Source organism: Tamandua tetradactyla, chromosome 5, assembly GCF_023851605.1.
Source record: "Tamandua tetradactyla isolate mTamTet1 chromosome 5, mTamTet1.pri, whole genome shotgun sequence".
Lineage (NCBI taxonomy): Eukaryota > Metazoa > Chordata > Mammalia > Pilosa > Myrmecophagidae > Tamandua > Tamandua tetradactyla.
Genome location: NC_135331.1, coordinates 162,931,184 through 163,191,029, shown reverse-complemented (window position 1 = coordinate 163,191,029; position 259,846 = coordinate 162,931,184). Strand labels below are relative to the sequence as shown.

The 259,846-nt window shown below is 37.1% G+C and overlaps 3 protein-coding genes across 8 annotated transcripts; 2 read left to right on the top strand and 1 right to left on the bottom strand.

Moving 5' to 3' along the window:
- The first annotated feature begins 11,344 nt into the window (after positions 1 to 11,344).
- Positions 11,345 to 24,662, top strand: POPDC3 (popeye domain cAMP effector 3). 3 transcript variants are annotated; one of them, XM_077162519.1, is made up of 4 exons: positions 11,345 to 11,469; positions 20,904 to 21,636; positions 22,965 to 23,073; positions 24,189 to 24,662. In XM_077162519.1, exons 2-4 carry the CDS (start codon positions 21,152 to 21,154, stop codon positions 24,468 to 24,470), a joined length of 876 nt encoding a protein of 291 aa, XP_077018634.1. In that variant the 5' UTR covers positions 11,345 to 11,469; positions 20,904 to 21,151; the 3' UTR covers positions 24,471 to 24,662. The 3 variants fall into 3 exon arrangements, with proteins under 3 accessions (XP_077018634.1, XP_077018635.1, XP_077018636.1); XM_077162520.1 differs by lacking the exon at positions 11,345 to 11,469 and adding an exon at positions 19,799 to 19,950; XM_077162521.1 differs by lacking the exon at positions 11,345 to 11,469 and adding an exon at positions 20,663 to 20,693.
- Positions 24,663 to 44,807: 20,145 nt separating this feature from the next.
- Positions 44,808 to 83,895, top strand: POPDC1 (popeye domain cAMP effector 1). 2 transcript variants are annotated; one of them, XM_077162517.1, is made up of 8 exons: positions 44,808 to 44,977; positions 48,017 to 48,253; positions 53,081 to 53,205; positions 56,239 to 56,426; positions 57,142 to 57,250; positions 64,604 to 64,771; positions 65,696 to 65,837; positions 83,334 to 83,895. In XM_077162517.1, exons 2-8 carry the CDS (start codon positions 48,028 to 48,030, stop codon positions 83,456 to 83,458), a joined length of 1,083 nt encoding a protein of 360 aa, XP_077018632.1. In that variant the 5' UTR covers positions 44,808 to 44,977; positions 48,017 to 48,027; the 3' UTR covers positions 83,459 to 83,895. The 2 variants fall into 2 exon arrangements, with proteins under 2 accessions (XP_077018632.1, XP_077018633.1); XM_077162518.1 differs by having other exon boundaries at positions 44,808 to 44,981; positions 48,021 to 48,253.
- Positions 83,896 to 121,097: 37,202 nt separating this feature from the next.
- Positions 121,098 to 249,988, bottom strand: LIN28B (lin-28 RNA binding posttranscriptional regulator B). Of its 3 annotated transcripts, none has more exons than XM_077162515.1 (5): positions 249,859 to 249,988; positions 241,538 to 241,586; positions 233,746 to 233,933; positions 178,595 to 178,779; positions 121,098 to 126,029 (listed from the first exon to the last, which is right to left on the bottom strand). In XM_077162515.1, exons 2-5 carry the CDS (start codon positions 241,569 to 241,571, stop codon positions 125,660 to 125,662), a joined length of 777 nt encoding a protein of 258 aa, XP_077018630.1. In that variant the 5' UTR covers positions 241,572 to 241,586; positions 249,859 to 249,988; the 3' UTR covers positions 121,098 to 125,659. The 3 variants fall into 3 exon arrangements, with proteins under 3 accessions (XP_077018630.1, XP_077018629.1, XP_077018631.1); XM_077162514.1 differs by lacking the exon at positions 249,859 to 249,988 and adding an exon at positions 248,924 to 249,293; XM_077162516.1 differs by lacking the exons at positions 241,538 to 241,586; positions 249,859 to 249,988 and adding an exon at positions 238,040 to 238,146.
- Positions 249,989 to 259,846: the final 9,858 nt, after the last annotated feature.

Genomic DNA, 259,846 nt, shown 5'->3' with positions numbered 1-259,846 from the left:
ACCAGCCTATATTACTGTTGCCAGTGGGTTCTCTGGTCACTCCCAGAACACAGATAAACTAATTTAGTCAATCGTAATCCACAGGAGCCGATAATGCATTGTTCAATCTCAGAAATGTTGTTATAATTGCCAGAGAAGACTTTCCTTAATCCTAAAGATCAATTTATCTTTTAAACTAATAATCCAAATTCTCATCAGGAGATTCAGGCATCATATATACTTATGATGTACCTAGCTAATGAAGATATTTTACAGGCAATGTGTCATTGGGCTACATACATGTTGAAAAGTTCTATTTTCTTTTGCTCAATGGGGAATTGATGTTTCTTGAAAATTTTGGGGTGGGAGCAATCTTTCTTACCACGCTTTTCTACCAGGTTTTGCTCTCGAGGTCTCATTTGTCAGCTCAGTGTCAGCAGAGAGTTGCAAATGACCATCCGCACATGTGGTAGCCAACTCTGTGTGTGTCCCTGAGATGGAGGGGAAGTGGGAACTGCACAAGGTAAGATCAGTTGTTTTGGTACCCTTTTGGCTCCCTTTGTAGGTTGGTTCATTTGTATTTTCTTATCCAGTCACGCATTTTGGTTAGTGAACAAAAGGTCACCCAGCAAAAAGATACATATGCCCTGAAGTGGTGTGTAATTATGTGAGTGTGCTTGTGTGTGTGTGTGTGTGTGTGTTTGGTTTAGGTAATTTGGAAAAGCATACTTGAAAGATAAACCAGCAAGAACCTGGAACCCATGTCTGGGAACCAAGTTTCCTGTTGGATTGTGCATGTATCACAATCATGTACTCGGTGGTGGCCAACTGAACTCAAAGGCAAAACATATATAGCACAGACTAACACAATTCTTTCTCAGATACCAGAGAACAGCTTGTGGTGGCTCTGTTTCATCGAAGGAAAGCTGGCTCTGTGGAAAGAATGGCTTGCTCATTCTTCTGATGAATTAGTTGCATTCACATGCCAGAAACAAAATAACAATCTGGGGATGATTTCCGTAAAGCTTGATGGTTCATCCAAATGTGATTAACACAGCCAAGAATTTTTACCCTTGCTACTGCAAAATAACTCAAGAGTCACAGGTTATGTTAATCAGGGCTAATTTTTTGTCCACATTTGAAGAGCTGTGCTAGTTGATTTTCCTTCCTTTCTGCATAGGATTTCCTGGGAGAGCCATAAATAAACCTCTTGGTTTTTCAGTTGGAAGATATTTTAGTAAGGATCAGAGTATGAAATCTGCCAGACTAGAGATTAATTTGGGGATGGAGAGAGTCCTGTGGGATAAACAAAGATGCAGAGTTTGTAACAAAGTAGCTATTACATAGATGCTGACTTTTAAAACTGTAGTGTAGAAGATCAGAAACCATAAACATAGCCTTGTCTTTATCTATACTTTGGGAAGCAGTAGAGGATTGTAGTTAGGTTCACAGGCTGTAGGCATCTGAATTATTTGGAGTTTAACACTGGCTCCAGCATTTTAGGTAATAATGGGAACTAAAGCTACATACTGGACACTGTTGTATGCCTCAATTTCCCATCAACCAAGAGGGGTCAAGATACCTAGCAACTGCATTGAGAAACTAAATGACATAAGTTGAGTATGATTCCTAGCAAAAGTAAGTGCTCAACAAATGTTTACTATTCATACTGTTTAACTATTAAATGGTCCCAATAATTATACTTTCGGTGATAATAAAGATCAGAGGAAATAGTAATATAAATTATTATTAACACACATAGTGTTAATATACCAATTTCTCCATAATTCACACTGTCTTATTCACGGATACTTAGGAGATTTAAAAAAACCCTGCTTAGTGCATCTGAGACAGCTGATGCACAGGAAGTTTTCTGAACACATTATGATTTGGCTATGGCAAGCTGACTCAGAAGGTGGCAAAACAGCTCACTGTTTGGGTACAGAACATAATTTCTATTTTGAATATTGTATTCCTTTTAAAGGGATCTTGATCCTCAATTTCTTTACCAGTTAGGAATTGAGATGGGGCAGTGAAGGAAATTTAAATTAAGTGGTGGAAAAAAATAAATAAAAATAAAATTAAGTGGTGGAAACTGGATTCAGTGATGAATCATTCACATGCCAACATCTGTGCATTTAACACTGGGCTGTGCTAATTCCTAAATCAGTGGTAAAGACAGGGCAGTGTTAGAAGTTTCCATCCTACTACACAATAGAGAAGGAATGTGGTAGAGTGGCAAAAGTTTTCATCTACTTGAATTTGAATCCAGCTTGGCTATATGAGCTATAAAACCTTGGGAAATTTTCCTAATCTCTTTTTGTCTGAGTACCCTTTTCTAGAAAGTGAAGATGACATCAGTGCCTGCCTATAAATTTGCAGAAGGATTAAATGCCTTAGCATATAGAAATTGCTTGGAACAGCCCCTGACCTATTATAAGCAGTTATTACTTGTTTACCTCCATACACATATAGGAAATATCTCAAGATTTTATTTTTTTTGCCTCTGTTTGTTATTAGATCTGAGGGACTTGACTCTTTTCTTTTTTAAACTTTGTCCTAAAAATCTGGGGATGTAACTTTAATCTCTTACTGACTACTTCAAACACTGCTCATAGATAAGTACCCCTACCCCATTTCATTGGGATTTGCAGAGATTGATAGAGATATTTCTAAATCAAGTTATCCCTCCTTGAGAACTATAAATGCTGTTTATCTTCAGGGCAATGGTTTCAAAAGCACTAAACTAAAAAAAAAGGGGGGGGGTTATAGTAACTGCTTTGTAAACTCCTGAGAACTGAAAATGTAAAGTAAACTCCCACTCAAAGATGTTGGATCTCATCACCGAGCTAGTTCTAGAGTCAGCATTTTAAAGTTAAGGATGGTCAAAATTACCCTTTAAAATCTTTCAGATAGCCCCGAGAGCATAAGACAGTCCTGTTTTTCAATAAGTCCACCACAGCCACTTTTTTCTCTAGCTTTGGAACAGATCTCATTTCTTCTGTTGAACACCAGATGAAGTAGTTGGCTTGTATTTAAGAACTTTTTGTATGAAAAATATGTACAGCATAAACCAAGCACTTATGTGCGTTTCTTTTTCATTTATTCCTCATAAAAACTTATTGTAGTATTGTTACTCCTGTTTACACAGGAGCACTGCTGCTCGTATTTTACACAGGAAGGACTGGGGCAAAACAGAAGGTAGGGACCTGGTCGTGGCCAACAGCAGGCAGACTGCGAGGAGGATGATTCTCTCAGCTCTCTCGGGCATGGAAGCCCACGTTTTTCCCTCTACACTCTGTTCCCTCTGCCTGGAATTTCTGTTATGTGGCACTGAGGGTTACAAATTGCCCTTTGGTCTGGTCAAGGCTGTTTAGTATCTTACTAGAGGGAGCTGTTGAGTTTGGAGCTCTTCAAGTTCAATTGCAGAAAAAGAAATTGGAGAGAGTCCAGACAAGAGTAAGGAACTGGTTTGAAAGTAGTCCCAGGAGGGGTTTCGGTTATGAGTGGAAAGATTTAGAAAGGAATAGAAAGGGCATTACTGACTCTGCTGGGGTTTAGAGCCATAAATAAATTATGCAGGGAAGCTGAGGAGGCATTGGCCTGTCTGCCTCGCCTGATGGCTGCCTCCTTGAAGAAGGAACTAGACGGGCTGCCTCCTGAGACTCCTCGCATCTCAGAGCGTGAGGAATCCACCCCTGGGCGCCAGTGATGCAGGGGGAAAGCCAGAGAGGGTTTTGCCGGGGGTTGTTTTACAGATTCCCACTCCACCGATTCCTGGAACGCCTCTCTAAAGGTTGACCAGACTCTTGTCTTTTCTCTCACTTAATGGCGGGGAACCAAGACCCAAAGAGCCAATTCACAGAAAAAGGGACAGTTGGAAAGAGCACTTCTGGCCAAACAGCCAGGAAGGCGCCTGCTTGGCACATCAGTTTTGCAGGCAAGGCTCAAAGGACATCACTGAAAAAGTCAGCCTTGGGAAGGGCAGGAAGGTGGGGGCACTGCCATCCATGCACCCCATCCTTGCAGCCAAGAGGGAGTGCATGGGGGACCTCAGTGCCTCTGGAGGTTTGGTGGTCAGTGGACACAGCGGAAAGGCCCCCGAAGGCCGGTGCCACCCACCTGTGGCCGCCTGAGCGGCCCATCCCCTCCGGGTGAATAGACCTGTGACGAGACCAGCTGCTCAAATTGCCTGGTCAGCAGTAAAAGCAGGATGCTGGCCTTGCCCTTTTAAAGAGTTTTTTAGATTACTTTTTTCTAATTATTTATGTAATATCATTTAAACAAGAGGAAAAAGAAACAGAAAAGTGTAAAAAATAAGATAAATATCACATTTCTAAAATGAAAGATCATATATTGTACATGTATTTTCCTTGCAAAACTAAGCTGGCTAAATATCCATCACACGGACAATAGTGACAACAATGAAGAGGAAATGTCGTACGTGCCAGACGCTCTGCCAAGGGCCTAGTTTGCATCATTTTACTTAATAAAAGGAATTCGGGAAAGAAAACGAGGCTTCTTCTGGGACCAATCCAGTATGGTTCCTTTAAGGAATGACATACTTTTCTCCCTCCACACACACCAAACTTAATAATGTCTAATCTCAAAATTGTCTTAATCATCTTAGTGATAGCCTCAGGTATGTGGCTAATGTTAAGATCTAAGGAGAATACTCTGGAGCAGCTAGAAGGAAAAATCTGAGAGGATGATATGGTAGCCCATGACACTCTGGGATCTGTCCTGCAACTGCTTGTTGAAGAGTGCTTTGAAAACGATTGCTTTTCTCTTTCTTTGCTTTGTATATATGTCATATTATACAATAAAAAAGTAAAAAAAAAAAAAAAATCTAAGGAGAATAAGAAAAAAATAACATGAATGATAAGCCTCTAAATCAGTAAGGCCCCTCGGGGCTCTGCTAATGTAAAGATTCAACAGGGGCCCCCACACTCAACCGTCAAAACCAACGGGAAAACGAGCAGTCTAATCTCGGAACTGTTTGGAGTCTGGACTTCAGCAGCACTTGATTTTGATGACATTCTGTAGAGGGCCACTGTTCTTTTTTGTTCTGCCATTTTTAGTCCTGCAACTGTTCAAGATGATGCTGATACAAATATTCTACCTAGTGTCATGACAGGTATAATAAAAACGACCGACCCATCTTAAGAAAAAAGCTTTCAATTCTGTGTGACCATAGCGACAATTTCTTAATAGCCTGGTGTTTGGAATGTAATGGAATACTGAAAATGTTTTAAAAATCTTAAAATCCTCACAGAGGAATCTGTTTCTATTTTCGTGTTTCCTCTTCACTTTAGTTGGTTTATATCCATACTTATCAGCAACTTTCAAGGTCTCGTTTAACTCTGAACATTAATTCTCTCTAGAGCTCAGAGACAATTTGTGATTTAAAAATCCTTTAAGGCTCCTGAATTCTAACATGTACTTTTAAAATTAAAATCTTACCAATAAGTCCTAATAGAGAACCTATTATTTGCATCATGTTTTTATTTATTTTTATTTTTAAATATTATTATTGAGAAATCTTCACACACATACATTCCATACACAGTGTACAATCAGTGCCTCACAATATCATCACATAGTTGTGTATTCGTCACCATGATCATTTTTTCGAACATTTGCATCACTCCAGTAAAAGAAATAAAAAGAATAAATAAAACACTCATACATATCATACCCCTTATCCTTCCCTCTCATTGACCACTAATATTTCCATCTACTCAATTTATTTTACCCTTTGTCCCTCTATTAATTATTTACTTTTTATCCATATTTTTTTTTACTCATCTGTCCATACCCTGGATAAAAAGAGCATCAGACACAAGGTTTTCACAATCACATGGTCACATTGTAAAAGCTATATAGTTATACAATCGTCTTCAAGAATCAAGGCTACTGGATCACAGCTCTACAGTTTCAGGTACTTCCCTTTAGCCAACCCAATATACCATAAACTAAAAAGGGACATCTATATAATGCAAAAAGTAACCTCCAGGATAACCTCTTGACATTGTTTGAAATTTTCCAGCCACTGAAACTTTATTTTGCCTCATTTCTCTCTTTCCCCTTTTGTCAAGAATGCTTTCTCAATCCCTTGATGCCAGATCCCTGCTCATTCCGGGATTTCTGTTCCATGTTGCCAAGGAGATTTACACCCCTGGGAGTCATGTCCCACATAGTAGGGAGGGCAGTGAGTTCACCTGCAAGGTGGCTTAGAGAGAGAGAGACCATATCTGAGCAACAAAAGGGGCTCTCTGGGGGTGACACTTAGGCCTAATTTTAAGTAAGCTTAGCCTGTCCTTTGCAGGAATAAATTTCACAGGGGGAACCCCAAGATCGAGGGCTCAGCCTATTGATTTGGTTGTCCCCACTGCTTGAGAGAATATCAGAAATTCTCCCAATGAGGACAAGTTGAATATTTCCTCCTTTCTTCCAGTTCCCCAAGGAGACTTTACAAATACTTCTTTATTCACTGCCCAAATTACTCTGGGATATATTGGGGCATCACACTAACCTGGACCAATGGCTAAGCATAGAATTATCATATGACCTGGCAATTCCACTTCTATGTATATATCCCAAAGCACTGAAAACAGTTATTCAAACAAAATCTTGTACCTAAATGTTTATAGCAGCACTATTTGCAACAGACCAAATGTGGAAACAACCAAAAAGTCCATCAACTGATATATGGATAAATAAAATGTAGTATATCCATATAATGGAATATTATTTAACCAAAAAGAAAAAAGAAGAAATGAAGTTCCTATACATGCTCCAATATGGGTGTACCTTGAAAACATTAAGTTAAGTTAAAAATAAGCCAGACACAGAAGGCCACATATTCTATGATCCCATTTATATGAAATGTCCAGAATAGGTATATCCAGAGAGACAGGTGGCCGATAAGTGTTCCCCAGAACGGGGAAATGGGGAGTGATTGCTTAATAGATCCAGGGTTTCCTTTTGGGCGATGAAAATGTTTTGGAACTAGTTAGTGGTGATGATTGCACAATGTTATGAATGTAATTAAAGCCAATGAAATGTACAGTATAAGAGAGTTAATTTTATGTTATGTGAATTTTATCTCTAAAAAAATGTGTGATGGGACAGCCACGTGGAACACACTGCAGTCACAGGCACTGATTTTGTAAATGTGTATTTGCTGACACAGATATTTTCATGACCTTTAATAAGTAATAAATCAGGTTATAAATTTAAAAAAAAGAGGATGATGAAACAAAGGAGCAAAAGACCTAGAAGGAGAGAGAATACAAGAGTCAGGGAAATGAGAGAGGGAGAGAGTAGAATAAGGAGGAATCAAAAAAGGAGAAAAGAGAGAGGAGGAAAGAGATATGAGAGAGAGCAATCGTTTTCAAAGCACTCTTCAACAAGTAGTTGCAGGACAGATCCCAGAGTGTCATGGGCTACCATATCATCCTCTCAGATTTTTCCTTCTAGCTGCTCCAGAGTATTCTCCTTAGAGAGAGCTTCTGCTGGTGATGAATGCTAACTGCCAACCATGAGATTGAGCTTTCTTGGATATTCAGCACACTTCAGCTCCAGTCAACATCTGATCGCTGTCACATGAGACGCCCCAAGCAAGAACTGCCCAGCTAGCTACACTCAGAACCATGAGTTAGAATAAATTTGGGCTAGATTATTACTCTGCATTAAAAAAAGATGGAAGCAGGGAAGGAAGGAGGGAGGGAAGGAAGGCAGGAAAGAAGGAAGAAGGAGGGTGAGCAAGCCAGGTTGGATTTATATCTGGAAGTAGGGGCAATTAACAAGAAGTACACAACCTCCAAGGGCTGAAGCTTGAGGAGAAGTGAGCTGATGTCAAGGGGGAGGACAAAAGAAGACCCTAGAAGCCTCAGATGAAAGCATTACTGAGCTAAGTAGATGACCTAAGGCCTGCTCCCAGTTCTTTACCATTCATACGCCTATGTTACAGTGCAACTTGAGTTGTATGAATTGAGTTGACAGTCATTCTGCCCAGCTTCCCAGAGGCTGCCCACAGTTCCTTGCCACAAGGATTTCCCCATCATGGCTATTTACTTCATCAAGCCAGCAAGGAGAGTCTAGAAGGAGTATGCTCACTCCAGTGGACCTGGGAGGAAACCAGAGGATCCCAGACACATACTCTTTGAAGCAGAAATGTGTGGGAAGTTCCACGGAGCCCTAGACCTGTGGCTGATCTGCAAGGACCTTTTCCTTAGACTTTTTGTCTCCTGGAGCCTCTGCAATGAAGATCAAGGTGGGGAAATGCATGAGAAGGAGCAGGAAAGAAAAATCAGAATGCAATAGGACAGCAATATTCAATGCAAAATCTATCAAAGAATGGACTGTACTCTGTGTACTAATATGTTGACTATCTGAACAACACATGCAAGATGTGTTAGTTACTACAAACTTAGTAGCTTAAAACAGCACACATTTATTATCTTACAATTGTGCTGGGTCTAGAGTCCAGGCACAGCTTAACCGCGTCCTCTAGCTAGGCTTTCACACAGCTGCAATCAAGGTGTCGTCTGCTCTACAGGCTTGACTAGGAAAGAATCTACTTCCAGGGTCACTCAGATGGTTGAAAAACTTAATTGCCTTGTGGTTGTAGGCCTAAGGCCCCTGGTTTCTCCCTGGCCTTTGGCTGGAGACCTCTTCAGCTCCTGGTGATCACCTGCAGCTACTAGAGGCCACCCACAGTTCCTGGCCACATGGATTTTCCCACCATAGCTACTTACTTCATCAAGCCAGCAAAGAGATGTCTCTAGGAGGAGTCTGCTCACAGTCTTTTATAATGTATATTCTATGGCTTAGAAGTAAGACACACATTCCCCCCCCCCCCCCACTGGAGCAGAAGGGTTTCCACAAAAGTGTGAATGCCAAGAGGTGGGGATCATGGGTCCACCTTAGAGCCTGTCTCGATACAAGCATATCTTCATTGCCTTTGAGTTTTTTTTTTCTTTTTTAAATAACCCTGAATGTAATCCTTAAACTTTAACAATTTAGAACACTAACTAAGAAGTAAAAAAAATAGATTAATTGAACAACATAAGTACATGGAACCTTGAGTAGGAAATGAGATTTTGTTGGTTTGTCCAGCTAGATGCCCCAATAAATCCCAGAATGATTTGATCAGTGAACAAAAAAGTATTTGCAAAGTCCCCTTCGGGGAATGGTGAAAACGGGGGAAAATTCAACCTCCCTGTGTTGAATTCTTGATATTCTCACAAGCAATGTGGACAACCAAAGCTATAGGCTGAGCCCCCAGTCTTGGGGTTTGTTCATATGAAACTTAACCCCACAAAGGATAGGTCAAGCTTACTTAAAATTAGGCCTAAGAGTCACCCCCAAGAGAACCTCTTTTGTTACTCAGATGTGGCCTCTCTTTCCAGCCAACACAACAAGCAAACTCACCACCTTCCCTCTGTCTACGTGGGACATGACTCCCAGGGGTGTGGACCTTCCTGGCAACGTGGGACAGAAATCCTAGTATGAGCTGAGACTCAGCATCAAGGGATTGGGAAAACCTTCTTGACCAAAAGGGGGAAGAATGAAATGAGACAAAGTGGCAATGGCTGAGAGATTCCAAACAGAGTCGAGAGGTTATCCTGGAGGTTATTCTTATGCATTAAATAGATATCACCATTTTAGTCAAGGCATAACAGAGAGGCTGGAGGGAACTGCCTAAAAATGTAGAACTGTGTTCCAGTAGCCACGTTTCTTGAAAATGATTGTATAATGATACAGCATTCACAATGTGACTGTGTGATTGTGAAAACCTTGTGTCTGTTGCTTCTTTTATCTACCTTGTCAACAGATGAGTAGAACATATGGAATAAAAATAAAAAATAGGGGGAACAAATGTTAAAACAAATTTAGCTTGAAATGCTAGTGATCAATGAAAGGGAGGGGTAACGGGTATGGTATACCCGTTTATATGGTATACAAAACTTTGCCAAGTTCGTAGGAAGAAAAGACGCACTTGCTTATTACCGACAAACGTCCTTTTTAACTTTTTTCCTGTTTTTGTTTTACTTCTTTTTCTGAATTGATGCAAATGTTCTAAGAAATGATCATGATGATGAATATGCAACTATGTGATGATATAGTGAATTACTGATTACATATGTAGAACAGAATGATCATATGTTAAGAATGTGTTTCTTTCTTGTTGTTTTTTAGAAAAATTTAAAAATTAATAAAAAAATTTAAAAATATATATACATCTGACAAAAATGACCTTTTCACTTCCCTAGCTACATTCGACGCCTCTCTATATATACCATAGACACACCCACTTCACAGTGCATCTCCAATATTTCAGTGACCCTGTAGAATGAAGAGTAAGAGCAAAGGCCTGAGATTTTGCTGGGAAACTACATGTGGTCTCCGGCCACTCATGGATTGTAGTAATTCAAGGGTCTTTGACCTTCCATCCAGCATCAGCTTGAAACGAGGTTAATTTTACCTTTATCTATATTCACTGCTTTCGTAGTTGCTCTGAGGATCAAAAGAAACATTGCTTACTCAATAAATGTTTGTTCCTGAAACTACTGCTACCAACACGGTTACATAAAATGAAAGTGAGGCTGCTGAGATAGGAGAGGAGATGGAAATCCATGAATAAGGGAGGCGATTCACTGACGCCTCACCAACCAACACCGAGTTTGGTCAACAAAACTTTGCCAAGTTCGTAGGAAGAAAAAACGCACTTGCTTATTACCGACAAACGTCCTTTTAAGTTTTTTCCGTTTATGATTGTCTATGGGTAATGGTACCCATTTGTTTTTGTGTGTGTCTTTTGAGTTACTCATCGGTTCGAATGAAGATACTAACCCTTTATATGCTCAAATGCTACCCTGGTCATTTCCCTTCCTTTTGTTTATGTTAAGGGCATTGGCGAGGGTAGACATACAGACGATTTTCATTCCAGTAGTCAGAGTCTATGGCTCTTTTCCTTACAGCTTATTTTCTCAAACAGTCTTGTGTTTTGATTACATGTAAGCATTGGCTGCAAGATATTTCTGCTCAGTATAATAGCGAGCACTAGGTCTATTTATTAACCGCGAGCAAAGTACACACCGGGAAACACCTCTTTGCAAACTTTGGTCCGCAGCCTCCGCCGCTAGGTTTACCGCCAGTCCTGCAAACCAGCAGCCGCGCCATCTGCTCCCTGGGGGTTAGGGGCACCCTGGCCGACACACCGCCACCGCCCCCGCTCGCCCCGCGGTGCCCCGGGGCGCGCTCCCGTGTCCGGCCCCCGCCCGCGCCGCCGCGCCGCTCCGGAGCCGCCTGCGCTCACGCTGAACCGCGGCGCGGGGAGCGCGCCCGCCGCGCGGGAGGGCGAGAGCGCGTGAGCCGGGGGCCCCGGGTTTCCGCGCCGGCCAGCCGGGCCCCGCGCTCTCGGCTGGGCAACTTCTTCCTGCACAGGGCTGGGGCGCTGCTCTGGGCCGGAGGGAAAAAAAGGTAAGGAAGGGAGCACAGGGGGCGCCGTGGCCGCAGCTTTCCGGGAGCTGTCCGCACCCTCGCACCCGCTTTGGGCAACTTTCCTGGCGCACCTTCTATCTCGGCTGGCCCGGCTTGGGCGCTGCCGGGACTCCTACCCCTAGGAGCGCCTTCTGCAAGGCCTGGGGTTCGAGCGGCGCCGCTCGCAGCTCAGCGGGGTTGGGGGTCGGCGGCTGCGGGCTATGCCCGCGCTGGCTTCTGAGGACGCGTCTTATCTGCTCTAGGGGCCTCCTCTTCCTCCCAGATCTTTCCCCCCAGGTTGGAGGGCCTAATGTGGTCGGTACCAAGTCCATCCCCATTCCAGTCCTGCCCAAGGCACCTTACAGCCCAGAGGGAAAGGCCGGATTGGCTAGGGGAAGAAGGTGGTCCAAGGGGCTCCAGCAGTTAACTTGATGCTTCACCCCGGCAAATGCCACGTCTGGGAATTCCCTGTCCTTGTTCGTTATCGAAGGGACTGACTGGGGCACTGTTTGAGGCACGATAAAGCTGCCTGGGTTTCCCAGTTCATCAAAGGTCGCTGGGGACTTCGTTTTGCCCCTTTGGAGCTCACCCTGCAAGAAGGAGAGAAAGAAGCAGAGGGGAAAGAAAAAGAGAAAAATATTTGAAAACGTCGACTCACCATATCCCCAAAGCCAATTACGGTGGTATAAGTTTTGAGAGTTGTATCTTGGAAAAGATTAAAGGCACTGATTGAAATTCAGTAAAAGGACCGTGGTAAAAATTGATTTTAGCCAGGAAACATTTGCAAAAAAGTGAAAAATATATGTAAATAGTAAGTGGAAAAGTAGAATTAGAAGCCCACTTTTTAAAATAATTTGACTTAATCAGCTTCTACAATGTGGCTTTTCACTCTAACCCTTGTGCTTAGGTATTTTAAATTTGCAAGCCTGCAAATTGCAGTTGTTTGATGACACTCTCAAGTTATTGCTACCTGCTCATACGAAAGTTTGGTGGCTATTTTTCTTTCTCTTATTTTAAATTCCAGGGTCATTTCTCTGTGGCATTGGAAAACCAATCAAGAATTACAGGGAACTGATAATATAAACCAAAATCAGATATCCTTTTACATATTTGCAAAATGAAGTGGTCAGGCTGATAGCAGATGATCTCTAAGGCCTTCTCTTGCTGAGAGTCGGTGTTGTCTCTTGAAGAATTTAGAATACAAATATTAATTGAAATATAGAGAAGACAGGTTTACCTGTCCTAAAAATGTCCACATTTAAACTGGGAGAGATTCGATGGTCAAGCTTTGTTAGTCATATCCGTCTCTCAAAATAGCTGAATCATTGTACATCCTGTGCTTCTAAATGGAGCCATTCTATGCTATTAAGTGAGAATGTGTCATGGGAAACCAAAATCCCATTATTTTTTTTTAACCACGAGGCTAACTACAAGATGTGACCAGAGCATTCATATCTGCTTATTTTGAAACAGTCTACAGGAAAGATGAAGTATAGTTAGGAAGCATTTGCTGTAGTTCATGGGTATACCACCACATGTAAGCAACACGGTAGAGAAGAAATTTCAAAACTGCTTCGGAAAATATCCATGATAGATATACAAGCCTGCAAATTGTCATTGAGATTGGTGTTTGTAATTATGGTTGTAAATCAGCTGGGATTATGTGAGTTTATCTCCAATTAATGGAAGAGTATATGGAATCATTATTTAGATTGTTTTAAAAAGGAAAATGGAAAATGTCTCTCCCTTTTATCTAAGTAGTTATAGGATAGTGTCTTAAAGTGGAAATTACGAGAGATATTTTCAAAATTAAATGCCAGGCCCTTCTCCAACCCAAGAGAATCCAGGGAGTAATCTAGCGTGATCTAAAACAAGATCTCAGATCATAGTAATCTCCCGTGACTCTCAAAGGCTCTGAAATTGGAGGGGGGAGGGGAGGGTGGGAGCATCAAAATGGGGGCATGGGAGATCCAGAAAAACAAACAACTTGCTGACCTTACAGCTCACCCCAAGCCTCACTTTCCACTCTGAACAATGCTGAGGATATTTAAATTGCAGAATTGTTGAGACATCTAAGTGGCTTAGTGTTTGTAGGACCTAGCATCTGGCATGTAGTAAGAGCACAGCTGCCCTTCCTTGGGAGGTATTTGCCTACTGATTGAAAAACTGTAGGCTGGACAGTAGGTCACAGTTTTTGCTTTAATTCAAAAATGCTGTGTGGCAAAATCTTGATAAATGTTGAATCCGGACAATGGGTATACACCATTTTCTCTACTTTTGTGTATGTTTAAAATTACCCATCAGTAAAAAATTCCAGTATGGATCTAAAAAAAAAATGAGACATTTCTATTCTGGCATTTCATTTTAAAGTGCTTGCATTTAAAAAAATAATGAATATATAAATATGGACTGGAAGGATACACACAACTTATATACAGGAGGTGGATGAGTGGGAAATGGTACTAGAGAACAATCCATGGTGATTTTCATTTTGTGTGTGTGTGTGCAATGCTTTATTTCTCTTTTTATAAAAAAGATCTAAAGAAAATATGGCAGTGTCAACATTTGTTAATTCTGGTTGCTGGGTTCATAGATTTTTATTCTGTTCTTTGAAAATTTTGTATTTAACAGTTTTCCAATTTAAATAAGGATCAGCTTATTGTCTTATAAAGTCATTTAAAAGAATGTAAAAAATGCTGAGATATACAAAGAAAAAAAATAAAAGCATTTAGGATCCCACCATCCAGAAATAACCACTCATTATGAAATGAAGATTATTCCATGCCTTTTATTCATTTAAACAACATGAATAGGGGTAAGATGCTAGATAAAGGACAGAAATGCTTTGAAAAATAGGATAAGGCTAGAGATACTTTTTAAAATAACAATGTCATGATAATTTAACAGAGGAAGAAGAAACTTTAGTGAAATTATGGAATTGCTGAATTTGACATCAGTACTTCATCCTGAGATGAAATCCTAAATAAGTCTTCCAGATAAGATAAAAGATTATGAATTCATCTCAAGATCAGATTCTTAAAGATATATTTCAGTTTAGATAGATAGTCAGTGACTGTTATGAAAGACAAGATATTGGCACTTTTATACTATACTCACTATAGTTTCACTCCCACTCATGATCCAAAATTTTTCATATATTTGTGTTTTTATGTTGTGAAGATCTATAAAATTTGCACTTTGCTTCATGAACCTCATTTTGGATATTATTTAGTCTCAGTTGTATAACTAAGGAGAATCACTGCTGACCACTGTTCTTTTACCTTGGCATCTCAAGTATTCACTTTTAAATTTTGATTTTTCTTTTTTTGGCTAGATTTTGTCATCAGGTGTTTGTTTTTTCCCAAGAGGACTCATTTCCTGAATCCTTTTACATTTGAGAATGCCCACCTCTTTTTTCTGCACCTGAATTACAGTTTTAATGGTTGTAACATTTTTGAGTGCAGTGTTCTTTTCTCAGAATTATATAACTCTTGACTACTAGTTTCTGGCATTTGACGTGTCTGTGGAGATGTCTAAGGCAAGCCCCCAGTTTTTCCCTATGCAATGGACTTGTTTTCTAATGAAAGTCCTAAAGTATTCTTTTTATTCTTTAAGTTTAGTAACTTGGCTCGGTTGTATCTTGGGTTAAATTCTGTTATCAGTTTTTCATGGAATGTGGTGCATTATTTCTATTGGCAGACTGAGCTGGCCTGAATTTCAGGATAATTTTCTTCCGTTATGAATGCTTTCCTCTTCCATTTTGTGATTCTCTACTTGAAGGACTTGCCACTCTTCCATAGGCTTTATTTGTCCCCCATATATATATTATTTTCTCTCTATTTTAACATTACCTGTGTTGTCTCCTGCATTCACTGTGATTGTCTGCGTGATTAAAAATGTAACTGATTGATGAGTGAAAATGTACATGGTATACACACCAGTAGGTCTAGAATGAGGAAATTTGGATTCTAATTTGGCCAAATCTTTCTTAGAGAGGAAAAAAATAACTATCCCTCCTTGTACTCCCAGTAATTACATAGCTATGAAATGACATAGAGTACTTCACCGAGACTCTGATAGAGTGACTGCTCAGCAAATGGACTATTACTTACTATCTTTTTCTCTGTCCACGATGGGGGAGGGGTGGTGTTAAAATTCAAGTTCCAAATGCATATTACCTTGTAGTTGTTCTGGAAGCCATAGGCCATGAATGATAGATAGCATCTTGTCTCCTGTTGTAAGAGGAAATTTAACCAACACAGAAAAAAAATGATAGACAAAAAACACTTTAAAATTTTGTTTGGACTTTGTTTGTTCTGGAGTCTAAGCTTTGTTTTCTATTTTTTGCATTTGTTTTCAAATCTAAATGAAATCTTGGTAACTTCCCCAGCTGTGGTGGACCCTCCTTAACTAATGCTTGGTCAAGTAGGAAAGGAAGTTTAAGATGAGGATTCTAATTGCACTATGGGGAAAAGTTATTCCCCTAAAGAAATTTTGTTTGGGAAAGGGAAGGCTAACATAAAAAGATGCACATGTGGTCATTTTAGTCTAGATTCCATTCTAACAAAGGTCCATTAATGTGGGCCTGTGCGGCTCTGAGTTCTCAAGGTTTCAGACGGGCAGCCTGCGGCCAGAGCTGACCCCTGAAGTTTGGCCTCCTCAGCATTGGAGGCTGATAAAAATATCAGTTTGCTGCAAACACTTTAGAACCAGGAGATTTTTTTATTAAAATGTGGATTTTGGGGTTTCTCTTGAAAAGGGCAGATGATTTGGCAGCACTGGGCTTGGTCCCATCAGCCAGTGTGCAAAAGAATTACCACCTCCTTTGCATGGGGTAGGCTCGCTCCAGGTTATTTGTTTTCCTTACTCCATGCTTCACTAGTGGACATTGATTATCTGGTTGCCACAGGTACCGTATTTATCACCTGATGATGTCTAACCTCTTTATTACCCAGGAGTAAACTGGCCCAGAGAGATAAAGCATAGGAGCCAGGCCCAGGGCCCAGGTCAGCTTTGGCCTCAATCTGAAAACACACTTTAAAAAAAAAAAAAGTTCTTGTATTTGTACTGTTAGCCGATAACAAGGAGTCTGTGTAACTAAAGAAATATAATAAGAAAAAAAATGCCTGCCTATAAAGTATTGATACTCATCAAAATTTTTGAGGAACTGAGGTCTCAAAGTAGTTGTTTTAAGCCACAGAGAGTTGGCAGACATAGTGAATATCTTTAATGTGAGCAGTGATGTCATCATGGCAAGAAACAAAAAGGTCAGTGCGCTAATCAAATCTTTTCTGAGGATAATTTCATTGAAAGCGTAAATCTTACTGATTATTGTTAAACCGCTTTCGTGACTTAGTAAACAGTGAATTTCTTTTAAGTTTGGTGTAACTTACATCTTTATAGTCAAATCCATAAAAACATGGTAGTTTTTGTGCTAAGTTCAGGAGTTTCAGCACATTCTTTAGTGCCATTTGTTTTGTTGCTACATTTTCTAAAATCTGGTAGGTGGGAGAGAAATGATGTAATATAAAACTGTGAGCTTTGGAGTCAGGCACAACTAGGTGAAATCTTAGTTCTGTCACTTATTGGCAGTGTGATCTTGAACAAATTAACTTACTTTTTCTGAGTTTGAATATTCTCACGTGCAAAATGGAGACAATAATACCTTCTTCATGAGATTGTTGTGAAGATTTAATGAGATCAATTTTAAACTGTGATTGGCATATGGAAGTTGTTGAATCAATGTAGCCCTTTGAGGATAAATTGAGAAGACTAGCTTAAAGAATTGAGATCTGGAACGCACACCAAAGTTGACATGTGCTTCCAATGAATGAGTAGTGTATTGGTGGAATTTTGAGCTTTGAGTTGCCTGGAAACCAAAATTAACTCAATGCAAGTTCCCAGAGTTGTTTTTGTTTTTAATCAGCTCTTAAGGACCTCAAGTTTATAATAAGACAAAACTATTCCCCAGTAAATTTTAAGTTGCCAAACATTTTTAAAAACAATGCCCCCCCACCCCCCCAAAAAGGCAGTGCACAACCCCTCAGTGTCTTTTGCTGAACCACCTTGGATGGTGGGATCCTGTCCTCTTCTGTGTCCCTAGGTGACAGGAGATGGTTAGACCATCCATTAAATTGGGTAGAGGGTGGGAATAGAGAAGGCAGAGTACTTGCACTTCTGTACCAGTATTTTCAATCAACATTTATTTAGTGCCCGGGGTCAGAAGTACAAAAACATTTGCCTTTGCACTTGCTGCCCTTAAGAGTTTCAGAGTCTAGGAGAGGAAGTTAGTCAAGGTTGACTAGTAATTCAATTAGTCAGAAATAATTCAGATTATTTCATGAGTGGCTTTCATTGTCCCAGGTGCTATTCTAAATATGGATTGAGTAATATAAGCAGATATAGCAGGGCCTACATATCTGCCGATAGGATTTTTATTTTCCTGCCAAACTGTTCCTGGTAGAATATCCCATGTTGGTCCACCAACTCATTAATATCTGATCTATTCCTCCAAAGAAGGCATGGTCTGCTGGAGAGGGCAGGGCACTGGGCATAGGAGGATTGAGTCCCCACCCCACTGCTATGACTTAACTGCCTTCTTGACCTGAGCAGGTGACTTAATCAACGTTGGATGGGGGTGGAGACCCTCGTTTTTCTCATCTTCAGCTGGAGGTGATGGTTTAGATTCTGCCTCAGTCACACCGTGTGATGCAACGAGGTGATAAGTGTAAAAAGTTGGAAAGTGCTAAATGCAGTTTCTGAGCTCAATTTTATCAGTTCTGCCACCAGGTTCACATCACATTTCAATGATATCCCTGTAACTCCTTTTACTTTTCTGACAGTTCAAGGGGAGAAAAGGGGTGGGGGTGGGGGAACTTGGAACAGTTGTATATATTTGTACTTAGTTTTAACTCCATCATTTGTATCTCCGTGTGCTAATAACTTCTCTTGCAGGGAAGATCAGTTTTATGGCTTAAGGCACAAATTCGTCATGCCGTTTTGGCATTTCAACATTTCTTTACCCCCAGAAATGACTTGGGGCTCCAGGCCTTTGAGGCAGGCAGCTGGCTGGTGAACCGTGTTCAGCATGCTCCGTGCTGCTGGCACGTCTCAGACGAGCACTCATCCTTGTCACCTGCCCCTGTCACTTCTCCCTCTTCTAATAAAATACATCTGTTTTGGTGACTGGATGAAAACACACCAAGCGGAGAAGAGCTTGATGTGGAGTTATTTAATCCGGGCAGGCCAGGGTGCTGTGTTGAGTAATACAGTACCAAAGATAGAAAGATGGTCTGGGAGCAGCGTGTAGAAGCGAAAACAGCCTGGAAAGGGCCAGAAGCACATTTCCTTTCATTATTTAGTGGGCCCTACTCCTGGAATGTAGGGCCCTCCAAATGCCCCCCAATCAAGAGTTTAAGGGAATAAGATTCTTGTAAACTCCCTTCTTGAGTCTCCACAATCATTTTTCATGGCCTTTGTCTATTAACATCATTTTAACATTTCGTTAAGAATTATACATTTTTTAGGAAGTTCAAACCAAAGTTCAGAGCTCCATCAGAAATGCTCTTTTAATATTGGCTTTAGTGGCTGTTTTTTTCTCATCCGGAGAAATTGATTGATTTAAAATACCCTCATTTGAAAAGTAAAACAGCAGGGAGACTGACATTTACAGTCTGGTATTTCAGAGTTCTCACTGTATTTTTAAAAATGCCTTTGTTGTTAATATCCAATTGTGTAGACTTTTGTGTTTTGTTTAAAAGTGAGGAAATTGAACATATTCAGAGTGCCAGTCTGCCTTGAATCTTATCGTCGCACAGTGATTTGGGGGCAGGGAGAGTGATTAGGGGTCCACTGAATGTTTGAAATGTATTTGAAAAATTAAATGGAAATAAAATTGTGGTTGTAAGTTGTAGGTCTAAGTTATTACTTTCTCTCTGTCTAGCTCTCTTTTTAATGAGTTCATCCGGCAGTGTTTCTTAAAGCCATTACTCCTCAGGAAAGGAGTCGCTCTCCATGATGAAAAACAAGGAATTTCACCAACAGCATCTCCTTTATTTCCATTTCTAGTTCCGTTGGTGATTACGCTGTTGTCTTTTTCACTCCGGTTAAGACATTTTCATCTCTGCGTGTGTATTTTTTTTTCTTGTGGGACAAGTTCTGTGACATCTGATATTTTATTAACAGGTGTCCTGGAAATCTAATTCAAAAATAAAAACACTAAATATAGCATGGAAGTTCAAGGCTTTTGAATGTTGTTATGCTTGGGAAAAAAAACATCCATCTAACAAATGAATTGAAACCATTTATTGTTGGGAAACCTGCTAGAAAATACTTCATATCCTTTCAGCTCTGTCATCGTGGTTCATTGCCTCCTGACTCAAATCACATTTTAGCATTTTTACCATATGGCTGGAAGGGTAGAGAATGTATATGTAGAGGAGCAGAGTGGAGAACGTTTTTGACCATCTGGCAAATTAATGTGTAAGTAGCAGGAATATTAATGTTATTCATTTCATTATATAGATGCAACCTTTCACCTGAAGTAAGCCCTAATACAGTAAAATAGTATAGAACGTACATTTCTCAGATAATTTCTATCTTACCCATTGAGCATTTTCACAGTCAATTATGTGCTCTGAAATATGGCTTCTAGATATGTATTTATCATGGTTATTGATTTATCATGGTTCCTTATAGGGCCTAATTTAACAAATCTTTCGTGAGAGGCTGGGTGATTGGATTGGGCACACAGGCACCCAGGCTGCAGCTCTCCTTACCACCCACGGCTCTGTGGCCTAGGGCTGATGACTGAGCCTCATGGGGCCACAAGCTCCTCATCTGTAAAATGGGAATAACTAACATATTGTCAGACAGTGTCCCTTAAAGGCAGGGCCATGGATTGAGGTACCAGAATCCCTTGGGATGTTTCTTCAAAATGCAGATACCTAGCCTCCCCATTTCAAAGACTCCGATTCAGTAGGTTTGGAAACATCTAAGAATCTATACTTTTTTGTCGCACTCCCACATATTTCCAAGGTACACTGATCCACTGTTAGAGAGACTGGCTGATTATAGCACTTAGCTTCCTTGAAATATCTGTAGCTAGGTAAAATTTCTGTAGATAAATTTATTACTATTAAGCATGAGTCTTAGATATACTTTTTTTTTTTTTTCTTTTTTGGGTACATGGTCCAGGAATCAAACCCGGGTTTCCCGCATGGAAGGTGGGCATTCTAATCACTGAACTATCCGTGCATCCCCAGATATACTTTTTATATCATAGAGATTGAATTAACATCTGCCAGCATTTGTACTTAAAATATTCTAACTTTATAGAAAATAGGATGTCAACTTGTGTTAGTAATTGCTGTTGATGCATTAAATATACCTTTCATTTCTCCTCGCTTAATTGGATGCTTTATTCTCTTGCACAGAAAACAGCAAAATATTTATGGACTAGATCTAAATCCAGAGCCCAAATGAACTTAAAGAAGCGAACATGGGATTCTTAGTATTTCAAGATCCAGACACACCCAACCAGTAATCACCGTGACTCCAGTACCCTAGGTTTCTCTGGTTTTGTGACGGAGTAAAACTCTGATGATGGAAAAGCAGAGGACTTGATTACTTGCATAAATGTCATCTAACATCGACTGACAATGAACTAGATGGTGGTACAGCCATGGAAAGAAATTCAAGTTTATGGAAGAGCCTAACTGATGAGCACCCTGTCTGCACAAGCTGGAAGCAAGAAGCCGAAGGGGCAATTTATCACCTTGCCAGTATTTTATTTGTAGTAGGTTTCATGGGTGGAAGTGGGTTCTTTGGGCTCCTCTATGTCTTCAGTTTGCTAGGATTAGGCTTTCTCTGCTCTGCTGTGTGGGCTTGGGTAGATGTCTGTGCAGCTGACATATTTTCCTGGAATTTTGTACTGTTTATCATCTGTTTCATGCAGTTTGTTCATATTGCATACCAAGTTCACAGCATAACCTTTGCAAGAGAATTCCAGGTGTTGTACAGTTCCCTTTTCCAGCCTCTGGGAATCACTTTGCCTGTCTTCAGAACAATTGCCTTGAGCTCTGAAGTGGTTACATTGGAAAAGGAGCACTGTTATGCCATGCAGGGGAAAACCTCCATTGATAAACTCTCCCTGCTTGTTTCTGGAAGGTTTGTACTCTGGGTGCTTGCATTTCTTTCCACTGTATGAATTTGTATTTCTTTCCACTGTGTTCTCCCATCTTGGTGTACCATAGTCTTGGGTGGAATTTAGTACACTGAGGCTTGAGAAAGTTTTTGATCCATGAATCATGGACAAAAAATACTTGTTTACTTGAAGCAGGAAGTAATTAGAGGCTTATTATTTCTTCTTAGAAATCAAATGAAGTGGATCTTAAAATGGGGCAGGCCATGGTGACTCAGCAGGCACAGTTCTCACCTGCCATACTGGAGACCCGGGTTCGATTCCTGGTGCCTGCCCATGTTAAAAAAAAAAAAATTAAAGTATCTGTTTCTTTATCTGGATGCTCTGTTTACTTCCATGCTTATCAGTAAAAGTCAACAAAAGAATGCCAGCTTAAATTAATAGACTACATAAATTGGCATGTGAAGTTTTTTTTTTTTTTCTGGCATGGGCAGGCACCAGGAGTCGAACCCAGGTCTCCGGCATGGCAGGCCGGAATCCTGCCACTGAGCCACCGTGGCCTGCCCCATGTGAAGTTTTTTAAATAGACTGTCAGATAATACATTCTTCTAAATAACAGAGAAAAATTAAATTTATAATTATTAATTTTTCCAGTCCATTCTAGCAAATACACACTAGCTAGGATTTGGCAAGTGGGCATGCACTTTAAGAATATAGAGAGAGAAACAAAAGTCTGCAAAAGCAGATTGCCCCCCGTTGTCTGGTCCTCTCACCTTTCATTCCTTTTCCTGAGAGTGCCTGCATATCTTCTCACAAGTGTACTCAGTAAGCTTTTACCTGCTAATGCAAAAAAAAAAGGAAAAGAAAAAAGAATATATACAGAAATCAAAACTTAGAAAACTGACGATTTGGGGAAGGAAACAACGTGATTACTCCTGTTTTTAAAAAGCATAAATATTTAGTCTACAGAGGCATTTATAGTAAAACTCCTTTGTGTTTTTAAATGTTATCCTGCTGATTTAAAACTTGATTGAGTGCTTTGGAACTCTTTATCGAACTATAATATATATATATATACACACACACACACACACACATGCAGATGTGTACATATCATAAATGTAAAGCTTGTGGGATATTCTGATTAATTTCCCTCAGTACTGTGGGAGGAACATCAGTACATGCATCTTAGAGGATGTTATGCCATTTTATTGCAAGGTATGAATTTAATTTTTGGCCGTTCAAAAATCTAAAAGGCAAAAAGGCCATCAGAGATGCGAAATAGCCGCTGTTCCTCCCAGTGGTGTGTTCTCTCCCGCCTCCCCTCACGATGATGTTCTTTGTGTTTTGGTAGGATCAGAGTGACAGTTGATGGAGAATTTCTGCATTACATTTTCCCCTTTCAGTTCCTGGACTCTCCCGAATGGGATTCGCTGAGACCCACAGAGGAAGGCGTTTTCCAGGTAAAGGGTTATGAGACCACACGGTTAACCATTTCTCTTCCACACAGATAAACAGTGTTTGTTTAAAAACAGTCAAAGCATAGATGAGGTGAGAATAATTTAGACTTAATGTTGGAAGGTACTTTGCAGCCCACGTGACTTTTCAGTTCTGTTTGATGCCTGCTAATTAATGTCACTCCATAGGCCCAGCAGTGAGGGGAAGGCTGGTATTGCAGATGAGAGGAAGGAGGCTGTGATAAATATTCTTAAAATCATCTTTGCATAACTGCATATTTGAAGATTAAAATAGAATTGATTGAGAGATGACTGCAAACTAAACAGTGTCAATGTGACAGTTTAGAAAAATACCAAGAGCAATAAATCTGCCTTTATTCAAAATAATTGGTTTTTAAATTTTAAAATGCTGATGGATTTCAATTTCAGCAACAAAATGCTAAATTTACTGTTGCTACTCTGCTGCTACCTCTCGTAGTGTTGAAAGATAATCATTTCAGTAGGCTCCACTTATTATGCATTCTTTTCCTGTGACTTAGTATGTATAACATATACTACTGTGGGTGTACATGTATGTAAATACAAATATATATATATATATATATATATATACATGTATAAAATGGATGTGTATACTTCTTTGTTACACTGAAGAAATTGGGTTGAGGTTAAATGTACATAGTTTTTTGGACTGAATTGGAAATACGTCTCTAACATTAGCCAGTTTTATTTTATTTTTTATCAGATAGCTCTTCCATCAACAAAATGAAATTTATAGACACCCAGACTTAGAAAATACATAAATTGAAGATGAGGACATTTTGATTATTCATTTTATAAAATATCTATCTAGTAATACATTTTGTGGCTTCCTTTTCTGTCTTTGCAATATGCTATGGGGTTTGTACCTAAAAAAATCAAGTGAAATTCATTTAAAATTTGCGGACCATGCGACCGTGGCTTAGTGGTAGAATTCTCATCTGCCATGCCGGAGACCCAGGTTCAATTCCTATTGCCTACCCATGTAAAAAAAAAAAAAGAAAAATTGGGGGGAGGGCAAAAAAGTGGCATATTTTTTCTTGCATCCTAATCTTTTTTTACATGTGGTCTTCTGTTTTTAGGTAACCCTCACAGCAGAAACTGATTGTCGATATGTGTCTTGGAGGAGAAAGAAATTATATTTGCTCTTTGCTCAGCATCGTTACATCTCTCGCCTGTTTTCGGTTTTAATTGGCAGTGACATTGCAGATAAACTCTATGCCTTGAATGATAGAGTATATATAGGAAAAAGATATCACTATGATATTCGGTTACCCAACTTTTATCAAATGTCAAGTCCAGAAATCTCCAGATCACCCCTAACGGAGCCTTACCGGAATTCCAGACGATATTGTGATAAGTGACATTAGAATCTGATGTTTTATAATGATAAAAGAGACTCACTTCATCGTTCCCCAAATGAAATAGCAAAATATAGAAAACTGAGCTCACTAATATTTTTATAGATCAAACTCAGAGGCAAGATGCCATCGCCAGCTGTTTTTACTCATCTCAGCTTCCATATTGTGAATAAATTTTACACATTTTTCTTGTAATTCTTATTCTTATAACTGGGGCGGGGGTGAATAACTGTGCATCAAAAGCAGGAGTATTATATTTTGTATTCTCAAATATTTTATCACATTTATTCAAATCTATTGAGTTAGGCTTTGCTCCTCAAGAAGCAGCCGGCAAGTGCTGAGCACATTGGCATTTCCAGAATTCACTTTTTGCTATAACCTCTGATGAAAGATAGAACACTATTGTCTTGGGCAGCAATTATTTATTTTTAAATGTGAAGTTATTTAAAATGGCTAAAAAGTAGAATAAATTCTAGAGATACTGATATGCCCACCTTGGAGACTATTTTATTGCTACAAATAATTCATCAGCTTAATCTTTACAATGAAATATTTGGAAAGAGGCATTTTATGAAAAAACAAAGCTGTATAATAATTACAGAGAAAAAGCCACAAACAATAAAAACATTGCACTGCGTTTCATTTGCATGTGGCTGAAAAGGCATGAGTCGGAGGTTTGACTGGACTTTGAGGGACATCTAGTGAATGCTCAGTCCACATCACACACACACAGGTTTGCTTTACAGCAGTTCTTGCAGCTTTTTAAAGAAGAGTTTAAGAAAGAAACAGGTCTTTGGTCACAAATCTGCTCTCTATCTTAGGAAAACTGGTTTTCTGAAGATCACGGCATGTTCTTTGGTAGGAGGATAAAATAATATCATACATTTAGCCAATGTTTATTGAGCACCTACTACGGTTCCAGGCACTGACCAGAGTACTGGGGAGATGTCAGATAACAAAAGAGATGGAGATGCCTGCTCTCAAAGAGCTTACATTCTGGGAGTGAAGTAGGGGTGGAGATCTGTAATAAATCAGTAAATCTACAGTTAGAAAAAATGGGAGGAAAATGAAACAGGGAAGGTGGGTAGGGAGGGACACTACAATTCTGATATGGCCAAGGAAGCCTTTAGTGAGAAAGTAACAAACAAAGTCCTGATAGAGGCAAAGGAACAATCCATACTGCTACCTGGGAGAATCTGGGTCGGGGAAATAGCAAATAAGAAGGTCTATAGGCATGAGCATGACTGGCCTATTAAACAACCAGAAAGCCAAAAGAATGAGCACTAGGGAAAGTTGTCAGGTAACTGCAGGCAGATGAGATGGGGCCTTGTAAGTCATTGTAAGGACTTTAACTTATTCTAAGAGTGACCAGAATCCATTGAGGGCTTTTTATCAGAAGAATGATATGATCAGCCCTGTGTTTTAAGGGGATCATTCTTGCTAGCATGCTTAGACTAGATTTTGGGAGGACAGTCAAGAGGAGATTTGGAAGGGAAGATCAGGGTTAAGTGTGAGATACCTACTAGACATTGAAGAAGAGTCTGGAGTTAGAGAGAAAAGTCTAGGCTGGTGTATTAGTTAGGGTTCTCTAGAGAAACAGAATCAACAGGAAATATTTGTAAATATAAAATTTATAAAAGTGTCTCATGTAACCATGGGAACGTAGAGTCCAAAATCTGTGGGGCAGGCTGTGAAGCTGACAATTCCAATGGAGGGTCTGGACATACTCCACTAGATAGGCTTGCCGGCTGAAGCAGGAAGAGAGGCTGCCTCTTCTGAATCCTCCTTAAAAGGTTTCCAGTGATTAGATTAAGCATCACTCATTGCAGAAGGCACTCCCCTTGGCTGATTACAAATGGAATCAGCTGTGGATGCAGCCAATGTGATCATGATTTAATTCTATGAAATGTCCTCATCGCAACAGACAGGCCGGCACTTGCCCAACCAGAGAAACAGGTACCACCACTTGGCCAAATTGACACATGAACCTGACCATGACAAGCTGGAGATAAAGATTTGGGAGTATTGAGTTTATAAATGGTATTTAAAACCAGGAGATTAAATGAGATTGTCAGGGAGTGAGTAAATATAGAAGAAAAAATGTCCAAGGATCTTGCCTTGGGGCACTCTATTGTTAAGAAGGCAAGGAAATGGGGTAGAGTCAGCAAAGGAGATGAGAAGGCACAGCCAATGATGCAAGAGGAAAATCAAAACAGTGTGGAGTCCCGGAAGCCATTCAATGAGACTGACTGTCAAATGTGGCTGAGAGATCCGGTGAGAAGAGGTGTAAGAATTAACCATTAGATTAAGGAACATGGATATCCCTGGTGAATTTAATAGGAGCACTTTTGGTGGAGTGATTGGGGATGAAAAATTGACTAAGTATGTTGAAGAGAAATGGAAGGCAAGAAGTGGGAACAGGGAGTATAGATAAATTTTCAAGGAATTTTTGATGTGAAGAGATGGTGGAATCAAGAGAGAAATGGTTGTTGTAAAATAGGGGAAATAATGGCATACTCGTATGTGGCTGGAAGTGATCCAGAGGAGAGGGTGGGTTGCCAAAGTGATGACCTTGAACAGGTGAGTGACAAGGGTATCCTGTAGCCTGAAACAGGAACATGGACAATTCATCCTTAGTAGATGCTTTAGTTTCCTAGGTGTCTCAAGCAAATACCATGAAACGGGTTGGCTTAAACAATGGGAATTTATTAGCTAAGGTTTCAGTGTTTTAGCTTAAGGCTAAAGGAAAGTCCAAATCAAGACATTATCGAGGCAATGCTTTCTCGCTGAAGACTATGGCCTGCTGGGTCTGGCTGCCTGCGATCCTCGGCTCCTCTGACACATGGCAGTGTCTCCTGAACTTTCCCTTCTCTTCTGGGTTCCATCAAATTTCAGCTTCTTGCTTCCATGGCTTTCTCTCCATCTGTCTGAATTTCACTTCAACTCTAGTGGTAGGATTAAGACCCATCCTTATTGAGCTGGGCCACATCTTAACTGAAGTAACCATATCAACAGGCTCTACTTCCAATGGGTTCACACCCACAGGATTGGATTAAGTTTAAGAACATGTTTTTCTGGGGTCATACAGCTTCAAGCCACCACAGGAGAGAAAGCACGGTGTATGGGGATGCATTTGCTGGCAAGTGGGAGATGTGGCAGGGGAACCTTGTGAAAGTTCTCCTGTGGTTATGTCTATTTTCTCAGTGACACAGGAAGCAAGGTCACCAAGGAGGATGGAGGAAGAAGTATTGGGGTTATGTAAAGTACATCGCTTTTTCTCTGTATTAGCTTCTGCCATCCAATGGGAGAATGTGACAAGGTCTGCATCATTAGTCTGAATGAATGTCTGTTCAAGTTCAGCATGAACTAAAGGAACAGTCAGAGTGGTTTCTCCTGTCTCCCAGCCACATGTGACTGTCACTAGCAGCTCTTACAGGTAGACAATGGCAGCGAGCTTCCCAGCACAATTGGAGGACTTCAAGCATCATCCACTGGTTTGTCAGTGAGCTTCACAATGGCTCTGGGAAAAATTCATTTATTTGAGACTTTAGGAATGTGTAAGGAATCAAAATTCAGAGCATTCCAGGTAGAAATCACACCTTAAATGATTGCCAGCTAATTTAACCAGGGTTACTTTTTCAGGATAGTTTTCTAACCGTGAAAGATGACTTGAGAACAAAGACACACAAGAAAAAGGATGCAGGTTTTTGGTGAAATGTTGTGGCAGGTGGAGAATGAGACCTTATATACAAGTTTTCCAGGGATCTATTTTTAGGGCAGGGGTACAAATGTAGTGAGATAAAGGGATATTGAAAGAGGAGGTAGGGTGGGCCACGGTGGCTCAGCAGGCAAGAATGCTCGCCTGCCATGCCAGAGGACCCAGGTTTGATTCCCGGTGCCTGCCCATGTTAAAAAAAATAAGAAAGAAAGAAAAAGGAGGTAAATGGATTTTATGAAACTTCATTGTTTTTACACTTTGCGTAAGGCTGGCACAATCTCTTGGTATTAACAGGTTATTGTCCAACCTTGGTTTGTACCCATGCTTTCTCACAGAAAAAAAGTCAAAACCCTTGCTGTTACCTCTGTGTACCTATACTCTATGATTGGTTGTGAGATGTCTAGCAAATCACGTTTTACTATCTCAAAATATTCTAATCAACCCGGATAGAAAGTACCTCTGCAGTGCAATACTCTGGTACATTTAAATGTTCATTTAATTTTTTCTTTATTAGAAAAGTTGTGGGTTTACAGAAGAATCATGCATAAAATGCAGGAGTCCCATATGCCACCCTATCATTAACACCCGTCGGTGGTGTGGGTCATTTGTTACAACTGATGAAAGCACATTTTTTAAATTGTGCTATTACCTATAGGTTTAACTTAGGCTTCACTGTGTAGTGTAGCTTCATGGATTTTTTTTTCTGCCAGCACACATACAATCTAATATTTCCCCTTTTAATTACATTTACATATATACATGTACATATCAGTTCTGTTCATTATATTTACAATGCTGTGTTACCACACCTTCATCTGTTACCAAACATTTCCATCATTCCAAATAGGAACCCTGAACGTTTTAAGCCTTCATTTCCCCTTCCCTAAACCCACCCTGTCCCCTGGTAACCTTTATTCTAGATTCTGACTCTATGAGTGTGCTTATCCTAATTATTTCAAATCAGTGAGATGACAGACTATTTGTCCTTTAGTGTCTCATTTATTTTAATTTAAAATCAGACTCATTATAGTCTGTCTTATAGTTTGCAGCCCTAAATTCCTTCACTTCTCTTAAGAGTGCAGTAAGGTGAAGAAGTCTTTGCTTTCTTGTGTATTCAATGTTCTATGAATTTGTATACAAGATCTATAAAGGCATAAATAAAAGAATTCTACTAGGAGCCCTGAGTTTCTTTGTCTTTTGCTCATTTTTTGAGCCATGAGCCAAGGACAGGATGGTCTACATAATTTGCGGGGTCGAATGCAAAAAGAAAATGCAGGGCTTCTTGTTTAAAAAACATGAAGAATTTCAAGACTGAGACATCAGAGCATTAAACCGAGCAGGGGCCCTTCTAAAAGCAGAGCCCTGTTTCAGTGCTTGGGCTGCTGCCCCTGAAGTCGGCCCTGGTCAAGAATTGTCCCTGTGACTTGAAGGAATTGGGGGGATTGCCCAGTGACTTTCAATCTTAAATTTTGTGGCTTGGGGGAGGTAGCCTGAGGCGGGGAAGAGAGTGACTTTGTGATGATCAAATGACTCCAAATATGAGAAGGGTCCTGTGGGATTTGCCCTGGACTTCTCAACCCTAGGAACTCGAGATTAATCTACCAGAAAGCATAATATGATGTCTCTGAGTAGTTACTGGTTGAAGAATTTTCTTTCCTCTTCAAAAGAGGAGCAGAGAAAGGGTGGGCCATGGTGGCTCAGCAGGTAAGAATGCTTGCCTGCCATGCCCGAGTGCCCGGGTTCGATTCCCTGTGCCTGCCCATTTTAAAAAAAAAAGAGGAGCAGAGAGAAATTCATTTGCTCTCTGCTCATCCAGATAAGCTCTGGATGTCAGATTGTCACATCGCATGGAACCAGAAGGACAGAATTGATTTGACAGAGCAGTTGCAATGTGAAATCCCCTAAGCTGGCAAGAGCCATAAGGAAAACATACTAGGCAGACAGTCCATATTATTTAAAAATGCAATACATTATACAACGTGACGTACATGAGACTCCTGGATTAATCAAGGGCATTAATATATATGGGGACGGTACTTTCTAATTGGGTTCCATGTTCCACAATATTGCACGTTATTAAGAAGCAATTAACCTTCCCCCCTCCAAATGATATTCCCCAAATTAAAATGATTTTTTAGTAAAAGACAGTTTTTACACAAATTAGAAAAATCAACTGATTGAATTCATTCCACTATTTTCCTTCATTCTACTAAAATATATCACCTCCACATCAATTAAAAAGTACAAATAAACATCAATATCATATAGACCTACTATAATAAAAAGCCATTCAATTTGAGAGAACTGAGAATTAGTTCAAGACCAAAAATCTTACTGTAAGAAAAGACTTAGAAAGAATGAACTATTAGTTATATTAGCTCTGAGTCATTTATGAGTGTTCCCATCATTTTAATACCGAATTGCACATTTGCATATAACATCAGCATGGTTTCAGTATAATTTGAAGTTTTATTATTATGCTAAATGTGACTAGTTTTAAAACCTGCCAGCTATTAAAAATTGACAGGGAACTTTAAACATTTTTTTCCCTGTAAGTATGGTAATTTGTGTGTCGAACTATAATTTTCCCTTTGCTCTTTTATTCCAATTCAAGTTTTGGTGAGCTGAATGAGGATAATTTTAAATGATTTATAAGATTCCAAAATATTTGTTTTTCCATAATTTTGTGATAGGAATCTAGCTCTACTTGTATAATATCAGTGTTATGTCTGGGTCATCAAATTTTATGTTTGAATTCATTTTAATGTAAAGTTACCTCCTAACCTATATAATTACAAAATAATGTCTTACATCTATTTAATACTGTAATACTAATTTACAAAGCACTTGTCTACACGTGACTTCGTCTGTTTGTTCTGAGCTTGTAACAGTCACTACACGTCTCTTCAGGTAACTTAAAGTGCTGTGTCCATGTAAAAAAAATATTAAGAAATTCCTAATGTGGTATGCAGTCAAAGCTGCGTAAGGACAGGCAGTAAACCATTAGTATATGGCATGTAAACCAAAATCATCTTCTGTCAAAAATGCTCCACCTAAAGTATTGCCGATCTTTCCGTACTCTGAAAAGAGACTCAATAACTGTAAAATACTTACCTTTTTTTAAAGCACAACCTTTTTTTTTTCTCCTATGAAAGTGTGTGAGGGTCTCTTTAGTTTCCAAACTAAATATCCCTATCATAATTTTATGGTTCTAAACTGAACCAAATATGTTTGCCCTTAGACCAAAGAACTGTTTAATATTTTGTACCATTTTTTTTCTGCCAAACGATAAAACTGCTGGTCTGTGGCTCATAAATATTTTATTAGGTTTTATAAATGTATTAAGCTATTGAGGTGTCTATTTTCATGAATTGATTACAACAATTTAAATAGTAGTAATAATAAAAAATTTGCATTTAAATAATTCTTTTCTCCTGGGAGCTTTGAGTGCTTTTGCACATCAATTAAAGCTGGATGGCAACGTCATTATTCATGACTTTATTTTATTATTCCATCTTTTTGCTGTATCGCTCTGGGGTTTTGTTTCTAGCCCTGCGTCATGAGCCTCACATTTGTCTTCTAAAGCAGCACTTTTTGAAGCTCATAAACAATGAGCTTGCTGATCAGAAACCACGATTGAAAGTTCTGCTTTCACCAGGTACAGATGAAGTCATTCAGTGGCGTTACTGTCCATCAAAATCTTACTACCTTGTCACGTTACATTTTACTAAGAATTGTGCAAAGTTATTTGTAGTCCAAGTTTGTCCACCAATAACAATTTTCCTTTCTGGCCACTAAAATATCTAAATAAGTTGCTGACATCCGCACTAAGAAAATAAATAAAAAGTCCCTTTAAAAGTGCTGTCCCCAAGGACTAACTGGATGTCACATTTAAAAGTGGAAGGTGCTTAACTTGGGATTCATAGATGGACTTCAGGTGTCTGGAAAGTCTAGACATTCCTACAAGGGAAAGAACAAAAGACAAAATCATCACTGGATCTTTGAACCTGCTTTTCTAGGGGTCTCGTCTGAGCTCTGGGTCCAGTTTTGCTTTGAGGATCCAACCTGACATCCCTGGCTTTCGGGCTTCCTCGGGAATTAAGCACGAATTCAGAGCCACTTCTCTGATCCTCTTTCCACACTTACCTTTGTAAAAACAAAACAAAACAAAACAAACCATGATTCTGTTATGCCTGGTTACTTATACTAAATTCATTGTCCTTGAAATAATTTCCTAAAGGAGTAGTAAATCCTATTAAATGCTTCATCTGTGGCCTTCACTTTTTATTATAAATATTTAAAACAAGTAACTCACAAAAGCAAATCTGTTTTTGGATAGAAAGCTCTGTGAGGAAGAAGAGACAAAAGGGCCATCAGGCCTCTAGTTTTTGACATTATAATAACTGTATGCACATTTCTGCCAATCCTAAAATGGTGAATTATTATAACTTAGCTCTGCCAAGTGCCCAGTATCTAGAATCTATACTATTGCATATTTCATGAGTTTGCTTTTGCAGGCAATACCTAATACCTAATTTCTGGCTACTCCAGGGAAACCCCAAACCACTGGAAATTTTAGCATGCATCAAAGTCTTACAATTTGCAAGCCAGTTTTGTTGACTGTCAGCGTCTTTTGTATGCTATATTTCATTTTTTTAAAACAGGCAAATATGTAGAAAACGAAACTACTTCGCTATTTCATGTGTCCATAGGATATTTCAACTATTTCTTCAGACTAGGGGTTTCAATGACTGGCATTCATTTCAATTAAGCAAATTGAAATTCAAATATATTTTATTAATTGTGTACCATGTGCACAACACTATAAAGAGGATTATACAAGAATTGTACAATCATAGCTAACAACAGCTGGACACCAGCTATTTTAAAGACATAGCCTCTATAAGTGAATGAAATTCTGTCATTATTTTCCCAGTTTTGTAGAAGAGGAAACTAAGGCTCAGAAAAGTTTAATGAATTATTTGAAGTCACACAGTTTATTAAATGGAAAACCATGGTTTAAACCTACCTACTAATTCCAAAGACCCCACTCCTTAAACAGGAGACAGAAATGAAGGTATTGGCAGCCTGTGCTGGTTTGAAACTGCTGTGTACCCCAGAAAAGCCATGTTCTTTAACCCTCATTCAATATAGCTGGGTAGGATCATTTTTTATTTTTTCCACGGAGATGTGACTTACCCAAATGTGGGTGGAACATTTTGATTAAGTGGTTTCCATGGAGATGAGTCTCCACCCATTCAAATTTGGGTTGCCTACTGGAGTCCTTTTAGGGAGAGAACCATTTTAGAAAAAGCATCAGTGCCAACAGAGCCCACACAGCCAGAGATCTCTGAAGATGCAGAAGGAAAATGCCCTCAAGGAAGCCTTAAGAAATGAGGAGAGAAAGCTAGTAGACATCACCATGTGCCCTCCCAGCTGACAGAGGTGTCCAGAACCCAGAAACACCAGCAGACGCCAGCCACGTGCCTTTCCAGCTGACAGAGATGTTCTGGATGGTGTCAGCCTTTCTCGAGTGAAAGTAACCTCTTATGGGTGCCTTATATTTCGACATTTTCATGGCCTTAGAATGGTAAACTTGCAACTTAATAAATTCCCTTTTTAAAAGCCGTTCCATTTCTGATATACTGCATTCTGGCAGCTTTAACAACCTGAAACACAGGCTTAGTTCTCTCTGGAGGTTCTGAGGGAGAATCCATTCCACACCTCAGCTTTTTGGAAGCCTTGATATTCCTTGACTTCTAAACACATCACTCCATCCTCTGCTTCTGTCTTCATATGTCCTTTCCCTCTGTTCAGGCATACCTCCAAGATATCAAAATTTTAGTTCCAGACTACCATGATAAAGAAAATATCACAATAAAGCCGGTCACACAATTTTTTTGGCTTCCTTGTGCATATAAGTTATTTTACACAATCTTAGAATCTATTATTTGTGCAATAACATTATACTAAAAAAACCAACAATGTACCTATCTTAAGTTAAGTTATACTTTATTGCTAAAAATCACTAACCATCATCTGAGCCTTCAGCCAGTCATAATCTTTTTGCTGGTAAATGGTCTTGCCTCAGTGTGGATGGCTGCTAACTGATCAAGATGGTGGGCGCTGAAGGTTGGGTTGGCTGGGGAAATTTCTTGAAATAAGACAACGACAAAGTCTGCCACATTAAGTGACTCTTCCTTTCATTAAAGATTTCTCTCTAGCATGTAATGCTGTTTGATAACATTTTACTTATGGTAGAACTTCTTTCCAAATTACAGTCAATCCTCTCAAACCCATCTTCTGCTTTATCAGCTAAGTTTATGTAAAATTAAAACCCTTCATTGTCACTGCAACAATGTTCCCAGCATCTTCACCAGGAGTAGAGTCCATCTCAAGAAACCACTTTCTTTTCTCATGCCCAAGAAGCAACTCCTCATCCATTCAGGTTTTATCATGAGATGGCAGGAATTCAGCCGAATCTTCAGGCTCCACTTTTAATTCTAATTCTCTTGCTATTTCTACCACAACCGCAGTTACTTCCTCCACTGAAGTCTTGAACCCCCTCAGTCACCCATGAGGATTGGAATCAACTGCTTCCAAACTCCTAATGCTAATATTTTGGCCTCCTCCCATGAATCATGCATGTTCTTAACGGCATCTGAAATGGTGACTCCTTTCCGGAGGGTTTTCAGTTGACTTTGCCCAGATCCACCAGAGGAACCACCATCCATGGCAGCTATAGCCTTACAAATTGCATCTCTTAAATAGTAAGACTTGAAAGTCAAAATAGCTGTTTTATCCCTGGGCTGCAGAATGGACATTGTATTAGCACAGTGTACATCTCCATCAGAGCTCCTGGGCTACCAGGAGCAATAATATTTTGAAAATAACCTTTTTTCTGATCAATAGGTCCTAAGAGTGAGTTTAAAATATTCAGTACTCCATGTTGTAAACAGATGAGCTGTCAACCAGGTTGTGTTGTTCCATTTATAGAGCACAGGTAGCATAGATTTAGCATAATTCTTAAGGGCCCTAGGAATTTTGGAATGGTAAATGAGTATTAACCTCAACTTAAAGTCATCAGTGCATTAGCTCCTAGCAATAGAGTCACCCTGTCCTTTGAAACTTTAAAGTCAAGCATTGACTTCTCCTCTCTAGCCATGCAAGTCCTAGACGGCTTCTTCCAATATAATGCTGTTTCATCTACATTAAATATCTGTTGTTCATGTACTCATTTTCATCAATTACTTTAGCTAGATCTAAATAACTTGTTTCTACATCAGCACTTGCTGCTGCACCTTGCATTTTTATGTTATGGTGATGGCTTCTTTCCGTAAATCTCATGAACCAACCTCTGCTAGCTTCAAACTTATTTTTTGCAGCTTCCTCACCTCTCTCAGCCTTCATAGCATTAAAGAGAGTTAGGGCCTTGTTCTGGATTAGGCTTTGGGAATGCTGTGGCTGGCTTGATCTTCTATTTAGACCACTAAAACTTTCTCCAAATCAGCAATAAGGCTGTTTAGCTTCCTTATCATTTGGGTGTCCATTGGAACAGCACTTTTAATTTTCTTCAAGAATTTGTTTGCATTCACAATGTGGTTAACTGTTTGGCACAAGAAGCCTAGCTTTTGGTCTATCTCAGCTTTCAACATGTCTTTCTCATTAAGCATAATTGTTTCTTAGTTTTTGTTTGAAAGTGAGAGATATGTGACCCTTCTTTTCACTTGAACACATAAGAGGACATTGTAGAGATATTAACTGACCTAATTTCAATATCGGTGTGTCTCAGGGAATAGGGAGGCCTGAGGAGAGGGAGAGAGATGGAGGAATGGCAGTCAGTGGCGCTGTCAGGACACACACAAATTTATAGATTGAGATCACCACCTTCTATGGGCACAGCTCATGGAGCCCTAAAACAATTGCAATCAATTGCAATAGTTACAGCAAAGACCACAGATCACCTTAAGAGACATAATAATAATGACAGTTTGAGATATTGTGATACTTAACAAAATGTGTCACCGAGACACAAAGTGAGCACCTGCTGTTGGAAAAATGTGCCAACACACTTGCTTGACACAGGGTTACCACAAGTCTACAATTTGTAAAAAAGTCAGTATTTGCAAAGTGCAATAAAGCAAAGCACATAAAATGACGTATCTTTGCGCTTTCTATCTCCTATAAGGGCACTGGTTATTGGATTTAGGGTCTACCAGAGTAATTCAGGATTATCTCATCTCATGATCCTTAACTTGATTACATCTGCTGAGACCCTTTTCCCAAATAAGGTCACATTCCCATTTTCCGGAGGTTAGGACGTGTGTCTCCTTCACAGGTTCACCCTTCAATGACTACATTACTTAATGTTAGCTACTTTCAAAACCCAAGACCCCCCACCTCCATCCCACCACTCCAGATCTTGTTTTATTTTCACAAAGCACATTCCATCTGGACTCTGAAGTCTTATCAAGGTTTTGTCCAACTGGTGAAAGTATACTTAGGTTGCCTGTAGGGAAATAAAAGTAGAAATAATCACGTTAATCTAAGCTGCACTAGCCAGAGTTTTTGTAGGGGAAACAGGCTTCCCTATATTTTGTTATTTATTTCTCTTACCCTTTTCATTCCGTACTTCTGCTCAACTTACCTCCTTGTTTTACATGAGTTTTTAAATGTGCTTAGAATCTTTCAGTCTAGCCTTACTCTGGCTAGCAGGAAGAGACGAGAGACTCTGAGACATGCCCAAGCCCAAGTTTTTGCATGCAGAGTTCTTACTTTGGATTTTATAGAGCTAGTATTCCTGTATCTGTGATAAGAAAATTAAAATATAATAATCTACTCATTATAAATTATGCTTGCAAACTATCCATGGTTATTGTGAGGGGATTAAGCCATTTAGGTCAACTTCTTCTTTCCATAAAACACAGACTTGGAGAAATGTAGCTATAAAGAGTAGAACTCAAGTCTTACGATATCTAATCTTTTTATAAAATTATGCAACCTCATATAATCTAAATGCCTTTCAAGAATTCTATCCTTATAGGTAAGGAGTTATGTGTCTGGTAATAGGTGACTCCATAACCACTCATGTAGAGCTTGTTTTTCTAGTTTGCAAAAGCCACAATGTGGGCTCTATTTTTTAAATATATATTTTAAATTATGAAAGTAGCACATAATCATTGTAGAAAATTTAGCAGAAAAAGAAAGAAGAGGGAGAGAGGAAGGAGGTGACATGGAAGAGAGAAAGAAAGTAGGAAAGTAGGAAGGTAGGAAGGAAGAGAGGGAGGGAGGAAAGAGGAAACACCACTGAGTAATGACTGTAAGCATTTTAGTGCTTATCCTGATGGATGATATGTAATATTCTACACATTCTTTTGTAATATGCTCTTTTCCATTTTCTATTTAATATCTTCCCATGGGAGGCAGTTAAGCTAAGGGTAGACAATGGGCGGAGCTGTGGAGTTATGGGATGGGAGTAGTGCTGGCTCTGGAAGCTGACTGCCTGGGGCACAGCCTGGCTCTGCTTCTCACTGGCTGTGTGACCCTGAATAGGTCATCTAATCTCTATACATCTTAGTTTCTCCATCTATCAATGAAGGTAATAATAGTACCTACTACTTCATTGGGTCTCTTGTGAGGATCAAAGGGCTCAGTATATTAGCTTGGCACAAAGTATACTTTATATCAGGGATGGGCAAATTTTTTCTATAAAAGGCCAGATAGCAAATATTTTAGACTCCTCGGGCCATGCAGTTTTTATTACAGCTACTCAACTCAGTTCTGCCTTTGTAGTGTTAAAGCAGCCATAGGCAATAGGTAGATGAATGACTGTGGCTGAGTTCCAATACAATTTTACTTATTTATCCTGAGTACATCTGGTCCGGGCTGGGCAGGAGGGTGACATGCACTGGGACCATGGTCCCAAGGTGCAGGGCCTTCCTGGCCTCGTGAGCTTCATGTCCCAGCTTGGCTTGTCCCAACACTACCACTGCCAACACCATGATGGGGTGCTGGTCTCAGGTGATGGGCCAACTGCCACGTGAAACTCTGCTTATGGATATATTTGTCCCCATCCCCATCCCCACCCCCAGGAAGCTGAAAGATTTCAGGATGTGATAAAAGGGGCCCTTCATGGTTCAACTCTGCAAAAACTGTCTTGGGTCTGGCAGTGGAGGGCCAAAAGGCAACTGGATGGAAAGCTTCAAAAATTTATTCTAGATATAGGAGGAGTAATGACACCAAGATGGCAGAGTGAGACAGTCCAGTGCTCCTTCCCTCCACAGAAGTTTTAAACAATAAGCAAAAACAGGTAGCACCATCCTTCTCAGAGGCCCAGAAAACAGTTGCAGTAATTTGGCAAGTGCTAAAAGAAGAAAAATGCTACTTGAAAATGGTAGAAAAAGTTCTTGGCACCACTGCTGGCCCTACTGTCATTCTCTCCTTGGCTCAGTGAGGAGGTGGGCTGTGCTCCATCCAGAGAAATTGAGTAGCCCTTATGCACGTGCTGGGGTATATATATGTCCGTATCAATCTGTCTAGCGGCAGCCTTGAATGTCTGAACCAAGTCATTCATCACAGGCCTGCCAGCCCAGAATGGCCCAGCACATAGGAGTTGCTGGAAGCTTAATTCTCTTTAAGAAGATACCCAAATTGTAGCTGTCAGGGGCAAAGAATTATTGGCTTTAAGACGCAAAATACAGCATCAAGGACCAGGAAGAGAGACTATTTCCTAGTGGAGAGGGGGACATTTAGATGACTGTAAATGGGAGAATTTCTAAGGCCACACACCACATGAAAAAACACAGTTCAGGAAAGGCTGAGAGGCCTGTATTCTTTCACCTTGGGTTCTTCTTTAGAGTCACTGTTAGGACTGCTAAGGTCTGAAGAACACCGTTGCACAGACCAAACTGCAAAGACTGGGACTTTTACTTTCCATCTTTTTTTTTATTAGCTCCTGACATTTAAGGAAATTTTAATCATAATACTAGCTGGATACAAGCTTAAGGGACACCTTTGTGACTCATTTCAGAGATAAAGTATTAAAATATTAAAAGGTCCAGTGTGCAACAAATATTACAAAACAAAGAAACAGGAAACAATGTCTCATACAAAGGTGCAAGATAAAACATTAGAAACCATCAATAAGGAAAACTAGAATTTGGACACACCAGAAAAAAAAATTTTTTTGTAAGTAGTCTTAAGTATGCTCAAAGACTTAAGGAAAACACGGAAAAAGAACAAAAGCTATTCTAGTTTAAAAGCTGCCAGAATGCAATATACCAGAAATAGAGCAGCTTTTAAAAGGGGGAATTTAATAAGTTGCAAATTTACAGTTCTAAGGTTGTGAAAATGTCCAAATTAAGGTAAGGCTATGAAAAAACGTCCAAATTAAAGCATTAGGGAAAGATACCTTGGTTCAAGAAGGCTGATGATATTCAGGGTTTCTCTCTCAGCTAGAAAGGCACATGGTGACATCTGCTAGCTTTCTCTCCTGGCTTCTTGTTTTATGAAGCTCCCTGGGGGTACATTTTCCTTCTTCATCTCCAAAGGTCTCTGGCTGCATGGGCTCTCTAGCTTTTTCCAAAAAAAAAAGGCTCTGTAATTTTTTTCCCTCTTAAAAGTCTCCAGTAAGCAATCCTATCTTGAATGAGTGGAGACACATCTCTATGAAAACCATCTAATCACAATTGGGTGGGTCACATCTCCATAGAAACAATCAGAAAGGTCCCACTCAACAATACTGATTGAGGATTAAAGGAGATGGCTTTTCTGGGGTACACAATAGATTCAAACCAGCACAGAAGGAAATTAGAAAAAAATGATAGGTGAACAACAACAAAAAAAACACAAAAAAAATTGCAATAAAGAGATAGAAATCATAAAAGGAAACAAACAGAAATACTGGAGATAAATTATTTAGTAATTGAAATAAAAAACAGGAGATTAGAGTTGGCAGGAGAAATAATCAGTGAACTGAAAATAAGATAGTTGAAATTAAGCAGTCTGAGAAGCAGAAAGAAGAAAGAATGGAGAACAATGAGACACCATCAAGAATACCAATATCTGCATTATGTGATTCTCAGAAGAAGGAGACAGAAAGAAAGCATCAGAAAGAATATTCAAAGAAACAATGGCAGAAAATTCCTGAAATTTAATAAAAGACATAAATATACACATCCAAGAAGCTCAACAAACTCCAATCAGGAAAAACTCAAATAGATACACACAGCAACACACTATAATTAGACTACTGAATGCCCAAAGACAAAGTGAGTGTCCTGTAAGTCAAAGACAGAAGCTCATTGTCATAATGGAGCTTCAATAAAACTAAGTGGCAATATCTCATTAGAAATCATGGAGGCAAGAAGACAGTGGATTGGTATATTTTAAATAAAAGAAAAAAAATGCCAACCAAGAATTCCATATCTGGCAAAACTGTCTATCGAAAATGCGTGAGAGATTAAGACATTCCCAGACAAACAAAAGCTGAGGAGTTTGTCACCAGTAGATTAGTCCTAAGAGACATGCTAAAGGGCAATCTTCAGATTGAAAGGAAGGGATACTATATATTAGAGAGTGAAGTTACATGATGAAATAATGATCCCTGGTAAAGGTAACCACATGGGTAACTATAAATGCCAGCATTATTGTATTTTGGGTTGGTAATACCACTTTATACTTACAGAATTTCAAATGCACATGCAAAACTGTATTGATAAATCAATGGATTTGGACTCATAATGTACAAAGATATAATTGTGACAAGAACAACATAAAGGTGGGGGGACAGAAAAGCATAATAACATAGTTTGTGTATTCTACTGAAGTCAAGGTAGTATCAAATCATACCACATACAAAAATTAACTAAAAATGGATAAGTGACCTAAAATTCCTAAAAAAAAAACATAGAAGAATATGTTAAGGCCTTTGTATAAGACAACAGATTCTTGGATTAAAAACAGAAGTAACAAAAACAAAACATAGATAAATTGGACTTTATTAAAATTAAAAACTTTTGTGCATCAAAGAACATTACCAAGAAAATGAAACAACCTACAGAACAGGAGAAAATGTTTGGAAACCATATACCTAATAAGTGTTTAATATCCAGAATATATAAAGAACTCCTACAACTCAACAACAAAGACAAACAACACTATTACAAAATGGGCAAAGCACTTGAATGGATATTTCTCCAAAGAAGATACACAATAGCAAGTAAGCACATGAAAAGATGCTCAATATCATTAGCTAACAGGGAATTGCCAATCAAAACCACAATGAGATGCCATTTCACACCCACTAGAATGGCTACTATTAAAAAAAATGAAAAATTACAAGTGTTGGAGAGGATAAGGTGAAGTAGGAACATTCACTCATTGCTGATCGGAATGTACAATGTTGCAACCACTGTGGAAGACAGTTTGGCAGTTCCTCAGAAAATTAAGTATAGAATTATCATATGACCTGGCAATCCCACTTCTTAGGTATATACCCAAAAGAATTGAAAGCGGAGACTCAATCAGATATTTGCATACTGATGTTCAGACTGGCATTACTCATAATTGCCAAAAGCTGGAAGTAACCCAGGTGTCCATCAGCTGATGAATGAATAAATAAAATATGGTATATATAGACAAAGGAATATTATTCAGCTGCTAAAAAGGAATGAACTTCTGATACATGCCACAACATGGATGAATCCTGAAGACATGATGTTGAGTGATATAAGCCAGACCAAAGGACAAATATTATATGATTTAATTGATGTGAAATAATTAGAATAAACTCATAGAGTCAGAATCTAGAATATAGGTTTCCAGGGAATAGGGAGTCAAGTCTTACAAGGTACAAAATTTCTAAATAGATAGATGATGGCAAGGTTTGGATAATGGATGATGGAGATGGTAGCGCAACATTGTGAATAAAACTAATAGCATTTAATTATATATTTGAATGTTAAAAAGGGGAAATTTTAGGTTATATTACTAGAATTAATTAAAAAAAAAATCCATGGAACTGCACAGCACAGTGAGCCCTAAGTTAAACCATGGGCCTCAGTTAATAGCACAATTTAAAAATTTGCTTTCATCAACTGTAACAAATGTATCATACCAATGCAATGTAAGAGGTTAATCATAGTGCAGTAAATGGGAATCCTGCATTTTATGCATGATTATTCTGTAAACCCACAACTTCTCTTATAAAAAAAGAGCACACATACATATACAATGAGACACCTCCTCACACCCAGTAGAGTGGCTATTAAAAAAAAAAAGGAAAACTAGCCAGTGCTTGTGGAAAAATAGGAACCCATATATATTCTTATTTGAAATGTAAAATGGTGCTGTGGAAAAGTTTGGTGGTTTCTCAAAATATTACACAATAAATGCCACATGACGTGGCAATCACTCTTCTAAGTATACAACCCAAAGGACTGAAAACAGAGATTTGTCCCCCATTATTCATTAACAATAGTCAAAAGGTGAAAGCAACCCAAGTGTAAATTCACAGATGAATGCATAAACAAAACATGTAAATATAACAATGCAATATACTCAGTCATAAAAAGCATTCTGATACATGCTACAAGATGGGGGATCCTTGAAGACATCATGTTGAGTGAAATAAACTAGCCAAGAAAGGACAGCTGTTATTTGATTCCACCTACATGTAGTAACTAGAACACACAAAATTTTAAAGACAGGAAAGGGGAGGCAGGGGGAGGGAGAGTTAATGTATAATGAGTGCTTTGTCCTGTGTTTCGGGTAATGGATGGTCATGATGGCAGCACAACATTATGACCATGATTAATGCCAGTGTGATTTGTATGTGTGGAGGTGGTTGAAGCAAAAATTTTTATGCTGAATATACGTTATCACAATTTTAAAAAGAGAAAAACTAAAGACTGAATGGCAATTAAATCCAATATGTGATCCTGCACTGGATCTTATAATAAGAGTAGAAAATTCCCCCAGAGAATATTATTGGGACATATGAAAGAAAATGGAATATAGATTATGTGCTTTATATCAATGCTAAATTTTTTGAAGTTGATAATTATACTTAATGTACGAACTTCTCCACCCACATGTTTTACCTGATAATCTCATAATGTAAACTGGATGCCCGTCTAACATTCTTCGGTCATCCAATCTCCAATTCTAACTCTTCATTAACTTTACCTGTATTTCTTACCGCAAACAGTTGCTCTCTGTAACAGCAACGATTGATTGGAGCATATATTCATGCCGTACTTTTCAATTTATGGTCCTAAATCAATCACATTCTCGATGCAAATTCAGGTGGGACTTCGCCTGCAATGAAATGGCAGTCACACACTAGGGATGCACATTCTGGGTAAGTACCCCTCATCTTTGAAAACAACAGGTAACATTTGTGAAAAGTCCCTCCCGGTTGCCCTCCGCAGCGACAGCGGCGGCAGAAGGGCTGGTTTGCTCCAGCCACTCTCCAGGGCCCAAGGCCGGGTTCCTGCGTCGCTGTGGCCTCCGCCGCCAGGCTCAGGTGCGGAACTGTCGGCTTTCCAGGTCACTCCCTGCCAGGGCTGAAAGATGCAGGGGAGTGTCCCAGAAAGGAGTTGTACGAGTGGGTCGTTCCACCAGGAGGGGAGATGAAGAGTCCAGTTTTTAATTTCCTATCCCGATGTCTCTCCCTGCTGGGGCCCATCTTCTCCAATGATCCCTCTTGGGATGAGCCACCAATGCCGCCGGTCCTACAACCCCCTCCTCCCACAAAAAAGAGAACAGAACCGAGAAGTGGAAAGTGAAAAAAAAAAAAAAAAAAAAAAAAAAGGCAAGAAATACGAGGGTGCTTCGAATTGATCACATGTTGCACAGACCGGACGCTGGAGTCGGCGGGGAAGGCGCTGGGTCCCGGGTCCAGGCCCGGGGTTTCGCTGCGCCCAGACCCGCGCCCCGCCCGCCGGGGTCGCCTGGGCGGCGGGCGCGTGCGCGGTGCGGCCCGAGCCCGGGCCACCGCCTCCCGAGGCTCCCGCGGCTCCCGCGATGCCTATTTTAGTCAAAGCGGCTGCGGGCACCGGGACTCTTCCCCGGCCGAAGAGCCTCGGGACCCGCCGACCAGCCGGGGCTCGCGCGTCGGGCGTCCGTCGAGCCGCTGCCTCGGGCTCGGGGTCCTTCGCCCCAAACTTTGGCCATCGTCGCCCAGGCTCGGTGCCGTAGGAAAGCAAGGTAACGAGCGGAGGCGCAGCTGCCCCCGCTTCCCCCCGCGCGGCGGGCCGTTTGCAGCCTTGTGCCCCGTAGCTCAGTCGGGAAGTGGAAGTTGGATCCCGACTCCGCTGGGAGCAACTTTGCCCGCCGGGGTGGCGGCTGCTGATCTGCGCGCCTCGGCCGCCGGGAGCGCAGCCCTCTGCCGGGTCTCGCTGGCCACACCCTCGCGGGGTTCCCTGCCCTTGGAGAGCCCTTCCCGCTGGGTCTGTGCGCTGCGGCCACAGACCCTAAGGTGTCAGCTGCGCTGCTCGGCTCCTGGCCATCCCTTTGGCGAGCGCGGCCCGTCCTCTCTGCGCTGCGCTGCCCGCTCCGGCCCTCCGAGCCCACCACGGCCCCAGTTCGCCCCTGGTGCAGCCTCCGAGCCCCGTGAGGGAACTGAGCGTCCCGGCGTCGCCCACCTTAGCCCCGCGCAGAGAGTGCCAGGCGGGGCGCGGCGCCTGCGGGACCCGCCGCCTTCGCCATCCAGCGCACACTGCACCTCCCGCGGTCCGAAAGCGCCTGGTCAAGAAGAGCAGTTGATACTGACCCGCCTTCATATTAGGAGGTAGGTGAGCAGGGCCCCTGGGGAGTGTAGATGGCTGGGGACCCGGCGCCTTCGCCACCCACCCACGCCCTCCATTCCTAGGCTTAGGGAAACGGGTTGTTGGCCGGACAAGTTCCAGGAACTGCCTGCTTTGAACAAAACATGAATAAGTGTGAACAGACTCTTAGCAACGCAATGCCATTTGCCATTCCCAAGATGTGAATTGCAGAATGAATAGAGTAAGTCTGCTAGCATGCCTTTTGCTCAGTGCCGTTTCTTTTCCATTTTTGTAGTTTAGTTTAGTTTCACCATTTAGCTCTTTAGCCCTGCAGAAACCTGTTTGAAATCAATAGGTAAACAGGACTTTACTAGAAAGAGAGAGAGAGAGGCCGTGAGGGTCTAAAGGGAAAAAGATAATTTCTCTTACCAATATACCAGTCTAATCTTCTTTGTTAGGCATATTCATTCTCTGTATAAAGACAGTCCGTGTAAGCCATTTATATCCAACAGCTAGTGATCAACTAAGCCGAAACCGGTAAGACCCAAGCGTTACTTAGTGACAATAGGTAACTGGCATTTCACAGCAGTCGGTTATCACGTGTATCCTTAATAGAAGTGTTACACCTTAAAATATGTTTTGGTATGAAACCACCATTAAAAAATATTCCCTGGGGGGCCACGGTGGCTCAGCAGGCAAGGACGCTTGCCTGCCATGCCAGAGGACCCGGGTTCGTTTCCCGGTGCCTGCCCATGTAAAAAAAAAAAAAAAAAAAAAAGATATTCCCTGGGGCTTGGGTTCCTGGATTGTAGTGACCCTGTAGTTTTTCTTGGACCAAGAATTGGTGCTTTTGGTGCCATAGGAACTTTTAAAAGCCTGGAATTAAAACTACAGTGGAGTAGTTGGTGATGCAGGTGTAACAGGGTGGCTGTGAGAGGGAGTAGGTACTGAATTGCTTAACCATATAAGTGTGTCTTCGAGTTATAGGCTATTAAAGCTTGAAGTGGAAGTGATTTTCCCTGGCTTATGTGGCTCCCTGGTGGCTGAGTAGATCCCGAGTCTCTCTGTAGTCTTTAATACTGGAGTTTGGGGACCCTGAAAACTGATTTCTAAGCCGTTTGCCATGTTTGGGTCCCTTTGGTTTTGTTTTCGTCTCTCCCTTGGTGGCATTCTCTACGGAACAGTGTCTAGCACACAGTGGCACTTGGGTTCAGCAGTTAACACGGCAGTTATGGAGTTTGGCTAATATGCCATCCCACCATCCCTCAAAACTGATCTCCGTGAATGAATGAAAATTATAAAAATGACACGATGCCTTACATTGTAAAGTTGCAAACTGCTTCTGACTAACTAAAAAGAGAAGACTGTTTACAAAACCTTAGGTGTGAATTCTAAACAAGTTATTCAACTTCTTTGATCCTTAGTTTCCTTCTCTGTAGCCGTAGGTCCTTCCAGGCCCTAGAAGAACAAAGGTGGAAAAGACATTATCCTTAGGATAGTAAGAGCCATAAATGGGATAGTGGGAGTGAAAGAACAGTTCTGAGGTGCCATGGGAATAAATGGTAGTTGTTCTTTCTTTATTTATGTGATGCTAGGGAGTTGACCTTAGCTTGTGCTTGACACAGGACATTTAAAATCATTCTCTCTCCTGCATAAATTATGGCCAAAATTCGCAAATTTAGTAAAATTAGAGTCATTAAAATAATAATACTCCCCCATCCCATTAGGGTTATATTTTTATTGATTTGGATATTTTGGAAAGTAGTTGAATTCTTATGATTTTTTCCCTTTTTGTAGCAAACCAATATCTAACTAACTGTTACTGTTATATATATGAGCTTTTTCAGAATGAGCTGGAGATCAGTAATTTACTTGATCATTTCATTCACAGTTTGTAAATTTTTTAAAAAGTAATTTTAAGAAATGTAGAATTCTTTCACATTTGTCTATCACCATCATTTTAAAATGTCTTACGTATTTTTCTACCACCTAAAACTTTAAACAGTAAATAGAAAAGTAAGGTTAATTGTGGGACTTTATTTGGAAGTAAGTACATATTTCTAATTTAAATTTAAGGGTATGTGGGTTCTTTTGGAATTCTTTTTCTGAAATAGAATAATTCACGTTTCTGTAAAACTGTGTAGTGTTTTTTTTTAGGACTACATTTGTATAATAAATGATAAATGGAGTTTTAAGGATCAGATATTAATAACAAGTAACATAGTCAAGAAATAGTGCCACTTTGTGTTAAGTTTTATGTAGGCATGTGTAAAATGTATATTCTTTTAAACATATTTGCTGTGGATTTTAATACTGAAGAAAATAGTCGAATGTTATAGCTTCGTGAGTCCTCCTATAATTTTGTGATATGCATCCAACAAGAATTACTGTGGGAAAGAAAGATTTAATTAGACTGTAAAGGAAGGCTTGAATGTTTTCTCTTTCTCGAGTGTATATAAATGACTATAATGAAATATGGTTATGTATATTATGCACATATGCAAGTATGTATGATGTATTATTATGATAGATGTAGAGGATAGATACAATAGTATAAAAATAGAGCCTTCCACGAATCCTAAACTTTCAAAGTACGTAAGAGGGTTTTGATTTTTTAGAAGGCGTTCAAAAAATCATTTCTTCCACTTGATTTTTTGTTTGTAATCATTGTCACCATTGGGAATATGATGGAAGCTTTTACTACATAGCTTTCCAGTTGCTGTGAGGTATGAGCATTGGTGATTTTTTTTGTGTTTGGATGAGTTAATTCCCTCACTTCTTCCTCCCTTGCCCCCTAACATATGCACTGTGCTAAGTATTTTATGTATTTCATCTCATTTCATCATAAGGCAAATGAGATGTTATTTTTACGTAAGGAAATGGATACATTAAATACGTGACAGCCAGAATTTATAGACCCTGGTCTGTCTAATTCATAAGCACCAAAGGAATCTGTTTACCAACAATTAGTTCACGGAAATAATTTTGGTATAACTGCTATGGGGATGATAAGATACAGCTGACATTTTTATTATTGTTCTTTTGTTTATTTGTTTTGACAGGCAGTTTCAAGATGAATTATACTGAGTCCAGCCCATTGGCAGAATCCACTGCAATAGGTTTTACGCCTGAGTTAGAGAGTACTATACCCGTGCCTTCCAATGAGACCACTTGTGAAAACTGGAGAGAGATACATCATCTGGTTTTTCATGTAGCAAATATTTGTTTTGCAGTTGGATTGGTTATTCCAACTTCTCTTCACCTCCACATGATACTTCTTAGGGGGATGTTAAGTATAGGTAAGTTATCTAACTCAGACTTTACATAGTTTTCTATTACTGACGTCAGATGTGCTTTGCATTCCTTAGGTCTGTAGCACATAAGAGAAATAAGAAGTCTCTATTAACTATTTGCAGTATATCAAGTAATTTAGAACAGAGGGTTTCATATAGCCATATCCCTTATTTATTTTGAATAGAAATATGTACATTTTTGTCTTTTGTGTGTTTTCCAGATAGAAAATCTGTTCATGTGTAAGAGCATGGACTTTAGAGCCAGATGATATGATTTGAATCGTAATTCTATCACTTACGAACTATGTAACGTGGACAAGTGATTTAACTATTCTATGTCTTGGTATCCTATGTGTCAAATGACAGCGAAAATAACACTAGGGTTGCTGTGAGAATTAAATGTGTGTGTGTGTGTGTTTGTGTGTGCGTGTGCGTGCCTTATGGGGCTTAGAAGAGTGCCTAACACATAGTAAGCACTGTATAGTCTTAACTAGTGTTCTCATTTGCTAGCTGCTGGAATGCAACACACCAGAGATGGATTGGCTTTCAATAAAAGGGGATTTATTTGGTTAACATATAGTTCTTCAGAGGAAAGGCAGCTAACTTTCAACTGAGATTCTTTCTTACATGGGAAGGCACATGGCAATCTCTGCTGGCCTTCTCTCCAGGCCTCTGGGTTCCAACAACTTTCCCCGGGGTGTTTCCTTTCTGCATCTCCAAAGGCCCTGGCTGAGCTGCGAGTGCTGAGATGAGGAATGCCTAGCTGCCTGGGCTGTGCTACGTTGTGCTCTCTCATTTAAGCACCAGCCAATTAAATCAAACATCATTCATTGCAGCAGGCACACCTCCTAGCTGACTGCAGATGTAATCAGCACCAGATGAGGTTCATGTACCATTGGCTCATGTCCACAGCAACAAAACTAGGTGCCTTCATTTAGCCAAGTTGACACCTGCAGCTAGTATTACTTTTTTTTTTAATGGGCAGGCACTGGGAATCGAACCTGGGTGTCAGGCGTGGCAGGCGTGGCAGGCAAGAACTCTGCCTGCTGAACCACCATGGCCCGCCCTAACTAGTATTACTTTTAAAGATTAACTTGTGACAAGTTAATCAAAATTGGAAACAAAAGCAGTTACACCGACATGGTTGTACAAATAGAACTTTTTATTTTTTGCCCCAGTAACCTTGATAAAGCTGGTTGAATTGATTGCCATCAAAATATTAAAACAATTGAATAATATTTTAGCTAGTGAGTCTTGATAAATTACTCTCCTTGTGTTTATTTCCTGATGGCTCATTTATTGGTGCATCTTTGAGTGCCTGAAATGTGTCAGGCAAAGACTGAAGAAGGTGGTCTGCATGTTTTGAGAGAGACACTCTTATGGGGGCTGGGGAAAGAAACAGATGGGCAGTCACAGCTGGTGTGTCAGCTGCTGTGATGAGGTATGCACCAAGACTCGGGGGTGCTGGAGAGGGTGAGAGGCTCAGTAGGAAGGGGGCGCACAGTCCCTCTGAGGAATGACCTTGGGGCTGGCTTTTTGGAAGATGAGTGGGATTTCTTTCATTGTAAATATGGGTGTCCTTCAAGCAGAGGGCATAGAGGAGAGGGAAAATTCAGCGTATTGGAGGAACATAGCTCATCCTGCCTAAAATGTATGACAAAAGGCAGGAATTGTAGAAGAAGAGGCTGGAAGAATAGCTGGAAGGCAGCATAGGGGACTTCTGTGGCATCCTAAGGAATTTGAACTTTTCTTCTTAGTAGTAGGTGGGTTTTTAAAGGAAATCAATGGCCCGGTTTGGTGACATAGGAAGGTAACTGCCTGCTGCTTTGAGGAGAATTTGATGAAGGAGCAAAGTTGGGGTGGGGTGGGAGGTGTTGGGATCTGCAGTGGCTGCAAGGTGAGGCTGCAGGCAGGGCGGCCAGTTAAGAGACTACTTCATTTGTCCATCAAAAGACAGCAAGGTGGAATGTGTCTGATGCTTCTTTTTCTACCTTATTGACAGACGAGTAGAAGATATGGATTAAAAATAAATAATTAATAGGGGGAACAAATGTTAAAATAAATTTAGTAGATTGAAATGCTAGTGAGCAATGAAAGGGAGGGGTAAGGGGTATGGTATGTATGAGTATTTTTCTGTTTTCTTTTTATTTCTTTTTCTGAATTGATGCAAGTGTTCTGAGAAATGATCGTGATGATTAATAGACAACTATGTGATGATTTTGTGAGTTATTGATTATATGACAAGAATAGGATGATCGTATGGTAAAAATGTTTGTGTTTGTATATGGTTATGTTTCATTAGAAAAAAATTATTGTGGTGACGAATACACAACTATGGCATGATACTGTGAGCCATTGATTGTATACCATGTATGGACTGTATGTTTGTGAAGATTTGTCAATAAAAATATTGAAAAAGAAAAAAGAAGCAAGATAGAGAACTTTTGCAATGGCAGTGGGGGGATGAGACAATGGATTTGAGGGAAGTTCAGGGGTAGAATAGAAGGGTTCAGAAGCTGACGGGGTGTGAGGTGTTGGCTTGGGGTGTGGGAGCCGATGCTGAGATTTCCAACTTGAGCAACATGTCACCTCTAAGTGAGGTAGGGATTGCATCAGGAGGAGCAAAGTGTTGAGTGGAAAAAAAAAAACCACCCTATAATAAAGTAACAGCTAATTACGAGTTTTAAGATAGCATTTTGGCAATTGAATGAGCCGAGATCATCTATTCCAACAGCTTCATTCTAGAAAAGAAGAAACTGAGGTATAAACAGTTTAAGTGGCCTGTCCATAATTAAAATGGGAATAAAACAGCAGAATCAGGACTACAGTTCAGGTCCTCGGCTTCCCACCCAGTCCTTCCATTACAGTGTCCTGTCTCCTTTAAGTAATATTTTAAATTCCTTCAATATTTGCTATGAAGTGGTATATTTAAATGACATTTAAATTTTTACATTTTAGGCTTTTATTTAAATGCCTCAGATCATTCTTATGAAATGAAAATTTGCAAATGAATAACTTTTTATCATTTAAATAAGTAGCTTTATATTTGCATGTGTATGTTAGATTTATTTGTATCGTAGTGACAATTTTATCTTAAATTAAAAATACTTATTAACTATCCCCTCCCCAAAAATGATTAAAAGAATCTTAGGATATTTTTATTTAAAGCAAGAAAATCAATAAGAAAAAACTAAAAGATTCCCATATATAAATGGATTATCACCAAATGAAGATTCAGATGAATAAAACATTTTAGTAAAATATTCAGCCTCGCCAATGATCATGGAAATGCAAAAATACAACATAATACATAATTTCTCACCATAGAAATAAGAATTTTCAAATTGTGTAATACTGACAACTCAGTGCTGGCATTTCCTACTAGTGGGATGCAAATCTTTAAATGTTTTGGGGAAACAATTCTTCCTTATTGTCAAAAGCTTTAAAGTTCATTCACTTTGTCTTAACTTCAAGTAATCCATCTTGAATGACCAATCAGAAATACAGACAAATTTTTATGTATAAAGATGTTATTGCTATTTATGTAAAAAATTATAACCAAAAAAATCTCGTCTTTCTGACTGACAATAGGGGTGGTTAAATAAATTATGATTTAATCAATTATAGTTATTAAGAATTATGTTTGCCAAGAGTTCTAATGGGAAAATCACAGCATTTTAAAAAGTAGGTTTTAACAACAAGCAGACTCACCACCCTCCCCCTGTCTACATGGGACATGACTCCCAGGGGTGTGGACCTTCCTGGCAACATGGGACAGAAATCCCAGAATGAGCTGAGATTCAGCATCAAGGGATTGAGAAAAACTCTAGAATGAGCTGAGACCCAGCATCAAGGGATTGAGAAAACCTTCTCGACCAAAAGGGGGAAGAGTGATATGAAACAAAATAAAGTGTCAATGTCTGAGAGATTCCATACAGAGTCGAGAGGTTATCCTGGAGGTTATTCTTACACATTAAATAGATATCACCTTGTTAGTCAAGCTGTAGTGGAGAGGCTGGAAGGAACTGCCTGAAAATGTGGAGCTGTGTTCCAGTAGCCATGTTTCTTGAAGATGATTGTATAATGATATAGCTTTCACAATGTGACTGTATGATTGTGAAAACCTTGTGTCTGATGCTCCTTTTATCTACCTTGTCAACAGACGAGTAAAACATATGGAATAAAGATGAATAATAGGGGGAGCAAATGTTAAAATAAATTTAGAGTGAAATGCTGGTCATCGGTGAGGGGGAGGAGTGGGGGGGTATGGTATGTATGAATTTTTTTCTGTTGTCTTTTTATTTCTTTTTCTGAATAGGTGCAAATGTTCCAAGAAATGATCATGATGATGAATATGCAACTATGTGATGATATTGTGAATTATGATTATATATATGGAACAGAATGATCAAAAGTTCCAAATGTTTGCATTTGGTGTTTTTTGATATTTTTTTAAAAATTAATAAAAAAGTCAGTTTTAAAATTGTATATACAGTAGATTTGGCATCAGATAAAAATATATGAAAACTGTAAAGAAGTATTAAATATTATATGGTGTTGTCTTTAAGTAGTAGAATTATGGATTTTCCCCCTTTAAAAATATTTTCTTTACTTTACAAACATTCTGCAACAAATCATTTTTTATCTTTAACAAATCATTTATCAGCAGACAAAAACCCCAAAGAAACATAATACAATGTTTGGTTTTCATCATGCTTACGTATTTTTAAAATGTGTTTGACTTATTTTATATAGAGAGGGTGACAAATTTATTAAGTTACACACTGAAGCTGTATTCTAGACATTTAACCTGTTAACTTGGTTATTCAACAGGCTGTACCCTGTATATCGTCTGGACCACTCTCTACCGATGTGCCTTGGATATAATGATCTGGAACTCTGTGTTTTTGGGTGTCAACCTTTTGCATCTTTCATATCTTTTGTACAAGAAAAGACCGGTAATTACCAAAACTTAATTAATAAGGAAGTCATTTTAAAGCTGAAATTATTTTAAAGTATTTTGTTAAGACTTAAGAACAAACATCTAACATCTTTAATCCCGTTCATATACTTCCTCTGAAGATTAGACTTTCCATTTATATATGCCTGAAAGTGAAGTATTTGAATACCATGACAATTATTTTACAAGCAAGTTTTTAGAATTTTTTTCAACTCATGTAAGCAATTTAGCATGGAAGAACACGAGCTATATTACTCTCATTTTTGTTATTTAACATGTTTATTTCTTTTGTCTCTTGATATTCAAATGTCACTTGGAAATGTCTTTGCCTATTTATAAAATTAATTACTAATAGGCAACTTCCATACATACTAATGATTTACAAACTGTTCATGTTCATTTTAATGTGATAACTATGTATTTTTTCTTATGTCCCAAAATCTTCATTTAAGGAAATCATCAGTTTTGGTGGGTTGTACCACAACACCAGTATTCAACTTTTGGTTTTCAATTTTTATTAATTTTGTGTTTTCTTGATGACCCCAAGAACAAAAAGATGTAAATAGAGTAGGAAAACAGCAGGGCTCCTGGAAATCACTCCCTGCATGTTTACTGCCTGCTAACATTCAATAAAGTGAAAGAAATAATGCTTGCCCTCATCTTATATTCGAAATCAGACCTGTATGTAGAAAACTGCATATAAAGAGCAAGACAATTCATAAGAAATTACTATTTGCATAATACAGGTGATATATGCGCTGGACATTTGGCTAGATTGTAATGTTCTCAAACATAGTATCCCAGTCTGTTTTGCCTACTGTGTTGGTTTTCTTTAGGTTATGTGTAACCTTTAGGTTTCTTTGCTATGTGTAATAAACAACCAAAAAATCTCAGTGTTTTAGTACGACAAAAGTTTTTGTGTTTTGTTTTTTGTTTTTTCCTCACTCACCTTTACATGCTGGCTCTGGCATGTACGACAGCTGTGTCATAGCTATGATGGTACTCCACTTTATCTTCTTCATTTCAAGATCATTGCTGAAGCAGCAGGTTCAGTTTACACTGTGCATTCGTGTGGCAGTGGGAAGAGTACAAGAGAACAAAAGAGAAACGCCTAGTGTCTCAACACTTCTGCTCAAAAGTGGCATATGTCATTTCTGCTCACATTTCATTGGCCAGAGCAAGTGGCATGGCCAAGCCTGGTGACGTTGAGGGCAGGGGGCAGGTGCGAAGGGAGGTATAATTCTCTTAGGGTAGATGGGGGCAGCAAATAATTGGGAACAATGATATAAGCTACTGCACTTGTATTGTATTCCCTCTTCCTATCATCCTTGACTGGCACATAGTAGGTGCTCAAAAAAAAAAACACTTAATGAATAGATTCTTTCAAAATGTAGGAAAATAAAGAGAACTTCATAAAGGAATTGGGACTTGAGCTGAGACTTGCAGGATGAACAAGCTATGCACGCATCAATAGATTTTTGATTCATGTGTCCATTTCTGGGCCACATTGGCTAATATGCATGCTGGAAGTGGGACACACGAATAGATTATTTCAAAGCTCATTAATAGAGTTCTGGAGTGAGGGAGGTAGACAGTAGTTATAATGAAGATTGTAGTCCCTGAATTTCAGAATTTACAGAAACCCCAAAACAAGGTTCAGAAGCTGCTGTGAGAAGGTAGCCCCAAGTAGGTAAATCATTTAGTATCTGTGCTTTTGATTCTTGTGAAACTATAAACCTATTTTAAAAAATATATGAACACTGGCTCCTCATTAAAATGAAACAGCAGGCCAAGTAAGAGCTCTGCAGATGCTAGAGGGACATCTCAGTAGCTCGTGATCTGGGTCTGTAAGCTTCATAGTGTATCTGCCATAGATTTCATTAGGGCAAGTGATCATTTGATGTGGACTCCAGAGTTCATAGTTCATTCACAGTACAGTACAGTTTCTCTTCCTCACAATTAGTGTGACTTCCAGAGACTCAGGCTGAGCCCAAAGAGGGGTGTGACCTGGGCCTTGGAGAGTCTGACAACAGAATGGCAATTAAAGCCATTCTACTTTCCCCTTCCTCTAGTGCCCAGCTTTAGTCTCCAAAGGGTTCTCTGATCCACAGAGTTTGTTTTAGCTAAGATGAAACTGCTACACCGAAAGCCTTTTACATCCTTCTCTTTCACTCCACTTTGCTTGAGAATAAATCAGTGAGGAAGAAGTGATTGAAGCTGTAGATGTTTTCCTGTATTAGCACACTAAATTATAATTGCATGGAAATAAAAGGCTTAGTGTATGTATTATTTTCATACATTTTTTCACCTCAGTTCTTATTTTATGTGTTTAGCTTTTTGCCATGCTGTTCAAAAGTTAGTGTAATTTATTTACTTGTGAAACAAAAAAATGTTTTAAACATGAGAAGGTTTTTCTTATTTATTGAAAGTGCTATGATTGGGAAGGTGAATGATGTGACAAGATTCAAAATCTCAACAGTTGTTTCATAACCCTTAGGAGGAGGTATGATCAATAATGCAAATCCTTCCTATTTGCTCTCAGAATTCAGTTCAACCACAAAAATGCCCCTTTAGCATCTAAAATAGAGATTTATATCACAACTCACTCTCTGCATAAGACTCCCTGACCTAAAAATAGAAGAGTGATGGTATGTAGTGCATATTTGTTTATCCTCAGAACCATATTTAGATAACAGAAGTCAGTGTTTCACCTTATAAGTGACACTCCCTTTATCCAGTCTATGAGTAAATGAATTATAAAATAAAGACAAAAAAAAATGAGTGGGGATAAGGGGCATGAGATGTTTGGGGGGTTATTTTTTATTTTTATTTCTTTTATTGGAATAATGAAATTGTTCTAGAATTGAGTGCTGTGATGAATGTACAACTATATGATGATACGGTGAGCCATTGATTGTATACTTTAAATAGACTATATAGTATGTGAATATATCTCAATAAATTGCATAGAGAAAGTCACTGTTTCAGTGTCACTGTGTTAGTGCAGTATGTGACCATTTCTCTGTTTCAGGTAAAGATTGAAAAGGAACTCCGTGGCATCTACCGGCGGTTGTTTGAACCACTCCGTGTGCATCCGGATTTGTTCAGAAGATTAACTGGACAGTTTTGCATGATTCAAACCTTAAAAAAGGGTCAGGCTTATGCTGCAGAGGATAAAACCTCAGTTGATGACCGTCTGAGTATCCTCTTAAAGGGAAAGTAAGTGGTCTATGAATACCAAAATCCCCAGTTTGCCTGTCATCTCTTCCTGGCCTCTAGGTAGAACGGAATTTTGCCAACCCGTAGAGGAAGCAGCCGCAGAGTGTGTTGTTGATAAAATGCCATGATCCAGACACATCCTGCAACGCTATAGAGCAACATGTTAGAATGAGGTAGAGTTTACCGCTTGTCAGTGTCAGATTTTTAACTGTAAATCCTTTTAACCTTTTTTTGATCCTTTCTTTAAAATTAAAGGGTCAAAATTACAGTAGGTTTTAAAATTAACAAAGCTTAGGAATGTTTCAAGGGCAATTTGTTTATTTTTTGAGGCTCACAAAAATCTAACTTGTCGAAATATCCATCCTAGAATTCTGGGGCAACTCCCAGTGTATGCTCTGGCATAATTATTAATACTAACCCTCTCCCTATCAAAGTGTTACAGTTTAGATAATCGTATGCTCACTCCAGCTACAAGAGAGATGCTAATCATTAGATCGGAAGCAAACGTCTGGTTCAATACTGGACTGTTCTATTTCTAATTATATATATATTTTTAAAGATATACTTATCCCTCAGGAAATGCTTTTAATTATTTCAGTCATCTGTAAAACTTCAGTATGAAATACGAACCCATAAGACTATGAAGATTTTAAGGATTGTCATGTTATTTGTGAAATATTTTGTCTGTATTATTAACACTAATTTCTATTATCAGAATGAAGGTCTCCTATCGAGGACATTTTCTGCATAACATTTACCCCTGTGCCTTTATAGATTCTCCTGAATTTAGATCAACTGAGATGCACAAAGGTGAAAAATTCCAGGTATGTTTTGGCATGATTTTTTAAAAGATTTAGAGGAATTCCATGTCTCATTTAAAATTCAAAGCATATTAGTAAAAAAGTACTTATGATTTAGTGAAAAAAAAAAAGAGGTTACCGAATAGTATATATTATATGATCCCATTTTTTTAACTTATACAAAAGAGTGTATATGTGTGCATATGAAAAGAATTGGAAAGATATATTCTAATTTGGCCATAGCATTAACACTATTGTTTTTGTATTGAGTTGTACATTTGATTGCTTTTTTGCTTATTTGAATTTTTCTAAATTTTCCATTGAAAATATCAAATGGCATTCATTATGGGAAGAACAGAGATTGTCAGTTGTAAATAATCAGTGTTCCTAAAACACTAAAACTGATTACCTTTTGGGGGGAAAAACAGAAAACTGCTTGCTGTAGAGAATTTATTTTGTTAATCTTTGCAAAAAAGCTAATTGCTTTACCCTCTTGTGTTTGATGAATATATTTAAGAAAAAAGAATGGAGCTGACCTTGGACTACTCAGTGTGCTTCTTTTTTGTATCTTAAAATAAAATTGCCCCTGTTCTGATTCTTTCTCCAAGTGTCCAGCTTCCTATTTTACTCACCTCATTATTGGTTGGAAAGTAGCCAAGAAAATGGGGAAATGTTTCCTTTAGTTTCAGCCTCTGGATAAAGATCACTAAAGAAATATCCTGAGAACAGGGTTGCTTGTGAGCAAGAGAATAAAGTTATTTACATAGGAAATAGAATGGAAGGGGATTTTACCACCCAAAAGAGGAAATGTCAGTGTTGCTTATGGCAAAGTCATATGTTAGAACCATACGTTTTGGGATGCCATACAGTTTGTGATGCCACAAAGATGGAGATAAAGGGGAAAACTCTGAAATGCAGTTTGGTTTATTTCATTTACAATGGTTTCTGTCCTATCCTGCTCCTGCCCTGCCTGAATAACTGGCCTGAGTAGTTGTGCATCTTGTTAAAATTAAGTGCATTGAAGTCCCATAGATATGTACTTGCTGGGTGCAATGCTGTTCCCAAGGTGGCCAGGCTTATGACACAGAAGCAAAAAGTTGGTGCTGCATCATGGCTCCTCTCTTGTCTGACTTGTCCTCTAACCTTGTGTGCCATGAGGGTCACCTGTGCACTGAGGTTGATCTTACTGTATCTTTAATTGCTGGTGCATTGCCACCTCTCCTCTCTTCTTTCCTCTGACCTCCCATAATTTCTTCTTCCAAAGCCCATCATCATCTGTTGCATCCATTTCTTATGTGTGCACTTGGTTTTTTTTTTTTAATTTATTTATATATTTTTACCTATTTTTTATTAAAGGAAACAAACAATGCTCTTAGAACCACTATCAATGGATATCTTAGTTAGCTTATCCATGGACGTATTTAAATAAAGTATCCAGATAATCATTGTAAAGCCTGTTTCATAAACCAATTTAAAATTAAGGCAACAAGGAAAAAAGCCTACGTATTTGGACAGCAAAATTCTTAAATTCTGCGTATTAAAAATTAATTTAGATACCGTTTGATCAGCTTTCAAAACTGTGTGCACTTGGTTCTATACAATAATTCAAGTCTCATACAATCCTGAAGAGACTAGGATTTGAAGAAGGGATGGAAACTAAACCTCCTTTGTTTCCAGAAACAAGTGGTCCCTGCGAGGCCAGGGAGACCAACATGCAGTATCTTTTTCACTGGACTTCAAACTCTATTTATTTGTACAGTTAACAAAAAAGGAATTCCTTTCACTAACTGCAGCTCTCTTTCTTCTTGGGGACTGGAGATCGGGATTTGGTAGTCGGAAAAGGTTCCAGAAATTTGCTACAATGGTTCCAAAATCAAGACCAAAGTTGAGGTGTCATAACTGGGTGGAGGACATTTATTCAACCTAACTGCACAGCAGCAGCTTTTCCCTACATAGCATCTGCTGTGGTAATTCTTGATTGGCCAATGGGTAAAAACTAATCCTTACCATTGTCAAATTTGCATTCTGTCCAATTGGAGCAGACTCCATTACTGTGAGCCCTGGGGAGAGACTGTGATTTGATTATTTACAAAATGTTCCTGTTGGCAAATACCCCCAAGTAAAAATAGCAGCTGCACATCTGTGTAGGAATATATTACCTCTTACTGCAGGCAGTTCCCCAGCGAAAAATGTCATATCCTCCCAGGGCCAGCTTCTGTGCCTGTGAGAGGACTCTTGAAATCATCCCTGGTCGACCTTCTCCACCCACATGCTTTTTACCTATTAATTCCATTTTTCTCTAACTCCGAGCAGTTTACAAGTGTCTTGACAAGAGCTACCTTCTATTTTCACGTCTTTATGTTCTTTCTTTGGTAGGGGTTCTAATGGATTATACAACAGGATGAAAAGGGGGGAAGGAAAAGGCAGGCAGACTCAATAACTGTCCTTTGCCATCACACAGTGGTTATTGTTTTGGAAAATGCGTAGTAATTATAATAATGACAGCATAGTGATAGAGCCAAGAAAATGGATTCTGAACTTCACAGCTCATTCTCCCCCGAGTGCCTACAGTCATTTTGGTGCTTGCAGACCGAAGTTGTTGCTTGGAGCCGTTGATGGAATATTTAGTTTCATTGTTATAAAAGGTGGAAATAGTGTTTTGCGTTTTTTTTTTTTTTTCTTCTTTGTACAGTTGTTCTATATCAAGTGAACTTCACCATTTACATTTTTTCCCTTCTGTTCTCTGTCTCCCTATTGATTTCCCCTAGGCAGTAGCTTGTCCTACAAAGCCCAAAAATCAAACCTTTACTGACTAAAGGGGAAGAGGAAAATCTTGGAGGCATATGTTCTAGTTCTTGGGAAATAAATGAACACTGCTGTAACTGGTATTTAAATAAAACATTTTCTTGGTATTAAGTAAATCTTTTGGTTATGCTGTGAAGAAATCTAATTTGCTGGTTTTGACTCTGATGTATTTTAGTGCAGATGGGAACTCAATTTGAAAAGACCCTTTTAGGACATTTTTGCATCCCTGGTGTCTGGAATTTTGTACAGTGCATGAAAAAATAATGAATCTCCACCCCCCAACCCCGTGAGGATTGTCAGCTGTCCATTGTGAGATGGCCGTTTCCACTTCTAACTCAATCAGCAGTTCCCTCGAACAGTCTTTATATTAGTTTCCTATTTAGCTGCCATAACAAATGACCATAAACTTGGTGACTTAAATCAACAGAAACATATTCTTCCAGTTCTAGAGGCTAGAAGTCCGAAATCAAGGTGTCAGTGGGCTCCAAAGGCCTTCCTTGCCTCTTCCGAGCTTCTGCTGGTTGCTGGCAGTCCTGGCGTTCCTTGGCCTGTAGGTGCAGTGCTCCACCCCCTGCCTGGTCCACACACGGCTCTCCTCCCTGTGTCTCTGGTCTGAGTCCACCTCTCTTTTCTCTTATAAAGACATCAGTCACTGGATTCAGGGTTCACCCTCGTCCAGTATGACCTCCACTTAACTTGACGACATCTGCAAGTACCGTGTTCCCAAATAAAGTTAGTCACAGGAGTTAGGACTTCCACATAGCTTTGGAGGGACACAATTCAACCAAACCTTTGTTCCTTTGTGCTGTATTCCACCATCTTTTCTTTGCATGAAGGTGTAGAATTAGTTTGGCTTCTTAAGTGGGGGCCCCGACTCAGTGCTTTGAGGCAATCATGGCAAACCCAGTTGCAAACATTTGGTCTAATGTTTTTCCAGAAGAAATCCCCTTCCACCTTCCATTGCCACGTGCACTTTTATGTCTTCATTAATATTCTTTACAAGAATTCAAGCATGGTTCTGCTGAGGTAGCCTAATAATTAAGCAGCAAATTCAGTTTTCAGGAAGCTTTAAAAATTCCTATATTGCTTTATAAAAATTCCTCATTAAAATATATTTTAATTGACTATTATGACAGGAGATCACTAAATAAATCTGTTTGGCAGAAATGAAGTGTTAGCTAGCAAATAGAATTGCCTCAGTCCACACACTAACTACCAGCTCCCAACCTAAAGGCCTGCTTTTATAGACCTGAAAGTTACTCACATATACTGCAGATATAACTTACTATCAGAACACCGTTATTAAACTTAATTTGATAATAATTTAAATAGACTTACAGTATTTTTCAGCCACCCATAAAAAAATTTTACCAAGCTAATTATATCATATTAAAAGCATCATAACCTCATTGGAAACTTGGGGTAATTCAAATGGTTGAAGAGACGTTAAATGCCTTATATATCACCCAACTGCAGTTTCTTCTGCTGGATAATTTCCACCTCCTCTCTTCATGCCTTCCCCAACTGCCCATTATATTTTCCCAGGTAACAGCTTTGCAAAACTAAGGGGTGGTCTGTGGCCTCAGTTCTCCTGACCCTTTCTCAGTACTGGGGTTTTTCAGTTCTTGTGTGCTGGTGCTGGGCCACCAGGCTGCCCGGACGCTACTTCTGTTCTCTCATTGCTCCCACAGGATAGTGTTCGGTTGCCTTGAGTCTAGTTGCCCATCGCCAGCCGTCTCTGCAAATTCCTCTGGGCTGGCATGACCGGCCACTGTTCTTCCTATAACTCTTGCCAATGAGACGTTGTCCTTCATGACTTTGAATTCAGCCGTTCACTTCACGAGGGGCCTCAGTGGACTGTGCAGCCAACGCTGTGGTCATTTGGGTAAATTATTTTCTGTGTGAACATCCTGATGAACACTGGACGCCTGGGGTAGGGTTTGTCCTGGTGGGAAAATATTTCTGGACTGGACTTCAGAAGTGCTCATTGTGCCAGAAATTAACATGTTTTCCTAAACCAGTTCTTTGGTGCCTCTCATTTACCATCTGCAAAATGAGGAATAATGATACTTGTCTTATCTGCAAGAACCACTCACATAATGGATGTGAAAGAACTTTAAATGTTTAAAAACACAATACATACATGAGGTGAGTGGCACAGTGTGCAGCTGTCACCCCTCCGCCCCCAGGTCACTTTCTCCCACTTTCCCACATTCTGTATTTGCCATAACATTAAGTCACCAGAGTTTGTTTCTTTCTTTATTATCAGCCACCTCCACTAGAATATGTTTCCTGGTGCAAGGACCTTTTCTTTCTTGTTCACCAGTGTAACCTCAGTGACTTGAGCAGTGTCTGGCATAAAGTATGTGGGTTATAGTATATACTGGAAGGATGAATAAAATTTCTTTAGTGTGTATATATATATATATAAAACCACTCTAAAAAAGGGAGGCAAGGTCATATCGCAAATACACACACACACACAAACACATAAATATATACACACATATATAAAACATAAAATTTACTATTTTAACTGTTTTAAGTGTACAATTTAGTGGCATTTATTATATTTATAATGTTGTGCTACCTCACCACCATCCTTGACTTAAACTTTTCATCACCCAAAACAGAAACTCTGTATCAATTAAGCATTAACTCCCTAGTCTCTTTCCTCCCAGCACCTAGTAACTTCTAATCTACTTTCTATCTCTTCAAACTTGCTTATTCTAGATATTCCGTGGAAGTGGAATCATACAATATTTGTCCTTTAGTGTCTGGTTTATTTCACCTAACATAATGTTTTCAGAGTTTACCCATGTTGTAGTATATATCAGAATTTCATTTGTTCTTCTGACTATATGCTATTCCATGTTATGGCCATTACACATTTTATTTATCTGTTCATCTGTTGATAGGCACTTGGGTTGTGTCTACCTTTTGGCTATTGTAAATAATATTGCTGTGAACACTGGTATACAAGTGTCTGAATCTCTGTTTTCAGTTGTGGCAGGTATAAAACTAGCAATGGGATTTCTAAAGTATATAGTAATTTTATCTTTAACTTTTGAAGGAACTGCAAAAAAGTGTTTTCAGCAGTAGCGGCAGCATTTGACCTTCCCATCTGCAATGGCAATGTAAAATGCACAAGAATAATAGCCATCTTAGTGGATTTAAGTGGTATCTCATTATGGTGGTGGTGTTGTTATTTTTTTATTTTTTTATTTTTTTGCATGGGCAGGCACTGGGAATCGAATCCCGGTATCCAGCATGGCAGGCGAGAACTCTGCCTGCTGAGCCACTGTGGACCGCTCTCATTATGGTTTTGATTTGTGTCTCCTTAATGGGGAGTTGGCTTTTAATATAATAAATAAGAAGCACATTTTTTTCCATAGAAACAATCACCTACTTTTTAAACTGGCAAAATCTTGATCTCTCAAGAAAATTATGTTCTCTCTTGGTAGACATAAAGAGTCCCCTTGTCATCCAAAATGTATTTTATTTTGTGATGAAAAAAGAGGAAAGGACTCCTTTGGAAATATTTGGCCAGACATGACCCAATGTGAACCTAACAAGCCTTTATGTATCACCTACTTCATGGGCATGGGGTTTAATGTTGAGGATGTAAAAACAGTCTTTGCCTTCAGCAGTATTTGTGTGTTCATCAGTTAAATCCTTCATTCAACAAACATGCATTGAGCACTACTTTGTGTGGGAAGCCAGGCATTCAGACCTGAAAATACACAGTCCACGTCAGAGTGCTCGGGAGAGATGAATGTATCAGCACTGAGGTCTGGTTCAGCGATTAGGAGAGCCAGCCTGGAGCTTGGAGGAGGACTGGGTCTGATGAGAGAGGACCCATATGGGAGGAAGGGCTTCTTGATGCCCCTCCCTGTGGAGAAAGCACTGATTTGGGGTATGCTTATCTTATGTGCAGTGCAGTCTATTTAACAACACTTTAGAGAAAATTATGGCGTCCCGTTTCTGAGCTAACTGGTCTCTGAGTGTCCCCAGTGGACCTTCCTGGAACTAACCATGAAAGGTCACACTCAAGAAATAGCCGTGACGGCAGGTTGTAGGTGGGGGCCCTTGGCAGGCACGTTCATTGATAATGGACTGGGCTTGTAAAGCAGCTCATGTAGTCAGTTTTCATGATCTCTGGCATGTGCTTGCGGCAACTGCTGGGCAGAAGGTATTTCACCTCCACCTGCCCTTGTGAACCTTACCTCCATGTGTGTGTTTGAAGCTGTATCCTTATATCTAAATAGCAGGTGAGCTGCGAGTCTCGTGTACTATTCAGCAGTGGTATTTACACAGCGGCCATTCTCCCACCACAAGGTGTCACAAAACAGCAATAAAATGGAATTTTCTTATTCTGTAGATGACTTGGGTTTTTAAACGTATATATGTAGTTCGAGAAGCTCATATATATTGGATCTTATTTTAATTTAACTAATTGGATAAATCATTGCTATGATGATAGCCACCAAATCTTCTTTTCCCAAAATTACCGTAGTCCTAATCCGTATAAGTAGATTTACTTTTTCCTTTGCATGTTTGTTTCTTTGGCAGGTCACCATTGTTGCAGATGATAACTGCAGATTCTTATGTTGGTCAAGAGAAAGATTAACTTACTTTCTGGAATCAGAACCTTTCCTGTATGAAATATTTAGGTATCTTATAGGAAAAGACATTACAAACAAGCTCTACTCATTGAATGATCCTACATTAAATGATAAAGTAAGTGTTTTCTGAATTTGTTAATTTTGTTAGATAAATATGTATGTTGGGGTAGACTTCACCATTATCCAATAATTTTTCCTAAAGTTTCATTAGTTAGTCATATTACACATACCGTGGAGGTACTTACAATTTAGATCTTTCAGGAGAAATTTCTTTCCAGGAGAGTGAGGAAACCTTTCAAAATTGTTATGTTTGCCAATACTTAGTAAGGAGTCTTATCAATGTCAGGGACCTCCATTTGTGGTGAGGAGGTCATACCACAGAGAATCTTTTAATCAATCTAAGGGAAGTAGTGGGGGTGGGGAAATAGGCCGGGGAAGGGAGGGCAGTGGAGAGGTTAGACAGAAACACTGGCAGGCCCCAGCATGTGGGGAATTGGCATTTTAGCCCTAGAGTCTTGCACATCTTCCTGGTCAGGTCCCATCCCAGAATTTCCCACAGCAACAGGACAGGGATGGAATGGAAGCCTGTGGCTTTTCAGTTAGGAATTTCAGAGCTCTATAAATCTTTTGCAGAATTTGCAATTTGATTTTAATTTTTCCACATTTGCTTAGAAAGGAAAAGAAAATGATTACAGAAGAGAAGTTGCAAAACATTGTTTTTGTGATAACTACCCTTGCATTAGTAAAGATCTCCAGGCACAATGAGTATGAGTATGTGATATCTTAAAGTAGTCTCATCTAGGCTATTTATCAAATTAAGTTGGTGCTTATTATTTTTCAGATTAATATGTAGGCTATTAAGTACACTAAATTATATAGGACTAATGAAAATCATAGCTAATATTTGTTGAGTACTTCTTGTGTACCCGGTAGTTTTTTTTATAGAGACTAACTTATTTCAAAGAAAAGTAAATGCTGCTTACAGAGATATCAGTTCAAGTCCCATAAAACTCAGAGATATTATAACTTTGTTTTATAGAAGGCCAAAGCGTTGGATCGCCAGCTCAGTCTTTGCACACAGATCTCCATGCTGGAAATGAGAAACAGTATAGCCAGCTCCAGTGACAGTGAAGATGGATTACAGCAGTTTCTTCGGGGGACCTCCAGCATTTCTTCTTTACGTAAGTTACCCCCAAATTGATCATACTCAATCCAGGAATCCGATGGGTGCTATTGACAATAGACAGTGACAACATTGATCAGAAAAATAACTTTGCAAATAAATATTAAGTAACCTAAAGGTAGCAATAAAAATTAATTCACTGAAGTTTTTCTAGTTTATTTTCTATATGGCACATCAGTTAAAATCCAGCTTTAGAACTCATTTCTGTTACAGAAATTGCTCGCTTATTTGCCATATTCTTTATTTGAATACTGGTGCACTGAAATAGTGTGAAAGAGTTGTTGAAGTTTGGTGAATATTTGGCTTTGTTTTTCATGATTTTAGAGTGAAAACCTAGACCTTCACCAGTATATTAAAAATGATAGGGAGTAGGGCGGACAACAGTGGCTCAGTGGCAGAGTTCTTGCCCGCCATGCCGGAGACCTGGGTTTAATTCCCAGAGCCTGCCCATGCTCCCCCATAAAAATAATAGGGAAGCAACTGCTGGATGTTTTACTGCTGCCTGGCTGTCTCACAACATGAGGTCCAAAAGGTAACAAATCAATTGGGTAATGGAATATTCCTAAAGATGGGGCCCACTCAATAATACTGTAAATCACCTATTCACACACCCACCAAGACACAGGTTTCCCAAGACTCTTATGTGGTTTATTTGAAAACATTTTAAGAACTCTTTCACAACACTCTGTGTCAAAGATTGGTAAGTAAAATGAAAGACTAAATTGTTTTAAGGCTGATGCTTAGAACTACTGTAAGAATTATTCTCAAAATGAGGGTTTAAGACCTTTGAACAAATTATTGTGAACTAGCACAAAGGAATACAAGTTCTTCTGCTACATATGCTTAGAGCTATTAATATTTCCAATTTTACTTTTCAGTATAGTAGCTTAAAAAACATACACACATTTAACAACCCTAAATGTCTATGTAACTGGTTTGTAATTTTAGGATACTTTGAGGAAATTTGCTCTAAGGATTTTAAGTATTGCATAGTCAGGAGAAGTTGCAATTTGCAAAGCCACATAATTAGTATAAGTTTCCAAAGGGAAGTCTAGGTGTAGATATGTATTGTGGACTTAAAAGGAGTAATGCAAATGAGAAATTGGAAATGGATGTATTTTATACCAGAATAACTTTTTAAATATTAACTGAGGTTGACAAACTCTATAATCTTACACATATCAAATATTTTATCTTCCTTATTGAAACAGATTGGCTGTCACTGAGCATTTGTAAATAGACCTGTCTTCATTACATATATAGTAGTTATTGTACTTAGTTAAGTTAGCAGAAAGGGAATTACAGTTAAATATTATATGTGAATTTTTTTCCTGTATAGTGGCTTATTTTTGTAGTTCCTATTTTTCTATAGTTCTACATTCTCACTTAGGAAACATGTTACATATATGACCCATCATTTTCTAAAACTCAGTTTTGCTTTTTGTAATATTTTATTCCAATATTTAAATCTTTGGTGGGTGAGTAACATGACAATTTTGAAAAATTTTACCTAGAGAATATTATTAAATAAAATGTATTTTCAAGATTAGCATTTATATTGTCCTTTTCCTCCAGAAACATACATTTCAAGTTTTTTGTGCTCGATGGCTCGCAACGTTGTCCCTGCAGACATGATTTCCAGTCTTGCCTCTAATAATTATAGCGATGAGACTTGAAGTTACGTGACTCTTCTAATCTGATATGAATTGCTTTATATCTCAAAACATGCCTGGTTCTCATAACAACTCTTTGTCTGTGTCCTTCCCACTTCCTTATAGTGAATCTCTGGAGTTGAGTCCAAGCAGCCATTCTCCATGTGGATAATCAAAACTTCTGTATTTCTAGAGAAGTGTGCTGCCCTGAATGCAGAGCTGAATTTTTTTATTTAGCTCCCTTACTGTTCTAGTTTGAAAGCTGCTGTTATGTGATATGCCAGAAATGGAATGGCTTTTTTAAAAGGGGAATTTATTAAGTTGCAAATTTACAGTTCTAAGGCCTTGAAAATGTCCCAATTAAAGCAAGTCTATAAAAATGTCCAAATTAAGACACCAGTAAGGGGTTACCTTCACTCAAGAAAGGCTGATGATATGTTCAGGGTTTCTCTCTCAGCTGGAAAGGCACACGGCAAACATGGTGGTATCTGCTAGCTTTCTCTCCAGGCTTCTTGTTTCATGAGCTCCCCAGGGGCATTTTCCTTCTTCATCTCCAAAGGTCTCTGGTTGCATGGGCTCTCTGCTTCATGGCTCTTTCCAAAATGCTTCTTCTTTTAAAGGATTCAGTAAACTAATCAAGACCCACCTTGAATGGGTGGAGTCACATCTCCCTCTAATCAAAGGGTAATACCCACAATCGAGCTCCTCACATCTCTGTGAAGATAATCTCATCAAGTCTCCAACCTACAGCGCTGAATAGGAATTAAAGGAAGCTGCTGCCTCCACAAAATTGATTAGGATTAAGGCATGGCTTTTCTAGGGTCCTAATCCCTTCAAGATAGCATACTTACCTGCTTTGTTCTTTGCTATACTAAAAATATGTACAACCTGCTTAATGTTGTTTATTTAATTTTCTGGTGCCGTGTGTGTTTTGCAAAGTCTTACATATTAATGCAAATGCATATAGCTACAGTGTGCTTGTTTCTGTGTTATGTGTTTGTATCACATAAATCCATGCTTACGCCTGCTTCCCTTTGACTAATTTTCATTCCCAATTTCTCGGCCCCGTTCCTGCAATTTAATGAAAGAGGTCAGTACTTGAGCACATCAGTGATACTATGAAATTTTAATTCACCTTAGCTTGTGATTTGTTAAAAACTGGTTAGTTCTTATTTTTTCTTACATAGGTTTTAGCTCAGAACTATTGAAGCCTGTTTGCTTTCCTTTACCTGACCCAATTCCATAAACTTTTATGTATTATGTATTCCTTTCCTTATAACACAGATAGCATAAAAGCAGTCTCTCTGGACTATTAGGCTGAAATAACAAAATTTATCATGGTTTGAGTATTTGTTAGGTCTTAGTAAATGCTCTGTCCCTAAAATAAGTAACTTAAGCTCTTACTAATCCAGATTTCTGATGTGGAAAAGGGGACAACCATGGTTGGCTCCTTCCCACAATAGTATCAGCTTCGTTAATGCTTGGGGGGTGGAGGGAGCAAACGTTTTTTGACAATAATGGCTATTTTTTTTCAAGCATTCTGTATACATCATCACATTTAATCTTCACCGTAATCCTGCTTGGAGAGGTGTATTAGGCAGCTTTTGCTGGATGATGAAGCATAATAGTCCCTCCTATTCTCAGTGGCTGTAGCAAAGGAGGCTTTTTCCTCTCCACCATGGAGCTGGTACTGTTGTATGCCATGTACTTCTCATGCTAAGACTCATACCAGGGTGGCAGCCGCTGCCTGGGTCTACTGTCATTCTCACAGCAGTGGCACGACAGAGGTGGCACCTCTGCTCAGAGGTGGCACATGCCACTTCCACTCACGTTCCACAGGCCAGAGAAGTCACTTGTGCAGTCCCAGCCTCTGTGGGGTGGATAATCTAATCCTTCCATGGGGGCTGCACAGAAAGGGCCCGATGGGGGGGGGCAGGTATTGTGACGAGAACGCAGCCCACCCCGGTGAGCATTATTTCTCTTTGCAGGGCAGACATGGAGAATATGAGTTGTTTACTTGCTCTGCTTTCACAGGGGGTGGTGCTGGGCTACAAACCAAGGTATGCTGTTGGATGCTAAAGCCCAGCCTTTTTTTTTTTTTTTTTTTTTTCCCTTAATCATATTGCCTCTGTGTTTAGGAAAATAACATTTGATTGGTGCTTTTATAGGTTACAGGTCACTTTGGCAACCAACCATTCCTACATAGGAACCTGACAGCCCTGAGAGTGAGGCCCACAGCCGCTCTTATTTGCTCTTTACAGCTCTGTCTACTTATATCCAGCGAGAAGGTCGAGAGTTGTCCAAAGTCACTTTGTCCCACTTCAGCCAGCTGGGTTGGAGAGGCTCACCAACCCCGATTCCTTCCTTATGACCAAGCAGTACTGCAAATAGGCCTTCGTAGACTGGTTAACAGAATCCATTTTATAATGAGAGATGTTGCCTTATTCTTTGTACTGGATTCTGCATAGAAACATTTAAAATTATCCAGTGTATTCTCCAGAGATATTTAGCCTTTTGTTAGCTTTCACTTTGCCTAGCATGTCTACAGAATTATAAGCAACTCTGGTTTATAAAACTTATATTTATCTGTTTTTATTTATTTATTTATTTGCACGGGCAAGCTCCGGGAATTGAACCCAGATCTCCAGCATGGCAGGCGAGAACTCTGCCACCGAGCCACCATTTAACTGCCCAAAACTTATGTTTATTTTATATGTTTACCTGATGAAACCATTTTTACATTATTACATCTATTCTTTTGCTCAAATATACAAGTAGATTTAAACATTAAGATCCATATAAATATTATTTATATTATAACAATTATTTTTTATCAGTGTGTTTGAATTGCACATTGGATTTGGTTGAAAACTGTCTAAAGTCTCTTTTAATCTATAGACTCCTCCTCCATCTCTGTCTCTGAATGTTTTTTAAAGTCAATTTTTATTTGTCTTATAGAACAGCGATTGTTGAAAATAAATGTGCATAGGGGGTGCGAGGATAGTTCAGTGGTAGAATTCTCTCCTGCCATGCGGGAGACCGGGTTCACTCCCGGCCTGTGCGCTCCCCACCTCCCCCCCCCCAAATAAAATCATCAAATGGTGCTGCAGTAATGGGATAGTCACATGGAAAAAGAATGAAACGTGACCCCACCGTACAGCATACAAAAAATAAATAATTATAGGGCGGGCCACAGTGGCTCAGCGGCAAGAACGCTTGCCTGCCATACCAGAGGACCCAGGTTCAATTCCCGGTGCCTGCCCATGTAAAAAAAACAACAAAAAACAAACAAACAAAAATAAATAAATAATAATTAATTATAAATGTGCATATGAATCAGCTGGAGATCTTATGAAATAAGACACTGATGCTGCAGTTCTGGGTGGGGCCTGGAATTCCACGTGTCTGACGAGTGCCCAGATGCCAATGTTTCTTGTTCCTGAAATGTGCTTTGAGTGACAAGGCTGTAGCATTTCCTACATTCTGGAATATTGCTGATTGCATCCCTGTGGGGATGATTAACATGTTTCCTGTCTGCCAATAGTCAGGTCCAGTGGCTTGCACGGATTCCAGTGGAGGCACCACTTTTTTTTTTTTAATTCAACGTAACAACATACAAACACAAATATTCTTACCATATGGTCATTCCATTCTTGATATATAATCAATAACTCACAATATCATCACATAGTTGTATATTCATCATCATGATCATTTCTTAGAACATTTGCATCAATTCAGAAAAAGAAATAAAAAGAAAACAGAAAAAAATTCATACATACCATACCCCTTACCCCTCCCTTTCATTGATCACTAGCATTTCAATCTACTAAATTTATTTTAACATTTGTTTCCCCTATTATTTATTTTTTTTGAATCCATATGTTTTACTCATCTGTCCATAAGGGAGATAAAAGGAGCATCAGACACAAGGTTTTCACAATCACACAATCACATTGTAAAGCTTTATCATTACACGGTCATCTTCAAGAAACATGGCTACTGGCACACAGCTGTACATTTTCAGGCGGTTGCCTCCAGCCTCTCCACTACATCTAACTAAAAAGGGGAGGCACCACTTTTAAAGATCTCCAGGAGTCCATGATACAATGCCACAAAATGTGTTTCATCACATTACACAGTCAATGAAGCTCAGTTAAACAGAAAGTTCAGAGAAGGGTGAAGGGAAATTTTAAGCGCGCTATTTTGGCAGCCTTGCTGCTGTGTGGGTCCGCCGTGCTGTTTTTGCACATGTCGCGTGATGCTAAGTCTTGCGTGGGACCTTTACTCTTTTACCAAGATTCTGTATTTCACTTAATTGTCATCTAAGGGGAAGAAAGGAAAGCAATGAGATAACCTGGGGGAGAGAAATGGCTCCTATCTGTATATTCAATAAGCTTATAAGCCAATTAATTTAACTCTTTACTGTCTTGGTGCTTCATTTACTTGGTTTCCACGTTCAGGCATGTGACTGTGAGATGGCAGGGATGGGGGTAGGGGGGCAAGATGCCCTTGGGGCGTGTGAGATTTAATGTGCTCATGTGAATATGAGTGCTCTTCTCTGTCCTTTCGGACCAGTATGCTCATCAGGGCACTATCATCTTTCTCATCCTTAGAAGGTTTCACACACACACACACACACACACACACACACACACACACACACACACAGAAATTATCCTTGGCAGTTGCATCGCTGACTGTGGTTCATAGCCCAGGCATTGTCATAGCAACAGAGGACATGTTATGTTGCCTTGAAAGTTGCAGAACTTTATTTCAGTTAATTGGGGTTAAATGACCTATAGTTTGAATATTTTTTTAAGGAGCATCTTGAGTCAGTATAAGCAATAGAGTTAAGTTGGAACTCATCTTTGTAAGATTTTATTAGTTTAGATCATATATTTTTTCAGAATTATTAAAATTTACTATTTTGGTATTCCTTTTAAATACTTAGAAAGATATCTTACTGAGAAACATTCTTTTAAATTACTAATGTTCTGAGTTTTCTCTGGACGGTCTACTAATTTCATGTGACCTAATTTACAAATATGCTTTAATTGCATCTGGTTAGCAGTCTTATCTGTAAAGACTGCTAGCACATCTGACATGATGAGCTTCTCTCTGCTCTCACATGTCTTTATTTACCTGGAAAGACAGAAAAGGCCAAAACAGCATTCTTTTAGCATTCGTTTAAGGCTGGTTTCATTAAATAATTTAACTCAATTTATATTTCATTCCACCTATGAACAGCCTTATAGGCTTTTTGTTTTAAACATTTTTAAAGACAAGGATGGATTATATGGATTATATGAAGAGGTAGAAGGAATTATGCTCAGGCAGCAGGTATAGAGGAGAAGAGCACGTAGAAGTTCTCACACCTCCCGAGATGAGCAGAGAAAAGCAAAGCATCCATTTTGTAGAGAATAGAGGAGTGCAGTCTGGCTGAGGGAGTTTAAATAAACTTGTCAGGGTAACTCTCCTAGCCCTGAAACAAAGAAGTATTGACTTTGTTGCAAGTTCTTGCTTTGTTATTTGTTTGTTTGATACCTTAAAATGATCCATATAAGTGTGAGGGTAAACTTGTTTGGGGAAATCCAGCCACTCCTGTAATGGCTGACACATTGTGACCACTTTGATATATCTTCTCGTTTAATCCTCACAACCACCCTAGGAGGTAGGGGCTGCATCTTCCCCTTTAAGGTTTGAGGAATGTGACATTTATTCCTTCTGTGTCCTTGGTCCCTCAGCCAGTAGGAACAGCCCACTGTCCAGCCTCCTGCCTCACCCAGTCCTGTTTTCCACACCTCACTTGCTCTGTGACCTTGGGCAATTTATTGAAAGTTTTCTCACCCGTAAAATGACCGTGGAGATATTTTACACATTTTTAATCAAAACTTTAAAAATTATCATGTTAATATATATACACAGATGTCAAATAGTAAAAATCTTATAAGAAAAAGAACTGATTCACTGCAACCTAATTTCGGTCTTGCCTCCTTGGAGCAATCACTTTGGGGACAGTTTTTGTCCAGAATGTTAGATAATGTGCTATTCTTCATTGATTTATCCACCTAACCATTATCTAACTAACCTAATTTAGCTCACTTCTAACCTCCTTTCCCCTGTTTGCTCATATAGTGATATCACTATTCCTTTATTATTTCCCTTTATAGTATCAAATAATACACATAAGAAACCTCTGTTTCTTTTTCTCTGCACACCAGTTTTAAAGATGCAGACATTTGCATTCCTACCCTTTCTTCCTTTGCTGCTTTCACCTTCTGACTTTTGCATGGCTCTTCTTTTACTTTTAAGCAATCAAGATCAATAGCAATCAAGATCAATAACGCGCATTCTCTTTTATAATCACACTTTTCTCTCCCTTACTTTGTCTGTAGGTTGCTTCTCAAACTTTAAGGCCAACAATGTGGATGCTTTATGGAGAATAAAATAGTGGAGTATGGCTCCATTTCTTTTTTTGTTTCTAATTTCATGACTCCTTTTCTGTTCAAAACAGATTGTTACTAATATCAAGTTCAAATGGATTCTCCTTTTTTTGCACAACATAAAAATCGTGTCACAGTTTACTTCATACTTTGACTGTCTTTTTTTCCCTGGAGTTTTTTATTGCATGGTTTTGGGGGAGAGGAAACGTCTTATTTACCGTATAGTCCAGCTTCTTACTCATTCTGTTTTTTTTTTTTTTTTTTTTTTTTTTAGGTAAAAGTGATTTCATTTCTTCTCGAAGTCTTCTGTGTGATCATTTCATATTTGAACGATGATTTTTCTTGCTGCTTTTTGTTTTTGTGGGAGTTTCTAGTTGCCTTTCTTTCTCCTGATCTTTGCATTTTCTTTCTTTATATTGCTACTTGCTCAATCAGTCAGACCTCTGTCCTTTTTTTTCTCATACATGTTCCTCACAGAGCTTCCCCTTCTCCCTCTCTCTGGACTGGCTGCTTTCTGGGTCTGCTGCACAGCTGCCACCCTGGAATTTGCCTTCTTTGTTCTCGTGGGTTTATCCACAACCTTCTTGATCCTACAACTTCCTCCCCCTTTTTTAAATTTAGAAATTCATTGTTTCGTCCACAAGCTTTATTAAGCTTTAGTTAAAAAAAAAAAGAAAGAAAGAAAACAAGACACTGTTTCAAAGTCTGGGCCCTTCCAGCCTTCCAAATACGAAAGCTCTGAAAGTCGTGTGTATCAATTGGAAGAAAAAGGCAAAATTATGAATGGAGCCATGACATTTCATAAGACAAAATTTTATGTAACAGAAGGATCCTTCCTGGGGTTAGATCATTGCCTTTACAAAAGAAAAGGAGGGAGAAAAAGCAAAACGCCGAAACCGGAATAGAAGGTAATTCCAGTGTTCCAAATCAACTTGTCTTCGTCAGTATAAACCCACAGTGTCCCGGCAAACAGCATGCTTTCATTTTCTGTCTCATCCTAGAGTTTGAATCTTGATTCATTTCAGCAGAGACTCCACAAGCAACAGGAAAGATCACAGCATTAGAATATTCATTTATACTTTTGTGGCAGTTCAGCAGTGGTCTTATTTCTGGTCAAACTTACAAACCATACTAGGTTGGAAGCATCATAACTTAAATGGGTACTAAGAGTCAAATGAGAGAGAGAAAAAAAAAACCCTCTGGGAATAGCCAGAGACATTAAAGGAATCATAAGAAAGCAAACCATATTTAAACCCCCATTTTTAAAGAAATTTTTTTTTTTTGGCTTAGAATATTTCACTCTAAATGAGTTTATGTCAGCTGTCAATCTCGCTCATACTGTGGACAGCTTCTGCAATGTAAATCCATGCCACCTTTTTTACATGGTGAACTTCAGCCTAACAATTATTGTAACAAATGTTACAGTGTAAAACTCAAACGCATTTTAGTGGTTTTGAAATTGAATCGCCTACAAACAAAATCAAATCTGCATCATAAACATTTCTATCTAAAACTGTCAGGACACTTGAGTCTTCTGCATGATCTCAGGGTCTTTTCATCCAGGTGCTTTTCTTCTGTGTCATCAAGGTTATCGTCAGCTTCACTTTGTCTCTTTTTTAGGCTCCATCTGTCTCTGGTTTTTCCTGTGCTGGTGTAGCTGTGGGAGCAGCAGTGGCTGCGGGGAGTACCGTAGCTGCAGCAGCTGCAGTCATGGCCTTTTCCTTCTTGGTTTTTTTTTGTGTATGCGTGTGCGTGCTTCTTGCGCTTTTCCTTTTTGTGTTTCATGTCCTCCTCCTTTTTCTTCCCGCCTCCTTCCTAGTCTGAATTCCTTGCCAGAGATGAGCTTGGTGTTGGGCTTTCAGCCTTCTTTGACTGGTACCGCTGGTGACCAGTTTGTAGAGGGTCCCTGAGACTGGACGGGGTGGAGGTGCTTGGGGGTTTTTAGCTGCTGGCTCAGGAGATTCTGAGACAGATCGAGAGAACGAGGCCCTTCTTACAGATTGAGGGCCTGGTGAGGCAGCTTTTTTGTCTTTTTGGGTTTCAGAGTTCTGGAGACTCGTAATGATCCTAGTACTTGGAAATGGAGACTGCCTTCTTTGGGGAGATGATAATGCTCCCTTTTGAATGAGGGAAGAGCTTTAGGTGATCCAAGATGCTCGAGGCCGTGGTGAGGGCAAATGTTGTTTGTTTGGTTGTGGAGATCAGGCCTCCCGGGTAAATTGGTTTGGGGAAGACCCTTCCCTATGGTTTGATGCTAACAATGGCGAACATCTCGTGGTGACTGGGGAGCTTCTTTGGGAGGTGGAGAATGGGAGAGCCTACGCTTTGGCGGTAGAGATGGTGATGCGCTTTTTTTTGGACAGGGAGGTGGAGAAGGAGAGTGTCTCCTCTGTGCTGGAGGAGAGTATCTTCTTGGGGAAGGTGAGCCCCAACATGGCGAGGAGAAGGAGGCCTTCGTGGTGGTGGTGGTGGTTGTATGGGACGTCTACGCCACCCAGGAGGAGCTGGAGAAGGAGAATGTCACCTTCTGGTGGGTGGTGGAGAGGGATTTCTCCTCCATCTACCATGGGGGGATGTCTCTTTCTGGCACTTTTGTGGTGATGGAGAGGTACTCTGGGAAGGAGAATGCCCCCTGCCTCCTCCCTACCTTAACACGTCCATCTTGCTGCCTCACCCAGAGATGGCTCCCTGTCCCCCAACTTCCTCTTTAGAAGGGGACAAGAAAGGGACGCAGGGCTTTTGCTGCTCTTTAGTCACTCACACCTGGTGCTGTGCCACCACTTGAGCGGTCAGGAATTGAAGTGAGAATGACCACTTGGCCACAGAAAACCTTCTCGTGGCAGGCACCAACCTGCACCAACCTCCCGTTTGCCCTAGCATGTAGACTTCTTTGGGAGAGTTCTCGTTGCTACTGCCGAGTCCCTCCAAGGAAAAATCAGGTACAGAGGCCATATAGTCAGCCTTCAGTGCTATTGTTCAGAAAGCTTCACTTCAAACTCAATTTCATTCATTGAAAAAAATCTTGTGCTGTAAATAGGTAAAGGCAGGGAAAGCATGGTAATCCTTTATAGGGAAGAAACCATTAAATCCGGCTCTATCCCCATTCATCAAAAAGTGTATAATCTAATTAAAATTCAAAATCTCCCTAAAGTTTTTAATTACTTGCTGGAGCAGTTGGACAGATGGCTAAACATAGTAAAAATAATAACACTTTGAAAGCAATGAAGAAAATGTCATCAAAGTTAATAAGAGACAGAAAAAACAGCCTTACCTCATAACATGATGTTGGGTAATTTACAAAAGTATTGTTCCTTGTTGAAAAAAAATGTATTTCTCAAGCAAAGAGAAAAGTCACTTGACAAACTTTACATCACAATATGCTTCTTATTCGCAGGTCAGGGCAGCTTATCCGCCCTCTGGACTAGGCATGACCTTTACTGCAGTACAAGAACAAGTATGTCTGTTTACATTTATTTGGTAGGAGAGTTTCTCGGGCCCTCCTGTAATTAGAAGCACACTGAAACAGAACTGAGCTACTAGGACAGAATTCTAAGTGAATTTCTCTCCCCTAATTTTTTGCTACTCTGGACACCTAAACGTGATTGTCACCTTGCCGTCACCCTCCGTGACTGTTGCATAAGCTCTCCCGGCCCAGGTCACAAAGGCCTCCCGCAGTTCTTTGGAGCAGGACTCTAGGAAAGCAGAAAGGGTCTGTGGCATCTCGAGCCTGTCCTCCATGGAGGCCCATGTGTAGTTTACGCTTGCAGGTAGCAGGTGTGAGGACGCACAGTGGAACTTTGTGGCAGGTCCCCATCTTCCTCAACCACTAACCACTATCCTAACAGGGCTGCTGAGAAGACACTCTGCTGGCCAGATCCCAGGCCCCTCGTGGGCGCCCATGGTAGCGTCACCCCTGCCGTCTGGCGTGGGTGGCAATGCCCACTGTGTGTTCAGGCCTTGAGCTGCTAAGTCCCAGACTTTACTTAGCCATTTGCTAGGTATGAGTTTATGAGTTTGAGGCTTTATTTCTTGACCCGCAGGATTGTTGCCTGGTACTACAGTTCTCTTTCTCACCTGAACATATGGGATCTGTGTGTAGCTCAGAGTAAAGCTCTCTGCTCTGCTGTCTGTACTTTCTCAGCACATTGACATCTGTGGAAGGGAGGTCTTAAGTCCCTTTAGGGCAGAGGGTGTTTTGTTTGTTTGCTGCTTGGTGTAACTTTGTGAAATGTCCCCAAGCAAAAATAACTTGTGACAGAGCTGCTTAATAATTTCACATCTAATAAGTCTGGATTGCACTTCTGACTCAGACTGTTTATTTTACCAACTTTTATAATAAACTTTGTTATTTGGTAGCCAGAGTCCAGTAAATTGGAAGGTGAGTATAGGTGATAGCAGAATGTAATGATAATGATCTCTTCCTGATCACAGTTAGTTAACCATTTCTGTCCCGGAGCTGTAAAGGTGGTTACAGTAGAGAAAGGACAAGGATCAGTTTTATGGGAAATTTATGTATCAAGAATTAGTTGCCCTTTGAGAATTTGGTATAAATGTAAAGTACTGTATTATATGGAGGTCATGAACTTCATATTAACATCTTTGTATGGCAAAAGTAATTTCAAAAAGCACATAACTAAAGAAAGTTCTGTTTCTCCCTCTGTCCGCTTTACTCTCCGTGCTCTCACATCTGGGTAAATTAGGTGGGCCTTTGGGCAAATTTCTGATGATGCATTGGTGCAGAAAATCGATGAAACACGAGGCTAATTTGAAAAAGAATTTATTAATGTTCAACTTGGGAATGCAAGATCACCCCCTTGAAGTATAATATTCTCTCTTTTTTTTTTATTGTTTGTAATCCAGATTGGTTTTGGATTTATTCATAGACAAAGAAAAAATGTCTAGTTGCCCAGTGAGGGACTCTAAGCTTTCCTTTTGGTCAGTGGGGTCCCCGAGGAGGTTGGAGATAAACACGTCTGGGTGGCAGGTGGGTTCCCTGCTCTTCGAAGCCTTTGTCCTGGCATGACAGTTGCAGCTTCCCACCGGGGCCAGGTGATCCTTTCCTATTTGTGGTTGTAGACATCATACCTACCTTTCAGTCATCAGCGGGTCCAGGCTAACTGAGGTTGGTCCGAGGCGTGAGCCGTCGCTGTGATTCTGATTGTAGCGGTTACAAGTCAGGGCCATTTTCCTCTCGTCTGCCAGCATGTGCGCCAGGATGGAAAAAAAGAGTTCCTTACAGTGTGGATGGAGGCAGTGTTCCCCCCCCACCCGACCTTGCCCCTGAGACTCGAGGACTTGTAGATTGTGGCTCAATCACACAGCCTAGAATGTTAGTGAGTCATGTGGTCTCTGCCTGAAAAGAATGTTGGCAGATAAATTCATTTTTGCCAGGCTGTTAGGGCCAACTAGTTTATTCTCCCAGAAAATGTTCCTAAGTGCTTCTTCCTCAGTGGGAAATGAATTCATCCGTGGTCGCTACCTCATTTGGCTTTCTTTTATGGGTTGCCCAGGTTTCTTTGCTTCTGTGTCTGAGTATTGGGGAGAGTTAATATTATGAATGTGGTGAAGATGAACTGGTCTGCAAAGGACTTTGAGTTCCTGAGAAATAAAACTTAGAGTCAGAGACTGTTTCCACCTCATATTTATTTTCCCAACATTTCCCTCCATGTCTAGCACCTTACAATCACTTGTTGACTTTCTCTGATGATTAGATGACTACGTGGTAACAGGTGATGTTCCTGGTGAAACCTCGTGGACATTTGCTCAGGGCAGCACTCATGCCCATGCTGCGAACAGTAAGTGATTTCCTTCAGGGGGCATGACACAGGATAGTGGTGACAGTCCCCTTTCAGAGGGAGATTGCACTGTAACTGGAGAGCTGGCTGCACCTGAGGAATGCTGGAGGTGCTCCCGGGTAGGGCTGGAGCTTGACCCAGCAGGTATTAAAATGTGATGGCTATGTATTTTTCCCATGTCCTCAGGGTCAGCTTTCTCAAGGCCCCACGTGGAGTTCCAGACAAGGGATTTTTTTGCATCATCATGTGCCAAGTAATTATTGAGGATATGACTGGGCACATGTGAGAGGCTGCGGGGTGAAGAGGTCATGGTCATGGCCCGCAAGATGCTCGTTGTCCAGTAAGGGAGGGATGCAGACACTCGTGACCACATGTCATGGAGGGCGTGGATGGGCTGTTGTTTAAATCAGAAAGATAAAAATCTCCCAGCAGAAGGAATTGGGGAAGACTGCAGTGAAGTAGGGGGAGCTTGAACTCAGCCTTGAGGAATGGATAGGAATTGGTGGGTAGAGATCCCAGTAGAGCGACCATTACAGGTGGAGAGGAAAGCAAGAGGGAGAAGATGGGTTGGATCTAGTGGGGTGGGCAGGCAGTGAGTTCGCTGGAGCTTAGGCTGGAAAGTGGACTGAGGCCCAACTTGGGAGACCCTGGAAGTCACCCAGGGTTTGGGCATGACTTTTGCCTAATTATCCTTTCAAATAGCATGCAGAACTGCAGCTCTTCCTTTGACAGATATCTCACAGGAACAGGATAAATCCTCTCACAGAGAAGCCGAAAGTCCTGGGGAAATTTTTACCTGACCATTTCCAGTTATGTTGGGCTCTCTATTCATTTTCTCAGTGAAATGCGCAGCAGCAGGTGAAGTAGTCAAGAGGATCAAGTGAGCTCTGTAGACACCAGGCTCAGGATGCCATAGAAGACCACATCAGGTTTCATAGACTTGAAAACTAGGGACCAGTTCGCCCACTTTCCCACTCAAAACCAACTGGGCATGTTTCTGGTATATGTATTATATAATTATGTCTAAATGCTAAATGCTGCATATTATTGGTCTGGCTTAATGCTCCTAGATATGCCATATTATTCTAAGGGTTTTATCTAATTGAAAATACTCAGCTTAAGTTAATATTTTATGAGGCTGAATCATAACTTTTGGCTAAAAGACTATGATGGAAGCCATAGCTTTTGTTCAGAGAGAGAAAAGGAACTGCTTCACCTAGAACCACTTAGACTGAGAAATAAAAACCTCCATTTGAGCATGAGTCCCATTTCCTTTATTGACCATTCCTGTGGGTGATAATGAATTTTAACTAGTTTTCTAATTATTTAGGCCCCATTAATCAGTTAATTTTATTTCATTGCCAACATGAAGAAACCACTCATTTCAGGCCAGGCATGAATGTTAGAACTTTATTAATATTAGCTCATTTAATCTTCATAACAACCATAAGAGATAGGTACTTCTATTATTCCAGTTTTATAATGAGAAGATTGAGGCACAGAGAAGTGAAGTGACTTGCCCAGGATCACACAGATAGTATTAATTTCCATTTCAGTAGTCATGTTTGGTGCACTTTATTTCACCTGAAGGGAAAGGGATAAAATGAACTTGTCTTAGAGGTTTTACCAGGCTGTGCTCTTTGAGAGAAAGGTGTTTTGGGGCCACTCGAATAGAGACTTATTTTCTGGAGTTTGAGTGGTTATCTTTTAAAGAACTCAGTAATTTTAATTCACTTTAAATATTTTTAAGTGAACAATTTCCATATATGTTCAACAAACATGCATTAACTTTACCAAAGTCCAGCCCTGCATAATCATCTTCGTATGTCAGAAGATGCGGCTTTCTGTGGTGGCATTTTCCCAGGTATATGGCAGTGACTCTGCAGTTAATAGTAAATGACATTGAGTGACACTCTCAGTCTGCCCGACACCCTGCCAACACATTATTACATGCATTATTTTATTTAATCCTCCCAGCAACCCTATGAAGCAGGTCTTGTGAATATCCCCCCTTTACAGATATGGAAGCAGGCCTAGAGAGGTTTAGTAGTTGAGTGAAGGTCACACAGCTGGGAGGCAGCAAAGTAGAGATTTGAATCGTGGAAATGTTTCCTAAAACTCCAGTCTTGAACACTGTGCAGGCTGACCCCCCACCCCCAAGCTGTGCTGGGGACCAGGACCCAGCTACCCATTGATGACTGAGTGTCCCAGGCCATGTGGATGCCTCCTGCCCCCCATGCTGACTGCCACATGCTCTCAGTGCTGACTCTTGTCAGCAGTTGACAGCTGATGTTGACAAATGTCTATGGCCATCTGATGGCTAGTCTGCTTCCTGTCTTAAAGGGACACCTCTTTGCTCTCCTTTGCTGGATGGCAAATATTTGAAGAGTCCAGTCTCACCCATTGTCCGTCCATCATCCTTCCATGATCAGCTTTACACCCAGCATGAGTTCAGCATTTGCTGATTGATTAAATGTTGCTCTGCCCTGCTATTGGGCAGCAAGTATATGGCACAAGTGTGGGTGAGGCAGGTGGAGACTCTGACAAGATGGATCCTGACCTTGAACGTGGTAATTGTATGGAGGGGAGCTTATGTTCTGAGCAGCTGACATGCCCAAGCGCTGTCTCATGGGCTGCTCGTTAGGCCCCCTGAGAAGTCTATGCACCTATCTGTAGTAACTTCTACTCTTACTTTTAAACAGTACTCTCCTCTGCTTCAAGTGTGATGTCCACTGTATAGTAGATGCTCAATAAGCATTTGGTGCATGGATGATTGAACAAACAAATTTTCTCAGTTCCTTTGCTTAAGTGGCACCCTAAAAGGCTTTTCGGATGCTCTCTTTCCCTCTATTATTTGGGATTGTATTTCCTCCCGAAGGCCTGGCCTCCTAGGTCCCCTTCCCAGTTTCAGTACAAGGACTCGCTGTACCAGTGGTGGCAAGAAATGTTCTTTTAGGTGGTGTTATAAATGGCATTAGGTTCCATAGTTTTAGACTAACACCGTTCCTCTAGAAAATGAGGAGTTAAATCATCTTTTTTTTTCTTGTATGTTGTATGGTGGAGGTCACATTTCATTCTTTTTCTATGTGATATCCCATTATTACAGCACCATTTGTTGAATTTTGGGGATAGGTGGGGTGGGGTGTATGGGCCAGGAATCGAACCAGGGTCTCCCACATGGCAGGTGAGAATTTTACCACTGAACTACCCTCGCACCCCCGTAAATCACTTTTATGGGCCTATATGGGACGCCAGCCACCATGTATGGCATTAATTATTGTAGGAACATATATTCTGAGTCCTAAACAGAATGGGGCAGTCCACCAAAAACTGTGTACATTTGAAAAGCTCAGATTACCAAAGCAAATGCAGTGGAAACGGTTCCGTAACTGTTCCCGTGACCAAGAATCACTTCTTGACTTTCTTATTTTATTGAAAGATTGGACTGAAAGTATAATATTTAAGGAAACTACGTTCCTGATCCTAGCTATAAATTTCCATAAAACTTGGTTTTCCAAAGTGGGAGTTTATAACTGGCCCATCACACCGGCATCTGGGAAGGTTTTCCTTGAGTGGTTCTCCTCTTTGTGACTCTTTACAGATGTGTCGTCTCCACTCCAGCGAGCCTCTGCCAAGATGAAGCCGATCGAAGAAGGAGTAGAGGGCGATGACGAGGTCTTTGAACCTGCGTCTCCACACACATCTAAGGTGCATCAGATACCTTGACCAGAGGGAAAATCCAAGCTGCCAAGTTGGAAACTGTCTTGAAGAGATCCTGACAAATACCAGCACTTTTACACGGCTTTTAGATTTTTTCTGTTTTATTTACATCAGGACCGGTAAAGTCTGAGATCAAGAAAGTAAGGAAGGGTCAAAGATGGAAAGGTTATTTTACCTGTTCTTTTTTGGGGTCAGCTTTTTAAATAATTGTTTTACTGAGCTTTCTGCCAAAACATAGTTCTATTTTGAGATATATATTTTCACATTATTTTCTAGTCATAGTATCATTTTAACTTAAAAAAATCTTCATGCTCTCTCAATGTGAATGCCTTTCACTTATTTTTCCAATGCAGACGTTTTGTTCACTGCCACAGCGATAGATTTCACAAGCAGTATAAATTTGCGATTGAGGTTGAGGTAACATTAAAAAGCAGGGAATCTCAGGCTTTGTTCAATTGATTTTTTAATGGGAAATTTTAGAGGAAGAAGTTATTTGACTGTGTTTTGCTTTTTGTTTTTCTACTGCCAGGTGCATTATTCCAGTAGCTCACCACCTTACTTATATGAGCATTGTGTAGATAGCTTAATAGTGAACCAATCTCATCAAATGTTACTCATATTACCTTTATTTTAGGTTATTTATAAACTGGTTGGAAACCTGAAGCTGGAAAGGTAACAAATGCCCCACACACCCTAGTGCAGGGAAGTGTAACTTGGGATAGGGAGGATAGGAGAGCCAAAGGTAGACTCTTCATTCTTCTGTGTTCTGAAACCTGTGTGTAGCTCCAACAGCATAGATGTCTCCTTAAAATCTGTCCCAGCTACTCAGTGCCAGAACTCTGAGTGTGACCCCAGTTGTGACGAGCAGGTGGTTCATTCAGGGCACGCTGTGGGCACCTGGCCTTAGACGTTACAGTGAGGGCTGGACTCCACATGTCATTTCTCTCCTGTAATCATGTTTCAGGAAGTGGTGGAATTTGCAGTTTTGCTCAGATCATCAATTCAGCTGGTCAGTGTGACTGTGGCACCTGGCTAAATTGAGTGGTCTGGCCACTCAGTTGAGTGACACCCATTGTCTGTATTTGCTGTGTCATGCCCATCCACATTTACTTCATTCTGTCCACTAGAAACAACCTTGACTTGGTTCCCTGTTAGGTGAAGTAGCTAAGAACATTTCCAAATGACATTATCTTCAGGTGACCTGAGCCAAAAGAAGCATCTTTTGCAGAGGTGATTTGCGGTAGAGAAGGTATAGAAACAAACTAATGCAGCATTACCTCATTTCCCTAAATCCATATTTTTTTCAGAGCTAATTATTTTAGTAATTTAAGTAAAATTTACATGCTAGATCATTCATAGAGAAAATGTACATAGGATCAGGAATCCAGCTCCTGACATTTGTTTCAGATGTAGGCATATTAACATCACGGTAAAAAGGCAGATTTTACTTGACTACCACAGTGGGTTCTTCAGTTTGCTGAATTAGGAATTTATTTTGGGGTAATGAGGTGAAGGTGATTTAGCCTTGACTTCAAGATTGTGAAGATATGTTAGATTGAACCATCTCTTTCTATACCTGAGAGCAGGTGTATAACTGTAATGAAATAGTGTGGTGACTGCTTTCCTTTAACCATTGGAATAAGGTCATGTAGCCCATCTAGTTTACAGAGACTTAAGACTGAATTGCAAAATCACTCTGTAGAGTAAATAGATGTTACATCCTTCCCAGATTTCTAGGTGAGTTTAGATTCTGCTGAGGCTACATTTTTTAACGTAGATCCACAGCTCCTTGGAGTTATCTTGTCCTGTCCCATCTTCAGGTTTCTTTTACCTTGTCAGCCCCAAGAAAGGAGAAAGGGTCATCTTTTATGGGCATATTTTTAAAACATTTTTTAAAAGCACACTGCTAAAATTAGGCATTATAAGGTCAGTTCACTGTGTGTGTGTGTGCGAGAGTGAGTGTATAGGGGGTATGGAGGTGTGTACATGAAGATTCTGAGTTCAAGATTAGGAATCTCAAAAGAACCACTTTGCCTGATGGAGAAACACGAAACTATTTTTAAATACACACATGCACACACACACTCCTCTAAGGGAAACAGTGGAACTCAGAAAGAAGGAGAAGCTGTTGAGTAGCCCTCCCATCTAGACTTGATAGCAAAGAAGCAGATAAGAAGGTAGAGTTTGTGTAAGATCTTCTATGGATGACTTGAAACAAATTCTTACAAATGAACAGTATATCTTTGCGTATTTATCAAAAACCCCAAATCTATTACATCAAGTCAATTGTGCAAATCTGGAGTGGGCCATTTATAATGGAACACCTGTGTCATTTATACTAGTTTGAAAGCCCTCATAGATATTTACACTTATAAAAATAATAGCACACTAAATAGATCCTTGATAATATTTGTATCTTTAATTGGTAATAATGGGTGCTATATGATTATTTTTAATTACCATTACCATAGCCATCCTTTGCTTTGTGGAACGTTGTCCGTGTCTTCCTGCCCCTTAGTGTCGCTTTGAGCACTGGACACCTTTGTGTCCTTTGTGCATCCCTGCTGACGCCGTGTGCACTAGGAGTCATCTCTTTATGGCTGGTTCTCCTCCCACACGGCTAAACCTTCCTGATTTTATGTCTTGGAGCTGTCAACTCCTGCCTCCCAGGTCCCATCACGGCCCTGAAGACAGGGTTTCTCGGATGCTGGAGTAATCTTTGGGGAAAGCGGATGTAACCTGCACGCTTCACCCTGTTCCAGTGCACCCAGTTAATGACCTCACACACACACACACACACACCCCGCTAGTTCATGCTAGCGTGTGGCAGCTCCCGCCGGGCCTCGAGCCTGCACGCCCCCCCCTCCCCCCCCCGCAGCGCTCCATGCCCTCTTCCTACAGACCCCAGGGCCAGGCTCCAAGGATCCAACTGATGCTTTTTTTCCATATAGCTGTGCATTTACCATCACAATTGACTTTTTCTCTTTTTCTTGTGTGAAAAATAACATATGCACAAAAACTGATAAATTTCAAAGCACAACCCAGCAGAGTTGGGTGCCGGTTACAATTCCAGAATTTTAGGTTTTTATTTCTAGCTGCTCTAAGGTACTGGAGACTGAAAGAAATATCAGTATAAAGACTCAGCATTCATATTCATTTGTTAAACGTGACCTTCTCTGTATGACTCCACCATCACCTCCTCCCACTCTTTAGGGGTATTTGGGCTATGCCCATCTTGTTGGGAGGGGCTGAAAGTAACATGGGGTAGGGGGAGGAAACTGGATCCAACTCATTTTTGTTTCTGTTTTTCTCCACTTCACTGGTCATTCCTAAAGCTGCTCCACAGAAACCTCTGACCCTGCCCTCCTAGAATTCCGCCCCCCTCCCCTCTGCCCAACCTCTTTTTCTAATTATTTCCAAGGATTAGAAATTCCCACCTTTTCAACTCAGATGCGGGAGGGGGTGGAAAGGGCGGGTCCCGGGAGGGGGGCCGGGGGCCGGGGAGGTCGTGCCACTGGGCAGCACACGGGACAGTGCTTTCCCCTCGCTGACGGGCCGTGTTTGGATTGTCATGGAAATCCCCAAAATACCTTGTGTCTAATGATATTGTGGTATCATAAATTTAAGAAACCTGTATTTACATAACTCTTCACAGCTTTTTCTGTCATACTTACAACCTAGTTTTAAAGTACTCCAGGATTTTATGAATGCTCATACAGACATCATTTGTAGGATCCTCATCCTTTGTTTTTTTTTTAGGTGCCATTTACATTGATTTATAATAAAGATACATTTTGTCTGAATGGAGCCTTACAGTTTAAAATATCTTCATGTATTGTCATTTGATCAAATAAATTTCGTATTTAGAAAGTATCCCTTTTTTAAAAAAATTTCTTTCCTCCTAATAGAGTTGGTTTTGCTATAACTCTGTACTCAACAGCTAGGGTAGCCTGTTCCCTTCCGAGGCTCTGGGTGTTGCGCTGGTGTGGGTAGTCCGAGCGGACCAGAATCCGTGCCCTTGGTTCAGCTTTGCTTTTTCTCACAGGCCCTGGATCAGCCGTGTTGGCTGTGTTTGACCACGAAAGGAGAGAAGGGAAGGACGATGAGGCGGTGTGGGGTTGACACGCACCAGCCATGGGGAAGCCTTCAGGGTGTCCTTTGAGGATATAAGGAATTTGACCTTTCATTTCACTGTATCTGAACATTCCCTTTAGTTTCATAACATTCATCAGTACGAGGAGCCCCATGAAGGAGGCAGACGTCTCCCCTGGGCTTTTCTGTGGTGAGTAAAGGAGTCCATCTAGTCTTTCTATTCTTGGAGAAACCCAGATGTTTTTCCCCATCATCTGCCCTGGGAGTTAGAGTGGGAGCTCAGCAGCCCATCTCTAGGCCTCTGGTAGCAGGGCCTTGGCACCTAACAGATTTGATACACAAAGAAGGAGATGGGTTGCCCGACTTAGCCCCAAGATTCTATTCGGATAGAAGGAGCATCTAACACCATAAAAGGAATGAGTGCTGTCTCTCAATAAGCCGTGTCATCTACCCCTAATGTACACATTCCAAATCCTGAACTTCCTGTTGAGCCAGCTTTGGAACAAACTTCACTTATCTGAGCCTGTGCTAGAAGATCTGAGACTTCCATTTATGTCCACTTGGGAATTTTCTCTGGGCAAATTTGTCCATGGTCCACTATAAGATAAAACTCACAGGATTTGGCTGTGGATTTGTGGGAGCAGAGAGGGTGTGGAGGGAGAGGGGCATGTCCGAGATTTCGGTCTCTCCTTACTGCTGGTTATTCTCTGGGCAGGGGCACGGGAGAGCACCAGCTTTGAGTGGGAAGGTTGAGTACATTTTCTTCAGGCTGAGTGTGAAGGACCTTTGGGACAGCTGAGAAATGTCAAGTAGTCAGTTGGATAAATGAATCTAGAATTCAGTGGAGGGGTCTGGACTGAAGACACAGATTTCTGAGTTGATGGTGAGAAAGGAGGTGTGGATGAGAGAGGAGGGAGGGAGAGAAGGTGAGGTCTAGGACTGAGTCTTGAGGAACACCAGTGCTGTACAGTGGTAGGGAGACTTCCTTCAAGGAAGACTGAATTAACAGGGAGAGAGAAGGAAAATCAGCAAACTGTAGTCATGGAAGCCAAAGGAAAATGCCTCAAGAAACAGGACAACAGTGAAGAATGCTGCCAAGAGGCTAAGTTAAGAGGAAGATGGTAAACTATCCATTGGCTTGATGAAAAATGAGGTCATCAAAAGCTGTTTCGTGGCATGGTGTGTCCTGGAACACAGTGTGAGGTGAAAAGTCAATGGAAGCTGAAGTTTTGATTGTGATAGGAAATGGAGGGAAAAAAGGGTCAGAGAGAAGCTTCTTGTATGTGTGTGTGTTTGTTTGCTTTTAATGGAGGAAACATGTATATAATAAAATGTTATTGTGAAGAGTCCTGTTTGAGAGGGAGTGAATACAGAAGAGAGAAAGGAAAATCCATCACGTGAGGTTCGTATGAATGGGGCATATGAATGGGAATGGAAAACCAGGAACAGATGCAGGCATTTACCTGGGACAGCACAGCCTGCCCCTGCCTGGGAGGGATGGTGAGTGGCGTTCAGGGGCTGCTGATGCTGAAGAGGAGTTTGACACCAAGCCCTCTTCTCCTTCTGGAGAAATGGTGGCCTTTGCAGGCAGGTTCCTTCCATCCCACTCAGCCTGGGGCCAACCTGAAGAGTCTCCTGCCAGTGGTTACTGGGGCTTAAGGTCAATTTGCCAATGAACTTAGTAGACGGTGAGCAGGGAATCCCAACAATTAAAACTTTCTTCAGGCTGGGAAAAACCTTGCTGAACAAGGATATGGCCCACTACCACTCACTTTCTGCCTTTTCTTGTCCTTCTGTTAATATATATTCTGATTCCATCACAAAACATGGGACTATGAGAGAATTTAAAACAAAAAGAAAATTTAAAATAACCAAAATTCTACCATTCACACCATCTAGAAATAAATGCTAATTTATTTTGTTAGTTATTCTTTCCTTTGCAAAAACAGTATTCTTTTAGTTTTGTAACCTGTTCTTTACTCTGTAAGTCATTGATAATTTCTCATGTATTACCTGCTTTCTGAAACCTCATGTTTAATGACTATATAGTAAATTCCACTGTATGAATGCACCACATTTATATAACTAATCCCCTCTCATTGAATATTAAGTGGTTTCCAGATTTCCAGTTTCATAAATAATGCTGAAATGAATATTCTTGATTCAACATAAATCACTGGTGCCAGCTCTGACTATTTTTTTAAGGTAAATTCCTGGAAGTAGAATTCTGTGTCAAAGGATAAAGAAGCTTTAAACGGTTTTACTTTAAAGCAGTTGCTTAGAATGTCAGTGCAGCTAAAATTTACTTTCTCAAAGTCGATCATGCTATCCCAGATAGAAGAACAAGTGGGAAAAAATTCTGCATTCTGAGGATATTGTTTATCCCATAGCAGCAACAAAGCAGTGGTTCTCAAAGGGTGGTCCACAGACCCTTGGGGGTACCAAGACCATTTCAGGGGGCCCATGAAGTCAAGTCGACTTTTGTAACAACTCCAAGATTTTATTTGCCCTTTCCACTGTGTTGATGTTTGCACAGACCACTGGGTAAAATCATTAGCAAGACGTACCCCAGACTGTGTCAGTCATCATTGTATTCATCGCCACCCCATACCTGCAATAAGAAAAATGCTAGATTCACTTAAGAATGTTCAGGGTGAAACCATACAAATTATTAATTTCATTAAATCTTAACTTTTTGAGTACATGTCTTTTTAATATTCTCTGTGATGAAATGGGAAGTACAATTTTTTGTTGTTATACAACCAAATATAATGGTTTCCTTGAGGAAAAGCACTTGTGGATTTCCTTGGTTGTTTTTTTTTGTCTTTTTCTTTAACTTTTGAGCAAACCAGCTGCTCTTTTCATGGATCATCATTTTGATTTGAAAGAATGACTAGCAGGAAACTATGGATGTTTTGGATTTGGGTATTTGGCAGACATTTTCTCAAAGTATATGTCATTTCAAGGGGGGAAGATGACAATATTTGTTGCTAATGATAAAATTTGAGTTTTTGTGCAAAAATTTGAATTTTGGAAAAGTTGAATTCACCATTGTGAGCTTGGCAGTACCTGATACATAAAGATTTTTCTCATAAGGTCAGTGTTTTGTTTTTTGTTTTATTAGCGAATATGACTCTTTTATTTTGAAATATGTCTGCATAACTCAGTGAGCCAATATCTTCTAAATCCTCTACAGGTATTTTATTTTGTTGGCTAGTTTTCCCTTTATAAAATAGAAGCTTATTTAGCCTTCTACCCTGCTTTTTTTAAGTGCATAATGCTGCAAAAGCACATATGCATTCCAAGTACAAGTTAAACTCAAGTAACAGTACAAAAGGTCATTGATAAGGTTTCAGATTCCAAATTGCAACTAAACTTTTAAGTAACTATCACTTGTTGAGTTTTGGCGTAGTATCAAGAATAGCCATAATTATCTCTAAAGGCTATCGAAATACTCCTCCCTTTCCAACTACATATATGTGTGACTACAGATTTCTGCATAGACATCAAGCAAAACATATTGCAAGAGACTGAATGCAGAAGTCAGGAAAAGAATCCATACTTTGAAAAGATTTCCAAAAACAACTCTGCTATTTTTACTATTTATTTGTCTTAGTTTTGGAAAATCATTATTTTTCAAGAAAATATTTCTGTGAGCATGCAATGGATTTATTATTGTTAAAGGAAATGTGTCAGTTTTAATTGCTAATAGAGTAAATATTGATAGGTACATCAATAAAGCACATAGATTTTAAGACTGCCGGGGGGTCCTAAGACCAAAAAATTGGGGAATCGATGCCTTTCATCTCCAAAAGTTATTTCTGTGGTTTGAACTTCCTCAGTTTGCCACTTTGAAGGTCGACTTGGTGGAGTATTACCAATTTCCTACAGTTCAATCTACACGCAGTGATTTCCTGCACCACCCGGGAGGGAGCCCAGGGCCCCAGTATTTCCCTAAGATTCTGTGAAACTTGAGCATCCAGCAGCCTGCGGGACCTTGGGCAGTGGGTCAAAGTTGAAAGGACACGCAGATGGTCAGTGTCCACCCTGCATATTCCCAGGAACCTTGAAACATTAGTTACTTACCAAGCAAACCCCTCACTTCACCCATTTCTCATACTCAATGAAACATCTTTGTTCGGGCCCCTAGGACTGGCGGGGCAGTTCCCCCTATTTGCCCAGCACTGCTTTCCCACTCTGACGGCCGTCTTCTGAGCCCTGCGACGTCTCCTGTTGCAAGTTTCCTTGATGAGATTCACATCTCGGTCTGTGCCGGCCTTTTCTTTGGTCCTTCGGCTGAAAAAGCCCCGTTGGGCCAAGACGACCTGCCAAGTCACTCTGACCAGAATCCCGAGGTCACCTCCGGGGCGCTGGCCCCGCGCCCAGCCCCTCCCTCCACTCCTTCCCCCTCCCCCTTCTCGCAGAGGCCCCTCCCCCGCTTCTGAGGCCCCTGCACTGTCCCTTGGTGTCTGCAATAGGGTCCCACCTTGTTTCTCTTCCTCTCCCCCTTTCCAAATCCACCTTAGGGCTGCTGTCAGAGGAACGTGATGAAAACGCCCTGGTGGGGCCTCCCTAGCTGCACAGAAAAGCCCAAATGCTTAGCATGGCCCCCCAGGCTCTTCCAGGTGCTCGGCCCTGGGACACCCCCACCCCCACCCCTCCGGCCAGGCACAGTGACTTTCTGCCCTTCCCTGATCTCATCACACACATGCCCACTTCTGCCTGAAATGCCCACACTCCCCTCCCAGTGGTGTAAGACTCCCACACCCCCAGTTGGAACGTCAAGTCCTCGGTGGCGTCAGCTCCCCCCACCGCCGCCCTCAGCGCCGCACGGTGGTCCCTGCCGCCTGGCGGGTGACGGCCGCCACCGCGGGACTGGACAACTCCTCCTCAAAGTGCCTTCACATCATTTCGAATTTAATGAACTTCTTTCACTTACTCAACATTTGAACACTCAGTGGTACTGTGAAGGTGGCAGGACTAGCGCTGGCGGCCCTGCTTTAGGTGGGGGTGGGGGGCAGGAAATGCAGAGCGGCAGGGGGCTTCTCCAAGGCCACACTGCCAGCCCATGCCGCAAGCAGGACCCAGTCTTTGGTCTGGAAGAAATAAACCCTATTTCTAAGCATGTTCTTATTCTGCTCTTACTCGACACTTGGACCTTCTCATTCCACTCTGGGACCATTTTCACTGTTGTAGCATCATCTGCGCCAGCTTGGCTGTCACGCCTGGGTACATGCTGCATCAAGGCTCCTTATTATTTGGTAGCTGCGAAATCTTTCTTCACTGACTTCCAAGTTCTCCCGGCCTCCTTCTTCATCCTATCCTGAGAAAATTTCACCTCTTTCCAGTTTTCAGCTATACTTTTCTATTTTCGTCCCCGCATTGGTGTGTTGCAGCTGCCTGCTGGGCTGCGGTCCCGAACATCGCCGGGCCAGCAGCCCGGGCCTGCTCTGAGAAGGACCCTCCAGGGCTGGGGATTTGACGCTGTCACTGCTTGAATGGCAGGCCCACAGGTCCAAAGGTCGGCAAAACCATCCCACAGCTGAATAAACGGAAGACCCACAACTCTTCACCAGCTCTTACAGGAAGGACGATGACTGGGAAACGATTATAGCCAGTTAGTTCTTTATTTGCAAATGATGAAAAGTACTAGAGCCACTCATGTCTGTTGGTGGTTGCATACAGTTAGGCTGTGTGTACAGAGCCGGGCAGAGGTGAAACACCTGGGCCCTCGCTGGAGCTCAGTGGCGGGGGGGACCTCAGGCTCCACCTCCCAACAGGCTCACTACCCACAGCAGAAACCTGAACAGCAGTCTAGTCATCTGCTCCGAATTGATTTATCTTAAAAGAGCGTCTGTCATCTTGGGGACCTGGCGAGTGCTTCCCACTACTTTCATAGTTCTCATCTGATCGCTTTTATCTCTTCTCTTTATTAGTGTTGATAGGCGTATATATACACATATTTCTTGTTATCATTCATTCATTGAAGTATTTTCCTTTGTAGTTCTCACCCAGCTGGGCCCTCCTTGCACCACTGCTGATGTCATCGATGACATCATGAGCGTGGGTCCACCAACGCTGCAGGCCCCAGAACCTCTGTAACAGTTCCAGAGAGTTCTCTGGCTAAAGACCAGTGCCGCATCTCCTGCGCATTGCTGATGGTCTCACCAAACGTGCTGTGTCCACTGTACTTAATGTTTTCCTTCTTCTTTCCATCTCTGGCTGGTTTCTTGGGGGCTTGGATGGTCAGGGCGGGGGCAGAAGCTGCCCCTCCATCGGGGCCTGGCTGTCCGGGTGGTCGGTTTCACCATAACCCATGGACCCAGGAGGCTGATCTTGGGGAATGGGGAGGATAGGGCATTGGGGGGGAGTCTGTCCCCACCAGTCGCCTCATGTGCATGACTTTGATCTCTTGGGGTTACGCTTGGGTGGCGTGGTGGAGGCAGCTGCTGTCCGATGAACCCAGATATGGGATGACGGAAGGAAGTGGTGCCTTGGCCTCCTCCTAGCCAAAAGCCACAAAATCGCTGCCACAAAAGCAGTGATACGTCTTGCTAATAAGAATAATCACAACATAAAGAGATCTAGTACTAACAGCCACTCTCTACTGAAAACCTACTATTTACAAGAGACTGTGACAGGCAGGCCTCGAAAATACACGATTTCGTATTTTTTCCCACAATCTTGCAAGGCAGTTACGATGATCACAACTTTACAGATGAGGAAACTGAGGCTCAAATGGATTGATTTTGCCAAGACAGCCTCGCTTGATGCAGCCCAGGTCTCAGCGTGCAACGTCTGTGGCCTCTCACCCTGGTCTCCTCTCGAATCCTCTCCCGTGGTCCACGTACGGCCACCTCCATCTCAGCTTCTTCCCTTACAATTGTTATACGTTTATTTACGCATAGAGGCATTTTCTTTGAAAAAAAAAAGAAAGAAACTTAAAATAACCGACCTTTAAAATTATTCATTATGCATTATTCAAGGGGGGCCCTGGGTTTTTGTTTTCCTTTTTGCCCCAAAGAGACTTCTTATCAATATTGTTTACTTCAACATTCCTCAGAACAAAGGGGCTCCAAAGTATGGACCTAAAAGACCTAAACATGGAGGATAAGTCCTTCTGCCTTGGCTTTGAGGCCAGACAGAAGGAATTCAGATGACCTCAGCGCTGTCTGTGTGAACCCAGGCAAGTTAGACCTGTGGGGGCCTCGAGACTACATGGTTGGCACCCAGTCAACGTTAGTTCATCCCCTTTCCCTTTCTCCTTTGGCTGTCTTGTCCAATCCTTAAGACTTCTGGAGTCCTGGCCGTCCTTGTAAAGGAGCAGAGTCAGCACCAGGATCCAAGAGACAGGCAGGGCAGGGGACTGACCAGGACCCCTTCTGCGCATGGCAGCTCTGGTCGTAGCACAGGCTGCCCCCCTGACAGGCTGGAATCTCTCTGGACATGTGCGGCTGGAGGAAGGGTCTGTGGGGCAGAGAGAGGAGCCGACCTTGGCCCAGAGAGCATTAGGTGGGGAAAATAGAACGATAGGTGCTCTCAGAGGTGGCCCAAGGTTAAAGGACCTTCCTGAGGTGAAGAGAAGGAAGGACGATGCCGTGGCCAACATCGAGCACTTTTTTTCTTTTGAATTAATCCCTTTGACGAGTCCTTGGGGTCGGTCGTCAGCCGGGAGCAGACAGCTCCGAGAAGCAGGGCACACGTATTGCTTAAGTCCTCACAATAGGAGGGGTTGCCCGACAAAGGTGGGGGATTCCCTGCCCAATGCACCCACATGACCGATTCCTGAGAAACCAGGGTTTCAAAGACAGAGAGTTTATTACTAGGCATGAAGCAGGTCAGTGGCCTATTAGATCAAAAATCTGTCTCCCCCAACTGCAGTAATTTTGATAGTTTTCACAGAATTGAAAGAGGGGCAGGTTTTAGGCAAATGAGCACAGTGAGCCCAGATGATGTAATTAGAAGTGATCTAATTATTGACCTGGCTCAGATTGATTTCATGCTAGTCACAGAGTGTATGTAAGAAAATAATGGCCTTAATATGATGGGTGTGAATTTTAGTATTATAATGAGGTATATAGGTGACTTGTAGGTTAAAGTCGAAGCTACTGCACATGTCAGGTGGGCCCATTTTGGTTAGATCCAGTCTTGAACTTTGGACTTGGGGTGGGTTAGTTCCGGGCCAACCCAGGACCCTTCATTAATAAACATTATGGGCTGTCTTTAGTGATTACAAGACTCTAACATTGAAAAACTGGATAAAATGGGTACAAGTGAAGTTTAGTCACAGGGTTTACAATCACAAGGGCACAAGATAAAGGCTACACAATTATTATCACAGATCAAAGCAGCTGGATTACAGTTCAGAGAGTTGAGGTATTTCCCTCTTCTACTCTAATATGTCAGAAAGTAAAAAGGACTATCTATGTAATGATTCAGCAATCATAACCATCCCTTAAATCCTAACTTCTCAGTTACAGAGGGATGGAGAGAAGTTCCTCTGCATCCTGGAGATGGTGGGGGAGTGAGATGTTTTTAAAACCCTCAGGAAATTTGTATTGCAGAGGACATTTGGCTACTAATTTCATGTTGGGACATTGGACAAGTCACATCACATCTTTAGTCCTCAGTTTCCTCATCTGTAGCAGGGGAAGTTTAGATCCAGTGAGGGCTCTTCCAGTTCTGGTGCCCATGATTCCGAGCACCGATGCTTCTCAAGCTACTGAAATGGTAGCTCCTTGCTCCAGGGGCCTCCACTCCAACTGGATCAGCACAGAGGAAGGATGCATCTTTTCTTGTTGTTTTTTGCTTTTTTCTTCGGTTGAGGGTGATGTCGGTGGTTCAGCCCCATGTCAGGCTGTCCATCCTGTCCGTGACGGTCGTATCCTGGCCCCGCCCTCCATGGATGCTGCTTTGATTTGAAGCTGTGATATTACCAATACCTGGAATGTCATTAGGCCCTTTCATCACCAAACACTCAATGTTTTATTTTATACCATTGTACAGCTTCTCAAGTTCTCAAGGCAGGCAGCATCTAGCCCTTCTGGAGTGCTGTTGATTGAGGATTTCCTCCGGAGGGGACAGAAATGTAAAGCTCCAGATAAAGTATGTAAATCTCAATGAGTCCAGTGGTTCTCACACTTGAGTTTGCAACAGAACCAGCTGGAGGTTTAATAAAACACAGCTTGGGGGGTCCCACTCCCATAATATCTGAAGTCTGGGTTGGGGCCCATAAATCTGCACTTCTGTTATGTTCTAAATTATGCTGATGCTGTAGTTAAGGGAACCAGAATTTGCAAACCTCTTAGCAAGGCTAAACCACATTTAGAGATGAGGAGGCAGTAACGGAAAATTGAGTCTATTTCCAGGTTAGGGACCCAGCCAGGACTAGAACCCAGGTGTTCCAGTCCATAGCCTAGTGGCTTTCCATGAAGAGCAACTGGCATTTTTTGCTAAGTTCAGTAAAAATTTGAGAACTACTATCTTCAGTAGTTCTCAAGATTTTATAAGAGAAATTCCTATAAAATTCTGGTTCCAGGACCCCACCCTCATACATACCGACTCGATTAACCTGGAACAGGGATTTGCCACCCTGGCCGCACATTGAGATCACCTGAGAGATTCTGTTATAGTTAATCTGGTGGAGCCAGGGCTTTAGGAGTCCTAAGAGTCCCAGGTGACTGGAGTGGGTAGTAAACTTTGAGACACTCCGGTACAGAGTCAGGTCCAGGAATCTTTGATTGGATAAGCACCCGGCTTACTTTGGTGCAGCTGCTCGCAGCTCCAGACTCTGCAGGCTAAAGCTTCCCGATCTTGCTTCCTCTTATGAGACGCTGAAAGGGCAGGAGGAGTGTTGGGGTGGGTTTGGAGAGGAAATCATAGAAGTAGGTGGTAGGGACAGAAACATTCAGACCAAAGCAAAGGTAGCTTTGGTTTCCCTGGGGCGCAATTTGAGTCTTTCAACTCCCTCGGTCATTTGATTTGGTTCCCTGTAGCTTCCTAAATAACAGGTCAGAAAGAAGCTCACCAGCACATTCCAGTATCTGGGAGAAGAGAACAGTGATTCCACCTGAGCAGTTTATGTACCCTCCCTGAGCCTAATTATATATTTCTTTGTAGTACAGGAATATTTATATCTCCTATCTTTACCTTGGAAGGGTTTTGAAAGAACTAAATTTTAAAACATTGTGTAAACTATGAAGCGCTGTAAAAATGAAAACCATATGACAGCAAATGGAAGCTTAAAGAGAAAGAAATACCTTTGCACTCAATTAAACCTGGAAATTCTTTTGGAACCTATTTTTCATTTGTTCTGGCTTCCAGGATCCAATACCCAAAACATCTGAGCATGATAGCAAGAGCAGTTTAACAAGATGTAGTTAGTTACCTCTGGTATACTGGGAGGTGTCTAAGTGAGAAGAACAATGTCAAAAGTTTTAAGTACTAAAATCCTAACCAAAAAATTTAGAAGTCTTTTATTTCTTACTGTTTGAAAGGCGGACGAGGAATCTATGCAATATGGTTATTTAACACAATATGTATGTTTACGGTTGTGAAGGCTTTTTGTCACAAGGAGATCTAGGATACTCAGGTAAGATACTTTGTCCTAGACATTTAATCAAATCAATATCCCTTCAGCAAAGTAAAGTGAATTTCACCTGCACAGCCTGTCTTCTGCAGAAGGCCTCGTTTCATCAGAAAGCCTGTAATAGCACCACTTATAAATACGTATTTTTTAATCAGAAGTTTTCCTGCAAAATTTATCCATTATAGGAAATATTCAGAAATTTCCTATAATGGATAACTGAGGCAATGAAAAACATTGTTTCAGAAAGCAGGTAAAGAGTGCCCTCTGGTGGTGTTAGGTAGCTACTGAAATGCATTATTCATACGTGTGTTTGTTTGTGTGTGTGTGTGTGTGTATTTTGGCAGTTGATCCCCACCCCCAGTAACCACTATTCTGCTTCCTGTCTCTATGAATTTGCTTATTCTAAGTATTTCATGTAAGAGAAACCATATATTTGCCTCTTTGTGTCTGGTTTATTTCACTCAACATGCCGTCTTCAAGGTTCATCCATGTTGTAGCAGGAACTTCTTTTTTCGGCTGAATATCCCACTGTGTAGACACGCCTCACTTCGTTTATCCATCCATCTGCAGTTGGACACCTGGGTTTTTCCACATTTGGGCTACTGTGACCAGTGCTGCGATGACCATTGCAGTGCCTGCTTTCCATTCTTTGGTGCACATACCCAGGAGTGCAATCGCCAGCTCACGTGGCGGTTCTCTGTAACTTTCTGGAGTTCTACCAAACTCTCTTCCACAGTGGCTGCACCCTTTTACCTTCCCACCAACAACGTCTGAGGAGTCCTGTCTCTCCTCACACCAGCATTTGGTTTTCTTCAGATTCTTAAATAATAGCCGTCTTGGTGACCTGGTTGCCACCCAGCCATAAGGAGACAGAGGCTTGGAGGCTGAGACCAGAAGGAGAGGATCGGGTAGGGCCAGAGTGCCCCTGGAATGGACAGAGGACTGCTGGGAACCCATCGTGGGGAGGTGGAGGGCAGTGAGTGATGGGAATGCACTTGAACCTGGCCTCCAATCTTGCACGTGAACCTGGCCTCCAATCCCCCTCCCCCCCAGTGCACCTCTGTGGTCCCATTGATTTTCATCTGCAAGACATAAATTAAAAGGTACAATTATTAAGAACTTCAGGACAGTGAGCATTAAACCCTGAATGCAGGGGCCCACTAAGTGTTGGTCCTATAGGACATCACAGGCTACACACCCAGGAAGCCTGCCCACGTACCTTATTCAGATTTCACCCATTGTTTCAATAATGCCCTTCATAGCAAACGAAAATCCTGGACCCGGCACTGCCTTCAGTTGCCATCTTGCTATAATCTCCTTTAAGCGATAAAATTTCTCAGTCATTTTTGTATTCACAACATTGACTTTTTGGAAGATTACAGGTTGGCTGCTTTACAGAGTGATCCTCGGTTGGGCTTGCTGGATGTTTACTCATGCTTATATTCCTGTTATACATATTGGGCAGGGATACTACAGAAGAAATGTAATATTCTTTATTGTGTATCATGTCAGGAGGCACATAATGTTTGTTTCATTACCAGTGAGGTTAACTTTGATTACTTGATTAAGGTGGTGTTTGCTAGGTTTCTCCACTACAAATTTCCTATGTTCCCTTTTTAACGAATAAATATCTGTGTGGAAGACAACTTAAAGCTATGTAAATATCTTATTACTTCTCAAAATTGTATGCCCTGGTTGTTGTACCACCATTGATTCTGGTCTGAATCAATAATTGCTTAATGGTTGCTAAACGATGATTTTCTATTTCTATCCCTGACCCTTCTCTACCTTTACTTAGTCTTTTTTTTTTGTCTTCCCAACTCTAGCTATGGTATGAGGGTTGGGTATTGCTTTAGTCTGCTTAAAGCTGCCAAAAGGCAATATACCAGAAATCAGATGGCTTTTAATAATGGGGACTTCTTAACTTACAAGCTTACAGTTCTGAGGCCTTGAAAATGTCCACATCAAGTCCTCATCAGACAATGCCTGGATCCCTCTATGGGGACGGTGAGGAAATGGCAGTGTCTGCTGGTCTCTCCCTTCTCTTCTGGATTTCGTGGCTCCAGCCTGCATCTTACCTGCATGGCTTTCTCTTTAAGCTCTGTGTCTTTCTCTTTGAATCTCACCCTCCTGTAGGAGGATTAAGACCATCTTGGGTAGGCCTCAACCAAAATAACCGAATCAAAAGGTCCCATCTGCAATAGGTTTGCATTCCCAGGAATGGATCGGCTTTAAGACCATACTCTTCTGGGATCTATAAAGCCTCTGTACCATCACAGGTATTGTGTTCTATCTACTTTTCTCAACCTGGGGTGAGTGGGGGTAGGAGGATAAGCTCTGCTGGAGGTTTTGGGCTCTGAGCTCTCCCCTGAGTTTTGGTTAAATGTCCTGTGCTGGGGTTTACACCAACCAGTTCATGGAGCATCCTATTCTTGGGCCTCAGGTTAGCCCACCCATTCTGAGTAGAGCTTTGGACTCTGCATCCATTCTCTGCACACTGCACAGCTTTGGACTCTGCACCTCATTCGTTGGAGAGGAAACATAAATGTGCCTTTGTATGGCCCTTTATTAATAGCTCAAGGGGGGGAAGAGGAGGTTTCTTGAGGGTTTTCCTTCCTCTTTTATCCAACAAGATCACTCAATCTTATCTCATATATTCTATGTTTTATCTCCAATTTTGCTGAAATTTTAGTGTATTGCTTGAGACAATGAGCTACTAAATTCCACAATTTTTCTCCCAGTTCAGAAAGATCAAATGATTGCCCTGGTAGTTTCTGTCTTTTGTATTGAGATCCTTCAGTAGTGGGTAGAGGCTTTTTTTCCTGAGAGTTCTTTTCCTGGGCTGCCTTCTCACAGCCCTTGGTTTTACAGTTGTTCCCAATTTGGGAGCTTTTAGTGAGAATTCTCAGCTGTTAGTTGTCTCATGTTTTTAAAAATTATACTTTAATTATTTATTATTTATTTTTTCTTTATTAGAGAAGTTGTGGGTTTACAGAAAAATCATGCATAAAATGATGTAGAACATTTGTTACAGTTGATGAACATTCACATTTTTTATCCTTGTACTGTTAATAATAATCCATGGTTTGACTTAGGGTTCACTGTGTATTATAGTTCCATGGATTAAAAAAAATTTATCCGTTACTATATATAACCATATAGATAATCTAACATTGTACTTTTAATCACATTCAGATATATATCTCGGTGCTGTTGATTGCTTTCACAATGCACTGCCATCACCAACATTCATTACTGAAACATTTCTATCATTCCAAATAGGAACACTTTACATTTTATGCTTTAATTTCCCATTCCCTATCCCACCTCATCCCCTGGTAACCTGTATTCTATATTCTGACTATCAGTTTGCTAACTCTAATTATTTTATATCAATGAGATCATACAATATTTGTCCTTTTGTGTCTGGTTTATTTCACTCAACATTATGTCTGCAAAGTTCATCCAGTTGTCACATACATCAGCACTACATCCCTTTTTACAGCTGAATAATATTCCATCATATGTATATACTACATTTTGTTTATTCATTCATTGGTTGATGGATACTTGAGTTGCTACCATATTTTGGCAATTGTGAATAATGCTGCTATGAAAATTGGTGTCCAACTATCTGTTTGAGTTCCTGCTTTCAATTATTTGGGGCAGATGCCAAGTAGAGGGATTTTTGGGTCCTATGGTAGCTCTATCCTCAACTTGCTGCTTGCTTTGGGTTTAGTTTGCTGTACTTTTTCGAGTTCTTCCAGTTTTGAGGTTAGGTCTCTGATTTCAAGTCTTTCTCTTTAATGTGAATATTTAGAGTTATAAATTTCTCTTTCAGCTCTGCCTGTGCCTCACATCCCATAAATTTTGGTATGTGTATTTTTATTGTCATTCACTTTAAGTTATTTTCTAATTTCATATCTTATTCCCTCTTTAATGCATTGGTTGCTTAAGAGTATGTTGTTTAATTTCCATGTATTTATGAATTTTCCATTTCTCCATCTGTTTTGATTCTAGCTTCATTCTGTTGTGGTCAGAGAAAATATATGGTATGATTTCATGTATTTTTCAATATCTTTTTATTTATTGTGGGTTCTTTTGTGACCTAATATATGGTCTATCTGGAGAATCATCCATTGGCACCCAAGAAGAATGTGTATTCTGTTTTTGTTGCGTGAAGTGTTGTATATATGTCTGTTAGGTCTGGTTGGTTTAAAGTATCATTCAAGTCTTGTATTTACTTATTGATCTTCTATCCATTATTAAGAATGGTATAGTAAAGTCTCCTACTATTAACATAGAACTGTTGATTTTTTCCTCCACATCTGTTGGTATTTGCTTCATATATTTTGGGGCTCTTCTGTTAAATTTATGTATGCTTATAATTGTTACATCTTCTTGTTGAACTGTCCCCTTTACAGGTGCATAATGACCATCTTTGGCACTCATAGACTTAAAGTCTGTTTTAGCTGATATTAGTATAACTACTCCAGCTTTTTTTTGGTTCCTACTTGCATAGTATATTTTTTCCATCCTTCCACTTTTAACCTATTTCTATCTTTGAATTTAAGTGGAGTCTCTTGCATCAAGTATATAGTTGGGTCATACTTTTTATCCATTGTGCCAATCTCTGCCTTGTGACTGGAGAGTTTAATCCATTTACATTTAAAGTTACTACTGATAATACAGAACTTTCATCTGTCATTTTGCCACTTAGTCTTTGTGTGTCTTATACCATTTTGTTCCTCACTTCCATTAATGCCTGTTTGTATATTTGGTGTTTTTTGTGTTGTACCTCATTGAGTGCATTCTCATTTCCAGCTGAATAGACGTTTCATATATTTACGTTGTGGTTACAATGGGGTTAAAATTTAATATCCTAAATATATAATGATCATATTTAGTTTGATATCAGCTTCAATAGCATACACATATATTTTTCCTATACTTCTCTATCTCTACCTTTTTTTGTACTTGTTACCAGTTATATCTTTGTACATTGTATGTCCAAAAATATAGATTAATCTTTACTTTTTATGTATTTGCATTTTAGAACCTGTAGGAAAGAAGTGGTGTTACATATCATGCAACACACTACAAAATACCAGCATTTATAATTACCCAAAATGTTACCTTTAGCACAGTTATTTATTTTTTATGCCGGTTTGAACCACTGTCTAGTGTCCTTTCCTTTCAGTCTGAAATACTCCCTTTTAGCATTGCTTGTAGGGCTGCTTTAGTGGTGATGAACTTGCTCAGATTTTGTTTATATGGACATGTCTTAATTTTTTTTTTTTACATTTTTTTATTAATTAAAAAAAATTAACTAACACAACATTTAGAAATCATTCCATTCTACATATGCAATCAGTGATTCTTAATATCATCACATAGATGTATGATCATCATTTCTTAGTACATATGCATCGATTTAGAAAAAGAAATAACAAGACAACAGAAAAAGAAATAAAATGATAATATAGAGAAAAAATAAAAATAAAAAATACAAAAATATATAAGAAAAAAAAACTATAGCTCAGATGCAGCTTCATTCAGTGTTTTAACATAATTACATTACAATTAGGTAGTATTGTGCTGTCCATTTTTTTTTTTTTTAGAAATCATACCATTCTACATATGCAATCAGTAATTCTTAACATCATCACATAGATGCATGATCATTGTTTCTTAGTACATTTGCATCGGTTTAGAAGAACTAGCAATACAACCGAAAAAGATATAGAATGTAAATATACAGAAAAAAATAAAAGTAATAATAGTAAGAACAAAACAAAACAAAACAAAACAAAACAAAACAAAAACCTATAGCTCAGATGCAGCTTCATTCAGTGTTTTAACATGATTACTTTACAATTAGGTATCATTGTGCTGTCCATTTTTGAGTTTTTGTATCTAGTCCTGTTGCACAGTCTGTATCCCATCAGCTCCAATTACCCATTATCTTACCCTGTTTCTAACTCCTGCTGAACTCTGTTACCAATGATATATTCCAAGTTTATTCTCGAGTGTCGATTCACATCATTGGGACCATACAGTATTTGTCTTTTAGTTTTTGGCTAGACTCACTCAGCATAATGTTCTCTAGGTCCATCCATGTTATTACATGCTTCATAAGTTTATCCTGCCTTAAAGCTGCATAATATTCCATCGTATGTATATACCACAGTTTGTTTAGCCACTCGTCTGTTGATGGACATTTTGGCTGTTTCCATCTCTTGGCAATTGTAAATAATGCTGCTATAAACATTGGTGTGCAAATGTCCGTTTGAGTTTTTGCCCTTAATTCCTTTGAGTAGATTCCCAGCAATGGTATTGCTGGGTCGTATGGCAATTCTATATTCAGCTTTTTGAGGAACCGCCAAACTGCCTTCCACAGTGGTTGCACCATTTGACATTCCCACCAACAGTGGATAAGTGTGCCTCTTTCACCGCATCCTCTCCAGCACTTGTCATTTTCTGTTTTGTTGATAATGGCCATTCTGGTGGGTGTGAGATGATATCTCATTGTGGTTTTGATTTGCATTTCTCTAATGGCCAGGGACATTGAGCATCTCTTCATGTGCCTTTTGGCCAATTGTATTTCCTCCTCTGAGAGGTGTCTATTCAAGTCTTTTTCCCATTTTGTAATTGGGTTGGCTGTCGTTTTGTTGTTGAGTTGAACAATCTCATTATAAATTCTGGATACTAGAACTTTATCTGATATGTCGTTTCCAAATATTGATTCCCATTGTGTAGGTTGTCTTTCTACTTTCTTGATGAAGTTCTTTGATGCACAAAAGTGTTTAATTTTGAGGAGTTCCCATTTATTTATTAGTGCTCTTGCTTTAGGTGTAAGGTCCATAAAACCGCCTCCAATTGTAAGATTCATAATATATGTCCCTACATTTTCCTCTAACTGTTTTATGGTCTTAGACCTAATGTTTAGATCTTTGATCCATTTTGAGTTAACTTTTGTGTAGGATGTGAGATATGGGTCTTCTTTCATTCTTTTGCATATGGATATCCAGTTCTCTAGGCACCATTTATTGAAGAGACTGTTTTGTCCCAGGTGAGTTGGCTTGACTGCCTTATCAAAGATCAAATGTCCATAGACGAGAGGGTCTATATCTGAGCACTCTATTCGATTCCATTGGTCGATATATCTATCTTTATGCCACTACCATGCTGTTTTGACCACTGTGGCTTCATAATATGCCTTAAAGTCAGGCAGTGCAAGACCTCCAGCTTCGTTTTTTTTCAAGATGTTTTTAGCAATTCGGGGCATCCTGCCCTTCCAGATAAATTTGCTTGTTGGTTTTTCTATTTCTGAAAAATAAGTTGTTGGGATTTTGATTGGTATTGCATTGAATCTGTAAATCAATTTAGGTAGGATTGACATCTTAACTATATTCAGTCTTCTAATCCATGAACACGGTATGCCCTTCCATCTATTTAGGTCTTCTGTGATTTCTTTTAGCAGTTTTTTGTAGTTTTCTTTATATAGGTTTTTTGTCTCTTTAGTTAAATTTATTCCTAGGTATTTTATTCTTTTAGTTGCAATTGTAAATGGGATTAGTTTCTTGATTTCCCCCTCTGCTTGTTCATTGCTAGTGTATAGAAATGCTGCAGATTTTTGAATGTTGATCTTGTAACCTGCTACTTTGCTGTACTCATTTATTAGCTCTAGTAGTTTTGTTGTGGATTTTTCCGGGTTTTCGACGTATAGTATCATATCGTCTGCAAACAGTGATAGTTTTACTTCTTCCTTTCCAATTTTGATGCCTTGTATTTCTTTTTCTTGTCTAATTGCTCTGGTTAGAACCTCCAACACAATGTTGAATAATAGTGGTGATAGTGGACATCCTTGTCTTGTTCCTGATCTTAGGGGGAAAGTTTTCAATTTTTCCCCATTGAGGATGATATTAGCTGTGGGTTTTTCATATATTCCCTCTATCATTTTAAGGAAGTTCCCTTGTATTCCTATCCTTTGAAGTGTTTTCAACAGGAAAGGATGTTGAATCTTGTCAAATGCCTTCTCTGCATCAATTGAGATGATCATGTGATTTTTCTGCTTTGATTTGTTGATATGGTGTATTACATTAATTGATTTTCTTATGTTTTAACCATCCTTGCATACCTGGGATGAATCCTACTTGGTCATGATGTATAATTCTTTTAATGTGTTGTTGGATACGATTTGCTAGAATTTTATTGAGGATTTTTGATTCTATATTCATTAGAGAGACTGGTCTGTAGTTTTCTTTTTTTGTAATATCTTTGCCTGGTTTTGGTATGAGGATGATGTTGGCTTCATAGAATGAATTAGGTAGTTTTCCCTCTGCTTCGATTTTTTTGAAGAGTTTAAGGAGAGTTGGTACTAATTCTTTCTGGAATGTTTGATAGAATTCACATGTGAAGCCGTCTGGTCCTGGACTTTTCTTTTTAGGAAGCTTTTGAATGACTGATTCAATTTCTTTACTTGTGATTGGTTTGTTGAGGTCATCTATGTCTTCTTGAGTCAAAGTTGGTTGTTCATGTCTTTCCAGGAACCCATCCTTTCCTCTAAATTTTTGTATTTATTAGCGTAAAGTTGTTCATAGTATCCTGTTATTACCTCCTTTATTTCTGTGAGGTCAGTAGTTATGTCTCCTCTTCCATTTCTGATCTTATTTATTTGCATCCTCTCTCTTCTTCTTTTTGTCAATCTTGCTAAGGGCCCATCAATCTTATTGATTTTCTCATAGAACCAACTTCTGGTCTTATTGATTTTCTCTATTGTTTTCATGTTTTCAATTTCATTTATTTCTGCTTTAATCTTTGTTATTTCTTTCCTTTTGCTTGCTTTGGCTTAGTTTGCTGTTCTTTCTCCAGTTCTTCCAAGTGGACAGTTAATTCCTGCATTTTTGCCTTTTCTTCTTTTCTGATATAGGCATTTAGGGCAATAAATTTCCCTCTTAGCACTGCCTTTGCTGCGTCCCATAAGTTTGGTATGTTGTGTTTTCATTTTCATTCGCCTTGAGGTATTTGGTACTTTCTCTAGCAATTTCTTCTTTGACCCACTCATTGTTTAGGAGTGTGTTGTTGAGCCTCCACGTATTTGTAAATTTTCTGGCACTCCGCCTATTATTGATTTCCATCTTCATTCCTTTATGATCCGAGAAAGTGTTGTGTATGATTTCAATCTTTTTAAATTTGTTAAGACTTGCTTTGTGACCCAACATATGGTCTATCTTTGAGAATGATCCATGAGCACTTGAGAAAAAGGTGTATCCTGCTGTTGTGGGGTGTAATGTCCTATAAATGTCTGTTAAGTCTAGCTCATTTATAGTAATATTCAGATTCTCTATTTCTTTATTGATCCTCTGTCTAGATGTTCTGTCCATTGATGAGAGTGGGGAATTGAAGTCTCCAACTATTATGGTATTTGTGTCTATTTCCCTTTTCAGTGTTTGCAGTGTATTCCTCACGTATTTTGGGGCATTCTGGTTCGGTGTGTAAATATTTATGATTGTTATGTCTTCTTGTTTAATTGTTCCTTTTATTAGTATATGGTATCCTTCTTTGTCTCTTTTAACTGTTTTACATTTGAAGTCTAATTTGTTGGATATTAGTATAGCCACTCCTGCTCTTTTCTGGTTGTTATTTGCATGAAATATCTTTTCCCAACCTTTCACTTTCAACCTATGTTTATCTTTGATGTGTTTCCTGTAGACAGCATATAGAAGGATCCTGTTTTTTAATCCATTCTGCCAATCTATGTCTTTTGATTGGGGAATTCAGTCCATTGACATTTAGTGTTATTACTGTTTGGATAATATTTTCCTCTAACATTTTGCCTTTTGTATTATATATATCATATCTGATTTTCCTTCTTTCTACACTCTTCTCCATACCTCTCTCTTCTGTCTTTTTGTATCTGACTCTAGTGCTCCCTTTAGTATTTCTTGCAGAGCTGGTCTCTTGGTCACAAATTCTCTCAGTGACTTTTTGTCTGAGAATGTTTTAATTTCTCCCTCATTTTTTTTTTTTTTGTAAGAGATACCTTTTTATTCTATGAAATCACAGGAGAGATGAAAATCGTTCTTCTCTCATGCTATCCTTGACAGAACTGCCAACCATCTTTTTTTTGTTCTATGGAAAAAGCATGTAAATTTTATGTCTTTGACTTAATAAAAATAGAATCTTCTGAAATGTATTCCAATGCCATTCTTTATAATATACTATAGTTTTGTTAAACAAATACAGTTTGCTTCAGATGACTTTTGATAAAATAACACTGGCAATATTTAGGAGAATATATTTATGCCTATGAATTTTTTTTTTATTAATTAAAAAAAGAATTAACAAAACAATTAGAAATCATTCCAATCTACATGTACAATCAGTAATTCTTAATAACATCACATAGTTGCATATTCATCATTTCTTAGTACATTTGCATCGATTTAGAAAAAGAAATAAAAAGACAACAGAATAAGAATTAAAACAATAATAGAAAGAAAAAAAAACAAAAAAAACAAAAACAAAAAACCTATACCTCACATGCAGCTTCATTCAGTGTTTTAACATAATTGCATTACAATTGGGTAGTATTGTGCTGTCCATTTCTGAGTTTTTATATCCAGTCCCGTTGTACAGTCTGTATCCCTTCATCTCCAATTATCCCTTCTCTTTTTTTTTTTTTTTTTTAATTAACGGAAAAAAAGAAATTAACCCAACATTTAGAGATCATACCATTCTACACATGCAATCATTAATTCTTAACATCATCACATAGATGCATGATCATCATTTCTTAGTACATTTGCATTGGTTTAGAAGAACTAGCAACATAACCGAAAAAGATATAGAATGTTAATATAGAGAAAAAAATAAAAGTAATAATAGTAAAATCAAAACAAAACAAGACAAAACAAAACAAAAACCTATAGCTCAGATGCAGCTTCATTCAGTGTTTTAACATGATTACTTTACAATTAGGTATTATTGTGCTGTCCATTTTTGAGTTTTTGTATCTAGTCCTGTTGCACAGTCTGTATCCCTTCAGCTTCAATTACCCATTGTCTTACCCTGTTTCTAACTCCTGCTGAACTCTGCTACCAATGACATATTTCAAGTTTATTCTCGAATGTCCGTTCACATCAGTAGGACCATACAGTATTTGTCCTTTAGTTTTTGGCTGGATTCACTCAGCATAATATTCTCTAGGTCCATCCATGTTATTACATGGTTCATAAGTTTATCTTGTCTTAAAGCTGCATAATATTCCATCGTATGTATATACCACAGTTTGTTTAGCCACTCTTCTGTTGATGGAGATTTTGGCTGTTTCCATCTCTTTGCAATTGTAAATAATGCTGCTATAAACATTGGTGTGCAAATGTCCGTTTGTGTCTTTGCCCTTAAGTCCTTTGAGTAGATACCTAGCAATGGTATTGCTGGGTCGTATGGCAATTCTATATTCAGCTTTTTGAGGAACCGCCAAACTGCCTTCCACAGTGGTTGCACCATTTGACATTCCCACCAACAGTGGATAAGTGTGCCTCTTTCTCCGCATCCTCTCCAGCACTTGTCATTTTCTGTTTTGTTGATAATGGCCATTCTGGTGGGTGTCTCCCTCATTTTTGAAGGATAATTTTGCTGGATATAGGAGTCTTGGTTTGCAGTTTTTCTCTTTTAGTAATTTAAATATATCATCCCACTGTCTTCTAGCCTCCATGGTTTCTGCTGAGAAATCTACACATAGTCTTATTGGGTTTCCCTTGTATGTGATGGATTGTTTTTCTCTTGCTGCTTTCAAGATCCTCTCTTTCTCTTTGACCTCTGACATTCTAACTAGTAAGTGTCTTGGAGAACGCCTATTTGGGTCTAATCTCTTTGGGGTGCACTGCACTTCTTGGATCTGTAATTTTAGGTCTTTCATAAGAGTTGGGAAATTTTCAGTGATAATTTCTTCCATTAGTTTTTCTCCTCCTTTTCCCTTCTCTTCTCCTTCTGGGACACCCACAACATGTATATTTGTGTGGTTCATATTGTCCTTGAGTTCCCTGAGATCCTGTTCAAATTTTTCCATTCTTTTCCCAATAGTTTCTGTTTCTTTTTGGAATTCAGATGTTCCATCCTCCAAATCACTAATTCTATCTTTTGTCTCTTTGAATCTATCATTGTAGGTATCCATTGTTTTTTCCATCTTTTCTACTTTATCCTTCACTTCCATAAGTTCTGTGATTTGTTTTTTCAGTTTTTCTATTTCTTCTTTATGTTCAGTCCATGTCCTCTTCATGTCCTCCCTCAATTTATCGATTTCATTTTTGAAGAGGTTTTCCATTTCTGTTCGTATATTCAGCATTAGTTGTCTCAGCTCTTGTATCTCATTTGAACTATTGGTTTGTTCCTTTGACTGGGCCATATTCTCAATCTTCTGAGCGTGGACCGTTATCTTCTGCTGCTGGCGTCTGGGCATTTAGTCAGATTTCCCTGGGTGTCGGACCCAACAAGGTTGTAAGATTTTTCTGTGAAATCTCTGGGTTCTGTTTTTCTTATCCTGCCCAGTAGGTGGCGCTCGTGGCACACGTTTGTCTCACGTGTTTGGAATGGATCCCCCCCGTCACCGATCTCTGTGGCCTGGGGATTTCCGATCCAATTCTCTCCGTTGGTTCAGGGGCCACGCGTGGTGGGGGCGTCAGCCGCCGCGGCTTGAGGGGACCCTGTGGCTGGTCGCTGGCCACAGCGGGCCCGGGGAATTCGCCACCGGACCAGGAAGCCCCCCACGGGGGGGGCCACCACAGCTTGGATAGCCCTCTGATCCGAGACTCGTAGCCGCGGACTCGAAGCCGAGACTCGAAGCCGCCCGCAAAAGAGGGGCGCCGGCCGCCTCAGCTTGGGAAACTTGCCTCTCCGAGACTCTCAGCTGGCCCAGGAAGGAGGGAGGGAGTAGCTCCGGCCACTGCAGCTGCCGCTGCTCAGGAAATCGCGCACCGCTCGGGGATCTCACTGCAGCCGAGTCTCGCAGTCAGACTAGCCAGTCCAGACTGGGGTACGCTGTGTGTCCATTCTCTGCCGTAGCCCCGGGAGCTGTTCTGCACTGTTTCAGTTCACCTAGTAGTTGCTTTGGAGGAGGAGGAACTAAGACGCACGTACCTTACTAAGCCGCCATCTTAAAGCCGACATGTCTTAATTTATCCCTCTTTTTTGAAAATTCTTGGTTAGCAATTGCTTTCTTTCAGCACTTTAAGAATTTCAACCCATTACTTTCTATCTTCCATGGTTTCTGATGAGAAATTGGCAGTCGATCTAATTGGGACTCCCTTGTATGTAACATGCATTTTTCTCTTGCAGCTTTCAAAACTTTCTCCTTGTCTTCTGCATGTAATAGAGTGATCAGCATGTGATGTATGTGTTTTTCTTCATGTTTTTCCTATTTGGTGTTCTCCAGGTTTCTTGGATGTGCATATTCACATTTCTCCCTACATTTGGGAGTCTTTATTTCTTTGAATATTCCTTCTTCCCCTTTCTCTCATCTTTCTCCTTCTGGGACTCCCATAAAGCATATATTTGCATGCCAAATGGTGTCCCAGAGGTGTCTTTCACTTTTAATAATTCGTTTTTCTTTCTGCTCCCTGGCCTAATTCATTTTAATTGTCTTGTCTTCAAATTCACTGATTCTTGTGTCAGCTCCAATCTTGAAACCCTCATAGCCATTTTTCATTTCAGTTATTGTGATCTTCAACTCCAGTAATTCTGTTTGGCTCCTTTTAAAAATCTGTATCTCTTTACTAAGATTTTCATATTTCTCATTCATTGTTTCCTTGATATCCTTCAGTTCTGCCTCTATATTTTCTTTCATCTCCTTGAGCATTTTTAAGATCATTTTTTAAAATGTCTCTGCCATGTCCACATTCTGGTTTTCTTTGCTGTTTTCTGGACTTTTTGTTCTCTTCCTTTGGGTAAACTGTCATTTCCTGTTTCTTTGTCTTGTACCCTTTTGTTGTACACTGTACATTTTAATCTTTTAAAATGTTAACTCTGGGGTTTGTTCCCTGAGATGTTCATTTCTCACCAGCTGGTGATGAGACACCTCTTATTAGGAAAGTCTTTCCAAGGCACATGCAGTGTGCAGGGTTTCCTGTCTTTTGGGCCTGTATCTTGTCCTGGGTTTTTGCTTATTAGGAGTTCCCGGATTTGGAGTATTTTCATTGTCCCTTCTGTTTCCCGGGAGACAGGCCTTCTTGTCCTGGGTGTTCGATTTGGCAAGGCTTTGCTCCAGACGGTCCATCTCTGTAGTTTTTTACACTCCTTTCATTGTCTCAGGCTATTTTTTGCCTGGAGGGCAAATTCTGAGAAGAGGGGCAGGCCAGAGAGGACGCTCCTGAGTCAGTCTTCCCGGGTCCAAACATGGCCAGGGGCCCACAAAGGAAGCAAAATGCAGCTCCAAACTGGCCTGGGGAGGGGACCCGCTTCTTCCACAGGAGCTCCCAGTGAGCTTTCCCGGCTGCCCAGTGGATGTAGTCTCCAAGTAACTGTGTCCCACCACCCAGAAGAGGGCAGCACCAAGTCTTCATCACCACTGCCCCTCCCAGGGGAGGGCTGGAACAATGGCTTCCCTAGGATTCCTCGTCAGAGCTTTAAAGTGTTAGCTCTTATATTTAGGCCATTTGTCCATTTTAAATTAATTTTTGTATATGGTGAGAGGCAGGGGTTCACATGCATTCTTTTGCCTGTGGAGTTCTAGTTGTCCCAGCTCCATTTGTGGAAGACATCATTATTTCCCCATTGAATGTACTAAGCACACTTGTCAAAAATCAGCTGGTCACCCCAGACGGTAAGCTCTTACAGCAGTCACATCTCTTCTGGAGTTGCAGCTGCCATGTCTAAATTTTGAGGTGCTGAGCTATTCGTGTATAACCTGGTCATTCCCTGGAACTTCAGGTATTCATGGGACACCTGAGACTCAGAGTTAGAGCGCTGAAGCTAGGAAAGTCAGCATTCCCCATTCGAGAACCATGAAACTAGAGCTGTGAATGAAGCTGATCTGCAACGGACTAGGTAAATCACGAGTACAGGTTAGAGGATGATTTGGTCTGTATTTTAAAGCTTCAACTTTTGTGTGAGACCAAAGGAAGAGACGTTTATTTGGCGCAAAATTTATATTTTTGGTAGCATACTATCTAATTTAACTTGTATGGTCAGTTTACTCCAAAAACCATAACTGCATGGAATCTTGAATAGGGAGTGAGATCTTGTTGATTTGTACAGGCTGGTGTGGTGCCCTGATACATCTCAGAGTAATTTTGGCAAAGAATAAAAAAGTAGTTTTCACAGTCCCCTTGAGGGAGTGGGGAGAAAGGAGGAAATATTAAACTTCCCCACCTAGGAAATTCCTGATATTCGTTCATGCTTGGGGGCAACCAAATTAATAGGCTGAGCCCTCAATCCTGGGATTCACACCTATGAAACTTATTTCTGCAAAGGAGAATTTAAGCCTACTTATAATTATGCCTAACAGTCATCCACAGAGAACCTCTTTTGTTTCTCTGATGTGGCCTTTCTAAGCCAACTTGGCAGGTGGACTCACTGCCCTCCCCTCTACGTGGGACCTGACTCCCACGGGTGTAAGTCTCCCTGGCAATGTGGAACATGACTCCAGGGATGAGCTGGAACCTGGCATCATAAGATAGAGAAAGCCTTCTTGACCAAAAAGGGGAAGAGAGAAATGAGACAAAATAAAATTTCAGAGGCTGAGAGATTTCAAATAGAGTTGAGAGGTTATTCTTATGCATTATATAGATATCCCTTTTTAGTCTTTAGTGTATTAAAATAGCTGGAAGGAAACTGTTGAAATGTATTCCAGTAGTCTTGATTCTTGGAGATGATTGTATAACTATATAGCTTTTATAGTGTAACTGGGTGATTGTGAAGGCCTTGTGGTTGACACTCCCGTTACCCAGGGTATGGGCAGATGAGTTAAAAAAATAAGGGCAATAAATAAATAAATAATGAGTGGTGGATAATGGGTAAAAATTTGGGTAGATTGTAATATTAGTGGTCAATGAGAGAGAGGGCAAAGGGTATGGGATGTATAGGGTTTTTATTTCTTTTTCTGGAGTGATGCAAATATTCTAAAAATGATCATGGTGATGAATACACAACTATGAGATGATATTGTGAGCCACTGTTTACTTTGGATGGACTGTATGGTGTGTGAAAATATCTAAATAAAAATATTCTTAAAATGCATAGGTAGAAATGTTCATGATTTATTCAGTGAAAAGAAGTAACTTACAAATAACTATGTATACCATGTTGCCAACTATGTTAAAAATTCTATATATAAACATAGAAAGAAGATTGCAAGAAATATACCAAAATGTTATGCCTAGCGATAGGATTACAGATGGCTGTTATTTTCTCTCTAATTTTCAGTTTTTAAATTTGCTTTCTGACTACCATGTATTCCTTGTATAATTTTAATTAGTTTTTAAATACTAAAATTAATTTGAATGCTGGAAAAAAATCAACTGGCCATTGATGTGTGGATATATCTCCGGGCTGTTTTATTTCATTGATTGATATGACTAACCTTATGCCAGTACCATGCTGTTTTAAATACTCGAGCTTTGTTATCTTAAATCACATAATTATTAAACTGCAGTTCTTCTACATTTCTTAAAAGTCAACTTTCGTCCTGACTAAAGGGCTTTTTATACTTCCCAAAGACTCACTGTAAAATGGTCTGCGTAGAACATGCTATTTTGATTATGTTTTATTATGTAGGTTATCTTTTACGTAAACCCTAAAGAAAAGTTTAGTTGGATCAGTTTCTACTGAGGAAAAAATGTTAATGAAAAAGGAACCCTGCCATTGAATACTTTGAGGATTGGTTGAGATGGGAATTTTTATAGTCATGTAATGTTACCACAATTGAAAAAGAAAGTGAGAGACTACAGAGATAATGACAATTAAATGCAATACATGATCCCAGACTGGAGGAGAAACAGAGGAGAAAAGGTCTATAAGGACCTTACTGGAATAATTGAAAAAACTGGAATATAGAGTGCATGCTTTATAGCAATATTAAATTTCTTGAACTTGATAACTGTATTTAATGTGGTTACGTAAGTGAATATCCTTGTTCTTCGGCAATATACGTGGAATTATATAAGGCAGAGTGATCTATGAAACCATATATATATATATAGAGAGAGAGAGAGATGCATGATAGATTCTTAGAATGACAAAAAAATGTGGCAAAATGGTAAAAGTTAGTGTGCTGATTTGACACTATTATGTACCCCAGAAAAGCCATGTCCTTTAATCATCATTCAATATTGCTGGGTGGGAGCTTTTTGATTGTTTCTGTGGAAATGTGACCCAATTGTGGGTGGGACCTTTTGATTAGATGGTTTCCATGGAGATGTGTCTCCACCCATTCAAGGCGGGTGGTTACTGGAGCCCTTTAAGAGGGAGCCATTTTGGACGAAGCTTCAGAGCCACCAGAACCACAGAGTCACCGGAACCACAGAGTCACCGGAACCACAGAGCCACCGGAACCACAGAGCCACCAGAACAGAAAGAGCCCCGGGGAAGCCATTGAACAAGCCTTGTGAAATGAGGAGTGAAAGCTAGCAGACATCACCATGTGCCCTCCCAGCTGAGAGAGAAATCCCAAATTTCATCAGCCCTTTCTTTGGAGTTAATATATCTTCCCCTCGTCTTAATTTGGAGATTTTTACAGTCTTAGAACTGTAAACATGCAACTTAATACATTCCCTTCTTAGAAGCCATTTCGTTTCAGTTACATATATATATTTGTGTAGGGAGTATATTGGAGTTCTTTGTATTATTTTTGCAGCTTTCCTGTAAATTTGTGTTATGCCACAATAAATATTTTTAAAAGAACACTGTCAATGTTGAATTTCCAAATGGTATCTCATGAATAATCTGACTTAAACATAGCTTTTATTACTTGTTTTTTGTTTATTTTATCTTGTGTTTGGGTGGGGTTGGGGATTGTACTGGGATGGTTAGACATTGCGATATAAGGCTTTTTTTGTTTTGTATGCTGCATGGTGGGGTCACATTTCATTACTTCTACCTGTGAGTATCATGTTATTGCAGTACCATTTGTTGAATTTTTGTTTGTTTGTGTTTTAGGAAGTGCATGAACCGAGAATTGAACCTGGGTCTCCCACATGGCAGGTAAGAATTATACCACTGAACTACCCTTGTACCCCTTGTGATGTGGTTTTAAAGGATCTTGTTGTATCTTCTCTAACAGGTTTTGGACATCATCATCTGGAATAGTTGGATATGACCCTAGAGGAAGACAGAAAATTAGACCTGAAGACATTGCATTGGGTGAGTGACAGAAGCAGGTTTAACATAGAACCAGCTAAAGTAATATCTAAAATAGTCAATGAAAATTCTTTGTACAGAATTTCATGAAAAAACAAGAGAATTGGAAGTTAAAAGAACTGTAATGGCTTGAAAATGTGATATGATGATCCAAAGGAAAGGGAGATTAAATAAAACTTGAATACCTGACCTGCCAGGAGCGAGGGGCATGCCACACTTTTAGAGGAAAATTTGGAAAAGCAGTTAGGAAGGACCAAAAGTCAATAACGTGTGTTTGAACCAGGGACCTGAAAGTTTGGTGTGATTTCTTACAATTTAAATAGCCTCTCCCTGTCCTTTGATTTTGCAGCATTTTCCCTCCTATAATAATTAAATGTGAGTCCAGCCTCTTGCTTTTTTTTTGGCAAATGAGCAGAATGAACTGTGTAACTTGGGATGTGAGCAGAAATCTCAAGGTTGGAGCTGGTACTTTAAAGAATTTTTACAAATCAGAGCAAGATAGTTACAGCTGCTGAGCAACTCAGAAATTAAATAAAAATTGGAGCCTCTGAACTTCAGAACATGACTCCCATCTTCAAAGAAATTTTGATTAATTTTAGAAAGAACACACATGTGTTCTAAAGACAGGAAGCTTTTTAAGTGGAAATATTACATTCAGAAACATGCCTGATAATGCAGCCTCAGAAATATGTAAAATTTCCCAAGATTCCCAAAAGCACTTCAGAAAGTGTGTGTGTGCGCGCGCATGGGGGAGGGGGATTAGAAAGACAACATGCTGACTTTTAAATTGAGTAAGACAGAAATGATATTTGAATAATAGTAAAAGCTTTAAAATTTTTTCTGTTGTTTCTAGAAAGCAAAGCAGAATGAGAACCTCAAGAAAGAACTTCTGAGTGAAGTTTTCAATTTCAAGAAAATAACAAGAAAACAGGAGTGGAATCTATCAGAAAATGGTGTGAGTAAGCGATTTTTAAATTTGATCTAACAAGCCAAGCTTCATCTATAGGCTCCTACACAAAGCTTTTGCTGGAGGTTGTAAATGCAGTGCTCTGTGCACACATAAGGGAAGCCTAGAGATGGGGGCTCTTTCTTATCCTTGATGGACCTCACATTTGTTCTTTATTGGGGGTGGTATATTGATTGCAGAACCACATTAGACTAAATGCATTTAAGTTACTGCATTCTCTTACCCACCCATGTAAAACTCATAATCTCATACTTTCCCCTGGTATAGCCCCCTGGAGAGGATGAATGTGTTGAACTCTGTCTCTCCAAATCAGCACTAGGGAGCAATGACATTAAAATATCGATGCATATTACAAGCATTTATAAATATTCAGACCACCCAAAGCTCCAGCTTTTCAATGATGGGAGAGGGACTTAAGGAGTTCCATCAAAAATACCAAAATTAGTTATTTCCTTTTCAGAATCCATGTCCGTGCAGATTCTATGACAGTTCCCTTGTGTCCTCCAAAATGGCCACTGAGGTTTAAAGAGCAAGCAGAAGTGGGAAGAAGCCAAGTTCTTTCAGGAAATTGGTTCCATCCTTAGACTCTCTTCCAGCACCTTTAGTCCTTCTCTCTCCATTTGATCCATCTCCTTTGCCTTCACATATGTGCTTAGGTATCCTTAAAGGACAAGATCATGCAAAGAAAGTATTTGAGGGATGGAAGCAAAGAGTTGCTTTTCCCTGGCATTAGGATTGATTTATGTTTTATTGTCAAACTGAGTAGGATTTCAAGTCCACAGTGAGGTTTTGGGAAAGATACCCACCCTCAGGACTAACAGCATTAGACGGAAGTCCAGCAGGGCTTCTAGCTACCATCTTAGCAGGAAAATTGGGAAGCAAGACTGTAATAACTTGGTTATGGAAACAGCTTTATAACAATTGTAACAACTTTCTAACACTTGCATTAGCTGTTTGTTAACACATTCATTATTTTTGCTATTTTATATGTTTCCCATATTGAAATCAATCAGAACAAAAATGATTTTCATTTCTAAAATCTTGAAAAATGATTTTCTTAACTCTTACCTTTTCTAGTTATTGCATTGTATTTATCCTTCCTCATTCTCAGAAATTTCAACTAGTAGCCTAGACTGTTTTGCTTTTTATTTAACTTTCTGTGATCTGGTTTAACCCCACATTGCTCCTTTACAATTTTTCAGTCCATCAATCTGGATCCATTCTATTGACCTGTCTTTCCATTTACTAATCTATTCTCTGCTTCTAAAACCTATTAAGCCCATCTGTTGGATTCTCATTTTCACACGTTGTAATTTTTGGTTCTAGAATTTGACTTATTTTTCTTCTCCTCTACTTATTTGCCACAGGTAAAGTCCTTGTATAATAATCACAATATCTGATTCACCCGTGTGTTTTCATTATCTGTTGTTTCCTGTTTCCAGTCTTTTAGTCTTGCTTATTAGTATGTTTCATAATCTTTGACTGGGTGTCAGAAATTGTAGATGAAAAATTGGAGAGGCTGTGGCTGATGTAGTCTTCTGAGGAGGGTTCAGTTACTTTTCGCAGGCAGATATATAGCCGGTCAACCTAATTCCGCAGTGTTAGCTGTAGGCGTTGCTGTAGCTGGTCTGTTCCAATTTTGCCCTTTTTCCTAGTGTGTGAGCCTTATTCCTAAGGCACGGTCCTTTTTCCTAGGCTATAGCTCTTCTGGAGTCTAGAAAAAAAGCCCAGAGTATTTAGCCAAGATCTCTCTTGCTTGCTGAGGCTTGGAATTCAGTGTTTATATCCACAGTACTAGATGGCTGCTGGAATCTCTAACTCCTCCAGCCTCTCAGCCAGAGCCAGGACTAGGGAGAGGAATAGGAGGTATGTGGGGCAAAGCACACCCCCAAGTGAGCACCTCCTTCAATTTTTTTTGTATACTGTATGGCAGGGTCACATCTCATTATTTTTCCATGTGAGCATCCTGTTATTGCAGCACCATTTGTTGAATTTTTGCTTGTCTGTTTTTGTTTGTTTTGCGGGAAGTGCACGGACTGGGAATCGAACCTGGGTGAACCCGGGTCTCCCTCATGGCAGGTGAGAATTCTACTACTGAACTACCCTTAGATCCCCCACTCCTTCAATTTTGTGCTTGCCTCACTCCAGTCCCACCCTGCTCCCAGCTGCTGTTTTCTGCTGAATCTTAAGATTCAGTTAATGACTTGAATCTGTATGCAGAATATAGGTCTCCTTTCTCTGTGTTTCTCTTTCTGGGAATTGTCTCTTAATTTTTAGTTCCACTGCCAGCCCTGAATTTCTGTTCCCTCAGCTCAGCAAGACTGCCCCTTTCTGGTTGGACTTTTATCACCCTGTGGAATTACAGAGAACTGCAAAGTTCCTTTAGGGAAAAAGCTGGAGGTAAATGAGGTGCCCCACTTCTTTCAAAGTTTGCAGCCCTTCAAGGTCCTGTCTACATAAGTGCCCTTCAAAGCATTCATATATTTATGTTTGCCTCCAGCTGAGTTCATCTCCTTACTGATCGCTTGAATATGCAGTGCTTATTCTTGACTCTGGTCTTTTGCTTATGCTGTTTCTACTACCTGGGATTCCCTTCCTTCACTCTCCAAACCAATCCAATCCTTCATGTTCAACCCGAGGTTGGTTCCTCAAACTACACATGCATTTTTCAAACTGGTTTTGAATAATGTTTAATGATATAATAAAACATTATATAAAGGAAAGATGTATAAAGCTCAAAACCATATAAAATGTAACCTAATTTAATTTTTAAAATCACTCCTATATATGTGCATACAAAGTTATTAAGAAAAAGACTGGAAGGAAGTTAAATATAAAATGTTAATGGTTATTTTCAGGTATTGGGATTATGTATTACATTTTTTTTAGAAAGAAAGAAATTCTCTATGGTTAAGTACAGTGCTACAATTTCTATAACAAAAATTTAATCTTTAAAATAATATCAGGGAAAATAAACATAGCTGAAATATTTATATAAGCATTTTCTCCTGAGCATTCATAATAGAGCCCTTCACATCCTAAAAAAAAGTTAATCATGCAGGGATAGAGGCTTCTTGCTATGAATGTGGCAAATGGGCTTAACTGTGAGATTGGTCAGTTTATGAAACACAATGGCTTTATCACATTGTTTTTAGGGTACATCAATACTGCATAAGTAGTATGATAAATCAATATTCACATTAAGATATTTGGTACTGGTATATCTTGACTTTCTTTTCAGATACTTTTAAATTATTAGGAAAAAATTGTAGACTACAAGTTCTAAAATAGTTGCTCCAAAAGGATTTAAAAACTTTTGCTCCAGACCACTTTTCCTGACCATATGAAGTGTGTCTCTTGATTCACAAGCTTGTACAATCACGCAGGATAGTGCAAGGCAAGTCCTAGTCATGACAACCCTCCCTCCCTTCCTTCCTGCCTTCATTTCGACTGAATTTCTTCACCATTTCTACTGTCGTAGATTAATCCCATATTTACAATCACCACCATCTGAAGGTATTTTAAAAATCATTTATGTCCAGATTGGTGTAATTACTATCTAAATAGCTTTGTATTCATTCATTTAATTCAGCAATCACATAGATCATGAAGAATCTCCAAAACCCATCATAAATGCGAACGTTATATGCTTTATTTTTAATCAAAGTAATTTTTTTAAACCTCAAAATATCCATAATTGACAGAAAAAAAGAACCTAGGCATGAAGAGAGGATATAAAATCCATGGTTTTCAGAAAGGCAAAAACAGTCCTTTAGTCCATAAAGATGACTGTAGACGAGTGAAATGCTGTTCCAAACATCTCGTTTTTGTCCTTTAAAAAACATACAATTCAAGTGTTTTCAATTTTCACTGTAAACAACATGGACAAGTCAAAATGGACAATGAGGTAATCTAAATCCTACACCAGATTAATTTAAAAACACTATGTAAAACACCATATTAAAGACATATAGAAATCAGTGTTCACTTTGGTCTCTAGTATGATTAGAGTTGTTAATACCGAAAAGCAACACACACTAGTTAAAGCCAGCTTGGTGGTGGGTGCCAGGGGTTGTAGATATAAGTAATTCAAGAGGTAGTCAACAACAACATTTTCAAAGTTGGTTACTCTGACAAGTATTAAGCCACAGATGTATTAAATATCATCCTATTTTCTCATGGCACAGCATTTTACCATAACTTTGCAGCTTCATTCCAAATGTAAAATTTAAGCACGAATCATAGGTCAACCTCTCACTGTAATCTAACAACTATGACACAGGTGACACAACCACCACATCTTAAAGAGGCTGACATTTATGTAAGACAGAATTTGATGCTTTTAAAAAGTTGGTCTTCTCTAAAATAAATCTCATTAAGACATCTAGAAATGAAAGTCAGTGCAGCTGCACTTGTACATACTTTCCCAAATTTTATAACCAAAGGGGGAAATACACATATATATTTTATGATAAACATTTCTTTGAGTAAACAGATAAATTAATTTAAATTAACTTTAAGACTTAATGAGATTTCCCATGTCCATCTTACAGTGAATGTTAAAAGTCTATTAACACTAACAGGTTTCTATTCACAAACTAAGAACACTAGCAGTAACTTGGGGCTGCAGTGGTGCAAAATTAAAACTGAGCCAGAAACAAACAGAAAAGCCACCGGCAATGGAAGCCTCCTTCCATCCACATCCATCTGGAAGTGGACCAGTGCGAGCAATAAATGACATCTCTTGATCATTTCCCCTACATTGCACACTAAACAGCCAAGTGATAGGCAGGCAAAAATCTTTCTAAATCTTTCCATTTGTAAAGACATCCAAAGTCTTCTAGTGAAGACTAGGAATGTAAAAGTATAAAAATGTTTTCACTGTTATCTGCCATATAGCAAATGAATAGCTCGCAGGGCTAAGAGACTGACAGCAGATCTTTCTCAGGAATCAACTTTGTGTTGGAAGGTCGACCAACCAAAGTACTCCATCTGACTTGGGGGATGAGGTCAAGGGACAACTATTTCACAGACCTCTATGGTACCCCTGCAAACTGAAGCTTAACCCAGACCCTTCACCTAAGCAGACAGAATGGCATTGCACCTTTCACTCCTTGGCAAGCCAGTGCTAGTTAGTGACCTGCCTAGGTCAATAATGCTGCCACATGCTTGGCTTCAGGGCAGCACAGTCGAGCAGTTAAATGAGTGGGACTGGCTTCTTTCATACTGTTTGCCCAGCAGGAAGACACACTAACCCCTCCCCTCCTGCTCTGCCCTCCTGCTCCCCATATCTGGGCAAAACAGCTATTTCCAAGATTGCTTCTGTGCTGTGCTCTGTTTTGCTTCAGTTGAAGAGTGCCCATAATTCTTCAAACTAAGTACATGATAATTTTAAGGAAATGCTTGGAGACTTCACTAACTAAAATGAGATGCTTCATTATCCACAAGTGTTTGTCAGAAACATGCAGTTATGAATTGCTCTCTATAATATAGATAATAAGGTTCTGTACCAGAGAATTATCAGCCACCTGAAAGGCTGGAGCAGCATAAAGGTGTGCTATGCATCAACAATGAGGTAGCCTTTTGCTGTAAACAGAATCAAGTTTCACCCATGTAAATGAACACTATGTTCACATCAGTGATATTCACATATGCAAGTTCAGGAATTCTGCTTTAGAGTTCTTTTCACATAAAATAAAAAGAAGGAAATTGTTATCTATTCAGAAATTTTGATCTATGTCAAACTCAGAGGTAGTTACTATCATCAGTACATAATACTTATAAAAAGGTCTACATTATTTGGTTTGTTTTGAGAAAGCAGGACTGTAGACTGTTCTGTAAAGAAACAACAACAATAACAACAACATTATATGGTATGTTCCCTGAGCAAAGTTCTTTGTCCTGAGCATGTTATGCAATAGTGATTATATTTTCATATAAAAAATAAACCCTAAGATTTTTGACCATAAGATAGGTTTGGTATGTGCTCTTAGTAGTTCAGTCTGGTAGGATGCTTAAAATGATTTCAAATTGCACCCATAAGGTCCACAGTTCTCAAGGTGTTGTTTTTTTTTCTTTTCTTTCTTTTTTTCTACAGTGATCTCAGTTCTGAACTTTTTATATGTAAACAGGGAATGTCCAATTCTTACGTTCATAATTTCCTATTTCCATAAGGTCAAGAAACTTTGGTTTGAATTTTCAAAGTGACTTCTTATGTTTTACAATTTTACTGTTAACCTGCTTGTTTTACCTGCTAAAAATTAAGCAATGCCACTTTGATTTGTCTATATAATTTAAATAAGCTTACAATCCTCACATAAGGCAAGGAAGTATTTCTCTATAGCTATATCACATTCAATATCGTCAAAGGTAAGCTTTGCATTACAGCACACTGATATTTCAGTAAATACCATGGAGAGTCTCACAAACACTGTCGTAGACTGGTGGCTCAGCCAGAGGCATTTTCTTCTTACGTGTAACTTGCTGAAGCAGCAGCAACTACACAAGCCTCCAGTGGTAAGTCAAGTGGAGGACGGAGCACACTGTTTAGAAGAATATGTCTCATTTGAGTCATGCAATTTTCCTTTTCTGATTATCTGAGCTTACACCAACAGGCTCATACAAACTACATTCATTGCCAATGTTAACCATTGTTCTTAATTGATACCTTCATGGAGATGTTTCATAAATTTACCCCTAACACCTAGAACCAGGATGACACCAAAAGAAATTTTTTTCCTGACTGAAGCCTGAAGGGACCAATAGCATGACTGGTCCTCAGCCAGTTTACAGATATAACTGAGGGCTGATGTGAGAAGATCATCCTCAGCAATTTTCATCCTGAATCCACCATCTAGGTTACTTTAGCATATGTAATGAAGGTAAATTCTAGAGGATCAATTTCATGATATAAAATATTCCCAGCTCTCTGGTAGGAGAGGTTTTGATGCCTCTGCCCCAGACGTCATCATTCCAGTTGTCTGCCACCAAACACTGCACTTGTTAATATCATTCACAGGTTACACGTGTCGGGCAATTCTGAGCATTCACTTGATTTTCATTCTCAACCTCGTATTTTATTCACTTCTGTACTATGTCTTTGTTTTAAAAAGAAGTTAGATAACTCTCCAGGGAGAATAAAAACAGCCATCAAAACATACACCAGACCACTGGAGTCCTCTCCTCCAAGGTCTTCAGTAGTAAACAGGGAGGCCCGTGGTCCGTGATGGTTACAAGGACTGGCTTGTCACAGGAAGCTGCTGTTGCCACCATCCCTTAAAAACCTTGCAACATGTAGAAGATTACAATGAAGTGGTATCAAAACACCGCTTAAAACAATCAAATCACTACATTTTATAGATTACCCTCCCCTCTTCTGGCACCTAATTTATAATCAAAACATATTAATTTAAAACACTGAGAATCGGCACAGAAATCACACATTCATTGTCTTTTCTTGATTCATATATTCTAAAATCAAAAGCTTATGGCCAAAAAAAAAAAAAACAAAAAAAAGGCTTATGGCAGTCAGAGGCATTTGAAATTAAGGTACTGCCTTCAAATAGGGGAAAAAAAAGCCACTCTATAGATATATTAAAAAAAAAAAAAAAAAGGCAATCCCAAACTCGGGAAAACTAGATGTCTTAAAAACCTTTAGTACCATATGATTGGCAGCTCTGAGATCTGAAGTATCCTTTGGTTCACACAAAAGGTAACAGTCATGTTTTTTGTTTATGTAATTAAAAAAAAGTGGTGTTTCAAGAAAAATTTCAGGGGTTATTTTTTAAACCATCCAAAATGCTTCACTTGGGTATTCATATCTTAGAGATGTTCAATTATGTGAGGGAGAGTGTGTGCTTATTTCCACATACACACACATATAAAGACAAGCCTCCTTTATATATATGTGTCTACATTCCCAAATATAAAATCCTCTCACTCACACACACTCAAGCTCTCTCCCTCTCATGCATGCACATAGAGATACACACAGCATCTCATCTCAATCTCTGAATAACATAAAACATGGCACCCTGCTCAAATGTAATTTGCTTAGAGTGATTTGTCTGTTTAAAAAATGTTACAGTTCCTCAACAGTAGTTAAGATTCCAGGTCAGCTGCTGTTTGTGAAATACTGTTCCCCTGTACTTGCATGAGGTAGACTTCCCAACTGGGTAAGAAAATGATACATTAGGAAGAAGTATTAAGTCTTCTTCCTTTTTTGAACCGAAGGCCCCTTTTTGCTTTGTTCCTCGGGTGCTGCAGACGACTTGGTGGAGGAAGCTTCTTGAGGTGACTTGCCTGACCGTTCTGAGATCTCTGGCCTTGCCTCCTGAGGAAACGGTGGTGATGCAGAGCTATGGCCTCCCCCGACTTCTCTCTGCAGAGTCGGAGCACATGGCTGGGATTCTGCTTCCTGTCTTCCCTGAGAGCTGGCGGGTGGCTGTGCAGTAGTCTTATGCGGGCAGTTTGCCACCATGTGCGTGATGCTCTGACAGTAATGGCACTTCTTTGGCTGAGGAGGTAGACTGCATTCCTTAGCATGATGGTCAAGGCCACCACAGTTGTAGCATCTGCAAATAAGAATAAGACAAGCATCTTAGATGGAGGTAGCATTTGTCATCAAATAAATACACATCACAAGTCAAAAAATACTATCACACTCTGTCAATGGGATCAGCTTACTTTTAAAAGATATGTCTTAATATGTCTATGTTATTTATATACTGGCTGTTTCAAAGATGATGATCACCAAAAAACTGACAAAGTCATCAATCTAGTGGCATTAAACACAATTGCAAAAAAAATGAGAGCATGGAAACATGAAAGAATATTTTGTCCCTTCCATATAAAAGTGATGCCTTCTTCAGGTTTGATAGGCTGTTAGGTTATTTATTTTATCTTTTTTTTATTCATGAAACATAACCGCATACAAATACAAACATTCTTACCATATGATCATTCCAGTCTTGTTATATAATCAATAATTCACAATATCATCACATAGTTGTATATTCATCATCATGATCATTTCTGAGAACATTTGCATCAATTCAGAAAAAGAAATAAAAAGAAAACAGAAAAAAATTCATACGGACCATACATACCCCTTACTCCTCTCTTTTATTGATCACTAATATGTTAGGTTATTTTTAAAAGGGCAGTTTAGCCCACTAGAGGGCAGCCCAAATTCAACAAAATTAAACAGCTAGCCTTAAAAAAAAGACACTTAAAAAAGACAGCTGTTGACATGATACATAATAGCAATTCACTCGGCAATTGGGGAAACTACAGACCAAATTAAGTTTCATGAGTTAAACATTTCTTTGAATGTGGACTATTTTGATTGTGTAAACTACTTGTACTGGAAGGAGTCTTTTCCCTTTATACACATAAGTAGTGCAGTGAAATCCAATATATAAGAAAGTCCGATGTTAATACTGAACGTTATCTAGCAAATTATCAAGTAATTCTAAATCAATACAGTAAGTGTCTGAATCAGAATACTGCTATAAAAGAAAGCTTCTAAATATTTTTTAGGATGATAATTTACTGAGGGGCAAATTACTTCTTTTTCGTAAGGATGTTATTTTTCCTTTAGGGTGAATTCTTCTAAGTTGAAATTAACATAAATCCATCCTTAATATCTGAATGTACATTAGTAGTACAGCTTTTTGTTCTAGATGTGTGAAAATTCAACTTAGCTTCTAAAAGCTGAGCAAGGAAATGATTTGGAAGATATATTTACTGAATTTCAATTAGATTTTCTTTCTTCAACATTTTACATTCAAAATAACAAAACATTTTGCACGACTTTCTGTAAACTTACAACTTCTTTAATAAAAAAGAAAAACAAAACATCATAAACTGAAGAAAATAAGAAAATTTTAAATTAGCAAAGGATTTAAATCCATTTGTTTATAGAATTTGCTTATTGATTTGTTTCCAGATGAAATATTTTATTTATTTAAAATGTATTTAAAATGAGTTTAAATTTATTTAAAATAAATACGTTTTCTATTTTAAATTTATTTTCCAAAAACATTTGACTTCATAATTGCCATATAGCACAAATAATAGATCATAACATTTAAGAAATAATGGCAAAATAGGTGGTAACTGTGAGGATTAACATAAAATTATAACAGCAACAAAAATAACTAAAAAATAATAATACAAGCTTAATAACTTATATTACTTTATATTTCAAAGACAAACTACTAACCTACTACTACTTTACTAAGGAGTATATGTAGCATATGCATTATTCGTTATGTACATTTTTATCTTTTGGAATAGACTACAATTGGTAAATATTTTTTTAATTGGCAAAAACCAGGGTAACTACTTCCTGCATCTCCAGATATCCATAATTACCTTACAAGTTTTAGAATAAAAGATTCATAAGACAGGCTTTTATTTTTTGCAATAATTAACAAGTATTTATGTAAGGAAATAGTGCATCATATTTTTAAAAATAAGGGGGAAAAACAAGAAATCACACATACTGTTAAATTATTTATTGTCCAAATACAATATTATATTATTATATCTTAATATAATAAATTAATGACACAACATCACAATAAAGATTCAATATTATTTCAGGCATGCTTTCTAACAGATAATGCAAAATTAAAGAAAGATAAAATTTACTGAGTAACGCTTGAAATTCAGGTCCCCCAAATAATACACTCAAAAATGGCATCTTTGAAAAATATAACCCCATTACTTATAATAATTTTTTTCCCACATGGTTGTCATCTATAATGCATAAGTAAATTCTTAAAATTAAATCTGCTCATCTATAAAATATCTTTTTTTTAATTAAATTCACTTCCTTAAGAATAATATCAACTCAGGAGCTCATTTTTGAAGACAGAGAAAATAGGTTAAAAGGCTTTGGTACTAGAGCAGGCTCTATGGTGGATACATAAATTTCACCAGCCATTGTGTTATCCAGTTCAGGGAACCATTTTGCCAACTCATTGACCAGGGGCCTAATTTCAGGATTCCACTTTTGCAAATGGAGTCTTTGATCAAACTCTGTATCTGCATTTACAATTCTATTTGGATTATAAAAGTGATTTTTTCACCATGCTGTATGATTTTTGCTTTCCTTGCATTTAGATATGCATAGCTAATTCATCCTCCTAGCTTTGCAGATATGTGCCATCATCAGACAAGAATGCCTTCCACACTGAGAAAATATGCAGTATGTACATGGCTGGCCTTATAAAGGGAGGAATGATATTTATTCTCTTGTATTTAATCATTCAATGTCTCATTCAATTACTCTTAAGAATGCAGATCATACCCCATCATGAAATGCCTTCCTACCCAAGGAACTGACACCAGAATAGAAATGTTCAGTTACCTTTTGGCTCACAAATGCTACCATACTCCATACTCCATACAAATGATACATGGTACTAGAGCCCTTTGTTCACTCTTCACATTTCTCCAAACCAATTTGCTTTTGTCAGTTTGAATGAATTTTACATTATGATGTGAGCATAAAAATGGCATATGTGCTCTTGTATAGCTACATTGTTGAAGAAATAAAAGGACATAGTCTTACAAGCAAAAAACTATACAAAGAAAAGTATAACCATACTTTATTATATATTCCCATCTCCCAACATAAAAATAAAATACTTATGTTAAGTATTTTACAAAAGCTGAACCAATGGTACAAAAGATATTTTCTTACATATCAAACATAAAGATAAAATAAACAAAAATGTTTAATCTTAGTTCCTCATAAAATTATATTATAAATATTTTAACTTTAATGAGCTAGTAAATTTTATAAATATTACTTCTTATTTAAGAAGCTGTTAAGTGGAAGATAATAACAATAAAAAAATTAATCAATTTTTAAAAGACCATCAAATTAAGATTAAAAGCATTTCAACCAAAGAAGAATGTCAACAGGTATATTAACATGGAAACACCTCAAATGGCCAAATAAATAAAAACAAATATTTTAGGACTCTGGAAGTGTTTAAAAATTCTGAAGTAAGTAATTATGTGAGTTTTTAAAAAATCAAGCCCAAAATCCTACCTTAGTTAATAAGTTAATGTTCAAAATATATCCAAATACCTGAGGACTCCATATAAAAATGAAAACCCTAATTCAGAATTTAGATTTGCTATGACCCACAGAAAAATTTTCACTTTTTGAGAATGAATAATTCTCAATAAATAAATTATATTTTCAAATGATACTAGTGAAAATGGTTAGAACTTAGATTATTTCAGCCATAAGGAAAATACGTTAACCTGTATCATTATTTAGCCAAAAATCCAAGGTCTTTCAATAGTAGAAGAGAAATCCTGCCCCTCATTTAGATTATCTCTTGCCAGAGGGGAGGTGGAAAGTGAGGGAGACTTGGAGAAATAGGGTAAGGCAAACAGGCTGATTTACAGCAGGAAACATCCTGAGTTATACCCAATGCTTATGACCATTATCTGTAAAAATAAATTGACGTAACACTATTAAAAAAATGTTTTCACCCTTAAATGCTAAAATATATTATATAATAAGTATATACATATATTTAAGTTTATAATGATTAAAACATGATGCCTGCTATATGTGAAATTAGTACTAAAATTGTAAATTTTAATCATGAGGAATTGTGAATTAGATTTTGAGTAAGAAACCACTGCTATTGAAACTATACATGAATAAAAGAAAAATAGTAATAAGATAATCAAAATTACTCTTAGTCATGGACCATTTTTCAAACACTTTGATTTTCTGAACTCTATTTTCTGAAATGCCTTAATAGCTGACACCACACTTGTCATAAAAATAGAGACAGTGGTTAATTTGACATCATCTTACAACCTTCCCTGATAACAGATGTTCAATGAAATAGTTGTCTAAATTTAAATACATGAAGTGTTTTTAAAAACAATTGCCACTGAAAACTTCAGTGGATTACTTGGTAATTTGATGGAAATATAGACGAAAAAGTTCCTAAAATAATACCTAACTTAGCAGCTAAGGGCCCAGAGTTCAATATTTTCATTATCTTAACTGACCTAAACTTGTATATATACTGCATTTAAGGCTTTATTTAGTCCGTGAAATCAGGAAATGGTCCCAGAGACTTAGAAAAGTGAATGTTGGCATGCAGCAACCCTACTTTTAACTGAGGTCTCATGTTCCATTGACATGTCAAAGTGTTAATGTTCTATTAAGACTATTTCTATAAATTTTTAAAAGACAGAACTGATGGCTACATGAATTATCCTTTGACGTGTGTACTCTAATACTTACATGTAATAAATAGATGATTACTAAACCAGTAAAACAGATGGATATGTTCCAATGGCCATAACTCTATTGTTCAATGTTGGCAAAGTCAAACTTATCATTGAAAATAATCCTTTCCTCTACTCAAGATTCCAGTTCAATTGCCTGGAATCTGCCTTCTATAAAGTAGAAGGAAGGAAGAACAGTTGGAGAAAGGAAAGTAGCTGGACTCCAAAACCTGGTTTTACGTATCAAACTCATAATAATAAAGGGGAGGGGACTTGGCCGGAAGGGAAGAGAATGACCAACAGGTGTTCCCTTGATATGCCAAGCCAGAATGAGCTGACTAAGGAAAACTAGATCAGAATTTAGTTATTTTACCCCAATGGCTTAAGTGAAAGAATTTATATTCACTGTATGATTCTCCATGTCCCCCAAAGTGATTAAAAATTGTGGAGAGAAGGATATCATAGACAGAAAGCTAGATTTGCCTGTCAAAAAAATGGAACTGCAAACCAAATGTGAATAAGGGTGTTTTAAGTATTTGAATTTGTCAACTTAATAAAAATTTAAATGAAAATGCAAATCCATACTCTGAGAGCTTGATGGAGGCATTAAGGGTAAGGATACAGTGCTCTGTCCGTTTCTCAAGAGGGAGGATGTTGAAAGAATATTAAGTAGAGCAATATTAGGGAGAGAGAATAGATATCCCCTTTATTATCCTTTTCAAACTAAAAATAGAATAATCTATAATTATAGGGATTATATTATTGTAAACAGAATGAAATGATAATAAAAATAGGGTCAATTTGTTGAGTGCATACTATGTTCCAGACATTGTGCTAAAGATTTTTAATGTGCTACATAATTTAATCCTCCCCCAAACCTTTCAAGTGGATACTACAATATCTACTCTGTATTGACAAGGAAACTAAGACTTGTAAAGTTTATGTAGAAGGAAATTTTCATTGAAAATAAATTTAGCTTGGACTTTCATGTTGCATTTCATGTAAAAATACTTTATTCTATAATACTGACATAATTTTGTTATATGTAAGCGTAAAATAAAAATAGGCTCCTGAATTTGAAACACATACATGCACGTAAGATTTGAAGGCGATTTTTCTTGTGCTTCGGTTTACTGCTCTGTCTGTATGCTCTGGGGAAGTCAGCCTCTGTGAGCTCCCAGCTATACAAGGAGAGGCTGACCCTTGAGGAGGCCTGGTTTGATCTCCTCCCCTTCTGCAGTGTATGTGGAAAAATTTTGTCTAGCAAAATTTATGCATTAATTAAAAAATTATTCCATTCTTCTTAATCATATGTTTAAGATTGTAAATCAGAACTTCTGGTTGATATGCTATAATCAGCGTTAACGAACTGACTCAATAGAATTTCAGTCAAAAATAAAGAAGCCTGATGTTTTAGTTAGCCCATGAAGTCACTGCCTGATGTGAATGATTTTAGTTAGACTGTGAAACACTGTGACTAGATCCTATTGATTGGAGCAGATATAAATGGAGACTACCTCTCTTGGAGGGCAATTTGACAGTGTATTTCAACATATTAATATATATATATACCCACTGAACCAGCAATTCTAATTTTAGGAATCTGCCCTACAGAAATATTCACTAATAAGCACAATGATGAGAACCAAGATATATAATAGAGCACTGCCCACAGCAGTAAAACACTGGAAAAATGAAACTATAATACTAACAATAAAAGTAAACATTTAGGGCGGTGCAACAGTGGCTCAGTGGCAGAATCCTCGCCTGCCACGCTAGAGACCAGGGTTCGCTATCCGGTGCCTGCCCATGCCAAAAAAAACAAACAAAAAAAAGTAAACATTTATAATCAAATCTAGGTCTTCTGGCTACAGAGTCCATGACTTTCCCACAAAGCTCTAAACATGTTAAAAGGAAAAATAAATTAAAGCTCATATATACTAAGAAACACTGCAGATATTAAAAGAAACGAGGTGAAATAATATTTAAAAAAGAATGAGGTAGATCTATATATTTATTGACATGCAAAGATCTCTAAAACAAATTGTATACTGAATAATGCAAACCACAGGATAACAGTTAAATACAACACAATCTCATATACATTTCCAAAACACTTACACATGATTCTAAATACATGTATGTTTTTAAATGCATGGAAAAAGTCCTGGAAGTATAAAGAGCAAATTCAAGGGGTTATATCAGGGGAGGAAAAGAGAGTAAGGTAAATGGGGAACTTTCATATTTATGCCAAAAACTTTTGTAGAGTTCTTTTTTAAAGAACAAGAAAGAATTTAAACATTATTTATATAATTGTAAAAGCACTAGAGCAATTATAATCAGAATTATAAAGCTTCTACTTTCATTTTGTAATCTGGCCATCATTATTATTGTTAGTCATCTGCTAGTGAATCTTTATATTACACCAGCGTTTCCAGAATTACCTTGGAAGCTTTTAAGAAATATTAATGCTTGGGTCCTACCCCAGACCAATTAAATAAGAATCTCTGAGGGTGGAGTCCCCAGGCTTCAGTATTTTTAAAAGTTTGCCAGAAGATGGTGGTGTGCAGCTCCTCGAGAACCACAGCCATACAGAAACCCAAGTTGAACACTGACAATCTTAGTAAGGGAACACTCTAAAATCCCGACAATGAATAAGAAGATTCAAAGCAGAAAAAATCTCCCCAAATGCTGATTTTTACATACCATTAATGACTCAGAAAAGTAAAGAGGAAGGAAGGAAGGAAGGCGGGGTAGGGAAGAGAAAGGAAAAAGTGTGCAGATCTTATTTCCTTCCATATTTATAACTTAGGAACTAAAAATGAGGCCCTGAAATTTCTGGCCGTAATAGCAGAGATGCACACAACCTTTTTTTAAAACCATTATTGATTCCTCCTTATTTTAGATGGAAAATATTGCAAAAACCTACTGTTCAGCTTCAGAAGTGGTTCCCCTGTTTCTAAGGACATCTTTTAGTTCATCAATCAAGGATTGGTTCAATCTGTAGCACCCATGCCATCAAATGGGTGATAATTTACAGCTCTCAAATCAATTGCTACTTTCTCTAAGCTTCACCATCATTACCAATTAACATTTATTGATTTCCCATAATAATTCTTTCACTTCTCTGTCTTCTGCTGCCTGCATTTAGAATAATTTCGAAGAGCATATAAAATTGTTTAGTATGGATATACTCCTGTAAACATTTCTCCTACTGGCCAAATTATGTTGTCTTTTAAACAGAAAGTTACTTTCTTATGAATATAAACATAATAAGATCTGACTTTTATAAAAAACATTAGCCATGGAATATAAAAAATCTAATATTCAAACTACATTTTGTCAAAAAGAACAAGAATTTAAATATTATTTATATAATTTAAAAAGCAATAGAGCAATTAGAATTATAAAGCTTCCACTTCCATTTTGTAATCTGTCCTTCATTACTGTTGTTTAGTTATCTGTCATTGAACCTTTATATTATACCAGTGTTTCTAGAATTATTTTGCAAGGTCTTAAGAAATATGAATGCTTGGGTCCTACCTTAGACCAATTAAATCAGAATCTCTGAGCGTGGAGGCCCAGGCATCAGTATTTTTAAAATTTGCCAGGAGATGGTAGTGGGCAGCTACCTGAGTCATTATTAAATTAACTTCCTCTTACCCTGTTTTGTGTACTTGGAGAAAAAAGAAAATTCATCAGAGTTTAATAACCTCATTAATTTGACTATTATAAAGGTAGATGCTCAGCATATTAAATAAAAAGCAAACTTTTGTCAGCATAATTGCTATCCAGTTCTTCCTGGTGCATAATAAAGCAGATGTCTGGATGGTCTCTATACTGCCTAGTTCTAGTTAGAGTTAGCAAGGGTCAGGCTGTTGGGGCCTGGAACCAGTATGAATTCAAAACTCTAAAACTGTTGGCAGTGGACATGAATCACCTATGCCCTTCTCCAAACTTAGTTCAAAGGTTGTTTTTTACTTTCCAACTGCTGTTCTAACATTTTTTTTATCATCTGATTTTATAATGAGAAATTATCTAGACACTTTGCCTGTTAGTGGATTTAACTGCTTACCATACCTATCATGGTCAGGTTCATAAGTCAACTTGGCCAAGTGGTGGTACCTGTTTGTCTGGTTGGGCAAGTGCCGGCCTGTCTGTTGCAATGAGGACATTTCATAGAATTAAATCATGATCATGTCACCTGCATCCACAGCTGATTTCATTTGTAATCAGCCAAAGGGGAGTGTCTTCTGCAATGAGTGATGCTTAATCTAATCACTGGAAGCCTTTTAAGGAGGATTCAGAAGAGACAGGCTCTCTTCCTGCTTTGGCTGGTGAGCCTTCCGTGTGGAGTTCGTCCAGACCCTCCATCGGAATCGTCGGCTTCACAGCCTGCCCTGCGGATTTTGTACTCTGCATTCTCATGGTCACGTGAGACACTTTTATAAATTTTATGTTTGCGAGTGTTCCCTGTTGATTCTGTTTCTCTAGGAACCCTAACTAATACAACACCCATTCAATAATTTTCATAAAGTTAAATGAAAATACAAACAGAAAAAACAAGGACATGAGAACATTTATTATGTGCACAACTCTGTGCTAGATGCCAGTGAAATGTATGTGAATAGTGAGTTGGATAGTAAGATTTGTATATTCACATATTTTATCTCATTTAATGTCTTCTGACTCCTTTTTGGATCATCTTATGTTTATCAGTTTTTGCTATGCTCTATCTTTTAACACAGCTAAAAATGCACCAGAGTATCTTGAAAACCATCTAAAATACAGTAACAGCTCTGTTCACAAACTTTTCATCATCGTATAAAAACAAGATAAGATGGAAAATGTGGGGACCAGTATGTAATGACTGGTGGTGGAAGGTATCAAGAGAGCAGGGATAGACCACGCAGCAGCCTTAAAAGTGAGGAGAGCCCAGAAGTGGAGAAGTCTTTGGAGGCACGGTGGCAAAGGGAGAGTCTTTTCAACGTAAGGGTACTTCAGTCCAGTATAGTTATAAGCCAGAATTTTTGTATTCAATTCTGTTATGTTCAAAAGTACTTGATAGATTTTATAGCAGTTCCACAGAACAGTAATAGTTTGTTTATAAGAGTTTTCTACTTGGTTCTGTAATTTAAGAGGGAGAGTAATAATGAATTGTAGGTCATAAGTTAAAATCTTTATTTACATAGAAATGTTATCTCTCTTTTAGGCAGACATCACACACACACACCCATGTACAAAAACAAAAGCCTCCTTGCATCTTTGTAGTAGCAGTACTGTAACTATCAAAACTGCAGGGGATAGTTCTGGAACTATCTTTTTGGAACTAATCACAGTTTATCTCCATATTTGGTCACTCTGACCTCTAGGTAAATAATTTTTTTAAAGAAGGCTGGTGCTAGTATCAAATATGAAAGAAAGGAAGACATTCAATATTTAACTTATCTTGAAATGGTTAAAATTAGGTGTTTAGAGAGAAGAATCAGATTATAAAACGCGGACTGCAAATGTCATTTATCTGTTACAGCAGCCTTACTGAAAATTTAAGCCGCCAGGACCACTTGCTTTTCACCAGGCCATTTCAAATCCACCAGTGTCAGAGGTGTGACAACTGCTGTAAATAAGCATCGGCTTGGCCTGAAGAAATACAATTCCATTACTGCTTTTGTGCGAACTTTTATAAATTTTTTTTCTTGCTCAACATATGATTTCTTTTAGGCTTTGCTTCTGTAAGCCAGCATTATTTTTATGACTGATATTACTTCACAAGTCATTATGAAGTAAAATCTTCTCCTATGTACATGTGATTCTGTTTGTTTGTTTTACTATTAAGCATTTGACCAGAAGCAGAATAAATTTTAAGAGAGGTATTTCATCATAATTACTTGATAAATGAAGTAATATTGTGCTATCTAGAGAAGTGGCTGTAACCATCAAGACAGTAAGGTATGAAAGAATTTAAATACTGCAATCAAAAAAATCTTAAGTATTCAACATTTAAGGACTGCAAAATAAAAACATAACTAGCCCATAGCCCTTCCCACTGAAGCACAAAGGAAGAGGAAGCATGAGAAATTTCACAGGAAAGAAAGGAGAATGATATACAGAAGTCAAAAATCAATTTCAGTGGCATGATTGATGAACTGTACAGAAAAAGGTTAGATAACAGTTCCAGATTTATTCTGGTTATTTCCAAGCCGGAGGCAAAAAGGAGCCTAGACTAAAAGATGCTATCCTAATTTTAGCCAAGTGAATATTTTCTGGGTTATTCAAAGCTTAGCAATTACCTTGACTGAGTTACCGTTGATGCAAGTAATAATGGTGGTAGCATTTCAGCTTCTATGAGACAAAGCATGCCTCCATGTCTTTATTACTAAATTAATATTTAATTAGTATTTACACTGAATTACTGCTATATTACCTAATTAGTAAGAACTATGAATAAACTTTCCATTTTGGCAATGTTTATATACATAGCATAAAAAATACAGCAGCAGTTGTCTCAGAGCGTGTTGATATGTGTGATCTATCCAAAACACACCCTGAGGGTGTGAGTTCAGTGGTAGAATTCTTGTCTGCTGTGTGGGAGACCTGGGTTCCATTCCCAACCCGTGTACTATGCCCCACCCCAGCCCATCAAATTTAACAAATGGTGCCGCAATAATGGGATAATCACATGGAAAAAGAATGAAATGTGACCACCACCATACAGCATACAAAAAAATAGAAAAACAACAAAAAAAAAACCCCACACCCTAAGGATTGTATCACGTGTGGGAGGTAAGAGAAGATTGTGCCAAACCATTTCCTACCTCTGTAGCTGCTGGAATCAGAAAGAGTTAAAACTATTTCACTGAAATCACTAAGGAAAGGCTTCTAATGATCGATAAGTTTGATCTCTTGTTCCAGCACCAGCCACTGCTGAGGAAAATGATGAAGTACAGATGAGAACTAAATGACCTCTGTCCACTTCCCTCTCTAGTCCAATTGGTCTTCCTATGACTGACTATATATTGTCCTTTGCCAAGAATCAGCAGTTCACCATGCAGGTAGGTAGGTGAAAATTGAATGAAGAAAATTGCTACTACGTTCAGATAACCCTGCAGTCTGTGATATTATCTCCTCTCTTTGTAGGTTTGATCTTGAAAATTAGAGCTTAAGGTAAAGTCATATAAGATACTCTTGGCCTCATGGCTACCTTTTATTTTTTTTACTTCCTTACTGGTTAAGGCTACCCTTCATGCCATCCAGCTTTGTATGTGACTAAACCTTGACAGACAAGCTGCTAAGGCCTCCCGTGCAGACCTCTGCTATGATCAATGATCCTTTAAGGATTTTTGTCTCCTTATTTGAATTATTTTAAAGCTGTGAACCTGCATACATGATCACAAATATAAAAAGATTTGGCTTTCAAGACATGGATGAAGGTAAATATGAGAATTAAGGATAAGATCCTGGATTGGGGGAAGACTGTTTACAGTTATTAAGAGTATATATTCAAATACTTTTAATAAGTGGTAACCAGTAGGGCTAGATTTTACACATTAATAAATCTATTTCTGCATACTCTATACACCAAAATGACTTTATTATGAGAATAATTCCTTAAGTGTTTGAACGATGGCATTTTCATCTCCTTTGGTTATCCTCTGGATTTGGTTGATAGAAGTTTACATTAAGAGTTTGGTTCATTCTGTTAGAATGACAAAAGGAACAAAGCCACCATATAATTTTTCTAAGAAAAACAATCTTGAAAAATATTCTGGCAGGTTCTGGAAAAGGAGGTAAATTTGTTTGGAAAATACCTGACCTTTTAAATATACATACATTTAACATACATTAAAAGTATATAATTCAGAAAACTAAAAAACATTAAAAAATATGATAGTTGCAAAGTGCTATTTATCACACTGAATGTGAAGTTCTCTTTACATATTTTATTTTCATAATTTGACTGACTTCAATGCATGTGTAGGGAAAAGTTTAAACTTCAATGGAAAACCATGCATTTCTAGATCTGCTTAAACACATACTTGTGTTATCTGATTATGATTCTAGTGGAGCTATTTTACAACTCATAGCAATTGTTGATAACTCATAGCAAGGAAAGTTATTTTTGTCTACAGACAGGCAATTTCTTTCCTGACAGGTAAAGGATCAATTGATTTCCTTTCCACTTGTGAGAAGCAGTTTTGCTTCCACTTGCACGTTCATGTCACTATTCCTGATCTACAAATTGGATTCTCCCTTTAAGCAATTATAACACCCCCTAGTTCCATCATTTAATTGATTTAAATAAAACCATTAACACTTGTTCATTTCATAGCTCTATGAGAGTCATGATTTTACCCTTTTTGAAAATTATTCTTCAACATATGGTAAATATGCACCACAACAGCATTGCATGAGATGCAAAAATCATATGACGTGTCCCTTGCTCCTTAACTGCATAGCATCTGGAAAGGAGAAGAGATAAAATGCACAACTAACTCTAACCCTCAGAGCTCACTGGGCCAATTTTTGTTTTTGTTTCTTCTTAGTGATCTTATTTTTTGTATATCTTGAAATATTTTTCTCTTTCATTATCCTGGGGATTATTTCAAACATTGCTCAAAGGAAATTAAAATAACAAGATGTTAAAGAATGGTAAAATACCTACACAGATGATAAAGTATGGGGAAAATCATCTCTTTTGTTCTTTTCTATTTCCTTTCGTTCATTGCTTTTCGCATTTGTCCACTTATGAATCATATCAAGTAAATTTTCTTGTACAAACTTCATAAAAGGCAAAAGAAGACTGTCATATGTCCTTTTAGAAAAAAGTCCGTGTTGAAAAATATTGTTTGATGCAGCCCTTTCTGTAAAATGACTACTAGAAGACAATACACATTTCCTCTTTGTCCTTAGAAATAAATTATTTAGCAATTATTGAGTTGGAGAAAATTTATGTTGGATATTATCTAAAGACTCCATAATCTGAAATTTAGCTTATATATTTAATTTCTCTAGCATTGGTAGAATCTGAGCCTGTTGTCTGCCTCTTTGTATTCATGTTCTTATCGGTCTATGAATCATGAAACACCTTCCTCCTCAGTTTCCTTCTATTTGCCCTTATGGGCAGAAAATGAAATATTTTGAATCCTGAACTGTGTACAGTGAAAGTTTTTTTTTTTTAAAAAAAAAAGACTACTAAAATGTTTTCTCCAGATGTCTTCTATACTTTCTGGAAAGGTCATGCAATATTTTGGACATTGCTATAAGAAAATTGAAGGATGATGAAATAGTGATGATTTTCCCCCATCTTATCATCTGTCTAGGTATTTTACCATTCTTTAATATTCTTATTATTTTAATATCCTTTAAGCAATGTTTGAAATAATCCCCAGGATTATGAAAGAGAAAAATGTTTCAAGATATACAAAAACTAAGATTACTAAAAAGAAAAATTCATTGGATTAATCATTCTAATTGACGTCTAATTATTCAGATGGACAGAAATTTTGGAAATTGAAATGAAAACCACATTAGACAGATTCAATAGCAGATCTATGACAGGCAGAAAAAAGAATCCGTGAACTTGAAGACAAGACAATTGAAATTATCCAGTATGAGGAGCATAAAGAAAAAAATTAATGAAGAGAAATGAACAGAGATCGAATGACCTGTAGTATACCACCAGCATAGCGACATACGCACAACTGCAGTTCCAGAAGACAAGAGAGCAAGAAAGGGGCAGAAAAGGTATTTGAAGAAATAAAGGCTGAAAACTTTCCAAACGGAATGAAAGACAGGAATACACATACCCAGGAGGAAGGTAAATAAACTCCCAGAAGGATAGATTCCACATAAATTTCAACAAGACACATTATAGCAAAATTGTCAACATCCAAAAACAAAGAGAGGATTTTCAAAGTAGCAAAAGAAATGTGACTTGTCACATACAAGTGATCATACAGATTTCTCATCAAAAATCATGGGGGCCAGAAGACAGTGGGATGACAATTTTATTTAAAGTCCTTAACAACCAAGAACTTTATATCTGGCAAAATTATCTTTCAAAAATTTGGGAGCTATTAAGACAGTTATAAATAAACAAAAGCTGAACGAGGTTGTTACAAGATCTGCCTTACAAGAAATTAGAAAAGAAATCCTCCAGGCTTGAAAAAATAACACTAGACATGTGCTTTAAGCAGTAAGAAGTAAAGGACGTTGGTGAAGGCAACTATACAGATAAATATAAAATTCTGTAGTATCGCATTTTTTGCTTTATACTACTTCAAACCCTCCCCCTTTATAACTTAAAAGGCAAATGTGCACAAAATATTTGAAATCTATGTTAATAGGTATATAATGCATAAAGATGTAATCTGAGATAATAACAAAATAAAGGAGGAAGGATGGAAATATATAAAAGTAGAGGGTTTGCATACTACTGAAACTAGGGCGGGACTAGCTGAATACAGCTGTTATTCGTTTAAGTTTTTAATGGTAATTACAAAGGTAATTACTAAGAAAATGACTAAAAAATACAGAGAAAATGAAAGAAGGGGTAGACTGCAAGAAAGTAATCACAAAAAAAGTCAATAATGGAGTAAAATTGAAGGGCAATAAATGCACAAGAACTACAGAAAACAAATAGCTAAATGACAGAAGTAAATCCTTCCTTCTCAGATATAACCTTAAATATCAGTGGATTAAAATCTCCTGTTAAAGGGCAGAGGTTGGCAGATTGGATGAAAAACATAATTCATCTATGTACTCTCTATAAGACACTCACTTTAGATACAAAGACACAGAGAAATTGAAAGTGAAAAGATGGAAAAGATATCCATACAATGTAATCAGAAGACAGTCAGTGCCTATATTGTCAGACAAAAATAGAATTTATGTCAGAAAACATTATCAGAGACAAAGATATTGTATATTGATAAAAGGGTCAATCCATCAAGATATAATTATACACATATGTATATCTCATAACAGAGCCAGAAAACACATGAAGCAAAAGCTGACAGAATTGAAAGGAGATACAGATATTTCTACAATAGTAGTTAGCAATATCAATGCACCATTTTCAATAATTGATAGAACAATCATTAAGAAGTGGTATATCTGCTGTTCGATCAGGACTGCAGTGTTCGATGCCACAGGGTAGTGTTCCAAACAGAAGCTTTGAACAGTTAACAAAAACAAGCAGTCATTTTCCTCACAACTCTGGAAAATAGTTTGCTGAGGAAGTGATGGACATGTTCACTGACCATCACCTAGCCACCCCACCCCACTTTCCCCCTCTTGCTTGTTTGGATACAGGTGTTTCAGTATGTTTCCATTTCTCAGCCTGGGGCAGAAAATCACCCATGAAAAACAAGCTACCCCAAAATGGAACAGCCACACCGAACCTTGAATTCGAAACCAGGAACAAGTAGTTCCAGCTACTTCCCCGGGTGGGAACTCCACGCAAAGGTTATTTGATACATGTTTTTTTGCTCAGTGGCAGGGAAGCATTCCCATGGGGAGTATAAAATCCCACTATAGAGTCAATATAGGTGTCCCTTATCTACATGACGAAAGGTGTGCAGAGACACCATCCACTGACTTAACCAGCACAGCTGGCCTCGCTAAGGGACTGGCCAAAATGAGATCTTTTCCCCTGTTTTTTTTAGACCCTTTCTGCTGCATAAATAATAGTGTTCTGTTGATGAGAAATCTGCTGTGCCTGAACCTATGTACCCACAACATACCATACAGCAACTCATTCCACAGACTTAAAGGGTTATGGTAATTAAGCGCCAAAGCAAGAAAATGCAGCTTGAAAAATAGTAGAAGAAGCTCATAGAATCGTTGTTCTCTGACCCACTGTGGAACCAGCCTGAGTTATTACATGGTTCCCTGGCCCTGTTCCAGAGGAAGCAGAGTAATCCCTATGCACATAATAGGGTAACTGTATGCCACTGTCAAGCCATCTGGTGAAAGCTTTAAAGACCAAACAAGGAAACTTGCCTAAGGCACAACATCCCAGAACTTGTTCTGCAGGAAAAAGCAGGTTGCAGGGCTAAAGCAGTATCAGCAATAATTAAGCCAAGGCAGCCTGGTGCAGAGGATTATCAGCACTATGTCATAAAATAGAAAATCAAGTGGGGGGTGAAAGTTTAGGCAGTAGAGGGAACTTCATATTGCTGTAAATAGGGGAATCCTATTTAAGGATTCTAGCTTAAGAATCTAGAGGCTTAAGGCTACTAGCAAGCTAAGAGGACTAGAAGCAGTCTCCATGAAGGCACACATGAGACAGAGCAGACCCTGCACTTCATATTCATGATCTTTATAGCATGGATAAGCTTTGAGTGAGACCACCAGCCAAAACAGAGCCAATTTGCAAAGATGGTGAAAGGTATTTTAGTACTGGTTTGTTTATTTTATGTAGCTGCTGGCACTCAAGGAAATCTCTGCCATATCACTAGCTGGATACAGACTTAAGGAATAGACAGCTTAGGGCCTAAATCCCAGAGGTAAACTTTAAAATATTAAAACGTACCATACAGAAGAAAGAATCAGTGATTCTGAAGACAAGATAATAATTCAAGCTAAGGAGGAGAAGGAAGAAAGAATTGAGCCTCAGATAGCTGTAGGACACTATGAAGTGTACAAATACAGTACTATGGAAGTCTCAGAAGGATAAGTGAGAAGGGATAGAAGGGAAATGCAAAGAAATTTAATGAAAGACATGAATAGCATATAAAAGAAGCCCAGCGAACCCCAGACAGACTAAACTTGATGATAACCATGCCCAGACACATGGTAATGAAACTGTAAAATGCCAAGAACAAGAAGAGAGTTTTGAAAGCTGCAAAAGAAAAACAATAAGTTATCTACCAGGGAGCCAATAAGATTCTGTGCCAATTTCTCATCAGAAACCATGGAGGCATTTGAAAGGCAGTAGGATGAAATATTTAAAGTGCTGAAAGTAAACAACTGCCAACCAAAGATTTTATATCTGGTGGACGTTCTTTCAAAACTGAGGGAGAGATTAAGGCATTCCCACATAAACAAAAGCTTAGGGAATTCATCACCAGTCAACCCGCCCTACAAACAATGCTAAAGGGAGCTCCTAAAACTGCAAGGAAAAAGGATACTAAACAGTAAATCGAAGTGATATAAAATCATAAAGACTTCTGGTAAAGGTCACTGTGCCAATTTGAAAGGATTTATGTACCCTAGAAAAGCCATGTTTTAATCCTAATCAGTCTTGTTAGAACAATGGTTTTTTCTAATCCCTATTCAGTACTATAGGTTGGAAAGTTGATTAGGTTATATCCACAAGATGTGACTCAATCAATTGTGGATATTCAGCTTGATTACATGGAGATGTGTCTCCACCGAATCTACATGGGTCTTGATTAGTTTACTGGAATCCTATAAGAGAGGAGACAGTTTGGAGAGTGTCCTTTTTGAGAACAAGGAAAGAGCCACGAGAAAGCCACAGCAGAGCCGAGCAGAGCCATGAGGCTGAGAAAACCACAGAGTAGCCCAGCCGGTGACCTTGGAGATGAAGAAGGAGAACGTCCCCCGGGGTGTGTCATGAAGCAGGAGGCTGGAGAGAAAGCTAGCAAGGCTGTTCCCATGTTTGCCATGTGCCTTTCCAGCTGAGAGAGGAACTCTGAACTCATCGGCCTTTTTTGAATGAAGGTAACCTCTTAATGGCACTTTGGTTTGGACATTTTATAGACTTGCTTTAACTTGGAGATTTTCAAGGCTCTAGAACTATAAACTTGTGACTTGTTAAATCCCCCCTTTTAAAAGCCATTCCATGTTTCTGGTATATTGCATTCTGGCAGCTAGCAAACTAGAACAGTCACCATATAAGTAATTATAAATACTAGTACTATTTTATTAATTTTTTGCTATGTAACTACACTTCTTATTTCCTACAGGTGCTAAAATGTAAATGCATGAAAAGTAATTATAATTGTTTTTCTACAAACAATGTATAAGAGATCTCATTTGTAACAAGCAAAGCAAAAATGTAAGGTTGGTGCAGGGGTAATGGGAATAGGGTATGTGTATGCTATTAAAGTTAAGTTGGTACTGAATTAAAATGACTGTCATAGATTCAGGCGGTTAAATTTAAGCCCCATGGTAAACACAAATAGAATATATGAAAAATATATAGAGAAAGAAATAAGGGACTCAAACTAGTACAATACAAAAATTAAAACTACATATGAAAGTAGGCATTAATGGAAGAACTCAGGGGCATAAAAGGTATAAGACTTAACAAAGAACAAACAGCAAAATGGCAGTGAAAGAATGGGAAAAAAAAGAATAACCCACCATATGCTGTTTATAAGAAACTCTCACCTTACATTCATACACATAAGTAGGTTGAAAGTCAAAGGATGGAAAAAGTATACTGTGCAAATAGTAACCAAAAGAGAGCTGGGTACCAGTACTAGTATCAGATAAAAGAGGTTTTAAGTAAAAAAAAAAAATTATGAGGATATTGATTACAAAAATTTTTAATTAAGGAATAAATTGCATTAAAAAGGATCATCCGGAGGTTACTGAACTAAATTTACCCATATTATTCAGTGGGACCTGCCTTCCCACCATTAATAAATAACTATGAAACCTGACAAAATATATGAAACAGTTATTTTCAGACACTGGGCAACAGACCACTGAGAAAAGGCAAGCAGATGACATAAACCATACAATCGCTTTTGCTTAACATTTAAAGGCAATTCAAAGTCTACAACTAGGGAAGAGGGAACCTAAACAGAGTCCAGGGGTCTCACAGAAGTGAGGAGACAGAGATCGGAGTTCAAAAAGCTAAGGCAGAATTTGTGGGGCAGAGAACGAGACAGGAGGGCCTAGCACATTCTGTAGCTATTGATTAGATAATTCAGATTGCAGGGTCTGGGATCTGAGCAACAGTTTCGACCTACCCTGGCCAAAAGCACCTGGCAGCCTCTGTCTCAACCTCGCCCCTGTCAGGAAAGCAATTTCATCACAGAGAAGACTGGTGTCCTTCCAAGTCACCTCTCCCAGGGGACCCTCCTGAATCAGCTCTTCAGGTAAAGTTAAAAGCAGCTAGAGAGAGTGAAAGGACTGTTAGAAACATATAGAGGCGAAACTAAAACAAACAGTACAGATCAACACCTGGAGAAGGAACAGGGGAAAGGAAGCTTTCCCTTGGGGTTAACATAACTGCACAAACAGTGCAATCTCAAAATTGTCTTTCCAGGGTAAAAATCAGTTGGAAAGGAGCAGAAAAAATTCAGAACAGTTAAATATGAGCTATTTTAAATATCTAAAATAAGTTGAGCCAAGTCAAAGAATAACTTTTAGAGAGAAACTGACCTCTAGAATAAACTCATCAAGAAAATCAGGTGCCTAGACACCAGCAAAAAAAATTGCAAGTCATAGTAAAAGAAGGTATGACCCAAAGGAACAAATGAAAACTTCAGATGAGATATAGGATTTGAAACAACTAATCAAAGATATCCAAACAAATCACCTAAATCAATTCAGGGAGATGAAGGAAAATATGGCAACAGAGTCAAAAGTTATTAAGAAGACACTGGGTGAGCATAAAGAAGAATTTGAAAGTATCCAAAAAAATGACAGGATGAAAGGCATGGTAGAAGGGAAAAATACACTAGAGGCATACAACAGCAGACTTGAACAGGAAGAAAGGATCAGTGAACTAGAGGAGAGGACACTTAAAATCTTAACAGTCAGGAGAACATAACATGGAAAAATGGAGCAGGGTCTCAGGGACTTGAATAACAGCACGAAGTGCACAAATATATACATAATTTGTGGCTGGAAGAGGGCATAGGATAGTTTAGTGGATGATTAAAATATTCTATATATTGGTTGGGGTATATGCTATATGGGTTTGTATTTTATCAAAATTCATAAAATTGCACAGCAGATTTGTGCATTTCAATATATATACAATCTCAATTAAAAATAAAACGTGTAAAATGGTAATAATATGACATAGTTTAAATAACCCATATTTGTGCATATGTGCTAAAATGATCATATCTGAATTTACATCTGTTACTTCCAGCAATATGGCCAACCAAGTGGTTCTAAACAACGCCTGGATAAAACAGGCTTTTTCATGCAATGCTGAACTTACAGAATGTAAGGAAAAGATCATCAAAAAACAACAAACCATGGGAAAGTAAGCTGGAGCAAGGAACAGTAAGTTATAATCAAACAGTTAAGTGGGGCTACTATAAGGGGCCAATGCTGATATTAGTGCTGTAATAGGCAATGAAGACTTCGGTGAGCATCTGAAAATACACTCCCACACAAGGCAGTGATCTTTGAAATGGGTTATGGTGGTCACGGCAGTGACCTATCTTCTGGCAAAAGTGAACCCAACTCTAGTCTCTAAAGGAAAACTTTTCTAATTCTTAAGACTGCACTATTTTCACTGACTACAATCAAATATGTTTGAGGTCTTATCAAAGATCATGAAACACAAACAAATAACCATGAGTGTCAGCAAAACATCAAACTGCAGATTAAGTTCTCCAAGGACTTTATTTATATATTGGAACTGACAAAAACAGAATATAAAATAATTAAAGATCAAGTTTTTAAAGAAATAAAAGATGAAATCACAAAAACAAGTAAGAAGAGACTAGCAAAAATTACTAGGCACAGTTGAAAATCCTGAATTAAATAGTACAATTAGCTATGAAAAAGATGTAACTTGAAATTTAAAACTCAGTGGAATTGTTAAAAATCAGTTCTGACACAGCTAAAGATGGGGGGAGCATACTGGAAAATAAATATGAAGAAATTACTGTACATGGGACACAGCATACAGATATACAGAGTTTAAAAATATAAAAGAGAGGCACATACACGCAAATGGACAATTCTGGAGGGAGAAATTAACAAGTCCACAACTTCTGGATAACAATTTGAACACACCAGCTATAAAGAATATTTTAGAATCATTTGGAGGAAATTTGAATATGGTATTATTTTCAGATAAGATAAAATTCAATAGGAATAGAAGGGAAGAGATTATTGACTAAAGAACAACAGGTTATAGAAAAGTTGTCCATTATGACCTCACTCTTGTAAATACATAAACACACACACAAGCATACAGGAAGGATCTAGAAGACTACACACCAAGGCTTTAATTCTTTAGGAGGAAAAATCAGCTTTATCTTTTTGGGTTGTACAAAATTTTAAGTTTTATATAATGTTCCTGTATTGCCTTTACAGTATCAATGATCACTTAAAAAAATAAACTAAAAAAACACAACACCACCAAAATGTAAACAGTATTTTATAGTATGCTGCCATTCATGAAAATAGAATATACATTTGTAATCAATTGTATGTACTTTAATAAATCTCTACAATGCTAAATAAGAAACACAATTATAAATAAGAAACTAAGAACAGGGATTAACTGAGTGGGGGGATGAAAATAATAGTCTTGGGAGACAGGACTTTCTCCTTTTTTGTTTTTTTTTGCACGGGCAGGCACTGGGAATCGAAGCCAGGTCTCTGGCATGACAGGCAAGAACTCTGCCTGCTGAGCCACAATGGCCCGCCCTCTACTTTTGATGATTAAACTATGTTAAAAGTATTATGTATTAAAAAATTAAAAAAAGAATTAAAAGTAACAAAGTCTTAAAAAATATAAAAATTGTAGAATACCCCCAAAATTGTATTATCATAGAGGGCTGAGATAATTACATATTATTTTTCTTTTCCTAAGCACTAGTGTATTTTTCAAACTTTCTAGTTATATTTTTAAATTAAAATACACATTATCTTAAAGACATAGTTATTGTGAACCTATAAAATAGAGCTGCTGTTGTTTATAATGAAATGTCACATATATCATATATAATTTGAAAAACTTTAAATATCAACTCCAAACATATGAAGGATGAGGAGAAACTTGAAAAATCATCTAGCCCAATGACTCTCAGCTGTTTAAATGATGATAGTTTATGTTTTGATTTCAATATCTTTTTTCCCTTAACTGAAAAAAAGACTAAGTGACATGTATGTAAAAATGTATATCAGAGCGCTTCTTCTTCCTAGATAAGGAAATAGTTACTTAATCTAATTCTCTAATTTTATAGGCACTAGAAGTAGCCACCCTGTCAAAGCCAATAGTAACCTCCATCATGCCAAAACCAAAGGCTGCGGGCGGGCCACGGTGGCTCAGCAGGAATGAATGCTCGCCCGCCATGCCAGAGGACCTGGGTTCGATTCCCGGTGCCTGCCCATGTGAAAAACAATAACAACAAAAAACACCAAAGGCTGCGTCTCATTTCCCTTTTTTAGCAGCATTTCAGTCATCACCTTCTCCTTCTTGAAACATTTTTTCACCTGGCTTGTGAGGGACAACTCTCCTGGTTTTCCTTCCCTGACCATTGCTTCTCAGCTACACCATCTATTACCAATCTCTAAACTGTTCTCAGTCCCTGACCTTGTTCTCAAAGTGCTTTCATCCATCTCCATGGTTTTAAATACCATTAGTATATGGATGGCTCCCAAATTTTTATCTTTAGCCCCAACTCTCTACCCTGAGGTAGAGAAAGAATCATCCAAATGCCTATTTAACATCTCCACTTTTAAGGCAGCTCAAATTTATTATGTTGCAAATAGGACTCTTGATTTCCCAACCCCCAACTAAGCTTGTCCCATCCTTATCTAAGTTTAAGGCACCATCCTTCAGCCAACTGCTCAGACCAGCAATTAGGAGTCATCCTAATTCCTCTCTTTCCCTTGCATTCCATATCCAGTCTATCAGCAATCCTTGTTGGCTCACTCAAAATACGTCCAGAATATGACAACTTCTTACCATGTCCACTGCCACATCCCTGGTCCAAGCCATCATCATTTTTCACCTAACTGCATTATTGTAACAGCACTCAAACTGGTTTCCCTGCCTCACCATAGTCTAGTTTCTACACAGTAGCCAGAGTGATCTTTGTAAAACAAAAAGTAGACACGTCACTGCCTTCCTCTAAGCCCTTCAATAGCTATCCATCTCACCAAGAATAAAATCAATGTTCATAAGCAACCATGGCCCACAGGGCCCATTCTGGCCCCTATCAATCTCTCAGCCCTCACCTTGGACTTCTCTCTCATCGTCACTTCTCTCTCACAGTTACACTGGCCAGCCTGTGGCTCCTCAAACACACTAAATTCATTACTGCTGCAGTCTTTGCGTGTTTCCTCCTGAAAAGGAGGAGGAAAACAGATTTTCACAATCTTGTTCCTTCACTTCACTCAAGTTTCTGCTCAGATGTCACCTCCTGTGCTGGTTTTAAAGGATTTATGTACCCTAGAAAAGTCATGTTTTAATACTAATACCATTTTGTAAAGACAGCCATTTCTTCTAATCTCTATTCAATACTGTATGTTAGGTTATCTCAATGAGACGTGACTCAATCAAGTGTGGGTATTAAGCTTAATTAGGTAGAGACGAATCTCCACCCATTCTAAGTGGGTCTTGCTTAGTTTACTGAAATACTATAAAAGAGGAGACATTTTTGGAGAGAATGTCTTTTGAGAATGATGAGAAAGCCCCAGCAGAGCGGAGCAGAAACACAAGGCTGAGAACTAGATCCACCAGGCAGCGACTTTTGGAGATCCTGAGAGAGCAGAAGGATGACAGAATACTGCAGAACCACAAAACAGGGAGTTCACCAGCCAGAGACTTCTGGAGATGAAAAAAGAAAACGCCTCCTGGGGAGCATCATGAAACAAGAGGCCTGGAGAGGAAGCTAATAGACAATGCCATGTTCACCATGTGCCTTTCCAGATGAGGGAGAAACCCTGACCATGTTCACCCTGTGCCTTCTCACTTGAGAGAGAAATCCTGAACCTCATTGGCTTTCTTGAACCAAGGTATCTTTCCCTGGATGCCTTAGATTGGACATTTCTATAGACTTGTTTTAATTGGGGCATTTACTCAGCCTTAGAACTATAAACTAGCAACTTATTACATTCCCCTTTTTAAAAGACATTTCGTTTCTGGTATGTTGCATTTCAGCAGCTAGCAACCTAGAACACCATCTCAGGCATTTCCTGACTACCTGATATGCCCATTATTCTGCTATAGTTTACTTCACAGCAGTTATACTATAATTTTGGGGGGGTATCAGTTTTTGCTTATCTGTTTCAAACTCTAAAAAGTTTACTCCAGGATGGCTCCCCTTATATGTCCCATTCTCTGCTGTACATTCTGTGCTAGAACAGTGCCTGCACTCAATAAAAGTTGGTGAAATGATTGAAAGAATTACAGATGAGGAAACTGAAGCCCAGGGGAAGTTAACAGCCCAGATCACAGCTACTTTACTCAATACACACTCACTGAGTACGTATATGCCAGACTTTGTGCCTGGAATGAGAGATGCAATGATAAATAACGCAGATTATATCCTCGCCCTCAGGAGAATATACTTAACAGAACTCAGATTTTAGGTCTCACGGCTTACTGCTCTTTCTATAATACCCCATATTTTATACTTTTAAAGTCCCTTAAGAAAACCAAACAAAGCCAGAACACAACATTCCTTAATTCAATTGCATCTAGATTTCCCTGTATGTCTATTTGTTTCATTCATTAATAGTTAAATTTTTTTTTCAGATATATTCTCTTAGTGAACCCCATATACCTTTGAAAGCATCACTTGTAAACACAGCCTTATATATTTTTAAATGATATTTTATGTCATTTCTTGGATTTCCTAATGAAATAAAATACCTAAATCAAAATTTCCTGAATATTTTGGTGATCTCTGTCTGACATAAACAAGAAAAACATTTTTAAGAAAATTAGTGAGGCAATGTTTATCCTGATAATATAAAACTATAAAGTGACTTAAAAACATTTAAAAATCACTTGCTATCACTAACTAAAAAAAATATTATTTCAGAAAACAGAAAAACAACATATGGATGAAAGAATATGTCAGTTTTAGATTTTTTAAAAATCTCTCTCTCATTTGGAGAGAGACATGGCCAAGTTTACAGTTCTAAGATTTGCCAAGTGTTGCTCAGCATCCCATCAACTGGCCAGGCACTACAGAACACCCAACATGAGTAAGTTTTTTTTTTTTTAGCATTATCCAAGTGTGTGCAGACACGATACCGTTTAATTTGCAAAAAAAGATAATAATTAAAAATGAGTGGACGTGGGATGCTCAGAATTTAAATAAACAGACTTGCCTATATAATTTATAGGTAGAAAAATAAATAGTGCCTTCACGTACCCCTAGAATTTTTTGTCAATCTGTTATGGGATTATCTTTCTATTACTACCTCTAATAGTTTAATACTTAGATAATCCAAAATACATATACTTGAAGCATTATTTTTCCCTTCTATCTTTGACAAGATCTGTCTAGCACATCTTAGAGCAAACTTGCATATTGATAACAAATGTCAGAGGTAAAATTTATAATAAAAATGAAAAGGATATTTATTAAACTGTTACCATCAAAAAATGTCCAATAATTATTTTGGACAATACAATTGTTTTGGATAATACAATTCCTAGAGTATGAAAAATAATTATGCCAAGCTAGCAAAGTATTAATTTATCAACCATGGTAAGATTTATGGTTTCATTATGGAAATTAAAGTTTCTATTTATAGTACTATGCTTCAAACTGACCTATTGTAAAAATGGGATTCCTGTATTACAGAAATTTGGTGAATGATGTAGAATTCCAGCCAAAATACCAATGGGATTCTTTCAGTAATGACAGAAGATTTGACAAAGTGATTTTAAAGTTCATCTAGAAGAATAAATGAGAATGGCTATGAAGAATATTTTAGAGCAACAGAGGGAGATTTACATTCTTAGGTTTTAAAGGTATTATAAAAATATAGAGAAAATTTTTTAAAAAGTTGGTTCTTTGAAACGAAAAATAAAATTGGCAAACCTTTAGCTAAACTGCCAAAGGATAAAAAAAGAGAAGATACAAACAACTAAAATGAGAAACAAAAAGAAATGACCCTGCTGAAATAAAAAGGACTATAAAATAATGACAGTTGTGTGCCAATAAATTAGGTAACCTAGATGAAATGGACAAATTCTTAGAAACACACAAACTACCTACACTGACTCAAGAAGAAATAGAAGATCTTAACAAGCCAATTACTAGTAAAGAGATTGATTCAGTAATCAAACACTACCCAATAAAGAAAAGCTCAGGAACACATGGCTTTATAGGGGAATCCTACCTAACATTCCAAGAAGACAACTCCAATTTTGTTCAAACTCTTCCAAAAAATCAAAGAGGAGGGGACACTCCCTAATTCACTCTATAAGACCAACCAACATCACCCTCATACCAAAGCCAGGGAAAGATACCACAAAAAAATTATAAAAACTACAGACAAATATCTCTTCTGAATTTAGATGCAAAAATCCTCAACAAAATACAAGCAAACCAAGTGAAATCATTGCCCTCCCCGCTACGTGGGACATGACATCCAAGGGTCAAAGTCTCCCTGGCGACGTGGGAGATGACTCCCAGGGATGAATCCAGACCTGGCACTATGGGATCAATAATTCCATCCAGTACAAAAGAGGGGAAAGAATTGTAACTAACTAATAAAGTATAAGTGGCAGAGAGAGTTCAAATAGAGTCAAGAGCTACGCTGGAGTACTCTTATGTAAGCTTCAGTTAGACCCTGCTACCTATCACAACCTGCCAACCTCCAACCAGGACCATTCCAGCCAATCCTGAAGAACACCTAGAACAATATATAAGATTCCACAAGGGTTCCAACCACTAGAATATCTTTCCAGAAACCTACAACCTCCAGAAGGGTCCCTGGTCCAGATAAGTCCTGAAACCTAGCACAGCCACTCCAGAACATCAGATAAAGTTTCATCTCCTTACCCTATATTAGTGACACACCCTTCCATTATCAAAAATTTAGAATGACCATAGCCCAAACACCCCTAAAGAGAGGGATGGAAAGATCCAAGGTGATGGTAGAGTTATACAGAGAAGACAGGATTTAACAAATGAATACAAATGTTGTATCATTAAATTAATATCTCTTTTAGTCTCCAGTATTTTAGAACAGCTAGAAGTAAAAATCTAAAATTTTGGAATGTAACCCATGTCAAAGTCTGAAATATATTGTACAACTAATTGTGGTGCTTTGCTTTGAAATTTATAGCTTTTTTTGTATATATGCTGTTTTTCACAAAAAAAGTTGATTGTGATGATAAAAAAATATTTAAGCCCTCTAGCCTCCTATACTCTGGAGCAGCTAGAAGGAAAAATATGAGAGGATCGTATGGTAGCCCATGACAATCTCTGGGATCTGTCCTGTAACTACTTGTTGAAGAGTGCTTTGAAAACTATTGTTTTTTAATTTCTTTGCTTTGTATATATGTTGTACTATACAATAAAAAAGTTAAAAGTTAAAAAAAAAAAATACTAGCAAACCAAATACAACAGCACATCAAAAGAATGATATGCCATATTCAAGTGGGATTCATCCCTGGTATGCAACAGTATGTTCAACATAAGAAAATCAATTAATGTAATTCACCACATTAAGAGACACAAATGTAACTACTGTTAAAAAACAGAATTACAAAAAAAAGTGTTATCATCAATTTCATAAGTTTCCATATGCATGCAAGTGTTGGTGGGTGGTGATATATGGGAACCTCCCAATTTTATCCATGAGTTTTCTGTAACCCCATAACTTCTCTAACAAAAAACTTTTTAATGAAAATAAATTACAAAAATGTAATATGCTACATTAAGAGAATGAAGGGAAAAAGCCATATAATCATCACAATTTGATGTGTAAAAAGCATTTGACAAAATCCAGTACCCTTTCATAATAAAAACATTTACAACACTAGGACTAAAAGGAAACTTCTTCAACATGATAAAGGACATATATGAAAAGGCCACAGCCCCAAAATCCTTTTTCATGGTAAAAGACTGAGTTTTTCTCTAAGATCAGGAACAAGAAAAAGATGCTCACTGTTAGCACTATTATTAAAAATTGTACTTGAAGTTCTTGTCAGAACAATTTTGCAAAAAAAAAAGACATAAAAGGCATCTAAATTGGTAAGGAAGATGAAAAGCTTTCCCTATTTCTAGATGACAAGATCCCATATACAGAAAATCCTGAAAAATCCACAACAAAGCTCTGAGAGTTAGTAAATGAATTCAGCAAAGTGGCAGGGAACAAGATCAACACCCAAAATAAGTAATGTTTCTATACACAGGCCAAGAACAATCAGAAGAAATCAAGTAAAACATTTTATTCACAACAGCAACTATCAGAATCAAATAACCTAACAGAAAACTATAAAGTACTGCTAAAGGGAATCAAAGAAGACCTAAATAAATGGAAGGGGCATTCCATATTCATGGATTGGGAGACTATTATTAGGCAATTTATAGATTTAATGCAATCCCAATAAAAATTTCAACAATGTTCTTTGCAGAAATGGAAAACTCAATCAACAAATTTATACAAAAGGGTAAGAGGCCACAAAGAGCTAAAATCACCTTGAAAAAGAATGAAGTTGGAGGAGTCACACTTCCCAATCTTAAAACTTATTACAAAGCCACAGTAATCAAAACAGCATAGTACTGGCATAAGGACAGATATACAGACTACCAAAAACAAAAAGAGAGCTCAGAAATCAACCTTCATATTTATGGCCAATGGATTTTTGACAAGGGGGCAAAAAGCACTCAATTGGGAAAGAATAGTCTCAACAAACGGTGAAAGAGACCATGGGAAAACTGGCTCTCCATTTGCAAGAATAGGATGACCCCTATCTCATACTTTATACAAAAATAACTCAAAACACATATCAGAGACCTAATTGTAAGAGCCAGAACTATCAAACTCCTAGAAGAAAACATAGGGAAGCATCTTCATGAACTTGATATTAGGCAATAGTTTCTCAGACTTTACACCCAAAGCACAAGTAACAACAGAAAAAATAGATAAATGTGATGTCATCAAAATTAAAAACATGCATGTCTCAAAGGACTTTATCTTGAAAGTGAAACACAATCTATAAAGTGGAAGAAAATATTTGGAAATCACATATCCAATGGGGGTTTAATATCCAGGCCATACAAAGAAATCCTTCAACTTAACAACAAAAAGACAAACAACCTATTTTAAAATATGGATAAAGGACTTAATAGACATCTCTTTATAGAAGTTGTTCAAATGGCCAGAAAACACATGAAAAGATGCTCAACATCATTTAGCCGTCAGGAAAATGCAAATGAAAGCCACAATGAGACATCCTTTTACACTCATTAGAATGGCTGCTATTAAAAAAGTGGAAAATAAGTGTTGGAGAAGATACAGAGAAATAGAACATATTCATTACTGGGGAAGCTGCTGTGAACAGTTTGGAAGTTCCTCAGAAAGCTAAGGATAGAATAACATTTGATCTGGCAATCTTTCTACTACGTAAATACCCAAAAGAATTAAAAGCAGGGACGTGAATAGATATTTGCACATTGATGTTCTTAGTGGTATTACTGATAATTACTGAAACATGTCCATCAATCGATGAATGGATAAATAAAATGTGGTAAATACATATAGTAGAATGTTATTCAGTCATATAAATGAATGAAGCACTGATACATATGACATCATGGATGAATCCTGCAGACATAATGTTGAATGAAATAAGTCATACACAAAAAGACAAATAAGTATCATCTCACAGATCTGAAAAAGAATAAACAAACTCATAGAGTCAGAATCTAGAATATAGGTTACCAGGGGATGGAGAGGGAATGGGGAATGGTAAGTCAAAGCTTAAAATGTAAGGGTTCTGATTTGGAATGATAGAAATGCTTTGGTAATGGATGGTGGTGACGGTTGCACAACATTGTAAACATAACAGTATTGAAATATGTATCTGAATGTGATTAAAAGGGGTAAATGTTAGGTTGTTTTTATGGTAGCAGAACTAAAAAATACAGAAATACACTACACAACAGTATACCCTAAGTTAAACCATGGATTATAGATAATAGTAAAATTATTAAAATATGCTAACATTAATTGTAATACATATTCCACACCAATAAAAAGTGAAAATAATAGGGTGGTATATAGCAATCCTGTATTTTATACATGATTGTTCTGTAAACCCATAATTTCTCTACTAAAGAAAGAATGCTGGTGGAAAAAAAGGCAGGACAAAAAATGTAAAAACAGAAATCCTTGAAACATACATACAAGAAGTAATACATAGAAGAAATGATTAAAAAAACAAAGGAGCTTCACAGTGGAAAGTATTCACCATGAGATGCTGAGCAAGGGGAAATTCGGAATAAAGCTTTATCTTATATAAAGTACCAAATTAAAGTTTAGATGGATTTCATAGTTAAAAAAAGAAAACAGATAAAATTTATCCAATCACTGGATGGGTAAGGACTTTCTAGGCAGAAACAAAATGGAAAGACTCACCAAAAAACAGATCAGTAAAACTGGACATGCTAGAAATTACCAAAGAGGAATCAATTTATCATTATTTATAAATGAAAAAAATTCATACCTTGAAAAATCAGGGTTGCCTTAAAATGATTAAAATCAGCCCAAGAATTCAATAAGGTAGCTAGGTGGTTAAAAGTTATACAAAATCAATCCTATTTTTAAAAAAAGTTTATGAAAATAAAACTGCCATTTTCAGTAGCATGCATACATACACACAGACATACACACTCAAAGATAAAATACACTAGCACAGATTTTATATGTCTTTAGATTTACCCAACTTTCTTTTATGGTAACTTTAAAAACCATAGATTCTATATATCTCATTTTCATTTAGATTCTATATATCTCTTATTAAGCTTTATTCCTAGTATTTTCATTTTGTTGTTCCTTTGGTAAATGGGACAGATTCTTCCAGTCAGCAGAAGATGATAGCCTCAGCTGCAATCCTTTTAATGTCCTATCTCCTTTAACAAGAAAAGGGTTATGGTTTGATAGTTTGTCTACTGCCAGCTCACAAAAGGAGGAACCATTCTTTCACAGCTCACAGGCTAGTTTGCCTGTGCTCAAAACGCCCAAATAACCAATTCTGTACTCATGTTAAGGGGAGAAAAAAAACATGATCAGGGAAGAAAAATAACTTCTAAGAACAAAGTAACCTGAGGGAAAAAGCTGAATTTTTAGAACAAGTAGCTCCTATTGACATCAGAGAAGCTCTCTGGAGCTAAAAATAGGATATCAAATCTAAAATTGAATAGAAAAAAAAAAAAAAAAAAACCAGCCAAAATGTTCTGGATGTTCAAGAACTGTCTTAGAACACAAAGCAAGAAAGAGATGAAAATGCTGGGAGAACAGACCAATTTAGGAGTGCTAACAGTTGAACAAGAGTTTCAGAAAGTGAAAAGGAAACAAAAGTAGCATATAAACAAATAGCAGAAGAAAATTTCTAAACACAAATGAAAGAACTAAAATTGTAGATTGATAAGCCTTCCTGAGTTTCAGATGATTAATTTAAAGTAGACATCTCCTGAAATCCAAGGAGTCAGAAAACCTTACACACTTCTTTTAGTATGAGAGTACTAATGTTCAGTGTAGGTGACAATGTTTTCGTAGGCAGACTTCCTCACTGAAAGAATGCTGATTTACATTATAGCACAGACTCCTTGTCTTGACGCAAACCCAGTAACAATTCATAGACTGGCCACTTTGAGTAGCACTGCTTTATGGACATCGATTGTTTTCCCTTACTCCCTTCTAATATCTTTTCTCATAATAGCATCTTACTTGGGGAATTCTGCTTCCCCTAATTTTAGCCTTTATGGTTTAGATGGCACTCACCTAACTTCCCAGCTCAAAAGGATGAGCAAATGGTTTATGTGTAGCCAATCATAGTGCCACTTCCAAGCTAAACCATTAAGATCAATCTTGGGATTTTGTGAGAATTGCTGGGAATTCTATCTTTCCACTGTTCTGAGCATGAATCCAAATGTACCTGGAAGAGTTTTAGTTTTAAAACTTCATACCAAACTTATGTGACAGTGAATCTTTTCTTAAAGGAATACTTAGGGTCTGAAATCATTATTATTGATAATAATGACTGAAAATTAAGCGAATTATGCTACATAAGAAAATAGAAAAAATTGTAACAAAATTAATGAAAGACAGAAGACTTAATACAAGTAGACATTTAGTGTCTGAAAGTAATGAAATAGCTTAGTTCTATATACCTTTTAAAGCTGTAGGCTCTAAATTGTTTTGATGATGCACACATAAATGTAAAATATTTTTGAATACCTATCCCAATATATGGATATTTGTTTGTATTTATAAGTCAGATACTTGCTAGTGTTTATTATAAAATACACAAAAAGTATAAAACAAATAAATATAAACAAAAGTTGTGATATTTTTTCCATGTACAAAGAAAACAAATCTATTGTCTTTTCTATTCCTCCGAGCATGGGTACTCAGCTTTGGAGACCACGATATTAATTCACGTGTATATTAAATTATTCTACAGCATAGAAAGAGACCAAAAAAACCCTAATTCATGAAGTTAGAATAATCTTAATACTAAAACACGAGGAAAACACACCAAAAAGGCCATTCATTTTTGACCAATAAACATTATAAAACAGAACCTACCAGCATATCAAGACCAAGGTTTTAGTTTTCTCAGGAATATATAAATGGTTAAACTTCATAAAATTTATTAATGAAATTCGTTTTATTAATACATTGCAGCAGAAAATTACATAATTATGTAAACAGGTGCTACAAAGCCTTTTAATAAAATTCAGCAGTCACCCATAATAAAAACTCTGAGCAAAAGAGAAAAAAAAAGGAAAAAAAGAAACAAACATAATGACTTCTGACAAACAATAACAAACATCCAATTTAATTTGAAATATTAAATTCATTTTCATTAAATCAAAGAAAGAGTGCTTGCTTCATCAGCATTATTCAACACTGCTGTGGAAATTCTATTCCATTCCATGAGAAAAGAAAATCAAGTTAATAGGTTTAGCTATTGGAGAAGAGACAAAACCACCCCACCAACCCACAGTTTTTCTTAATAGTGGCAATAACCAGTGAAAACTGAAGGAAAATATCCATTCACAATTGCATAAAAAACTATACAATATCTATAAAGAATCTATATGAATATTTTATCAAAGGATACAAATGGTTAAAGAGCCTGTATACTTCTCCAATCCCATTCTCTTCTGAACCTCTCCAGAATAAGTTCTATCATGAATTCAGGGTTATGATGTTTTGATATTTTTACCACATACATATGTATCCATAAACAACACATGAATATTATTAATACATAATATATCAAGCTTTTAAAACTTAATATACATGGAATAATATTGCTCATTACTCTAACCTGCTTTTTTTTTTTTTTTTTTTTAACATGGGCAGGCACCAGGAATCGAGCCTGGGTCTCTGGCAGGCAAGAACTCTGCCCACTTTGCAATTTGATTTTTTACTGACAATTATAGTGAGCTTTTTTACTTTTAGATGTATCTATATTGAAAACTATTGCTCTAATCTACTTATTTTAACTACAATATCTTTTTAAAAATATTCCATCACTTAACCATCCCCTTGTTAATAGATTTAAGGTTCTTTCCAGAATTCTGCTATTACAAAGAATGCTGCAATAAACATTTTTGAACAATTCTCCTTGTGTACATGTGATCATGATGCACAAAGAAAATATTTTGCATTATGAATCAGTACACATACACAGAGCACAACTCAAAATTTTATGAAATAGTAGTTACCCTTGCTACATGCATGCAATAGACTCTGATGATTGTTATTCTATTCTAATCTATTTCATTAAAAAATAATAATGCTGGTCATAACCCATCAAATTGATTTCAAAAGTCACTTGTGGGTCTCAACCCAGTTTGAAAAACACTGCCCTAAGAAGCAGACACAGAAACAAAATCAAATGTATGAGCCATTTTCAGGGTACTAAATATTGCCAAATTGCTTCTAAAGTGGTTGTACCAATTAAAAGTTCCAATAGCAGTGTATATACCAATACTTGGTATATACTATATATATATATATTATATATACACACACACATATATATGTATATATATATACACACACACACACAGTATTTGGTATTGTAAGTTTGAAATTTCTGTTAATTTGATGGGAGTGAAACAGTGTCTTATTGAATATTAATTTTCCACTGGTATGAAATGATTTGTTAATTTTTGTTTTCTTTTAATTGTAGTTCATTTTATATGTTAGAAATTAATTCTTTACCAATTATATGCTTTGCAAAAATATTTTCACATTTATTTTCTAACTTTGTTTATATTGTCAGTAACAGATTGTATGTCAGTAACAGATTAACTTGGTTATGGCAAACAGCTATGTTTCCCAGCACTCCCTTCCCTGTACGGTTCTGGGTTAGTCCACCAAAAGAGAAACTCATAACAAGATCACAGTGCAAAAGTGGAGCAGAAACCATTATTCTTAGAGACATCATGGTCTGACAGGGTGACAGACCCAGGTCCGCTCTGCAGGTCCCAGGTTTTCTTCTTTCCCTTGTGTTCTGTCTTCCCCTCTGCTGGTCCTGCCAACCAACAGCAGCCCCAGGCCTATCACCAGCCCTTGCCTGCAAACTCACAGAAGCAGTAGCTTTACAGAGGCAGCAGTTTCCATAGACCTCTCTCTCCAGGAGCTCCCTCATCCTAGTTCAACCCAAATAGCCATGTGTGCTTGTATTTTTGGATTTCCTTGCAAACTCTGCTTTGTCCACTCAGTCCAGTGCTCCTGAAGTTCTGGTTAGTGACTATTTCTTTAATCCAATGACTCTTCCCTTCCACACCTTCACTTTTCCAGCTCCTCCCACATTCGCATAAATTCTAAATCCCTAATTCCTGTAATAGAATAGTTCTATCTTTCTATGAAACCTTTTGCCGACAGAAGTTTCTGAAGTAGTCAATTTATCAGTCTTATCCCTTATGGTTTGTGCATTTTGCGTCTTCTTTTAAAAAATATATTTCAAAAAGCTAAAGTCCCATAAGGCTGTTCTCCTATATTTCCTTTTTTTAACATGGGCAGGCACCAGGAATCGAAACCAGATCTCCGGCATGGCAGGCAAGAACTCTGCCTGCTGAGCCACCGTGGCTGGCCTGCTACTATATTTCCTTTTAATACAATTATAAAGTTTTGCTTTACATTTTCAGACCTTTAAATAGGTAGGGATCCAATTTCATTTTATTTTTCTCTATGGATAAGCAATTTTCACAGGACATTTATTAATCTGCTCATTATTTTCCAAGATTTGAAATGTCAACTTCATATATCAAGAGTATATATAAAACATGTATACATGTAAGAATATATAAACATAAATGCTTTTTCTCCCCATTTTCCAATGGTCTTTGTCCTTTCACTGCGCCAACATTTCACTTAATTACAACTGCTTACATAATTTCATAATAAATACTGATATCTGTTTGGAAGAGCTCTTTCTTTGACGAAATTGTTTGGTCCTATGAACTTCCAAACAAACTTTAGGATCAACCCTTATGGAATTTTGAATGTAATTTGGTACAGACCAATTAATGAAGAATACCTTCTTTGAGATATCGTCTTGTCATTCATTAACAAAATATCCTTCTCCATTTATTTAGATCTGCTTTTATATCTCTCTATATAAGTTTATCATTTCCTCCAAAAAATAGTCTTTCATAGTTTTCTCAAATTTATCCCTAAGTACAATAATATTACAGGCTTTGCTCCAATTGTAAAATGAACCCTTTTTAAAATTACAGTTTCTAATTGCTAGTTCGTGGGGTAAAGGGCAGTTCTTACATTCCTGACATTCAGTTGTTCTTAGTTTGATTTGCTTGTTAGATTATAACCAGCAATCTTGCTAAAACTTTTATTTATTCCAATAATTTATCTGTAGGTAGCCATGGATATAAAATCATATCATCTGTGAATAATAATGCATTTGGTTTCTTCATTCCCAATTCTTAGATATTTTATTTTGTTTTCTTCTCTTATTGCAGTACAAAGTTAATAAACCCAAGAGGAGATTCTAAATGTGCTACTAAAACTGAGGGGACTAAAAGCAAATACTGAAATAAGAGGAGAGCCTGGAGTCAGTCAAGTAGAAAAGAGCAGCTCCACACAATGGCCCTCTAAAAGCCTTGCTATTTATAGTAGCTTTTATTTGTGACAGTGTAAAATGGCTAGTAAGAGGTAGCTAGGTATAAAGAGCCCGGATTTAGATTTGGCACAAGGCAATTTGGCTCCTTGAAATAAGATCATAACCTCCTTTCCCAATTAATGGGGGCAGCTATGAAAATCAATTGTCCTTAGTGTAAGATTCTTGAAAAACTGAGAGTTTAAAAAATAATTATTAAAAATATGTACTCAAAACTCCATTTGTGAAGGGGAGAGAATCCAGTCACAAATGGTACATGTAATATGAGCTCATTTTTTTAATAGAAAATAAAAAGTATAGGTAATTTTTTTAGCCCTAAAAATTGCACAAAAATCATTTTCAAAGCATTTTTAGAGACTCTAAACATTTTTGAACATTTTCTATAGACTCTAACTGCAAATAACTTTGCCATTTAAGAAGGTAAATTCTTGATTTTTGTTCCTTATTAACTCAATTTTAAAACACAATATGTAAGGCTGAACTTAAAGTGTTTTAGAGGTCAAGTCTTCAATTCTTGCTTGATATGTTCTAGATTTTCTTTTAAGAAAAAATGATCATGAAATCATTCTTTCCTTTCCATACACTTTTTTTAAGTTTAATATTTGCTCTGTGCTTACATACACTTCACTATGTGAAAATGCCTATATTAGATAATATTACTTTATATGGAATCTCATCCCGATTATAAATGTGATTTTGCAATAATAGAATCTACTTTACCAATACTTCCTACTAATAAGTGGAGGCAGATTATAATAAAATATAAAGCTATTAGACCAGCAAAAAGAAAAATCTCTTTATAAGAAAATGTTCAAGTTGTAGCTCTTAATCTGTTTATTTTAATCAATTTTCAAAAAATTAAAATTCCTGTATAAATCTGGAATAAACTTCGCATGCATGGGCTCTTCACATTTGTCAGAAGAGAATTTGAATTGCACCTCCTTACTAATGGAGATTAAAGAAAGGCTAGCTGGAGGCTGCTAACAACTTTGTAATTCTCTGGATTAATAGTTGAATTTGGGCATAGGCTAGTGTTTGAGTAGAGGGATTGAGCACTGAAATAAGGACTTTTTTTTGTGGAATTGTCTTCATTTTGATCAGCCCATATTCTGTTCACACAGGAATAGATGAGACATCAAAGTTAGAAGATATAAAACATAAGAATTTATATTTCAAAATTTAAAAGTGATACTAAGAACAACGCTATGTGGCCATTCATTTTTAAAAAAATGCACACTTTTAATATTAAATGTTAAATTAATTTCCTTTTTGAAAGGATCTCAAAGTCTTGAAATTTTACCCTAGTCTCACAATACTCTAGTATCAAAATCATCAATAAATATTTGATCTCATTTTTACCAAGGCCACAGTCTAAAGGAAGAAAGTCAAGTTAAGGTTACTTCTTAAATCCACAATTTCTATTGGAAATATTATTAGACTTGCTTTTGGAACTTTTTTTCCTAGAGGTATTGTTTTAGTATTTATTATGTTTAGAATAAAATAACAATCAGAAAATCAACCTAAAATCATGATGATTTACCACTTGGCTTCTGACCATTCCCATCAGGCATTTTGGGAGACCTATGCAGCCTCCAAATGAAGTTTAGCCCCACACAATGTCTTGCAAAGGGTGATGAGAATGGCACATTGTCTGCCTGGTCTGAACAGAGGTCACAGCAGGGAGAGCATCTGCTAAGATAATGTGAATGAAGGAAACAACTATAATTGCCTCATTAAGAGATCCCTGGCCAAATAATCACAAGAAGAACGGACTTGGAAAACCACCCTAAAATTAAGTCTATAATAAGGAAAATCTAGGGGAGGATAAAAAATGCAAAAGAATTAAGGAGACTTGGGTATTGGTTGTACTAATTTCCTTAGTTGCTGTATGGATGAATGAAAACTTGGATGCAATAGTTCAGTTATTCAACTCCAGACCTTGCCAGTCATTAGTAGGAAGCAAATGATGCAAATTCACAGATGTCCAGGATACAAACAAATGTAGAATAAAGGGTTGGGGTAATTTCTTACAAGGGACCAAAACAAAGTAACTAAGAAAGGATAGCTATTGGTCCATATTTCGGAGTTACAATACAAGCATACAATTTAAAAGCATAAGGAAAGCTTTAAGGGGTTAAAGAGGTAAAATTTAAGAGAGCAAAGTCTCAGAAAGACAAAGGAAAGAAAAAGTATAAATTGTCTCTGCCTCTCAATTTACCTTTTTCTATTTTCTGCCTCTACCTTTTTACAGATTTTACTTAAAGGTGAAAGTATATCATTAGGACTAGATTCTCAGTCACTTCAAACTACCAGCTAGTATGGTAAATATATTTTATTCAATATTGTTGATAAATTTAAATATTCCATAGTAAGAGCTAAGGTAAATGCTTTCCCATTTCACATTTAAACTAAGTATCCAATCTGGACAAATTATACTATAACAAATTATCTTTTCATTTCCTGATATTTTGAGATTAAGCTTTATAAACTTAATTTGTATTATAAACACTTATTATTACATAAATAGTATCATGAAGTGAATTATACTTATTAATGTTTTCTGATTCTAACAAACACAATAAAATTAGCTTGTTACACCCATAAGCCAGGTTTAAAATAAGCAAACTATTTGGTGACTTTGATGTTTTGCACCCAAAATGTGCTGGCTAATTTTGCCATTCCATTTACCACTCCGGTCTTTAAACTGCCTTAATCTCCTGCCCTCAGATGTTGACCTTGTAAGAATAGGGGTCATAGGTCAGAATAGACAGACCTCAAAGGATTTGGACTATCAATTCATGCCTGAAAGATTTCTCTTCCACAAAAGGAACCCACTAAACAGCAAATTCCTAAATCTAATCACACAAGTATCAGGGTGAAACAGTTATTTATTGGAATTTGTGGATTTACATTTTACAAACATCTCTAACATCTAAAGAGCATTTTTATTTTTCTATTGGGAATAAGTTCTGAAATATAATAATCACGGAAATAAAATCATTGAAAGCATATTTAAGGTAAAGCATATTCCTTAATAAAAGGACCTCATAAGCTAAGTACATATTCATTTTTGTTTCAGGAATGCTATGGAGACTTCAAAATCTATAGCACCATTATTTCCTAATTATAAAGTACTGGCTGGGGTGGGTGGGAGCAGGGTAGAGTTGCCTCTAGTTAGTTTACAGTTCACTTGCTCTAAAGGTGAATGAGGGAAGTAAATAAACATTTTTCTTTTTAATAAATAAATAGATATACACAGCTCTGAACTGAGGAAAGTCTCACTAAACAAAACGTTATGGCTTCCCAACCTTCTTGCAAAGTTAAATAATTTGAAACCACAAACTTATGGCCCTGTAAAAATAACTGTGCTATCATACATCTTCACTTTCATAGAAAAGGCAAGGTAGGTCGTCTGAGGATGAAATATATAACATAATTGATTTTGTTTATGTTTACCTTGGTCTTTCTGAACATAAATGGTAAAAAATATCAAAATATGCCCTTTTTTTTTTGGCATGGGCAGGCAGTGGGAATCGTACTGGGTTTGGCATGGCAGGCGTGAATTCTGCCACTGAGCCACCGTTGCACTGCCCAACATGTCCTTTTAATACTGAACCATAAAGACGTTAAATATCAGTCAAAATTAAGTCTAAACAAAGAGCATCTTAGAAATGATAATAACAAGTCTTCCTAATATGATAAAATGAAAGGAATTCCCTATTCTTCAACATGAGTGAAAGGAGAACAGAACATCTTATCTGCATGAGTAACAGAAAAGCTTAATATCCTAACAATTAACTTACTTTGTAAACAAAATATTTACTATTTCAACTCACATAGAAAATCAGAAAGCTTTCTCTTGTATTAATATGATGATACAAATTAAATATTGCATAAAATGGAATGAAAGCAGTAGAACGTTGCTGTATTTTCTAAGCTATTTTAAAAATCTCAAGTCCACACTATTGGAAGAGAACTTGCATTATTATGAATAGCACCTCTTGGAGTATGCAGCTGGGTCAGAAGATGTGGAAGGTTAAGCAGAACAAAGAAGACAGTCACTACACTAGAAAACATTGGAACAGAAAATGAGGTAAAGAGAGAAACCATGAATAACAAAAATACCAAGCTTTATTTATATATCTAATTTATATTTATAAATATACACACCACATATGAATGCACTTCAGATGCTTAAAAAAAATCACACATTTTTCTATTTATTAATTACAAAGGACTAAAATCATTGAACCTACATGAAAAGATTTCCAGACTAGTTGTTTTAGCCCAAATACATTTTACATGAGTCTTTTTAAAAAAAAATAAACATAGTTTTTAAATAAACATATAAAACAGGTTTTAAATAAATATATTTGCTAATAGAAACTAAAATGTAATTACATAAAATACTTAATTCTATATTATAGATGATATATTTTACGTAAATTTTAAAAATCAAGAGTAGCAACAAAATAATTGTCCTACTACCAACCCCCACAATTTTCATTCCATGTTAGAATTTATTTCTTCTTTCCATATAATAAATTATTTTTAGAGAATAAAAGGGTGCCAGGTAAGGGCCAGTTTTTGAGAAGAAATGTAAGTTATCAATCGTTTCTTAAAAGCAATCTTGTTTTTATTATAAAGAATGCTTTTTAGGGATATTAAAATCTCTCTACTTTATACAGGAAGAAGGAAATAGAATATAAGACTGAAGTAATTTCATTTGAGATTTTAAGAAAACTTTTCAAATTTAAAAACTTTAAAAATTTATACACTTTTCAGATATATAGATTTAATGACAAAACATTCATTGCTAATGAATGATTCGATACTACGCAGAATTTTAAGACAATGAAAAAAAATCCCACCTACTTTTTAATTAATTTACTCAAAATTAAGGTAGAATCTTAAAATCATTTCATATTTCTCACCACAAAGATATAATTCTTTATAAAATATGGTTCCAACTCATTTATAAACATTAGAACTGAACAAAAAAGTTTCCTTGAGTGACAGAACCAAATTTTAATTTATTAAGCATATCAATTCAATGCAATAAAAACCTCAAAGTATTTTTTTACCTGAAAGAATAGAAACTAAACTTTTAAATTTAGAAATATTTCAATAGAAAGGATAGCTCTTTCAACAAATGGTGTTTGAATTATTACACATTCATAGGCAAAAAAATGAACTTAAACCTAAATTGCAAACCTTTATAAATAATGCAAAATGGATCACAGATACAAATGTAAATATAAAACAATAAAACTTCTAGAAGGAAACAAGGTGAGAATCATTGAATGCTGGTTAGGAAAAGAATTCTTAAATTCTTAAATATGACGACAGAGGCATGATCAACAAAATAAAAGATTCAAAATTAAAACTTTTGCTCTGTCAGAGGCACTTAAGACAATGAAAAGACACAGAGTGGAAGAAAATATTTGCAAATCATATATCTGACAAAGGACATAGGTCCACAATATATAGAAAGGACTCCCAAAGTGCAATAGTAAGAAAACTAACAACCCACTAAAAAATGGGTAAAAGAAATGAATAGACATTTGACCAAAAAGGATGAACGGATGACACAAAATACATAAAGAGATGCTCAACATCAATAGCAATTAGGGAAATGAAAATTAAAGCCATGATGAGATACAACTGTACAACTATTAGGATGTTTAAAATAGAAATACTGACAATCACAAATTCTGAGGAAGACGTACAGCAGTTGGAAGGAACTCTTATATATTGCTGGCAGGAAGGCAAAATAGTACAATCACTCTGGAAAATGGCGATTTCTTATAAAGTTAAACACACACCCATGACTATACTTTCTAGTATTCCCACTTTGGGATATCTATTTAAATAAAGAAAGCTTACATTCACACAAAAATCTTTTCACGAATGTTTGTGAAAGTGCTATTCACATTTGCCAACAACTGAAAACAATCCAAATGTCCTTCAACACATGAATAAGCAGTGCCACATCCATATAAAAGAATACTACTCACCAATAAAAAGACACGAGCTATCGATACACACAATTTGGATGAATTTGAAGGCATTCTGCTGAGTAAAAAAAGCCAATTTCAAGTGGTTACAAACTTATGAGTCTGTTTATATGACATTCACCAAAAGACAAAACACAGTGATGCAGAAAAGGTCAGTGGTTGTTAGGGCTATAGATGAGGGAGGGGTGATCAAAAAAGGATAGTACAAGGAAGTTTTTTGGGTGATTGATGGTTAAGGATAGTACAAGGAAGTTTTTTGGGTGATTGATGGTTCTGTAACCAGATTATGGCAGTCATGATAAGAACCTATACAATAACTGTGAACCAAAAGGAAAAGTCAATTTTGCTTTATGATAATTTTTAAAATAAAATTAAAAACACTCCAAGCAAATAAGATATACAGTGATATACTAAAGCTTACTTCTCTTTTAATAGAAATTAACTGGCATTCTAATTTCTACTACTTAAAAACCCTAATCAATTATTTAGTATCATTATTTAAAATATTTTATAGGTTATAAAAACAAAAACATATTTTATAGAATATAAGATAAGCATGAATGTATCTTATACCAATAACGATGGAAATAATCAAAGAATGATGGAAGTTTGTCAAAAAGACACAGAAACCAGCTTGAAGGAGCTTCTGTCCAAATCTAGGACAATTTGAGCACTAAAAGTAATGATGGAACAAGACTATAATTCATTGAAATAAAAGGAACACATGGCCCATAGTGATGAATAAATAATTGAAAGTTTGACAAGAAATTGGGTATTTATACAGCTTTAAAGTTTTTCCACACAAAATACTTATTAATTACAAAAGGAAAAAGAGTAACTATAAAGCAAGAAAGTATGGCAGACACCGCTTTGATTGAGTGTCAAAAGTGAACACCAATGATGGGAAAAATCAAAATGTATGCCCCCTGATAGGACGATAACATAGCGTCTCTTCTTCCATGATATTCTTGACAAAGATGGTTAACGTCAATCAAACTATAAAATAAAGCCAAATCATCAGCTGGATTCATCCTGGAGTTTTTAAACTTCCTTCTAACCCTTATATTGCCTATACACTGGAAGTTACATTGAAATGATTTTGTTAAATTCAAGTTCAACATTTTTGTCACAGTACTTCCAATTTAGAGGCAATATAAAAAACGTTTAAAGGCACCAGAACAAACCAGATCACATACATTCTATAAGACAAGTTAGTATCTCTTCAACAAGTTAATAGCATGGAATTGTTTCCTTAAAGGATGTGTGTGTGTATGTGTGTGCTGTCCAAGACTACAAATGACTTAGAGGTAAAACACCTAACTCCAACAACTCATTAAAAGGCATGGATTCTGGTTTGAAAAAAATATCCACAAATGACAGGATTTGAACAACTGGTGAAATTTGAATATGGACAGGATATTAGATGCTATTAGGGAAATATTTTATTTTGATTGGTATGATATGGTATAAAGTGCTATGACATCTGTAATATACTTAAAAATGTTTTTGTAAAAATATTTACAATTACTGAAATGTGTGAGGTAGGTATATTAATGTTCACTGTACCACTTTTCCTACTTTGTGGTATCCTGAAATTTTTCATAATAAAAGAACACTAAACAAAAAGAAAAAGGAAGGAAATAATAAGAATAATCACAGAAAATACTAGGAAAATAGTATAATAGGAAATAATCCAAGGGCTGGTTCTTTAAAATGTAGTAAAATACCTACTCAACAAAAAGTATAGAAAAAATAGGCAATGGGAAATAGAGAATTCAAAATATCTTTAAAAACTGAGGCTATTTTACATAATTTTATGCTAATAAGCATGACAATCTGGACCAAAGTACAATTTCATTCTTGTTATTATAACTGTATCAAGAAGAAGAAAACGTAAATTATTAATAACCATGGAAAATATCAAGAAAGTTATCAGAGATCTTTGAAGTCTTTTAAACATAAGGAGCAAATAATTTCCAAGGTACCTGTTTTGGGCATCAGATGACAAAGATCCTTTTTTGCTATTACACTGTGGCATCTTCCTTTCCCATTGCTGAAGTTTCTATACAGAGTCTCTGCTTACTTGAATACTTTATTACAGTTTAGCTCTCTCATTTTATAAAAACAAGTAGCAGCTTTTTCCACCACAAAAAACAGAATTGCTAATCCCAGTAACAAAAATTGGGGCCTCATAAACTTAATAGAAAGTTGGAAATCACCAGTCCCACCAGTCCACTAAAATCATTCTTTAAACTTCACTAATGACTTCTGTATTGCTAAATGGTCAAGTCTCAGCGTTCATTTTTACCTGATCATTTAACCATCAGCACTATTGAACACAATTGATACCCTCTCCTTGAAATACTTCCTTTCCTTGGCATCTGAGATATAATAATCTCTTGACTCTCCTATTTCCTCCTCTTTACTTAGTGTCCTTTGCTGTTCTTCCTATTTTTCCTTACCCCTAAATGCTAGAATGTGCCAGGGTTCAGTCTCCAGACCTCTTCTCTTTTCTATGTATCCTCACTCTGTTGATAATCTCACTCAGTCTTATTTATGGCTGTAAATATCATCCTTTTGCTTTATTTTTCTAACCCTGGACATCTATACTCATGCTTCTATCTACCTAATCTTTATATCCACTTGGATATCTAATATATAACTCTAACTAAATATGTCCAAAACCATACTTTTGATTTCTGCTCCTCCCATAATATTCTCCCATTCCAGTAACGGTTCCTTCATCCTTTCTAGTTCAGGCCAAACAAACCTTTGAAGTCATTCTGATCTCTTAGTCCACACATGAGCCATCCTGTTATCTCCATTTTTTAAAACACACCAGGATTATTGCTCACCACCTCCAAACCACCACCTTAGTCCAAGCCACCAACAGCTTTTTCCTGTGTGACTGCCAATGGCTTTAAAGGGTCTCTCAGCATCTATCCTTGTCTCTCCCATTGTGTTCTCATCTCAGCTTCCAGAATACTTTTAGAGGGTAAATCAGATCATGTTACTTTTCAACTTAAAAATTTCCAAACCCTATGTTTTTTCAGAGTAAAAGTTAAAGTCTTTACAATGATTGACAAGGTTCTCCATGATAGGCTGTCCTGCTATCTCCTCTACGTTCCGCTTCCACTATTCTCCCTCTGTACTGACTTCAATCCAGCAGATGTGTAAAAAATGTTACAACTATATGTTAAGATTTTACCTAAAGTTTCCGGGTCAAGATGGCGGCTTAACAATGTGCACATTTTAGTTCGTCCTCCAGAACAACTACTAAATAACCAGAAACAGTACAGAACAGCTCCTGGGGCCACGTCAGTGACCAGACACACAGCGTACCCCAGTCTGGACCAGATGGACCAGCTGCGAGCACTCCCCAGAACCGTGAGTTCCCAAAGCTGTGGCAGCCAGCGCCCCTCCCCCACAGGCCGCTTCCTGAGGGGAAAGGAAAGGATTTTACCAGCAGCAGGGACTGGGCACAATCAAACATCAATTGTGGAATTAATTAACAAATTCTGACTACTAAAAATAGGCCCCCAGCCTAGGTGAACCTGATCAAAGCAGAGGTTGCTCATTTTTGCCCTGGTGTCAAGGGGGCAGGACTGACAGAAAAAGGGGGGGAAAAAAAAAAAAGAAGGAAACAGAGGTTTTTGTGGCTGTGTATCTACAAAGGCTTGACTGCCTCTGGATACAGCAGCAGACTTTTCAGGCTGCAATTGCCCCAGGCATAGGCAGAAGTGAGCTCTTTTGGGGGCTTGTCTGGAGCCTGTGCCTTCCCCAGGGGAGGGGTGAAGCCCCACCCAGGTGGAATCCCTCCATCAAGGAATTCAGACACCAGGGCTTGGTAATTGGAAGCCATTAAAACCAACCTACAACCGCTCCTCTGTCTCCACCACACCCCCAGCAGGGAGAGTCTGCCAAAGTTAAAGGTACTGCATCACCTTATGCTGGTGGGACCTGCAGTCAGACAAGCACCACATACTCGGCAGGATAAGAAAAACAGAGTCCAGAGACTTCACAGGAAAGTCTTTCAACCTGCTGGGTCTCACCCTCAGGGAAAACCGACGCAGGTGACTCTTTCCTCCTGATAGGAGGTCAGATTGGTCTGGGAAAATCTGGCTGGAGTCTATAATATCTAATAGACCCTCCTCAGGGTGGGGGGAAAAGGGCATCACACAAGCAGGGCAAGAAACAAGAAAACAAGAACTGAAAAATTCTCCTCTGTTAAACAAAACTTAAGCTAAAGGTCCAAATAAAGCTGAACGGAATGTCAAAGAACAGATAGACAACAAATTCATCCTGCAAGAAAACCCTAGATAAAAGAAGTGAAAGAAATCTCCAGAATAAACCAATTAAGGTAATTAAATGCCTAGATGCCAGCAAAAAAAAACAAATCACACTAAGAAAATTGAAGATATGGCCCAGTCAAAGGAACAAACCAACAATTCAAATGACATACAGGAGCTGAAACAATTAATTCAGAATATATGAACAGACATGGAAAACCTCATCAAAAACCAAATCAGTGAATTGAGGGAGGATATAAAGAAGGCAAGGAAAGAACAAAAAGAAGAAACTGAAAGTCTGAAAATACAAATCACAGAACTTATGGGAATGAAAGACACAGTAGAAGAGATGAAAAAAAACAGTGGAAACCTACAATGGTAGATTTCGAGAGACAGAACATAGGATTTCTGAACTTGAGGATGGAACATCTGAAATCCGACAAGAAAAAGAAAGTATAGGGAAAAAAATGGAAAAATATGAGCAGGGACTCAGGGAACTGAAAGACAATATGAAGCGCACGAATATACGTGTTGTGGGTGTCCCAGAAGGAGAAGAGAAGGGAAAAGGAGGAGAGAAACTAATGGAGGAAATTATCACTGAAAATTTCCCAACTCTTATGAAAGACTTAAAATTACAGATCCAAGAAGTGCAGCATACCCCAAAGAGAATAGATCCAAATAGACATAGTCCAAGACATTTAATAATCAGAATGTCAGAGGTCAAAGAGAAAGAGAGGATCTTGAAAGCAGCAAGAGAAAAGCAATCCATCCCATACAAGGGAAGCCCAATAAGACTAGGCACAGATCTCTCAGCAGAAACCATGGAGGCGAGAAGACAGTAAGATAATAATTTAAATTATTAAAAGAGAAAAACTGCTAACCAAGAATTCTATATCCAGCAAAATTGTCCTTCAAAAATGAGGGAGAAATTAAAACATTTTCAGACAAAAAAATCACTGAGAGAATTTGTGACCAAGAGATCAGCTCTGCAAGAAATACTAAAGGGAACACTAGAGACAGATACGAAGACAGAAGAGAGAGGTGTGGAGAAGAGAGTAGAAAGGAAGACTATGAGTAAAGGTAAAAAGAAGGAAAATTAGATATGACATATAAAATCCAGACGGCAAAATAGTAGAAGAAAGTACTACCCATGCAGTAATAACACTGAATGTTAATGGATTAAACTCTCCAATCAAAAGACATAGTCTGGAAGAATGGATTAAAAAACAGGACCCATCTCTGTGCTGTCTCTACTCAAAGGACACGAGGCCAAGGAAACAAATGGACATTAACACACCAATGTTTATAGCAGCATTATTAACAATTACCAAGAGATGGAAACAGCCAAAATGTCCATCAACAGACAGTTGGCTAAACAAACTGTGACATTTACATAAGATGGAATATTATGCAGCTGTAAGACAGAATAAAGTTATGAAGTATGTAACAACATGAATGGACCTTAAGGACATCAGGCTGAGTGTGATTAGCCAGAAACAAAAGGACAAATACTGTATGGTATCACTGATATGAACTGACATTAGTGAATAAATTTGGAATATTTCCTTGGTAACAGAGACCATCAGGAGAGAGAAATAGGGTAAGATGTTGGGTAATTGGAGCTGAAGGGATACAGATTGTGCAACAGGACTGAATATAAAAACTCAGAAATGGACAGCACAATATTACCTAACTGTAATACAATTATGTTAAAACACTGAATGAAGCTGCATATGAGAATGATAGAGGGAGGAGGGCTAGGGCATAAATGAAATTACAAAGAAAGACGATAAAGACTGAGATGGTGTAATCTAGGAATGCCTAGAGTATATAATGATAGTGACTAAATGTACAAATTTAAAAAATGTTTTTGCATGAGGAAGAACAAAAGAATGTCATTACTGCAGTGTGCTGAAAATAGATGGTAATTAATAGTTTAAAATTTCAACTAATGTGTGAGACTAAAGCAAAAAATGTTTATTTGGTACAAATCTATACTTTGACTAGTGCATCTCCTAATATAACTTACGTAGATAGTTGATTGAAAACCTTAAGTACATGGAACTTTGTATAGGACATGAGATTTTGTTGGTTTTTCCAGGTGATGCCCTGATGAATCCCAGAATGATTTGATCACTGAGTGGAAAAGTATTTGCAAAGTCCCCTTCGGGGAATGGTGAGAACAGGGGAAAACTCAACTTCCCCAAGTTGAATTCTTGATATTCTCACAAACAGTGTGGACAACCAAAGCTATAGGCTGAGCCCCCAGTCTTGGGGTTTGTTCATATGAAACTTAACCCCACAGGGGATAGGTCAAGCCTACTTAAAATTAAGCCTAAGAGTCACCCCCAAGAGAACCTCTTTTGTTGCTCAAATGTGGCCTCTCTCTCCAGCCAACACAGCAAGCAGACTCACTACCCTCCCCCTGTCTACGTGGGACATGACTACCAGGGGTGTGGATCTTCCTGGCAGCGTGGGACAGAAATCCCAGAATAAGCTGAGACTCAGCATCAAGGGACTGAGAAAAACTCTAGAATGAGCTGAGACCCAGTATCAAGGGATTGAGAAAACCTTCTCGACCAAAAGGGGGAAGAGTGAAATGAGACAAAGTGTCAATGGCTGAGAGATTCCAAACAGAGTCGAGAGGTTATCCTGGAGGTTATTATGCTTTAAGTAGAGATCACCTTGTTATCCAAGATGTAATGGAGAGGCTGGAGGGAACTGCCTGAAAATGTAGAGCTATGTTCCAGTAGCCATGTTTCTTGATGATGATTGTATAATGATATAGCTTTCACAATGTGACTGTGTGATTGTGAAAACCTTGTGTCTGATGCTCCTTTTATCTACCTTGTCAACAGATGAGAGGAACATATGGAATAAAAGTAAATAATAGGGGGAACAAATGTTAATAAATTTAGTTTGAAATGCTAGTGATCAATGAAAGGGATCAGTAAGGGGTATGGCATGTAAAAATTTTTTTCTTTGTATGTTATATTTTTCTGTTGTCTTTTTATTTCTTTTTCTGAATTGATACTAATGTTCTGGGAAATGATCATGATGATGAATATGCAACTATGTGATGATATTGTGAATTGCTGAGTGTATGTGTTGGGAATGTTTGTGTTTCCTGTAATTTTTTTTTAATTAATAAAAAATTAAAAAAAAAAGATTTTACCTAAAAGACATGGGAAGATAAAGTATTTTTGTTTTACCTTTTCACTTTTTTTGTTTGCATATACGTATGCATGTTAGCTTTATTTTAGGTCTGTATCTATGCATGCAACACCTTTTTCTCTCTGTGACTCAAAAACCACTCTAACAGGTAAGTGTATTAAATTAATTGGGGCTCTCTAGAGATAAGAGTTATAGGAGATAACTGTAAATATGAGATTTTATTAAAGTTTCTCACACAACTGTATGGATGCCTGAGTCCAAATGCCACAGGGCAGGCTGTTAGCTGGCTACTCTGAGGAAGGTCCTCAATAAATTCTCCTGGAGAGGCTGGCTGGGTGAAGAAAAAGTCAAAGTTCTCTCTTCCCCTTTAAAAGTCCTCAAATGATTGGATTAAATCCAGCTGAATGGATCCTCTCATTGCAGAAGGCACTCCCTTAGTTGATCTAGATGTAATCAGCCACAGAGGCAATCAGCTGACTGATGATTTAATAAACTAGCCTTCTGGTTTGTTAACAAGCCATGAAATGTCCTTGCAATAACAGTTAGGCTGTGCTTGCTTGAGCAGACAACTGGACACTATCACCTCGCCAAGTTGACACATGAATCCAACCATCTATCATTAAACCTTCACATATTTTCATGGACTTTGTTTTGTACAAATGAGCTCCTAAAATGTACATGAAAACTGAATTTATTCCTTTATTGGATGGCTTTTCAAATCAATGGGGAAATATGGACGAGGTAATAAATGCTGCAGAGACAACTAACTAGCTATATGGAGAGTAAACAAACACTAGATCCTTACAGTCCCCTCTTCAGCATGTGATATTACAAAGAGAAGAGATCATTAGATTAAAAGATAAATTAATTAAAATGATATAAAAATATAAATGAATATGGTATATTTTTTAACTTTGTAGTTTTCTAATACCACATCTACAACAAAAGCCAGCTGGCAATGATATATAGCATTAAGGAGTCACAGACTTGTCCACGCAAACAAACTTCAATATTATTTTTAAAAACCACTATAATTAAAATCAAAATATATTTCCCAGGCTGGAAAAATATATCCTTTTTGAGACAAAGGTTAACATCCTAAATATACGAAGAGAAATTACAAATCAATAATACAAATGAACATCTCAATAGAAAAACAGACAAAGCATAAACATGCAATTCACAGAAGAAAAATTAAAATTAACTTATACAAATATATTCACCCTCATGAGTAATCGAAGATACAAAGGAAAATGAGATGCCTCTCAAACTATGTACCTGGGAAATATTAAAGATGATAACACAATGTGCATTCTTGCTTGGAGGGGTTGCAGTTGGCCCCAATCGTTTCCAGAGAGTTATTTGACAATAGATATCAAAAATTTTGAAGTGTATATTTTTCAATCCAGAATATTTACTATTAAGCATTTACCCTGAGGACATAATCAGACAAGTTTTCAAAAGTGCATACATTAGTAATTCCTATTGTGGTGCTGTTGATAAATTTAAAATATTGGAAAATATACATTAATATAGCATTGCTTACATTAAAAATTTTGGTATATTCACACAGTGAGAATTTAGGCAGGGGCTAATAATTCATATGAAAATGTTCTATCATATACTCTAAAGTGACAGGAAAAAGAAAATTTAAAACAGTAAATTTTTCTGTTTTTACTTCTAGTTAGGATGTCAAGTGATTTTTTTTCTTTATACTTTTTAATGTTATTTGAATTCTCTCTATATGAATCATCTATTAAAAACAAACAAGTCAATAAGTATATTTTCATTAAAAAAAAATGGGTTGTGTGTTAGCGATTTCTGGATGACAGAGGGATACCCTTAGCTGTTGGTAACTTCTTCAAGTCTCAATTATGGTCTCAAAACATTCCACTGGGGCTGGTGGCCAGGGGCTTACTCCTTGCTCCATGTTGAATGTGCTGTAGTTCCCACCGCAGGACAGCCTATATTCTTAATATAGTCTACTCAACCATATTCTGGTGGTGTTTTATTTTTATTTCATTTTATATTTTGGTTAGACCACATGAAGTCCAAAAGGTAATAAAAATATAAAGAAATATTCAGACATCTTTTTCCAAATACAATAAACTCATACATTAACAAAGTAAAATCATTACCTATCTCCCTTTGGTTTTCTTTTTTGTAGTGTCTTCCCTTTGGGTCTTCTTTCGCTTCCTAAGCAGGGGCTCCCACCAGGTCCTGTTACCCGTATAGATTCAAGGCCTTTGGAAGATTTCTTAAATGTGAATTCCACTGGTTCTCCTTCTTTTAGGCTTCTAAATCCTTCCATGAATAATTTGCTCTGTAAAGAGTTTTTGTTTTGTTTTGTTTTTTTATAGAAAGGGGGAGGTGGGTTTGGGGAGGAAAGAAAGAGAGAGAAAGAGAATCATTACTACTGCTTTATAAATCACCCCTATAATTTTAAGATTAACACAGAAAGATATTCTCTGTTATCCATTACAATAGTATAAAGTTATCGTTTGCTTGTTTTTCAAGTTCAGTGAAACTTACACCATTTTAAAGTTTCCTGTTTCAATGCTGGCAGTAGGAGAATAAACCAAAACTGTTTTTTGGAAGATAATTTGGCAAACTTAGAACACTTTAAATGTGCATACCTTTGACCCAGTAGTTCTAATCCAAGGATTTTCCTACAAACATATTCGTACAGGGGTTTGAAGAAAGTCTTATGCCAAATTCACTGCTGTATTCTCTGGCAAAAAAATTGTAACTACCCTTATGTCCATCAATGGGAAATTGATTAAATAAATTATAGTAGAGCTATATAATGTGATGTTATTGACATTAAGAGAAGACCTTTGAAGATCTACATATTTTGAAGGGGGAAGACAAGCATGTACTATTGTTGAATGAGAAAAAATAAGGTTGAAGAATAGTGTGTCTTTCATGATGCCATCCACATTAAAAAGTTTTTAATGTAAATATGGGATTTGGAATGACAAACACTAAAGCATAAATGTTTTCTGGAAAAGTGGGAAAGCTTTCTGATATATACATTCTTCATTGATTGGACTTTTAATAATCTGAAAGGGAGCAGATCTATATAAAGTGAAAGACAGTTGATTTTTGAAAAAAGAAAAAGAAAGTTTCTTGATTGCAAAATTGTTTCCTTAGTTTCAAATATTAATTGGCTCTTTCAATCTTAACTCTTTTAATCAAAGTCAATATGCTAATTCAAAATAAGCTGAAAATAATTAAATCGTTAGTCTTGTTTATTTCTTCAACCCCCCTTTGTGTACAGTTTACAGATCTAATTTGGAATATTACATAGTTTTAAAAAACTTTTCTGAATTTGGGGACAAAAGGAAGAAAAAACTGGTAAGAGATTTTGGGGTTCAAGTCCAGTTCTTCAAGTAAATAGCTTTGTAGCTTTGAATGGGCCATTTAAGCTATTTTCTGTTTATCTGTAAATGCAAGGGATTTGAGTTTCCCAGAACAGTGGTTCCAAAAGAAGCTCCATGAAAAAAGGGTTTGTGGTCAAATAAGTTCGTGAAATACTGTAGGTTGTTTTTCTTCAGGCAAGTTATAATGCATATTAACACTGTAAAATCTCTGAGCCCTCCCCAGCCCCAAATAAATATCTTGTTTAATTCTGTTGAACAAACCAGGGACTTCCCGACCTAATTGATTCCAGAATCCCCTCTTTGTAAGGATGGTGACCAGCATACTTGGGGAAATACTGGACCAGAAAATCTGCACTCCTCTCAAGTCTCTGATTATAAAAAAGCCACTTAAATAATTACATATAACCAAATAATTACACAGAAAAAATCAAAATACCAATTCAAAACTCAGAAGAGGAGACTATTTGTTGTGAAGCCAACAAGTAAGATGAAGCATAAAAGCAGTATTTTAAACCTGTTTCTAGAAGTGCAGGATCCTAACTTGGTGAATTCCTCCATGAAGAAGTCGGCAACTTGAAAGGAGCTTCTCTGCTTTCTGATGCCATGCAGAAATCAGAAAACAAAATTCACAACTGCCTACCCTCTTTTCAAGAACAAATTATTGTTTTAAAAGCTATTTTAACATTTCTAAAGAATCACCTTTATTTTTCCTCATTCTATCCTCTAAGCATTTTCCTTCTACTTATAGTTCTTTTGCTTTCACTCCCTTTCTCCCTCTCTATTCAAGAAAGTAGATTATTTATCTTTCAAATTCAGATGAAGTGGAGCAAAGGTAAACTACTGAAATTACTAGAAAGGGAAGCAGTTTTAAATAGAGCTACCATATGTTCGTATGATTTCTTTCTGTAATAAAAATTCCACCACTTATTGATCTCTTCACAGTTCCTACTGAACAGATGTATGTTCCCCAATTTGATTTGGTTTTCCATTATGATTTTTGATAAGTATCATTTGTAAGTGATGCTTTTCCAAACCTGAAATAAAATTCTGGCTCTTACAGACCACTAAATTCTGCCTATTCCTCAGGATATTCTGAAAGAATACTCTTCCTGTATTCTCTCCATATTGCTTTCCTCCTCAAATTGGTACACAAGGCAGTTTAGATTCATAGTATTTGGATGACTGATATTCCAGCATCACCTTCTTCCCTAATCCACAGCATCCTCTATTGGTGCATAACTTCTCCGAATAAATCTTAGACAGTTATTCTCCTGCTTCAGAAGTCTATAACACCTCTCCTAGATGTAGATGAGAACCTTTTTAATCTTATCTCTAATTACATTTTTCTTTCCCATTACTTCCTTTCCTATTACTCTAACATACAACCCCCTCTATTAATAAAACTAACTGCCGTGTACTTTTCTTAAAACCATGTTTTCTCATCCCTGTACTTCAGCTTCGGCTGGTTGGGGTGCACGTTCCTAGTCCTAGCTGTCTAACAAAATCATACTTGCGCTTCAAAGCACAGTCCAAATGATCCTTTATGCTCTTATCCTTAATCTCCCCAAGGTGGAAATTCTCTTTGCTTTTACTTAACTGATTCTTCTACACAGTTTTTACTGTACACTGCTGTGTAATGCAGGTATTTGTGCATGCCTTACATCTAATTTCTCTTTGGCATTTATCTTTTCCTGAAGGCCAGGGACTAAGAAATATACTTTTTAGTATTTCCCAAAGTGATTGGCATAATTCCTTGCAAGTAGCTATCACTTAGCAAATACTTTCAAAAGAATGATTTAGCAGCAGTGAAATTCTTAAGGATTACTTACTACAAATCCATTTTGAAAGAAAAAAAAAAGGTAGTCTGAGTGCTAAGGATTAAGTGAACTACTGATGCAAAGTCAAATTTTCCAGTTCCTACTTCTACTATATAAAATAAGTTATCTTATTTTTAGTGTCAAGGGGACACTGCATCAAAGTATATTTGGACTAAAATGCTGACAGGATTATAATAGATCATGGTAATAAAATTATTCTCTGACTCCATTCAGAAGTTAATATAGCTCCATTTTCCTTGATCTTTCTTCTATCCATATTCTCTAAGGAAACATCATCCTCATTTGATATACCTCTAAATACATGATGTTTTGCCTATCTGAACCAAGAATGTCGTTTTTTTTTTCAAATTTACACATGAAAACACTAAATCAGATTATTTGATGTTTGGGCTTATATTTTCATCTGGATCACTTGTTTGGGCAAAACAGAGGTTTATTCTCTTTGGGAGTGAATCACAATTATTACATAAAGAGATGAACAAAGGAATGACCAACCAAATGAAGAAGCAACATTTTGAAGAGGCTGGTGCAATGCCTACTAAGATAATATGCACTTACAATGAGACAGACCAATTTCGAATGTGCACATATTATGTTAGCTCATCTAATACCTCTGATTAGTGGTGTTCTTCCTCCAATCAAGCAAGGCTCCTGTGATGGTTTGCAGCCCTATGTACCCCAGAAAAGGTCATTGATCTTTTAATGCACTCCATTCCTATGGGGGTTGACCTATTGTAGGTGGGACCTTTTGATTAGGTTATTTCAATTGAGATGGGACCCACCTCATTCAAGGTGTGTCTTAATCTTCTTATGCAAGTCTGTTATAAGAGGATAAAACATACACACAAAGAAAGCTCCAGGAAAGCTGACAGAGAAAGGACACAGTTGCTAAGAGAAACCGAAGCTAAAACACACAGAAGCTCAGAGAGGGCACCATTAAAGTTAGAAGCAACAAAACCTGGGAGAGAAGGTACAAACTAGCTGAAACGCCATGTGCTTTCCCATGTGATAGGGAGCCCTAGATCTCCAGCAGCCTTTCTTCAGGAAGAAGTTACTGTCCTGTTGATGCCTTAATTTGGACATTTTTCACAACCTCTGAACACGAAGTGGTAAGTTTATAAATACCCATTGTAAAAGCCAACCCATTTCTGGCATATTGCATGTCATCAACTTTAGCAATGTAAAACAGTTCTATTTTCTGTTTCCCTTATTCCAATCTTTTAAGATTCACTATGGTATGAATTTGTTTCAGAATTATAAAATTGGTGGCTTTCACTCTTTTTCCTCCTCCCTTTTTGTGTGTGTTTTTCAGCAATAATTTTATTGATTATGCAAACTGCTAAACAGTTCATCTGTAATACAAATGTAAATTTTTTATTGTGAAATGTTTAACATATATGCAAAGAAAGCAATAAATTTCAAAGTACATTTTAACAAGACATAGAACAGATTTCAAAGTTTGGTATGGGTTACAGTTCCACAATTTCAGGTTTTTCCTTCAAGCTGCTCTAAGACACTGGTGACTAAAAAATATCAATTTTATGATTCAGCCATATTCATTTGTTAAATACTAACTTCCCTGTTATAACTCCTCTTTCTCCTTTGATCCTTTACCCAATCTTTAGGGATATTTGGGTTATGCCCATTCTAACTTTTTTCATGTTGAAAAGGGTTGTCCACAATATGGGACAGAGGGATGGAACTGGTTGACGTTCTTGGAGAGACTGGCATCCCTGGATTTCAGGAATTATCTGGCTCAGGAAACATATGAAGGTTTTAGGTTTCCGAAAAGTAAACTTAAGTGTGTGCAACCTTTGTAAGATCTCAGATAAAGCCTTGGGTGTTCTTTAGGGTTAACAGAAAAATAAAGTTGGTTGGGGTTTGGTAAATGCGGCAATTAGCTAATATATGAAGCTTGGATTAAGAGTGGCCTTCAGAATAGCCTCTCAATTCCATTTGAACTTTCTTAGCCACTGATATCTTATTTGTATATTTCTTTTCCCCATTTGGTCAGGAAGGTATTGTCAATCCTATGGTGCCAAGGCCAGGTTCATCCCTGGGAGTCACGTCCCATGTTGCCAGGGAGACTCATACTCCTGGATCCACGTCCCATATACAGAGGATCCTCCCAACCCCTTTAAAATGACTTTCAAATAATATGGAGTCAAGTGAGAACAGTCCAAATACTATACTTTATTTGCCAATTATTTCTACCCAAGGCCCCAGCTAGTAATGGGATTATTTGTCTCCTTTGACACATGCTTTTTTCTCACCAACCAGATTGGGTAGGCACAAGTTTATAGTTGTATACCTGATTTTCCTTAAAAACGAGAAAATATTTTCTTCTCTAGGAAACGTAAGCTGACTTCCAGCTCAAGACGGCAGAATGAATGGACATGTGTCTCAAATCCACAATAAGGAAGACCATGAGATAGTTAGAAAGAATGCTGACTGGTTAATTGAGTTGGAGCCATACTCTAGAAAGCTCAAAGAAGGAGCTAAAGAAGAGTTAGGAACCAACAATACATATGCAGTGGGTTTGAAAACAAGAGGATCAATGAAAGATTTATATATGCCCAATCCACTTTCCTACCCACCTTACGCCCATAAACACATAAGATAACAGCCAAACTTTATCCAAGGCACATAATGTGAGGCTCTTCTCTAAAAGACTAAAGGAAATATCTGAGCAATTGGTGAAATAGTGGAAACAGAGCACAAATCCCCATTCATCCTAACAATTAGGAGACCACTGGTATAAGAGCCAGCAACCTATTTACTCAACCTAAATTATTCCTACCCCTCATTCTACCCATTCCCATTCATGTATCTGAAAAATCAATCAAGAATCACAAAATATATAGCATAATTAAGAAAAGCCAAGATAAACGTGGGAACAAAAGAATTTTTATATATCATCTAATTAACATCTCCAGAGTATTTGAGACAAAAATAACAGCAATAAAACAAGAACAAAAACTGCCTGATGGACAGGCCATGGTGGCTCAACAGGTAAAGTTCTCACCAGCCGTGAAGGAGACCCAGGTTCAATTAACAGTGCCTGCCCATGCAAAAAAATAAAAAAACTAAAAACACCTGCCCAATGACAAAAAAGCACTCTTAGAAAATTAAAAATGACTGCTGAAATTAAGTGGATTGGAAACAATAGATTAGAAAATTTCTCAGATGAAATAAACAGTCTAGAAAATTAAATATACATAGTAGGAAAAAAATATATAGAAAATGAATCCAGGAGGACAAATAATCAACTAACTGGAGTTCTAGGGCAAGAGAATACAGAAAATGGTAGAAGTAAAATTATTAAATGAATATAAGAAAATGTCCCAGACCTATAGGGAATACCAAGGAGGAAAGTCCAACTTGAACAGAGGCATTATGGAAACTCCCACACATAAGGTACATTTTTCAGGGCATGAAGAGAAGGCAAGATTTTTATGGAGATGGAAGACAGTAATTCAAACTGGGTTAACGTGTGTGTGGGAGACAGGTTAGTGAACACATGCTTGGTGATGACAATTAGCATAATTTAATTTAAGTGCAATATTTGTGAAGGAAGTAACCAAAAATAAGGCTGGAAAATGCAAGTTAGGGGCAGATAATGGAAATTACTGATTGCTATCCTAAACATTTTATTGTCTAAAATGGAGATCTAATTTTCTAGAAGTAGTGATATTAAATCTGTGTTTTAAAGAGCATAAATTATTTGACAATATCTTGGCTGTTCAGGGACAGAAAGAATGTGTGGGGGGATATCTGTTACGAGGGAACTTTAATCTCTTAGCAAGAGACTGTCACAACACTAAAAAAAGGAAGGAAGGATTGGCTTCATAAAACATTTCAGAAGCCATACATAATACCTGCTATAAATTATTATTTGTCCCATGTTAAATGGATGAGGATGTTGTATTACCAATACATCAATCTTTTCAAGACTGCTCCAAGAGCTTCCTCACAAAAGGGTCACCTAGCCGAGACTTGGAGACAATAGCTTTAAAAGTTTAGTTCTAGCCTTCTTTACAACCCCTCTTTGAACAAGTCAATTAATATCTTGATAGTCTACTTTCTCTAACTATAACAAAAATAAATTTAAGTAACATCTATCAATCGTTAGGCAATATAATGAGGGTACAATAAAAAATGAAACTGTAGTGGGATTTAAGTCCAACAGAGCGAGATGAAATAGTTAGCTATGGACATGCTATGAGAAAGGAGCAGATTTCTGGAACAACAGCTAATACTAGTAGGCTGAAGAGCTGAAAAAACTCAATGAAAATTCAAGCACATTCCGTTTCTTTTAAAAATTTTTATGAGGTAAAGATTATTACACAACCATAATATGTACTTAGAGAAAGGCAATTATTAATTGTTATACAACATGCAGTGGTAGAGAGACGAGTAATGGCCAGGACTCTTAAAGACTCCATGCTTTGGAATGCATGCCAACATACTGTAGAGATCATTAAACCTGAGACACACAGAAGAACACAACAGAGGAGTCACTGGACTAAAAGTCAGACTATCTGGCCTTCTGAACCCTTGGCTCATAGTTAATGTGTTGCATGACCTTGGATAAGTTGCTTATTATTTGGGGAGCTCTCCATCTTTTCTTTTTCAATTACAAAACACAGATTTGTATCTTTAAAGAGTTTATATAACTTTACTTGGTCTACATAGAATAGATGGAATTGTGTGAGTAAATATGTTGTTCCTTTTAAAATTCATAATTTAGGGTGCATGGGTGGTTCAGTGGTAGAATGCTTGACTTTCATGCAGGAGACCCAGGTTCAATTCCCAGGCCATGCACCAAACAAAAACAACAGCAACAACAACAAAACATCATTATAGATGTCATTACTATTAATAAGTTCATTTATTTTTGTTATTTATTAAATAAACTTCCCTTCATGCATTATTAATATTTCCCAATTTGCTGAAAGGAGCATATTTTTAATTATTAATTTAAATCCCTTAAGAAGAGAAGCTAAAAAAAATGGTGGCACTGCAGAATTCTATGTTTTCTGATATTTTTAACATAAAACTAATAAAATCTAGTCTATCAGTCAAATTATAAATTTCATATGACTAGAATCCAAAACTTAAGATTATCCTACTTCTCTTGAATATCAAAAGAAAGCTTTAGGCAAGCTACTCTCTCTAGCCAGTACTTCCAAACTGGGAAAGACACACTAAAACTAGTAACACTCACTGAAATGGTATTTAAAAGGTGTAATGGAAAGCATCTGAATCCTAACCTTACAACTCACAACTTAAGTTGTGTAACCATGGACATGCTAAAAAAAACCTCTGTGTTCTAGTATTCTTATTTATAAGCGAGTGTGCCAGTTTGAAACTATTACCTACTCAGAAAAGCCATTTTTTAATCCTGGCTTTTAATCCTCTGATTAGATTGTTCACATGGAGACTGACCCATTCAATTGTGGTTGAGAATTTTTTATGAGATTACTTCCATGAAGATGTAACACGCCCAATATTGGGTGTGACCTTTTGATTAGGTGGAGATGTGACTCCATCCATTCCATGTGGGTCTTGATTAGTTTACTTTTAATAGGGGAAGCATTTTGGAGAAACCTCAGATGCAGATGCTTAGAGAATAGTTGCTTCCGAGCTGAAAGAAACACAGACATTTGAAGATATTTGGAGTGCAGACAGAGAGAGGAGATGCCTAGAAACAGATGGTTGGAGATATATAGAGAGCAGATGTCACCATGTGCCTTCCTATGAAGCAAAGGCCCACTGGCACCAGAGGCTGGAAACAATGGAACTGGGAACAAAGAGCAGCAGATGCCAGCCACGTTCCTTTCCATGTGACAGACATCAGCCTTTTCTGAGTCAAGGTATTTTTATCTGGATACCTTAGTTCGGACATTTTTATAGCCTTAGAATGTTAACTTGTAACAATAAATTCCCTTTTTGAAAGCCATTCCATTCCTGGTATACTGCATTCCAGCAGCATTTAACAAACTAATACAGCTAGGGATAATTACTTCTAGAATAACAATATCTACTAACAGTTATTGTTTGATTCCAAACAGTGCTTGACACACTGACTAGTAGCTGAACAAACAGCAAATACTGTTATTTTTAGTATTCAGTCTGCTCCCCTCCCTGCTCACACATATACAGAGAGATGGAAGTAAACAAACATATATTATTCAGTAACAGGCATGGATTTAATCTAACCTATCCTTATCCTCAGTCTTCTTGGCAAATCCATCTATATCAATGGGTTTCAGCTTAATCATTTTCAAATTCATGGGTTGCAACTAAAACCTTCCTTAGAGGAATACTTAAAAATTTAATTGCATATATTAAAAATAAGAGAAGTCTGAAATCAATGGCATAAGATTTCACCTTGAGAAGACAGAAAAAGAAGAGCAAAATTCTTTCCCATAGTCACCTGAGTCAAGTCTTATATATATAAAAAAAACATAATATTTACTGTTGTTACTGTGTATGTGTGTGTATGTGTGTTGTGTGAATCTCCTGTCGGTTGTTTCCCAAGGGAATCATGATTAAAACAGGTATTGTTATGGAAGTTGTACCTGAGAAATAGAATCTGAAGGATGAGACTTGGTTCTGGGGTTTTGGGAACTAGTTCTCTAACCTGATTAGATTCAGAGGCACTAATAACTTCATTCAACAATCACAATGGCACTGACAATCCATGGCATGAACTGGTAATAGAGAAAAGCAAAATATCACCACTGGATATGACTATTCAAATGCTCATAAGAGGCAAGGCTCTGGCTGAGAATGTTCTGACACCTTAACAGACTTTTGTGGAGTTAAAAAAGTATAATGACAGGGCAGCGTAATGATGGTGCAGTAGCAGAATTCTCGCCTGCCATGCCAGAGACCCAGATTTGATTCCTGGAGCCTGCCCATGCAGAAAAAAATAATAATAATGACAGTGGTTATGTGGCAGAATGCTCACCTTTCATGTGGGAGACCAGGGTTTGATTCTTGGACAATACACCTCCCCCCCAAAAAAAGCATAATGACATTTGGCCAGTTGTTCCTAAAATATCAGATATAGTTGTAAAAGAAAGGTTTGAGCTCGAGGCTTCAAATTCTTATCCTAAGTACCACATGAAGGACATAAGAGTTTATAAGTATGCCTTGAAAGAACATTTTATTCTATGTAATCACAGACTTGAGATTTCTTAACACTAGACCCAGAGTCTCATGATCCAAGTTGCTGAATTACAACATAAACTGAATTCCAAACCTTGTAGGGTATTTCCCTTTAAAGTGAGGGTGGAGATAGGAAAGGAATGAGGTCCTGAAAACTGGAATGTGGACATATCTGTAGAGAATAATAACGGTGGGGACACTGAAATCCTAGATCCTGCTGAGTCTTTGCCAGATAAACCTGTTATAGCCTGCCCTGAGGAATCAGCCACCCAATCTCCAATCTCCTGTGAAGAAATCAGCCATCCAATCTGCATTCTTCCCTGAGGAATCAGCCATCCAACCTCTATCTGAAGAGATCAACCCTGCTGTGCCTGATAAACCTACAACCGCCTGTCTCGAGGAAATAGTCTGAATACCTCCTCTGAAGAGATTAGTCCTGTTTTATCAGATGAACGGAGAGCCCTAAGGTAAGTGACTTGCAAGACATATCTAAGTCTTCTCATGACCCACCCACACTACCCTCTTTTCTTCCAGACTGATAATCAGACTCAAGTCCCAACAGGGACAAAGGTGAGGTACAAAGTTTGACCCATCAGGACGTGCACTACACTCCAAAAGAACTGCAGGATTTTTCCAATTTATATAGACAGAAAATAGAATATGTTTGCAAATGGATATCAAGGATGTGGGATAATAGTGGAAGGAACATAAAGTTGGATCGGGCTGAATTTATTGATATAAGCTCACTAAGTACAGATTCCAGATTCAATGGTGGAAGTTCCAGGGGTTCGCAAGGGCTCTGATACTTTGTTTGGATGGTTTGCTGAAACATGGACAGAAGGGTGTGTAACATTACCTGCGGTCAAAACGTCAGAACTGCCAAGGTATAATGTTGATGTAGGGATCCAAAGGCTTAGAGAGACTGGAATGTTAGAATGGATTTATAATGTAAGACCTGTTCACCCACCCCAGGAATGTTCAGAGGACATTAACTTTCAGGAAGACTGTGAGAAATAAATTTGTGAGACTAACTCCATCATCTCTGAAGCGCTTTATGGTCTCTCTTGCCTGTAGATCAGATATTACTGTGAGAGCTTCTGTCACTGAGCTGGAATCCTTGAACACAATGGGGATGACTGGATCCTGAGTTGGCAGAAGACATGTGGCAGCACTTAATCACCTGAAACCACAAGTAAGCTACATGAGGAAATAGTTCAAATGTCCCTGGCCCCCACTACTGCCACATTATCTACTCTTTCCCAGCCCACAGCTATGGCTTCTTATGGAGTATTTATGGTCAGATGACTGAGGAAGAGAAAACTCGGGCCTGGATTACAGATGATTCTGCACAATATACAGGTACCAATGGAAATGATGAGCTGCAGCACCGAAGCCCCCTTCTAGGACATCCCTGAAGGAAATGGTAAAGGGGAATCTTCTAAGTGGGTAAAACTTCAAGCAGTGTACCTGGTTGTTCATTTTGCTTGGAAAGAGAAATGGCTGGAGTCGGGATGTATTCTGATTCATGTGCAGTCACCAATGGCTGGATAGTCAGGGATTTGAAAGGACCATGATTGGAACACTGGTGACAAAGAGGTCTGATGGAGATGTACATGAAAAGACCCTTTGGAGTGGGTAAAAAAACATGAGGATATTTGTGATCTGTGTGAATGTTCGCCAGAGAGTGACCTCAGCAGAGGAATATTTTAATAATCAAGTGGATCAGGTGACCTGTTTTGTGGATACCAGTCCTCCTCTTCCTCCAGCCACTCCTGTCATTGTCCAGTGGCTCATGAACAAAGCAGCTGTGGTGGTAGGGATGGAGGTTATACCTGGGCTCAGCAACATGGACTTCCACTGCTGCAGCCTCTGCTGAGTATACAATCTGCCAGCAGCAGAGACTGACACTCAGTCCCTGATATAGTACTATTTCCTGAAGTGATCTGCTGCCTACCTGGTGACAGGCAGGTCCAATTATATTGGCCCACTTCCATCATGGAAGGGGAAGCATTTTGTTCTAACTGGAATAGACACATACTCTTGATATGGATTTGTCTTCCCTGCATGCAACATTTCTGCCAAAACTATCACCTGTGGACTTATAGAATGCCTATCCACTATCAGGGTATTCCACACAACATTGATTCTGATCAAGGAACCCACTTCATGGTAAAAGAAGTGCTCCTACGCAATGGTGGTAAAGAACAGCTTGCCAGGAATACAGAAGAATCTCATGGGGATAGTCTCTTAGTACCACCATGCTCTGTGAATTAAATCCAATCCAGGCAGGACTAGCAATTGCCCAGAAACTTCAGAAATAAAGGTTTGGGTTACCCTTCCAGGCAAAGAATCATAGTCAGCTGAGATGCTTGCTGAGGGTAAAGGGAATATGGAATGGGTAGTAGAAGAAGATAGTTATAAATACAAGCATGATCAGTTACAGAAAAAATACTGAGCAAAAGAAGTTTTATGTAAAAGAACACAGACTGTGATTCTATCTATTTGAAATTCTAAAACAGACAGATCTAATATATAGTGGGAAAAAATTACAATAGTGGTTGCCTATGTGTGTGTATACAGGGAAGGGACATAAGTGATCTTTGTAGGGTGATCTGTTCTATATGAGGGGTTCAGGTTACAAAATTGAAGGCATTTGTCAGTTATTGAATGGTGCACGTACAATTGTCTGTTTTACTGTATGTCAATTTTAACTCAAAAGAAATATTGAACTCTAGTTAATGATATGCATACAGAAGTTAATATGGAAGAGTGTATTGATGCCTACAACTCCTTTGAAATGCATCAAGAAGGTAAGATAGATTGATGAATCAATAGAAAGATAACAGAAATAGAGTTGTTAAAAAAGCAAGTATAGTAAAATGTTAATTACAGAAACTAAATGGTGGCTATAGGGTGTTCACAGTTAATATTCTTTCAACATTTCTGTAAGTTTCAAATTTTTGATTTAGAAATATTGGAAAAATACATCTGACACAGAGATAGTTTATAGGTGAGATCTTAGTACTCTTAAATATTAAATTTTTAAGTTTATTGAAGGTATCATTACTACCTTTGTAAAGTATTTAGTAAGACCTGCATGTATATGGCACTATATTAGACTTTACATAAAATGACTATGAGATAGAGACTTACCATCTAACATTTTATACTTATGTAACTGGAAAGGGGAAGAGGTAAACGAAGAGAGAGAGAATGTGAAAGGGAAAGAATGAAGATGAATAGGAATGGATTGAGAATAAATGGCTATAAGAGCTTTGGAGTAATTTGAAGAATTATTTTCAGACCCTACCCTTTAGGGTAGGTTGCGCTGATGCCTGGATTCGAAAGGCAGCAGGAAAATGACTTAGAGATCAATACGAAGGAGCACAGATCATGAAGCTACAGAGAACAATTATTACAGAGATCCTGTTATAATTTCTAGCACATTTTCTGAGAGCTGTTACATTTGATTCTTTCCTCTAAAGCATTTTCTGCCCTCTACACAGAGCTGGTTTGGGTTTGAGGGTGCTATATTTCAGTTCATATATTAAAACTTATGCTACTGATTTACAATACAACAGCTCTGTAATCTCTTTCATTAAGCTTCTGGCTTGTATATGACTACTTACAAAAAATCACACAAGTACAGTTAGAAACACAGCACATATGACATATTCAGATTTGTTAAGGCCCCGGCACATAATGTGTCAGTCAATTGTTTAATAGCAAGTGAACATAGCATGCCTAGTTATAATACCTTGAGAGTTATTCTTAGCTAAATATTAGGTTATATATATTCTACCAGAATAAAAAAATTAAAAAAAACTGAACTGTACAACACAAAGAGTGAACCATAATATAAAGTATGGGCCATAGTTAATAGGATAATTATACTAATATTGCTCATCAATTGTAGCCAGTGTGTAATATTCACAAAGTGTGAACAGTAGGAAACCTGTAGGGGTTCAGGGGGGTAACGTGGGAATTCTGAACTTTCTGCATAATTTTTCAGTATAACTACAACTATTCTAATTTAAAAATGAGAGGACAAAAATGTGTCACGTCATAGATTCAAGGCAAAACATAGGTCATTATACAAACAATAACAAATTCTTCAACTGTTTCCACTATGTGCACAACACACAAAATGAAAACCGTGTGCCCAAAACTTCCACTTAAAGTCATCATTTGACATTTGACATTGGGGTACTCCCTTATGAAAATAAAAATTGCCCAAACATACATGTGTTTCAAATAATGAAATTTAGGAAAGTGTTTGTTTGGTCACTGTCAAGTTACAATGTCATTTTCAAACAAAGAATAAAAATAAAGCTGTTAATTTAATGTACATAAAACAAACTTTAATGGTTTAGCAAATTCATATCATGCAAAATAATTTGCTATTTTGAATATAAGGGGAAAACAATCATTCTTAAAATGTTTATAATTTGAGTAATTACGGATAGTATGCTTCTATTTTGCCTATTTTTATCGGTAATACACAAGGAATATAAAATGAGTAAGACTTTCAAATGTTGATTTGAATATTGCACAGGAGTGAAGAAATCACATCTTCTTGGTAGATAAACTATATTAGCTATGTATTTTTTACGTAATACAATTGCATCAGTTTGTGAACTTTGTTAACATTTTCTAAGAGTCAAAAAATTTACCAACATGGTGTTATGCTATTGAGCTTACAACCAGATAAATGTCAGCAACAAAATTAAAATTTGAACATAAAGCACAAAAAAAATGTTTGAAGGGCACTGACATAGTTGAGATATTTTTAATGACAACAAAGAATAACTTAAAATTATAAAAGATAAAATTAAAAATATAAATATTTGAGTAGTGCAATGGTGGCTAAGGGGCAGAATTCTTGTCTGCTGTGCCAGAGACCCGGGTTTGATTCTCAGAGCCTGCTCATGCCAAAAAACACAAATATATATATATATATATAAATATTTAAGTTAGCTAAGTAAATTGATCATTTAAAATCTCCAAATTGGACATTTAATTCAAAGATATGAGAAGCTGTTAAATATTGCTACTCATTTAACAGAGGAACAAAGATGCCTTATAGTTTTTATTTCAAGCTTTTGAATCTGTTTCAAGGGAGAGTATTTCTGAATTATTTTAAAAAAAACTGCTATTGAGAAAAATAGATTCCATCTTTTATGGACTATTAATATTTTAATTTTCATTACATTTATTGAATGCAGTAATTTCCAAAAAATTGTCAGGAGTGAGTAGCAGTTCTTAAGTCATAGAACCATAGAATTTGAGGCTGGAAGGGACTTTAGACATTCTACTTTGGGATGATACATATATAATAAAAACCATTCAAATAGCAAGAGTATAAATAAATTATGCATAAATTGAACACCATTGTGGTAGCCATTAGAGATAGTGCAAGTACTGTGGTGGCCCTCTCCTCCCTGGTACATGGCAAACTTGTACTTCCTCACTCCCTGTTAAGTTAGGTATGACTATGTGACTTTTTAGCTAATGAAATGTGAGTAAAAGTAGTTTGTGTACTTCGGGGCTGAAACTCTAAGAGCTAGTGCACAATCTGCCATTAGTGTACAATGAGCTAAAAATTGTGCACTGAAAATCTGAGGTTGTTTGTTACCAAAACGTAACCTAGACTAAACTGAACGCTAGAGAAATGGGCTATAAGTGAGTTGTGGCCATATCCAAAACCTAAAATATCTGGCATTGTTTTAGGGTCTGACAAGTAGGAGGCCAAGAAAAATTATAGTAGATGGTAAACCATGCTATATAGCACCAAAGCATTTCATGAAAATGTCTTCTTTGGAAGATAATTCATTAATAAACTTGTAGCTCAAGTGAAAAGGGGTAGAAAACAACAAATAATTATTGGTTGCTGTTGGCTGAATCTGGCAAGATACAAAAAAAAGATGTTTATTGTAGCAGTATTTATAATGGTTTCAAATAAAAATGTTGCCAATAAAAAATATCGGTTCAACAAATTCTGGCATATAATAAAGACACAATAATATACAACCATTGGAAAGAACCTCTGATATTTTGGGAAAATATTCTTGATCTATTATTAAGTTTGAAAAGCAAGCCCCCCAGAAAGCATAAGCAATGTGATCCAAATTTTGTTTTAAAATTGGACTAATAAATAATGTACTTGTAACTAATAAATATAACTAGTTAATAACTAATAAATAATGTACTTGTAAAAAGAGCACAAAGTTGAAAGAAAATAAATATATTAGTAATAACGGCTGAAATTATTGGGCATGTTTTGTTCTCCTTGGTACTTTATAATAGTTTCCAAATTTTCCACAGTGACCAAATACTATAAATCAAGAAAAAAGACAGTTGTGTATCTTTTTACATCTCACAAAATTCTATTCTGACCCTGGGAGACGTGCAAGAAAATTAATTTGCACACAATATTAAGGTACCTGAGACATATTCAACAATTTCAAAAACAGGTTACAGAACTTCGCTAACACTTATATTTATTTAATGAGTACTTAAATATAAACACTTCAATTTTCACTATATATTTAAGTTGGTTTTAAAAATAAGCCTAAAATGTACTCAGCTTATATTATGTATTTTGATAAGTGCCTAAATACAATGATGACCGATGTAGAGAAACTACCAGGAGTTCTTGGGATGCTGAATTAGGGAGAAATGCAGAAAGTCAATACATTGTAAGAAAGGACTTCCACTCCTGGCTATGCTGGAGTATTAATGGGTACTGAACTTGCCCTCTCACTGTATACAACTAGAAAACTGGATAGGAATGTGAAATAACCGCTTTTAGATATTTAACAACAGGCAGCACAGGACTGTGATCTTTGTGGGCCCCCTGTTTTGCCCAACTTTCTGCCTGGAGCACATTCCAGACCACATGTGAAGGGTGGGAGGGAGTGGAGGAGGGGGGTGGGGTGAGGGTTGTGGCAGGAACAGGAGAGCATGGTAGTCTTCCTGAGTTGAGAAATCAGACATTGAAACTCAGGAAAGCCAAGGTATCTGGAATTTGTGGGGCAGAGTCCCAGAAAAAGGGAACTTACCGAAAAAGAGGCCCAGAAATCTGCATAATGGTTCATTGACTATTTGTTTGATACTAACCTACACACACATAGGATAAAATGCCATGAGGCGAAAACTACTGGGAAGCAGGAAAGCTGAAAAAGTCAAGGGCTCAGACAGGTTGGGAGACATTGGGGTTCTGAGCAGCCAAAGTGGAGACACCTGCTGCATTCAGTAGACAGGTCAGAAGGGCACACAGTAGTGATAGGACTAAACTAGCAGTAGAATAAAGGCTATTTGAGATCCACACTAATAAAGCATAAAAGTAAGTCTCAAAAGGATCAAACCGCACAGCAATAAGCTTAACTGACTAACCAAACTATAATATTCTTCAGTGAAAGACAACAAAAAGCCAGACATTCAATAACAACTGATACAACATGTGGCATCGAACCACATTTTACTAGATTTGAAAAAACAAAAACACACAACCCATAAGCAGTGAACAAATTCCCAATCTCCTGCATAAGGGTAGATATCTGGTTGCTAGCATTTTACTTGCAGATGGGCACTGGGGAGCTAGAATTCTGTTTTCAACAGATCTCCCTGTTTTCAGTCCTGTACCTGAATTCCAAGACTTGAGAGTTCTGTAGGCAAAATGGCTCTTAGGCCACCTGGAACTCCTCCTTCAGCTAGAAATTTTCTCTGCTCTAAATCAGTTACCACTTATTACCTACTTCCTATCATCCAAAAAATTTTAAAATCTCTAGAATGCTGGTCTTCCTTTGCTAGTTCTCATGTTCTTGTGTTTCACAAGGAGCAATTAGACCCCCAGATCCTTTCCTCCACGTCACTCCACTATAGAAGGAAGAATAATGTCCCCCCAAGAGAAGTCCACACCCTAATCCCCAGAACCTGGAATATGTTAGATTATATGGCAAAGGAATAAGGGTGCAGATGGAATTAAGAATTGCTAATCAGTTGACCTTAAGTGAGGGAGATATACCCGGATTATCCGGCAGGGCTCAATGTAATCAATGAGTCTTAAAGGGGTCCTTAAAGGGGAAGAGGAAGGCAGAAGAGAAGCACAGAGTTGGTGATATGAGAAATACCTGACCTACTGCTGCTGGCTTTGAAGGGCTAAAAGGCAAGGAATGCGGGTGGTATCTAGAAGCTAGAAGGAGAAGAAAATGAACTACCCCTAGAGCCTCCAGAAAGGAATGTGGCCCTGCTGACACCTCGATTTTAGCCCAGTGAGGCCTATTTTTTACTTTTGACCTCCAAAACTATGAGATAAATAAATCTGTGGTTAAAACCACTGAGTCTGTTGTAACTTATGTCAGTTATAAAAAACTAATGCATCTGCCTCCCACCTGAGCAAAATTTAGAGGTTTACTTTCTAGCAGGCTGAACTAGTGAGGTTCTGGTCTCAGAAACAGCAGGCAACTTTGAGGGCTGAGGTACAGATACTGTAATGAAAACATGCAGAACAGTGAGATGTCTGCTCGCCCTTTCCCACTTCCAGCCCCTTTTCTCCCAGCACAACACTGTCAGTTACACTCATTCTCTTAGGCTAGAAATGAGATGTTTCTGAGAAAATTAACTCCCTCAAAATATCTGGAAATAGTGACATTTAGGGGACACACAACAAAATGGCTAGGTCAGTGTCCATTTAGCCTACTAGTAAATAGACCCTTCCCCCCAAAAATCATTGCTTTGGATCAGCATTTCTATACTTCACTCTTAAAAATGGTCAGAGAAAAAAAAAAAAAAGGTGGGGGAGTATCTAAGAATTACCAAACATTTGCAGGAAGTCTTCCACCTGAGAGAAAGGAGCAAAAAACAGCAAACAGGGGGGAAAAAGATCCTAGAGGGAGGAAACAACAATATAGGGAGAAGAAAATTTAAAAGAACTGCAGTTAATATCTTCAGATAGATAAAAGGTTATATTGCATTCAAGAAACAGTCAGGACTCTCTTGAAAACAACAACAAAAAAAGAACACTTAGAAACTGAATATACAATAGAGAAATAAAACATTCAAAATAACTGTTTGAAAGTAAAGTTGATGAAAATACTCCAAAAAGACACAGACAGAGGAACAAGGAGAAAAATCATCAAAAAAAACCGACCAAACAACAACAAAAAAACACCAGCATCCACCAGTAGGAGTTCCAGAATGAGAAGACTAAGGAAGAGAGGACTTTATGGAGAATAGTCCCAAGTGTAGAACAGGAATTTTCATACTGAAAGGATCAAGTAAAAAAAAAATAAAAAGTTAAAATCCTACATATCACTGTGAAAACTCAGAACAACTCAGAGAAAGGAAAACAAACAAAAAGCACTAAAAGCTACTAGAGACAAAAGAAATTCCCCAGAGGAGAGTAAAGAGAAGCATGAGGATAATAGCTATTCAGTAGGCCTATCCAGATCAACCAGTTTGGGTTGGAGCAAAAGTGTGGCAAACTCCAGGGGGAGATGCCCCAAGTGGGTAAAAAAAAAAAAAAGAAAGAAAGAAACTGGCAGATCAGATCATCTGATACATTGGAAGCCACTCAGAGTAGATTTTCAGTTCTGTTGGATATTTGGGGGACATATTAATGACATACACAGAAAATTAAGCAGAAGGAAAAAAAGCAATTATTGACTCTAAAAGCTATTTTTCGAAATAGAAAAGACAATCACAGAAAACTGTGATTCTGCTGTTGACATTTATGTAGCTACAACAAAGATTAAACACTACATGTATACTTAACCAAAAAATTGTACTAAACTTTATTTTTTTGAAGAACGGGGGAAGAGTGGTGTAAATGAGCCAAATTCTTATATTCTGTAGTAGGAAGGCTACAGACAATATGGGGGGTAATAGAAATATAAAACATGATGGTAAATAGCAGAAGAAACAGCTACACCATTTTAATTTGGTTACCCGTGTAAAATTTGAAAAAAGAAAAAGAAGTGGTGCAGGTGGGGAGGAATGGGACATAGGTTTGCTCTTCCTTCTTTTTTCTCCTAAGCCTTGTAGAGCAATTTTAGTTTATCTATGCATGTATTACTTTGATAAAATTTTTTTAAAATGTGAGGCAGGATCTAAACCTGCTGTCTCCAGTTCCACTTTATTCACTTATTCTCAGTCCTTGGAAAAGTGACCTCTGCTCCAAACTTTCTACTGAAACACTCATCAAGGTCATCCTGTGACCTCCATGATGCAAATCCAGTAGACTCTTCAGTTTTTATCATACTTGTCAGCTTTACAGCATTTGACATTATTAACCAACCCCTCACTAACCTTGGTATCTGGGCCCCTAAGCCCTAATTTTCTTCTTTATTCCTCTGGTCACTCTCCCTCAAACACACACTTCAAGGTTTTCCTCTTTGACTTTTAAATTATTTTTGTTCCCTAGTGTTCCATCTTTGCCTTCTTATCACTATGTCCACTTTCCTGAATTATTCTCTATATTCCCTCAGTTGCAATTACTATGCACTTACATGGTAAATCCCATTATGGTATCTCCTATCCAGATGTCTTTACTGAGCTCCAGCCTCCTATAACTAATCACTTAGCATATATTGCCATATGAAACATCCCACAAGACACTCACGATGTCTACAATTTCAACTTTCCCACTAGTAACAACACATATAGTGCTTACTATGTGAGGAACTATTCTAAGCATTTTACATATTAACTTAAGTTCTTACAATATCCTTTATGGTATTTACTAGGGTCCCCATTTTCTAGGTGAGGAAACTGGGGCACAAAGAAGCTAAGGAATGTGTCTAGGAGGACCACAGAGCTATTAAACAGAAAGCCAAGATTTTAAACTAGGAAGTCTGGCTCCAAAGTTCAGCCTTTTAGGCACAAATTACATTACCTCACTAGTCTATTCTTCCTGATGTATTTCTTACCCAAGGAAAATCATCATCCATCCCATTGCTTGAGACAGAAACCTGTAGCTCCCTCAACCCTACATCAACCAGTCACAAAGTTCAATTAGTACTGATTTTACTTACCTGTAAAATTTGTTCACTTCCATTTTCATGATGTAAGCCTTTGTCATTTCTCATTTAATCTGGAAAAATAGTTTACTTACTGGTCTCACTGCCTTTAATCCACTCTCCACATTGTGGCTAAAGTGACCACTCTAAAGCATAGATTTGTTCCTTCTCTCCCATTCTATCCATGATATCCTCACTTTACATGCTTGAGTAAAATCTCCTAGTATATTCCTACAGAAGTCAGAATGAAGTTTAAACTTCTTAGTCCTCTATTTTCTAGCCTCTGCATATATTTCCTGGCTTAACTCTTGCCATGCTCCTTTACTCCTCCTCTGTGTCTCTATATGACCTTCATACTCTACTTGGAATACCTGCGGTTTCTCTCCCCTGGTCCAGATTCAGTTAGACAACCTTCCTTTCTGTTCCCATAATACCTGGCACATAACTCTGACAGAACTACCTATCCTTTATTGTAATAATTCGCCTTTTTCTCTGAATTGACAGCAATCTCCAGATCATATCATTTCACTGCATCTATTCAACAGAAAACCAAGGCAGAAAGGTTATATAATTTTCCTAAGGCCACACAATTAGTGATCAGAAGAAATGCTATCCAAATTCAGGTCTATATCACTCCAAAACTAATGAAGATTTTAAGCAGAAGGATGATATGGGGAAAGCAATACATTAGGAAAATATGCTATAACTTAAGACCAAAAGATTCCTTCCCATATTCCTGGGCTCTGATCGTGGTATCTACAACTAACTACTCTGTCTTAAAATGATTTTGAATAAGGGCAGGGTTTTCTTAGTAATGTTATCAACACCTTCTCTCTTCTTTTGAATTACTTCCATTCATAACCTTAGGTTTTAAAAAAAAAAATCAAAGCTGTACCTGAGGGATCAGAATGACCAGAATTATATACCATTAGAACAAAAGGGATTCAAAAAAATTATTAAGGTGCATGGGTGTTTCAGTAGTACAATGCTTCCCTGCCAGGGAGGAGCTCAGGTTCGATTCCTGGCCCATGCATCCTCCCTACCCCAACCAAATTATTTAACTCCTATCTAGAGATGAAGAAATTAAGACCCAAATTAATTTGCCCAAAGTCTCATTGGTCTTTGAGGTTAGTGTTCTCTTTCAATACTTATACAGTGCTGTTTCTCACAAGCCCAACTTTATAATATGCTACAGCCTACCACAGTAAACTTTCATCTCTGATTAAGCTGACTGAAACAATCCCCAATTTAGTAATTCTAGCTAATTTACAAATCTATTGTCATTGTGATATACAAAGTTAGAAGAATAATCTGCCTAATTTGAAAAACACAATGATTTATCTTCAACAAACATATTTTAAAAGCCATAGATGAGGCAGTATTGATGATCTCATCAAAGGATCTAGTCTTTAGAGCAGTGCTGATCAAAATAATTTAATGCAATAATGGAAATACTCTATTCTGTGCTTCCAATACTAGTCACATGTACTTTTGTTTGTTTGTTTTAATAGGCATGGGCAGGCACCGGGAATTGAACCCGGGTAGCGGGCATGGCAGGTGAGAACTCTGCCACTGCACCACCATTGCCCACCCAACACAATTACAGTTTTTGAGCACTTGAAATATTGCTGGTGCAACCAAAGAACTGAATTTTTAATTTAATATTTATTAATTTAAATTTAAATAGCCACACATGGCTAATGGCTCTCCATTTTGGGCAATGCAGTCTTAGAGCTATGTCATAAAGATGTAAGAAGAATGATGGAAAGGTTTGAAAAGAGATTCCATCTCTATACTGTTTAGTCCTATTGATTTAAAGGAATTAACATAGGTAATGACTATGAATATCACTTATTTTGAAATGTTTTTATTACCTCCCTGACCACAGGACCATCTTCATCTTCTGATCTATTAGCAGAGAGAATGGTATTATGTATCATAGGAGAAAACCTTTATGGCTGGTGCATGGTTGGGTGAAGACTGTACAACCCCTTTGCCCCTAAAAAAATCAGAGGATCTCTTCAAGTACCTAGCCTGCTCCAATGATCACAAAACGGTCACAAAGCCCCAGGGGATCATTTCAGGCATGAAATAAGTTCCACAGCTCTGCTCTAATTCTTACAAGGAATATGTCACTGAAAACATGTCCCAGCTATACCACATTAGGGTTTTTATGTCACTATGAATTGACCCAAATAATTAGGCAAGAAAAAAAAGGTGCATTTTTTAAATGAGGGCTTCTTAGTGATTGTTATTTACTCTTTTCCTCCTCCTTGCTCTACCTTTTTTTTTTTCTTCTTTACATGGGCAGGCACCAGGAATCGAACCCGGGTCCTCGGGCATGGCAGGCAAGCACTCTTACCTGCTGAGCCACCGTGGCCCACCCTTCCTCCTTTCTCTAACATTTAAATACTTGTCTAAAAAAAAATATCTCCCAATTAGGGATATAGATTTTTTTTTTTTTTTTTTTAACATGGGCAGGCACCGGGAATTGAACCTGGGTCCTTGGGCATGGCAGGCAAGTTCTTACCTGCTAAGCCACCATGGCCCACCCAGGGATATAGATGTTTTGACTGTGTGATTGTGAAAACCTAGTGTCTGATGCTCCTTTTATCTACCTTATCAGCAGATGAGTAAAACATATGGAATAAAGATGAATAATAGGGGGAACAAATGTTAAAATAAATTTAGAGTGAAATGCTGGTGTTCAGTGAGAGGGAGAGGTGGGGGTAATGGTATATATGAATTTTTTTCTGTTTTCTTTTAATTTCTTTTTCTGAATAGATACAAATGTTCCAAGAAATGATCATGATGATGAATATCCAACTACGTGATGATATTGTAAATTGCTGATTGTATATGTAGAACAGAATGATCAAAAGTTACGAATGTTTGCGTTTGTTTGGGGTTTTTTGGTATTTAAAACATTTTTTAATTAATTAAAAAAAAAAGAAGCCTTTCAATTCTTCCTCCCAATGTTTTCCACTTTGTTCACATTATTGCTTTTTACCTCTTTCATGTTTCTGGGCTAGCTAACAGCCTCACATATAACTATCAGAATGATCTTCTTCCAACATGGTACAAACAGAATAAAGCACAATCACAGGTTAGGTTAAAAAAAGCCCAGAATACAAAATTACAGTATAATTACAAACATTACAACCGTGTAAAAAAATGTACATGAGCAATGTTTTTCTTTTTCATAGTTAAACTTTTTATCCTTGAGCTGAGTCAATGTTTTTAAGGAGAAGCAAAAAAGCATATAAGTTAAACTATAGGCAAGTTAAAATGTTCACTTAAATCATTTTTAGACATTTAATAGTTTTAAAGGCAGTTGTATTATCCTCTAATTTCACCATAACATAACTTGGTTCAGAGAGCTATCTGAACTACGTACAAAGTCTATCAATTAAAACCATTCACCAGCTGGTGTCTCCTTATCTTTCCAATCTCCACAACACCCCCTTAATTATTGTCCTTATTGTATCCCCAACTATAGACTGACTAGAATGCTTCATAATTATAATCAACATTTCTCTCTGTAATAAAGTCTCAAATTCTCCTTTTCCCTTGTCACTGTTATATACTGAGAAGGCAAAAAAACAAACAAACAAAAAAAGCAGCCCCTGGAGCTGGGGACTGGTGTTCTGGCACTATCAGTCAGCCCGGACTAGTGCTGCTGGGAGCTGGCCTGGTACTACTCACAGCTAGGCCAGGGTGTTTTCCTGTTGAACATCAACAATTTCAGAGAATACCAATGTCACACAAGGACACTCTGTAGCCTTATCTGAATAGACACAAAAACAACAAAATTGTCCAAACCTTAAAAATGATCAAACACCCCTCTTTTTCTGGCTAGTATGAGTGGCTGTGGCCTCTTTACCAATTCCAGTTTGTCTGGCTACATTCCTCCTGCTTTCTAGACAAAAGTTACTGACATTCACAAAATCACCCCTACTTTCTGAGAGCAGACAATCCAGAGCAATTCCATGTTTCCTTGACCCTTCCCTAAATCACCTAACATAAACCTACATCCTTACTTACAAAGATGTCCCCAAATTTTCCATGATGTGCAGTGTCCTTCATTGCCACAAGTTAATAAACCCAGTTTTGTTTAAATCAGGTGTGTTCCTAGTAGCATTTTAAAATATGCTCATTTATTTGAAAAAATAAATGTCAAAGACAAGAAGAAAGCTCTAAAAGCTGAAAACAGAAAAAGTAACATGTTAAAACAAGAACGAGAAAAATAAACATCAAAAAAAAAAAAAACATGTTATATATAAAGAAGCCCCACCCAAAGATTTTTCATTAGAAAGCATGGAAGTAAAAAAACAGTGGGATGAAATAAAGTGCTGACAGAAAACAATTGCCAAATAAGAATTTTATATCCAGCAAGACTGATTTTCAAAAATGAGGACAAGATTGAGACATACCCAAATAAACAAAAGCTTAGGGAGTTTATCACCACTAGACCTGCCCTAAAAGCAATGCTAAAGAGAGTTCTTCAGACTGAAAAGAGGGGACACTGTATAGTGCACCTAAGTGGCATAAAGAAATAAAAAAGTAGGCATAATCACCAGTAATATTGTACTATATTTTTGGTATGCAACTTCAGCTTTTAAATCTGAAATGTAAATGCATAAAAAATAATGATAAATCTACAGTTTGGGACATACAATACAAATAAAGATATAATTTGCAACAAATACAACAAAGAGGTAGAAGACGGAGAGGTACAGGAAGAGTGCATGGTATATTATTAAAGTTAAGTTGTTATCAAATCAAATGCGATTGTTATGAATTTGGGATAGTAAATCGAAGTCTCATGGTAGACATAAAGAAAATGTAAGAAAAATATATATAGAAAGAAATGAGAAGGGACTCAAATTGGTACAATAGAAAATTCAAATAAATATGAAAGTAAGCATTAATAGAAGAATTGAGGGACAAAAAAACTGTAAGACTTACAAAGACAAAATAGCAAAACGGCAAGAGAAAGCACTCCATTATCTGTAGTCACTTTAAATGTACATGATTAGACTGCCAAGTCTACAAGCAGAGATTAACAGAATAAGAAAGCATGACCAAGTCTAAGCTATTTACCATAAACTCGCTGAAGCGACATAAATAGGTTAAAAATCAAAGGATAAAAAATATATATACCACGCATATTATAACACAAAGACAGTTAAGGTGAGTATGCTAATGTAATAAAGTAAAAATAGACTTTAAGTAAAAAATTGTTATGAGGGACAAAGCAGGTAACTATATATTGATAAGGGGGTCAAATCAACAAGAAGAAAACAATTACAGATATGCATGCACCTAATGACAGACCAAAATATAAAGAGACAAAACACAGATTTGAAGGGAGAAACAGATGGTTCTACAATAATAGTAGATTCCAGAGCATCACTTTCAATAATGGACAGAAGATTGATAAGGAAATAGAAAATTGAATGATACTGTAAACCAACCAGACCTAAGAGACATATAGAACTTGTCACCCAACAGCAACAGAATACACATTTTTCTCTGGTGCATATGGATCGTTCTTATGGATAAACAATATATTAGGTTACAAAAAAGTATTAATAAATTTTAAAATATGGAAATCATACAATGTATCTCTGACCACAATGGAATGAAGGTAGAAATCAACAACAGAGGAAGAAATGGAATATTAAAAAATATGTAGAAATTAAGCAACATACTCATATACGCTAGGGGTCAAGAAGAAATCACAAGGTAAATTAGGAAATATCTTCAGTCAAATTAAAATGAAAACATAACATGCCAAAACTTTCAGTCTGCAGCAAAAGCAGTGCTGAGAGGGAAATTTACAGCTCTAAATGCTTATATTAAAGAAGAAGAAAGATCTCCGATGAGAGACCTAATCTCACAATTAGATTATATAGAAAAAGAAGAAAAAACTAAACCCACAGTAAGTGGCTAAAAGAACAAAGATTAGAACAGAAACAATTGAAACAGAGAATTAAAAAAAACAAACAGTAGGGATAATCAATGCAAACAAAAGTTGCTTGTTTGAAAACATCCATAAAGACAGTAAACCTTTAACAGGACTGACACGAACAAAAAAAGAGAAGGGATTCATGATCTAAAATCAGAAATAAAAGGGTAGACATTACGACTGACCCCAAAGAAATAAAAAGAATTAAAAGAGGATAACATGAACAATTCTACACCAACAAATTAGATGGCCTAGATGAAATGGACAAATTCCTAGAAACACAAAATTCCTACCCTGACTCAAGAAGAAAAAGATCTCAACAGACCAATAAGAGATTGAATCAGTAATCAAAACCTTCCCCAAAAAGAAAAACCCAGAACCAGACAGCTTCACAGGTTAATTTTACCACACATTTCAAGAAGAACAAAAGATATGAATAAGATTCTCAAAACCCAAGAAACATAAATTGTTAATAAACATAAAATATTCTCAATTTTATTAATTGTCATAGAAAAGTAAATTAAAACTGAAGAAATACCACTTCATATTCATCAAAGTGATTAGAATTTTTCAAAGTGCGATAACAGCTACATCGGTAGAACGAATGCAATATCATACACTGCAGCTATGAGTGGAAATTGATATAACCACTATAGAACACAAGGTAGCATTGCCTAATCAAGTTGTAAATACACATACCTAGACTCAAAAATTCTACTTATAGGTATGTACCCTTGAAACACTCTTGCATATCTGCACCTGGAGATTTGTGGGGAAAAAAAGTGTTCAGTACATCATTGTTCCTAGTAGCTAAAAGCCTAAATGTTGATTAATAATATTAATAGAATTAAACTATGCTATATTCACATAATGGAATACCATACAGCACTGAAAGAGGATTAAAGATTAACTATGGCTATACACAATAGCATGGATGAATCTTAAATATATACTAAGCACAGTAAGCCATTCGACAAATTTTTAAAAATCATAATGTTTCTATTAAATTTTAACATTTTTAGCACTCCAAAGAAACACAAATGGGAAATCTATAGTATGGCTACTTTTATTAAACACATAAAAATAAAATTCACAAATTGCTCCATGTCTTTTCCTAAAAAACAAAAGTGACAACTATAAGTCTAGACTCTCCAATAAAATTTTTTGCTATGATAGAAATGTTTGACATCTGCATTATCCAGTATGATAGTCACTAGTCAAATGTGGCTACTGAACACTTGAAATTTGACTGCCATTGAGGAGCCAAGTTTCTAATTTCATTTAATTTTAATTTTAACTTAAACAGCTACATGTAACTAGTGGTTACCATATTAGATAACATAACTCTAAATATTTCCTTTGTAGAAACAAGTTTAACTACACCATACCTATTCCAAAAATATCTAGTTTGGGCATCATAATAGATAGTTGATTTTATTTAATAATAAATCCATATCAATTTATAATACTCTTTGCTTTTCTATTCTAGTTATGGCTCAGACCCCAGATGTTAAATGAAAAGATACTTTGGTTTTAAAAGATAAAATTTCACCTGTTTACTTTAAGTCCCTCTACATCTAAAATCTCCACTGAAACTTTATAACTATGGAATATGAAGTTAAATTCAGTTTCCATCCTCTCAAAGAAAGTCTGATGGAAATGGACACTGGCTCTCTAGTCACAGTTGAGAATATTAACTCTTTCACTTAGTAGTTCCATGATCTTGGTCAGGTTTTTTTACCTTCTGAGTATCAATCTTCTCATTTTAAAATGAAACCATATCCACCCCAGATAAATCATATAAAGCTTAAAACATAATATCAAAATAAACTTGCATTATACACTGCCTGATCCTTAGTACACACTTTATAAATAAGTAGCTTTTCCACTCCCTTACCTCTCTCATTCCACCTCAACAAAAGGTTTTGTCCTTTCCAAAGTAACCAAGCCATGCTATTTTTTCTTACTTTTAAATAAAAGGATATTTCCTTCTTTACATTATTTTTTTTCAGAGATTTATCCCCAGAGTAACTTAGGAATAATATACATTAAACTCCACGGTGTCAGAAAAGTACCCCATCTACAAACAAAGCTATGATAGGTAGCAGTTTATCATATTAAACCTTTTTAGATTTTCAAAATAATTTACAAGAATATATTACAGCTCTATCAAAAATTAATAGCAGACAAAGGGCGGGCCGCGGTGGCTCAGCGGGCAAAGTGCTTGCCTGCTATGCCGGAGGACCTCGGTTCGATTCCCGGCCCCAGCCCATGTAACAAAAACGGAGAAACAGAATACAATAAAACAAGAAAATGTTTAAAGATGTTTCCCTTTCTTCCTTCCTTCCTTCCTTCTATCCTTCCTTCCTTCTCTCTGTCTTTCCTTTAAAAAAAAAAAAAAAAAAAAAAAAAAAAAAAAAAAAATTAATAGCAGACATGGCTACATGGTGAAATGAGTCAGCAACTTTTTATAGGTAAAAGTACAGATATGAGAAGAACCAAGAAAGGAAAGTATTCAAGCTCTTAATAACCACAATTAAGAAATAACAAGGAAATACAAATAAAAAATTATCTTTTTAAAGTGCATTTCCTTCCTTCATCTACTCATATCAAAAACAAAACTAGGCTCGTACTGAATAAATTTATCTCTATATCACTTAAAACTATACAATGAATATTTTCAAAATCATCAGTCACTAAAAATTCTGATGACTAATATATTTTTATTTATAGAGTCCAGTAAAATGTTTAGCATATAGGAGGTATTCAATAAATATTAATGAAGTTACAAGTTTTTCCTTGTATGGCTATATCATGATTCAACCATAGTCTAATTTTTGTACATTTTTGCTGATAGCAATATTTACATTACCAGCAACAATGAAATTCATTTTCCCATTATTTTGCCTGTCTGTTGCATTACAGGCCTTGTTTTCCAAAAAAGAATAATTTTTATTTACTCTGAGCTTTAACCTCTTTGATGAAACTACCTCTTCTTGACTAAGCATTTCAGTGCAACTGTCTGTTGTTCCCTTCTTGGGTATCCACAGAGCTCATTAATTACATTTTGATTTATCCATTAAATAAACATTGTATGCTTATGTTCTCAAGGCTTTAGATTTACACATTTCTATTAGGTACATCATGTTCAAATAATGAACTTTGAACTCATTTTCTGAATCAGCATTTAGAAAGTAGTCAAAATAAATTCTTTTAATACATTTTAAGTAAATATAATTATAATCACTAATTACATTTAAGAATTTAATACATCTTGACTTAACTATCTTATTTTTATTTCTAATGTTAGTATCTTAACTCCATCATTTTAAGTGGTAATTTAAAAGAGCACATTTTCATATATATATAGAACCTAATTTCTATTCTGAAGGTAATGGCTATTGGGTTTAAGCATAATTTTTAAATTTTTATAACTATATTAAAAGTTTTAACATATCGGCCATCATTATGTTTAAAGGAGAAGATGATATATTTAGTATTTGGTGTAGGCAGAATTCTCAGATGGCCTCTGATGACACTCATTCTTGTATAATTCCCTCCCTTGTAAATACAACTGGATATCTTTTCTGTGATTATTACCTTACGAGGGAAAAAAAATTGCAGATGTAATTAAAATAATCAATAAGATGACTGAGTTAATCAAAAAGGAGGTGATCCAGGTGGACCTAAACTAATCTCATGGAACCTTCAAAAGCACAAAGTTTTCTCTGGCTGGTGGCAGAAGGAGAAAAAAGATGTGTACATAAGAAGGAGTCAACTCACTATTGCTGGCTTGAAGATGTTAGAAAGCAGCCATGAGGCAAGGACCTAAGAGCGGCTTCTAGGAGCTCAGAGTGGTTCCTAGCTGACAGTCAGCAACAAAACAGAGACTTCAGTCCTATAGCCACAGGAACTGATTTCTACCAACAGCAGGAATGAGCTTGGGAGAGAACCAGGGCCAGAGACGAGAACAAACATCTTGATTTCAATCTCGTGATAAACCAAGCAGCAAACCCAGCCACACTGTGCCAGACTTCAGGCCTACAGAACTGTGAGCTAATAAATGGGTGTTGTTTCAGGCCACTAAGTTCATGATAAAAGAAAACAAATTCAAAAATGAAGTAGAAGGAAAGGAGGGGAGGGAAGAAGAAAGTGTTAAAACAAAACCTTATAAGCTGCAGAAAGTAGTGTGAGAGAGTATCACACAGCTCAAAATTAAGTCTCAGGATAAAAATATCTCATATAACATTTACTGTGCATCTACTAGTCCAGTGTAGAAGGTTTAAAAAAAAACACACAAAATTTCAAGTTTGGGGAGTTTACGTCATTCTGTCTTCTCTATGAATGACCCTCTCACTACCCCTTCAGATTATGAAGGTCTCAAGGCTAATAATAAATTACTCTCTCTACCAAAACAAAAAGGCATCTGGGCAATCATTTGTACTTATTGGTTGACTACACCTAAATGTAAATTACTTTCATTTGCATGTTATTATGCTACTCAAGCCAGTAGTTCCCCAGGAGCTGTGTGTGAATGTTTTTACCACTCCATGGCAGAAATGTAAAAAATAAGAACAATGTTTAATGCTTGTAATGTTTAATGCTTGTCTTCCTTAGGACTTTTCTTTTATTCAGAGATTATGTGCCTCTCATGAAATGATAGTAATTACAGATAGTTGTTTGTTTCCTTCTAATGTCTTTATATGGCAAAACAAGAAACAGGCAAGGCAGCAGTGGGCTGGAGCAGGCTTCTACTGGCACTCAAAAGAGCTGATTGTTAAATTTTTATGAATTTCTTGCTAAACACAGCTATTATAAAAATTAATTTTTAAAAATTTACAATGAAATTATATGAAAAACAAAGGTCAGAAATACTCTAAACTCCCTATTTCCTAGTTATTTTACTATTATCTATGTTCTCAGATTTATTTACATCTTTTGTATTGGTATGGTGGAATTACTATAAAATGGTGTGCTACTGTACATTTCTTCCCAATTCTACATTTAGTGATGTCACATTGGTAGCTTGAAATTTGCCAGGTAGACCTATTTCCACTGTGGAAATGGGCAAATGCTACAAATTAGGATTTGATTTATTGTTTTTGTTGATTGTCTGGAGACATAACAAAGAAATGGAGAAAAGTTAATTGCGAACATAGTGAATAGCATGGTATTAGGAAAAATTCTTCCAGTATTCAAAAACAATTATCCAATTTAGCAAAGACTTTGCTCATATCATTTTCAAAGAATCAAAGTTCCAACATATATCTTTGCTTTTGTTGTTTCACATTCATCTTACTCACTAGCAGAAAATATCAGTCAAAATTCATGCAAGAATTATACTTGTTAACCAGTTGCAGTTTCTGAATTCAAGAGGTCAGAAAAACAGTTCAGAGAAAAATCAACAAAAGCATTTTGTGACAATCAACTGGCTAGGTGAAACTTTCAATAAAAGTATTTTATATTTATTATTTGTAAATTGTTTGCTTCACCCTTCCTATCAGTAAAATTTATAATACACACACATAAATTCGGTGGGGGAGAGACCATTATGAAACACTTACCAGCTCATCTGAATTTTTCTTTTAATTGTACTGGTTCAAAATGACCAAAATCACAATCACTGATATAGAAAAGGCATCTATATTTTTAAAATCATTTTTTCTCTACCTGCAGAATAAAAAATTCAGTTCTCAGTAATAAAAGCAGCAGACATCGCAAATGGTGGGACATCTACAAGTTGAGAGAGGGGGAGAAGTGATAAGACTAGTGTGATTCTGAAGATCAGGGATGCTCAGTGAGCTGTTCACTATCAGACCATGAGAAGAGATGTACAGAGTCTGAGAATAGGCATTTAGAAGCTATTACACCTCTGGAATCTAATTTTTAAATAAGCTTCCATTGTATGTCTGTTTCTATATTATTTTTCTAGCAATGTATTTTTATTGTATTGTATAAAAGTATTTGGTCTGAGCTTAATTGAACACTATAAGTACATGGAACCTTGAGTAGGACATGAGATTTTGTTGGTTTGTCCAGAGTGATGCCCCAATAAATCTTAGAATGATTTGAACAGTGAATAAAAAAGTATTTGCAAAGTCACCTTCGGGGAATGGTGAGAAAGGGGGAAAATTCAACTTCCCCAAGTTGAATTCTTGATATTCTCACAAGCAGTGCGACCATCAAAGCTAAGCCTTAGTCCCCAATCTTGGGATTTGTTCATATGAAACTTAACCCCACAATGGATAGGTCAGGCCTACTTAAAATTAGGCCTAAAAGTCACGCCCAAGAGAACCTCTTTTGTTGCTCAGATGTGGCCTCTCTCTCCAGCCAACACAACAAGCAAACTCACCACCCTTCCCCTGTCTTCGTGGGACATGACTCCCAGGGTGTGGACCTTCCTGGCAAGTGGGACAGAAATTCCAGAATGAGCTGAGACTCAGCATCAAGGGATTGAGAAAACTTTCTCGACCAAAAGGGAGAAGAGTGAAATGAGACAAAATAAGTGTCAATGGCTGAGAGATTCCAAACAGAGTCAAGAGATTATCCTTGAGGTTATTCTAACACATTAAATAGATATCACCTCATTAGTCAAGATACAATGGAGAGGCTGGAGGGAACTGCCTGAAAATGTGGAGCTGTGTTCCAGTAGCCCTGTTTCTTGAAGATGATTGTATAATGATATAGCTTGCACAATGTGACTGTGTGATTGTGAAAACCTTGTGTCTGATGCTCCTTTTATCTACCTTATCAATAGATGAGTAAAACAAATGGAATAAAGATGAATAATAGGGGGAACAAATGCAAAATAAATTTAGAGTGAAATGCTGGTGATCGGTGAGGGGGAGGGGTGGGGGTATGGTATGTATGATTTTTTTCCTGTTTTCTTTTTATTTCTTTTTCTGAATAGATGCAAATGTTCCAAGAAATGATCATGATGATGAATATGCAACTATGTGATGATATTGTGAATTACTGATTATAAATGTAGAACGGAATGACCAAAAACTACGAATGCTGGCATCTGTTTGGTGTTTTTTGGTATTTAAAAACAATTAATAATAAAAAAAAGTATTTGGTCTGCAACAGATTAGGGGGTTGGGGATGGGGACAGAATCATTGCTCTAGAACATCAAAATTTTCCATGAGAGTAAACCTGACATTATCCTGTTAAGTAACAGAGGTGGCTGCCTTAAGGCAAACTCTGCAGTCAGATGCTACTAGCCAGCGGCCGTTCCCAGAAGCTGCTAGAGAAAGAGGAATGTATATATCACTTGTCATTGCTTTTTCTTTTAACTGACACAGAACCCCAATTTGGCCAAAACTGAACTTCTTTCTACCGCTAACATGTATCAGTTTTGAACCATCTTCATTCTCCTTTCAAGACCCCAAGGTGCATGGTTGATGTTTTCTAAATACCTATTTGATTTTAGTTCATTTGTTATGCTATTTTTATATGATGAATCCCCCTCCAGCTTTTTTTTTTTTTATGCCCTAGAATAAATTTGTTTCTGGCTTTGGAAAATGTAAATATATCACTAAAAGTGTTTAGAAGATTTTAAAAGACATTTAGTTTTTTTACTTAATGATAAATTATGGGCTAAAGATTGGTGATTCAAAGTATAGTGTCACATAGGTATTAAGAAATCATAAATCAAATGAAGAAATGGGTTGAATTTTGTATAATCAAGTATTTCACAAACTTATTGAGCAAGGAGCTTTTCTTTTTACTTTCCCAAGGGAACACTTACTGATATTCCATAGAACGACCTATTGCAAAACACGCCTTGGGGAATGTTGCATTAGCCATCATTCAAGATCACCACTGAGCCAAAAGACATTCAAATACTAATTCTTTCATCCTATGATAATCCTGTCTACATCTAAAATCACTATGTACAAACACCTTTATGCAATGCCTAAAGGACAGTCCAAACACACACTGGCCATTTCCTAAATATTCTCATCAGATCTGATTATATAACCTTTTTCTTAAGGCTAACTTGGCTGCTCAAACTTGCCCATGACCTAAAGACAAATCTTTTAGCTCTGTATCTAAGTATAACAGTACTTGACATGTTTAAAGAAACAGTTCTATAAAAACAAGAAACTCTCCCTTGGTTTTACAGGGTCTCTTTACGTTTGTTTCTATGGCAGTATGATTCACTTTTAAGCACTCTGGAGTTTGTTTGTCTTGGTTTTTGCTAGAAAGGCAACAAGTTAGGAAAGAAACTAATTTTAATTTGTAGTCATTGTCTTCTGAATGGAAAGTAGCTTTACAAATTGAATCATGCAAATACAGGAATTTAGTTGGAATTGTTCAGATATATGAAATGAGCTCTTCACTGTCCAGCACAAATGAGGTAAATGAAAGCCAAGAATTAAAAATTTATAATAAAAGGGTAAAGTGACAGGAACAGAAGAATAGATGCAAGCAAGGCAGCAACTGGCAAACGATTGAAATTTCAAGCTAGTTTTCTTTTGCCAAGATCAGCTTCTCTAGCAAAGAAAATTGATTATCAGAGGAACTGACAAGGATCACAGGAACCTGGTCAATTTCTCTTAGCAGCCAGCTCCATGTGTTAAAGACTTTGAAGCAGAAAAACACCGATTATCAATTTCCTACAGGAGCTCTTAACACCAGGAAGGAGGAGTGGGGGTGGGAGTTGAGAAAAAGGAGGGGAAAAAAAACCCACAAAGAAATGGTGAGGGAAGCAAAAGTAAGTAGAAAGATTTTAAAATAGCAGTATTTTAGAAAAGATGGGGAATTAAGCACAAAGGAAACAAAAGGCTAAGGTGAATTTATAATGTAATAGGCTATGTCCTGCATGCTTTGTGAAGCTATATTTTTTCCAGATTTTTTTTTTTTTTTTGCATGGGCAGGCACTGGTAATCGAACCCAAGTCTCCATCATGGCAGGCAAGAACTCTGCCTGCTGAGCCACTGTGACCTGACGGTGAAACTATATTTTTGTTAGTTAAAATAAGGTATTCAGGAACCTTATTGGGGTGTCGAACCTCAATCCTGCTTACTATTATCTTAAGAATGAGTCAACTACCCAGGAGACAAGAGATAAAAATATATATATACTAGCATTAAGTGTATATTTTAATATATGGCTGGAATAAAATTAATAACAGTAAATTAGGGATGAATTGTGGATGGGCTGTTTCAAGTGGCTATGTGTTGAGAAAACGAGTAGTCTGGCTGACAAATTAAGTGAACAGTTATAAAAAAGGTTAATTCCGTTTGTGGGCAGAGGAACAAGCTCAGGGTGTAGTGAAGGTACATGGTGACATTTAATAAATGTATGGATAAGAAGATAATGAATCAATCATTGTACAGAAAGAAACATTCTAAAAAGGTATAAAGGATGCTTCCTTACATATTGAAAGGAAACTGTTCCTTTAACATAGATTTTTAATTTCTATAAGGCAGGATAGAACCTGAACTACATTTGTCACTTAGTTTATGGTGACATAATCTAGGTATAAAAAGGAATACATACATTTGTGCATCTCTGAAATTTGGGAAGATAAAAGTTGAGAGGGACTCCTGGAACTCCCTACGTCATGTAAAATTTTCAAGCTCAAAAAACTGCTTCTAACTTTCCACAACTGCATCATTTTCCTTACCCAGAATGCTTTTCCTCCTTGCTCTGTGACCAGATAAAACATTTTCCTTTCTCAAAGTAAAAATAAAAATTCACTTTCTCACAACTACAAATGACACTGTCAAGTGTTAAACTTACAAGTTTTAATAAGATTGTAATTACTTCATGGCATTTTATTAAATTTAAGACAACTATATTACAGAATTTTAAATAATACATTTTAGAAGTGAAGGTTATATCCAACTATAGGCAGCAGAATTGAACTGCATATCAACTAGGAGAAAAAACATTAACTTGCCTTTAAAACTTAAAAAACTAGCTGAGGATTTAAGAGGAACTTCTAGATTTTAGTACGAAATAAATACACACACTAGTCCTTTCCATATTTTGCAAGTGAAAATAAAGACAATATTATCATTCTGCTGTTTTTTACTCTAGACAGATTGCAAAATTTCTCAAAGGATGTACATTTTAAAAAATCAATGGCTCACACTAACTGTAAACTAGGAGTGCATTAAAGTAATAAAATATAGGAAGTTATAATTACTCTTAGTTCAAAAAATGTATATTTCACTAACATATTACTTGGAATTTGCCACTCAAATGCCTAGTAGATATATGTTCCCCTATATTTTCTGTTCTCAACTTCCAAATTAAGTTTTAAATCTTTATTATAATATAATTTAATTAACTTTAAACCCCTCTAATTTATAATTGGCAATAATTTTATCAAAGGAATTGAAATTTATTTTCCCCACTTGTGAAAAAATACTTTTAAAGAAACAATATAAATAATTGATTCAGAAATAGCATTTGCTTTTAAGTTGTAGAGAAAGGAAAGAATAAAAGAAAATTAACTTAAAAAGTAAGTAGCATGGGTTAGGTTCCCAGTGACTGCCCATGCAAGAAAATAAAAAGCAGTGGGTATCTCTGGGTGGTGGAAAAATGGGTGATTTTTATATTATTTATCTCCATATTTCTGAGAGTCAATATATACATTTATAATCAGAATAATACAATTGATAATATCCTAAAATAAAAATACAAAATGTTTCATAGTTAGCATTCAATCCATACTGCTACTTTAAATAACTGAATGGTTATTTCAGTTCCCAAATGTCCAGACCCTCTAAAAATATTTTAGATCATATCTGTGTCTGAACAAAAGATTATAGACATTAACTACAAAGCATTCTATACTTGTTAAAGCACTTACTATAGCCACTAAATCAGTGGTTCTCAACTGAGGGTGATTTTTGCCTTCCAGGGGACATTTAACAATGCAGAGAGGTGCTACTAGGATCTAGTGGGTACAGGTCAAGGTTGTTAGTAAACATCCTATAAAGCACAGGACAGCTCTATACAATAAATAATTATCTGGCTCAAAATGTCAAGTGCTAAGGTTGAGAAATTCTATAGTAGATCATCAACTTCTAACTCACTTTACCAATAATGCTGCTATATGCACTATAAAGAACAATTTTTAGAATGCTTTAGAATTTGACTTACAGCCAAAGTCATCTTATTTATATAATTTAAATTTTCTTCCCTTTCCCCCAAAAAGCAAAGCACTTGCTTTGTTCCTCATATTCCAGTTCTCCTGAGATTGATTTCCAAAGTTCAAATAATACTGAAAATTTTTTAAAAATGAAGTATGCTGTTTGTTGTACTTGAGATTGTTCAGTCTATATTCTTTTTTTTATGGTGGTGACAGAAGATACAAAAGAGATGAGGATTGGGAGTTGGTACATGAGGGCAGGTATTTTCATTCATTCTATTTTGCTCATGTGTGTATCTCACATAATAGTTGTACAATAAGTTTTTTTTTTAATAAACTGATAGAGCTAAGTCTTGATGGAAACCGCTTGCCTCCAGATCCAGCTTCCCTTTAGGCGTCATCATTTGTCACATCATATGTCCACCTTTAATTCTAACAAGCCTTCGTCTGATTCGCCTAACTTTCAGATCCTTGTTCTTCTAGGTACAGACCCTATAGTCACAGAAGACTCCGCTCTCATCATTTAAAAGACTCAAGTACTGATGATATGAGTTATAGGGCATTTTGAGATAAAAATAAAACAGCATTTAATTATTGATTGAACCTGGGGGATAAGGAGGAGTAATGAGTCAAAAATGACATAAAGGTTTCATATCTGACTAAGTTAATAGAGTGGAAGGGCTGAGATGGGAAAGGTTGGGAGGCATGTCCTCCCGATTGGGAATAATATAAAAGGACATATAAAATGAATTGTTACTGGTGGAAATCCTGCCCAAGGAAACTGAATAGCAGTAGAGAAAAATTAAGAATTACAGAAGTAAAGACTAATGATTCTGCTAATAGCAGAAACTTGCCTTTAAAACTTTAAAAATAATTGCACCCTTCAGACTGAAAAAGGCAATTTAAGTCTCATTCCCTCTCCTGGGTTTATGATAGTTGCCAAGAGAATGCCATGTGCTTAGACTGAAAAGAGCTATATTGGGGATGGTATCACCCTTCCCATGGGCATATAGGGACGGAGATAGCTACATGAATAAAACAAAGAATTGGAGTTTTGGTGTGAATGAAAGGAAGAAAAGAATTCTGGGAATTCAACAGTATCCCCTACAAAAATATTAGATCTCTTTTGCACAAGCAGATATCATGACAGACTAAAACCATACTATACTTGTACAACTGACTTGCAATCACTATTTTTTTTTTTGCTTTGTTCAAGTGGGAATGTGCCTTTATTTATTTATTTATTTATTTATTTATTTATTTATTTATTTATTTATTTGCATGGGCAGGGACCGGGAATCGAACCTGGGTCTCGGCATGGCAGGCGAGAATTCTGCCACTGAGGCACTGCCGAGGACCTGCCATTTTTTAAACATACCCTACAGATGTCTGTCTCTTCATCTCCCAATTCCTTCCTACCATCATTTTTGGAAATCATCGCCATCTGTTAGAACCCAATTCCAAAATAAGGTTTTTCTTTCCCCAGGGCCTTTATATTTAGTTTTCTTATTCCTCCGATTAGATTATAAACTCTAATGTGGAAACTGTATTTTACAAAGCTCGTTCTAAAAGGCTCTTCACTTCTCCATATTTTCACATTTTTATAATATGCATGCCCTTTCTGACCAGCAAAATCCTAGGTGTTTTCAAGGCCCATCTCAAATGGTCTTTTCCTTTTTTGGAACTTTCCCTAATACGAGAAGCATGGGTACATCCTAGATTAAAGCTCTTATCCTTGCATCTACCATTCTGAAGTGACTGTTGGAAAACACACACGACTGTAATATGCTTCTTGAAGAGAGGGACTAGACATTACTGATCTTTGTGATCCTTATCCTTTGTAAAGCCACTGCTCAATAATGTACCATTTTCCCTGCTGTCACAAAGCCTCTGTACATACCCCAGCCTCTGCTGGAATGTTCTTTTCCTCATTCTTTGCCTACTCATTCTTCATCCCATATCACAAATACACTACCCAAAAGAAGCCTACCATACCCCAAACAGATCAGGTCCCTCTTGTTACACATTAACAGCACCATGTATCTTTTCTTCACAGCAGTTATAATTTTACTTTCACTTGTGTGATTATTTGATTATCCTCTCCACTGTTCTTTAAGCTCCATGAGGTCAAATCCTCACAATGGAATCTCCAGCACTTAGCACAAGATAAGCATGGCCAATATGAAATTAAAACAGATAAATTGGCTGGAACCCAGAGATTTAAGCACACTATTTTGGATCATACTGTTGGCTCAACTGTGTAAAATTAAGCAATCATTCTAAAATCATTTTATTCATCTGTAAAATGGGATAATAACAGCACCTATTTTGAAAATTGTTGTGAAAACTGAACAAGTATAAAATGCTTATTGCAGAGAACTTGGCACATGCAAGTACTCCATAAAAGTTACATGATAATCCTATTGTCATCTTGCCACAATACTGACTGAACATAGGTTATGATTTCTGTTATGCTGACAGAACAGAAGTCTTGGTGGAAGGTAGTTACACCGGTGGCTTTGGATGATCAGGAAGTAGGATCAAATAAAGGTAAAAAGGGGTCAATCCTGAGGGATGCGTAGTGGTAGGAACTTACTGTTAACAAGCAGCTAAAACAAACAAATACAAATGTTTGCTAATCTGGAGAGGGCTTTGGATTGATACGGATGAACACATGATTATAATTTAACTGTACTTTTAAAATTATTCTATCAAAAGGCTGCTTCTACATTCCTATAATTTTTATACTACTTTAAATACACTTAGCTATTATGTTAAAATTTTGTATTTGCTGTTTAAACAATTTTTATTCAAGAAGTTCAAAATATCTTTGGTTTATTCCACAAAATATAAATAAATGTAATATTCATTTTTATTTTCTTCCAGATTTAAACTGACTTCTGAAATCCTATTTAAGCTAGTCATGAGATTCTACAACCTCACTGTTTAAGTTTCTTAAACAAGGCTCAAAAAAAAAAATATTAGGAAAAAAAGACACAAACAAACAAACAAACAAAAAAATATGAGACAATCAATGCATATGGAACTAAGCAATTGCCTTTTATCATGTAGAAATGCTAGCAGAAATATCTATAGTGCAAAGAAGAAATTTGAAGCCTTCAGTAATCTTACACTACATTTTACTGTGTTTACTCCACTGAATCTGTATTTTTTATTCATCCTGAACAAAAAAGCAATTTACTAACAGTCTAAGGAAGTTTTTTTTAAAGATTTCTAGATTATCAATTTCAATTAATGTTTATTGTTAGTCTATTTTATGAATAAGTTTGGAATTTTAAAAGCTTTCTAGACAAAAATACGCCAGACACAGAAATATTATCTTTAGACAACAAATGATGTAAAACAAAATATTTCATACATACTTTCTTTGGAAATTTAGGTAAAGACTGCAAATACCAGTAAATGTGTAGAAAGTTTAAAGTTACCTCACTACCCAATGCTTTTGACTCATAACACATATTCTTAATTTAGGCCTGGAGGTTCTTTGTGATTAACCTCAATGTTAAGAAAATCATTAGCAATAACTTTTAGAAAAGGTATTAAAAATGTAAGCAAAGCTAAGTGAAGAGAGTAAAGTAGTGAATTTTGATTTTGTTAATACCTAAAGAGAAGTTGACTTCTTTTTTTGTTTTTACATTAGCAGCAGTATTTGGCTGTATTAAAAATAAATTCTAAGTTAATTTAGAATAACTTCTGAAACACTATTATCTGTTATTAAAGTCTTCTGAACTATACTATTCTCCAAGGGATGACTCTTACTTCTGCTAACGACAGACATTTTCTGCTGAGTGATTCCTTTTGCATGGTATCTCTAGAGCTAGAGCCTCTAGCTTCCTTCTCCAACGAGAGTGGGGGAGGGGAAAGAGAAGGGGAGAAGGAGACTAAAGAGAGAGACTAGGCAGGAAGGATCCATGTGGGGAAAAAATAACTACTGGTGGCAGCTAAAATTACAATGTTAAGGCAGGGAATAAAATGGGCACAACATAATACACTAAATAGTATGGGGAATTTCTTTTTTCAATGTATAGCTGAAAATTGAAATATATATCAAAATAATGAATTCTGTTCATTCTATAATGAATTCACTCTGAACTCATTATCCAATGTCTTGTGAGACTACCCAAAAAGTTTTTAAAATTTGAGTAAATGAATACGTTGGACACTAACTCTCACAGCAAATTCTGCACTACGTATAGGAACATTAATGGTTTAATAGTGACAACATGCTTTTAATATTAAAGGTGAGAGGACAGAAAAGTGGCCACCACCTACCAAATAAGACAATTTCCTAAACATCATTTGTCAAGATTTTTGAATATCAGAATATCTTTTAAAAATAAACCTCTAGGGCCATGCAACAGTGGCTCAGTGGCAGAATTCTTGCCTGCCATGCCAGAGACCCAGGTTCTATTCCAGGAGCTTGCCCAAGACAAAATAAATAAATAAAAACAAACCTCCAGACCTAAATTAAGAATATGTACTAAAACAAATGTCTACATTTACTTGGCCCTTTATATATTTCCAACCATTTGAAAATTATTTCCCATTTATTAAAAAGTTCACCTTAGAAGAGAAAAAGTTCAGAATCCAAACCATTCATCAACCTTATATTTACCGAAACATAAATGAATACCAGTAGCAAAGCCCAAATGATGTTACTCCTCAAATGAGCCTTGTAACTCTAAGCATAAAAAAAAAAAAACCAATAAAACCATTACAAAAGCTTTTTTCTCCCCCATACAAGAAAACATGGTTATAAAGGGGAAAACTCCTCAACTTTTCAATTTTTAATATCAAATTTTGTTAAGTTAGAAAAAAAATGTGGTATACACAAAAAACCTTGATGGCGATTTTTTAAAGTAGGCTTTTGTTAGTTAATCTTCTTATTTTAAAACTCACAGTGACGCTAAGATATCAAATGGATAATTTCAACAATAAATGTCAGTACTTGAGTTCAAATGCTTAATAACAGTTGTTGGTGCTTTATTAATACTGTGCTAGGCAAATGAGAAAGGAAGGGGGACCATGGATTTGAAAGGCTTAGTGTCCTAAGCTTGTTTTCAAAATAAAAATTTCAGTGAGAATTTAAGATATCAATAAAAATTAAAGATTTAATTAATTTAAAAAAGCTGAACCCTTCAGCTGTAAAGGATAGGCCAAATAAATCACTCACTATAAATTTTAATGTCAAGGAAAGTATGAGCCATCACAAGAATTACAGATTTCACACCAGATCTTAGATTTTGAAAAAGTGATAACCTATTATTAGCAGTAACTTAAGGAATCTTTTCTATATGACTAAAACAAATCTTTCATTTAACTTTTAAAGGTAAAAATACTTATCATGAAACACATTACTGAAAATTAAATGATTCCATTTCTTCCATACTTATCCTAAAAGAAGACCAAGAGATCTTATCTACAAAACTGGTTACCAGGTTAGCTTAGATGGATAGCAAAATCATACAATCAAATATGATTACCTTTTAAGATCTCCAAGACTATAAAACATAGCCTTAGTTTGGTGCATCTTACTGAAATAAATAGGACATTTTAAATTAAAATGCATAGAGTATTTTATAATTGTATTCTTAGAAGTCTTTTAAAAATATTTACTTGCATGGGAATATCACAGGCCAGAGAACATTATATTTTAAAAATCAATGAGATAGGATACTTCTTTTGAAACTACCACTGTTTCAAATATTTTATTTATTATTTGGGGACAAATAGATTGTTTAATAAAATGGAATTATATACAGCATGACCAAGTCACTAAAGACTAAAAATCCAACATTTATCCTCATGCTAATTTCATAATGAAATATTATTTCATTGATGTAAATATTTTGAGAACCATAGTGTTTTCTCCGAATATATGCTTTTCATTATGGGAAGGAGAGAAAACAGAGGAAGGAATAAAGAGAAATATGTCCTATTCTTTTCTTCTTATATCTACATGCAGTGCCATAACTTTCCTACCAGCAATTTTTCATCCCAATTACTGCCCCTGCACATTGTTCACTGTTCTGAGAAATAAGCTACAGTTCAGAAACCTCAAAGATGCTAAAAAGAAAACTGATAGGAAAAATAAGTACACTAAGAAACTACCATTGGTGTAAATAAAAAGTTTAGTGTTATTTATATTTAAAAATAAACCTTTTTTTGCTTCATAAAAAACAGGAGCACAGATCTAAAATAAGAAAGTCATTCAAAACCAATACTCTACTTTAATGCACAAAACGAACTGCTTAAGAGGTACATTTCAGTAAAAATTTTATAAATGTAAAACTTTGATATCTTATTCAAGATTCACTTCAACACACCCTATCTGTGACTGTCTAAAAGGGAAGTCACATGACTTAAGCAATGAAAGAGAAAGAACAGTTTTCTTTCCTTTCCTTTCTTCAAGAAGAAACAAAAGCTCGGTATTAGCTATCCAAGACTAATAGGTGGGGCCTGCAAGCCAAAAAAGCTGTAATGGATTGAGGTTAATCTTAATGGGGGCCGACTTGAACCTTCTGAAAGCATCAAAAATGTGAAAACTGCAAACAGCACTTACGTAAAATAACAAGCATTTAATATAAGTTAGATTTTATAACTAGAAAATTCTGCAGGGACTTTACTCAGTTTATAAACAATGTTGCTGCTTTTGTTGGGGTAAAATCACCTAACTGTGATCCCATACACAGATACACACACCATCCCCCACTGTCACACAGATACTTCACAAGCCTCTTGAATAAATAGAAGTATCCAATGTCCAGGGTGATGGGTGGTCCTGAGGTCCTGAACCAGAGCTGTATACTTTTAAGGGATGCTGAGATAAGAACAAAGTGTTTTGTGTTTGTTTAAACTTGGGTCCGGATTTAAAGTCTTTACACCATTATTGGTACAGCTCATAAACTTGTGCTAGTATTGAGTCAGGCAAGTTGTAAGTATCAGCATAAATGCTAGAAATTAAAAACCTCAAAATAAAATACTTCTGGCCTTTTTAGAGGGCTGATTCAGTTAACTAATTCGATCTTCTCCAAAAGCAATCACTGCATTAAAAAGGTGTAAAATCTCAACTGAAATAGAACTACATCACTACACTTTCACTACGAACAGGGAATCTTTATAAGCCCATAAGAAATAATATGTATGTAAATAAAATTATATTCAGCAAATCAGCTGCAATGCAAAAAAAAAAAAAAAAAAAACAACTTCTTAAGATAATGGAATTAACCAACGTGGTCACAATCATCAATTATTACACCCATTTTATACTCCCCAGGCTTTATTATAAATCCAACAGTAAGAGATTTTTTGCAAAGCAGAAAACAGGGTTTACAAGTGGCCCAAGGAAAAGATAAGAGATGAATAGTTTTGACCCTGGCTTCTCTGGCTTGATCAAGTGGGTCTGCAACCTGAGCCAAAGGGCGCAAATTCCTCACCATTCAAAATTCTTCAATGGCATGGGGGAGGAAAGAGTGAAAGGGGTAAACATGCAAATCCAACTGTCCCTAGATTTAGTATTCAACTGGAAATTTTAATTAGAGAGCTTAAAAAAAATGTGGCCAATACTGTGATTAAATTTCTGACTCACAGTCTACTCAACCCTAAAAAAGAGAACCTTATTTTCCTTGCTAAAATTGTAAATGATTCATTCATTTCTTATCTTTTTAAATTTATGGCTTACACTGAACTGTATTAGGTATGTATCTCTAACATAGATTAAATAGATTAAAAGCAGCTGGTAAGTAAGAAGTTGCTGAAAAGCAGAATTGGTTTTCAAGGACCAGTGTTTACATATTGTAAGCAAAATCACGTATTATAAAACTCATACCCTGGAAAAAAGTTGATATAATTAATTCCAAACTTTATATCAATGATCTACTATTAAGTATTTAAAGTAAGAGACATACCCACTCTTGTGAGACTTTTGTTACAGACTGAATCACGGATAAATATAATTCATTTGAGTGAAAAAAAAAAGTTAAGACACAAGAATTTAGGCATTACAGGACCTGGGAACATTCTAATCACTATCAGTAATAACTTTAAGGAAAGAAATGGTCATGAACAAATCCTAGCCAAAATAAAATTAATTTGAAATCTGTCTAATAAATTAAAAGGAATTTTAGCAGTTGATCAGTTAATATGATGTATCATAATCAAATAGGACTCTTTATATCATATAGCACCATAAAACTGAACAAAACTCTTAGAGTGATTAATAAGTTAAACTTACAAGATTTTAAAAGTAGAGGTCAACTTTAAAATGAACAAAATAAAAAATTTAAGTGAGTTTTTACTTAAAAGAACAAAGACTTAAAAGCAGTTGGTAAAAATTAAGTATATTCTTAATAATTAAAAAAATCAGTATGATTCTCAACTTTGGCAAGGATAGTTTATCTTTATGAAGTCTGAAAACTATATATCTCATAACTATTGAGATATATAGTTTTCAGAACTATATTGAGAAGTAATTATATTTAGCTTATAATTTTAAAGCTAATATTTGTTTTTAAAAATCTTAAACCTACTTCATAAAAAGAAAGTGAATAGTACATAGGAAAAAGTTTCTTTGCTTTTATAGCCTATATGAAAAGAATGAGAATTGGAAAATTTTTATTAAAAAGTCTGCTGAAAGAGAGAAAATAGAAAAAAATATAGCAAGCTAGAGAGCAGAGTCACTGAATATATCACCCAACAGTGTTTTATACTTAGTATATGATCAATAAAATTTAGCTGAATATATAAATTAATGAACGATGAATTTTTGTAGATAACCATTTCCTTAAAAGCTATATTTCTTTCTACAATGAACCATCTTGTGGATTTACATATCTAAGAATGTTTACACAAATACTCAACTGAGACAGAAACTCAATAAATATCTGTCAAGAATGAATATCAGTAAGCCTAATTATGCCCTTTAGGTAATGAAAAAGTATGATACGATAAATGAAATTAAGACTGAAGATAAATGAAATGCATACTAAATTAATCTTTCATTTATAAGAACAGAAACTGCTGATATGAAAGTAATTTCCAGACTAGGCGTAAATAAAGAGAGACAAACATAAAAATGTGGGCCTTAATTGATAAAGGGCATTGGATTGTAGCCTCTGTCTACTAAATTATACCTCCGCAGTTGCCCAGTTAATATGATACAACATAATCAGATAGGACAACTAAGCCTTTTCTCTTCAAGGCTGAGAATTGGGGAGAGGGAATTGAGTACAAATGGGCACAAGGGAATTTTGGAGGGTGATGAAAATGTTCTATAACATGATTGTAGTGATGGTTTCACAATTTGCCAAAACTCACCCATTTATATACTGAAATTTGGTGAAATGTACTGTATATAAATTAGGCTTCAATAAAGCTGACAAGGCAAAAAAAAATAAAAGGAAGTAAATGACATAAAGCCTAATATCTTTAAAAAATTCTTAAAAATATTCATTAGATAAAAGAATTAATAAAAATATAGTACTCAAAATAAAGAAAAAACTAAAACCTGGGGGCAGAGTTCTTGCCTGCCATGCTGGAGACCCGGGTTCAATTCCTGGTACTTGCCCATGTAAAAAAAAAAAAACCCAAAAAAACTAAAACCAAAACCTGGGATAGTTACAGTTTTAAAGTTGTTTTCTTGTATATTATGGCAAATGATCCTTAACCTAACCTTCTAAAACATGAAGCAGAGATTGTATTGACCACGTTTTTACACATGAGAACACTGAAGCGCCAAGACAGTACTTGCCAAAAGTTGGATACCAATGAAGTGGCAGAATCAAATTCAAACCCTCATTTTTGATGTTTTTCCTTCACTAAACCATGCTACCTTTATGAACTATGAACGACAAACATTTGTTGAGTCCTTATAATCTACCAAGCAATGTGCTAAAAGCTTTACATGTACAATAACGTTTAATCCTCGTAATAATCCAATACAAGGTGGGTACTATCTTGTCCCCCTTTCATACTGTTCTCCACTGAAACATGAATTACTTTTGGAACATAAGTTACTTCCAAACAGACAGATAATAAACTGGGATTTGAATATGGGTCTGCTTGACCAGAGTCTATATACCACACTACATTATCTCCTGGGGATTAAATAACAGTATAGCAATATGCATTAAGTTATCATAGTAGTACTATTTATACAATATTTTCCCCAGTTTATGCTGAAGAATACATAAGGTAGATAGATATGCACACCTGAATGATATAGGTAAAATCTCATGGTTCAACAAACTATTAAAACATAAACCATCTATACAACAAAATTATTCCCAAACCACAATTTATACCCTGATATTTTAAACAATATTAAACAATATTCTATGCCATAAAATTATAATAAGCCTTAGACTTCACTGTAGTGGAAATTAACTTATTATTTTTGCAATTCAATCTGCCCAATTTTAAAGAAAGCACATAAAAGCTGCTTTTATATCATCAGTACACGCCACCAAAAGTAACTTAACCACAATTTTATAGTACCAAAGACCAGTTTACATTTTTGTTTATTCATTCAACACATACTTGCTAGGCAGCTTATATAACGTTGTCTCTACTCTCAACAACCTGAAAAGATGGGTTTTATTACTTCATTTGATAGCTGATCAGAGAAAAGAAAGACTATCAACTGTCTGTAATTTAGAAGGCACTTCCAAATCCTCAAGTATTTAGGTATTAAAGGAAAAAGGCAACCATCAGACTATCTTCCAATTTGTTGCTAGACAGAAGATAGATGAATCTGTAACATAATTGCAATGGAACCCTTTTGTTACCCATTTGACAGAATACTCAAAAGATTATTTCTTTTTTCTTTTTTTTTTTTTTTACATGGGCAGGCACCGGGAATCGAACCCAGGTTTTCAAGCATGGCAGGCAAGCACTCTTACCTGCTGAGCCACAGTGGCCCGGCCCAAAGGATTATTTCTTAATGTTATCTTACTGATATACAATCTACTTTCTTGATTATATTGCATTTATTGACTTTTCTGATAATAGAAGATGCTATAATCAAATATAAGGTTCTTATGGACTATATACGTTACAGTGTAAAAATTTATATTAACATATTCTGAACAAGCTGAACTTCTGTTAATTCAAATTCAGGGAGAAATATTTGAATGTATTAACAATAGACTACAAAATCTAAATTATTTATTTTATATTTAGTTCCTATTAAATCTATAGGATATTACACTAAAAATATTACACTGTAAAATAAATTTCCAGCTTAATGGGTCAGAAATGCATTAGCCTTTAAAACTTTATTACAAATAAATCTCATTTTATTTGTTCAGATTATACTTGGCTTAAAATAAAAATACAGTATACCATATTTTTAACTACCAATTTTAGATTAATTACAATATCAAAAAAACTGTTCATTTAATATACACAAAACAATCTGCAAATATTTATATAATTTTTGAACAGGAAGAATCAAAATAAATTTGAGTAATAAGCCTTTGTTGTTGCTCAAAATCAACAAAATTTGAAGGACTCAATCCTTAATCTACCCATTAAGGTATCAAAGACTTTTTTAACCATCTCTGGTAAATCTTATGAAACTCAGTAACTCTGAAATGAGTTAAAGATAGGTTAAAGATGTTAAGCTTAGTGCTGTGAGAGATTTGTCATACTTTTAATATCTGTCTGAAAAAAATTATTTGATTTACTGCCTTCCTTTGTTGTGAATGTTTTTTTAAAAAAGCAGAAAAAATAATTAAGAGAATTAGAATAATAATCTTTTAAAAATGTCACCATGTCTCTAAGACGGGGAGGATTGGCCATGTCTTAAATATGTGCCTAATTTGCATTTTTTAAAAACCAAGAGTCTGGAAAATCCACCCACTATCATTTGAAAATCAGAAGCAAAGAATCCAAGTTCTCTAGGGCTACAGTTAAAGTCTTATAAAATTTTGATTTAAATTTCTTTAAATGTGATTTAATGATTAAACAGCTTTTAGCATTTAGTTAGGGATTCTTCAAAATTGGTCAACTGGGCAATTAGTCTTCGAAATTTGGTAGTTTAGGAACTATTTTCAAAATATTAAAATACATACTGCACTTCACAAATGAGAAGTAACTATTACATGATTTACAAAATTTCTCCCTAAATAATTTCTGAAATTGTATTTTTAAACCTCCCCAAAGTCTTATAATCATCACATCTATTCTGAATGTGAAAAAATGTGGAAACAACTGCAAGCTAAACTATGAAAATAGTAGATATGGCTAATTAATATCATGGAAACCCACTAAATATATGAACGTATTAGAGAAATTTTGGTTTCATAAGTTGTGCAATTAATATTGAAAACACTGAAGCATGAACTCTATGCTACATCAATAGACTGAATTGTAAAAAATTACTTGAAATTTTCATATATTCAAATATTAGTTCTTTCAAATGTTTTCATATCACATGCTGCTAATAATAATGCTTTAAACAACAACAAATTATTTTATTTCTTCTGTTTCCATTAGTCCTTGAGATGTTTTTCTAAGCAAAATAATAAAAGCAATAAAAATACATGAAATCTTTGTTATAGGGATATTTGTATTATCCATGAAGATCAAAATATAGGTCAGAAAGAAAGTACAAGAAAGTGCTAATAAAGGAAGATTTCAAAACTAAATTATTAATACATATTTCAGCATACTGAGTAATTACCATTACAATTATTTAAATTACGATCATTTAAAAATTACTCTTTTCCATAAGGAAAAACATTCTTCCATAATTGTGAGATAAATGACAATCATTTATGTTGCAAACTCTGTTTCACATTTGATAGCAAAGAATTTCAAATATGTAAGAATGCAATATATTAAGTATTATTATGCAAATGAGCTGAAAAGAATGCTGTATACAAGCCTCTAAACAGAATGGATTCTACAAAATGGATTCTATCTATCCTCTAAACAAAATGAAGTTCAAATGATCATTTTGGCTTATGAGGTGAAACAATGATGTTGGAATTGTCAAAATGTAAGTAAAGTTTACTTGATATTGATGACAAGCATCAACAGGTAGTTATTGGGCAACAGTACCTTCTTCCAAAAAAGACAGAATAATTATAATGCAACTACCCTAAACTACCATCCAACATTGATACTTAAAATATTTCAAAAGTTTCCAAAGAGTGACATGATTTCCTCAGACTGGTTACATACATATTAGTTGAGGAAAACAATCATTAGGATTCATTTCTTTTGTCATTTGAAAAATTTCTCATGAATGCCAAAGACCTTTCCCAGGTGATGCACTTATAAAAGAGTTATATTCTAACTGATGAAATCACCTTAGTAAGAATCTGGATTTTAAAATTTGTATTAACCGTATGTTACTCTTACTTCAGTTGAGAGACAAATCTCTGTGTTTTGCTTTGGATTCTTAAGAAATTCCTAAAATGTCTATCCTATTTACAAACAAATCATCATCATAATTTTACAATTTCTACTAAGCATTTTAACATATACCTCGAAATAGTAAGATGCCACAAAATTCACACATAATATTTATATCTTTTATCAATTTTTTAAAAATAAAATGTTTATTATTTAAAACTATCAACATTCCACTAATGAGTCAAAATACATATATTCATTACTAACCCATAAAACACCCATTTAAAATCACTTAACATTAGAAAGTCAAATGAAGATTGTCACTTTAAAACACCAAAGGTCACACATTATCCTAAACAGTAGAACTTCACTGCATTAATAAACATTTCTAAAGATATGCTAAGTATAGCACCTAGGCACCTGTTTCTTTTTGAGGAGTTGGTGACATCACAGGAACTAGAAGAAAGCTTCCTTATATTACTACCCCTAAATTTTAAACAGAATCATGTAACTACAAATGTACGGCTCTTTTTGAAAAAATACATTTATCTTTGTAGTACTTCGTAGTCATTATTTTTAAAGGAGTCAAAAAATTTGGGTGCCTTGTCACTAATTTTTAAATATTACATCAATAAACCTAAAATCCCTTTTAAAATATTATATTAAAAGAACTAAAATCCTTTTTTATTTCCCCAAACATGTATTATTAAATACATTATTAAAAACATGCTGTAAAATGCTTTTAAAATAGTCAATGCCACATGTGCTTCCAAACACTTAAAAAAATCACATCATATATTTAAAGTAATGAGTAGATATTGGCACTGTTGAACATTTAACATTCCTAATTATCTACAATGCATATTCTGACATGGCAAAATGTATACAGATGTAATGGAAGAAAAATCAAAACGTTTTATGTACAAAACTTAATCATGCTTTCAAAAATGCTTATATACTAAAAATGACATCTAAAATAGTAAAAATATTTTTTAATGTTATAAAGTAGTTCTGAACTACAACCTGATTCTGCAAAGATGCCCCCAATATACCTGCACACTTCACTTACAACCATCTAATGATTACTTAGTGTTTTGGCTAAAATCTGTAGGATTCCTGCCTCCTTCAAAACAATTATTCATATGGTTTAAATGGAATTTACATGAATCCCAACACAAAGACAGAAAACCCATCGGCCATCAGTCAAGAAGAAAAAACAAAGCAACTGATATCTAAGTAATTTTTCCCTAGAAATAAACTGAGACATATCTCAAGAAATGTGCACTGCTTAACCATCAAAAAAAAATAAACCCCCAAATCCTATAATGTCATTTTCTAATTGTAAATTTAAAGATTATCATCATCTTGGTTTATAACACTCAAAAAATACTAATAAAGTTTTATTAAATTTCATTTATTTTTCTTAAGAATGTATCTAGACATTCTTTTCAGGAAATATACCTATTTTAAAAAATATTTTATCACATACATAATTTTAATATTGTCCTTTTGGTAAATATACCGTACGTAACAGAAGATTATGTTAAAAATAATTTTGATTCTCTAGCAACTGGTAGCTACAAAAAAAAACCCAACTTTTCAGCAATATCTATTTTTAACTCAGTGGATGTAGCATGTTTATCAACATATAGTCATTAAACAGCTTAAATGTAGATGTCTCATGTGTCTAACCATATTAATATTGGCTAATAAAACGTCTAATATTTAAATATTTTAAAGGTAAACACCGAAAACCAAATTATACCAAGGTGTGATCAGACAAAGAAGAAGAGGTCTATTTTTTTTTCATTCATCTATAAAACAAATTTATGAGATCGTAAAGAACAATTTAACAACCTAAAGAAGGTTCAAAGAGGGGAAGCAAGAGCCTGAGAGAAATGTATTTGTCAATGATTTCAATCATTCAGTTTGGGGGGGAATAAAGCAGAAAATCTGGCTCCATTTTGCAATATAAAGTAGGAGGCATAAAATCCAGTAGCGTGTATATGGACTTCTATTTGTGTATTTAAACCCTATTTCAATTCACAGATTATGCTGATCCTTCCACATGTAAACAACCAATAATGGTGGCCAGGCCCATAGGAAAGGAAAACACACACCTCACAGCATGGTCAGGAAGCTGCCAGGCACCACAGGACAACAGATCAAAACAGAATGGTTTCATATGTTTCAACTGTTTATACACTTAATTTGAAGATGATATTCCTTGGGGGAAACCAGGGGTAAATATTATCAGGAGTATGCAACATCATATCAAATGAAATATATAATTTTTGTGCAAATATACTAAGTATCTCGAGAATGTATCTATATCAGTCAACCTGCAATATTAACTGCAATTCATTAAATCCTTTTTAACGTAGATGTCAAGCCAAAATATATCTCCTTAGTCCTAAACCCCATTTTTTCCATCGATGAATTTATTACAAAGAATTTATATTTCTTTGGCTTCTTCAATGAAATAATCAGGCTTGCAAACATTTGATTAATATCGTTTTTTAAAAAGTATGAAGAGATTACGCAGGGGAAGAGGCATTAATTAATTTTTTTTTTTAACTGGGTAAACGTTGAGAATGGGAAGCAATGACATTCTGTTTGGTATTTAAGAATCTTAAGAAAATTACAGCACAATATAAGCAAAGGTGAAAATTTACCCCAAACAGCAGCCTGGCACATTTTAAACACACAGGCAAGAGCCGCCTCTGGCCACATGTTTTTTTTTAGCTCGGTCTCTTAAAGAGACAGTATCCTTGGACCTCTGAGCCACACAGAGCACATTTCTAAAATGTTGGATTAACAAACATCCTCTCTCACATTTTTTCAAACCCATACTAGGCCAACAGTGTTATTCTTTATCTCATTGTGAAATTAAATTATTTTGATTTGGCCCTATAAATGACTACAGGGCAAGTGGAAATACAATAGTGTGGGGGTGGGGGTGGGGATGGGGGATTACTGTGCCTAGGGGTATCTAAAATAAAAGGGCCAAAATAAGGCTTATAATAGCGAGTGTTAGTTTTATTTTAAAGTGATCATTTTTTTCTGCATTCATTTCCCCCCGCCAGTCACCAGGTATAGGCAACACAGTATATAGCAACCGAAAACACAGGAAGCTACACTACCACAATTTCGCTGTGGGATGAAAAGGGCGAAATGCTAATAAAGCCAGCCAGTATCTAAATAGTGAAATTTCAAAGATTTCATTTTCTGGTTGTAAAATTAACCAGGATGGGAGCCGTATACAAACTCCAAATACCAGAATAACTCATAATTTCAAGAAATATTTTGTGTTTCAAATGTACCTAAAGGCATATTACAGGTCCATCGACATAACAACCGATCAACTTCTCCACATGGAAAAAGGTGTAGAGGAAAAAAAGTTTTGGCTTACTTGGTGTACAAATACATCGACTGGAATATCCAAGGGACTTCCCTCTCGGTTTATCATGGAGATGAATCCAAATCCCATTCGCACATTGAACCACTTACAGTGGCCAGTTCCATGCAAAACCTGGGATTCTTCCTCTGCCTGCTCCGGCAGCTTCCCGGGCTCTTCACCACCACCTTTGCTCGCCCCGCCTGAGATAGAACAGGACAAAAAAATGTCAATCTGTATTCTTACACAGTTGGCACTGAAAGAGGTAAAAATTGCCGGGGGGGACGGGAAGGGTAGGAGACAAAGAAAAACATTATTAAGTGGTTTGAGTCCTTCTTTTCTTCTATATAAAATATTTAAAATGAAAAGGGTTAAAAAGGAAGTGGGAGGGGGAGCACGGTTCGATCGATCACATCAACTTCCACGTTTCTGTACATACTTTACTTTTCCCCTTAATTCCGTTTTTCAGCCACGTACTACAGTACACTACTTGCATATTGCTTATTTAACACGGATTCCATTTACAAAGAGAAATTTTCAGCGAAACCATTCTCTCGGGCCGGCACGAGGAAGAAAGAGAAATCATGCAGATGGTTTGAACTACCAGTTAATGCACATGCTTCAGCAGTGAATCCAGGGTTATTCGCAATGTGCATTTCCCTCCCCTCAATAACTTTCAATTAAAGTTAGGGTAGAATGGGGGAGGGGGCAGGTATATAAAAATTTTCTTGGGCTCACTAACTGAAACTGCGCTTAATCACACCCAAACAATTCAAACAATAGCCCCCTGAAAGCTTTTCAAGTTGTGAATCAATGTGGGCGGTACAAAACATTTTTGGAGATCTATAACAATAGGTTTGTAGAAAGCCCCATAGCGCGATAGGGGGTGGGGGGGGTAATGCCCAGTATTGGGGTAAAAGGGGAAGAGGGGACCGGCAAAGAAAGGGAGGAGAGGGGGAAGGGGGAGAGAAAGGAAGACAAAATCACAGTAAAACAATAGAAAAGAAAATTAACCTTCGGCCATGTTGCCCCACCGGCCCTCTGCTCCAGACTCGTAAGATGAAAACTTTCTCTCGGAGTGATCTTCTGCATCAGTCTAACATCTTGATTTTGTGCGATCACAAATTTAGCTCGCATGGTCTAATGTGCTTTCCCTCTTTTGATTTTTTTCTCTTCTCTCTCCTTCAGTTTCTGGCCCCCTGAGCACACGTGACTTTGTCAATTACATGCTTTCTTCCTACTAATTTCACCTCGGATCCTTAAGGGGCTGGCAAGAGGAAGAGACAACCAATCGCCATTTCATCTATGCTGACATCAAAATAATTTATGAATGAAGAAGGAAAACTCAAACATGTTATCTTAAAGACGATTTGGGACCCTTCTTTACGATAAATCAGAGTGCTGACTTTGTCCTTCTACTTAAAACACAACGGAGGGTTCCTGTGAATCGTCGATTTAGAAAAATCATATATGTGCACACGCGCGTCTTACACACAGCTTGTCTAAACAACCTCATTTAGGAAGAAAAAAGTCATTTGAAAAAGCGACCGATGTTACTGGCCCTCCTCACCCCCTAAGAATTTAGCGGCTCACAAACAGTAAATCTGCTTGGGACACTAGTTTCACATTTAATTCACTTCTGAAAGGAAAATATGTAATTTACAAAAGATCTAATTAAACCTAATTGCATCCCTATGAAACTTTAGATAATGGTAACATACACCTAAAATAAGGCAAAAGGAAAAAGCATAGACTCCCCTTACGATTTTACAAATTTAAAAGAAAATCCTACCGGAAAAATCGCTATCATCTTCATATAAGTCGGGTGTGTTAAGGTTTATCGTTTCGGAACATTTTGGAGGGGGGTGGTGAGGAATTGTACTTCACAGGTTTCTCCGCCATCTCTTTCCGGGGGAGGAGATGTGATTAATGACTTCCTAAATAACAGCCCAGTTTTCCAGCCTAACATAGAGTGAACCTCAATCAGTGGCGATTGTTCCCCAAGAGCGAGCCGAGGCAGGGCAGGGGGGAGGGGAGCGCAGGCAGAGGAGGTGAAGAGGAGCGACCAGGAGAGGCGGCTGTGGAGAGCCAGAGAAAGAGCCCAGGAGAAAAAAGCGGGCGCGGGCCTGGGGGCGGGGGGGAGGTGGGTGAAGAAAGCAGGGGAGAAGAAAAGGTAAATTCATGCAATACGGAGTGGACCCTGACATTTTTAATGCATGCTACTAGTGGGGAGAAGAGTCGAATAAACAAAAAATTTTAAGGACGGATTAGGCTCCTACTAATCCCCGGCCCCACCACCGGTTTCAAAATGCTCACTCTTTACCTTTCAAATTTGTTCAGTTATTCAAACGATTGTTGAGCACTAGATGCTGACACTAACTCTACCACCCTCACTGAAAACTAACATAAACATTATACATTAATGAGCTAGGCTTTATTTCACATTGATTTCCTTCAAAATATAAAACATCATCCGTTCTGAAATATTAAAACACACCACCACTCTTTCCCCACCCCACCCCCCATTTTCTTAAACAAGCAGTTTACGGAGAAACTACAGATACCACTTCCCTTTGGCAAAGCTACGGAGCTGACCCTCCCCCACCACACCCGCAATCCCCCCACACCGTCTCTCCAAACACATCCATGCTGCTAACTACAGTTTCACACAACTAAAACTGAAGGATTCCGAATCTAAAAGCTGTTGGAAAATCCCACATATCCCTCATGATAACCCCTCCCCATAGTTAACAACTAAATATAAATTTATGCTAATTTGTTCAGATTTTAAATAAATGCATACATATAAAAATAGATGTTATTTTCAGCTGTTTCTTGTACCCGGAAATCAAGGCTGATCAATTTGCAAAGATTTTTCGTCTGTTTATTTCTTTTGTTGTTTTTCAGGAAATAGGGCAAAACTTTCTCATTTTATTTAGGGGGGTGAGTGGGTGGGAGAATAAGAATATGCCAACTGGTGGAGAGGAAAGAATAAATGTAAAATGCAATAAAAGTTCCAAGCTCTGAAAAAAAAAATTTTGCTAACATTTATTAACATTGCTATAATTGTAGAAATCAATTGATTACACTGACCTATAGGAAAGTAACTAAACAATGGCATTACAGATTAAACATCTCACATAATAAAAGAACTAATTTAAAATAAGTTATATGGGTTTTAAAAATTAAAGTGTGAATTACTTTTAAAAAATTAACATCTGGTATCAGAAAAATAATCTGAAAAAGTATGCATCTAAATTGAGTGAAGTGCTATTATTTATGTAAACAATTATAAAATTCACAAGCCAGTACAGTTGAGTTTTGTTACTGACATACATTTATAGTAAACAATAACTTTGTTTTTAATGAAAAATAGTGCAAGCATCATAAAATCAGAAACAATATGTAGGTGAATTCTTGTTGAAATGCAAATCTATCCATACATAGATGAAAAGTGTGAAACACCAGAACTGACCACATTTGATAGTATAGTTATGAGATTCAGTCTTGCCTGATTGGGGGCCTCCAGTATTAGTGGAATTAAGGTAGGGTTCACTGGACTGGTCACTGGTGTCAGAGGTTATCGACTCATTCATTTCCTGAGAGAAACATCAGCCTTTCAAGTTATGTAGAAGGATTTCTCCAACTGGTAATTCTGAGAAATCCTCTAAAACTCATTTACAAAGAATTTAAGGCAAATGCTTTCACATACCTTTGGGAGGAGGAGGGTAAAAGAAGTGCTGACTGAAGAGAAGAAGAGTAGAGAGGAAGAGGAGGGAGGGAAGTTGGGAAGGGAGAGAGAAGAAAGGGGAAACAGAAAACATCCCTCACCAGCTGAAGGATGGTACTGTCTTTTTAAATAGATTCATCTTTTTGCCTCCTGCACCACCCCCCCCAATCTTTTGAAACTGAGATCTTTTTATAAACTGACCATAACCTCTTAAGGCAAAAGAAAGGGCCCTCTTTCACATAAAATGTTTCTGTGACTCTCTTAGAAATGACTTCCAATTTGTCACCTTCCTTACGTCTTCTGGTTTTAATTTTTTTCTCATTTCCTACTTGTTTTTAGTACCAGAAAGAACCTGCATTTGACTAAAAACGCATGTTTTATATCCGTGAAAGCCAAAAGTTTTAGTAGCTTGATCATAGTTCTCTCGAAAATGTCTTTTAAATTAGTTTCAAGTAGCTACAAAGAATCGTTAACGCACTGGGGAAAAAAAATTAAACAGCCTACGATATGACCGTTGGTTATCACAATCTTAGGTTTCTCCATTTCAAAACAAGGTATACATTTTCTCAGTCATATTACCATTTTTTTGTTGTTGTTCCAAAAGTACAACACAAGGAGCCCAAAGAGGTGCCTGAGCCCACCGTCGTTGCTTTTAACGATTAAGCGCCCAGTGACTACTATTAAAGCAGAAACAATGCTTCGGTACTTCTTAAAACTAGGAGGAGGGGCTGCGGCACTGTGAGGAGCGACTCCACCCGTCCTCTCCTCCCTGCAAATAGGCTTGGGGCAGCCACCCCTTCGTAAACCCGGGTCTTCACACGCAGCTCGCACCCCAGGGTCGTCGAGACCCCCAGGCCAGCACATTCGCCCTGTCCTCCCACCTCCCGCTCCAGCAACTTCCTCTCCTGCCTCTCGAGTCACCTTTCCCTTTCCCCATCACATCACCATCTTCGGAGATGAACTGTTCCAAAGGCCGGTCTTTTCTCACTAATTAAGGGACTTTCACAATTGTCATGTTGTGCCCAAGAACACCAAACAAAAGAAACCCTTACCCCACCATTTGGCAAGAAAACACTTGGCAGACTTTTAACTATTTTTACTGCATTTCCAGATATATATCGTTTCTAATTTGACCCTTTTAGGACAGGTCAGAGTCTCGGAAACCTAAGATAGGTGAGGTCAAAAGGGGGAAGGGAGGCTCAGGAGAACCCAAGAAAATTACCACCCACCCCCCAGGCCACTCCTAAAATGGAGCTCTTCAAAAGGATCCCTGGCGCCGTCCTTTCGGGAAGCTAAGAAAACGTCAGCGCGAGCCTTTGGGGGGCAGGAAGAGCCGTCGGCGGGGAGGCGCTGGAGGGGCGGCCGGGGGCGAGTTTAGGGAACCCGCTATCTGACCGCGGCGGGATCTTTCCCGTCTAAAAGCTGCCGGCTGCCGACCCCCACGTCGGGCAAACCGCTCCCCGATTCCTCCCACTGCGTTTTCGTAAACTACTCAGCAAGTTACTTTCTTGAAATTCTTACAACATGGAGTCAAATGAAAGGAGTACCCAACTGGGTGCGTCAGTCTAGAGAACCGGCACTGCAGAATATGAGGCCGTTTTGTTTTTGTTTCCGAAAAGCAAAATTCCGTTCTCACTTTATTTAAATTTCCTTATCTGGAGGGAGAATGCTCTGGTTTAACACAATTGCTCCAACTAGAGAATTTTTACACAGCTGTAATAATCTCAAATTTTTCCTTCAATATCTTCTGAACATATTGCCCCAGGTATAATGAAGTGAAATTATGGAAATGCAGAAACTAGTTACCATAAACTTAAAGTTTTCCAAACAAACTGCCTTTATCTTTTAAAAAAACAAGCATTTGCAAATGTTTCCTTCTTTTTTGGCCAGTTATATTTCGATAATGCACTTAGACCAACAAAATAATTCAGAAAAGGGGCATTTTTAAAGACCACCATCATGGTAGAGAAAGTAATCTTTTGAAAGAAAACGAATAGAAAAAATACTATTTTACTTACATTCTTCTCCCTCCCACAGGAAAAAAAAAAAGAAAAAAGAACGATGTTATGATTACTCCTCACAAATATTTTGTAAACTGTGCTCAGTAAACACCTTTTTAAAATGTTAATTTGGGCAGTAAAACATGCTAGAAAAATTTAGTGATAAGCATTACATTACTTTACCCAGAATAGCACAAACAGAAGCTTCATGGTTTGTATGAAAAAGGAAAGTTGGCATTTTTCACCTGTTGAACATGCAAAGATGCTTCTTAGGTTTCATGATTTAAATATCTTTTCGCAGTAACTATTCTAAACATTTGGAAAAAAAATTAAATAGTGTAAACACACAATTCCCCCTACACACACACACCTTAGCAATAAATGAAATCTCATCAAAAGAAACAATAAGAGTGCTGTCTGTCTGCCAGGTATTTATATTAATATTTACACTTTGGTATTTTGGGGGGTGGGGAGCTGATATATGGGATGTAGAAGGAAAAGAACAAGTAGGGGAGTAAAAGATGAGGCAAGTGAGAAGAAATCCTCAGGCTTTAAAGATTCCAACAGTGTGGGAAGCCACTCTATGGAGAAAAAAGCATCCAGCTGGAAACCTGAAGACCAGAGTTCTGGTCCCATTTACTAACCTTGTGGCCTTAGGCCAATCACTAAACTTCTCTGGGCCTCAGTTTCCTCATCAGCAAAGTGAGGAAATTGGGCCAACTGGTGTTCACAAGTCTTTCAGCTTAAAACGTAAACTGCAAATGTGCTACTGTAATCTCTACAAATAACCTTTATCTTGCTGAAAGTGGGATCTCTCCCCTCCCCCAGCCCCTTTCTAATCACAAGGAAACAACAGACATGAAACTTTATTGCAGTCACTTAACACATTTGTGCTAACATTATTTCCCAACAGAAAGGGAAAAGATCTCTGGATGGCCCCCATTTTGCTTCCAGAGAAGAATAACAATAAGAGGAAATTAGTTGATATATTAAAATATTGTAGCCACTTTTCCAGAGTCTTCTTTTTTTCATGATACACATTAAAGATCATCTATATGTCAAAGGAGTCACTCTAGAAAAAGTAGTGTTGGGCAAATGGTTAGATTCTCATTGTTATTTGCCACTACTATCAATGGTTCCTCACCTTTTGATTCTTACTGATTTCTTCTTGTGACCAACATTCCTAATTTGATAGATTTAATAACATAATTTTCTTGTACTTGTTATTAACACTAAGCTTTATGAAATCATAGCTCTTTTTTTATTAATTTTTAATTTTTAAAAAAAAATTACAAGAAAGAAACACAAACATGCTTAAAATATGATCATTTCGTTCTACATATATATATCTCATTTATGTTTTTAAACTAGCAGTAGTCAGGAGTAGAGCCACGACATTAAATTCACTAGGGTATAATGCTGAGTGATACATTATTATCAAATAAATTGTTATTGAAAAATAGTTACATTTTAATTTAATTTTAGTAATACAAGAAAACATATTTTATTTAAAAAGTCAAAGTTTAAAATGTTAAAAGTTCAAATTCCTCATTTTTGTAGTATGATAATGAGCAAATATTGATACATATTTATGAAAAGCAAATTAAATGGAGATTTTCTCAGTTACAGAAATTCACTAATTCTTTGGAAAATATGTAATATGTTTATTTATGTTATGGTAAATTATTTGAAAACAGCATCACATCTCTATTTTGCTATGTGTTACAAAAAAAAAAAGAACAAGCCATGAATACTCTTCATTCAGCTCCATAAGTATTTAAATATGTACTATCTATCTTGCCTGAGTTAATGAAAAGAGAATCACAAAATCCAGTACAGTTGAAATCAGAGGGGAAAAGGAGTTAATTGGAAGATTTCATCCATGCAATTCTGGCCGGATACCAGTGTAATAAGATGGAGTGAACTGGAGTACAATAGGACAAGGTATCCACCTAACCAAAGTAGAAAGTCATGGTGGAGAATTTCTAAAGACTGTCAAGTTCTCTCATAAGACTGTAATATCTCTTTAAACATTAGTTAAAATGAAATATTAAAAAAAAAAAAAAAAAAGACTAACCTGGGGCTGATGAAACCTTGTTGAATGACCTCATCGTCTTCTGAGGAACCTAAAATTAGAGAGCTCAAGTCAGTACTATATTAATTGCCTATTTAATTGCCTCTTCTTCAGCTTAATGGCTCATTAGAAAGCAATAAAATGCCTGGGTTTTGACTCTGTGAAGTGACCTGTAAACTTTTTAAAAAACAGTTTAAGACTCACCTAGCTTATCAAAATCAAAATTAGATCATGAATTGGCATAAATTTGTTTTATTCCTATTAAAGGACAACGATTTTAAAAGCATTTTAAACAGACCATTAAGATATAGTCAGAAAATCAAGATTTCATGAATAAATAGTTTTAATACTTATAAATCTTTAATTTTACACCATAATTTAAAAATTCCAGTTTTGTTTACCACAGTTAAAATCTACCTTACCTACAAGGCATCAACAATATTGTGTTTCCTGATGACTGACTATTCTCTCAGATACATTTTAGGATGTAAACTATAAGAACCTAATTATGGTACTATACCATTAATATTGGGTCTATCAATTATATTCAAATACTTTTTGAGAAAAAATTACTTAAATTGTAACAAATTTAATCATTAAGTATTTAACTAAAGGCATCTAATATGCATTAACCCAGATTTTAAAAAGCAAAAACAGTTCTCATATGAAAAATATGATTAAATACTGATGTTTTTAATATATCTGCAATAAAATGCAGTAAACAGGCCAAAAGTAATGATGAATAGCAATTGGAAGAGAAACCCCATATTCCACTGAATTATCATTTTTATTCTTGAGTCAGAATTATAAAGGTTTGGAAAAATGGAATGCTTTAAACCTGCACCAATTTACCTGCTACCATTTAAAGTTGTTTTTATTCCCTTAATTGAATTTTACACACTACAGCTACAGTATTTCATGATAAATAAACCAATATATGTAAATTCTTTAAGTTGCCATTTAGTTTTCTTCTCCAAAAGAAATAAAGGCTTTTCCAAATGCAGAGTTCTACTAAATGTTGACCCAAGATTCTTCTTACAAAGGATGACAATGCCAGTGAGCAGGATTTGAAAAGAATACGGGAAGAATGTGAACAAAAGGCACGTGAACCTCTGTACATTAAATCCTTCAATTATCTTGTATTTAAAACCAAAGGACAGAAGATGAGACCTCAACTCTAACAGCATTACTAAAAATTACTGAAGTCGAACTTTCCCTTACACTGAGTCTGCATCATTTAATTTTGCACAACTGGATTATATGGGAGTGTAAATACTATACGTAAATATTTTAGTAAAACTCCAGCTTATGCTTTTGTATTCTAATGTCCTACAGTTCAGGTTTAATTCTCTCTATCAGTTTATATTGACAAAAAAATTCAAGGCAACCTATTTTCAAAAGATAAGTAAACATGATACGTTTGCAAAAAAAAAACTTTTCAAATTCAATGATAAATTATTGTAAGTGGTAAGTTTAATAAAGTAAGAAATCAAAGTTTAAAAAGGTAAAAAAAAATCAACTTTAGCTAAATAATGTTTTTGAATTTAAGAGATCTAACTATGTGCTTTCAAGGTTAAAAAAAAATAAAGTCCATTGATTGGAATGACTAAGATGTTCAGATTTTTCACCATCCAAACTTATGATGTTTATGATTTTATGACTGATTTTAACATTTCTTTCTGAAGAAAAGTAAGATGGAACACTTTCATAGACATTAATTAATCTGTCTCCCTGGTGTTAAGTAACAGTTTAAAAACTCTCAAAAACAAAGAGTTGGAAAAGGAAATTACAGTCCAATCAACCATTATGACTCAACTACTATGCTTAGGAATGAGATAGGTAAATGTTATATCAAATATTTACAATCTTAAATGTTATTTTTATATGTTGACTACTGGAATGAAAAAATAAAGATAATTAAAATAAGTTTAAATGCATGAATATTGCAAGACCAGCTATTTATATTTTATTCACAGGAGTTTTCATTTAACTATTACTTTGGTAAAATATTTTATATAATGTGTTTATTAACTCTTAACAGAAACCAAAAAACTAATTTAAAATTACGTGGTTTCTTGGAATATACTTCTCTTCCCCTTCACCAGAATATAACCTCTGTTCAATCATTTAGAGCTCCACTTCGAACTCTTTGTCTTACTGTTCCATACTGGGTAAAACGCCTCTGCCATGCATTTGTACTATAATATCACATGAAGATGGTCTCTCCTAACTTGACTCTAGGCTCTTCATGGTGGCAGGGATTGTGTATATTTAACTCATCATTGTAATCCTGTAATTCCTTAGTTTCCAATAAATATTTTGAATGTATCAGTGAATTTCTGAACCTGATTTGGCTATATCTAGGACACTTTATATGAAAGAAATAGATTAATGTACAAAACTTTTTTTAAAGCATATTTTCACAAAGAAAAAAACGTGATAGGCAATTAGTCATTTAATTATTGCAAAGAAAAAATATGTACATACAATTTTGACTTTTAATATGGATTGTCTACCATAAAATGCAACTGTCTATTTTATAAACACTATACATTACATTCTTAGATTTCATATATCATCCTATTACAAAATGTAACAATTTTCTTCTGAAGTATATATTTATATATGGTTGACTGTTAAATCTATTATAACTATTCAATGTAAAGGAAAGTGATTCCTACTCTGCATTATATACTGGAATTAATTTAAAAATCGCCAAGCTGTTAAGACCAGATTATTAAATAACATGCGTAAAGCACATTAGAGTTCACTACATAAAATATTTTTATATGGTCTATATGAAAAATCAGCCTAACGTACAGTATATCTCAATTCTCGGTGAACTAAACCAATATTTTTAAAGTAAAATAGGCAGAATGTGACTTTTTTTCTTAGAAGTATAGCTGGGGAAAAAGTTTTCTTTAGAAAATTATACTAAAAAACATATATCAAGTATGCTACCTAAAATAAACACCGAAGTAAATCTAAAGCAATTTACTATAGCTTAAAATATAGCATATATATATTTCAAATAAAATATCAGATGTGGAAGTTCAGCACTGAATATGAACATGTGTACTTTCTGAAAATGTTGACTTACATTATCATTTGAAGGAATGTTTAATATGTATTAAAACCCTTCACTGTGATTACTTTTTACAAATTAGTTAACAGAATAAACTCAAATGTTGTTTAAGGAGAATCAGGATAAATTATTTTGTACATCTACTAAATGGGTTATGATTTATTTTATAATACATTATATGAAACATATAATTTCAGTAAGTTATGGACAGCTCTAACATTCTCTTCAGAAACTGGAATGAAAAAGTATTTATAATAGAAAATAAAAATCTTAAATGAAAAATAATTTAAACTGGCATACTGTCAAGAGAGTTTGAAGTACTATATATGGCACAAATGTTAAATGACAAACACAGTTTTTTAACGTAAATGTGAATGTTGTAATATAACCAAGCCTCACCACAGCTGGTTCGCCTAATGCAAGCAAATGGTTTGTATTTTCCACCATATGAAACAATAGTTTTATATAATAGAACTCACAGCAAAATCATTGTTAGGACACATCAAACAGAAAAAAAACAAAATAAAGCAATTATGATTTTACATGAAGAAAAGAGTCAAAATAATGGCAGAATTTCTGTTTTTTAAAAAAAGCTAATTACATATATTTTGAAGCTCCACCATAATTTCAAAATAAAAATTTTAGCCAAAGTAGCTTCTTAATATGGTAAATAAAAATGTTTTCAAATAAAACTGTATATGGCTATTTAATTATAATAGTAACAAGAGAATTTTATTTGTCATCCATTTTAATACATAACAATGTTAATGGTTAAAAATATATATAAAAGATGACCAAGTATGAGAACTTTTAATGCATTAGAAATATTTCCAATAAATATTTTAATAATGATAAAGAGATACTTTAGAAATTGCTCATCTTTACATTACTGCCAATGACCTATTGGTATAATAAACGTAATATTAAATAAAAATAATAGAATTTTATGTAGCAGAGATTATACCAAGAGACTAATTGAAAAAGATAAAGCATCATTTACATATTTTTTCTAAAAATTTAAATCTACATAAAATAAAGTCTATTTTTAATCTATACCACATGGAATATTTTATTTGAAATGTTTTCTCAGATTCTGAACAAATTTTATATAAAGTAATTATTTGAAAATCACGACAGCATTTCAGCCCTTGCATTCCCAAATAACTTGTAAAAGAAATAAGCATTTGAAAATATCAAACATTCTCTAGAAATTTTAAAACATGTTTTTTAAAAAACATTAGAACTGGTCATTCAACACTAAGTCTTCTTTTCTACATAATTAAGCTTTTGTTCAGCCATGAAAAAACTAGAAACTGATTGCTTGAAAATGAGCTGTATGCCCTTTGTCCTGGTTTGTCACCTTTGACCTTTAATTTGATGATCCTGCATATCAACCCATTCTATTTTTAGGAAAATAATGTCAAAGCTCTATGTTTAAAATAGCACTTTTTACTGAAATAGTAAATTTATTATAACATTCCTTTTCAGGTAATTTCTAAATGGTGTACTAGTGCTCAGAACTCACAATGTAGAACACAATAATATTGTGAACAGTAAAAGCATGATTTTTTTTCCTGTTTCAAAGAATAAAAATCTCCCTAAAGTGCTAGGTCAAGTTCATTATAATTTTACATTTTCATATTTTATTTAGAAAAAATGCTTATAATATTGTTTATAAGTGGAATTTATTTCATAAGTGATTTGATTTCTAATTTGATTAATTTTGATAATCACATATTTTGAAGTTGATTTTTATCAAAATTTACACATCTTAATAAAAAATTTTAAGTATTAAGTTCATACTCAACCTCATAGCTGTCTCAGCTAAAATTTAGAGTGAACTCATTCCTTGAAAAATTAGTTTTAAAATCTTGTCTTCATATGCAAGTAACGACTTTCAAAAAAAGAGAAATCCCTAATATTGATTCCATTGATTTTACTAAAATTATTTAAAATTAAAATTATATAGTAAATATACTTCATGGAATAAAATCTCCCTTTTACAATTTCTGGATCATTCTAACTCAGCTGGTTAAAAGGTAAATAAATATGTAATATGTGTGTGCATATATGAAATATAAATATAAATTTTATATACACATATATATGTATACATACATACACACACACACATATATGCACACACCACAATGATATTTGAACCCCTACACGATTTCTGAGTACAGTTTTCAGATTTAGCACTGACCAACATGGCTGTCTTGATTCAGCACTATGGTCAGCGACTTCATAGCATTTCATTGTGTCAGAAGAAGGCAACACAATACTATTATATATGTACACAGGGGGAAAGTCTCTCAAATCAATATAATTCGATATTTCATACCTTTCTAGACATATAGAGTTAAAATAAGTTTTTAATATTTGAATGAAAAGAACTTTCATTTGTCTTACTTAGCAAGCTAGAAATTCTTTACATTGTGGTTCATCAAAAAACAGTTATTTGAAAAGAAAATACAGTCCCTTTAAAAATACAAGGAAATCGCATACAATATAGGTTCTAAAGCATGTAAACATAAAAATTTAAGGCATTATAGATTATAGAATTTGGAAAGAAATCTGTTTTCTATTAAAAATTATAAATAAGAAAATCCCTTAACTGACCAAAACTTTATAATGTCCCTTTAATAATCAAAAGCTTTAATCACTTCTAAATTCATTCATCTCTGACTGTCCACTTGTCTTTTCTGTAATCCACTCAACTATGGATTAAACAAAATATTACGGATCATTTCCTGACCTGAGCTTGCTAATATAGTCCCCAAATTTTATAGCTGTGAATAATACTTCAATTATTTTAGAGACACTTTCTATACCTGAAGATTGTCACGCATATATGTTTTGTTTAGCATTTTATTTTTTCCCTTAATTGTGGTTTGTAAATTATGCTAGAAGTGTGTTGCAAATACCAAAAAAAGTTACACGATCAGACACCAAGCATTATCAAACTGTCAGACAAGTAATATCTATTTTATCTCTTACAACAGTGCAAATGGGGAATAAAAACCTAAAATCCACTACATTTATTAAAATTCTGATGATTTTCTGGGACTGACATGCTAAATACACTTTAAAATCAGTAGCCCTACTATTCTAAAACTCAATCTGTCTCACTTACAAAAAAGTATTACTGGCCATATTTTTCCCCATAACCTAATATATTTTTTATTTAAATCTTGATTAACATCACAACAAACTTTTCAGTTTCTGAAAGAAGTTCGGAATGGAATATAAAATAAGACATTCCATAATTTGACAGAGATTAATGAGAATATAATTATTAAATCATTTGGTTTCACAGCTACTAATTGAGAGGCACCCCAAAACAAGTTCTGATAACCATAGGCATTACAAACTGATTTAGTCTCTTGAGTTCTTCAAGCATCCTCTGTGTCAAATGGAAAAGTCAAATAAAGGATTTTATTCATTTCTAGTAGAGTCTTCTCCTGGCTAAATACTAGAAAAAGGCCTTGCATCAGTTTAATCCCTAAAGCTCTTTGAGAAATGTAGGCATATATTCGACTGTTGTATTCCATACATGCAGAGATAAAGAAATTTGGGGAGCAACAACTGCCTGCAAAATGGACAAGAGTTTAATTATTAATTCAAATAGAATACTGATTACTACATGTTATGTTAATTTACAGCCTGACTCCATCAAATCTATACAAAACCACAAGAAAAACATGGCATAAATTTCATATCAAATATGTATTTTTAAAATCTCAAAAGCAGGCATAAATTTCCAAGAATTCAATTTTTAAAGATTCCTTGAAAAATTTTATAAAATTCAATGAAAGTGCGATATTTTATAACTTGTTGGACTTAAAAATTTGTTTATACTAACAGATGCTTTTTTAAAAAGCTTTTTTTTTTCATTATCATCTGGCAAAACAGAGTAATAATCTGCACAGAAATGAGACATGAAGTATTTTATTGACCTGAATAGAAATCACTTTGTCATATTTTTCCAGCAATCTTGTAAATTAATTCTATTAATGGTTGTCATGTGTAATTTTAACTTTCACAATATTTGCGATCAAGAAATAAAAACTACAATAAAACACGAGTATGACTTATGTTTCCAAGAATTAACAACTGTAGGAATAAAAATCTTCCCTGGACAATTTAGAGCTATCAACAGTAATAACACCATTGGTAACCTTAAAACCTATGAATGAAAACCCACAGGAAAAACTGAAGGGAATGCAAGGAAACACAGGAACCTAAGATTTCATTCTGTGTTACATGAAACAATTCAAAATGGCGGACTTACTATTACTTACATTTAAGAAATTCCCGCAATGAGGACACTAAATACATACTGTAGGATGTTACTCGAAAACACTCAATATTTACCAACGAGCAATTAAATTAAAAAAAAAAAAGTTTGGGGAGTACAAATCGTCGTACAACACCCGCATCCAATGTTACAGTCAGCAGTCAGTTAACGCTCCTCCAAACGCATCATTGCTTCTTTGGCTTCTCCTTTTCAAACGCAATCTAAAATCCAAGTGCATTTTTCTCCAAATCTTTAATTTTTGTTCATGAATTTACATCACCCATACGGAGGCAGAAAGGATCCCCGACGCCTGCCTGATACAAAGCAGCTCTGTTCACCGACAGTGCGAAGGGCCGCTGCGGGCGCCCCCTGGCGGCGCGGCCCTGGCTGTCCGAAGCGCCCGCGCCGGCCGCGCGGACCTGCCGCCAGGACCCCAGCCCGGGTCGCACCATCCCTCTCCGCGGCGCCGGCGCCCCCCTCAGCGCCCCGCCTTCCGCTCGAGCCCGCTTCGGGGGGCGGGGGCGGCGGCGGCGGCGGCGGCGCAGTGTCTAGGCGGCCGCGCTGACTACGCGGCGACCGCAAGGAGCGTCGACCCCAGCGGCGCGGAGCAGGGAGAGAAAGGTGTGAACCCGGAAGTACATCGACCGCCTGCATCTCAGCGGCAACACGGGGCAATAAATCAGGGCCCGCGAAGGAAGGCGCGGTGTTTCGGCTTCCAAAAGGCAACTTCATTCTGCCGCGAGACCTGTCACTTTCCCACCTTGCCCTGCCCCTCTCCCCATGCCTGGCGCGAGCGCCTCCTCTTTTCTTCCTGCCCCTCGGCGCAGAGCTCACTCGACGTTGCTCACGTGCCAGACCTGAGGCCACGAGCGACGTCCGCACCTGCGCGCACACCCGGCCACACTCGCACCCGCACGGCCGCGGGGACCGGCTGCTTACCTCCGGGGCCTCATGGTCGCGTCGCGGGGACGAGGGTATGAGGACGCGTGGGGCGCTCAATCAGGGAGTACGGGTTAGAGGAAGGAGCCTGTGGTCTGTCACTTCCTGAGGGAGTGCGGCGGGCGGGAGACCCGGGGTGCGCGCGGCGAGGCCGGGAGGGTCAGCACATTGTGAGCCGGCGACGGGACGCGGCGCGGAGGCCCCGGGGAGCGAGGGCGGCGCTCGGCAGCCGGACGCTGAATCTGCTGTCGCCGCCGCAGCCCGGCGGGTGGCGGGGTGCAGGGAGGAGGGGGCTGGACTGGGGGGGCGGGGGCGCTGGGCGCGGCGGCAGCACCAGGCGGTTCGGCTCGAGCCCTGCGTCAGGCGGCGGCACGCGCACACCTGCCCGCCGCCGCTCTGGGCCGCGCCATTGGCTGCCTGAGCCCGGCGCGGGAGATTGAACTTTCCATTCATTCCTGGGCCAGGAGGGCGCGCACGGTGGCGGCGGCGGAGCTTTTCCGCGGGAGCCTGGGCTCCCGGTGACGCGCGCCGCCTTGCCCCAACCCCCAATTCCCGACCCCCCGAAGGCGCGTCCCCGCGCGGCCTGTGGGCGCGCACGGTCGCCGCCGCGGGCTGTTAGCGAGGAGCTGCGGTACGCGGGGGCTGTCGCTCTGACCCTGCTGCAGGCGCGCCTTGTCCCGGCGGCCCTCAGCTGCCAGTCCTTCGGGCGCGCCTGCAGAGAGGCTGGACCGTGCTACCCCTAACACCCCAACCTCGCTCTTTGGCGGAGTGAAACTGTAAGAAAGTGCCGAAATTATATCTTTTCTTTCTCTACAGAAGTTCCGCAATTTCCTACCACAATTCAGAATAGTAATTAGTAATGAATCTGTGAATCCAGGGAACATTATCGACAGTGTCAGAAGGTTGGGGCGCCTACTATCAGCTATAATCTACATTATCCTTTCTTAAACAGTAGAATACTCACCGTCAAAGTGAATACGAATTTACTAATCATACAAGGTGCAAAAACATCTGTGGCTGAAAATTCTGTGATAGGTGTATACCTAATACCGTATTTGGGTATCTCTTCTCAAGATATTACTGCCTTCTCTTCCTGCATGTTCTGATGTTTCATAGTTCTTTTTGTCACCTAAAAGTTTCTCTTTATGCTCTCAGAACCAGACATTCCTGGTCAACCATTGTCTGACAACCTACCAAATCAGAAATACAGTCTGTGATCTAATAGGCTATTTGGTGGAACTGAGCTAAACAAATATTTCAGCAAGCAGAAAATTGTGTTGGAAACCAGATATGTTCAAAAATTTAAAATGCGAGTTTTAAAACAAAAGTTGAAAAGTTTCAAATTGACTAATAAAATAAAGGTTAATTAGCTGGATAACACTCTGACAAATAAGCAAATCTGTACACCATTGTTGTATAACGAGGAACATATTTCCCCTTACAGTTTCTGAATTAGGATTTGGAAACCAGTTCATCTATCAGGAATTACCACCTCTGGAAAAAGCACCTCTGGTCTAGAGGTGTGATAAATGGAGCAAACTGATCAAAAGCAAAATCTCAGATAATCCCCTAAGAATTTTCCGTATTGGTTTCCTTGAAATTCTTTAGATGGCTGTCCAACTTTCCATGTAAGGCAGCGTGTATAGAATGTGACTTACTTTAAATATTCCTTTTTATTTATAAGTACATAAATTGTATCTTATCTTACTCATTAAGTAGTACAGGGATTCTTTCAGATACAATTCAAGGTTATTATATTTTTTTTAACATGGGCAGGCACCGGGAATCAAACCCGGGTCCTTGGGCTTGGCAGGCAAGCACTCTTACCTGCTGAGCCACCATGGCCCACCCCAAGGTTATTATTGTGTCAATCAAATTCAACTGATTTATCACAGTGCTACATTCTTTGTAGTATGAAATTTAATGGAAAAAGATGCAGACATTGGCTGCTAGAAATAAAGTGATTAGTTATGTATAAGTATCTGAAATGCAATATACTTTGGGTTAATTTTAATTTATGAGTGACATCTGCAAATGAAGGTTTTTTAGAATGCCCTTTACTTTTTAAAAATAACTTTTTAGGTGCTGTATTAGACTATAAGTATAACTTTAGATCTGATGCATATTTACATATTATCTGTTTAAAGTTGTGAGATTATTGTACACAGACAGTAAAAGCTGAACCATTAAAACTTAACCCAGAATTGTCATACCAAACAATCAAGAGGTTGTATTTCTTCTTGATTTTGAACGGTGTATCACCTGGCATCGTGTTGCTGCCACAAAAATGAAAAAATGGGACATTATAACCCTTGGTCTACTATTTCATATCAGATACTGATATGAATATCAAATACTGAGAAGGGGAGATAATGAACTTTGATGGACTAAGTACTTGCTAAGCAATATGTTAGCATGGTTAGAAAGGGATAAAAAGCCTCAAAAGGAAGTAAAAGGCAAATTCTTTCTAAAAATGAATCTCTAGACAGTGCCCTGCTGATAATGGTAAAATTGTGTCTGATAATACCTGAAAAAAACAGGCTCTAAATTATTATTCTTAATATTTCCTGTATCTGTGACAGTGTCTGGCACATAGTAAAGGTAAAAAAATAGTTTTTAAACGAATGGATGAGACTGTATACTAACATTTTCAAGCAAATAATGCAAAAACATTTAGAAAATATAAAATACGGTGTTATATCTCTCTCCCTCCCCCACCTCTTTTATGTCAGGTACTTGAAATCAAATCCCAGACTTCAGGTCATTTTACTTGTGTTATGTTAAGTGTTGGAAAACTAGGCTTTTTGCATATTTGTTCTCCTAAAACAGCTTGTAAAATAGAGTTTAAGAATAAGGTAAGATTTTAACTGGTTTATTTTACCACTACACTGAAAATGAGTTATCTTTCTGCAGAGAACTGACTAGACACATAGATTTTTTTCACCTTTATTGCAATAAGAGAAGTAACTATAGTCACAAAAGCTTGTTTTAGATTACTGTATCCCTGTCCTTATCAGTAATATAATTTTTTTTTTCAAAATTAAACATTTATAAAGCAAAGACAGTCATCCAAATTGTAAGGTATCTATTGAACATTCTCACACATATAAAACAAAATTAAAAATGGGCAGGAAGTTTGACATTTATAAAATTATGGCAAACTTGTACTCACCGGTTGAATTGGTGAAAATTCAAAACTTTGGCAAGGCACTTTGTTAGTGAGTGTGTAGATAGACACTTTCATACATCGCTAGGAGGAGTGCAAAAGGGGCACAACTTTCAGATTGGGCGAAATCTATTAAATTATAAATATACTCTATGACTCAACAACCCCTTTTCTAGGAAATTATCCTACAAATATAACTGCATACATAGAAACGATTGTGTATGTAGACTCAATATTTTTATAATAGCAAAAGAATGGAAATAAATGATGTCTATCTACAGAGTTCTATATAAATAAATATAACTGATAGTGCATTAATACAATGGATATAAAATCTTTCTGTATATGTATATGGAAAGAACCCTAGAATACTTTGAACAAGAAACTGGATGCCAAACACCTCATATCCTACCTTTTATGTGAGAAAGAGGATAATAAGAATAAATACTCTCTATATATACGTATAGAAATATGCATATATTTGCAGTTAGAAACATTAGAAGTATCTAACATAAGTGGTTGCCTATTGGGGATAGTAGGGAGATCAGAATGGATGGGAAAAGAGGTGAGAGCAAAATTTCATAATGTATGATTTTTATATAGTTTTGATCTTTGAGCTATGTGAAAGTATTCAAAAATTTAAAAATAAAAACATTTTTTGCAAACTATAAATGCTACTTCTGTGGAAAAGACTTTTTTTAATTTATTAAATAATAACATATAAACACAAACATTCTTACCATATGATCATTCCATTCTTGATGTATAATCAATAACTCACAATATCACCACTTAGTTGAATGTTCACCATCAGGATCATTTCTTAGAACATTTGCATCATTCAGAAAAAGAAATAAAAGGAAAACAGAAAAAGATTCATACATACCATACCCCTTACCTCTCCCTTTCCTTGATCACTAGCATTTCAGTGTACTAAATTTATTTTAACATTTGTTCCCCTATTATTTATTTATTTTTAATCCATATGTTTTACTCGTCTGTTGATAAGGTAGATAAAAGGAGCATCAGACACAAAAAGGTTTTCACAATCACATGGTATGGAAAAGACTTTTAATAACACTTCCCATATTTGAAAGTTCTGTTTTTAAAAAAGATGTTCTCATACATCTATGGCTAGTTGATTTTCAATAAGGATGCCAAATACATTCAATGGAGGAACAATGGCCTCTTCATCAAATGGTGATGTAAAACTGGAAAACCACATGCAAAAAAAAAAAAAAAAACTCCACTTCTAGGTATATACCTCAAAGAATGGAAAACAAGGACTTGCACAGATACTAATATACCAATGTTCATAGCAGGTTTATTCACAAAGTCAAAAACTGGAAGCAACTCCAGTGTCCATTGAGAGATGAATGGATAAGCAAAATGTGATATATACATACAATGGAAAATTATTCAGGGGTAAAAAAGGAATGAAGTGCTGATACATGCTACAACATGGATAAACCTTGAAAACGTGCTGAGTGAAATAAGCCAGACACAAGGGGACAAATATTGTATGATTTGTTCATTTATAAGTGAACTGTTTAGATTATAAACAGATTCATTGAGTCTGAAAGTTGATTAGGATTTCTAGGGGCTGGAGAGATGGGGGAACAGGGTGTTATTGCTTAGTGGGTACAGAGCTTTTGCTTGGGAAGATGAGAAAGTTTTGGTAATGGATGATGGTGATGGATGATGGTGATGGTAGCACACCATTGTAAATGTAATCAATACTATTGAATTTACACTTAAAAATGGTTTAAAAAGGGTGGTGCAACGGTGGCTCAGTGGCAGAATTCTTACCTGCCATGCTGGAGACCTAGGTTCAATTCCTGGTGCCTGCCCATGTTAAAAAAAAAAAAGAACGTTAAAAAATTTACAGTGTTCTAAGAAAAAAGAAAAGGGGTAGGCAAAGCAACTGTTGCAAAATTTTGAAAATTGTAAAATCTGGGTAATGTATATATACCAGTTCATTTTACTAGTCTCTCCAATTTGATGTAGGTTTAAACATTTTCGTATTAAAATTTTCTCTTGATAGAATTTATGTTATCTCATAATAGTTGTCTAAAAGGAACATCATTTAAAAATTAATAGCTTAAAGGAACAGACTTTGGAGGGAATCTGCCCAATTCAGGACTTTAGGGCAGTTTGCTAGAAATATCCAATAGAACCTCATTTTATTGGTCAAGTAAACAGACAAGGAGAAAAGGAATACTAGGCAGAAAAGCTATATATCAGTACATTTCATGGTCATACACAGATCTACAAACCCCAGCTTTTCATTAATCAAACTTCCTCTTCCAGCTCCAATTTCTGAAGTAATCATTGTTGTTTATTTTTTTAATTTACATTTTAATTGTATTTTAAATTACTACAGCATGATGTAATTTTTTATGTTGCACCCCATCAATAAAAACTTTTGAGCACACCTCCAATATATGTATGTATGTTTATTTAGAAATTGTATACATGTGCTATGTTAATACATTATATACATTTTAAACAAAGTAGAAAGTAAAAGTTTTAAAAAATGAGATAAAAATCAGGTTGTAATTTCATATTTCCTATTCCTCATTGGACCTTCTGTGTTCATCCCACTTGGAGACTGTTGGATTTAGGAGCCTCTTGCCAGTGTGGTCACAAACACAGGCTAGATTTCTGGGACAGCGCACAATCCTAATCTTGCCTCCTGTTTTTTAAGGATATAAGGAAAATGAAAAGAGTACAGATTAACAGCAAAATTATCCCCATTTCAAGAAAAACTAAGAACCAAGATTTACTGATGGTGCATCAATAGTGTCATTTTCATATGCTACACTGTCAATAATAATTTAGTACTGTTTTTCTGTCAAGCACCTAGGATGCCTGACTCAATAGATAAACAAGAAATAGCTATAGGACAGATTGAATAAATGACTGTTTTCACTGCTTTTGTGTAATTCCCCCAAGCATTTGAGGCAGAAAAAGATGTATTAGCCCCATTTTATAGATGATAAACTGACATCTGAGTTTTTAAATCAAAGAAGTAGTATTCAAATTTGAATCACCTGACCCTCAATGCAGTATTCTCTCTCTGCTATATGTTCCCTTCAATCGACCACATTTATGTAAGGGAACATTTCAACAATCATTTGTTTCCCACAGTCTTCCTTCATAGCTTACATTTGCTTCCTTCACAGCTCAGCTCTTTTAAATTCTCCGATTTTAATCTCAACCTTGCTTGCAATATCTCTCCCTCTATGCCTATATTTGGCTAGAATTTTGCAGTTGAGAGTAATTTCACATTGTTCAACATTTTCAATCAATTTCATAATTGAATCATTCTGACAGAATGTTGCCTTTTTACTTTGTTAATGATTTATTTTAAATTTATTTTTTGGTGGCTGTCTTTTCTGTTTTAACTATTCTTCCCCCATTCCCACTATCCTTTACAAATATTTCATCCCAACATTGAACACTGATATGCAATAGGGGAATGGTTAAATTATGATATATCAATACAATCAAACACTGCTGCCACAAAAAATAATTAAATAGAAATATATTTAAAATAATACCACAAATGTCTAACATTTATCAACTGCTTATTAATATTTGATATTAATATTAATGACTACTAGTTGGCTATACAGGTGTGTCTTTTGCAAAATTATGCAGTTGGTAAGAGATGTACAAGAAGCAATGAGTCATAATAAACTTAGGATAAGCTTCTTGCTTCTTTCCAATGGTGAAACTTTTGGAGCTTATTCCCACATAGAAACTATATTAGGAATGCAGTAAATCCTGGCTTTTTCTCCCTAAATATGTGATCTCCCTAATCTTTCTCCCTTTAAGGTCCCAAGAAGGAAAGATGACATGAACAAAGGTTATTATCTGGGTCTAAAGATCCTAAGTCTATAACTGATCTTTAAGAACTCTTTATGCAAAATGTGTCTTTAAGTAAACATTTTTGTTGGGATGCAAGCTCACAACTTTCTTCATACCTTCAAAAGAGATCCATAACCCACTGAAGGTACAGAACCACTGACATAAAGGATCTGTGAGGAGAAAGTAATAACCTCCCTTCTAAAAGCATCACTGCCTACATCCGTAGTAAACTGCAGTTTTCTAAAAAAGAAATGTTAGTGTGCATATGAATGTCTCGGCCTCTCTAACCTTTCTATATGAGATAGCTTGCTGCAGAAATTAGGGATAGGATGATTTAAGGTATACAATAGCCATTAGAAAATATATAGCACTTTCTTTAAAGAGGCAACAGCACAAGCTGATGAAAGTTATCCCCTTCAAGACACTGTAGGGACGCTTCGCACGATTCTAATGGTTGTTCTTGAAACTGATCATTAGAGGGCTCTGTTTTGACCTCTCCTCATTTTAATGTAAGTGTTACTGTGCTAAGCATAAGAATAGAAATCTAGTGATTGGTATCTCAATATTTGAAAAACAGCAAGTTTCTCAAGTTGTCATCTCATCAGCCTAAGAGGTTTTTTTGTACATTGACTTGGACTGTTCATAACAGTACATTAACCCATCCCTAACTTGCACAGAATTGGATATGTAGACTCTTCACCACATTATTGTCTCATTATGTCAAAAAACCTTAGAGATTTTGAAAGGCTACAGGATGTAGCATAAAGACCTCTGGTTTGAGTCTTGTCTTGGCTAGCTAATGAATTGGGTACCTTGACCATATCACTGAACCTCTTGGAACTTGACTTTTTACATGGGTAAAATAGGCAGATGCAGGCAGATTGTAAGCCCTCAATAAATGCTGGTTGATGTTTTTGCTTCAAAGGTGAAGTAAAAATGCACATAGGGTTCAACCATATCCTGGATCCAAAGATCATATATAAGTCTTGCACATTACATTGCCAGCACTGTGCTAGTGTTCCTTTTACCAGTCATTTTAAAGATTTTAATATTTTAATATAAAGTGCTAGCATTAAGATAATGTGATTGCTTCTTTCACAAACTTACTTAAATTTGTACCTGCATACTAATATGATCCAATTTTGAATATACTTATTCTAACATTTCTACTTAGAACATCTTTGACACTCCTCTTTGAGAGTAGCCTTCAGAAGGATCTTACCATCCTTAAGAAACCCATCTTGCTTTATAGTTACAGGACATTCTGATGTTTCCTTTCTCTGTCCTTTCCGGCTTCAAATTTCTTTCTCTTATATCCATGCTTTTCCTTATCTATTACCATCAGGATTCCGGCGTCTCTAGCTAAGGATTCTCAGACTGCTCTGGGATAACTAATTGATAGGGGCATACGTGTGTGAATGAGTCTGTCTGTTTTGTCTAACTTACCGGTAGGGGAAGACTAAGGGGATTGGAGAGATGGATGAGGCAGGGCTAGGACAGAACTAGGGACATTTATGTGAAACACATGAAGTAGACCATCTGTTATCTGTTCATTTGTGTCTCCTGAACTCCTCTAAGTGTTGTAGATAATGGCATGACTAAAACTGACTGCTATAAATGTGAAATGCCAGAACTCAAATTCCCCCAAGTCAAGAAGGGTCTGTAGAATTAACACTAAGTGAGCATTAGGTACAATAATAAACTTAAACTTCTACAAATAAGCATGCTCTCTTCTGCTAAGCCATCTTAGAATAAAATTACTAAAAAATATCTAACTTCCACATGAACTTACTCTGTCCTTATTATTTACTTTTCCCTACAAGTTGCACAGTGGTTCAAAGCATGTTCTCTCATTACATGTATATAGGTTTAAATCTTAACTCCTATACTTACTAGCAGTGTGAACTTGGGTAAGTTGATCTCTCTAAGCATCAGTTGCTTCATTTATAGAAATAGAAATTATTCGATTTTGGCAAGTATTAGTTGAGGCAATAACTGTAAAGCACTTGGCAGAGTGCCTATCATATGGTAAGTTTTAGTAAATGTTAAATAGTATTATTGTACACTATTAGAGTTTTGTTATTTGTAATAAACCTGAGAATAATTTATGTTTAAAGATCATTTCCAGATTAAAAAAATGATATCGGTACTTTCAGTTAAATATAACAGCTTGAACATGTGATTATTTCTCCTGCCTCTCAAAAATGGGTAGTCAAGGGATAAAAATCATAAGCCCACAAAGAAAAGGAGACCAAAAAGAAACAACAGAGAAGAGGTGGACAATGGGAGTTTATGAGGGAATGATGTGGGCTGGTTAGAGGAGGTTGCTAATGATGCTTGCAGAGGGGAATACTGATAAGGAGTGAGCAAAGTTGTCCCGAAAATTCTCCAAAATAATCAGGCTATGGAGGCATAAGTACCATGAAAAGTGAATGGCAACTATATACTAAAACAGCATTTGCAGACAAGCAAGAACTCAAAAAATTTACTCTTAAGGAAATTTTTTGAGATGCTATTGGAAGATGTGATTCTTCAAAATGCAGGAGTAATTATTGAAAGAGGAAGCCACAGGATCCAGGAAACCAGAGATCCGACATGTGAAAGCAGCAAAAGGAAGCGTAGACTGATTAGGGCAATGGAGGAAAGCCCAAGATAAAAACTGGCAGCAGTCAAAAGGTCAACCAGCCCAGACAGGAAGAGGGAAAAGGACCCCCAGTAGGTGATTTCTGGAAAAATAAGGTGCTGATATTATCTAATTGGTCTTACTGATAGAGAGAAATTATTGTGATGCATTTACAGTTGAGTAGAACTGCCCTGTCTGGTAGTGTAGCCACTAGCCACATGTGGCTATTTAAATTTAATAAAAATAGAAATAAAATTCAGTTCCTCAGTTACACTACCTCCATTTCAAGTACTTGATAATCACATGTGTCTAGTGGCTCCCATATT

Coding starts and splice junctions, on each gene's coding strand:
- POPDC3 (XM_077162519.1), top strand. CDS start 21,152: ATGGAAAGAAATTCAAGTTTATGGAAGAGCCTAACTGATGAGCACCCT. Junction 21,637..22,964: donor TCCCTGCTTGTTTCTGGAAG/GTTTGTACTCTG, acceptor GTGTTTTGGTAG/GATCAGAGTGACAGTTGATG. Junction 23,074..24,188: donor CAGAGGAAGGCGTTTTCCAG/GTAAAGGGTTAT, acceptor TTCTGTTTTTAG/GTAACCCTCACAGCAGAAAC.
- POPDC1 (XM_077162517.1), top strand. CDS start 48,028: ATGAATTATACTGAGTCCAGCCCATTGGCAGAATCCACTGCAATAGGT. Junction 53,206..56,238: donor TTTTGTACAAGAAAAGACCG/GTAATTACCAAA, acceptor TCTCTGTTTCAG/GTAAAGATTGAAAAGGAACT. Junction 56,427..57,141: donor AGTATCCTCTTAAAGGGAAA/GTAAGTGGTCTA, acceptor TTCTATTATCAG/AATGAAGGTCTCCTATCGAG.
- LIN28B (XM_077162515.1), bottom strand. CDS start 241,571: ATGAGGTCATTCAACAAGGTTTCATCAGCCCCAG. Junction 233,934..241,537: donor CAAGGTTTCATCAGCCCCAG/GTTAGTCTTTTT, acceptor GTTCTATCTCAG/GCGGGGCGAGCAAAGGTGGT. Junction 126,030..178,594: donor AGAAAACCAAAGGGAGATAG/GTAATGATTTTA, acceptor TCTTATTTGCAG/ATGCTACAACTGTGGTGGCC.